General features: G+C 40.3%; 6 protein-coding genes across 9 annotated transcripts; 2 read left to right on the plus strand and 4 right to left on the minus strand.

The window, feature by feature from the left end:
- Positions 1-13,055: 13,055 nt before the first annotated feature.
- Positions 13,056-25,875, minus strand: gpib (glucose-6-phosphate isomerase b). The gene is made up of 18 exons (XM_030758916.1): positions 25,683-25,875; positions 25,388-25,478; positions 25,098-25,166; positions 24,754-24,873; positions 24,505-24,588; positions 24,249-24,395; positions 22,008-22,079; positions 21,878-21,922; positions 21,730-21,783; positions 20,948-21,008; positions 20,415-20,458; positions 20,127-20,279; positions 19,707-19,836; positions 18,891-18,967; positions 15,754-15,882; positions 14,539-14,614; positions 13,878-13,944; positions 13,056-13,521 (listed from the first exon to the last, which is right to left on the minus strand). Exons 1-18 carry the CDS (start codon positions 25,799-25,801, stop codon positions 13,398-13,400), a joined length of 1,662 nt encoding a protein of 553 aa, XP_030614776.1. The 5' UTR covers positions 25,802-25,875; the 3' UTR covers positions 13,056-13,397.
- Positions 25,876-27,268: 1,393 nt separating this feature from the next.
- garre1 (granule associated Rac and RHOG effector 1) lies at positions 27,269-72,525 on the plus strand. 2 transcript variants are annotated; one of them, XM_030758896.1, is made up of 14 exons: positions 27,269-27,346; positions 43,103-44,562; positions 54,111-54,323; positions 54,964-55,104; positions 55,355-55,450; positions 56,957-57,118; positions 57,326-57,484; positions 60,816-60,913; positions 61,776-61,901; positions 61,989-63,103; positions 64,156-64,318; positions 69,440-69,577; positions 69,736-69,811; positions 70,472-72,525. In XM_030758896.1, the coding sequence occupies exons 2-14, from the start codon at positions 44,059-44,061 to the stop codon at positions 70,796-70,798; spliced, it is 3,318 nt and encodes a 1,105-aa protein (XP_030614756.1). In that variant the 5' UTR covers positions 27,269-27,346; positions 43,103-44,058; the 3' UTR covers positions 70,799-72,525. The 2 variants fall into 2 exon arrangements, with proteins under 2 accessions (XP_030614756.1, XP_030614763.1); XM_030758903.1 differs by lacking the exon at positions 27,269-27,346 and adding an exon at positions 27,807-27,891.
- Positions 72,526-72,707: 182 nt separating this feature from the next.
- Positions 72,708-74,141, minus strand: ss18l2 (ss18, like 2). The gene is made up of 4 exons (XM_030725222.1): positions 73,842-74,141; positions 73,381-73,457; positions 73,206-73,290; positions 72,708-73,116 (listed from the first exon to the last, which is right to left on the minus strand). The coding sequence occupies exons 1-4, from the start codon at positions 73,908-73,910 to the stop codon at positions 73,054-73,056; spliced, it is 294 nt and encodes a 97-aa protein (XP_030581082.1). The 5' UTR covers positions 73,911-74,141; the 3' UTR covers positions 72,708-73,053.
- A 2,112-nt stretch (positions 74,142-76,253) lies between these two features.
- Positions 76,254-81,835, minus strand: lsm14ab (LSM14A mRNA processing body assembly factor b). Its single transcript, XM_030725518.1, has 9 exons — positions 81,496-81,835; positions 80,639-80,802; positions 78,907-79,057; positions 77,969-78,157; positions 77,650-77,730; positions 77,271-77,450; positions 76,976-77,123; positions 76,597-76,837; positions 76,254-76,360 (listed from the first exon to the last, which is right to left on the minus strand). The coding sequence occupies exons 1-9, from the start codon at positions 81,617-81,619 to the stop codon at positions 76,337-76,339; spliced, it is 1,302 nt and encodes a 433-aa protein (XP_030581378.1). The 5' UTR covers positions 81,620-81,835; the 3' UTR covers positions 76,254-76,336.
- Positions 81,836-83,442: 1,607 nt separating this feature from the next.
- LOC115778311 (transcription initiation factor TFIID subunit 4) lies at positions 83,443-189,913 on the plus strand. The gene is made up of 14 exons (XM_030726380.1): positions 83,443-84,845; positions 86,565-86,725; positions 102,345-102,497; positions 103,059-103,181; positions 103,684-103,773; positions 109,534-109,743; positions 115,371-115,446; positions 116,588-116,702; positions 123,270-123,439; positions 131,723-131,853; positions 136,742-136,867; positions 142,999-143,055; positions 158,135-158,257; positions 187,652-189,913. Exons 1-14 carry the CDS (start codon positions 83,459-83,461, stop codon positions 187,823-187,825), a joined length of 3,096 nt encoding a protein of 1,031 aa, XP_030582240.1. The 5' UTR covers positions 83,443-83,458; the 3' UTR covers positions 187,826-189,913.
- A 735-nt stretch (positions 189,914-190,648) lies between these two features.
- On the minus strand, positions 190,649-218,778 carry kctd15b (potassium channel tetramerization domain containing 15b). 3 transcript variants are annotated; one of them, XM_030726375.1, is made up of 5 exons: positions 218,028-218,778; positions 215,145-215,320; positions 208,251-208,395; positions 203,480-203,785; positions 190,649-194,196 (listed from the first exon to the last, which is right to left on the minus strand). In XM_030726375.1, the coding sequence occupies exons 1-5, from the start codon at positions 218,034-218,036 to the stop codon at positions 194,038-194,040; spliced, it is 795 nt and encodes a 264-aa protein (XP_030582235.1). In that variant the 5' UTR covers positions 218,037-218,778; the 3' UTR covers positions 190,649-194,037. The 3 variants fall into 3 exon arrangements, with proteins under 3 accessions (XP_030582235.1, XP_030582234.1, XP_030582233.1); XM_030726374.1 differs by lacking the exon at positions 218,028-218,778 and adding an exon at positions 217,689-217,990; XM_030726373.1 differs by lacking the exon at positions 218,028-218,778 and having other exon boundaries at positions 215,145-215,465.
- Between the last annotated feature and the right edge of the window lie 21,117 nt (positions 218,779-239,895).

The following is a 239,895-nucleotide window of genomic DNA, read 5'->3' on the forward strand; positions in this document are numbered from 1 at the left end:
GCTCTCCTGCGTGCTGAACAGTGGTGTTCACTGTGAGGAGCTCTCTGGTGTTGGTTGACAGCTCCATGAGTCAGGGCACAATGCGCCCTTTATGTGTGTGAGGGTTCCACCCTGTGATTCAATGTGTGTGTGTGTGAGTGTGTGTGTGTGTGTGTGTGTGTGCGCAGAGGTAGCCGAGCCCCAGGGGATCGGCTGTGAGGTGAGCTCTGTTACACCGCACAAAAGAACCGAAGAACACCTTTCCTCTGGAGCACACGGCTCCCTCCACTGCCAGGAAATGAATGAAAATATGCTTGCCACAAGATTACCTCATACACGCTGCATCTTTTGTTACTGATGCTGTGTCTCCTTCCTGCTACCAAATATTTCAGCCTCAAGAACAAGGCTGATGTGCAGAGCTGTGGTAACCACAGAGGGATAAAGTTAACGAGTCATACCATGAAGCTGGGAAAGAGTTGTTGAAGCCAGGTTAAAAAAGAGAGGTGATGGTCAGTGAGCAGCAGTATGGTTTCATGCTGAGAATGAGCACTACAGACGTGATGTTTGGTTTAAGACTGTGTTTTTTTTTTGTTTGTTTTTTAAAACTGTCCTGTCCAGCAGCTTAAGCAAGCAAAATCATTGTTGTGCCAGACACCTTTGGTGTGTGAAGAGGAGCTCTATTGTAGGCTCTTCTTGTTACGCTTTCTTTCTTTGCTTCTTTCTTTACATGTTTAAATGGTATGGCCCAACAACATCAGAGCTGACAGGCGGGAAGGGGCAGAAGAAATGATAGAATTTTTGGGGGGTGGGGGCAAACAAAACAGAAGGGGGGGGGGGTCACCAACTGCTGCATCTGTAACACACACATAAAAACAACAACAAACAGCACCTGAAAGATAAGAACACAAGAACAAATACACACTCTTATTCTGTTGCTTGTTTGTGTGTGTGTGTGTGTGTGTGTGTGTGTGTGTGTGTGTGTGTGTGTGTGTGTGTGTGTGTGTGTGTGTGTGTATTAGTGGCAGGGCCATGGCTGTTAGCTACTGGAACAGATTGCAATCGCCACAGTTTGCTAGTGGGCGCCACCATTAGCACTTGTGACCATGGGCTCCTCAAAATATTTTTTATGCTTTAATCCCTGATTAGCAACTAAAAATAGACCTGCAATAGAAACTTATTTAGGAGGACGCTTGTGAATACAAAGCAAAACAGTATTAAGCTCATGCACCCCCAGTTTTTCAATAAAATCACTCATAACACAACAGCAGCAGTTTTACGTGCAGTCCGTGTGCACACATGGAGCATTGCAAAGTGACGGAGCCATTACTAAGATGGTGAGCTCAGGTGGAGTGCGAGAAGACGTTTTTCTAGCATCCAAAGGAGCAGCGCTTTTTCCTGTAACTACCATTATCAACCAATGCTGCATCAACCAAGCATCGGCTGCAGTGGTGTAAAGCAGGCCGCTGGCACAGGACTGTAGAACAGTGGAGATGTGTTCTCTGGAGTGAAGAATCACGCTTCTTTATCTGGCAATTCAATTTATGAGTCTGGGTTTGGTGGTTGCCAGGAGAACAGTACTTGTCTGACTGCACTATGCCAAATGTAAAGTTTGGTGGAGGGGGATTATGGTTTGGGGCTGTTTGTCAGGAATTTTTGTTCGGCCCCTTAGTTCCAGTGGAAGGAACTCTTAATGCTTCTTCATACCAAGACATTTTGGACAATTTCCTGCTCCCAACTTTGTGGGAACAGTTTGAGGATGGCCCCTTCCTGTTCCAACATGACTGCACACCAGTGCACAAAGCAGGACCATAAAGACATGGATGAGCAAGTCTGGTGTGGAAGAACTTGACTAGCCTGCACAGAGTTCTGACCTCAACCTGACAGAACACCTTTGAGATGAATTAGAGTGGAGACTGCGAGCCAGGACTTCTTGTCCAATATCACTGTCTGACCTCACAAATGTGCTTCTGGGAGAATGGTCAAAAATTTCCACAAATGCACTCAACCTTGTGGAAAGCCTTCCTAGAAGAACTGAAGCTGTTATAGTTGCAAAGGATGGGCCGACATCATATTAATCCCTATGGATTAAGAATGGAATGCCACTCAAGTCATATGTGTGTGAAGACAAATGAGCAAGTACTTTTGGCAATATAGTGTATATCCACATGAAAACCAAAAACAATGTTAAACAGGTGGCAAATTAACCAGAACCATATAGAAATGTTGGCCAATCAGAAGGATCATGTAAATAAACAACAAGTTGTACAGTCTGACATCACAAAAGGAGACAAAGGCACACATCTTTGACAATGTGAGATAAAATGTTCATTTTCCTTGTTTACAGAGTTTCTGAAATTCATCACCCTGGAAGGCCTCTTTCAAAAGCTTTATATTCAGTTACCTAAAATGCTGTTTACATGTGGATGAAAGGACAAAAATGTTTTCCAGAATATACCAGTATGTGCTGACGAGCATTATTATTTGTGGAGGAGAGAGGAGAGACTTAGAAGACACTCCCTGAAGCTGCCTGCATTGGGACACAGCCCTAACTCCAGCATTATAAAGGGGGAAACTGTAAACTTTGGCATTTTAACATAGAAGTCTATGGGGATTGACTTGCTTTTGGCACGAGTCACAAGAGGCCACTCCAGGAACTTCAGTTGGCTTTATTTTTGCTGAAACTTGGGGGCGAAACCCTAAAGTACTGTCATTGTTCCATAGACAGAGGGTACCCTTGTGGCTTATAGCCAGTTACTGTAAAAAAACAGTCATTGTTTGTAGCTTTAAAGAGACCAGTCGTGAACATGTGGTGACAATTTTTTTCTCTAAATGTAACCATACATATGAATAGGCTAAAAGGCACAAAATGGTTCATAATGTTTTTCTGGTCTTTCTGAACACTCACAGCTTTGTTTATCTCCCATCTGTACCTACCACCAACATGCAAGCATACATGCATTTGAACTCTGGAAGGAAACTGGAGTCTCCAGAGAAAACACACCACACACAGGGAGAACAAAACCCCCAGTAAGATTCAAACATAGAACCTCACTCATCAGCAGTAAACTCTGCACGACTGCGCCAGTAATATCCATGACAGACACAGAATTGTCGTAATGTGTCGCATGCTGGGCAGCACAGTGGCATGGTGGTTAGCACTGTTGCCTCACAGCAAGAAGGCCTGGGTTCAAATCCACCTTGGCTGGGGACTTTCTGTGTGGAGTTTGCATGTTCTCCCCATGTCTGCATGGGTATTCCGGTTAGTGGCATTAGGTTAACTTGTGATTCTAAATTGTCTGTGTGTGAATGATTGTGTCTCTCTTTCTCTGTGTTAGCCCAGTACAGGGTGTACCCTGTCTCTTGCCCTCTGACAGCCGGGATAGGCTCCAGGCCCCCACAATTGTAAAATGGATGGTATTGAATGCCTTTTATTTAACTTCCATGAATAAGAAAACTCTTAAAAGCTAAGACTAAAATAAGAATGTATCTAATCCCTATTTGTATTTAGCTAAACACAGAATGTCTTTTCATACTGCAACATTAAAATCTACAAGAAACATAACTTTTTGACCCTTGAAAAGGTACACAGAGTCACCTTGAGGTACAATCATTAGGGGTTAAAGTCATATAGAGTATACCTGTAATGAAAGAAAATTATTCCTACTGTGCCTCTATTTCTGGGAGTGCCGAAGAGAATCAAAGTTCTTGTACTGAAAATTGAAGAGGAAAGACATTGAAATAGCAGGAACTGCAGTAGTTATGAGCCAGTTCATAAATCATTAGTCTTATTAAGTTTAGGTGCTAAAGGGAGAATTTTATTTTTCTCTGCCAAAACAATGATATGTTAATTCATTAAACCACATACTCAGTACAACAGCGATATAAAATAACATAACTGAAAAGGTCCACAGCATTATGACTTTTCAGAAACAATGCAGGTTTTCTGCACAGAGATAATACTGACTAAAGGCGATACAAATTCTTTAAATGCTAATTTCATAACTTTAAATACACAATTCTGTACATATTTATGTACATATTTAGGGTACTTTTCATTAGCCTTGCAGTCATAAAAGTCCCCTAAATAAGTAAACAATAATGTACATATTTAGGGTACTTTTATGACTGCAAGGCTAATGAAAAGTCCAGGCTGATTGCAGGTGCATGATGCAGAGAAACGTATTGGGCCACCTACATGTTATACCTACAGGAGCTGCCATGAAGTTCCCAGAGCACAGTTTTTGTGCTGATGTTCATGCTAGAGGCGGATTGGAGCAGCAGTTATTGAGTCAGCAGAGTGTTGCCAGCTTTTATGCACTATGCACCTCAGTACTCAGCAACCTGTAGCTTTACATGGTCTGCCACTTTGTGGCTGAGTTGCTGTGGTTCCTATATGCTTCCACTCTGCAACAACACCACCTACAGTTGATGTGGAATATCTAGGAGAGAAAAAATTTCACAAACTGAATGGTGTCAACAATGGCATCCTATTACAGTATTACAAATGAATTCAGTGAGCTCTTCAGAGAAACCCATTTCACAAATGTTTGTAAAGTGCTTGATTTTATGCATCTTTGGCTTTGTGTTTGACAGTGCAGTAAGTTTGGGAAGAAAGGTCTGCCTGAGGAAACTGGCTGAGCCAGTTACTTCCTCAAATTGCATTTTAAAACACACTTCTGTGTTAAACTATTCCTGAATGGGAATTTCCTTTAAACAGACCCTTATGAAAATTCACTATGGTTTCCTATGGTTTTTATGCAGTAACCATGATTTTACCATGGTAAAACCATGGTTACTGCATAAAAACCATAGGAAACCATAGTGAATTTTCATAAGGGGACTTGTATTTCCTAAACAATTTCTTAAGAAATTTACTTTTTAACTACAGTTTATTGGTCTTCACACACATTTTTTAAAATGTTTGATTTGTTTTGTGTTTCTGTGAAGCATGGATTATTATATTATTTGATTGTTTTTTCCAAAGAAATTTCACTAGGTTAAAGTCTGTTTCTACTTGGGTTGCATCCAGAAGAACATAATTAAAAAATAAATTAACAAACATTGATGAATGTCAGTTTTTTGCAGGATGTGGATTGCCTTATGTTGAACTTTTTGTATTGTTGGTTTCTTTTTTGTGCATTTATTTGGTTTGCAATTATTCTTCAAATATAAAGATACTCACAAAAAAACAAAAAAACCTTTAAAGGTCAATTCCACCCATTTTAAAATTCAGGTTGTTCATGGTGAGCAGTGGTAGTCAGCCTCTTGTACAGCACCTTTTGGGTCTCTGAAGGGATTTGAAAAAATAACCCTGATGATGCCATTAACATTATCTTGGGCTGGGCTTGAAACCTAAAATTTCAAACAGGAAGTCTGACAGACAGTTTCCAGTAATAGAATGTCTTGTTTATTTTGACACTGAGTTGACAAATAGGAAATGAACCAGCTTTGCTGTGCCATATTTGAGAGATTGGAATGGTAAGCGATAAGTCCCCCTAAACTGCAGCCTTAAGCAGCCAAAAGCTGTAGTTTAGGGATGTCCTTATCTCCCTGGCCTAGTAGATCCCCCCAGTGCCCGTGAGAGAGGATGGCAAACACAGAAAGAGAGAAGGAGGTAATCATTTAGATGAGTTTGAGGTGTGGTCTTATACCTAAAGTACAGATAAAATGATCTCCAGCTCTGTCAATCTTGCAGGAATGAGATGGACCAGGAATTTTAATCTTTCAGTCTTTTACTAATACTGGTAATTGCTTATTCACAATAAAACATGCTTCATAAATTTTGTGATGTGGCCTATTTACTTGTACAGCAAGTTCCTATGATGACCTTTTTCTAAAATACTACAGCACAACTGAAAATGATAGCTCCATACCAGCTCTTTCCTTTGTAAGCTTGTTAGGTCAAAAGGTTATAGAGTGAATAACAAAAACATATGGAGAAAGTTTTCACCTTTCACACTGATTTACAACACTAAAAAGCTTAAAGTGGCCTCTTTCCTGTAAGACTGATTTCTGTTTTTTTTTTTTTTGGTTTTTTAAATCCATCACTGTTATGTTTATTTTGTACTGAATAGCTTTTAGAAGGGTTATTGAGGCAACTCGCTATGTAAGAGAATAGTTTCACAGAATACCTTTGAGGCCTTTCTCTACTTCTTTCCAAAGACATACACAGGATTAGGCCAAGAATACAGGCCAGTTACCCACATTGTAAACTTTTGAAGTCAAAAGGCCAATTTAATAAAATAAAACATATGGAGGTTTTAACACATACCTTTGATTTAAATGTTTAATTAAGTGGTTCAAAAGCTGCATTAAAAGTTGTCCGTTACATTTAAGACCGAGCTAGATTCTGAGACTGGTGTTCAGTGATTCTTTTTTTATAGTAGTTTTAAGAAGTTCACTAAGTTTTAGTAACAAAATACAGGCTGAAAACATAGATCTGGGAGCTCAGTCTCCACCCCACAGGCCCATAGGTGTGGACTGTGGGATGCACTTCACTCTCAGTACAACACTTCCATGCCAGAAGAAGACAAATCATAACAGCTGGATATTGAGACTTATTGATTGGATCTTTAGAACGTATCATTTCCGCAGTCACTAGGGTAGTGCTTTTCAACATTTCAGCTTCTTGAGAGTTACTGTAGTACTGAGAGTTGTAATCTTTTTCTCTCAGTGAGTGTTGTGTCACCTTTTGAAACAGAGAAGTTTTAGCTGAACCCAAATCAGTAAATGAAGTAAACTGTTGCAGTTCTACAGATGTCTGGCCACAGTCCTCGTGACGGTCAAACTGAACCCCCCAGTCCAACTTTTTGGGACGTGTGTTAAAACGTCACATTTAGGTTTTCTGAAAATTATTTTGTTGCAGTCAATTATACCATATTTAAACAGCAAAATACATTTACGACTGCTCTTTTCTTTGTCGCAAAGCTGCTGATCAGTGTTACAACTGCAGTCTTGCATGTGATTCATGAGCAGCGGTTGATAGAAATTGTCAGGTGCCACAAAGGTCTCAGGAGAGTTGAGTATCTCCTTGACTGAGTTGCAGATCCCCTCAATCTTATTTATGTTGATTCCATTTGTAGCAGCGGCCGAGAGGACCAAGGACTCAAAGAGGGAAGAATTCAAAGTGCTGATGCTTCTGTGAAAACCTACTTGGGGAAGCCCAAGATTCACTAACCAAAAATATTATGAACACGGAAATAAATTAGGAATACAGGCAGCTGCAATGATGATAGAGAACTCACAGAGTTCCTAAATGGCATAAAACTGTTAGCTAAGCCAATCGAGGACTGGGAAATCAAACAGGGGTTTTCATCACTTCAGAACAATAGAAACCCAGGTCCAGATGGATATGGTAACACATTTTATAAAGCCTTTAAAGACCTGTTGACTCCTTTGTTATCAAAGGCAGACCATTATGCTTTAGACTCTAAAACTATGGCACCATCTTGGACAGAGGCAACCATAGTGGTAATCCATAAAGAGGGTAAAGACACCACTGAATGCCAGTCCTACAAACTAATATCATTACTGAAGGAAGATCTACGTATACTTACAGCAATCCTGACTAGATGGTTTAAACAAATTATCACCCAAATTATACATCCTGATCAGACTGGATTTGTAGAATTAACTAATGTATCTCTGGATGCACAAAAAGGCATTTGACCGAGTATTGTTGCAATATCTTCTCCAAACATTGAAACTCGTTGGAATTGGCCCTAATTTTATAAACTGGTACAAACACTTTACTCATTCCCACAAGCAGCTGTCAAAATTAATGGTTGTAGATCAGAGAGATTCCCACTAGACAGGGATGCTCCTTGTTACCCCTGCTTTTTGCCATTAGTATCAAACCACTGGCCCAACTCATCATAGATGATACCAAAATAAAAGGTATAACAGTAAACAAAGAAGAGCATAAAATCTTGCTATATGCTGATGATATTTTATTGTACATAACAGAACTGACAATAACAATCCGATACCTAAAGAAGGTGGATATTATTTAGGCTATAAGGTAAATGTGGACTAAACAGAGGCTACGGATCTGAATGGTACAATTCTAAACAATTTAAAACTGCAGGGTGAATTCAAATGGCCTAAATAGGGTATCAAATATCTGGGCTTTTATAGCCCCCTATCTCTACACAACCTATATGAACCTACTGTATATGATATGACTGAAACTGCTGCTGCCACACTGCCAGTCATATTCATATTTTCTGGCTGTGTCCTAAGCTCAGTGTATTCTGGAGGGAGATATTTGAAGTCCTTAAAACAGATTTTAAAAAGGGCATTCCAAAGAATCTTATGGTGGCGTTATTGGGGAAAATGCCTGAGGGAATGGACAGGAAAGCCAAGAAATATTTCTGAATAGACTTCTCACGGTGGCACAAAAACGTGTAATTATTAGATGTCTGAAAGCAAATACCCCCACATATAAGATATGGATCCAAAAAGTATGGCATATTTACTTGATAGAGCTAATGACATATTCATTAAGGCTCCCAAGTTCAATTTTTAGTGAAAGCTGGAATCCTGTCATGCCTTCATTAATACAGTGAAGTTCTGTCTACCTACAATCTGTACATTACATTTACACTTTTATTCATGTCATTATGCGTCAGAGTGGATTTTTCCTTTTTCATCAATTAATTCATTTTTCTTTTTTTCTTCTATCTCTCTCTAAATAATCCTCCTCGTTCATTTTCTATTTATCCTCTACTTACTGATTTTTTATTAATTTATTACGGCATTGTGTGAGATACAACGTGCCGCAGGTTTGGCACACAAATGACCTGACAACGTTGTTGGCCTGCTGTATAGACACGACGCATGCGAGTTTTAAAGTTTCGTCATGGAGCAGAGAGGATGTTTTGGGCAACCAGGACAACACAGGTTTCCCAAACTCAAAGGGTTCTGTGTAAATTACAGTGCGTATGTTGCGGTCCCACTGAAACTGAACTTTAATGTTTCACTCCGGTTTGGTAAACGCATCTAAAGCTGGCTGATAGCCGTCCTCTTTGCATGTCATAGACCCAGACAAGGTGGAATAAACTCTTACGCGTTTGCTGGTCTTAGACTTGTACGGGATGCCTGTCACAATCGGGTTCACGTTATACTGTAGTACAGTTGACAGTTTTATCGGCTTAAAATGAATGTCTGTTTTGGACAGAGAGGACAAAGTGTGTCCGAATAGAGATTTATTCTTATAGTTTCACCTGACACACCAATAGTCTTTGCAGAGACCAAACGATGGCTTGAGTAATATGTTAAGGGGAATGCGCTCCCTGTCAAACTTCAGCCCTGGGGGACTGCTGCTGACACTCTGCTCAGGCATCGCTGCTTTCGTTTCGATAATGACTGTTTGCCAACGTTCTAGTGATATCTCTGTTCCTCCTCAATGAAAGGATGTCCCAAGCAGACCCAAGCCACACAGGTGCGTCAGCTTGGCCTAAAATATATCACCACAATCAGGAAAAAAAAAAGTTTTGCTATAAAAAGAAAAGTGATGTGCAATAGTCCTTGTGGCTGTCGCTGTGATATTGTATGTCTAGCAGACTAGCAGAAGTAGATATTAGCATGTGAGTATTATGAATCTCTCACTTTGTAATGCTGAATTGGAGACAGATGTTGGTCAGTTTATCTAGAATTCTTACAATGGGTGCTTAGTATGCAGAAACCCACACAGAAAACCAGATAACTGACCTAAGACCTTCCCAATAGGACAAACAAGCCTGGCTGCCTGCTAGTTTGGCAGGGAGGAACCACTGAAAACAGCCTCTGATTGCTCTGTGAGGTCAGGGGCATCTCAAAGAAATTATTCAGCTATGAAACATGCAAATATTTGCATGTGATGCTTCATGCCAAAACAGTAAGGAATAACATCTTTCTCTCTGTAGATTATCTTTAAACTGCTTCTGTGTATTGGCAAGAGCACCAGATGAAAATCTCACAGTGTACAACGACATGTAGCTGTAATCTTCTTCATGATGTTGTTCTTGTAGTGAAGATAGTGAGAATACAGAGAGCCGTATTCCCCTGTGGTCCTCCCTGTCTAAAGTTAGGCAGAAACACGGAGCCTGAGTAGTGGTTAGTTGAAGCCCTCTGAGGCCTCGTGCGACTCCAGCAGACTTCCTATGCTGCAGTATGACAAGCACTGCCCACGTACTTAAGTTAATCTTTATATAACTCCTGTAGTCGTGGGAAAATTGAAGCTGGGCTTGACACAATGGCTTTTTTTTTCTTTTTTAAAAAAATATCCTCCAGAGTTTTTCAGTGATTGCTTTCAGCAGCAGCCTCAGACTACAGTCAGAGTCAGAACTTGGTCATGTGTTTGTTTTGCCCAAGAGAATATGTTCCCTGAAGGTTTCTGGCAGGGCAGTAGAGTTAAATTCTTGCACATTACAAGCATGCCAGTGAAGTTCAAACGAGAATGGCAGCTGGCTTAAGACCTGCAGGCACTCTCCTCCTCTGAGGCCAGGGTTTCCAAGCTTTTTTGCATGCAGGGATGCTGACCATCAAACTGCTTCCACTGTGGCTCACGATGAATCCAAATGTGTTGAGAACACGCTGATGAAGAAAACATGCATCTCAGAGGATTTTGCAAGACAACAACATGTATTTCAGTCCGTCCTGAAGAATCTGCGCTCCAAAGCGACACCTGACATTGTCTTCAACATTATGGAAAGCAGTGTTGAAGGGGGGGAGGGGGGGGGCAACACTTTAACACTCCAGAAGGAAAGAAAAATGACCAACAGGCCAAAGCAATAGAGTATGAAGTGGAATGTGAGGGTGTGCAGCGGCATTGTTCAACAAAAATCTCAAGAACGCACACAGATCCTGTTTAATGCTTTCACGCTGCAACATGATTCCACTCTCCAGTGAACCAAGCCCGGCCCTGTTATTTCTTCATCTTGACTTGCTTTAGTTTATTTTAATTCTGCCTCATATATTAGCCTGCTTTAAGTAATAGTACATAACACTGAGTAACTCAGAAGTACTGGTGGGTCCGGATATCTGTGGATGCAGGTGCAAACAGGCAGAAGCAGTCTTTTCATAGGTGTGGCCACACTAGGACTGTTTCACAAGGATGGTAGTTTCTTCTTTTGAAATTGCTGTTGACCAAATAGCACATTTTTCTGGTAAATTGCTATTATTTGCTTGTATGGGTGGTTGCTATGTTCAAGCAGCCAAGCACGTTGCTATGTTCACCCATTCATTTGAATGTTCACCCATTCATATTAATGGGTGATTATGTAACCCTCAGTTGATTAAAAAAAGTTATTCTATTTTTACATTGCTGATGAAACCCATAAGCTGGTTGTGCTGTTAAAAGGTAAAATTATTATTCATAGGTCATCCTTAGTTTTTCCCTCTTCCTTTCTACTTTTTGAAGTTTAATCCCACTGTGTCACTGTTTTTGCTTATTTGCATGCTCTCTTTCAGGTTATTTCCTGTTTTATTTTGAAGGTGAGTTCCTCATGTGGCTTTCTGTTTTTACTTCCCTCCTTTGTTCTCTTCCCCATCCTCTTAGTGTCTGATTGAGTTCACGTGTACCTTATTACCCATCTCCTTCTGGTAATTAATTATTCTGTATTTATTCTTTTGATTTTGTCCCGTCTTTTCTGTTACGACCACGCTCAACAGCCATAACATAAAGTGGAGATTCACACCAAAGTTTGCAGAAACATCCATCCTATCCATTCTCTTCCGCTTATCCTGTTCAGGGTTGCTTACTTAATAACCTCAGTTAAAAATTACGACCCAGAGAGTATGAAGGTGAGAGGCGGCATCTCCCCCCAAGCCAACCTCAGGCATGCCTTTATCCACACCTTGTCAGGCGTACACAGTTGGCAGTTGGTAACCCTTGGTAATACCCAGAGACTCTTGCACTGCCACCTCAAGGTGAGTAGGGGTTGCACAGGGGTGTAACACTTCTCACTTCTGCTCCAGTACGTCTGCTATTTTTTAAATTTATTTATTTTGCTTTTTGTATTTTATTAGTTCACTGGATTTTCTTGTCTCAGTATACCGTGTTGCAGTTTCCTGTTTTTTTCCATCAACCTGCCAGTCCCTGCTCTCTTCCTGTGAACATTTCTTAATGAACCTTGATGAAGTAACTCTAGAAAAAAAAAAAAAGTATTTAATGGCTGCAACTCCACCTACATAAGTATGAGCCTCACCACCATGATGTGGCCATGGCTCTGCCCCAGCATCCAGGACTCAGCTGAGAGTCCTCTAAGGATGCGTTTTTGGTCCAAAAGGTGACACCATTTACAAAAATACTCTAAAAACGATCATTTTCTTTCTAGCTATGAGTAGAAAATGTGCTCTTGTTGGACTCATTTCACTGATAATTCACAAGAAGCAGGAATTCTCTCCTCAGACAAACTCACTTTCTTCTGTATCGTGTTTCAGAGCTGGAGATAAAAAGCACAAGTTAGATTTGAAGTACTGTATTGTTGCCTGGCAACAGGACTGAAAACCCAGCAGTGTCTGGGGGTCTTGGTTTCTTTTTTAACTTTCTGTTTGTCCTCACACACACTCTGTAATTGTACCCGGCAGTGGGTTTAAAGTGAAGGAAACACCGTGAAATATATTTAAGGCTGAGGCTGTTTAGTGGTTCTCACAGTACTTAACACCATCATAATTTATTAGGCAGCTAGTTGTCTATCATACAAGTATTAGATGTGATTTTTTCCATTTGTAGGGAGAACTTTACAAGCGGACTTTGGCATGTGTTTCCAAAACAACCAGCAAATTCAGTTATGGTCTAATATAGTGTTCATGAGGAGTGGCTTGCAGTCCAGATGCTGTTTAGTCCAGCTGTTTGTTTTTCTCTCTAAGCTAAATGGATGCTGTGGAGTCTGGGGATTTGTGGGGAGGAACACTGCAGATGGACTGACTTTTGACCCTTTGTTCCACTGAATAACTGGGTGATTACTGGATGGCTGATTTGCTCCCAGCAAATAAATCCTGCACTCTGATGCCATCTAGTGGTGAGCTGCTTTCTAGCGTTTCACTCTCCCTCATCATTACACACATAGAAGAATACAGAGCAGATGCTGAAATGTTTGCATATCTGATATTTTTCCTATCAGAGTTTCGCTGAATAGTGTGAGGATTTTTATTTCAGGAGCAAATTTTCTTTTAGACACAGAGTGAGAGCACGCTTTGCTCCGCCTGTCACAACAATCTAATACAAATAGCTTTTCCACTCACATTGGTAAACGAATAAACATGGAAACGACAGTCACGATATTCATAATGCGGGAACAAACACATAGAGTGCTTCAGCTCGACTGCGTGGGAGTGACCAGCTGCCGCTGCGAGACTCCTGTCCACGCAGCTCCTGAGCTGATGAGATAGATAATGCGGCGGAGTCAGTGGGGAGGTTATTGAGGTCACTCAGCTCAGGCAAAATTCTTCTTGAGGAAGTTGATAAGTCCATTGGTGGAGGAGTCGTGGGAGTGGACCTCAGCTGTGTCCTTGAGCTCAGGCTCGATCTTCTTGGCGAGCTGTTTGCCCAGTTCCACTCTAATGATGTGGTGGGTGAGCAGAGAAGACACAAACACAAATGAGATGATGGGGTTCAGTCATGTGTTAATGCATTTTGAAAAATCAGTAGAAATATATATATATATATCGCTTGATTATTTGTGCACAGTAGCCCCTGGTGTGCAGAGGGAGAGGAGCTAAAACTACTTGTTTCAGACAGGGGATGAACTGAAGGGCTGCACCAAGGCTTGGTTTATGATAAATAAGGATTATTCTGACTGTGAATCACGCAAAGCTACTCTAGCAGAGTCCAAAAATAAAGGTGCGGCACTGGGAACGAGCATAAAAGATCCATTTTAAGGAAGAAACTTGTGTGTTGAAAGAAATAGACTCACCCCCACTGGTCAAAGCTGTTAATCTCCCACATCATTCCCTGAACAAAGATCTTGTGCTCATACATTGCTGCAAAAATGGACGGAGTAATCATGAATACAACAAAAGAAATAGAAACAAAGAAAGTGTTTGTTTTTAATTAAATTGAATTTCTGAGGCATCACAATAGAACTGTTCACGATAAAACCTGCTCGCTTAGTTTGGCATCACAGGTACAAACACACCGACTGTTACCATGCAACAGTGTGCAGCGTCCTGACTGAACCTCAGCTGGAAATTGCAGCTCTTTGGCTGTTTCAGGAATTTCCCACTGTGTGATCATTACTGCTGCTGTCTCATGTTTCAGACTAATTTATCGTTATCATTTATTGTTGTGCAGTGCCGGGTAATTCAGCTCAGATATGAAAGGATTGCACTTCACTAAATAAAACAGCAGAAATTATTTTATAATGTGAGATTCAAATACAATTGAGTGGTAAGATAATGGAACGTGTAGCAACATTAAACTGACTAAAACCATGTTTAACAGGACAATAAACATCCAAAAGAAATTGTAATTGGTATGTTACCAGTAATAAAATCAACGTAGCAACAAAAATTGTCCACAGTCTCTCAGATTTCATTTTAACATCAGGAAGTCATGAAACATGTTTTTGTGCTTACCTATGAGTGCTCCAAGTGTATATGGAGTCAGTTTCTTGAAGATGATTGAGTTGGTTGGTCTGTTTCCCTGGAATACCTGGATTGATCAAATAGAAATATTTGAGAATACAGTCCATTCTTTTGCACAAATGCTCATAACAATGCTTGTATTGCTATGTCCACACATGTCACTGGAGGGCACCCTGCCCTTCACACCAGATATTCACGAACTGTTTTCTGGGCTAACTCTGGTTAGTCGTGACCTTTTAAAAGAACTGATTTGGCTGAAAAGTGGCAGGTGAAAAGATCCCTTTGTGTAGTTATTCCAAAGACTTGAATTTAACCTAATTTGAACAATTTACTAATTCACATTTAGACACAGATGTATAAAAGATAAATGTACTTAGCTGTCAAGACTAAAATCAAATGGTAAAGATGGGTTCAAAACTGAGTCATTCCAATTGAAATACCTGCCACATGACCATCTCATGTTCGAGTTTGACACATGTGGATTAGATGCAGTTAAGTCTGGTTTTGTTTTGTGAAGTTAACATACTGGTTTCTGGAGAGTTAAAATTGATCCTCTCCACAGGCTAGGGTGTATGCCGGTCTCTCATAATAAAAAGGGTCAGGGTTTGAATCTGCTGGCTGTCTGAGGAGTTTGCGGATCTACTTAAACAATTTCTGAGACAGAGTACTCTTTGGAAGTGATACATATAAGCTAAAACATCAAAGAAGTCACTCTCTTTTTCAAATAAAGTCAATAAATGTCTTTATTTCCATAGCATGGTCACAGTTAACCTTATAAAGCTCTGGTGCATTCTAGCATACAGGCCTTCAGCAAGCCTCCGGGCTTATTTGAAAAAGAGAGTGCCTTGGAGTTCTTTGATGTTTTAGAGTTTGCAAATGTAATGAAGTGAAAAGGTGTATTTTCAGTCTGCAGCCAAATTTAAACATAGAAAGATGTCTGTTTTTTTTTTGTTTTTTTTTTTAGATCTCTTTTCACTTTTCAAACAAGCATCTAACACATTTGTCTTCAACATCTCTTCACAGAGTTTTTACTAGGTGGGTCTCTCCAACCTGCTGTCTGCACCAAGTAGCAATTTGCTTTGTACAGGCAACATGAGAGGGGAGTCTCCTCTCGAGTTCCGGTTTCAGTTTGTCGTTGTTACATACTATGAGCAGTGCAGCAGGTTCATTTTCTCTGATAAGGCAGTCTCTCTTTATTCCACTTACTTTGTGTGGTAGGATTTTCTCCAGAGCCTCCCCACTCAGGCTGCTTGCTTCCAGCTCCTTCTTGGCCTCCTCAGTGGTCTTACCCTTCATCAGAGCTTCTGTCTGAGCCAGGAAATTGGCCAATAGGATCTACAGTCAGTTGAAACACATAGTTTTAAATACAGTGTGTTGTATGTCCTGCAGGATTAATATACTGACAAGTAACAGTCTCTGGAACTCAGCACCATTCTTCTAAAAGATACCCGCTCATTTTTGGGACACATCAGCCCCAAATCTCCTGAAGTTTCAGCTGGGTTGAGATCTGTGAACTGTACAAGCATTTGTCCTGCTTATAAAATGATTGAATGAGTGAGTTGGTTTGCACTGACTCTTTTCTCTAGGGACATCAGTGGAATCGAGCCCATCCATCCATCCATTTTCTTCCACTTATCCTGTTCAGGGTCGCGGGGGGGCGGGAGCCTATCCCAGCTGCCATAGGGTGAAAGGCAGGGTACACCCTGAACAGGTCGCCAGCCTAACACAGAGAGACAAACAACCTTTCACACTCACACCTATGGGCAATTTAGAGTGGCCAATTAACCTAACCCCAGTAAGTGCATGTCTTTGGACTGTGGGAGGAAACTGGGGTACCTGGAGGAAACCCACACAGGCACGGGGAGAACATGCAAACTCCACACAGAGAGAGAGGGAGAGACCTGGGCCAAGGTGGAATCAAACCCAAACCTTCTAGATGTTATTCTAACTGTGAGGCAGCAGTGCTAACCACTGTGCCACTGTGCTGCCGGAATCGAGCCATGTTATAAAAATGCCCCCACAGCATAAAAGAGCCAGCAGATCCCCTTACTGCTGAGATCAAGAGTTCCTTTAATTTGTCACCCATCTGTATAGGAGGCAGTTTATTTCAGTGTCTTCTAACATATGTTGGCATAACCTGGATTGACCATTATGAGAAGCAGATAATAAATTGAGGCTCACTGTCCTTCACCTCAGCTCCTTCTTGAAGTATAAGAAAGTTTTCAAACCTTTTTTCTGTACACGCTTAATGCTCAGGATTCATTAGAGGTTGCAAGACGTACTTCAGGATCTGGCTGTAACATTCTGCTGTTCTCATGTTCTGCTGCACAGGAGAAAGCCGTCTTCTACATTCTCACGACAAGACATTTTTCAAGAAATTTTCATGGACTGCTTGTCTGGAACACCCAGACATTTCCCAGTGGTCTCAACAGTCAACATGACAGCAATAATATAACAGCAAAGACTGAGTTCACAGACTCTCTCACTCTTACAGCACTGAATACTCTCCAATGTCTGGAGAATCAGTCAGTCAGTCAGTCAGAATACTTTATTGATCCCAAAGGGAAATTACTACTGTTACAGCTGCAACCGTTTTATTTAAACGAGTAAACCTAAAACACAATAACATACACTAAAGGCATAAAAGTATAAAGACTAAAGAGAAATTTTGACTATATACACATCTAAATCTATACACATATGAGAATTGTGAGTGCAAACATTTTTAAATAGGTGTCATTATATATATATGCACAGTCCTTTTTTGTACAATGTATAAGTGTATGTACAATGTACAATGTATATAGTGTATGTACAATGTATATGGAAATTTAAACAATTTTATGTACAATTGAATACTGATAAGTGAATGACACTGATGAACCACAATGTCACCTATTAAGGGAGGAGTTATAGAGTCTGATGGCCACAGGTACAAAATGACCTCCTGTGGGGCTCTGTGGTGCATTTTGGTGGGATGAGTCTTGCACTGAATGTGCTCCTGTGTCCCATCACTGTGTTGTAGAGTGGGTGGGAGCCATTGTTCATAATGGCCTGCAGCTTAGACAGCATCCTCCTCTCCGACACTGCCATAAGCGAATCCAGCTCCACTCCCACCACATCACTGGCGTTGTGGATCAGTTTATTGAGTCTGTTGGCGTCTGCCGCCCTCAGTCTGCTGCCCCAGCATGCAACAGCATAGAGGATGGCACTCGCCACCACAGACTCATAGAAGATCCTGAGCATAGTCCGGCAGATGTTGAAGGACCTCAGGCGTCTCAGAAAATAGAGGCGACTTTGGCCCTTCCTGTATAGGGCATCAGTGAGAATGAGGGGCAGGCATGCAGCCTCTCTCAAGCCATGCAGGATGTACCTGCTTTGTTACAGGCAACATTTACAGAAAGGAGACCCTTGCTAAGGATGCAGCAAAATGCTGCGAATGTAAGTGAGCTATACTAGTCAATGTGTTTTTCATACTTTTCATACTTTTGCTTGATGAGTGAATTTAAAAATATTCATTTGAACCTTTGAGTGTGCTCTTTATCTCATTCTCTTATTAAAATATGTAATTGTTTTGTATTTAGATATGTATGTGCTATGACTGGTTTATTCCTAGTGAGTTTTTTTGTAACCCTGCCTTGTATTCAGTATTCAGATATGCTTATTGGTCAGTCCAAGATTTTAGTATTTTGTAATCTGGATAATTTTCCTCTCAAAGGAACACTCTGGCCAAATTATTCTAGTACCCATTACATCACCACACAGGGTTAGCCTGCAATCATAGTAGTGTGGTGGTACAGTATATGGACAAAAGTACTGGATCACCTACATATCATACCTGCCAGGACTGTTCAGCCATGAAGCTCCTGGGGCGCAGTTTTTGTGCTGATGGTAATCCCAGAGATTTAGACAACATTGGTGACTCACTGTATTCTCACTGTATTTCTCAGCATTCTGCGACCCCACTTTGTAACTACACGGTCTGGCATTTCATAACTGAGTTGCTGCGGTTTCTAAATGCTTCCACTTTGCAATAATTGAGTGTGCCAATGCAATAACATTAAGACACACTATTTATTCACCAGATTTATTATTTTTGTTGTTCTCTTTTGGCCTAAAATTTCGATGCATAAATTGTCTTGCAGCTTTGAGGAAAATCCCCACAAAGGTTATATCAGGACATGGGGCTCTCTTGGGAATAATGTGCTGCGACCTTTGGTAGTTTTTATGAATTTTAAATTTGGAGCTCTACCCCTCAGACATACTTCAGATATCACAATATCTGTATAATCCATTCTTCTAAACATTGCTTTAGACAGATACATCTCTAACATCAGTGATACCTTGTGGTGCAGGTTGTCTCTGATCGGATGCTGTGACTGAGCTGGGATCAGGAAGTCACAAGGCACCATTCGAGTTCCTGAAATGAACATGTTGGGCTGCATTAGTGACAAACTTAAACTTAAAATCGTGCTAACCAGATAGCAATATGGACCTTTAGTCCTTTAGTTCACAGATTACATACAGCCCAATTTGATCCTGGACAGGTAACACCTTTCCATTTCTTTACCTGTAATTAAGTACACTGAAGAGTTTCACCTGCACTGAAACCATAATCTCTTAAATGAAAACATGCTTTATCACATTCCCTTGCAATTGTTGTCAGACAACAGAAAGTTATTTGTCTTGTATGCTGAGTAATGAGTGATCCATACAGAAAATACAGGCTCACTAGTCTGAGGTGTCTCAAGTCAAGTAAGTGCAATTTCAATGATATATCTCAGATTTCCACATTGACTGTGTCTACTCATTACATGCAGATTCATTTACAGATCACTGTGGAAAGGCACAAAAAAAAACTACACATGCAGAGATTTTATAACTAAGCAACAATAGTATATTATGTTTTTATGACAGCTCACTAAAAATACTTTCAGCTTTTCAGCAGTGTCCACTCCCATTTAGTGGGCTAATGATGGCATCACCATACCAGAATTAGCAGTTTTTGGGTAATTTTCTTGCTTTGCAAAGCCACCCAGGAGTCCCAGTTGGATATTTCAATGAACTGGCTTTAGTACCCAGACTGCATGTTTGACACCCCTGGAGTAGACGAACACTGACTGAATCAAATGTATGCTGCTGCTCTCAGGTGGAGTTACCTTGGTGGATGAGTTGGTAGAAGGCATGCTGTCCATTGGTTCCAGGCTCTCCCCAGACTATTGGCCCAGTGTGGTAGTTCACACGTGTTCCATGGTTAGTAATGTACTTTCCATTTGACTCCATGTCACCCTAGACAGCAAACACTCTCAGTATACAGTAGATGTATCACTCTTTAAGATTATCAAAACCATTGCATGTATTAAAGTCTGTTTGATGAGAGATGACATAGCTGTCACTGCTTCGCCCCAATGGCATCAATCTAACTTTACCATGCTTATTGAAATGTTGTGCGAAGTCACTTTCTCCTTTGTCATTGTGAGTAATTTTATCTGCGAAACCTTAAATTGTGTTTTGAACCACTTCTTTAACAGTAGTGAGTTTAAGGGGCTTGTGAGCCATGCTGCAGGATAGAGACAGACCTGTTGGAAGTAAGCAGTGAAACGGTGCATGTACTGGTCGTAGGGCAGCATGGCATGGGTCTCAGCGTAGAAAAAGTTGATGTACCAGATTCCCAGCAGAGCCAACAGGACAGGCGCATTCTTATCCAGAGGAGCGGTACGGAAGTGATTGTCCTGTAAAAGCGAGGGTAAACCTCATTTAACTTCATAATTTCTGCATCATTCTTTAGAGAAAAAAATCATACGAGTAATTTTTCAATATCAGGGAGGTGGAGAACTGACACAGACATCTCGTTATGGTGTACTCACCATCCAGTGTGCTCCTGACAGAAGCTTCTCATAGTTGTCAAAGCCTGGAGATCAGATGCACAAGAAAAAATAAGTGATACAGAAGACTTTTCAACAGTGCAAACAGCACCGAGCTGGCTGGCTCACCACTCTCATACTAACTTTAACAACTACTGCATGGATTGCCATAAGTTTTGTATGAACATTTATGATCAGCAGTAGATGAATTCTAATGTTGATTTCTGAGTAGCCCCTTCACATAGTTCACGTGTATGTTTTCATATATGTTTTGGCAATGATTTTAGACAATGCCATAACAAATGCAAATATTGACGTCCCACTCAGGATGGACTCTTAATAACACTGGTGATCCAAGTTTAGTTTAAAGCCCCAGAGAGCTGCCAGGACATCTGTGGGCTCTTAGTTTTGCTACGTATATTATCATAGCATCTTTGATGTTAGAAGTATAATGATAAAATGGAAAAAAAAAATTGCAGGTTTAATGGATGTTGACAAAAATACAGAAATGTGTGTGTGTGTTTTACTGTACATACCAATGTGCAGAGCAATAGCCATTCCAATTGCAGACCACAAAGAGAAACGGCCACCCACCCACTACAAGAGAAAACACAAAAAGTATATCATTTTTGTCCTGTGATTTTAATTATGGAATTAAAATATGCCACATTTTATCTTCATATCTTTGATAAATACTTGCAAAAAATGTATGTTTTGCTCCAGACTTTAATCTTTTCCAAAAGTTATTTTTCTCCCCTTCTCTCTTTGGGACAGAAAATATTATAGACTGGGGTGGGCAATTAATTTCCCCAAGGGGTCACTTAAGAAACTGGGACTGCTGTGGAGGGTTGCGCCACTAAGCTGAATTCAGTTTTGCTCAATATTAATTTTATCTCTTTATAGGATTATTGGTGCAACTCTCCACAACAGTCCCAGTTTCTCATGTGGCCCCCTGGAAAACTAATTGCCCATTCTTGCTGTAGTCTTTATACATGCAACCATTTTCTCCTGACATAAAGGGCATATTATAGCTGTTACCTTTAAAATACCAACAATGTAACTAAATGCAGCTCTCTGACCTTTGATGCAACTCAGCCTTTACAGTAACCTCTGCAAGAGAGAAGGTCACTACCAATAATAACTGAGTCTGAAGAGAGAGGCTTCTGATTACCCGGCAGCTGCTGTTCAGAGTCTGTCCCACCTACTTCACAGGTCAAAAGTCTAGTTTATTTATAGCTGCGGCTCATGGCCCCTGGCACAGTGTGGACATGTAAAAACCTGAATACAGTGTGTGTTTTAAGGCTTGAATGGCACTCACGTCCCAGAACTCAAACATATTCTCCGTGTCGATACCGAAGTCTTTCACTTTGGGCTGAAGGGGAGACAGAAAAACAGGACCATTAGGATTAGGAAATCTAGATGCAGGGAGAATCTTATTAACCCTGATAAAGTTTGTTACAACTTACACCATTGGTGGAAAGAGCCACAAAGTGCTTGGCGACAGCAGCTTTCTGTTAAAACATGATTTATTATTAAGAAAGGCATCATTTTAGTCCAGTACTGAAACAGTGCTGTGCAGGATTGCTGGATGCTCACATCTTTGGCATGTTCAAGGAACCATGCTTTGGCCGACTCAGCATTTGTAATTGTCTCTTGGGTGGTGAATGTCTGCAAAAGGAGAAATACATAGATAATAGTGCAGTAACTTTGTCTGTGCTTCAAGATTTAGCAATAAATATGAGGTAAAACTAAATTTTCTCACTGTTGTGGGATAACTGTGGCATAAAAGTCCTGTCAAAGCTGAAAGGGTGAAAGGCTTTTCTTTGACTCCATTGACTCACTGTATTAATCTCACTTAATGAAAATTTCCATTATAGTTGCAGTCATAGCTGATCACTTTATCACAGGCAGTCACATTTTACATGTTTTAATTAATACATTTAAGTATTTCTTCACTAATAAATTTTTAACCATTAGAGATAAAATTATACACAATTACCTCACAGATGGATCTTTGCGTACAGCTACTTTCGGTACTGCTGATATTTATTTAGACTCTTTCTCTCCAATTGATCTTTTGGAGTTAGCTTCAGTAGTTACTTCCTTCAAGCCATCAACATGTCTTTAGACCCATTCCCACAGTCCTACCACTAATTAAAAGCCCATGGCACGTGGTCAATAAAGAAAGATACACTGATCATATTTAAGTATTAAGATGGCAGTAATCAAACCATTACTTAAAAAGCCACCACTTCACCCAGCTGTCTTAGCTAATTACAGACAATCTCCAACCTCCCTTTTCTCTCAAAAAATTCTTGAGAGAGTGGCTGTAAAACAGCTAACTGATCATCTGCAGAGGAACGGTTTATTTAGTTTCAGAATTCATCACAGTACAGAAACAGTATTAGTGAAGGTTACAAATAATCTTCTGGCCTCATCAGTGGACAGTGGACTCATCTCTGTGCTTGTCCTGTTGGACCTCAGTGCAGCTTTTGATACTGTTGACCATAACATTTTATTACAGCGATTAGAGCATGCCATAAGTATTAAAGGTACTTAAATCATATTTATCTAATAGACTCCAATTTGTTCATGTAAATGGGGAGTCTTCTTCACACACTAAGGTTAATTATGGAGTTCCACAGGGTTCTGTGCTGGGATCAATTCTATTTATGCTATACATGCTTCCCTTAGGCAGTATTATTAGAAAACATTGCATACATTTCATACGTTTTCACTGTTATGCAGATGGTACCCAGCTGTTCATAAAACCAGATGACACACATTAAAGTTAAACTGCAGGAATGTCTGGATGACCTCTGATTTCCTGCTTCTAAATTCAGACAAAACTGAAGTTATTGTACTCGGCCCTACAAACCTTAGAAACATGGATGACATTACCTTGGCCTCCAGTAACACTGTGAGAAACCTTGGAGTCATTTTTGACCAGGATATGCCCTTCAGTGTATATATTAAACAAATATGTAGGACTGCTTTTTTGCATTTGCTCAAATGCAAAAAAGTAGTCCTCTAAAATGAGAAAGATCCTGTCTCAGAGTGACACTGAAAAGCTAATTCATGCATTTATTACTTCTAGACTGGATTATTGTAATTCATTATTATCAGGCTGTTCTAAAAGCTCCCTGAAAAGCCTTCAGCTGATACAAAATGCTGCAATGAGAGTACTGACAGGGACTAAAAAGAAAGAGCAGATTTCTCCCATATTGGCTTCTCTTCATTGGCTCCCTGTTAAATCCAGGAAAAAAAATCCTTCTTACATACAAGGTCTTGAATAATCAGGCCAGATCTTATCTTAAAGATCTCATAGTACCGTATCACCCCAATAGAGCGCTTCACTCTCAGACTGCTGGCTTACTTGTGGTTCCTAGGATACTTAAGAGTAGAATGGGAGGCAGATCCTTCAGCTTTCAGGCCCCTCTTCTGTGGAACCAGCTCCCAGTTTGAATTTGGGAGACAGACATCCTCTCTATTTTAAGGATTAGTCTTAAAACCTTCCTTTTTGATCAAGCTTATAGTTAGACTGGCTCTCTTCCACAGCATGTCTTTTGTCCTGTCTCTTTCCCCTCACACCCAATCTGCCCCTCCCTGAGCCTGCCTCTGCCAGAGGTTTCTTCCTGTTAAAAGGGAGTTTTTCCATCCTGCTGTCGCCAAGCGCTTGCTCATAGGTGGTTGTTTTCACTTTACAATGTAAACTGCCTTGAGACGACTGTTTGTTGTGATTTTATACACTCTATAAATAAAATTTAACTGAATTGAATTGAGATGGCTGTTTCCTTCATATGTAACCTATTCCTCATCTCTTTACGAACAATCTACCTTGGATGCAATAATGAAGAGGGTTGTCTCAGCATTGAGCTGTGCCAGGGTTTTGGCGATGTGGGTTCCATCAATATTGGACACAAACCACACACGAGGTCCATCCTTTGAGTATGGCTTCAGGGCTTCAGTCACCATCAGGGGGCCCTACAGGTCATAGCAAACATATTCAGAAATGAAAAAGCACTCCCTATTTGTATTTATAAAACAAAAACTGCAGATAAGATTAACAGATCTTGCCAGAAAATATACGTACAAGATCGGATCCTCCAATTCCAACATTAACAACATCAGTGATGGCCTTTCCTGTATAGCCCTTCCACTCACCGCTGCGAACTTTCTGAAACACATCATTATAAATATTATCTATGTGGGTCTATAAACTGCTGACAGCTGCATCAAAAATTAATGAGCAGGGCTACAAAACTGAGATAGTGAATTGTTCAAACTGCAGTGTTGCAAAGCTTTTGTTGTGATTTTTTGCCTTGCTATTGGTTTAACTCACATGACAGAAACCCTTCATTTTCTCCAGAACCTTATTAACGTCTGGCATTACATCCTTGCCATCGACCATGATGGGAGTGTTGGAACGGTTCCTCAGAGCCACATGGAGCACAGCGCGGCCCTTCATTTCCACAGCACCAGGAGACAAATGTTAATACACACAGACACTTGCAATCAGCATTGTTGCATGGGGTATTTTTCTGCTGGCTGCTTACACTCCTTGTGAAAGAGGAGTAATGTTATTTTTTTGTTGTTGTTTTTTTTACTTGGATTGACTGTATTCAGTGATAATTTTTGAAATAAAAGCAAGAGTGACTGAAGTTATGGCTAATCAACAATGAGCACCTCAGTGAAGTTGATCTTCTCTCCAGTAAACATTCTCTCTCTGGCAGCCTCAATGCCTCTTGACTTGGCCTAAAGAAAAAATAAATATTAGTGCCATGTCAGTAATAGTTTGGAATCTTTCAAACTGATGATCAGTCCTTCAAAGAAACACAATTTAAGTGAAGATGGAGATTGAATCTGATGAACAGATCCCCACTTGCTGCTTGATGGAGGGACTGATTAGCTGATTGTTTGGGAATTATAATGAGCATGTCAAAGGCCACAGATCATTCAGATGGAAATTAAATTACCAGGTCAACCAACAATTTCATGACATCCTCTGTGATGAGATTTTTGGAGTAATCCAGAAGAATATCTCCATCCTCAGTTTTCAGTGTGAGGCTGTTGGAGATAAGATGGGGACATTTTCTGAGTATCAGTATCCAAACAAAAAGTATTACTGTCATTGTGTGGAGGTTTGATGTGTATGTAATGAAGCCATGCAGATAACTGTTATGTGAACATATTTGCCAACAGTAGATTGAACAAAATGAACACTAACTACATGCATTCTGTTCTGTGCAAATGTTTTAAAAGGATGTATACCTGAGCTTGTTGAATCTTTCCTTGTCAGCCTCAAACATGTGCCTCATGTTGAGGCCCAGGGCGTGGGCTGTGTACCACTCCTGCAGCTTTTGAAAGTTGGGGTCCTGAGTGAGTCCCATGCTGTCCAGAGAGGGGGGCTTGCTGTGCTCCACTGTGCTCAACTGTCCTTGCTGAGTGTGACCAAGCAGGTCAGAGGGAAAGCTTTTTGAAGGGCACCCAGTCCAGATCTAAACTTGCCCCTCCTACAAGAGACACATAATATCCACAGTCTGAGCATGTCACACTTCCCCACTGTTCTGCAGGGTTACAGAGCATGTAGTTCACTGTCACCCACAGACGATCACACAGGCCAGGCAGTGTATTATGCCTTTCATTATATCATTATATTCTATTTTGTACTGTTACACTAGTGGATATTCATATTGAACATGGCCAAAGTTTCAAATAATAAAGTCAGTGAATTACATATTCACTGTGAGCTTCCATTTTCAGACACATTTCTTTTCACTTGGATCTGTAAAATGTCAGTGAGAGTGGACATCCCTAATATGGTCATGTCAGGCACACAGCTCTGGCTATGAGTAGAGCAGCCCCATCCACCTTCCCCTCACAAGCCAATCAGAAAAAAAGGGAATGTGGTCTTAAAATAAAGAGAGGTTAAAACCAAGTATAAATTGAGGGGTTGCATCAATTCCCAAGGTAAATAAGGATTACAGAAACTTTGAACAATACTAAGCTACTCTAGAGTCCAATAATAAAAACGTGAAGCTGGAAGTGAACATAACAGGCCACGTTTTTTGTAAAATCAGTTTTTATTTTAGGATAAATTGCTAAATTAACTGGGGCCTAAGTTTTTCTTGTCTTTTAAGGTGTGAAAAGTAATCTTATACCCAAACCTGCACTTTAATATGTTGCACTGAAATCCATAAACAAGCACATTGTCTTGTGGCTTCTCTTTAATTATCAAATTGTAAAAACTGAAACCCTTTCAGAGCCCCTGCAGTTCAAGATCAAGTGTGGGCTGTATCCTTTAAAAACTGTGCAGGTGTCTGGCACCTGGAGAGGTTACAAAAGACAAATATGATGCTGCTCACGTTTATCGTCTCATGTGAGCAGTTTGTGGACCTTGGCACCCCCAAGTGTTCATTTTTTTAAACACGAAGCATAGGTTGTAATATTCTCTAACACACATTAGAGGGCGAGAAAACCTTAGCAAGCAGCATATATGTGTTGCGTGGGTTTTATTTTTATTTTTTAGCTTTATTCATTTTAGTTGCAAACTTCTACACTTGAAGGAAAAGCTATAATGTCATTTTTGTTAGCTCACTATGTGTATACTCTTTCACTTGAATAAGCAGGTTTCCCTGCTTTCTTAATCATGAGGTTTGATCCCTACCATATTTAATCTTACGGTCTGCCTTTTAGAAATGATAAGAAACACAATTGAAATGTAAGGTTTGTAAAATAAATAAAACAGTAAGATAACATAATGTGATTTTTAAACAAGGGTTAGGACTGTATGAAGACCAAAATCTAGTTACATATTAGCTCTGCGACGGTTTTATTGTGAAAGTCTCAGCGGAAGTGTGAGTTTATTGATCTGGTATTGACGGTGGTCACACAGACAGGGAATTCGCTGTCAAGAGGGTGGATGCCTAGAGCTGGTAAGCGGTGCTTTGATTAACTTAACGCGTACTGTAACATTTTTCTTGTGTTCCACCGGAGCTTGTTTCGTCTTGGCCGAGGTAGCCCCGGCTGTTGTAAGCATATGGCGGAGCAGCATAAGTTAGCTGGTGCTTTCTAGCAGCGCTTACAATCGTGTCGCAGAGAGCTAGCTGGGTAGCTAACGCTAGCTCGCCTAGCTATGTAGCTAGCCTGATTAGTACAGATGCGTCCATTATCGGACGCACCTTAATGTGACGTGCATATTTTTGTTAGTCGTCACAACTGAAAAATCGCAACCCCATAACCGCTGGTGTGTTTCCAGGGAGCGCTACAATATTACATGACATATTTGTCCAGCTGCACACTGGTATGTACACAAGCCCGGTTTCATGTGTGCTGATGAAGCGCATCCGCCTAGGCTAACGAAGGAGGAGCGGTTGGTTGGCGCTGTCGTTTGTTTCTGTTAACTCTGCCCCGTGTTTATATCTGAGGACGACGCTTCAGCTTTGATCAGCGTCTTGACACTCTTACGTGCGAGAATGAGGTAATAAGCTTTAGCAGCCACCTGGTTTGACTGCGTGTCCGATAACGGACCTGGCCGTTCTCGGTTTGAAGTTACGCGCTGCAGTCGGTAATCATTCACCGCACAAAGATGGAATGCAGGCTAACCTTAGAGACAAGCTGGCGACGCGGACGTTATTTACGGTTCCTGTGACGATATGCTTGTTGCTGTACTCCGGCTTGCTAGCTAGCAAACGAGCGAGAGACTGCTTCTGTGGGGCAGGGGTTTGGGTGTCAAAGACTGGGGAAAGCAGGAGAGCCAGCGTGGTTGCTGGCTGGGCACCCACCGGCGGTGGCATTTTCCCGTCACTCGCTTTTCCAGCGTTTGGCGTGTTGATGTCGCGAAAGCCTTTTCGGCGATACCGCATTTAGGGCGTTAAAAGGCCATATTAATAGCTGCGACAGAGTGCTCCCATGACTTGGGCCATGTCATCCCGGAGAGTTTCGATGAAACCGGCTAACTGCGCTTGCGGTGACAATGTTACATCTTCCTGCTAAATAGTGATCGCGTTTGATAATAATCTCCTTGCAAAACTATCGAGTTAGTTTTCTTACCTGCTGGGGTTTCGAGATTAAGTGACAAACTGTTGTAATAATAGCCCTAGAATAACTGTGCTGTGTTTAATAACACGCAGAGAGCAACAGTACTGCTATAGAGGTGTTGAAATCATATCCTCAGACATGCATATGGTGCTATTATGGTGATTGAATCTCGACTCCAGGACTACATTAATTTCTATGTAGTGACGTTAAAGAATTGTACTATAAGCACAGCAGAAACTTGCACAACCTCATTGATGTTGGTGTCTTTGTATAGTCTCTGCAGTACAGAGGAGATGTGTGGAGTTGCATTAATTAATAACGTTGCCCCACTTCTTTGGAGGGGTGTAGGCATCTACAGTCTAGCCTGATGTCTTTTGAGATTGTGTGGATGTGCTTTCAATGAAAGTAGAAGCTGTCCCTAGTATGTGATCGTATCTTGGACTACGATATTGCTTATGATTTGAGATGTCTGTGCACTGATTGGTTATTCATACCTGCAAGCTCTGTCATAAGCAGCCACTCTAATGATGGCTGATGAAATTGCTGACATTACACGATTAATATTGTCCTGCTTATTAGGTAATAGGGCTATGCAGTTAATTGAATTTTAATTGCAGTTTATGACTTCCAACAAGATGGAAGTCATAAATTAAACAAGATAATTGAGATAAAATCCAGTTTAATGTTCTTGTTTCATCTTTCAGCAGTCTAAATTAATTCCCCATCAAACTGTGGTAGGTTTAGTTCAGATCAGTTGAATTAAACCTACCATAACTATAATTAAAGTTCATCAACTTAACTTTAAAAAAAAGTTTATTAAAACTACTGTTTTTTGCTTTTGTGTTTTTTTTTGTTTTTGTTTTTTTGTTTTTTTAAGTGGCTTTATTGACCTTAAAGCACAATTTCTTGTAACATGGTGCAAGAGATGGATTAGATTTGAGTTTGCTGCTGTCCAAAGTAAAAATGTTAACATTGAGAAGTCCTGAAAATGTTATGATCTTTTAAACTCTGATTTAAAGGTTTGTTTTTTTTTTTCACTCAGATTAATGCATATTTGTCAGTGGTGTTGAATGGTTTTTACAGTTGTTACATTAAAATTGACATTCATTGGGGCGCCGGGGTGGCTCAGTGGTGTAGCAGACGACCATGTTTGCCGCGAGGCTGAAAGCAGGTTTGCGCAGGTTCGAGTCCCGGCCTGTCACTGTCTTCTGCATGTCTTCCCCATCTCTTCTCCCGCCTTCCTGGCATATCTATACTGTCAATAAAGCCGCTGTGGTCAAAATAATAAAAAATAAATAAATAAATAAAACAAATGGACGTTCATGGTAGGGCTGGGTAATATGGACCAAAAATGATATCTCTATTTTTTTGCTGAATGGCAATATACTATATATATATGTATGTGTGTATCGGTACTTTTTCTTCCCGAAAGGTATAAACAAAAAGGCAATTCTGAGTCAAAGCTACATGTCCCAAATGTCACACGGGAACTTTTATTAACGTTCAGCTGTAGATGTACATGAGAAATTTCTCAAAAATAAACTATTTACATATTTAAATGATAATGCTCCTTAAATAAATTAATGCATTTTTCCCTAATAACAAAAGACTCACAGCTGTGCTATTAAAATGTAAACAGAAAAGATACAGAGCAAAACTAGCAAAAGGTTGACTTATTCTTCAAAAAGCCAGTCTCCAGTCAAGTAGACTTCACTAAAGTTCTTCCTCCTGTGTTTACTCCTGTACATCTAGTGCTCTGTGCAAATAACAAAACATGTAAACAGACTGACTGAACAAAATTCCATCCTTCAGTCAGCAGGGTTCTAGCCAGCGGTTGATCGCCCGGCACCTTGCTGAGATGCTGTTGCACTGGGCTGAGGACTTCAGCAGTTCTCATAACAGCTAGCAACACGGCTATTAGCATTAGCATCGGTAGGCATGATGGAAAAGATTAGTGCTCCGACCTTTTGTCGGGACTTGTTTGCGGCATTGTCTACAGAATACATCTGACACTTTGAATCTGAAACATCTCCAAATAATTGAGGATTGTTTTAATTTTTACTCACCAACTCCTGTTCAATAATTTCGTGTCTCTTTACTTCTCCGTGCTGTCGCTTCCTGCATGATTTACGGTTGAAGCTGTGTGGGAGAGAGGCGGGGCAGTGTGAAGTTGTGCAGATACAAATTGGGAGAAGAGAAAGGTGAACTTGTGGGTCTACAAGTGTGATTGTAAAGTGACGTTGAGTATATCGATATAAACGATATTGTCTCATCTTATATCTCGTATGAAAATATATCGATATTTCTTAAAAACTTGATATATCGCCCAGTTCTAATTCATGGTAAAGTCAGCACCTTCCTTTTGTGGAATTTTGCATGCTTGTACAACTGTCATTAAACAACCCTGAACCTATGTGTTGACATCTTTCACAGCTGTGTCTCTGTGGAAATACATGCTTTGCACTGCAAAATTCCTGTCTCTGTTTAAACTCACTCCCTTGAATAGCTTATGCGCCTGAATGGTCACCATAGCTGGTGGACTAGTTCTAAGGCTTCAGTTGTTTTCGTTCCTTTATTTGTCGTCAGTGTTTGTCAACATGTGAAACATATGACCAGGAGTGGCATTTGTTTCCTCAGTCAAACAGTAAGTCCGGATGCATGTGTGAGGAAGTCAACAGTCACAAGATTACTGTTTGCGCTTGCCTCGGGTGGGGTGCGGGCACTTTGTAAGCCTGAATGATATTTCCTTAAACAAAGGAGTTTTATAGTGATTCAGTAACGGTGCCAGTTTAGATTTAAAGATGTGTGTCCACTGACAGGGAAGTGGGAGATAAATATTAGGGATTTCTTCATTTTGGGTATTGATTGATTGATTGATTGATTGATTGATTTTTTTTTTTTTACTTGTTTTCATTTGGACCAGATAGATTAATTGAGCTTTTGCATGGTGTTTTGTGTCCACTAAGTTGGGACTTGGTGTGAAATGTAAGTAAAAGTAGATTGCAATGATTTGCGTATAATTTAAGCCCTACATTTAGTTGGAAATGGTTCAAATGCATCATGTCAAATGCTGAAACTGAGAAATGTTATTGGTTATTGAAAAAAAAGTTTTTCTAGGCTCAAAAATGGGCTTTTGTGGGTCACGGCATTTGGAAAAAAAACTCTGAATTTTCAAAATAAAATAACTGACTGTCGTTAAATATTCCCATACCGATGAGTGAGAAGTCTGGTCTACATTGGACAATGTATGAGTCACAGACAAACCTTCAACGAAAACTCAAAAGCTTCACTATTTAGTGTCACCAAGGTCTGTAGTTGAGACTAACAAACTCTGCCTATAGACATATTTGGTCAAAGTGTAACTCCTGGAAATGGCAGAAATTGTGTTAAAATTTCATTTTAAATTCAAAATGGCTCATTTCCTGTTGGGTTTAGGTCAAAGGTCCCCTAGGCTTTTTTGTATGTCTTAGGATGTTCATACATGTTGCTCAAACTGTGGCAGTAGTACACCAATAAAATTTTGTAGGTGGTGTTATAGACAAATTTTGCACCATCCCTGTTTGAGAACCATAAAATATGTAAATTTTCACCAGACCTGAAGGGTGTGCAAAATTTAATGAGTTTTTGAGCATGATTAGGCCCTCAAAAAGGGAATTCATTGTTGTAAATAATAAACAGAACAGATAATTGGGGCCTTGGTGCTTCGATCCCAAATTATAAATTAGATTAAAAGTTAAAGATTATAAATTATAGATTATAAGAGTAACGAGTCCCAGAAAAGCTGTGTTTTGTTAAGATGGGGACTGTGAAAGTGTGGACAAATAGTTCATCAGTTTAGGAAAAACATTTCTCAAAGTAAAGGTACTAACAATTTGGAGACTTCATCATCTGGGCTGCATACTATCATTAAAATGATTCGGAGAATCGTCAGAATAATGGAGTTTATTTTTTGTTCAGGATCCAAGCAAAGAGCAAGTGACCCAGGCATGTGGTAAAAATAATTGTTTTTCCAGTTTTTGTTATTCATCTCCTATGAAGGAAAACAAAGATATGAACCAGACTGTGGTTTTGAAGAATTGTTATACCCTTTGACAAGGCCAAAAACCAATATTGAACAGCTATGATCTTCAGGCCTAGACTTACTTGGTTTTTTAAGTGGTGGATGAACTGCATAAGCTCAGAACTATTGCCAGTGACGTTGGTTGGCTGGTGCATCTGTGAATGCAATTTAAAACTATCACATAGGAAGGAGAAGAGAAAAAAACAAAACAAAAACAAAAAACACACAAAACAATCACAGAAATACCATTACCTCTTCTGGGCCTGAGCCCATTTAAGAAAAGGAAACTGATTTGACAAACTAAAGTCAGAAATTTTCTTTGGAAATCATGAAGAGTGAGGAGAGGGACCTAGCTGGCTTCTTACATGGGCAACATAAGTAATCTATGCTGCCATTTTGGTAGCATTGTAACAGCATGGTTCAGCTGTAAAAGACTCAGGGTACAAATGAGACTAAACTAAAACAATGACAAAGGAGACCCTGAGATTAGCTGTTGAGCAGCCAATTTCATATATTAAGCGAGACTAGGAAAACATTTTGCTTTCAGCACTACAGCAGTTGGTCTCCTTAGTTCCCAGATATGTACAGTGTTGTTAAAAGAAGAGGTGATTTAGTGCAGGGGTAAAAATACTGAAGTGTGGCTGGCATCAAATTTAAAAATATGTGTATGTAAAAATAAAATAATTTATCAGTTTCACCATTTGATATTTTGTCTTTGTACTATTTTGAGTAAAATTTAGGGTTTAATTTTAATTTTGTTTTTATGTACATTTTACAAAGCATCGCAGGAATGTAGAATTGCAATGTTACCCCCTTCCACCTTCTAGCTCCCATGCACTTCCTTACAAATATGTTATTAGTTATTTACGGTTGGTTAGGTTATACCTGGGACTCCTAAATTCCAAAAACAATCAGTGTCTTCATAACATTCAAACCGAAATGCTTTACACTGATACAAGTGCATGTGTATTGGGATTAATAACTACCCAACAGCATTACAGAGATGCCTGCTGAACACTGGCTCAAGTCCAAGATTGGTAAAACCATATTACTCTAAAGTGTACCGATGGGAATACTCCACAATATGTATAGGCAATTAAAATATGGTAAAAATACATTAAAAAAAACAGGGAAAGTTGCCATTGTGTAAATTGTAGTATATTTTTGTTCTGTCAAAAGGTGATAACAATATTGTTCTTTGAAAATTAGTTTGGTTTTTGAAACAGGTCTCTCCTAGATGTGTGTTTTGAGTTTTATTTTGTGCCAGGATTTTCCTTTGGATGCACAAAACTAACAAAACTATTTGCACTATGTGCACCAGGGGGCTGGGGTGTACCTTTTTCGCTAACATGCACTGTTTCAGCGCTGTCTACTGGTGTGTCATCTGTTGCTTGGTTAATTTTTCCACTTAAATGCAATAGGTAGAAATTAATAAGATGCCAGCTGGGACAGTGAAGCAGCTCATGGGTTTACACATAAGGGAGGGAGTGGGCTTTTGGCTTGGGAAATCTCACCCTTGTCTCCTGGGAAACCAGTTTAGCCTTAGTTTGTGGTCAGCTATTTGCCCTTTAGTCAAATGTTCCCAGTGAGAAGCATGACTGCTCATGCACCAGTGATGATCAAATGAAACAAAGCTGCCATGAAACTCTGTGATACTTATCTTCATTAATCCCTGCAGAAAATATGCAGCTCAGAAGTCAGGATCAGTTATTAAAAATTAAACAGTGGACATAATAAAGGTGTAATAGGTTGTCAAAGTATTTCAGCAGTGAATCAAACATTGATCCAGTCTTTAAAAGTTCCTTAATCTACACCGTGTACCATACCTGCCAATATATATATATTACTCTTCTAAAGCAGTCATTATTAAAACAGCCTTTCTTTACCCTCTGTACAGAGGATTGTCATTTACTGAGTCTTATAATCATTTAATTAAAGATTATTGATGATACGATCTTAGCTGATCTATGGAGCTGCTGTACTCAGTTCAGATCTATGTTATGTAATTACTATGCAATGGTTCAGCAACAGTGAACCAGCTACTAATAGCAAAGGGTCAGCATTTTGGATGTATTTCATGCCTGTGATACCAAGAACTTTAAATGTGTTCAAAACTTTTAACTAACCAACCACAAATTGTTAACTGGGTTATTTGAAATCAGTTTTTGTCTCTATTTCATTTTGGCTTTTAAATTCATTTTAGATTCAGATGTCTCCCAGAGTAGGTTTGTTAATTTTATTGTTTGTAAATGTTTTGTTACTTATTTATTAAAATTTAAGTGGAATTTTTCAGGGAAAAATTTGAAGAAGTTCACAATCTGTAGAGCTCTAGCCAGAAAAGAAAAAATCTCAGCCTGGCATGTGCGTGTTGGGAGCGGTGTGTGTGCGCGCACTAATAATTTCTAATGCTAAGTAGCTTGCTGATGTTAAACTCTAAATGCTGTGCTCACTTGCTAATTGCAGTGATGGTGAACAGTTAGATCGATATAGCGATAATTCTTTTTGCATATAAAGCATTAGAGTTACACTTACATATCATGCATTCAACGTGTCCCAGAGCGCCGATTCCTTTCACTAATGGGTTTATTGCCTAAAAATCGTACACAACAAAAACATTATAATCCAGGTGTTTTATCGATCCGATCAGCTGCTAACAGCACTTCCTATGTTAGAATATTCGTCAACACATTGTCAGCATGAACTTTACGTTTTTAATGCTAGCCACTAACTACGACAACAGAAGGTGTCATCATTTTGCTGAGAACTGTAGTTTGTTTTTCTCCAAGGCCTCTCGCAGCTCCTGGGAAATTGTCTTTTGATATCCCTTTTTTTCCTCTTCTTCCCCCTCGTTTCATGCTGGTTGCCATTTTGCTTTCTATAGCCACATGAAATCAAGCGTGACCAGGACCGTCACGAGATCAGTCTGGTAATTGCAGCGATAGCAAAGACTTCCAAGAGTGAACCGGTGAAATTTTCAGTCCAGTGCTGCGGTGGCTGGAACCTGTATTATAATACAAACAGAACACTTTGTGAAAGGAGTTGACTCAGTCATGTAGACATCTCAATTCTCAGTAAACATCAGACAAAAATCAAAGCCTAATCAAGCTGACAAAGAGGAAAACTAAGGAAATGTCATCTATATTTTTAAAATTTTAGTTTCTAAGTGCACAATATCATCTTATTACCATAATTTATTTTCAAAAGTTTAGTTATTTTTTATTTTTTCATTTAATTTGTATTTTTTTCACACCTAGTTTTAAGTTTGGTTTTAGTTCACTGTAATAACCTTGGAGCTCAAGGATGCTGACACCCATTTCTTAACACGATTGGGCAAATGAGGTGTCAATCAAAATGGGAGGGTCAAGCCTGCCATATAAAACCCACTTCATACGTCCGGCAGATGAGATGTGGCCAGTTAATGGGCTACGAAATGGGTTTTCCAGAGCAAATAATAACCAGAGGGCGTTATGTAGTTTTTTTCAGGTGATTTTAACCAGTTAACAGGTTAAGTTTAACAGTTGTTGGGAAGCCTTTTTTTTTTTTTTTTATTTTGCACTTAAGGCAACATAACTTGTCAGCTTGAGGGGTATTTTTTCATTTAACCTTGTTGGCTCCAGTCCACACAGTGTACACTGACAGGAAGACTGACAGCAGGAAAAGAAGCAACTAGCTTGACTGTAAATGATAGTGAAGAGCAATAAAAACTCAAACACTGAGCTGAAATGAGACTAGTGCAAATAAGTTGGATGACTAAAGTAAATTTAGAATTTAGTTTATCTTGATCCTGTTCTCAATTCTTATTTTACTAACAAATACCAATTCAAGGTGTGGTGCACGGTAAGAGTCACCTCATAGCATGAAGGTCCTGGGTCTGAACCCACTGGCCAGCTGGGAGCCTTTCTTTGTGGGGTTTGCATGTTCTTCCTGTGCCCAGGCACTCTGGCTTCCTCCTACAGTCCAAAGACATGCATGGGTTCGGCTAATTTAGTGACTGTAAATTGACTAAAGCCAGTGTCTTGGTATCGAATAAGAACTGGTAAAAGCTGGATCCTTGCATTTCTGTTAAAGTTAACATGCATACTGCTATACTTAGCTCAGTTTTCTTTTGCTACCATACTTAGGTTTATGGCTTCTGTGGCACCTCTATATATTTTGTCATTGTGGCTAAAGGGGAAGAGTAAATTCTTACTTACTTTCTGGCTATAAATACAGCTCCCTGGTGCCTGGCATGCAACACAACCTGCAATCTCAGTATACAGGCTGCTCAATATAGGCTGAGGAAAGCATTTTCATCCCCACAGGTTGCCACCAACCTTTTATGAATGGAACTGACGTCAGAGCCTTTCATCACAGCTCTCACTTGTTGAAACCCACCGGTTAGGCACACTGAACACGCTCTATTGTACAGAGATATTTGGAGAGGATATTTGAGCTTATTCCTTTTGCTTATTATTGACTATTGAAATTCATTTGTGATTTGTGCAAATGCTCAGATTAGATCAAATGAGATGGGACTTTTATTTAATCAAATGGCATTCATGTGCGCATGTCAACTGTCGTCTTGATTCCCCTGGTGAGTCTCTAATTAATTTGGGACTTATTCTTTTTGCTTCCTCTTAGGGTGATGGAATGTATTAATACTATTTAATTAAGGCAAAAGCACATGTTGAAATGTGAGCAATGCAGACATGTGGGGCCCTTGAGTGTGTCCTTTGTGAGAGCAGGCTGTCCAGTGTTTTTATTGGAGCCATAAGCTACTTATGGTGTCTGTAAGGACACTACAGGTTAGTCTAATATTATCCAACCAGCTGTATCGGCCTCTTGGCTGATATGTCTGAACAAACTCATAACAGTGGTTTGCTTCAGCAGTAGGAAAGGTTTCACTACTGCTTTAAAAAGTGCATATTCTGCCAAAAAATACAATTTAGCAGAACTGGAAAAGTGTTTAGAAACAGTATTTTGTAATACCTGAGTATCAAATAAAATGGATGGATAGTTTCAAGCCTATAGAACAAAAATGGGGACCAAAACAGGAGTAGTTATGGGAACAAACCCAAGCATTTCCCCACAATGATTAAAGCCTGCAGCTGCCTACAAAACAAGTATACAAAAACTATATTGATAGTACAAAATCTACCCTTGCTGTTAATATTAAATTGTATCACAGACCTTTATTTTTCTGTTCCTCGTACAAAGTCATGCAGCTGCATGTGCAAGTGTGTGTTTTTTTCTGTGTGCTGGTATGAGGAGACCAGGACTACCACAATGCTCTCCTTGTGCTCTGTGGGCAAGAGGAGCCTGGGTCAGCTCCTGTCACACAGTTGCTCGCGGCACTTGTCTTGTCATTTGGACTGACCTCCTCGACCTGTCTGCTTCACTGTGACTTATCTGCACTGTGGAATGTCTTCAGTAAAACCTCCACCAAACACACAGTCTGAACTTTGCCTTCCAACTCAGTTAGTGCATCATGTTTATACATTCACTTTGCACATTTACATCACATTTTGTGGAGATGTTTTGCAGCATATCAGTTTTTTTGACCTGCTTTTCTGTGCTCGTATGAACCCACATTAAGAGTGTTCTGAGGAAATGCATTCCTTTGCTTCATTGGCAACAGATGTAGAGGAGAACATTTTTTACTTTGAGCTGAACCTTTTGGAGTGTCTAAAAACGGTGCAGTGTGGACTTCTGGGGCAGCTGTTTTGCCCATGAAGGCTGAAATAGACTTCATGAGAGAGCTAATGTCGGGCCTGTGGCTAGAGCATCAGAGGGCTTGTGTTTGCCTCACAGTGGCAGATGGATAAGGAGCTGTCAGCATGGGTAACAGCTGCCCCATCCACAGCTATTAAGCCACCAAGCTGTGAAGTAACAGTGACTCAAATATGGCAGCGTATCCAAAAGTAACTGCTGTTGGCACCACGAATGCTAGTATATCCTCAAGGTTGCATACGTGAACTTAAGACTGATTAATGTTGCGAAATCTGTTGGGAAATTTGTGTAATAAAATAAAATTCAGACTCTCTCTCCAACAGTCAAGTGGGGCTGATCAGTGGTCAGTAACGCAGGTATGAATATCTGTCACAATATGAGTGCAACCCAGACAATTTCTTTTAATTAGTCATGCCATTTCTGAATTATCGTCAGCATTTTTGGGATTTGTTGCTATAATACTGCCTCCTTTTTAATGTAGTTTGTTGTGAGCACCAGCTGTTTGCCCAGCAGTTTGCACAGACAGGTACCATGACTTTACTACATGCCCAGTGGAATACTTGGCTTGAGGTTTTTGTTACTGGCGACAGAGAGCTTGCTCCAGGAAATCTAAACCCCCCTTCCTGTTGAAGCTGAGCAGCTGACATGTTCGGTGAGTGGGGAAGTAGAGCTAACATTAGCCCTAAGCGGCTCCTGCTGGAGGAAGGACACTAAAGTGGGCTGGCAGAACTCCAGTGCATCCGGAGGGACGCTCTAATCACACGTGTTTGTTTGGGTGCAATCTCTAATACATTGTGCCCTGCAACAGGAGGCTGTCAGCCAACAGAGCTACCCTGAGAAGCCAGTAGGCCTCATTAATATTGATGCCATGTCTGCTTCTTGTGGGGATATCCTCTGCCTGCAGAGTTTTGTTGCCAGGAAGGAAATGTAGACCATGGACACTCTCTAATAATGTCACTTTGTTGTTTGGGCTGAATTGAGTGTGACTCACTGCATGTGTTGCTACTTTAGTTGTTCAAAGCCATAAAAACCACTACAGAGAAGTCAGACATTGATATTGAAAGATATCAGACTGCATCACCCTTTTGGCAAATAAGAGGATATTTACTGACAGTGACTGAAAAATGTATCACATCAGTTTCATGCTGGCTGACTGTTAAGAGTGTGTGTGATGAAGTTTTTCACTTTTAGTAAAAGTGGCAGTTGATAGAAGCGCTGAAAGCCACATTCTTTACACTATACTACATATTAATGCTATAGATTGTAGGGTATATGAAGAGTGATCTTCACAGTATGATTATTATTAGCATTTTTTTAACCATCACTATTTTATTTTCTTTAAGAGGAAGTGAAACTCTAGAGATTAGGCATATCTTTTGTGAGTGTCCTTTGCTGAAATCAAGGGGCAACCTCCAGAGCTGATAAGTGAAGCCTTCAGGGAAATGCCAAAATTACAGTTCCTCTAGGTGCCACTTGAGGCTGGCTCCAAAAGGAGGTCAGTCCCCATGGACTCAGCATTAGAAGTCATGTTTACAGTCTGGGGCAAAGATTTGTTTTGGTGTCTGTGAATTGTTTTCCCATTCATAACGTCTCTTGAGTGGGGTGCATTTCTTTATTTTATTTTTTATTTTTTAAATAACTCGTTCACCTGGATAATAGAATTAACGGTGTGGCTGCTTTGATTGACAGGTGTCTCTGCTGCTGTCAATGGATATAACATTTTAATTTTCAGTTGCCACTGTTAATAAAAACAAAGCATTCACAGCGTCGTCCAACGCTGTGCCGGACTAAAGTACTGTCGCCGGGCTGAGAATTTCACCGGTTTGCTATCGGTACTGTTTGCTTTTACCACAATTAGCAAGTGGGTGCAGCTATTAGCACTAGCAAGTGGTCGTCCTATAGCCAGGGGAACCACCTGCTCGCTCATCTGGTCATCTGATCCTCTGATGCTGGCTGGGTCCCTGCAGACTTGTCCATGGAGACTTTACATTATAATGCACCAACTACGCAACTATAACAAAAATTATTACTCATCTGTGGTGTCTCTATCTGCTCATGTCAGTGTCCTCAACAGAGTATAATCTCTGCTTAAGAAACTATTTCCAGACTTACTTCGGCCATAGCCTCCAGCTTTTCTGAGGCATTCTTAAGCCATTCAAGAGACAATTTCTGTAGTGTTATTTGGGTTGGACATGTTTAAAATGCCTCACCTTAGAGGGATCCAGGAGGCCCTCCTGACTGAATTCCTAACCCTATCACTAAGGAGAACCGGGGGGGGGGGGGGGGGGTCATCAGACACTCCTTGGAGGAAGCTCATTTCTGCTGCTTGAATCTGAGGTGCTATTATTTTAGTCACTGCACAGAGCTCATTGCCATAGGTGAAGGAAAGAACGTAGATCAACAAGTCAGTGAACAGCTTTACATTCAGGTTTGGCTTCACTAAAACAACTGATGCAGCATGAGCAGTTCTGCAAGTGCTGCACCAATCCACCTGTCAATCATCCGTTCCGCTTCTCTGCTGCTCATGAACAAGAACCCTGAGATACCTGAACTCCTCCATTTGAGGCAGTAAATCTGAGAAAAAATAATAATTTCATGAAGATTAAATATCCAATCTTTGTTTTTCCAGACCACCTTCCTAAAACCTGTCTCACCACTGTCAACAGTGAGTTTTAGTTGTTTCTAGCTGTGTCCTGGTCCTTTACTTCATTCTGTATGACTATGAAGCCAGTTTTGTTCTCTGTGGTTACCTCACTGGCATGTTTAGGCGGTTCATCAAGTTATTTGAAAGAAAACTAAACTTTCAGCCATCATTTAGCTAAAATAGTGTGAATGTCTGAGGACGAAAGTAGCCAGCCCTAAGTACCCTAAGCTTAGGTACCACGTTTACTTTGTAGAAGCTTATATCCTATTACTTATGTCAGCTAGCAGGCATTGTGGGGCACCTGGCGGTTAATCTCTGGGATTTAGAGGCCTGCTGCACTGTTGCACTAGTTAGCTGCTTTCAGTCACTATAGACAATCACATAGACAAAATTAATTTGCTATTCCGTCAGCAAATGCTTCCTAAAAGAAAAGTTTTTTTTTATTCTGAAAGAGAGAGTGTCTACTGTGCATAGAAATTACCTACATAGTTTGTTGGGTGGTGGTGTAATTTATATTTTTGTACCACTGACTGAAGCTGAAATTTTGGTAATTTTTCAAGAAAAAAAATGAAGCAGTGACAAATAATCATTAAATCAAGACTGTAAAATAAGATGAAACCTCATTGGCTATGATGTACATTTGTGCACTTGTGTCTTTAAGTAGCAATTTTCTAAAATGGTTACTAAAAGGTTAACTACTTTGCTGTAATGTAAGGGTTAAAAAATGGGAAGCACATTTCCCTTGTCCCTTCATGAGGAGGTCAGAAGTTTCCTTTGGCTCTGTCTCTCAACTCAGTGGCTCAGGACAGATAAGGGTGGGCTGATTTTTGCTGGGCGTCCCCTCTGTGAAAGGAAGTGAGGTTTTGAAGGTCAGGAGAATGTTGGCGGAGATGCGTAATGGAAGCTACCATGTATGTGGGGCTACTACACAGCTGCTGAACCTACAGCGACAGCATGCTGGATGGTGTTACCTAGTTGGGGATAATATTTTTTTATCTGCTTTTCCTGTCTCATCCCAGAGCATAAATGTTTTCAATGTGGTGTTAAAAGATAACACAGCCAGAATTTCACAGTTTGATGGCCCTGCTGTGTGGAAAGCTGTCTCATGAAGAAAATGGTCTGTCGGGCTGAAGTTGGGTGTCCCATTGACTTTATTATCACCAAGAGTGTGTCTGTTTTGTTCTTGAGTGTACAGGGCTCTATGCAGTTGCATTGCAAAAGAACAGGTTTAATGGGAACAGTATTCTTTGTTCCTTCCAAAAATAGTGTGATATAAGATGAGAAAAATGTTATTATACACCTGTGGATTCACAGCATGTTTCTTTTGGATCAGTTAAGATTAAAAGTTTAAATAATTTATTTTAATTGATTGCAGATTGTGTTTAGTATTGTTTTACTGTCAGGGATGTCATCATCTGTGACTTTCTGAGTTGCTCATCTTCTGACAGTCACAAGCTAGAAGAAAAATGAGGCCAAATCTCCTTTGATGTTAACAATAAAAATTATTATATTCCTAATTAAGTGAAAAGGCCAAAGGGAGAAGGAAAAGTCACTCAGAATGAGAGTATTGTGACTCCTACTATGTGTAGCTCAACAGACCCTGCAGTGTCTTCTAACAATGGCTTCATGCAGGAATTTGTGTCTGCAGCTGTGTTCTGCTGAACCAGACACTGCCAGAGATTCTTTGCAGAGACGCTCAGTGAGGTATGGTATTAGTAATCGTCTAGAAATGTACAACTAAAGCACAGCTCTTTACCAAACTGTAACACAATATTACCAGCAAGTTTGAGGAATTGTGGCTGAATGCATCCACTTCGATCAAAGTTGGAAAATAAAATTCTTTATGTCTTTACAGCAAAGACATTAAGAGGTATAAATTTATGGTTGTGGTTTGACTAAAACAAAAACAAGTCGTATTTTTATGACTTGCAGATTGTGTTGTAAAGTAAATGTGCTTTCTCTCACTGTCACCAATCAGTTTTCCAATCAAGGTTTTGTGCTAGAGTATTATTATTTGAGCGCATATTATTTGACAGTTTATACTTCTGTCACACTACATACCATTCTGGATTGCCCTTAAAACCTCTAAAAAAATTAGCTGAAATTGGCCATGTTTTGATTTTCTTAGGGCAGCCCAGTTTATTTTGGGTTGTCACAGTAAAGCAGTTGAAATTAAGCTCATCCTTCCTGTTTGACATGATGTTAACACTCTTGTCTCTCTGCCCTTTCCTCCCTTAGGAAATGACCTAGAGGCCTTACAGATACATTTGTGCTTTTGTCGCTCTAATCTGCATCCGCAGAGAACAGCGAGATCTGGAAGCACACTTGTTTCCGCGGTGAGTAATATCTACCTCAGCCAGCAGACGGGAGAAACCGGGAAACTGCTGGAGACTTCAGTCAGACAGGCAGACAGAGCTATCAGCTGGCCGCTTGCTCACTGCCTGCCGTGTCCCTGCTTTGTGAAGAGGATTTGAGACGGACTGGATCTGTCTGCCCTTCGCCTCCCACTGCTTTCTCTGCCAGCCACTGCAAAAGAAAAGACGAAGCCACATCCTCTGATTCCAGCATTTACTTGCGTGTGTGTTGTTTTCTTTTTAAATTGCCATTTTCCCTCCGTGCTGTTGACCAGTGTGTCATTTTCCTTGGATTTGTTTTTGCTTTCGGCTTTTAAAAGGATTTTCTACTTTTACTGGCTGAAGCTGGTATAGGTTTATATATGTAAATACATATGTGTATATACTCTGCATACTGTATGAAGGATTTTTTTTTCCCATTCTGAAGGAAAGTTAATGCACTTTAAAACTTGGCTGTAATACTTTCCTCCTCTGTTATGATCATTTTGTTTGAAGCTGAAAACAGAGAATCTGGAGCTGTGTTTTTGCTGTTTTTTTTTTTTTTTTTTTTAAGTGGGGTATGATGATTTTGCAGCAGGGCTGCATGTGAGTAATTTACTCAGCCTGTTGGTTTTTGATCACCCTTCGGCCTCACCCACTCCTGAGTTGCCTCTACAAGGCATGCTGAGATGAACCTCTGGCAGGTAGAATCCTTGAGCTGTTTTTATACTTAACTTGAACAGTTTCAGGACTGTAGAATTTGGTGGGGCTTTTTTTTTTTTTTTTTTCTAAAAAGGACAAGAGCACTTTGTGAGGAAAAACAAACTACAAACAGGAGCTTCCGGTGCTGTTGCACCACCTATGTATTGTTGTAGTGCGCAGGAAAGTAAAATGGACTACAAGCGTCGCTTTTTGCTCGGCGGGTCCAAGCAGAAAGTGCAACAGCACCAGCAGTACCAGATGCCTGAGCTAAGCCGGACCCTGAGCGCCTCTCTGGCCTCCTCATGCTCTGCCTCTTCACCCATGGGCATCGGGGTAGGCATGCCTGGCAGCTGCCACCCACCTCCTTCTGGCACCACTACCGCTGTTGCCGATATCCAGCAAGGCATCTCCAAATATTTGGATGCCCTCAACGTGTTCTGCCGGGCCAGCGCCTTCCTCACAGACCTGTTCAGCAGTGTGTTCAGGAACTCTCATTATTCCAAAGCAGCTATGCAACTGAAGGACGTGCAGGAACACGTCATGGAGGCCGCCAGCAGGCTGACTGCAGCAATAAAGCCTGAGATTGCCAAGATGCTGATGGAGCTCAGCGCTGGAGCCGCCAACTTTAAAGACCAGAATGACTTCAGCCTGCAGGATGTTGAGGTAGGTGCTCACATCAAATCACATCCAATCTTACTATGTGGACTTTAAAGTTCACATAGTTCACATACGCAATGAGTGTGTCAGATTGTGGTGACTTCAGTAAAAGAACTCTGCTTCAAAAAGATATTAACATCAAGGTCTAAACTTTGTTGTTCTGTAAAAAAAAAAAAAAAAAAAATTAGCTAAGCTCACAACCTGTGGTTCTATAGTTAGGCACAACATATTTTATTATATTCATGCACTCATGATGTGTCTTCTGGAGGGGGTGCTAAGATGCTTAGCTGCTCTCTGTCAGAATGCTGACTTCATGAATCAGAGTTTCCTGGCTCACGCAGCATTCTCACGCCCAATGTTAAGCTGGTGTCAAGATCTGAGGGTGAGGTGTGAAAAACACTGAGGATGTGAGAAGGAAAAATCTATTTCTGTCACCACAACATCTTTCTCCAGCACTAAATTTGCCAGTGTGCAAAATGGTTAATATTGTAATAGAGGTGTTCCTTATGTAAGTTTAGTATAGGGTTTGGAGACCGTTAACCAAAGACTCAGCTGTGATGTGGTCATTATTTTTATCTTGCTGCCTTAAATTATTTTTGTCCATATTTGTCCATCATTATTGTATACACACACACGCACACACAGTGGCATGACTTGTCATAGCAAGATTCAACACACAAGATCTTGGTCTGCATCTGTCATATCTTGAGTTAAAACCAGTGCTTTTGCTACTGAGAAAAATGTTAGTCACAAAAATAACAGTGTGCAAATCCTGTAGTTATAGAAACTTCTCCAACTTTTTGTATTAAATCTAGTTTGTCAGACGCACTTTCAACCCAAGCCAGAAGGTTCACAAGACAGGTTAAATAACTTGCATTATGTCAGACTTTAAACATGAGTTCCTTTCAGGTCACAATGATCTAAAATATTATGAGACTAAACGTGTGCTTGTGTTATTAAAAGATAATCATCGGTTAATTATGGAAAATCTGAATTAAGGTATTTATCGTAGTAACTCCAGGTTTCAGTTTTGCTGTAATTGTGTTGCCATAATAGTCTCTTACTTGATGCTGATGGCACCTTTTAACTGTATTTTCATCTGTGCACCACACCCAAGCAGAATAAACCCCATATTTCCTAATGTTTACCACTTCTGCTTCTAACTCCCATTAAATGCACAGTTGTGAGTCTGTGGAACAACCTGTAAGGTTGTCTAATGCATTCCCAGAGATAAAAACGGATGTGGCATGACAAGATGAACATCCAGACCCAAGCACAAAGAATCCACATTAATGTCATGACACACTTACCTCATTGGATAGCATGCAAATGCTACAGAAAACTCTTTTCTAGGGATGTTCCAGGCAACTAATTTACTAGTTGATTAACTTAAACTAGTCAACTAGTCTAAAAGTTGGAAAACAAAAACTTGAATAGACAGCTGGTCACATTCTTCAATAACGTTGTAGTTTAAATGTAACTGAAATGTGTGGCACTTTGCATTATGCATAGCATTGCACACACAGTGTCCGATGAATTTGCAGTATGTGGATAACGTTAGCAGTGCTAACACCAGCAGCCTTCTTTATTTGCAGGTCATCTCTTACCCACCTTTTCCAGAATGTGGTTACACATTGTTCTAATGGTTATTCACCAGTTTGTTTTAACACAGCCCTCATACAACTGTTTTTCTAGATCAAAGTACTGCAGAATTGCAGTGGTTTGTGGGGTTGTCATCTATCTCTCTTTCCATCTTGTTTTCTACAACTTCCTGTAACACAGAGAGGAGAGCTGCTGTCTGATGGTGGCTTCGTAATATCTTAGCATCTTAGCTGTTGTGCATTAATTAAATATGAATAATTACTGTAACTCACCAGTATTTCTGTTGCTCAGTAGCAAAAGTAGCAGGGTTTGAATATCTAGTCGACTAGTTGCTCAGGCTTTGTGGGCTTTGTATAAAGATATTTTTATAAACTACACACAAATATTGGCTGAACTCAGACCAAAGACAAATAATTAAATTTCCATACTTTAGCAGTGTGCCGCAAATTACTTTGAATAGCTTAAAAAAACCCAAAACACTATAAAGCAAAAATTATGGGGCTATTACTCACTCCATGCTACATGATAATCCTTTATCATGTAGCAGGGGAGCTGGTACATGGCAGCGGCCAAGACACTGGAGGGACTGCAGAACCTCAGTGGATGTGGCTGAGCCCAAAACAGGAAACACTTTTGCACCGCAGTCGGTAAATCTGACTCTCTGTGGTCTTGGATATGCACAGATGAATATTAGAGGAAGCCCAAGTCTGTGAAAGTTTAGACCGCATGGCTTGGCACTCACATTTGCTGTCTCTCCTCGTGCATAAAGGGTACTTTTGTTAAAAAATAGAAGGAAACCCACTAAGATTTTACTGTACAGTGGTCTTTTTTTCCAGTGTGTCAAATATATTGATCTCAGTGATCCATAATAATGTTATGGTGGTAAAAAAAAATAATGTACTATGTGAACAGAAATATTTGATTTAAATAATCCAGTAAGAGGTTTCTTTTAATGCTTTAAAGGAAAATATTTTTAGGAGAGTATTTAGAAAAGCAGTGTTGTCAGATTGAAGCGGACAGCATACATGTATGGGTTTGTGATGAGTCATCTGTGGCTCATGTTTGTGTTTCGGTTTTGCATTGTTTTTAACAAAATATCTGCACTACTATCTCCCATGATGCGCTTTGATAGAAAAGAATTTGGTACACTCAGATTAGACTTGTTTAGACCCAGCTTATGATAATTGCAGCTAATTTGGTCTGTCTCGTACAATGTGTTGTGTTTGTGACTGAGGGGATTTTCCTTTGTCTGCACGAATCGAGGAATGCTTTTTGGCAGCTGGATTTATTATGAGGTCTTCAAAAAGAACCAAATGCATTTCTGGGTTTGGGGAGTTGTGGTATGTGAAGTTTTTCCCCCACTTTCTTTCCCTTGCTCACATCATCTCCTATTTCTTTCTTTCTTTCTTTTTTTTTTTTGCCCCCTGGTTTGTTTTGTAGACTGGGTCTAGAAAAAATACCACTTTTTTTTCCCTTCCAAAACAGAGCACAGCTTTCTGACTACTCAGTGACTCCATTGCCAAATATGCATGAAATTGTCATGGTTTGTTTAGAGGCTGTTTGCCAAGCTAGTAAGTTTAAACCGCAAAGCAAAGACCAGAGGCAGATGGTGAAGTCCTCGCAATCAGAGAGACCTTCATGGCTGTTCTAGTCAGACGACTGAATAAGCACTCTCACCTCAGTGCACAATGGAAACGCTGGAAAAACACCACCTTGGTCTTCAGCTGTTAAAAACACTCCAGGGATAAACATTTAAACACAGTTAAGGTGAGGGACGTGGACAGCATGTACCATATGATGTTTCATGGGTGAGATTTAAGTTTTTTTTCTCCTCCCTGTTTTCTTATTTTATTTTATTTTTTTAAAGTAGGTCTACAGTCAGTCTAAACAGATCTTCGACAGTTGGTTTGTAATTAAATATGACACATCCTGCTTTTCGCACAACATTTCTGGGCATTCTTTTGTTTCCAGTTAAGACCAAAACAGATTAAAGGTTTAAAACAACCCCATGGAGTTTCTGACCCGGAGTGGGTCGTCTTTCTATTTGTATTAGAACAAGAGCGACAACATGATGTATCTGCTAAGGTGCAAAAAGAGGAATGTGAGCTGGCAGACACAGAAGTAAACAGTAGAGGAATTTAAACAACAAACAGCTAACTTTTCAAAAATGTAAGGGAACTATATGATTCATAAGGTCTTTATTCAAGGATTTAAGGATTCTTGTGATTCACATCACATTTTCATGCAGTGGAATGAAATTCTGTCCTCATGGCCCAGTGTTGCCCTTGTAATAGTTATGAAGTTTTTCACGTATATTAAAGAAGAAAAAGTATAAATACAAAGTAGCAGTAATATAAAATGAATATGCAAACGCTATATACATGCGTACACGTGTGCACACACACACACAGAATAAATATAAAAAGAGTTTAAGATGTGGCACAGTAGTGACTTGTGTGAATGACAGCAGCAGCATGAGTGTGGGCAGGGATTGACAGAGGAAGAGCAGTGCAGCTACACAGCCCCACCAGAGTGCAACAGTCTTATAGCTTCAGGGAAGAAGCTGTTCCTCAGTCTGGTGGTCCTGCTCTTGATGCTCCTCAGCCTCCTGCCTGAGGGGAGGGGAGCAAAAAGTGTATGTGCTGGGTGTGTTGGCACAAAATGGCAGCACGTTTATTTTAACAATAACAAAATAGTAGATACTAGGCCACGGGATTCATGACAACCGAGGGACACACATGGGGGGGGCTGCATACGGGTACACACCCAGCCATAGAGCCTCCCGTCCCCCCTGCAAGCAGACCGTGTGAGTTACCCTCACAGCAAAGGACACGGGAGCCCCGCGCAGGCCGGGGAGTACACTCGGCAGCCAGTAACAATCCTTTCAGAGGTTCACTGATGGGAATCTCATTATGACTTTTACTTCCTTTAGTTAGAAAAGTTTGATCACTCAACAATTTTTCTACACAAAATAAGACTAGACTCGCCTTCAGTTGTGTTTACAATCTGATCACCACCAACAAAAGCCGGCTCATTTTTGACGGGGGTGCGTTTAGTGGCTTTTGTATCTGAACTCTAAACATTTTTCCTTTCTCACTAGCCTAGTCTTGATTTCAGTAATATTCAGGGGGCCAGGTGGAAAGCTCTGGGGATATGGCCCATGGGTCGCCAGTTGACGTTCACTGTTACAGAATGTAAACAAACAATGGCAAACCAAAGAAGTGTGTGATACTGGTTGTTGCTCCATTTCGCAGTTGCTGCATCTGCAATATCACTTCTGTTTTATGTAACAGAGGCCGCTCTGCTTAAATATGTCCAGTTTGTTCCAGAAGTGATGGAAGTGAGCTAGTTTTTCTGTCAGAACATAATGCCCATTTTCATTTATTTCATCTCTTCATTTTCTCACCTGACATCATCCTGATTTGGACAGATCAGATATTGTTTACTGTAAACCCAGCATTAGACCTCAAGAGAAAATAACGTAACTTTTCTTAAATTAACTCAGCAGGGTAGTTTAAATATCTCTTAGCCTGATTGTTGTGCTGTTTAAAGAGTAACCCCATTTTAACCAAACTGAGATTTCATTTAATTTTTTTGTTATACTTAATTAGCTGATGAGGTCACATCCAGATGACTTAAGAGTCTTACAGTAAAGCTGTTTTTAATTTTTGAAATACTAGAAGAGGGTCCAGGGAAGTTGTGATGTTCCTGTTTCTTAGGAATGATTGTGTAAAAGGGAAGATACAGGAAAAAGAAGGGAAAAGCTAGGAAGAAAACAAAAACAAAAAGCCAAAAAGCAAAGCCTGACCACTGACATTAATGAACAGAGGGGTTGGCTGCTTGTTTTCTTCTGTAGATCAGACAGCGGTGCAACCCCACCATGCGAGCATCTGGTTATTATAACAGCCTCACTCGCCTTTTTTCCAGAAAAGGTTTGGACTTCAGGAACTGTGCTCTCCTAGATTTGGTACAGTGATTGTGCAGGTGTTCTCAGAAAATAGAAGTAAAAATGTTGATGATTGATTCATGATTCGCCTTGTTTGGTTCTGAGGGAGGCCAGCATCAGCTTGGCTCTGCTGCACTCTTTCTCATATTTTCCATGACTGTGTGGGATACTGCACAGCCAATCACATGTGTTATCCATTATCTTGTGCTTTAGCCATGTCCTCATTCTTTTTTTTCCCTTTTTTTTTTTCCATGCTTGATTATTGCAGCCTTTGTAGCAGAGTAGTTTTTGATTGTGTTGTCAGCATGTGCTCATTTTGTTATTTTCATTAACATTTGCTGGTGATATCCACTTCAGCCTGTGTTATCAGGCTGCATGTGTTTTCTGTTATGTTATTTTTCTTTGGCACATATACTAAATCTCTGTTGAATAATTGAACTCTTATTAGTTGCTTAATGTCAACAGCAACAGCAGGAATTGCTCATCTAGTGTAATTGGAACCTGAGCCTGTATTTACCAGATCTGTGAGAGAAGGTGGCAGAGGGACAGGCACCATATTATCCTACATGGTACAGTGGGTCTGAGAGTTATGGTGCATACTTGTATTTATAGATGCCTTTTTAAGGGCTGTAGAGATGGAATTGTTGGTCTCTCCACCTGTTGGTTGTAGGTTAGAGTTCACTGTTGTCAATTTTTGTACAGATTTTAAAGCTCTCCAGAGGATAAATGTTGCTGATTCTGGTGATCCTGTAATGTTTTTTCTCAGCACCACCATAAAGGTTTTTCTCAGTTAAATATCTTGACAAATTTCTAGTAGATTGCTGTTGAATTTGCTTTAAACATTTAAGGCCGCCAGAGATTCAATTCTAATTATGTTTTATCCTCGGACTCTTCATTTTGCACCACCAGCAGATTGAAATATCAATCTACTTTATGTAAAGCCACCATAATTGTCCTGAGATTCATGGCTCCCTGTTGATGCATCCTTGTGACGAAGGATGTATGTATGTAAATGTGTAACATCTGCAAACAAATACATACAAAATTATGAACTTTGTTTATTGCTAAATGCTGCTTTGCTAAACTAAGACCGTAATGATGTCGTATTGTAAATATGAGCACCTTAGCATACTGACATTAGTTTTCAGTCTAAAGCAGTGGTTTGCCAAATAAAGTCTTGCAGTCCAAGTCCAAGACAAGCTTGTTATCTTAGTAACATTATAAAGAACAGATTAAACAAACCACATGATATTTTGATCTTATCAACATTCACTAGACAGGATACTGATGCTGAGTCACAGAGAAAGTTCTTTTTTCCCTTTTTTGCTTTAAAGTGCTTGTTACACACTGTATGCATACTGGAAGGGTTTTTCCTGGCTCCGAATGGTCAGTGAGTTTGTGTTACTTTAGACTGTAATTTACAAAACTTTGTTAAAGAAATTTCTGGGAAAAACCCTGAACACTCTGAAGACTACCTCGGGCTTGCTTTGGTAGTGCTTTATTTATCCCATGAGCACAGGGACTCAGCAAGCATGTTTACATACATAATTTTAAAGGAGATCCCCAGAAGAACTCAATCAGATTTTGTTTAAAGATGGGAAAGGACCCTGGAAGATGTAGATCAATTAAAAATGAGCTGAAACTGACTCACAGCATTCATTGGGAAATATAGAATTAGTCAAAGTGGTACTAATTGGAGCCTCATGATGTGTGGTGTGAGGATTGTTCAGTCCAACTATAAAAGATCTTTCAGTGTGTTTCATCCTTAGCACATAGGTCATCAGTGGAAATCAGAGTATGTATCAGCTCAGACAATGCAAAGACACTGTTAACAGCCTCTTTGTAGGCTTTCTCTTTTGCACAAACCACAATTGAGCTTTGCTAAAGAACATGAAAAGAAGCCCGATGAATACTGGGGGGATATTTTGGTCAGAAGAGACCATATAAATTTGTTTCTGTTTCTGTGAGGTCCAACATGTTTAGCATGAACCTGGGTTGGAATACCACAGTGGCCCACTCCCTGACTGACCCAACGTAAGCTGCAAAAACGCATTTAAATCATATTTGCTGTGACAGTTTTAAAAATTCCCGCCCTTCCTCTTGTACTTGAATGCACCACTAGCAACGCCAGCTCAGAATACTCTCTCCAAGTGCGACAACCGCCAAAATATATCACTGACTTGTCAAAAACATAAAATTGACAATGAAAATCACCGTTTTAACCCTGCTTGGACTGATAAATGTTTATTTTACCCCAAAGACTGAACTCTAAGACTGAACTCATTAAGTCAGCATTACTTTGAATATGCAGAAGAAGCTTTAATTTTACAGTTATTAAGTGTTCACTTGGTGCAATTTTTTTATTAAACATATGTGTGGTGAATAGATGCCTTGTTAAAAATATTCTGGTCAAGGTTTGGACCAAATGTTAAAATTTGCAATGCACTTATATTATTTTGCTCATCAATAAATGATGCAGTATAAAGCCTTTATTGTGAATTCCTTTATTTATTTTTATGACTTAGTTCAGGTGTTAGCATATTTAGAGTTAAATCTCAAGAAATAATATAAGTAGGGGTCTTCGGCCCAGTGGCATCTCAAAATTTTCAAATCTGGCCCAGAAGAAAAAGTAATTGAATAGGCCTGGTATAGAGGATTGAGTGTGCCATCAAAATTGTTTCATATGAACATGCACATCAACCACTAAAATTTACTAGATGGTAAAACAAAGCACTGAATGAGGCAGCATATTACAAAGTTATGAGCTTGTCATAGAGGAGAATTTATTTGCCATCACATCTCTTTTGTTGTTATGAAAACAATGAAAATTCATGGAGGTTTGACACCTCCAGTCAGTTTGCCCAGTTTAGTTTCCATGTCCTGTGAAGTGTGCTAAAGAGTGGAGGTGGTTTCTGTTTTGTTGTTCCTGTCAGCCAACAGAAAGCAACTGCATATTTCTGTCTTCAGAACACAGCCTATCCCTTGAGATATTTTCAGCAGGTACCTGAAAAAGAAAACCCTGTGACTGTGGCAAACACTGTGGTGTCCTGTTTCTCTTATTTTGCTAACTGAACAACAAACACCTTCTGAGCCTGGACTCCACAAACACATGCTATGTTTGGAGACATAGCTTGGTATATGTTTGATGTCCGGTGGTGTTACCAACTTTGCAAATGTGTTTCCTACATTTGTTGTAATGCAGTTTTCATAAACAGATGCTGACAGTTCTATAGCAGAATTTTAATTATGTATTTTAGGGTTTTACAGTATTGTCTTACAGCATAGTTAATCACAAATATTTAGTCTGCTGAAATATGGTCAAATGTTTTATTTTGAAAGTTCCTGTGTTGGTTGGACAGTTTTGTGGTGGAAAAGAGTTGGGAAATAAGGTAGCTAAATGTTTCCTAAAGAAGACATCAGATTTTTTTTGTTTTTTTTGGATAAACTTGAGATTAATAAATCATGTCAACATTATCAGGAGAAGCCAGACTTTAATCTGCCTGGTATTCATATGTCTAGCATGTGTAAACAGTTTAACTAGCGTGTTTTGGAAAAAATATTTCTCCTAATATCCTGCAACTCAAGCTAAAGCAAGTGTCATGCCTGCACAACATTCTATACCAAATTTACTGAACCAGACATATTACAGCTACTGACATTTACCTTTGTGTTTTAAAAGTAGCTGACACACTTCTTAGTTCCTGGATCTTTATGGTTGAACAGGCATGAAAATGCACAAAATATCAGACGAAAAATTTGGTGTTAAGACAGCCAGCCATTACTGGACTTCTCTTTATTAGAAAGTTACAAAGTAGCAAGCTGTTTTGTGTTAAAAAGTGGTAACCAATCACAGAGGCATGTGGACATGCAGGTTTCCACCTGTATGTTGAGCGTATCCATATTGTTTTGGTTTCTCAAACATCTTGACTGAGCTTCAGTCTAATAGTGATGGATGCTCTCAGTGTTTAGGTATGTTGTAATTGTAATTCCTATGTTATGTTTCCAGGTACTGGGTCGATGCTTCCTCACGGTGATGCAGGTCCATTTCCAGTTTCTATCACAGGCTCTTCAGAAGGTTCAGCCCGTGGCTCAGTCTTGTCTGGCTGAAGCTCTGGCCCAAGCCCAAGAGCGCTGTGCCAATGCCCGTTCCCAAAGCTCTGACCTTGGGCCCCTCACAGAGCTGGAGGAAGCCTCTCGCTCATGGAAAGGTGCAGCTGAGGTATGCAGCCACAGCCCCAGGACTTTTCCAGATCTAAGCCTTGGAAATGTGTGGTTTGTCTGTGTGAGGTGAAAAAACAGCTTACTACACATTCCTGAGAAATGCCAGCAATTTATGATTTCCATTCCAAATTTCCTATTTCCTCACTTCTGGGCTGTAGCTTGTCTGTGAACTTACATTGCTATGTTCTTTAAACCTCAGCCCCATGCAGGGGAAGCTGCTTTGTAAGAGGACCCAACTAATCCCCAGGCTTATCAGTCCCCCAGGCCCATTTCAAGCTTTATTGTATATAGTGAGGCAGAGAGGAGAATAGTGGGTTGATTGATCTTTTAAACTCTGGCATGCAGAGTGTTAGCCCCGGAGGGTATCAGGCCTCGATAGAGGGAGACAGCCGAGGGCTCATATTTTTGGAAGCTACACAAGTTGAGGTTTTTGCACCATTCAACGAAAACTATCAGTATTTTGTTTTCTTCTGTACATCCTTGTAAACAAACACTTTAAACATGCTAAATTTAATGTAGTAGTATAATTCACATATTGAGTACTACTTGCTTGTAGTGAGATTTTGTTACAGTGGTTGTGTAGATATTCCTGCTGTAAATCTGACCCAGACCTCTTTTGTATGTTGCTGTGCCCTCAGGCCACAGCGAGGCTCAGAGAGAGGGGTCGGGATGGCTGCCTGGCAGGCATCCAGGTGCAACAACTCTTTTGCTCCAACAACACTACCATCCCTGAGCACCAGCTGAAAGAGCTCAACATGAAGATTGACAGTGCTTTACAGGTACAGTATCAACGTATAGATTAAGCTAGGAAACTATAGCTGATATTATTCCAGTGGCTCGCAGAGTTAGACATACTGTGAGGTATGTTTAAGAATCAAATGGACTTTAGTCTATAAGGTTTTCTTTTCATTTTAATGGAATAATGTAATGGAACTAGATACAGTCTTTAATAAAACTGCAATGTCAAGAGAGGAGAAAGCAAAGCTGTAACTTATTAAAGTAACTGATCATGTTTTCTTCCCTATTCAGGCTTATAAAGCAGCATTAGAAAGCCTGGGCCATAGTGAGTATGCACTGAAGGCAGGCTTTCATCTCAACCCTAAAGCTGTTGAGGCAGCCTTACAGGTGGGTTCACTCTAACAAATTGTACCTTTCCTCATATTTGTGCGTGTTCCCTTTGGGAGTACTGGTTTCTCCTGCTATCGTAGCATGCTGTGTTAATTCTCTTGTCACTGTGGACTGGATTTGGTGGTTGCTCACTAACACTTAGAATGATTTGATGCAGAGTTAATTTCCCTAGAGCATAAAGTTTGGGTTTATGATATCATGTTAGTATTAACACAGCTGATGAATTACGAATAGGGCTGGTCGATATGGACCAAAAATAATATCTCGATATTTTTTTTAGCTGAATGGATATGAAGATATATATATAAATATAAATATATATATATATATAAATATATATATATATAAATATAAATATATATAAATATAAATATATATATATATAAATATATATATATAAATATAAAATATATATATATATATATATATATATATATACATTTATTTTTTTTTCTTTTTCCTTCCCAAAAAGACACTTATGAGTCAAAGCTACATGTCCCAAATGTCACACAGGAATTTTTATTAACGTTCAGCTGTAGATGTATATGAGAAATTGCTCAAAAATAAAATTGGCATATTTAAAAAAAATTATGCTCCTCAAGTAAGTTAATGCATTTTTCCTCCATAACAAAAGACTCACAGCTGTGCTATTAAAATGTAAACAGAAAAGATACAGAGCAAAAATAGCAAAAGGCTGAGTTATTCTTTAAAAAGCCAGTCTGCAGTGAAGTACACTACACCAAAGTGCTTCCTCCTGTGTACTCCTAGTACTCTGTGCAAATAACAAAACATGTAAACAGACTGAACAAAATTCCATCCTTCAGTCAGCAGGGTTCTAGCCAGCTCAATAAATCCATAGACATATGTGCTGATGTATCACAGTAACGGGCCCGCCCGCTCAATGGCGTCTCTGACGGCTGCATCCTCAAAAAAGACCCACTTCCGCTTTTAAGGTCACATGCCTTAAGGTACAAACCAACAGCCAGGTACTCTTTGGGGTCCGGGTGATGCCAAAGCATATGAACGGACGTAGTACGAAGGCTGTGTGTGCACAAAGCATGGCGACAGCAGAGGATTTCAGGTTTCCAAAACTATCCAAAAGTCACCGATGTCACTGGAAAAAGTCACTGAAAAGCCACTAAATCTAGCGACAAAGTCGCTAAGTTGGCAACACTGCCATGCTGTCGCTTCCTGCATGATTTATGGGTGAAGCGGTGAGGGAGAGGCGGGGCAGTGTGAAGCCGAGCAGAGACAAACTGGGAGAAGAGAACGGTGAACTGGTGGATCTACAAGTATGATTGTAACACGACATAGACTATATCGATATAAACGATATTGTCTCATCTTATATCGCGTATGAAAATATATTGATATATCTTAAAAACTCAATATATCGCCCAGCTCTAATTATGAATATGTCTCTACATTGTCAGTATTACTTTTTTACCATCATGAGTGTTTTAGGTGTTGTGTGTTTACTTGCTCGTGTGTGTGTTTGTACAGGGTTGTTGCAGTGAAGCAGAGGCTCAGCAGGCGGGCAGGATGCAGACCACCTCCCAGCCGATTCAGTGTGAGCTGCCCACTATCCCTGTGCAAATTGGCTCACATTTTCTCAAAGGAGTGTCCTTCAATGAGTCAGCGGCTGAAAACCTCAAATTGAAAACGGTATGAACCTAAACTCACCTACTTTCTGTTGGCTTCTTTGTTTCTCTAAAACACTCAACTTTTACTGGTTCAATCAAAACATTTTTCAGTGTTTTGAATGATAACCTTAGCACACATATGCAGATATACAGGTGGCTATAATGTAACATCAGCAAATGTTGGTGACAGGCTGCTTTAGTAATGTCTCCCTGTGTTTTGTCTCTTCAGCACACGATGCTGCAGCTCATTAAGGAGGCGCTGGGTCAGAACGGAGTGACCCCCAGGGATGACTCTCCTGTCACTGAGGTCCTCAACCAGGTTTGCCCATCCAGTTGGAGAGGAGCCTGCAAGACAGCTGTGCAGCTGCTGTTTGCCCAGGCTGGTCTGGTGAGTAGAGATGTTAAGTTGGGTCAGTAGTGTTTATATGTATTTCAAAAACAATGAGGAAAAAAGAAAGTAAAGTGACTTTTATTATTAGAAATATTCCTCTAGATTTTGCTTTAAAAAAAAACCAATCATTTGAAATGTAGTTTATTTAGGTTATCTTATGTGTCCATACCAGATATTCAAAGGTAACTGGGGTTGTTAACATCCATCAGCACAGTGTAGTTGGTACCTCAGAACAGTGGATAGTAGGTGCTTCACTGACACTGAATCCTCCATTTGAGTATCTGGTGGTTTGGCTACTTGCGTCCTATTGTTTGTCAGACTTGTCCTGGAGATGAGCAGATCTGTCCGCTTGCTTTGAGGCAGCCAAGAGGTGTAAACAAACACCAGAGAGACACAAAAGGGAAGAAGCATTCCTACAGCATCTGAGTGAAGGGTAGGCTCGCCTGGACGGGTCTGCAAACGAAACTCCCCCACCCTCCTGTTGAAAAGGAGTGTCATGGGGAGGGCCCCGCAGCAAGGCTTTCCTCAGAGTAACACCAGTGTGTTTATGCTTCACTGTTTATTTCCTCTGTGTGGTCTGCCCTGCTTTGTGTGTCAAAACTGAGAGCCTGTTCCCGTCCAGCCCCGTGCTAACTGTAAAACAATCCCTGCATGATGAACGAGCGCTTTGCATTAGCTCCTTATCTGAGCCTATCATCACCAAACCCAAAATAGATCATGCAGCAAGTATGCATGGACACCCACACTCGCACACATTGTATCTTCCCCACACATTTACTCACACACTCATTGTCATGCAGTGCACCATACATGACTCCCACGGAAATGTTTCTGCTCCCCGTTTTCTTTATTCTCATGTGACAGTTACAGTGAGAAACACCATTTGAGTTGTGTTCCTGGCAACGTCGCGCCATTTTTTTTTTTTTCACGGCTGTCAGTCCACTAAAACCAGACGACCTTGTCTGTTCTGCTGCCATTGCTGCTCCTTTCTGCCTCTGGTGACCTTGTGTGTGTGTGTGTGTGTGGGTGTGTGTGTGTGTGTGTGTGTTTAAACATGGCTGACCAATTGACTGCATCTGTGTGTGGCTGTCACATAGCCTTTTTTTTTTTTTTTTTTGAGGATACACCTGCCTTTTTTATAACAATAGGGTAATTTCCTACAATACAGGAAATAGACCCCTCCCACCTTCCCTCCCTCTCTGTGACCCAGCTGCTAAAGTCTGGAGGAGCCAAGGCCACTTTCAAAGAACTTGTGAATATATTTGGCTCTCAGCAGACAGGACGGCTGATCTGTGTGTTCTCACTGGCTGATTGAAAGCATTGCTGCTAAGTGGGGAAATTAATGACAGGTAGCAGTAACTAGCCTTTGACTTCTAGATATTTTTCCGCATCATACCATGTCTGGGGAAAAAAGTATTAAATTAGACTGACATTTTTTTGAGCATAAGTCATTTCTGTTTGGTTTCTAAGACTGTGTCAGTGTGTGTTGCTGTATGTGTGACAAACTTAGAGTATGCTGTAAACTTTTTTTTTTTTTTGGTTTCTACCGGGACTGTGCCATATCATATTGTCCCTGATAATGCTGTTATACATTTTTACATGTTATGAAAACGTCATATAGCACCTATGCGTTTACTTCCCTAGTGTAGACAACGGGATAAACCCAGGCATGTCTGACAGCGAAAGCTGCGTTTAAGCCTCTGAGAAAGGGAGCTACTTCAGCAACCTTTGACAAAGCTCTGTACTTTGCAAAATAAGCAGAAAAACTGTTACCACTAAAAGTGGAAACAACAAACCTGTTTTATCACTTGAGGGTTGATTACAACTAGGCTATCAAGGCATGCAAGGAGGAGATGCTAATAACTGGTGATGTGATGTGCCTGTTACAGGGTTTTTAAGACCAATACAGATATGATGTTTGGTGATTTAAAAATTCTTGTGTTCTGATATCAGACATTATTTTTATTATCTTCCCGCATCTGTCCGTGGGGTTTTACCTTTCTGGTCTATAGACCCCAGAACCACAAGGAGTTTAGCCATGAAATTTGGCATGTTCTTTACTCTTCAAAGATGCAACACGATATTTGTCTGTCCATCCGTCTGGGCAAAATAGTTATTCAGAAGGTAATAAGATGTATGCTTAAGGGTTGTCTGTTATGAAATGGGCCTGTAATGTTATCCAGACTTCTAAATGTATTTTATATTTTCATTAATGGTGGGAGGATTTCCTAATTGCTGATGGGTCTTATTTTTTCTTTTCTTTCAGATGCATAATACTAATGCATAATGCATTATACTAGATTATAATATTTTTGTAATATTTTTATTTTAGAGAGTTTGATTTTCTGTTACATGGCACTGAACAGGAGTGGCCCTCCAATCTCGTTGTACATCCTGTATAATGACAATAAAGGCATTCTATTCTATTCTATTCTATAATCATATTTCCTTAACATTTGTTATGTGTAGCTGTTTGTGAGTCCTTATGACAGTGCAGTTCAAAAATAATCTTTTCACTCTAAAAACAATCTTGTCACAAGTTTGCTCAGATCAGCTGGTCTGTTTTGGGCTAAAATCAGGTGTTGCCACCAGGGAAGTTGCAGAGTGCCCTCTGGTGGGCAAACTGTGCAGTATTAACACTCATAACATGGTTGAAGGGTGTTTCTCCTATATCTTCTTTACTTTAATTTTAATTTTAATTTATCGACCATTATAACTGCCGATACCGATATATCAGCACATAGCTAATATAGGCCAATAATATTGTCCCCACTGATGTATTGGGTGGGCTCTTTTGTTGAAGTGTGACCCCAAAGTAAGCAAATGACTCAACCAAGCATTGCACTTCATATCACAGGAAGAGCAAGCATGAATGGAAATTACTGATATGGTAACATGATTGTAAAAGAGGGCTTTAATCAGGTGTTTAAAATTTATATTTTGTGTGACAATATTGTTCAGACTCCTGCAGAGTTACAAGGATAAGCTGCTTTAGTTAATATTGTAAAACTGCAATCATGTTATACTTAAAATTTCGATTGAAAACACTACCTAGGGTACTTTTGTACTTAGATTTGACTTGTGTTGTATATTTTGCTGTGTTAGCACTATTGCACTATAATGCTGCTGCTGCTGGCACCTTGTGGCACACTTGCCTTGAATAAGGTAGTCTCTGTCATCAATGACAATAGCTCAGTGGAACAGAAGGATTGGCTATATTGGGCTATATTGTCCACCTCTAATTTCTAGTAAAGGCAGAATTCAAAATAACTGCAATAAATGCAGGAAAGGTTAAGATAGCTAATAGGTGTTTTCTGTGTCCCATCAGGTGGTTGTCGATACTGCTCAGATTGAGAACAAGGAGGCTTATGCTCCCCAGATCACTCTGGAGGGATCCAAGGTGGTGGTCCAGGTTCCTTCTACATGGTGAGTACAATTGTGTTGGGAATTTCTTATTACTGTGGTATTGGTATTTACAGTTATCATTCTTAGTATAATTTTTTGACAGTTATAGTGGTCACATACACTGGATTAATGAACACTGTATGCTTTAGATTAGTAGGATAAAACTGTGGTCTGTTATATTCACTCTCATTTAGGTTTGAGGCCTCAGTCTCATCTATGCACAATTTGGTTCACATGACATTTTATCACCTTATGTTGTTTTATTTTATGACTGAGACATGGTTCTGCAGACCAACCAGTGTTTGGGTAGTATGAATTAGTGTGGGGATAAATTCTAGCTAAGTGAGATTGTAAGTTCTCCACACTCCGCTCAGTTCCAGTTCCAGTTCTCCCACTTCTCAGAACAGGCAGCAACGTGCCCGGTTCTCCACGCATTCATTCACACACTCCGTTTTGTGCCAAAAAAAAAGATTTCCGATGTTTCAGTGTTTTTTTTCTGTTTCATATCTTTGCTTATGTATATACACTGTCTGTAGTCAACAGGAGTTAAAATAATGTGATAGCATTCATGAGAGATATGTTTGAGATATGTGTGACAGATTATAGGCTAGCAAGTCATTTACAATGTTTGCACAGCCCATTCAACCCTGCAGTAATTATTAATCTTTTTTCTAACTACAGTCCCCTATATGTTTATTAACTGCATCTAGCTAATGTTGGCTCTCGTTACAGCAACCTTCATGTCCAAATGTGTGTAAACAATACGTGTTGCTAGGCAACCTGACATGCTGCAATAGTTGTTTTACATTAATTTCTTTGGGATCAAAAAATGGCATCCTTGGGGGTTGTAGGTGTAAGTGTGAATGTTTGTGTGTGCATTCAGGTGTCTGAAAGAGGACCCAGCCACTATGTCCTTACTCCAGCGAAGCTTGGACCCAGAGAAGACACTTGGTCTTGTGGACGTGCTTTACACAGCAGTGTTTGACATCAACAGGTGGAAGGAGAGAACGTGAGTAGATGTTAAGTAATGATTAACTACTTAATTTCATGCTTTCTTCACTAGCTAACACAACTTTTTTTCTCCTGTCCACAAAAGAGAGCAAGCCTTGCCCACTATTCAGATACAACTGCAGAGAGAGAGCCCAGACTATGGCAGCCCCACAGACTTGCCTCCAGGTACCAGCTCCAAAACTTCTAGTGGACTGCCCAAAACTATATCAAAGCTGACTTCCAAGTTCACAAGGAAAGTCTCATCCAGCTCAAATAGTGGAGGCAGTTATTCCATCCCTAGTACTCCATCTCGCAGCATGCTAACAACTAGTAACTCTGAGGACAAGGCAAAGGGCCTGGGCCACAATGATGGGAGGCTACAGAGCATCCTGCAGATGGGCATCCTGCCTTGTACCTCTGACTCCACCCAACAAAGCCAGCTGGCCAACGGCTCAGTGTCTGAAGATCAGGGGATGAACCTGCCGACTGACCAAGAGATGCAGGATGTCATTGACTTTCTCTCAGGATTTAACATGGGCAAATCGCAGCAGGCCTCACCACTGGTCAAGAGGAGGAACTCTGTGGCATCTGCTAATCCTGCTGAGCTGAAGCCCCCGAGTGGTCCTTCACCAGCCACCCAGTCCATCTCTCACGGTGCCCTACAGCCTCCAGCTCAGACTCTGCCACAGCCCCAGCCTCAGCCACCACCATCAGTACAAAAACAGCAGCCTCAGCCTCAACCACAGCCACCTCCCTCACAGCAGCAGCAGCCCCAGCAGCAGCAGCAGCCCCCTGCTCCACCACCTCAGCAGCCCTCCCCACAGGCCCAGCACCTCTACTACCAGCACCTCCTGCAACCCATCACTCAGCAGCAAGCGCCTCCTCCTCAGCTTCCTCCCCAGCAAACCCCACCCCAGGTCTTGCCACAGCAAAGAGCGGCAAGCAAGTGGCTGGGCACATCTGGGCAACCGCCTCCACCACAAGGACCCCCAGCAGGGCTGTCACCCCTTGGTCCCATTGGGCAATGGGCATCACCTGGACTGCCAGACCTGAGCTCCGACCTGTACAGCCTGGGCTTGGTCAGCACCTACATGGACAGTGTCATGTCAGAAATGCTGGGTCAGAAGCCACAAGGACCCCGCAACAATACATGGCCCAACCGGGACCAGAGTGAGGGAGTGTTTGGAGTCCTGGGTGACACACTGCCCTTCGATCCAGCAGGTGATGTTCACCTTGCAATTTTATGTCCAAGAGTTTGTATCCATACGAAACAGAATAAACATTTCCCTATATTGGAACAGCTTAACTCTTAAAATCAAAATAAGGCATATACTCATGTCCAGTTAATGTAGCAGTTGAGACCACCAAAATCTGACTAAATTCACCATTTTATATTACCTGCCTTGCTAATTTGCATTCATTATGTTCACTTTGTATATTTTGGTAGCAATATCCATTAACATGCTATGTTCTTACTAAATAAACAAAAAAAATGTTGATTGTGGTGAGAAGAGGAAACAAACCAAAGAGCATTAGATTTCGTTTTCTTTGAGTTAGGATGAGTTTGTGGTTCAGGTAATCCTGCAGCTTTGATGGCACAATTTTTCATTATATGAAGCCTCAGAGAAGCTTAGCTGTGTCTCTAATACTTTCAAAGTTATAGCTGGAGACCAGTGTTCAGGAAAGGGTTGTGGCCTGAGTTATTTTCCCTACAGTACAATGAAGCTAAAACCATTAAGAAGATGGTAGTGGGTATCAAGCTGACTGTAAAAAAGTTTTTAATCTACATTCAAATCTTAATTGTGTCATAAAAGAAAATTAGTTTTCAGACATAAGTTGATATCAACAGTAAGGGCCTACCAAGCAAAAATTATTACGATGCAGAAAAGACACCGTAATTAGAAAAAATTAAAAAGCGGTGCTCTAGCAGTGGATTATTCTTTAAAACCTGATTTAACCTTGTAACTCAGGCTGACATAAGACAGCTGACATCAATATTGGTCAGATAGGACGAGTAGCCGTTTCCCCTGCATGTGGCCATGACTAAGCTGGCGATCTGTGCTGAATTTAGCTTGTGTTAGTTATATTTTAACAGTGCAGCACACTCTTTTGATTGAGTTGAGGCCCATTGTGCAGAGTTGACTTAAGGCTATTGTGATTTTTCTGCTATGGTAGACAGTCTGGCTGAACAGATTGAGCTCCAGGGAGCAAAAGAGAAAAGCTGAGGGTGTCAGAAACTCATAGTTGTGTTTATCCTCCCTTTCAATGCACAGTTGGCTCTGACCCGGAGTTTGCGCGTTATGTCGCCGGCGTCAGTCAGGCCATGCAGCAGAAACGGCAGGTGCAGCACATCCGCCGCCCCAGCAACACGCGCAGCAACTGGCCAATGCCTGATGAGCACAGGACCTGGTCCCACCCAGAGTTCTACAGCGAGGGGTAGGTACCCATACATCTGCTTTTACCACTCATCCACTACTATACAAGCTGACATTTCAGTATGTGTTCTTCAAAAAGATGTTCAAGAAACAAACCCATTTTAGGGGTGGCTGTGGCTCAGGAGGTAAAGCAGGTCATCTACTAATTGGAAGGTTGGTGGTTCAGTCCCAGGCTGCTCCAGTCTGTATGCCAAATGCTGCGTTTCCATTAGTACCTACTCAGCACGGGGCGACTTGACTCGGCACGACTTGCCACGGTCTTGGTTTGTTTCCATTGCAATTGAGTACCACCTCAATGTGGGTGGAGTTGATATAGCAACGTGGGCAGTAGTCTCTTGACATAATTTTTATGCGACTCAAAACACAACACAACAGTGGATGAGATAGAGGCTAGCTAACATAGCTAAGGCCAGTTTACTATCGTCATCATGCACAAGTCTCCCATACAATGTTTTAATGGATGAAGGTTATCATTAAGTATTAACCTTATACCGCAGAACATGTCGCAGTTGGCTCAGTGTACTTCTGATGTGCCGCCGTTTGCGTACTTCCGGGAGCAATTACCGTGATAACCCTATGTTGGGTGTGAAGTGCAGTTTTTCAGCGTTCAGAAACCGTTTGAGTTTTTCCGATAGGACAAACGGTTGTGTAATTACGGTAATTCAAAGTTCCTTTGATCAGCCATGCTCGATTTTAATCAGCTGTTCACGGCTAGTAGGGGCAGGTAATGGGTGCTTCAGTGGCGATCGCCCAGGAGTAACAGGTTATAATATATATGCTGTGTTCACGTTTCAGATGGCCCTCTTGTTGCAAAACTACCACTGCAAACTGTTGGTCTAGGCATTCAACCAAGCCTCCCCGTGCTTTCCGTTCCTCTATTTTCTTGCTGTTCGATTTTTAAAATGGCGTGGTTGATTCTGGTGAAGGAGTCTCTCTCTCATGACTCACCTAGTGACGACACTCCCTGGCCAATCAGTGGCATGCTGTTATTCTGCGTCACATTTTCAGATCCCTTGGAACCCTGGCTGAGTGGGTACTAAAAAAATACCTGGTACCAGGTACTAATGGAAATGCCTACAAACCGTGCCGAGTCGAGCCGTGCTGAGTAGGTACTAATGGAAATGCGGCAAAAGTATCCTTAGGCTACATAATTAACCCCCAAGCTGCACCCAATGTGTTTATTAGTGTGTGTGTGTGTGTGTGTGTGTGTGTGTGTGTGAATGTTAGATAGAAAGCACTTAGATGTAGAGGGTTTTATCATTTTCCCCTTATCAGAGACATCAAGATCATTTGTTACTTTGAAGCACTGTGTAATCTTGAGAAATCTGTCTTGACTTAGTGAATTGGCTATAACTAGGAACCAGTAACATCAGATCCTAGGTTACCATGTGGTGAACACAGATAGATTGAGTGTTTCAGTTCAGTTTTAATGCCACTTTCAGAAATGAGCACCTCCCTCTGATTTGTGTGCACTGGTTTTCTTTTTTTTTTTCTTTTTCTTTTCTAAAACCTGGTTGCCTACTCTCTGTGTGATGTAATCAGAGGACCACCTGATTACATCAGCACGGTCCTCTGTGGTTGTGGGTGGAATTGTCCTGTTTTCATGGTTCATGCTAAAAAAAAACAAACAAAAAAACAGTTTCAACCCAATTTCAGTATGGTTGAAATTTAATTGATAAAGACTTGAGATACCCGTTTAGCATATATGTTATTAATTATATAAATCAACAGGGTGAAAACCCCCCAAATCAGACTCTTAGCTGGTGTGTGTGTGTGTGTACATGCATGTGCACGTGTGTGAATTCAACTGAAAAGGTTCTTAATTCCCCTTCTAGATATTGTCCATCCATTTTCTTCCACTTACCCAATTGAGGGTTTTGGGGAGGCTGGGCTGTCCCAGCTGCTATAGGGTGAGAGTCAGGTTACACCCTGGACAGGTCGCCATTCTGTTGAAGGGTTAACACAGAGAGACAGACAACCATTTGCACTCACATTCACACCTATGGGCAATTTAGAATCACCAGTTAACTTAACCCCACTAACTGCATGTCTGAACTGTGGGAAAAGCTAGAGTATCCGGAGAGAACCCACAGGGGGAACATGCCAACTCCACACAAAAAGGCCCCGGCCAAAGGGTGGATTCAAACCCAGGACCTTCTTGCTGTGTGGCAACAGTGCTAACCACCGCACCACCATGCTGTCCTCTAGATATCATAATGCCTAAAAACTTCAGGGTCCTACATTAAGCAGTAGTGCTTAATATGAATGGTAGGTGCCATCACACTGTCCCTGCCCAGGCTCCTCAACAGCTGATATGTCTTCCTCTGAGCTTTGACCTTCCCGCTCTAATGTCTGGCCTTCCTCACCCCATACCCTGACGCCAGTAAGACTGACTCCCCTTCTACAGTTTGGGGTAAATTCCTTTCTGCCTTATCTTTCCCTCTGCTTCATGAAGTATGGACATTGGTTGAAAATGTAAGGCAGTAAGTCCTGCTGTCCACTTTAAAGGATGCTGGATAAAAGTTTTGTTTAGGGAGGGGTAAAATTATTGTACATTTAGGAAATCCTACTAAATCAAAGTTCAGATTCTCAAATTGAAGAAACAATTTGAGTTTTAGCAGTAGACTCATGATCACTTAAATTTGGAAGCTGCAATTCCCGTCGTTTTAAAAAGAAAGTCCATGTGCTCTGATAGCCCTACCCCCACAAATGTGGCATCAGTAGGAAGCCCAGGATGTCCTCTTGACTGTACAGTAGGACTTCTATAGATTGCATAAATGGTGTTTGACGTAGATGTCTCAGACTCATGTCCCCAACAGAGGACAAAATTCATTGCTGGGTTTTAGGAGGCTATAGTTAGATGCTGATCGATTTATCAGCAGGCCAGTATTATCAGCCTATATTAGCTATTTGCTGATCTATTGGTGCCAGCATTCATAATGATAAATGAAAAATTAAAAAACAGATAAGAGAAAAACCCTTCAACCATGTTCTGAGTGTTGACTTTGCAGAGTTTGACCACCAGAGGGTGCTCTGCAACTCCCCTGTTGGAATATTAACGAGCTAATCCACTCATTCACGTAAACGAGTAAATGAATAACTGCACATAAGAAATGTTAAGAAAATTGATTTTTTTTTCTTGTGTGTGAAAGGGAAAAACATCAGCTGATATATTGGAGTTTTGGATTTTAAAAATCACCAAATTTCAGTATTGGTCTTAAAAATCCTTTCTGTTATGGGTAAAATTCGTGAACACAGTGGTGTAACGGATTGGGGGAACATTTAGAAAAATGTTTTCCTTGTAACACAAACCTGTAGCGAGTGTTTTTTTTTTTTGTTTTTTTTTAATAGGAGCAGTGTTTTGTTTGGCACTTTGAGTGGCTTACACTTCACACGAATATTCACTTTATCTCTGTTTTGCTTTTACACATGTGACAATATGATAAATATCCACAGACATACATAATGCTGTGAGCCAGGATGTATTTTTTGACCTAACACCTGGAAAAGAGAACTCTCCATTTTATACTTGCAACTGATTTGTTGTAGAATTTATTTATAAAATTTTAGTGATTAGCTTTAAGGTTTGTTGTGGCCAGGCTTCAGATTATAACTCAGAGCTGCTCTCCACCTACCAGTGTGTGCACAGCCCAAAGCAGATAAGAACCTTCTTGCTGTTGATGTGTCTGAATTTAAGATTAGAGCAGACTGTGCTTTTGCACGAGCAGCTATTATCTCCTTTTAATGCAAACATTTGTTTCTGCTGATATCTGTCTTTTACCAGCCGTGATTGCATTCCTGACATTGTTTTCACTTTGAGAGTCTGTCATTATGGCAGCAAGTGGTCTTGGAGACACTGTGGTGGAACTAGCACAGAGGTGGTTTTGAGGACTTTGAAAGGTGTTGCTATCATCCTCAGAATATCTGCCCATATGTTGTGAACTACAGACCGCATATGATAGATGGACTTGGCTCCTACTCTGAAGAGCCCATAAACAGGAAAGGGTTTACAGAGGTCAGGGGCAGAGGGACATTTTCCCGTAGACTTCTGTAGGATTGGAAGTCTTTTTTTCAACCAACAGAGGTTGCCCCCTGGTGGCCATTAGAAAGAATTCACACGTCAGGAACTTCACGTTTCAAACCCAGAAGCTACATCCATTTTTTTATTCTATAATATGTTTGTGTGAGGAGCAGTAATATGATGTGCACTCAGACTGAAAGCAAGTAAAGGAGAAACTAACACAACTCTAAGTAACAGGAATATGCAGCAGCCTGATGACTCTCAAGTGCGACACTAAATTGTTTTTATTTCTTGGTCGAGTTCAGTAAATTCTTATTTTCCAGCATTACAAATGTAATGTTTAAGTTGATCCTGATGGTGCCTTACACACAGGTTTGATTCCCAGTCTCTTCTTCACAGTGAGGAGTACACTGATATCAGATCAGTGATCTGTGTACTGGCAGATATACCCAAAGCCAGGATATCGGTATCAAACCAGAACTGTAAAAACTTGGGTCAGTGCCCTGTTTGTAATAAAGGACTGGCTGATATCTTATGATGTGAAAATCAGCGTGCTGATGTGCATTGTGGCTGGTGTGACCCCATCTCCAAATGGTCTCTGGTTTGTTTCGCAAATCTGTTTTTATTTATTTTTATTTAGTTTTTGAAGCACTTTTTTTTTTTTTTTTTTATTAAATGTGAAACCTTTTCATTATCACGGGCACCAGCATACTGTTAAACTGTGGTGTTATGTTTTGATTAAGTTATTAATGTGTCCAACATCATCAATAAGTGAGGCATTTAGCATGTTTATCCTGGGTGCTGTTTAATTCCACCCACATGTGACACTCCATCCTGGTCACAGACTAATCTGTGGAAGCAGGCAGAAGTAAACAAGCAGCAGTGTGATCTCACCTATAAATCCCATGCAAAAATGCTGTTTATTAGAAGGATGTCACTTTTATACAGCTTCTGTTTTTTTTTAATAAAGGCTGGGAGATCAACAGTATTCAGCTGCCTAATTGCAAAGAATAGAAGACCAAGTTTCACAAGTTTTTAGTTTTTTATTACATGCAATTAATTAGTAGCTAATAGAGACACCTTCTCTGGTCGTGCCCACAGTGAGGCTGTAAACAGCGGGTGGTCAGCCAATCAGGGAGACTCGGCCAGCTCCAGTGACGAAACGTCTTCAGCCAACGGTGACAGCCTGTTCTCCATGTTTTCTGGGCCAGACCTTGTAGCTGCGGTTAAACAAAGGCGGTAAGTCCCAAACTCATCCCCTGGTGTGGATTTGTTTTATCTTTTTCTGTCATCCTGGTTTGACCGGCATGTTTATCTGAGTCAAAATCTCTGCTGCAGTTTGGCTTTCATCAGATACTCTTTGTGAGTATGTTCAGTGTAGATTTGTCTGTCCTCAGGAAACACAGCTGTGGTGAGCCTGAGGTGTGCACCCTGCCTTCACCACCTCTCCATCACATCGGCGACGATAACCAGGTAAAGCTTGAGCCCCCCCCCCCCCCCCGTGCCAGTGAAGCATCACAATTCATTGTATGTGTTTAAGAATAGTTTAGCAACTCCCTAAATTAACAAAGGTATCAACAGAATGTGAAGAAACAGCTGCTATGATTTTGTCCTAAATGTCTACGTGTCGCCTGAACTAGAGCCAGGTCATACTTTTAAGTAATACCAGTTTGCACCACAGGATGGTGCAACAAGTCAGGGTAACATCTATGAAACCAGGCAAGTCATTAACAGTCATAGAAAGTGGATCTAGCCTCCATGATGTCACTGATTGGTTAGTGAAGTCCTGTTATGAAGTATTTTCATAACAGGACTTCACTAACCAATCAGTGACATCATGGAGGCTAGATCCACTTTCTAGCCTCCATGATGTCACTGATTGGTTAGTGATGTCCTGTTATGAAGTATTTTCAAGTGGCTCTGAAACTGCACACTCAATTGCAGTGAGCATTCCCATAAAACCCTGCTTTCTGAATCTTACAATTATCTGAATTTACAAATTGGGCTTAATATTCTGTTTAATATGCTCTGAAACTAAAATACTTTTAAGACAAGTATTAAAAAGTACCTTTAAGACAAGTTTTGCAACTTTTGATTGCGTTTTAACTCATCGTGTTCTGGCGTCCTCCACAGGACAGCAAAACTAAAACCTGGCCTCCCAAAGCACCGTGGCAGCACTCCACCCACACCAACACCATGCCCAATCCCAGCTCTTCCTTGTACCAGATGAACATCCCTCCTTCCTCCCAGTGGGGCGACTCCATGCAGATGCTCCAGTCTCCCGTGTGGTCCACTGCCAGTGACTGCTCCCCCTCCACTGGCATCTCTTCTGGTTTTCCCTTCACCCAGCAGCAGCAGCAGCAACAGCAACAACAGCAGCAACATAAACCCATGACCAAGGGCTTTAAATCTTTCCCCCTCAAGCATGAGCACAGACCCTCCTACCTTCACCAGTACTGATCCCGATCTAATGTCTAACAAGTCCACGGTGAAGTGCCACAGAGGACCCATAGCTCTGTTACATGAGCCACTGAGTGGGCCGAGCTGCAGCCATTACAGTCCATCCACACCCAGCGAATTGGAAGATTTCAAAAGCCTCAGAGGCAACGTTAAGTACACACACTGGCTCGATATTTTTTTGTATCTATATTTTTCCATGTCAGACATCCCCATCTGAAAAAGATGTATTTTGAAGTTTATCGAACTGCCATGTTTTAACCATGAAAGGTGTGCGTGTTGTGCTGGCAGCAGTTAGTCAGGTGGTGGTTTCTCTGTCTGTCGAGCTGAAATTTCCTCAGACAAGAGCTGGAGACGTGCACAGCCGTCACCCACTTGCATCTGCAGCTAAAAGTGTGTGTGTGTGTGTGTGTGTGTGTGTAGACGAGGGGATTATAAGGGGGCAGGGGCTTAAAATGCTCTCATTTTGCCCGTAATAAATATACTGTGTCTACATAGCTGTAACTGCCAAATCTCATGCAAGATGACCCAGAATACAGCTACCATCTACTGTTTCATAGCTTGTAAAATAGTGAAGTTGAAATATAAATATTTAGTACTTTTTATTAAGAGGCTTTGAGCAGGCTCAGCATAAATATAGTAAGTCACTGCAGAGGTGTAATTTGAGAGAAATACACTACTTTTTCAACAACTGACCAGAGTTAAGAGTTATAGCAGTAACTATGTGCCATGTTGGTATCAATAGCACTTGCAGAATATTATTTCCAACCAAAGCGTTGTTTGGAAGGCGAATGGTGCTGAAGAGATAAGAGGCGGTCTGAGATTATTGATCAACGTGAAGTTAAACACCCTATTGGACGGGAGCGTTAGGGAACATCTTTATTTCCTCTAATTGGCAGTCGTCTGCTCCAGATTGACACTAACTCCCATAAATCTAACGTTTCTTTTTTGTTTAATAATACAATATTTTTTGTGTACAATTATTGACAGTATTAATCTTATTTTTGTATTTTCTTACATGTTATACCATACTGTATGTTAGTATTCTTGTAGACCTATTACATAAAACGTTTTTTTTTTCCACCTCCCAATATGTGAAAAAAAAAAGCATTTTTTTTTCCTACAGAGTTGAGCATCTATCTCTAAAGGTTACCAAATATGCCATGCTAAACACTAAAACATTGTGTGACGAGGGTGTTTTTTTTTCTCCGAGCCCGTGTTTCCTCGGTTGCTATGGCAGTGGGCTGTATTTAAAAGCCCAGAATGTTATCTTTTTGTGATGTTTGCGGATGCCAATGTTGCCTGTATTTATGAAATGACACCACGTTTTCAGAAAACTAACATACTTAACATGTTTACAGAGAATTGTTTGCTGTATATACATATAAATATATATCTTTTTATAGTTAATGTGCTTTGCACAATCAAGATATAGGGTTTGTTGCTTTTTGTCTGTGTTATCTCCCTAACTGTTGCAGCCTTTTTTAAGACATCAGTACAGACCTTGGACTGTAACTGTTAGCTTCTCAGCTGTGTCAAATGGTTTACTAGTGGCTTCTAAAAAAAAAAGAAAAAAAAAGAGAAAAATAATAAAAACATGTTGCCCTGATAGAAGATATGAAGGGGGACTGCTTGGCTTATGTTGCTTATTGTTCTCTTGAGCTGGCAACTGAATCTTTCCAAGTGTACCAGCAATGCAAAAAATGAATAAAAATAACTAGCAATTCAAAGTGTGTTTTTTTTTTTTTAAACTCAATTTTCAACTTGAATTTAAGCCTCTTGGGAATAGTTTTCATTTTACTCCTGCCTCTTAGTCCGTCCATCCATCCGTCTCCTGCTGCTCATCAGGGTCTGAGTCTAAGCTGAGAAACCCAGACACCTCTTAATGAAATGAAAACACTGGTCACTAATGTAAAAATAAGAATGTCCTTTAATATACATTTGAATAACAAAACATTTTGCTAAATTTGTCCACATATCCAACCTGTGACCCTGCAATGGGTTACATCACTGAAAACAGTTTAGACTGAACACAGTTCTTTGTTATGAGATCATTCTCGACTAGCAGGGTGCTTAGGGAGGGCATTTTCTGCCAAGGCCAGTGCCCATTTTCCCCCCACAAGGAGGGAGCTGAAGCCGCTCCACTTCCTGTTCCACCTCTCCAAGTTTCCACCTTGGTAGTTTCTGTGTAATCTTGTTGTCAAATGACAAGGATCACATGCCTCTAAGAAACAATGCGGCTGTCACAGAAACCGCAATCAGCTTGTCCCTTTGTGCCCGTTCACAGCTGCTGCTGAGGCCGATGTGTCATTAGATGTGGACTAGAAACAGAGACAATAACAGAGCATTAGAAATAAGCCACCTCCATCCTCCTCATTACTGCTGCGTGTGCGCGAGGGGGTGTCTTTACATTTGATGAGGTAGCTGCACTGTCGGGGCTCGCATCAGCTATGGTTGCCAGATAGACGATGTTGCGGTGCAGGATCTGCTGATATCTGTTGGAAGATTTAAAAAAAAACGACTGCTATGAACTGATAAAACAGTCGGCTGCGTTAGTGGCAGGAGTGTGTGTGTATATAACTTACTGCACACACTCCACCGCGCGTCCTTTCTGCATGTACTCTGTGATGCATCTGATTAGCTGATCGTTTTCATCCAGTAACTGGAACAAAGGAGAGGAGCCGTCAACGTGCAGGAGCAGTGAAATTTAAGGAAAACGAAGCCACTTTGGGTAAAAGCAAACGCTTTCACTGAGTACTAAAGCACGCTACGGTGAGATCTTTCTAGAAACACCTTTAAAAAAAAAAAAAAAAATTTATCAACATTTCAATTGTCACCGAGCCAAAAAAACAACAAAAAAAACGCACGTAGAGTCAGCAGTCAAATGTGCTAAAACCGCTTAAAAAACTTAAAGTTTTATTTTGCCCGAAATAAGAACGAATGTATAAACTCGTTAGCAAGCTAGCTAAATGCTAATCCACTAACAATCGGTTAAAAGGCTGAGGTTAGTCAGACGCTTCAAAATGACCCTTTCCTGGTACCTTACCCTCTGTATTGTCTCTTGGTTGACTGTAGCTTTTCCTCGTAGTTTCTTTGGTACAAAAACAATCGACATTTTTAATTTAATCCCACTGCGTTTGTTTCGCTGTACAGAGTGCAGAACTTCTTCTTCGTCGGCCGTGACAGTCTTTTGGTTTTACCGCCGCCTCCTGGAGAGCTGCAGTGTAACACCATGTGGAGATAACGTAAAGGCGATTTATTTCAAATTCAAATACAGAAAATATTGCAGTCTGTAAGACACTTCCGATTTGATGAACTTGAAACAGCCAGTCCATTCTCCTCTGGCATCAACAAGGTATTTTTGGACCAGTCTAGCCATGTCCACATATACCTAAATGCATTGCATAAGCGCCATGGCGATTGGCTGATTAGATAATTGAATTAACAAGGAGTTAAATCGGTGTACCTTCTTGAATGAGTAGTAAGTGTACATATTTTGAATACAATACCGTTGGTTTCTCCTGCTCAGTATTAAATGCATGTGTACAACAATTAAGGCACTAAATACTGCACATAGAAGCTAGATGCAATTGCAGAAGCATTTCACACTGAAAATGTAGGATGAGATGTTTTTTTTTTTTTTTTTTTTTTTAAAAGCAAAAACAAACCAAGACGTAAATCTTACAACTCTTTATTTTACGTAAAAACTCCATTTTGCTTCTCAAGAAAACTACTCCTGGTTTACAATTCCAGTGACTGGAAGCAGTAGCAAACATATGAAAACATGTCAGTTGTGAATAGTTCGTTAATACTTTGTCTCAAATTTAATCCTGCTGGTTATTGAGAAAATCCCTATAGAGTGATGCTTCTCACAGCCATCATGCAGTGATCGGCTGTCTGTGGTAAATCCGGGTAAACGGCACATTTTCACCTGGACTGCTCTGTTCTAAATAACCAGAGCTAGGGATCTAGTTTCACCTTGTAGTGCTATTGATAATTATCTGAAAACATTTTAGTTAAAGGGAGAGCTTTATAAAAATTCACCACTCTGAAGGCACTCCCTAAAGCACTAAATCAGAGTTCAAAAAAAGAAACAAACATCCCAACACGTCCAGTTCTTGTCCCTTTGTTCACAAAGTCAATAAAAAATTAATTTACTCCAGAGAACAATCACACTGACCACAATGCAACATGAGGAGCTACAAACAAGCCAGAGAGCTGATACCTATCAGAGACGCAGTCATGTGAGACATCATTTAATCCATTAACAATATTTCACCATTTTCAGCAAATCTGCCACACTGCTGACTGTTGAAACAAGGGGGAGGAGACTCAGAGGACAACACTGTAAGACGATTTAAAGGACGCTCATAAAGGAAAAAAAAAAAAAAAAAAAAGTGATTTAACAGATGACTCCACATGTTCGGGACATTTAAGAGGTACTGAAATGATAAAACATACTTCTGGCTCACAAGTTTAACTCAAACACAGAACTGACAAAAAAAAAAAAAACCTTGTTTGGGTGTCCTTTCCTACAGGAAGAAAAAAATGTTAATAATGGATGTTTCTTCATAGATGGATATAACAGGAAATAAAGAAAAATGCCATCGAAACCTAATGCTGTGAACTGCATATATATCCAGATGTCTGGCTGCACTAGGCTGCCAGCCTAAAGTAGAAACAATTCATCTGTTTTGTGAGGGCTGAATGATCGACATACTGAAAACACGCATCTAAAAAAACCAAAATAAACAAACAAAAAAAACAAAAACAACTAGGACTTTTTTGGTGAGCAACAATTTGCTGTGGGGCAGGAAGATTAAAATGAGATGGGAATACATTCGGTCATTACAATATTCAGTTCAGGTTTTTGCTTTTTTTCCAGCTGGCTTTGATGAATGGATGTAAAATAAAAATGTTGAAAGCCAAGTAACAATGCTGAACACATGAACAAATGAGTTCGGGCAAAAAAAACCCCCAAAAAACCAAAACAAACAACAACAACAAAAAAAAAAAAAAAAAAAAAAAAAAAAAAAAAAAAAAAAAAAAAAAAAAAAAAGAGGTGCAACAGGCGAGTCATTGAATTTTGGTGTCAAGAAATATCAAAAACTGAGAAAAAAAGGGAAAAAATAAAGCTATCGGTCACACCAACTGTGATCCGCTCACAGTATCAGAGGGCTCTCTGCATACAGCTTTCAATATCAAACTTTAGGAAGCTGTGGAAGAAATGAACAGAATTACTCCCAAACATGGTATTTACATGTGTTCCTGTCCATCTGACCACTGCTTATCAAACTAATTTCTGGGGCAAAAGAACAAAAACAAATAAAACAAAACAAAACAAGAAAAAAAACAAAAAACCCACAACTCATTCTGAAGCTGAGAGAGGGAGCGGTTCTCACCGCTTGAACAGTCCACTGTGGTGCTGGTGACCAACAGGATGCCTTTTTTTTTTTTCTGTCAAATGCTGAGAAACTTTGTTGGATGAATACAATTTCATGATGACTGGCTACCATTCTTCATGGGTCCATCACTGCAGTACTATGCAGCCACTTTGTTTTCCTTCTGAAAAGAAGAAAAGAAAAAAGAAAGTTTACAATCTGACTGAATCCTCCAACAACCTGTCCATCGCTCCCTTCTGACTCTTAGAATGACCGGGATTTACACAATGGCATTTTAATCAATAAGACCTGAAACTAGTGACTGAGCTCTAAAAGTTATCAGGAATGTGCTTACTGAGATACTGGAAGCTAAGCATCATCTTTTCCACTGTCTATGATCTGAGTTCATGAGAGATTTACCCTGTATTCAAAATCAGAGAAATCCCGGCCTCCTCTGCCACCTCTGAATCCGCCTCTAAAACCAGGTGGAGCACCGCGGGGTGGTCCGAAGGAGCCTCTGCTCGCCGGTCGTCCTCGGCCTCCGCGGGGTCCCATGAAGCCTCGGCCACGGTAACCTCCTCTTCCTCGGTTGTGCCTCAGAGGGATGCCGAACGTCTCAGCGTTCATTCGTCTCTCCTCGGCCCAGGTTGGCCTTCGATCCCTGACAAACACATAGATGAAACAGGAACCAGATTTGCATTACATTAGCATTAGCATAAGCAATCCACCCCATCAGAACCAATTTGGGTTCAATAAATATTTAAAAAAAATAAATAAATAAATGGAGATATTGAAGTACCTGGCGTCATCACAGGACAGGTTATCAAAGAAGGACTTGGACTTGTCATAGTAGCAGGTATTCATCACAGCCTCCTCCTCCTCAGCAGCCCCTTCACTGACTGGATGCTCTGAGTCCTCTCCATTGAGCGCCTTTTCAGTTTTGTCATCTGTGGGAAGAAATGTAAAATCACTGAACACCTTTTAAAATAAAATAAAAATAACGCCACACATAAATGATGGGATTTGTATCATGGTATGTGTAATCGCCCCTTGTAGTTACTGCTGTTTAGGATTCATGCACATTAAAGTGGTACCTTTGAGTTTGAGCTTGTTCTGGAGCTCTTTGTCAATCTCGTCTTTGTGAAACTGGGCGTTAGCAGTCTCAAAGTCAAAGTCTTCGTCAAACTTCACCGTGCCATCTCTGCGCACGTTTACTTTGCCCCTGCTGCGGTTTCCTCTTCCACGGCCGCGGCGGTTGGTAGATTGAACACCGGCTGAGAAACAGAAAAAAACAACAACAAAAAAAACTTGGATGTAGGAATGTCCCAAAAATGTTTGCAGAGAAGTGTGTTTGCTTGGTTAGTAAGTTGTATTTAAAAAGAAATTAGTGATATCTATGTGCTGAATAAGGATTAATTTCTTAAAAATAAAAATCACATTAGTGCTTCCTGAGTGAGGGCGCAAATTACTCACCACCTTGGCGCTTGTTGGGATCCCGGTTTTCAACAGCACCATGTTCATTATCTGGCTGTGCCACCTTTTGAACCTCAGGAACTGAACGGCAAAAGAAAAAATATTCATTAATTTAACCGGAAAAGACCACAAACATGAGTCACAGTGCAGGTTCAAGTTCATTTGTGTTTGTTAAATATCAAAATATCCCAGAAGTTGAACTCTTGTTTTTTGGCTCTGTAAAGCAGCCATTCCCAAAACATAAGACCCACCTGAACTTTAATCACAACACTGGTCATCACACAAGCCTAATTTTGCCACACCCTATTGACAACTTTACCTTTTCTCTGCTCTAGGAGGTCTGGAGGCTTCTGGTTGCCAGCGGTAGTTCTGGAACCTGCCGCTGCCCCTGCCTGACTCCTCAGCCCTACAGGTGCAGGTGGAGCTGAGGCAGCTGATGGTGGGGCCTGCACTGCCTGCTCGAGGGTGGGATTCTTTGTTAAAGAGTCCAACTGGGGACTAGTGCGCCCTGCAAAAAACAAGAACAAAAACAAAACAAACAGGATTCCTTAAAAGCTGTTCCAGATTAGCTGCTCTTAAAACATCTGATACATGCAATGAAATTCAGAGATACTTTGACATTAACAGAAGTGTCTGAGGGAAAGAGAAAAAAAAATACTGTTCATAGAATAGTGAAACACAGTGGGAAGGCTGCTTGTGCAGGAGTCTGCAGTGCAAGCGTTTTACTTGTATTTGCAATAGATTTATGCACAGTGTAAAACATTTTGACGTATTACAAGAGTAAGCCCAAGTAGTCTCGACTTTTCCTCAACAAAAAACATCACAGTAGCAGTAAAGATGATCCTGTCAGTTTTACAACAATCTGCAGCCTCTGTGACACACGCACACTTCCATTTTACTGGAAAAGGACAAAACTGACATTCAATGACAAAAATGGTAGAAATGTAAACTATTTCTAGAGAAAAATCTGACATGCTGTTTTGACATGCCTTTTCCTTTCAATGCTTTAAAAAAAAAAAAAAAAAAAAAGTCTAACCTTCACCAGTTTATGAGAAATGTTATGTATAATTGTCTTTGCTGTTTCCCGTTCAGAACATTATGGGGACCAGGTGTGTAGCAGGGAACAGCGTGCAGCTGTGCTCTATTCAACTGAGCAGGAATCAGGTGTTGTTCTAAATTTGCTTGAGAAACAGCTGTTTTGCTTACAGTTAATGGTTTAATCATCTGAAGTTATGTGTATTTTGCGCTGCCCCTTACCTACTGCTCCAGCAGATCCAAACTGTTGAGAACCAATGGGTGCAACACCAAACTGGCTGTATGATGGGGCAGGGGCCCTGCTGAAAGGTGCATAGGACCCAGGAGCCTGGAATGACGGAGCTGCTGCAGTGCTTGAGGATCCAATTGATGACTAGAAAAATAAATATACAGCCTGTTGAAAAGCTATGACACTTTCAAACATAGCACTTTCAGTCAAAGTTAACTGGGCGAGACATGGGATTATAAGTGTTTGATCCATTCATTTCAGACCATGAGCATGGATAAGACATAAGGCACAAATGTGCAGCTGTGATTTGGATACATGATTATTAAGCCAATCTGGGTCTTAGAAAGTGACAGCAGCAAGTGTTGTGAAGTCTACTTTATCGTATCTAGAAGACACCAAACCAGAGCACACTTTATTCTAACCCACTCCTCTGTTTTATGGTTTTCAGGTCTTCCATAACCAGATAGTTTTGCATGTTTTATTTTCTGTTTGGTTTGTTCCATTTCGTACAATGGAAACTTGATTACTGTGTTTAAAAAAAAATCCCAGTGGGTTCGTTTAGAACAGAAAATGAACTGCAGAGTCATGTTGTTTTAACCACTTCTATGCAGAATTTACTGTCACAACAATTAAACTGCTACAATCAGCCTGGATTTGTTCTCAACTTACTGGTTATTTTGCTTAAAAAGACAACTCAAGTTTCTCTCTTAAATTAAAGGCTCCCAAATATTAACTATGTGTGTTTTTTCTATAATTAAAACAGAGACATTTGTTTTGGAAATTTGCACAAGAGCACACGTGGATTTTGGCTTACTGGGAGATTTAAACGACATGAGACAAAATTAGTGTTATGAGATACACATGTGTAAATCCAAGTTCAACTGGAAGCCATAAAAAGGCTCAATGTGAGCAAGTGTTTTATTATGCAAATTTCCACCAGACTTTAAAACTGGCAAATTATGGTTCAAGTCCCAATGTTAAATTAACTGTAAAGAAAGCTGTTACTGTAATTAAAAGTATATTGATAATTTTATTCTTTGTAACAAAGAAAGTATATTATTAATTTTATTCTTTGTAACAAAGAAAAAAAAATACAATATTGCAGTAGTTCTCACTTTTCCTGCATGCTCCATTACTGAAAAAAAAAAAACAAAACAATAAAAATTGGCTGTGCTCATCAGTCAATTACTTAAAAAATAAAAAATAAAAATATCAATCACTAAATCCAAAACAGGATCAAATTGAAGTTGAACTATAAAGTTGTGCTATAAGATTTAAGGAAAAGATACAACAAACATTCATTAAATTCCATATTTCTTCCATGGTTACCCATACCCTACCTGCACTTGCTTTGTCCCACAGTGTGAGAGCTGGTTTTACAGAAATAATTACAACAAAGTCTTAAAAATTTGATTAATAACACAGACCTTATTTTGGGAAAGTCATATGTATCATAGATGTACAACTGAATGTCCTTTTGGCTGAGCCTTGTAAGAAGCACACAGCTGTTAGAAATAATATTAACGACATCCCTGAAGCAGAGTTCTAGAAGCAAGTCTTGCAACTCCCAAAATGCCTCCAGGTACCTCAATTTCCATGGTCATGCATACATTAAAACTGCACATACAAAATATTCAAAGTCTCTCACACATATAATGTCTGACTAAAGCCACGCCTGTGAAATCATGAGTATGCATGAGCCATGAGGAAAGCCATTTAACTTACTTGAACTATGGCAGGGTCCTGAGGAAGGGCACTAGTGGCTTTTGGTGGCTCACAAACCGTTAGGTCTTTAATATCACTGCCTCGGAAGATGATGTACTCAAAGATCTCATCCCGAGGAGGAATAGGTCTGTCCGTGGGCCGATCTTCAGTACCAAAAGAGCGAACTGGAGAGAAAATTCACAGGATTAGTTTCATGACTTTACTCCCTTTAAAAAAAAATAATAATAATATAATTATAATAATAATGATAATAATAATAATAATAATAATAATAATAATAATAATAATAATAATAATATATAAAGGGAGAGAAGATCCTTGAAATAAGGACAGACAATTATGTCTCAACATTTACGTTCTACAATGACAATTGCATTTTTTTTTAATTCTTGCGTAAACAAAACAAAAAAACAACAGCAGGTTAGTCAGAAGCGTATTTATAAATACACTCAAATTCACCCAAATGAAATATTAAGATGAAGCTATTACTTCACCAAACGCGCAGTCTACCAAGTCTACGAGTCTGGGTGATACTCAACATTATTATAATCTGATTTTATAAAACGCGTGTTCAGAAATAATCACTAAAAAGAGCTAATAAACCGCAATTAATACTTCAATAAGATCTGCCTGGTGGTAATTATGTGCAACTGGGTGCACAGCATTTCACGTTAGCCCAAACACAACGTAAACAAAGGACTACAGGTCCAACTATAGCACCACTTAGCTCTGCTGGCTAACTAAAAAACTAGCCAACAGAGCGACGTACGCTTGAAAAAATAAACTACCATTTTCTTTCGGATAACATTTTTTGCCTCTTTGAGTCCTGTAATCCGCCTCCGTGTGTCTTTACTTACCTTTAGCGAGAGCTACAGTCGAGTTTTCGGTGTCAATGGTGTACAAAATTCCTTCATAGCGGATCTCGGCCTTTGAGATGAGGCTGATTTTGCTGCCGAGGTACGGCGTCCCTCCTCCGCTCATCTTTGCCCTCTCGCTTTATTTCCGCTTTATTTACTTCCAAAGAAAATCTTTTCTGCCACACAAGGCGTCGTGTGCGTTATTTTCAGAGCCGCAGCTCTCAGACTACATAACACAAATCCGTAAACGATGCTCTGAACCTCAGTAACCCGCTCCGCTGCTGATCTCTACCACGACATGGCCGTTTTCATTTTCCTTCCCCTGCCGCAAAGGCTGCTGGGAGAGACTTAGGGGTCTATTCAACTATAGTCGCCTCCTCTTCATTTCCTTCCACTGTTGCCTTCACTCACAAAAAGAAACAAAACATATTTTTTTAGCTGCACCAATATTACCGATGCAGATTTGGCGATTATTTGACAATTTTATTTTTTGAACGGAGAAAAATAAGTCGGTACATAAGGATACTTATAATACAGGTTTGAGATTTAGCCACATAGTAATCTCGCGATATTACACGGGACTACAACCAGAAACGGTTTAGAGCAGAAAATTTCAAAGCCATTAAATACAATAAATCTTCCACAGAAATCATCATGACACCGTCACTGTACTGCAAGACGGTATATTTTAAATGCAAAAAAATATACATGTTCATATTTTATTTTTATTTTTTTTTGGCAGAGTATGGGTTTGTGATCGATTATTATGGTTATTCTAATTAAAACTAACTGAAGTGTGGAAAATATTTTAGTTAACCACAGATAAATAAATACATGAATAAAAAAAATCTATATTTCTGAAATAATTGTCTAACTAAAACAAAATAAAAATATAGAGGACATGTCTTTAGGTTTAGTGTTTGCTATTATGACAAAAAAAAGCTTGCATAAACTGACAAAATCAAACAGAAATAAATATTAAAACCAAAAATACTGAAGTTACATAATTCTTGATAATATCATAGGCTATCTGTTATCAGGATTTTTTTTTTTTTTAAATATTAGTGTACTTGTCAATACCAGTATACTGCAATATGCAATAATACAATATAGCTGCCGGATATTATTATTATTTCAACTGCAGTAACGAAATAATTTCTCAATTAAATAAAGTATTTCTCATCGTAATGTCACCATCAGATTATACCAGCATATCATGCTGAGATTTAATTATTTTACTTTATTAAATTTGAGACATTTTACTTTATTTGTAATTTAAATTCATATTTTTTTTACTTTAATATATTTATTTTGATTTCAAAATAGTTTTTGCCTTATTATTGTATTGCATTATTTTATGCAATTCTAATTAGTTATTTAGTTACCTTCCTTTTTAACAGCTGTAAAAAAGTAGTTTGCCAAATACTGAGATAATAAATGATATATTATCCCAATATTACCTTATGCAGAGCTAAAAAAAAAATGCACCTACAGTAGAAAAACAGACAAAAACAAAAGAAAAAATCGGACATCAGAAGTTACATTTACTTATTAGATAAATGTAACCTATTACATTTACGAGTCACTGCCAGAGGTTTTGTGTCAGACCTATTACATTTGTTTATGAGCTTAATAGCTTTTTGTACATTTAAAAGGCTGCCCTGTGGTGTTTGTAAAAAATTTCTCACTTCCTTAATTTTTTTTCCTCATGAAAACAGAATTTTCTAAAAAATGACGAGTAACTGGTCTCAGCTCGTCATTTTCTGCTTTGGGAGCTAGTGTAACTGTACAGCACTTTGGTAAAACACAATAAACTACAATCACACACTCATTGGGGCACGCCCCCCCCCCTCCTCCATGTATGCCCCCACCCCCGTTTAATGACGTCAGATCCATTCCCACAATGCCTAGTAACACGCAGGCGCATTGTAAAAAAATAGAAGACAGCTATCTGTGATCAGAGATGGCGGGCGCCTCCGACCCCCTGGAAGATATGCTCTTTTCAGAGGTGGATGAAAAAGCTGTGAGCGACTTAGTGGGCTCATTGGAGTCACAGCTTTCTGGACAAAGCAACCCAGCTGGTAAAGCAGACGAAAACGGAGGCGCTGGCTCTGTGGCCCCCGCTAACCATCACTTAGGAAAAACGCTACCAGCTCCAGTGAGCACCACAACACTAGAACAACAACAACAACAAGGACGGCGTAATAAACCTGAGATGCGCCAGGAGATCAACTCTAAAGACGTTAGCCCGGATAAGACTGTCACCTCTCCTTCACTGGGCTGCAGCCCTTCTGTTGGCGAGCCTTCCGCCACTTCGGGTGCCTGTGTGAACGCCACTAGCAGCGGCTCGCAATCACATGGAGCATCCATCACAACACTGACTGCATCTGGTGTGTCAACTTTGGCATCTCCGCCGCCAGTCAGCATCAGCACCACCGCATCCAGCCGAGTCTCTAAGGTTACCCCGGGCACAGGTGAGACGTCGACGGGAGCACCCCCGCCGAGAAAACGCATAACGACGCCGCGGAGAAGCGCTTCGGCGCGAATAAAGAGTTTGAACGGCGCAGCTGTAACGACGCGGAGAAATAGCAACACGGCGGTGATCGAAAACGTTAGCTCTGTGGATACAAGTGCAAGTACACCAAACTCTGACCGACCGGTCACAACCTCTATTAACACTTCGACTTTCACCTTATCCAACGCTAACCTGCCTGCGGGTCAGTCGGCTATTGCTCTCGACAGGGGGACTCCTACTATTGCTTTGCATAGACTCCCGAGTCATATTGTAGCCAGTATAGCCCAGAACGGCAACGGGACCAGTGTTTCGGCCTTGGTCCAACAGGGTGCTCCTATAGGACCCGTTACCTCTTCAGCTTCCCCGGGGAACCAAGCCAAAACAGACACTGGGGCTTCCAAAACAGACGATTGTCAGTCCAAAATTGTAATGTCAACCCAGTCTGGCAGTGTCAACTCTGTAATAAACACTGTTTCCTCTGCTTCTCCTTCTCCTTCGTCTTCTGTTGTTACACCACCAACAACTACTACAGCAGCAGCTACAACAACTACAACAATAACTCAGCCTCTCAGCTCCATTACAACTGCTGTGTGTGTTACAGGGATGGCAGCTAATTCAGTATGTGGAGCTGGTCAGACCACGTCAGTGACTAACACTATTACTATGGTCAGGCCGACAGCTCCCTCTCCGACACCTGCTGTGGCCACATCTGCACAGTCGCAACCCCGTCCTGGACTTACAGCACCACAAAGGATTGTAGCCCCTCAGCTGATTGTCAGACCACCTCAGCAGCAGGCCACCATTCAGCTGCCCCCTGGGTTCACCATCCCACCAGGTAAGGTTTGCAGGAGGGCTGGCAGCCAACCTAGAGACTCCTGGGTGTAATTGTGAAAATGGCTCAGTGTGTGTTGGACTCTCTTCCATAAGAAAAGACTCTGTGACACACTGGCTCAAAATGTGCCTTTGGGCACGATTGGTCTACATATATGTATACATGTGTGGTAATGAGTGTGTTACCTTGCATAACAAGTTTATCCATTTTTGTGTTATTTCTGACCAGTTGATAAACAAAAATGTATTTTATGTTTGAGTAAAGGTTGAGTAAAATATTTTCATTATAATCCAGGTAATTTTCTTTTGGGGGAAGGCCAAAAACTCATTGGAGTGGCAGTGGTAAATACATTTTAAGCAGGAAAAACAGCATGGTGGCACGGTGGTTAGTGCTGTTGCCTCACAGCAAGAAGGCCTGGGTTCGAATCCACCTTGGCCGGGGTCTTACTTCGTGAGATTTTCCCGGGTTTTTCCCGGGATTTTCCCGATTTTCCTCCCACAGTCCAAAGACGTGCAGTTAGTGAGGTTAAGTTAATTGGTAATTCTAAATTGCCCATAGGTGTAAGTGAATGGTTGTCTGTCTCTCTGTGTTAACCCTGCGACAGGCTGGCAACCTGTACAGGGCGGGATAGGCTCTAGCCCCCCTGCAACCCTGAAAAGGATAAGTGGAAGAAAATGGTTGGAAAAACCCTGTTTTTCTACTTATGTATGTGATTGGGAATATTTGAAGTTGTAATTTGGGGGAAAAAAAAAAGAAAAGACAAACACCAAGGTATTCATACAGATAGATTTAATAAGCACACACAGCTTGTGACATCAACTCGGGGGTGGGGTTGTTTGTCTTAAAAACCTAGAGCAAAAACATCAGTTTAAATGTTCATTCATGAGGCCTAAAAACTATACTGTGAAGATGAAGAGAATCACAAAAGAGCTCTAAGGAAACTTTGGGAGGCACAGAGAACTGCTCCACTGTGAGAACAGTAGGCACTGATACTTTGAGACTGGAGCATCTTGTTGTCAAAAATATTTGAGCAGCTTTGTTTGTTTTTTTTTTTTGTTTTTTTTTAATCATGTAACTTACTTTTGTAATTACGGACTGTTTCAGTGGTCCAGGGTTACAGTAGTTCAAATTATAGCTTACCCAACAGATGAGTCATGTTTGTAGCCCTAATTTAGCTGTTATATTTAAAACACTGTAATCTCCATAGAAGCTCATATTCTGTAGTTGTAAAAGGGCAGGAAATAACAAAGGACAGTGTTCATAATAGTTTTTGTCTTGCCTTGCTTCAATGAGTCATCTGACCGCAGAAATAATAGCTCAGTTACATTTTCAAGAGCAAGATCATAATATGCTGTTAACCTTACTATTGACCTCATGTCATTTTCTCTTTATGGAAATTCTACAAAGATAAACAAATGTGTAATAAAACATTTTTTATCATGGTTAAACTTGATACTATAATAGCTGCAGTCCTGGCCCTTTAGAAAGCCTTAATGAAGTTCCTCAATCTTTGACTGTAATTTGTGAACTACTGTAGCATCTCACAAAGTCTAGCTCATGCCTTAAAACTTTACTTTTGTAAAATTAAAAGTGTAGACAGTGTAGTGTAGTGATATACCTACAGTACAATACCTGTCAAAATATACAGTATTTTTAGTGGCTGCTTTAGCTACTCTGATGTTGTGGTGATACTTCTAATTCATGTTTCCTGCTGTTCCTCAGGGATGGTGTTGGTGCGCACAGAGTTAGGACAGCTGGTAATGGTTCCTCAGCAGGCTTTGGCTCAAGCTCAAGCTCAAGCCCAGGCCCAGGCCCAGAACAACATTTCTCCACGACCTGCTACCCCCACCACAGGGACATCCTTTAGAGTAACCTCTCCACAGGTGAGACCGCAGAGCCCACATGATAGCTGCCAGCTGTAGACTCTCACTGCTATGACCATGGCACACAGTGTTGCTGCTTAAACAGTGTTTATAGCAGGAGAAGAGCAAGAAGAAGAGAAATCTGATGAAAGGGAACCTGTTATACTCATTTCCAACTCTGGTACAGTAGCTTTGCGTTTGTAACAGTTCGTACAACTTGGCAGTCTTGCATTTGGAATCAGCAACTTTTTCATTAGGACATAAAAATGTATTTATTGAATAACCAGTTAAAACTAGTGAAAGAACACTTTGAACGTTTGGTGAGTTTGCTCCAAAATAAGGTTGAAAAACTTTCCCCTGGGTGCCCGGGTGGCTCAGTGGAAGAGCAGGCGACCATGTATGCCGCAAGGCGATGTGCAGGCAGCGCAGGTTTGAGTCCCTGGCGCTCTTTGCTGCATGTCTTTCCCCTGTCTCTCCTCCTGCTTTCCTGTCTCTCTCTCTACTGTCAATAAAGCAGATGTGGCCAAAAAAAAAAAAAACTTTCCCTCCTAGATTATACTCTCAGGATGCCATTGCTCAACATTACAGCTTCATAAATGGTTCGATTCCAGATGGGCAACATGAACAGCGTCTCTGCTCCCACCAGAGCACTTAACAAATGCCATGCTTATTCATGTTAAAGATATAGTAAGCCAAGAAAAAGTTAAAAAGTACATGCACCTACATTTTTCCTATGACTGTGTCCTCCGCAACCCAGCTGAACCAGTGAACTTGAACGTCTACAATCTGCATGCACCAGTGCACAAACATACAGTTAAAGTTTCCTGTTCTGGCTGTTGATCAGCTCTTTGGGAGCAGGGGTGGAACAACCACCGACTTTAGCATTTTTGGTTTCTTCTCATCAACTTTAATGTAAAGTTGTTTTTTTTTGGTTTTTTTTGTTTTTTACCTGAGCTATAGTCCAGAGATTTTTTTTTTTTACATTCATTCATTTTTTCATTTATTTACCATTGAAACGCCATTTGTTGAACTTATTCTGCTTTTTGGCTTGCTGCTAGCAGCACGCGCCTGCCAGTTTTGAGTGATTCTCATTCGCTAACATACACAAAGTGGTAAAAACTAAATTGGCTGACACATATTATGGGTTCCTCAATTTGAAGAAAACTATCCATGTTGGTCACACATGGGTTTATCCTGATATCACTCTCACGTTCTACTAGGAATCTTGGACGGTAAAGTCCATTTAATGTCTGATCTGTCATGTCTGGATATTTGCACTCTCACACAGATAAAATGAAAAGGTGAGCTTTTAGCCCTGGGGACTCACTTTTACTATCCTAACTTCAGTGGGAGCTCATTCTATGTCTGTTGAGCTTGAACAGAGAAGAGTCATCATGAGGTTTTCTTGAGTGATGGGCTAGCTCACGGGCTATTTGAGCATGGCTAGGAGGTATGAAGGAGCTGCCTGTTCTTGGCATGTAGATAACCAGCAGATTTTTGAATGAATGGAAGTCAGACTAGTGAGCAGGGAAGGAGAGTTGTGCAGGAATATGAGTACTAGGCGGACATCAGCTTTTTGGACTATTGGCGGGGGTCTGATGGCAGGAACATTGTCTTAAGCAAGGGGGAGTTTCACTAGATTCTCTAGTCTAGAACTTCGGACAATTTATCAAGAATTAGGTCAGGATATTTTCCTCAGTTATTCTGTCTCGCTGTCTGCTTCACATGCACTGCTGGAAATACTCTGTGGTTTAGGTGAGAGAGCTGTCTAGATAGAGCGTGCAGGAGGCAGCACACATGCTGTCCACTTGATAGGACTATTATCTGTTCTTTTTTTGAACTAGGGAGCTGGCTATTAAAGGCTGTCTGTGTTAGAGATTTGCCTGTTCACGTGGACCTCTTTTGACTAAGTTCTAGAAAAGTTCAGTACATGTGCGAAAAGGGGAGATGTCGAACACTTGAGATGCCTCGCTGTTGAGGACAGATCGCAAGATGCCTTCTGCTGCTGCAGTGTTTGCTGAGAAAGTTTTGTTGTCCAGGGTCACTTATATCTTCCTCGTCAGCCGAGTGAACACTATTATTGTGATGTGAAGTGTCAGTGAGTAACTCTTTCCCTGTGGGAACAGAAGGTCAGTCTTCTTAAGGATGCGTTTCAGGTGATGCCTTGACATCCACGCTTACATTGCAGTTGGAGTGTGAGAATGGGGGAATATCAAGAATATCTGAGTGTCATCCACATGATAGGAACTATAAGAAGCCATGTGCGTGTATGACAGAACTAAGTGTCTTTGTGTAGAGGAAGAAGAGGGGGAGCCCAGGATGGGGACTTGTAGATCTAATATTTTCAAGCTGTGCTTCAATCACCAGTCCTTTGCATTTTTCTTGGTCGTAGTAACCTGTCATGCAAACAGCGAGTCTCCAACCCAAGGAGAGCCATCTCAAGTGAGTGGCCTATATTTCAAAATAAATAATGAATAATCTTTTTTTAACAGTAACTTGTTTTACAGTGCTGCTGTGAATGCTGTGATATCTCATGCTATATACCCAGATTTATTTAGGTGTTTCCTTCTGTTACCTGGAATTGCAAAGGTCTTTCTATTTCCAGCTATGGTCGGTTTGCATTTTCTCCTCATATATCTTTCACACTAAAAAGATATGAATTTATGAGCTACTACTCTCAGTAGCCTTAAAAAAAAAGACCTGAAAACAGTGGACTTGCTTCTGTGCTGTGGCTGCTCAGTGCTCCTGAATCATAAGGATGGAGCCTCAGCGATATATCACACCACATGCAGTAGTGAAAGCATCTGAATGCATATGTGCACTTTGCTTTTGGATAAATAATTCTGCAACTTGCAGAAAAATGTAGATGTAATTAAAAAAAAAAATCATCATCATTAGTATCAATTTGAAAAAGTCTACAAAAACTGTTTTTGGAAGGAATAATTTAAATGCAGTCATATGTTTTCAGCGAGACAAAGGTCTTTTCCCAGGGGAAACTCAACAGTAATAGTCTCTAAACTGACACCTGTTTAAAGTTAGAGCATGAATCAAAGTTATTATCCAGGACAACAGAAAAAAAACAACCATTTGGTTATAGCGATACAGTGGGACTAAGGACAGCTCCTGGTGCTGAATTTGAACAAACTCCTCAGATGAAACAAAGCTCTGATGGTGAGTGATGTGGGTAATGGATAATGAGTTTATATTATTTTTTTAAGCAGCAAGATACAGCATATAAAAACATTTTTATTTTAAAGCATATTTATAATGCCATAATACAAGAATTCAAATCATATAGACATGTATCTTTACTGTATCTCTTAAAATTGCTGGGGCAAAGGTTTGCCCTTAGTGCTTTCTGCCTGCACTGTAAGATAAGGGAAATGGTGTATTTTACCACAGACAATGTTTTTCTAAACCTAACCAAGTAGTTTTGTTGCCTCCATCCATCCAGCCAAACCAAACCAAACTCAGCTGAAAACTGAAAATATAAGATTTCTGCCAAAAAAACAAAACAAACCCCTGAAGCCTACTAACTTTCCTGGGTCTTTTCATTTATTTATTTTACACAAAAAAAACAAACTCCAGCCCACATTTCAGGTTTCTTTAGCCTCTCCAGCACTGCATAATTTCTGTCAATGTTAATGCCACAGCTGGTGATCTTTGTAAAAGAATAATCTGATTAGATTTGAAAAACTGTGATCTAATTATATGTGTGTTCACACAGTCGATGTTGGGTGGGCACCACCTCATTAAATGAACACTTTATTAGTTGCGGACCCTAATTGGGGTGTGATTAATGTGTTAAACTGTGTAATTATAACAAAAGAATATCCTTGATTTTTTTTTTTTTTAATCTATGGATTGAACAGAGATTAATAGGTGAATTAATGTCTCAAGGCTTTTTAATGACTCCATGGGGTCCTCTCATCAAAATTTAACGAGCTCCTGAATCATTAATTGGAATTTGCTTATTATCACCTGTGGATCCATCACTCATTTGATAACTTGAACTAGTGCTGGTGGCTGTACACCTTTGGAACTTAATTGCTTTTAACAATGAGATTACTTGATAGTCAGTTCCCCATAGTTCTCTGTAAATCAGGTGGGACAGCTGAAATAGGCCGGTGACAGCAGAGCACTAATAGAGCTGCCAGGTGTGCACAGCTTAATATTTGAGCGTGTTGATATCTTTGGGCTTGTTTTTCTCTTACTGATCTCAGAACGCAAAACACCGCACGTGCAATATTAGAAGGTGTGTTTTATAGTAGGCTATTTTGGGTGAATAATATTATTATTATAAGTCCAAATCTTTTAATATTCAGATTAGGGCTGCAACTACAGATTAGTCAACTACCAAAATAATCTATTTAACTAATTATGTCTCACCTAATCTTACCTCACCTGTTCAAGTCTGCCCACCTGTGAAAATCACCTTGTTGGCTCTTCTCACAGCAGATTAAAATAACCCATAAAAATATTATATAAAAATATATTATTAAAAATAATTATAATAAAAATAGCCTCTGCAGCTTCTGGAAGTCCCAAAGTTCAGATAAGACCCATGAAACAAACTTAAACTAATCAAATGTTTTGTTTTGTTTTTTGGTTTTAATTACTTGGTGTGACCATCACAAGCACTAAATAAATAATGCAACTCAAAGTGCAAGTAGTCTTTGGTCCTTAGTCTCTGGAGCTTGAAAAAGGCGACTGGACTTCTTTTTGTTTCTTGAAGACGTTTCACCTCTCATCCGAAAGGCTTCTTCAGTTCTCAACCAAATGGTGGAGAGACCCAGGTATTTAAACCCCTGTGGGCGTAGTCCCCTGGAGGTGGTTATGACCCTCTATTGATCATGTGCTTGAACACATTCAAGATTCAAGAAACCACTGATTAAATATGACCCACGCCCCCTTCACACCTGGGCACATGTGTTCACGCACATGATCAATAGAGGGTCATAACCACCTCCAGGGGACTACGCCCACAGGGGTTTAAATACCTGGGTCTCTCCACCATTTGGTTGAGAACTGAAGAAGCCTTTCGGATGAGAGGTGAAACGTCTTCAAGAAACAAAAAGAAGTCCAGTCGCCTTTTTCAAGCTCCAGAGACTACTATGACCTGGATAACTGAGAATCTACACAGACTCTTTGGTCCTTAAACAAAAATATAATGTGCAAATAAATAACTAAAAATGCCTATGTCCAAAAGTTCAAATAAGGCTTCAAATTAAAACAACCCCCCCCCCCCCCCCCCCCCCCCCCCCCCCCCCCCAATTCAAAACAACTGAAAAGTTTACAGACGATTCAGTTCATGACTTGATGATTGCAGTGAAGGAATGTGACATGCTCTGGAGTCAGGCTGGTTTATTTAAGATGTTCCCAACTGCTGACAACCATGTTGAGGATGCTCTGTTAAGATTTCAGCCATTTGAGGGGTGCATGGGCCTCTTTCAGGACAAACTATCGCCTTTGCTCAGTACTACTATAATAAAACAAGAAAGTTGTTATTACCAAAAATTGTTGATCTCAGGCAGTGTACTGTCTAATGGCAGTTAAACCATTTAACTGATTTAGGAGAGAGTGTAGCAACTCCTATTGCACTTCATTTGTTAGCTAACGTAAATGAAATGTGTCTGCTTAACCTTGTTTCCGGCAGGTAAAGAAACATTAACAGGGTATCAACTCGACGCACTGTCTAAAATTTACCCATCCAGAGCTGACACAGCTCCAGGGTGCCGGTGTTACACCAGTGATGCTGCCGTGGAGGAAAAGCTCTGCTTTGCAGTCTGCATTCAACTTTATTTTTGTTTTCTGTGAAATGCTCCCAGACCTTTGAAAGGCTGTCTCAATTTTCTTTCATCTTCTCCAACCTCTTCTCTGTTCCACCTTTGTTCTGTTGTTCACTTTCTTCTTCTTAGTATTGTTATTGGCAGACAATGGAGGCAATACTGCCCCCATATCTTCCTGTAGTGTATTACGGTTACAAAACACAGGTTTTAGAACATGTCTCTGGAGCTTAAAAAATGGCGACTGGACGACTTTCTTTGTTGGTTGGTTTCTTGAAGACGTTTCATCCGAAAGGCAGTTCTCAAACCAAAAGGTGGAGAGACCCAGGTATTTAAACCCCAGTGGGGGTAGTCCCCTGGAGGTGGTTATGACCCTCTATTGTTCATGGGGATAATCACATGCGCCAAGGTGTGAAAGGAGGCGTGGGTCATTACAATCAGTGGTTTCAGGTGAAACCAATTTGGGACTTTGCTCCATTGTATCAAGTGACCTATTGAGGTCACCGGAACAAAGGTATGAATTGGGGTTGAGACGCCTGGGGAGGGAGCTCAGGACAGGATTGTAAGCGGAGGAAAGTTGGTGACGTAATCCACCTCCTCTGTTTAATGATGGTTGTTCACAGTGGACATAGATGCTTCTTTTTCTCCTCTTTCAAACCATCTGTCTTCCTGGTCCAAAATGTTAACATCCTCAAAGCATCCTCAAAAGAGTGCCCTTTCTCCTTCACATGCAGATGTACAGCTGAGTCTTGTCCTGTCGAGGTGGCTCTTCTATGTTGTGCCATTCGTTGGTGAAGAGGCTGTTTGGTTTCTTCAGTGTAGAGGTCCAAGCACTCTTCGCTGCACTGGACAGCATATACTATGTTGCTTATCTTGTGTTCGGGGGTTTTGTCCCCTAACTGTGCACCCCTAACTGGGATGGACCCTAACTGGTCCATCCCAGTTAGGGGTGCACACTCTAAGGCAGGGCTCTTCAACTCCAGGCCTCGAGAGCCCCTGTCCTGCAGGTTTTAGATGTGTCCCTGATTAATAAAACACACTTTTAACAACTGGCAACGATTGCCTTAGAGCCCTGCTCTAAGGCAATCGTTGCAGCCCTAATTCAGATATTTTGAACTGAAAACAGTGAAATCTTGTTTATTATGAAAGAAGCTGCAAATAGTTGTCTTTTTATTAAGTAACTGATTTTTTTTTTTTTACCAGTTGTTAAAAGTGTGTTTTATTTACTCAAGAAGAAAATAAACTTTTTTAAATCAAATGGCCTGAAAAAACAGGAATATGCATAGACTTCAGTTAAGTAAGGGTGAAACAGGCTGATTGCCTTAACTATATGTAGACCAGTTGTGCTTACCTGTGTAGTTATGCCTTAATGACCTGGAAAAAGCCCGAGATGCACTCGGTACCACTTCATTAGTTAAACTTTGCTAGTACTGGGCTGGCCCTCCTTTTGCCCTCAGAACTGCCTTAATTCTTTGTGGCATAGATTCAACAAGGTGCTAGAAACATTCCACAGAGATTTTGGCCCATATCGACATCCATGATGACAATCTCACATTCCACCGCATCCCAAAGGTGCTTTATTGGATTAAGATCTGGTGACTGTGGAAGTGGAGTACACTGAACTCATTGTTAGGTCAAGAAATCAGTTTGAGATGACCTGAGCTTTGTGACACCATGTGTTATCTAGATGGAAGCAGCCATCAGAAGATGGGTACACTGTAGTCATAAAGGGATGGACCTCATCATCAGCAAAACTCAGGAAGGCTGTGGAGTTTAAATGAGGGTCCAAGAAAATATCCTCCACCCCATTACACCACCACTGCATGCTGTTAAATTCCAACCCTGTCATCCAAATGTCGCAACAGGAATTGAGACTCACACCAGACAGCATTTTTCCAATTGTTTGTTGTCCAATTTTGGTGCGCTTGTGTGAATTTTAGCCTCAGTTTTTAGCTGACAGGAATGGCACACAGTGTGGTCTTCTGCTGCTGTAGCCCATAAGCTTCAAGGCGTGTTATGTTGTGTGTTCAGAGATGCTCTTCTGCATAACTTGCTTGTAATGAGTGGTTATTTGAGTTACTGTTACCTTCCTATCAGCTTAAAGCAGTTTGGCCATTTCCGTCTGACCTCTGGCATTAACAAGGTATTTTCACCCAGAGAACTGCAGCTCACTTTATATTTTCTCTTTTTCAGATCATTCTCTGTAAACCCTAGAAATGGTAGTGCAGGCAGTTATTAGTAGATCAGTAGTTTCTGAAATATTCAGACCAGCCTGTCTGGCACCAACAACCGCGGCACATTCAAAGTCACTTAAATCACCTTTCTTCCCCATTCCGATGCTTGGTTTGAACTTTAGGAGATCGTTTTGTATCCATACTAAATCCATTGAGTTGCTGCGATGTGATTGGCTGATTAGATATTTGCATTAATGAGCATTAAACAGGTGTATCTAATGAAGTGGCTCGTCAGTGTAAGTATTGCCCAACACACCCTTATATCCCTACCTGCAGTGTTTTGAAACTCATCTTTTACTTGTGTTGAGTTTCAACACCTCATCATTTAATAAATGAACATTTTTTTTATTAATTTCTGTTAATTGGCTAAATTTACTTTTCACTGCAGCTATATGTGCTCTCCCTGCATGGCAATAAAAGTCTCAGCTCTAATGGGAAAATAGTAATCATTTAAGTTTTATCTTAGAGGTGTAAAAATAAAGCAGCAGCTCAGTCTTTTTTCCCGGGCTTTCAAGGCTGCACTAAAGAGGCTTGTTCACTGTATCATTAACTGCAAAGACAAAGGGTTAACACTAGAGGGCAGCATTTCATTTCCTATTTCATTTTGGCTCGACTTTTACTCTGTATTTTGACTAGTGTTTGTAATGTTTGTGGCTCATGTTGGGCTACAGTGAGACATGCATTCATACTGCCTTATAGGATTTCTTATGAGTGTTAAAACTGTTCATTTGAATGTAAAATGGAAACAGAACAGAGTTTGACTGCACCTAAATAAATGTGCCAGAATTGGCATTGGAATTGAACCTATAATGTTATACACATACATAATGTAAAGTATCATTGTGTACATTGTGTAGTGCTTACGTGGTTAGTGTTAGTCTGGCGGGTAGTATTACATTTACAGTTAGTAAGGACTGAACCGTAAGGTGTGATATAATTCAAACCTGAGGTTAACCTCAGGTACGCTGATACTTTCATAGTGTAAAAAACTGTAAACTGTGAGTCAGAGTCACTGTCACACAGAGCATGGTCAGACATTCGTCTCTTAAAACTTCATGGACAGAATTCTGCAGTAGTTGCACGACAATGCTCTGCTCATAGTCAGCCAACCTGTATCCATCGTGATACGAACCCCTTTCAAAAGAAAGTCGCAGATTGTCATTGCCTCTCACAGTCGATGACAAATTAGTGGGCTGCGGCGTTGCCATCTCAACAGGAAAAGCAGTAGCAGGGAAATGAAAGGGAATGGTGTTTATTCCCAGAGCTCAACCCCTCTGTCGGCCTGTCACTCTTCCCATGACCCTAAGGGGAGAAGCGGAAGGCATCCTGAGCTTCCTTCCTTCCATACCTGTTAAATCATTCATCATCCAACTGCCTGATTATTTTAAAAAGCTAACAAGGCTTTAGTTCTTGAGTGTGTTTGTGTGTGTGTTTGTCTGTCTGTCTGAGGGAGCGAGAGGGAGCGAGAAAGGGGCATAGCTAGCGGTGGGATGCACCCTGTGGCTCTTAGCACCCCCCCCCCCCCCCCCTTCTTACCCCCATCCCCTCATCCCCTCATCCCTCATACACCCACTTCCTTCAACTCTTCAGTCTAACATTCATTTGGATCCTACTAAAGTTTTAGTGGAGGGGAAACTCCCTCCTCCTTTTTTCTTATCCTACTTCTTCTCCTCTGCACTGTAGTCTTTGCTTCTTTCCTCCTGTCTGTGACAAGTGCAGTTTATCATGTGCAAGAATTTGTTTGTGTGTGTGTGTGTGTGTGTGTGTGTGTGTGTGTGTGTGTGTGTGTGTGTGTGTGTGCGTGCGCACGTGTGTGCATGCTTTGGTCTGTCTGTGAATGGAAGGCTGAGTGCCAGAGGTTGGGGTTGAGGCCCTCCTGGGTTGTTTTGGCTAATAGACAGGGTAGCAGGGAAGCAGCCAGGAAGTGTTTATAAGCATATGTGTGGTGTGTGTTTGTCTGTGTATGTATACATGTGAGAGATGAACCACTTTGGCTTTGTGACACTTGGCACTTGCTGCCTGTCCTCTTCATTCATTCTTCTGCCTTTACATATGTTAGCAAACAATCTCAAGTTATTGCACATTTCAGCACCAGTGTGAATCTTTTTATAATTACAGTTTTTTGTCAATCCCATTTATTATTCCAGTCTTCATTCAATTGCACATACTATATTTCAATACATCACTGTGCTTTTAACTGACTCCACAGATTTGCAGCCTAACCTGAATCCATATTTCACAATTGTATATACTCTATGAATCTAATTTATTCAGATTTTTCACCCGCATAATAATCTGTGTGTCACTATTTTGTATTGTTTATGCCTGGTTTAACACTAAAGTAAACTGAGAAACCAGTTGTCTGAGTACTTCTGGCTCTGTATAACTTTACTATGAGATTGTTGGTTATAGTACAAACAGTATGCATGTAAACATCCTCAACTTTCAGCTCAAAGTCAGCAATTTAAGCTCCCAGTTAATGTGTCATTTGAAATCTAATGAGCTAGAGTAATACAGTCCTAAGCAGAATCTGCTGAAATATTGTCTGTATGAGCCGAGTGATTAATCCCTCTTGTGTATTCTGCACGATTTGTCTGCACTCATTGGTTTTGTGTGTTCTGTGTCATAACAAAGTACATCTGAATAAACTGCTTGCAATATTGCCTTACTTTTACACCACAATGTACACTGGAAATCCTAGACTGTTTAAAAGAAGAATAATAAAGAACGATGTTTTACACAGTCATTGGCTGAAAACAGTTCATAGTGAAAGGTAATTTTTAGGGCTGCATAAAACGATTATTTTAGTAATCGAGTATTCTATCGATTATTCCAGCGATTAATCGAGTAATCGGATAAGAAATACTTTTTTTTATTAACAGTTTATCTGCATATTTTAACTTCCGCAATGCAGTTTCTCGCCATGTGAACAAACAGCGGTGAATGGAGCAGCTACAAAGTTCTCTTTTCTTCATCTTAACACTTGCTGATCAGGTGCTTGATGAAGGACCTCCAGCTGTTTCACAGATTTAATGGTGGTTACTAAAAGAAAAAGCTGCTGTTTTGGACGCTGGAAAAACGTTTCCTTTTTCACTACTTGAGCTCACCGTCACAGCTTCGCCTCTTTGCGCTTGCGCAGTTAAAACCGCTGCCTGCTATGAGTGTTTTGAAAAACTAGTGGCTGCGGGAGCCATGGCGCATGTGTGAGTAATGGTGTAATGCTTTGTATTCACAAGCATTCTCGAAAATACGTTTCTACTGCAGGTCTATATTTAGTCACTAATAAGGGATTAAAGTATAAAAAATATTTTGAAGGAGCCCCTCGGTCCTGGGGGGCGGGCCTTCCGGTACCGAACCATCGCTAGTTCTAATGGCCCGCGCTCGCTAGCAAACCAGTTCTGGTAGCTACAGCTGAAGTAAAGACAAAAATAGCAGCTGAAATTCTCAGCGAGCACAACACACACAGACACACAGAGAGCAGTGGAGGCGTGGAAATGCATGTCAGCGACAGTTGCCACCCGTCCCGTAAAGTACGGAACACGGCATGTTACGGAGCCGTATTCCACGGAGTCCCGTAACATACGGGGTTCTGTATTTTACGAGACAGGTGGCAACTCTAGTGATGATCCACTCTGTGTTAAATGAAATCCATCGCAGCGACGGAGAGCTTTTTAGAATGTGTGCTTGTGTATACGTGAGTGATACACACTCCAGTCCAGTAGGTGGCGGTAATGCAGTTCTATGTTGGTTTGCCAGCCCCCAATAAACCCACAAAAAAACGTCAGCACTAATGCTGCTAATGCTAGTGAGGAGCGCCGCTTACACCGAGACAGCTGATCGCTGCAGAGTTTAAACGAAGCATCGAAACAGTAAATTTGTGTCGATAAATTTTTAGAATCGATTTAATCGAGTTAATCGATGAATCGTTGCAGCCCTAGTAATTTTAGATCAGTCATGTTTAATTTTCTGTTTATTTGTTTGTTTACTTCTTTTGTTTCTATTCATTCATTGCTCAGCTCATTAATTCATTCCTTAGTGAAAATAAATTCCAATAAAATTTAAAATATTACGGTCTGTGCTGTAGACGTAAAAGGATAAATCAGGGAGGTTAAAAGTTTAACTTGATACTGTTAATTTACCTAATATTAATGAACTTTGTAATTTCTTTATTGGTTGCATTAGTCTTACCAATCATTATGGTGTCTGCAGTTTTTATTAAAAGCAATGCCAGTTAGGCTTTTTATTTCTCTCAGGCAAACGGTTCGAGCAGCTTTATTCAGCTTTAGACAGTTTTGCTACATTTTGTCTTGCATTATAGATCGAATAGTAAGTAAGTAAGTAAAGTTTATTTATATAGCACCTTTCACAGATAAAATCACAAAGTGCTTTACAAGTAAAATAGATACAAATAAACCATTTGCAACCTTTAAAAAAAAAAAAAGTACTGCACTTTTACTCCTCCATAAAAGCCCAAGTTCAGTTTAGCTCAAGCCTGGAAGGTTAAAAAGAGAGCCTTTGGTCAACAAACTCTATGCAGAAGAATCAAATGTCATAATTAGGTGACCTGTTGAAAGCTCATTAATAGTTACCTGAAACTGCCTTTGTGTCTGAGGGTCTCTCACCCGGTCTGCATTCATTGGTCAAAATGTCTTCTGGTTGTTGATTTCCATGCTCCATTGCTCTCACCGTAGGTTTCACCTGTTAAGGTTGCACCCATAAGCATGTTGTGGTAGAGGCTGCAAGCCAGCAGGGAATGATGGTTGCCTTGATGAGACAGACTTTACCGGCCAGTTTGTGCCCAACTTCCTGCTGTGTGACCTTGTTTCCCCCACCACATCCACCTCCTTTCTTTTTTTTTTTTTTTGCATATATTTACTTTTTATATTATTTGGATTATATTTAGAGTTCTAAAACATCCCCTGTAAAAAGACAGAACATTTCATTCTAATGAAATAATCAGTGGGATTCACCTGTCAGTGGTTTTAATGTTGTGGCTGATTGATGTAGGGTCCCCTCTGGACTCAGACCCCAACAGTATGGCACTGTGACCCAGTGCCACCTGACCAAGTGTGCTTTCTTGAGTTAAATCTTCACCGTCGACAACATGCTGCCACCTTCCTCCTTCTTTCCTGCTGTCATGACCTTTTCTCATCTGTCTGCAAGGCACGATACTGCTCTTTTCTTATTCTGTTGCTCTGTGTGTGTGTGTCTCGCTCTCTCTTTCTCCCTCTCTCACACTTTCCCTGTCTTTTCTCTGGCTGCCATCCTCTTCCCCCTCACTCTTTTCTTTCACAGCTGAAACTGACACAGCCTCACTGTTGCTGTTTTTCTTCCTTTGTATGTTTTGACATGGCTTGTATTCAATTATCTCTCCTGTTTTCCTTTGTCAACTGCTTCTTGTTATACCTTTATTCTCTATTCTCTCTCTTTTTCCTCTTCTTCTTTATTTTTTCTCCTTCTTTCCAGCAATCTCCTGTGACCTCTCAGACCACCAGGCAATGTCCTTTGACCCCAGCCAAGATGGCACCGTCTCCTTCTCCTACTCCTTCCAGCCCTGCCCTCCAGACCTCTTCTTCCTCCTCTTCTTCTTCTTCCTCCTCTTCCTGCCCTGCACTACGCCCAGTGAGACAACCCATCTTTACTTGCCTATTATTCAGTCTTCTGCCTGGCATTTTCTTTCTTTGCTATCCCTGATAACTGATGCCAAGAAATAGTGCTGGCTGAGTCTAAAGTTTACTAGCAGGTTGTGTACCAGTTCTGAGAATCTGAGTAGGGTTAAAAGAACAAGATATGGTCATTTAAGCACTTTTGAGGAAATAAGTTCTATAATTATAGTTCATGACGGAAAACCTTGTGCAAATAGTGAACATGTAATAATGTTTACCTATAAATAATATTTGTTAATTAACAGAAGGAACGGCATTTCTGTAAAAGGTTTGTTTGCATTCCACTTTTTACCACCACATGATGAAGCAATCATAACTTGTTATTGTAGAGATTTTTGATTATCTCTAGCATTTACAGAATAACTGCGGGATATTAAAGTGGACCTGTTATGCTCATATCCAGGTCTGAAGTTTTGGATTCTGCTTTTGCATGATTACTGTTCAAAATGTCCTTATTTACTCTAGAAAGGGCCTTGGTGCAGCTTCTAATTTGAACAAGCTATTTAAGCTCCTCTCCGTTTAAGGCCAGTGTTCCTTTATGCATTTCCTACTTTATTCTGATTGGCTTCCACTCACGAACACAAAGTTGGACTTGTAGTGTGTTCACAGCCAGGGCCTGAGAACACCATATTAGGGCTGTCCACTCTCACTGACACAGGACTCTGCATTTAGTCCTGAGTTATTATTAATCTCTGGCTTTCTTCCACAGTGTGTCTCTCTTCCCTGAGCCTGGTTCTGCCAGAGGTTTCTTCCTGTTAAAAGGAAGTTTTTCCTTCCCACTGTTGCCAAGTGTTTTCTCATAGGGGGTTGTCTGATTTTTGTGGTTTTCTCTGTATTGTAGTGTATGGTCTTTACCTTCAATATAAAGCGCCTTGAGGCGACTGGTGTGATTTTGTGCTATATAAATAAAATTGAATTGAATTGACTGACAGAATGTAAGGAAAAGCATAACTTGTTCATTTTAGCTTCAGATGTTTAAAGACACATTACTGATCGATAAGTAACTTTTCTCTGATTGAAAAGTTATAACCTCCAGAGGCCCTGCATCCTCATAGGGGAGCATTACATTTAGCCTTTTCTACACATTGCACTTCATTCTGCTCAACAGTGCTTCATAAGCAATGTTGAATTTAGTATATACTTATCAGGTCCAGTTAATCACAAATAGTTTGGATAAATTAAAAAATGTATTCCAAACAAGACCTGTGGACTCAGGAGGATAAACCATTTACAAATGTCCAGAGAAAAATGGAAAATGTTAATCCCCCATACTGCTGCCCTAGCACATAGCACATGACACACAACATGTATTAAATACTGGCACCTGTTGCCAAGGAACTAAAGCACTGAGTCCTTTGATCCAGATCAAATTTGAACTTATTTTGATTTAACTGGAAACATACTTACTAGGCACATCAAAATATAACTGTGTATGTAGCCTTGCTACCATCTATATGTGACTCAAGTGATAGGACCTTAATGTGTCCCCTGCATCTGGGTGTATTCACACCTGTATTTAGAGCTGTCCACTTATGACTGCATCACATAAGATGTATTTTGTTGCCAAGTGTGAACAGGCCTCGAGAGATTCAAAAGAGGTGATGAGGGCTTTAGAGTGAGAGAATGCTGATGGCACCTCATTTCGTGAGCAAAATTTATGTTTATAAATTTTATTCAACCATAAAAATATTATGTTAAACAATTGTTACAAATCTTCCATGTCAGGTACTGTAGGTGACATATAAGAAAAGCTTTGATGGCCTCCTGTGTTTCCCAGCCTCTTGCTTGTCACCTCCTCCCCTTCTTCCTCCTTGTCTGTTAAGCGATGTCCACCAAAGTAAGGACACCAGATGTGACAGGAGCGCTGTGGCGCCTGCCTCCTGTTCTCTGTGGCCTTGCTGGGAGCAAGGCGTCACGTCCTGTTTATCTCTCTGTCTCTTCCTTGCTCTTCCAGAAGGGCCCTGTGGCACCGGTCGTGGCTGTGACGGCTCCGCAGCAGACCCCCGTGGTTTTGCCTCCCCAGGCCCCGGCCCAGCCTACCTCCCAGCCAGTGCAGCCTGCACAGCCGGGCATCACCGCGGCCCCTGGAGCTCCTGTCGTGTCCCAGGTCTGTTTCCTCTGCCACACTGCCCTCCTCTCATCCTCCTCCACTACTGCCTACTCTCCACCCTAAAGGGTGAGGGCACTGTCACAGCTGCCAGGAGGCTGGCTGTGTCACAGGCTCAGCCCCGGACCCGCAGCCTCACCGTGTCACACAGCTGGCCATGGACAAAGAGTCTTGCACATGCCCACACATGTTCACGATCATACATTCACACGAGTGCATGCTGGCCCAAGGACATATAAAGACATAAAGGCACAGATTCACCATGAACTCATGTATATGCACATTCACATACAATTTGCACTTGTCCACCCAGGTGCCACATTTTAACATGCTGAATGTGCACTATACAATGATTTGTGACTGATGTATTTCAGCTCCTTTATCACCCCATTCTTTAAGGTAATAATTAAAGACATGCAGCACAAATATAGGGCCACTTCGTTTCTGTCTTATGTCTTGATCCACTGTTTTACAAAGCTACTAAGACTTTGAGGTTGAGATTTGTTTTTTTTGTTTGTTTTTTTTATTGAAAGTGAATCATTATTTCCGTGTCTTCTACAGGAAATGCAAGAGAATGTTAAGAAGTGTAAGAATTTCCTGGCCACACTTATCAAGCTGGCATCTCACAATTCTCCGTCCCCTGAGACGTCTAAGAACGTCAAGGCTCTGGTTCAGGACCTGCTGGTGAGCTTCAAAAAACCAAGCAACAAACACATGAACATTTTTCATATCCTATTGGAAAAACAGAAGTGTTGTACTAGTGTACATGACACAATTTTGGGGCAAGTATTACATTTACAAAAATTGCTCGAGTACCTAGTAAATGTACCTCTTTTTTTGTAGGCACACAATTATAACATCACGTTTCTTATGAATGTAACTAATTCAATAATGTGATAACATGATAAGTTTGACTTCATTTGTTTTTTTTTTAATTAATTATTTTTTGAAGTATAAAATATTTTGTTGTATTAAATATTTCCAACCTGTAGATGGCAGCATGAAACTCTTGCCAAAAGTGTCTTTTCTGTGTCATGAATTTTCATCTGATATTCAAGGTGCACATAAGTTGTACACTGAAGTTTCAGGATGCAATGGTTAATGATACCCTCACTGTTCACGTCCTTAGGCGTACTGCGTGGTTCTCTTTTAAAATTAAATTTGTTCTTTTCTCTTAACCTGACAGGATGCTAAGATCGAACCCGAAGAGTTCACAAGCCGGCTTCAGACAGAGCTCAAGTCATCGCCGCAGCCTTACCTGGTACCCTTTCTCAAGGTGGGGTTCTTGGTAGTTAACTTGTATTTTTTTTAGAAAAACCTTCTCCCTACTCTTCATCAACTGTAAGGCTGCTTCCTGCACTGATTGATACAATGGATTCAATTCAATTCAATTCAATTTCAATTCAATTCAATTCAATTTTATTTATATAGCGCCAAATCACAACAAACTGTCGCCTCAAGGCGCTTTGTATTGTGGGTAAAGACCCTACAATAATACAGAGAAAACCCAACAGTCAAAACGACCCCCTATGAGCAAGCACTTGGCGACAGTGGAAAGGAAAAACTCCCTTTTAACAGGAAGAAACCTCCAGCAGAACCAGGCTCAGGGAGGGGCAGTCATCTGCCGCGACCGGTTGGGCTGAGGGGAGAGAAAGACATGCTGTGGAAGAGAGCCAGAGATTAATATCAATTAATGATTAAATGCAGAGTGGAGTATAAACAAAGTAAATAAGGTGAATGAGAAACAGTGCATTATGTGAACCCCCCAGCAGACTAGGCCTATAGCAGCATAACTAAGGGATGGTTCAGGGTCACCTGATCCAGCCCTAACTATAAGCTTTATCATAAAGGAAAGTTTTAAGCCTAATCTTAAAAATAGAGAGGGTGTCTGTCTCCCGAATCCAAGCTGGAAGCTGGTTCCACAGAAGAGGCGCCTGAAAGCTGAAGGCTCTGCCTCCCATTCTACTCTTAAGTATCCTAGGAACCACAAGTAAGCCAGCAGTCTGAGAGCGAAGTGCTCTGTTGGGGTGATATGGTACTATGAGGTCTTTGAGATAAGATGGTGCCTGATTATTCAAGACCTTGTATGTGAGGAGAAGAATTTTAAATTCTATTCTAGATTTAACAGGGAGCCAATGAAGAGAAGCCAATATGGGAGAAATATGCTCTCTCTTTCTAGTCCCTGTCAGTACTCTAGCTGCAGCATTTTGGATCAGCTGAAGGCTTTTCAGGGAGCTTTTAGGACAGCCTGATAATAATGAATTACAATAATCCAGCCTAGAAGTAATAAATGCATGAATGAGCTTTTCAGCATCACTCTGAGAAAGGATGTTTCTAATTTTAGAAATATTGCGCAAATGCAAAAAAGCGGTCCTACATATTTGTTTAATATGTGCATTGAAGGACATATCCTGGTCAAAAATGACTCCAAGATTTCTCACAGTGTTACTGGAGGCCAAAGTAATGCCATCCAGAGTAAGTATCTGGTTAGACACCATGTTTCTAAGATTTGTGGGGCCGAGAACAAGAATTTCAGTTTTATCTGAATTTAGAAGCAGGAAATTAGAGGTCATCCAGGCCTTAATGTCTTTAAGACATTCCTGCAGTTTAACTAATTGATGTGTGTCATCTGGCTTCATTGATAGGTAAAGCTGAGTATCATCTGCATAACAATGAAAATTGATGCAGTGCTTTCTAATAATACTGCCTAAGGGAAGCATGTATAATGTAAATAAAATTGGTCCTAGCACAGAACCCTGTGGAACTCCATAATTAACCTTAGTGTGTGAAGAAGACTCCCCATTTACATGAACAAATTGGAGTCTATGAGATAAATATGATTCAAACCACTGCAGTGCAGTACCTTTAATACCTATAGCAAGCTCTAATCTCTGTAATAAAATGTTATGGTCAACAGTATCAAAAGCTGCACTGAGGTCCAACAGGACAAGAACAGAGATGAGTCCACTGTCAGAGGCTCTAAGAAGATCATTTGTAACCTTCACTAATGCTGTTTCTGTACTGTGATGAATTCTGAAACCTGACTGAAACTCTTCAAATAAACCGTTCCTCTGCAGATGATCAGTTAGCTGTTTTACAACTACTCTTTCAAGAATCTTTGAGAGAAAAGGAAGGTTGGAGATTGGCCTATAATTAGCTAAGACAGCTGGGTCAAGTGATGGCTTTTTAAGCAGAGGTTTAATTACAGCCACCTTGAAGGTCTGTGGTACATAGCCAACTAATAAAGACTGATTGATCATTTTTAAGATTGAAGCATCAATAATTGGAAAGACTTCTTTGAACAGTCTAGTAGGAATGGGATCTAATAAACATGTTGCTGGTTTGGAGGAAGTAACTATTGAAGTTAACTCTGAAAGATCAACTGGAGCAAAAGAGTCTAAACAAATACCAGCAGTGCTGAAAGCAGCCGAACATGAAGAATAATCTTTGAGATGGTTATGAATAATTTTTTCTCTAATGTCTAAAATTTTATTTGTAAAGAAATCCATGAAGTCACTACTAGTTAACGTGAAAGGAATACTCGGCTCTACAGAGCTCTGACTCTTTGTCAGCCTGGCTACAGTGCTGAAAAGAAACCTGGGGTTGTTCTTATTTTCTTCAATTAATGATGAATAGTAAGATGTCCTAGCTTTACGGAGGGCTTTTTTATAGAGCAACAAACTCTTTTTCCAGGCTAAATGAGCATCTTCTAATTTAGTGAGACGCCATTCCCTCTCCAGCTTTCGGGTTATCTGCTTTAAGCTGTGCGTTTGTGAATTATACCACGGAGTCAGGCACTTCTGATTTGAAGCTTTCCTTTTCAGAGGAGCCACAGTATCCAAAGTTATACGCAGTGAGGATGTAAAACTATTGACGAGATAATCAACCTCACTGGGAGCAGAGTTTAGGTAGCTGCTCTGCACTGTGTTGGCACATGGCACTGAAGAGCATAACAATGAAGGAATTAGATCCTTAAACTTAGTTACAGCACTTTCAGAAAGACTTCTACTGTAATTAAACTTATTCCCCACTGCTGTGTAATCCATTAAAGTAAATGTAAATGTTACTAAGAAATGATCAGACAGGAGGGGGCTTTCAGGGAATACTGTTAAGTCTTCAGTTTCTATGCCATATGTTAGGACAAGATCCAGAGTATGATTAAAGTGGTGGGTGGGCTCCTTTACATTTTGAGAGAAGCCAATTGAATCTAACAATAGATTAAATGCAGTGTTAAGGCTGTCATTCTCAGCATCTGCATGGATGTTGAAATCACCCACTATAATTATTTTATCTGAACTGAGCACTAAATCAGATAAAAAGTCTGAGAAATCAGACAGAAACTCTGAGTAAGGACCAGGTGGACGATAGATAATAACAAATAAAACAGGTTTTTGATTTTCCCAATTAGGATGGACAAGACTAAGAGTCAGGCTTTCAAAAGAATGAAAACTTTGTCTGGGTCTTTGATTAATTAATAAGCTGGAATTGAAGATTGCAGCTAATCCTCCTCCTCGACCTGTGCTTCGAGCATTCTGACAGTTACTGTGACTCGGGGGTGTTGATTCATTTAAACTAACATATTCATCCTGCTGTAACCAGGTTTCTGTAAGGCAGAATAAATCAATACGTTGATCAATTATTAAATCATTTACTAATAGGGACTTGGAAGAGAGAGACCTAATGTTTAACAATCCACATTTAATTGTTTTATTCTTTGGTGCAGTTGATGAAGCTGTATTATTTATTGTTTTTGAATTTTTATGCTTAAATAGTTTTTTGCTGATTTTAGCTTTGGTTTTTGGTGGTCTGGGAGCAGGCACCGACTCTATGGGGATGGGGTTTTGGGGGGATGACAGGAGGAGAGAAGCTGCAGAGAGGCGTGTAAGACTGCAACTCTGCTTCCTGGTCTCAACCCTGGGTAGTCAGTTTTTAGGAGGGTTAATAAATTTGGCCAGATTTCTAGAAATGAGAGCTGCTCCATCCAAAGTGGGATGGATGCCGTCTCTCCTAACAAGACCAGGTTTTCCCCAGAAACTTTGCCAGTTATCTATGAAGCCCACGTCGTTTTTTTTTTTTTTTTTTTTTTTTTTTGGACACCACTCAGACAGCCAGCGATTCAAGGAGAACATGCGGCTAAACATGTCGCTCCTGGTCTGATTGGGGAGGGGCCCAGAGAAAACTACAGAGTCCGACATCGTTTTTGCAAAGTTACACACCGAGTCAATATTAATTTTAGTGACCTCCGATTGGCGTAACCGGGTGTCATTACTGCCGACGTGAATAACGATCTTACCAAATCTACGATTAGCCTTAGCCAGCAGTTTCAAATTTCCATGAATGTCGCCTGCTCTGGCCCCTGGAAGACATTTGACTATGGTCGCCGGTGTCTCTAGCTTCACGTTTCTCAAAACAGAGTCACCAATAACCAGAGTTTGTTCCTCGGCGGGTGTGTCGCCGAGTGGAGAAAAACGGTTAGAGACGTGAATAGGTTGGTGGTGTACCCGGGGCTTCTGCTTAGGACTACGCTTCCTCCTCACCGTCACCCAGCTGGCCTGTTTTCCCTGCTGCTCGGGATCTGCTGGGGGGGAGCTAACGGCGGCTAAGCTACCATGGTCCGCACCCGCTACAGGGGCCTGGCTAGATGTAGGATTTTCCAAGGTGCGGAGCCGAGTCTCCAGTTCAGAAAGCCTGGCCTCCAGAGCTACAAACAGACTACATTTATTACAAGTACCGTTACTGCTAAAGGAGGCCGAGGAGTAACTAAACATGTGACACCCAGAGCAGGAAAGTGCAGGAGAGACAGGAGAAGAAGCCATGCTGGTAGTGAGTCGGCTAAGGGCTAAGCTACTAGCTAAGCTAAGCTAGCGAATTTCTAAAAACAAATAAAGTGAGTAATGTGAATACAGGTGATTCAGCAAAGAGTATGCTATTTAAAGTAGGTGAAGATTACACTAAAATATGTTATCCAGATAAATCCAGTTATACAGATATAACAGCTAACAGACAGCAAAACACTGTGCTCCGAAACAGGAACAGGAAGTGATACAATACCGCAGTGAGAGCCAACACCAAGTTGGATCACTGAGCTAGATTCCTTACCCTCATCTTCTATATTAGTCAATCAAACCCTACGCCTCTATCATCAGCCTTCTTAACCTTGACCCTATTTATTCAGTTTACAAACCCTGTAGTTACTTGAAATTTCCATCCAGCCATTTTCTTGTGCTCAACCGATTCAGGGTCATGAGGGACTACTTGGAATTGACCCCTAAAATTGTTTTCTGAACTGCTCCTTATCGTTCCCTTTAATCATTCCCTAACCTGGCTCCTTAAGCTGCCCCTCTCAGAGATTCTCTGAAATGATCCCCGTAAAGTAGTTCTTTCCATAGCACCAGTGATGGCTTGGCCTGACAGTAGAATGATACACACACACACACACACACACACACACCCCTCTGGCCTGACTTCTGATTGTGGTGATGGTGGTCCCTGCAGCTGTCCCTGCCAGTAGCCAGCAGGTTTTTTCAGCCAGCCATGATGAGCATCACGTCAAGGCGCTCACCCGCCCAACAGGGCCACAAACACATGTTGTCACGCAATGTTAGGTCACTTACGTCAAAATCTGCCCTACAATAGTTTGTAGGGAACAACATCAGCTTCTTAGGTCGAGTGACAGTGACTTATCGTACATGGCTAATGGTAATACTGTATACAGTTTTAATCATACTGTAGGTTAATTATCCTGAAAGCAAATAAAACAATTTCAGTACATTAATAAATTTTTTTTTTTTTTTTTTTTACTACATACAAATATAACTCACATGACTCGTTGTGTACAATGCACAAACATGTGTGGTCACATGCATCTGCAGATGTTTTTAGCTGCCTGTAGCAATATTGTCGTCATAGCATCATGCTAAATTAGCCAGTGACCACAGCAGTAGTTGTTGTTGTTGCAGCTGTGTATGATGTTTTGTCATGCATGTCTATTTCTCTGTGTGGCTATAAACTCTGACTGCCCTCTGCCCGTCAACAGAAGAGCCTCCCAGCCCTGAGGCTGTCTTTGCTGAATAGTCAGCAGTCTCTGACCCAGCCCCCGCAGCAGGGAGTAAAACCAGCACCCTGCGGTACCCCTCCTGCCATCATCGCTGGGCCAGCTGTCCGCATACGCCAACCTAACAGTGTCAGCACCACTACGGGTGCCAGTGCACTGCCCGCTGGGACGCTCGGACATGCAGCTGCAATGGTATGTAAAATGTGGCCCAGCTGGAACAATATGTAGTGCAGACAGAGTCATCACAGTGTTTTATATTTGGAGCTGCTTTTTAAAATTTTTGTGAAGTCCACTTGCAAGAGCTGTTGGTCCCCTAACATCACAGTCAAAATAAAACTATATGTGAATCACCACAGTGAAATACAGCAAATACAATGAATGGTCTTAAATGTGTAAATGTACATATGTAAATGTTCAGATGTGTCTCATTTGCTCCCATGTACCCAGGAAATGTGTTTGTAAGGTGTCTAGCGTTAAAGCTGAATACAGTAAATGTGACAGATTTTCCCACAATAGTCCAGCATTCAGTAAAGAAGTGGAAGGATTCAATGAATGCAAACCTGCTGGGGGTGGTGTGCGTTTGTTGGTGATGGGTCTTGTCATTCTGGAGAGAGTAACGGTGCCATGGCTGGAAGTCACACATCTGACAGTGAGTTAGAATCACATCCAACTCACAGATTCAATGAGGAATCACATCCTTTAAAAAAGTGAAAGGAGGGCACAGACTTAGCAGTAAACATGCACAGTTGTTTAAATATCATGGATCATGTAGACACTAAATGTACAAATTCCATATAGGAACATTTTCCCGCTTTAGAAAATATTTGTCTTATATCCATCTAGAACACACTTATTGGAAATTTATTCACACTGTGGAGATGGTCAGCACAGTGTGCAAGTGGCTCCTGATCAGCATCACTGATCATAGCAGATGGTCCAGCACAAGCAGCTGATTAGAGCTACTCAGTGTACAAACTTTGCTGTTACAATGTTAAGTGTCCCAAAATGGGCCTGAGCCAGGGGAGGCGTATTGAGAAATAAAATAACTTTTTATTAAAAAGGTTTAACTTAAATAGATGGGTAAGCTACTATGGCTATAAAAAAAACAAAAAACAAACAAACAGCAAATTTTAAACACTGCTAAAGGGGGGAGGGGGGTTGAATTTAAGGATCATTCAGTGAAAACACTCTTCTTCACAAACACGATAACAGCTCCCAACAGTTATGAAGCTGGCTCACTGGGCTGGCCAACTGCTCTCCCCTGCTTTTATACACGATTGCTGAATGCTTAGAGTCAGCTGTGTACAGGCGCCACAGGAAACAAGGGGTGTCATCCGAAGTCAGGGAGAGAGCAGCAGAATACACCCACACGACACCATATAGTAGGCCTGCTGGGGCTAGGGCTTGTCTTTTCATTAGTAACATTATGACAAATGGAATCAATGAATTTGGATGAATTTTTCTTTTTTTCTTTTTTTAATACAAGAGGGGGTGGCTTGACCCAACTTAGAAGTGATTAAACTTTGGACTCCATTGTCATTTGGATCTAGATCCAAGAATTTTTTTTTTTTCTTAAACTAAGATTGGACATTGGGCAAAATCAAAAAGCACATCACATTTGAAAAATAAACACTGGAAGATGTTTTGATTTTTCCTGAGAAAATGTCACAAACTAATGTGGATTCAAATATCCTACTAGATCCAGGGCCTCAGTTCATTCATGGTGTGGAGAGAATCTTCAGCTTTGATGACAGCCTCTAAAACCACCGCTGTTATACATTTTATTTACTTGCTGTTGAGTATAATAAATAAAAAGGTAATGTATGTATTAAATGGGAAATGCTGACAATTATTCCCATCCTAAAAAACATTTCAATGTTGAAACTCCAGTGGTTAGACTGACAGTTTGCTACATTTTAATGTAGCATCAGGAAGACACTATGCTAGAGAGCAGCATACCCACCCCCACCACATATTTGACCTGCCTAGATTAATGCTGCTGAGATTAATTACTTAAAAGCAACAGTATTCAGTTATTCAACAAAGAAATCTTATGCCATTAGAAAGCACTGAATCGTGCTAGACTCATAAGTCTTACAATGTCTGTGAGCTTTCTGAGGCCGTATTTAAAGATCTTTCATCAAGTTCAAAAGGAAACAGTTCAATGGCACACCATCTGTCCTACATATTCCTGATACGGTTCTTGGTACCCAGAGTGGTCTCTGTGATGGTTGGTCACACCCACATGTTGCAGGTTATGAGGGTCGCATGATTATTAATATACAGGATGGAAATACAGAGTCCAAAAAAAAAAAAAAAAAAAAAAAAAAAGAAACCTTTTAATGAGGTTGAGGTAAAGTCCAAAAACTCACAAGTCCACAAAGTAAATCCACACAAAGCTCCAAACTCCAGCAAACTAAGGCTGAGAGCACACAGAAAGAAAAGAACAGGAATGGGGAATACACACAGACACCACAATGAAGGACAAAGAGAAACCTAGCCTATTTATACAAACTGATGCACTAAGGGCTAATTGGAGGAATAGGGAACAGGTGTGGAACAAGGACCAGCTGAAGGCCATTACGACAACTAGCGACAAGCTACAGAAGACAAAAGACTACCAAAATAAAACAGGAAATCACTGACTAATAAAAAGAGAGTACCAGCAAGCAACAGCCTCACTTTCTGTTGGTGTTGTTTATTTATTTTTGGACCTTGAGTTAGTTTACAGAGTAGGTTTGCTTGTCTCAGTCATGTTTGAAAATTGTTTGTTTGGGGGGGGTTTCAAAAATTAATTTTAGTGTTAATTTTAGTCCAAAACTAATGACCCAAACTAATGACATTTGCTCAGCATTTTTATTTATCTGATACCGAGCCGTCCGTCAGCTTTTTCCTAAATTTGCTACTCTTTGGTCATTTGTATTTGAAATCTTCTGATATTTTATGCTTCTACAAAACAGGAGAGATGGAGTTTCGATTTCTGACTTTTTCCAGAAATACTGTACATTAATATTTACCTCTAATCCCTACTCCTCCCTTATTCCTAGGCTGACTCTTTTGAAACTTGGTATGAGTATTCAGTGTGTAAAATTCTACAAAATACTTCAGACAAATCTTTTATTTTCAATTTTTTAAAATTATTTTTTATGAAATTTTGAAGATAAACAGTACATTCATGTTTAACTTCAGTGACTACTGCTTCCTTATTTATTGGCTGAATCTTTTGAAACCTGCTACAAGTGTTCACTGAGCAAAAGTAAGTATTAGCTCAATGATAGCTGACCTACAGCCAAATTAGTTTCCATTCCAGTATGTCACATATTGTATAAGTAAAACATTTGGCAGCAGAGCTCTACAGGTCAACAGGTATCTTGTTTAAGGAAAAAAAAAAATATAGTTTCTATTAGTTTTTATACCTAGATTTAGTTTGTAGTGTAGTTTTAGTGAACTATAATAACCGTGGATATTGTATGTGTGTTCGTGTCTCTGTGTGCAGATGTGCTTGTACATTAAGAATCATGTAACCCCACAGAACCCAGATGTCTACAGATGGGTCAAGTGAGGTCAGACTCAGATTGGCCTGGTCCAGGCAGAAGAGTGGGCAAGCTAGAGGGGTCTCTCTTTTACATTTTCATCTCTTAGTCTCTCTTGCTCTGTTTCTCTCTCTCTCTCCCTCTCTTTTTTTCTCTCATTTCTTTCTGATCTAGTTAGTTTGTCACTTTCCCCCTCCACACACACACACACACACACACACACACACACACACACACACACACACACACACACACACACACACACACACACACACACACACACTTTCTCTCCATCTCTTTCCAACAGTTTCTCTCACTGTATCTGCCCCCGCATCACCCTCTCGTCTCCCTCCCTCTTTCCCTCCCTCTACCCGTTAACCGTTGAAGGGTGAAGCGAGGTAACTAGGTCAGCCCCAGGTCAATTTTAAAGCAATGTGGCGGCCGCAGTCTATGTCCAGAACATGCCTCTGGTCTCTCTCACTCTCTCTCCATCTCTCACTCACTCTACACACACACACACACACACACACACGCCAACATAAACTATCACACAAAACATTAGTAAATGATCGCCGCTGGCACATCAACAGTCTGAAACCAGAACGCTAGTTGAATTAGGCTAAAAAAAAAATAGCTGTTCATACTACAGTGGTATGGGAAAGATTTCTTGCTGTAGTAAAAGAGTATATAGATGTGGGCTTACATGATTTAAAGCTTCTTAATTTAATTAGAATTAATGCTCCAGGATGTCCAATAAGCCAGAGTGATTTTGATTTTGAACCTATAACATTTGAAACAGTGCCGTGTTTCAAATGTCAGGGGTGTAATTTGATTCAATTTGTTTTTAGTACAAAATATCTCAAGTATTCTACATTTCTACACATGTAGGATGGAGCACTTAATAAAGACATTAGTTTAAAAAGTAAATGTTAGTTAGATACCTCTTTCTGTTTTTTTTTCTGCCAAAAGCTATATGGGAACTGGACCTTAAACTTCCTCGGGGCAAATGTTATATGAGGTGAATGGCCTTGATAAAACCATGAGCGGTGTAGGTAGCCTGCATGAACACATGCTGTAGCAGTTTATTCATTTGAGGATGCATTTATTCAGTGTCACTTCATTCCATGTGATGTATATTTGGGCTAAGAGGTAGAAGTTATATTTTAACTTTGTTGGTCAAGTTATATCGGTCATCAGGAAGATAAAATATAAATGCTAAATAGCCTCAAACTCGTTAGCTATATGTATGTATGTATTTTTTCTGTATTTTTGGAAATCTCTGCAGTCTTCACATAAAATTAATGTTATTCTTTCATCTAAATAACATCTAACATTTATTATAACTCTGATAATTCAAGCTTATAGAAGTAAGAAATGTATTTTCATGTGAAAGATGAGCAGTTCAGTTTTAGTGTTATCCCTTCCGCCCCTGATTCTCAAACTTCTTACCTGAGGTTCTCCCCCCCCCCCCCCCCCCCCCCCCCCCCTCTCTTAACTGTGTCGCCAGCTGGCCAGAGGTGCTAGCTATCTCTGCTCATTCTGAATGTATTCCCCCCTCCCCTTTACTCGCAGACCCCTGCAGTGAATCTCTGGGAAAAATGGCCTCTGTCTTTTTTTCAGTAGCTTGAACAGTAATATAGCATGTGTCAGGGAATGGAAAACAAGGCTAAAAAATATGCAGCGAGAAGCAAACTGGTAGGAATGGATGGCTGAGCCTGAGGCTTGGCCTATAGCTGCTACCAAGGAAGGAAGTGACTCTAATAGCCCAGTATAGTCTCCCACCCCCTGCACCTTCTTCTTCTACTACATCTTCTTCTAAACTACTTTTTCACTGTGGCCTTGACTTCTTATTGCCTTTGTCTTATCTGCAAATGCAAGTAAATGTAGGTCACATACAGTGGGAGAAATCCAGCCTTCTTGTGCATTTAATTTGATCTCCAGTTTCTCGGTACTGTGTGGAGATAGCCACTGTAGAATTCACCACCCTTGTATATATTATGCATTTATTCTGTATATACTGCTTGGTATTTTCACTATGTTACAGTTGAAAAGAAATCAATATATAAAAGTCAACTGGGTCTGTGACTGCAGATTATGTTTTTTTTTGCCTATCCAACTATGACAAAAAGTTTGATTTTTCACTTTCTGTTTGGGGCTCACACAAAAATGGAGCAATGCTCTAGGAGACATTCAGTTTGATCCTTTTTAATTTCCCTTCTTCCCCTCCTCCTTTCTCTCCAATTGTTTCTTTCTGAGAAATGCTACAATAAAGTTTTGCTTCCTCAGGGTGTCAAGACAGGAGGCGCTGTCGGTGGCCAGGTCCGGATGCCCGTGGTGATTACGCAGTCCATCAGAGCGCAAGGTATGACATCTGCAGGCCCTTTTACAGACACATTTGATTGAATTCAATTACATGTACAGTACCTATTCTTATATCAGGCATTTGGAGGACTGAAATATAGATTCAGTTAAAGATAAAAGATTGAACCAACATTTATATACATTTTTGGTTACTTTGACTTACGGTTTTCCTCTGTTTCTGTCCCACAATATTTACATCCTTCCATTAAGGCTGCATTATAAGGAAATATTTGGATATTTTCAACCTCAATATAAATTTATTTTTTAAAAGAACCACTAAAATAGGTTAAGCATAAGCTAGCCATTAGTGAAACCCTAAATGTGTTCTTGGTAGGCTAAAAGATGTGTAAACAGGCAGGAGCCATAGAGAGAACAGGTGTTTTTTTTTTTTTTTTTTTTCTGTCTGGTTATAAAGCCTTCTCAAACATTTGCGCTGCTGCTTACTCACACTGATTCACAAACACTCTTCCCACAGAAGCCCACAAATATCGCCCCAACACCAACCGGGTGTAACGCTCCCCTAAGAGAGCTGTGTGCTCTCAAGTGGTGTGTGAAATGAGTGTATGTGTTTGTACCTGTTTGTGCTTGTGCGTTTGCGTTAGTGTCTGTGTGTGTGTGTGTGTGTGTGTATGTGTGTCTGTGTGCCTGTGTACGATCGGAGGTGCATACAAATTTGATCTGCCCCCTTCCCCAAGATTGCCTGCAGTGAAAGATCTGTAGGTTGTTTTATGCCCATAAATTGGAATGCGGGGATAGTTCTAAAAATACTTTCCTGTGCCTTTTGGCTAGGAACATGCCTGTTAAAATCAAGTTTAAATTCACTCTGGCAGTCCTTGTGCCTCTCTGGAAAACGTGTCTCGGAGCAGGATGCGGTTTAGGAGTGTAAGGAAAGGCGGTGAAGTGCAGTGATATTGACAGAGCGACGCTCTCCGCACCAACCTGGGGAGAGCAACAGCACCGCACCCTCACCCTCATCCTCATCCTCACCCTACCCCTGTGAGGATGACAGAGACAGCTGAAGGTAGTCGTTAGACAGGATGAATATTTGATGCAGATAGAAGGGGACACTTCAATGATAACATTATTCCTTTCCTTTTTGTTTAGTGTTTTCTTCTTTGTTTTTTCCCCCCTTTCCGTAACAGGCACAATGGGAAAGGGAGCCATCATCCAAGCAGGCAAAAGTCCCATGGGCCTGCCTGTTCAGATCACTGGGAATCAGAAAAACAAGCTCAATGACCCTGGAGGAGGCTCTTTCAGGTACAACTCCTCTCGCCAGGAGAATGACTGTGGAGCATGTTATTTGTAGCTTCCAACACATGGGGGCAGCATTTCACTAAAAAGCTTCTGCATGACTACAGGCTACACTCTCAGCTAAGGCTGTGAGTGGTTATCTGAGTTGCCTGCCTGGCCACCTGGCTGCCTGCCTGCCCGGCTGGTTGATCGGTGGTCCTTTCTTCCTGTGCCCACCACATAGCAGCACACTGTCAGTTAATAGATCACCCTCACGATCCCCTTCCTTGTGTCACAACTCATTGACAGGATTCCAAATGAGCTACAGCTTAATTTAGAAATAAGATAATTGTACCCATATGGTTGGAATTTCTGGATGCGGTTCTGAAAATACCTTTTGGTTAAGTCAAACATACAGTATTTACCCTGCAGCTTTGCTCTCCCTCGCTCTTTCTCTGGTCTTGCCTCTGCTTCAGCTGTGCCTTTGTCTCAAAACATAAAAGGTTCAGCGCCCACATGCTGGCCTTTGTGGTCCATGTTTTGTGAGAGTCTTTATGTGTTTTATGTTTGCATACATTCCTCTATTTGTCTGTGTTTGTTTGTGTCTCTGCTTGGGTGCACATGAACATATGTGTATATCCCAGGAATCTAAGAATTTGGGTGTGTGTGTGTGTATGTGTGCATATCAAATATGCTTGTACACATGTATTGACAGGTGCCGGAGGTTTAGGATTGCCCCTATGTGACTGGGACAGGACAAGAAGAGTCTGGGTCACATGGGCCAACGGGTTCATGGTAATGGCTCCCGTCTCCTGAGGGGAAAGGCAGCGCCCTGGGCTCTGATTGATAAACCAATAAATCTTTAGCTGCGTTGGTAATTAAGCTGTCAGGCTCGCTTGTTACTGGCGACCTTTTCCCCCCTGCGGTGATCACAGTGGCCCACCACACACAAACGCACTGGTTTCAACATAAGTCCAATAACGCAGTACCACTGTCACAGAAAAATTGTGTCAGTGACATTTTGTAGTTTATTTTCTTTTTATCCAGGTCAGGTGATATTTTGCCTGCTCTCCATTTTTGCGTTGGACACTCTACATAATGTGTAGTCCATTAACTGCTCTTGCTTTCATCCGTTTATTTGTCTCTATAGGCAGGTCTTTTCTTTTCTTGCAACACCACATACATGCAAAACTTTCATTTTCACTTGAAGTCACATATGAGTTTGCTGACCCCGATATTGATTTTAACGTTTGATGTCTGATTATCTTCTCTCATCGATTCTCTCCTAAGTTTTCACTCTACTGAAAAGAGTGTAAATTAAAGAAGTAAATTCTTTACTTGTTAAGGTTTCAGAAGGACCTCAGTTGGTTCCTGTTGACTGAAACTTCTCAGTTCTGCAGTTTCAAACACTTTTTTTCCTGTGCTGTCAAATTTTGTACCTGAGGATGCAAATATGCTAGAACACAGCTCATTGCTACGAGGTGATCCACCTGAAGCCATACTGCCTTCACACCATGTCTAGACACCTAGGACAGAATGAGTTGTGTCTGTGAAACTGCACGTTTTTTTTCATGTTTACCATGCTGGAAAAAAAACCTGACATTTTACAAGTTGTTAAAAAAAAAAAAGAACTTTCGAGTTTCTACAGTCGTTTTTAAAAAGCTAACGTTTAAACATCCACAGCAGCCCATTTGTGTTATATACTCAAGTAGGTCAGAGTTAATTAAAAAAATGTGTCATTGACATCATTTTAGTAATTACAAAAAAGGATGAAGAGAAGTGACCAGTACATAAAAAAGTCTAAGTGAACAGAAGTCAGAGCGAATTCAATCATAAAGCACTTGAAGCACATAAAGTACTTCTATAGCAGCATTGGGGGTGTAGAAAATATCTGTTGCCTGTAATAAAGAAAAAAAAAAAAAAATCAACTGGTCAGTCAGCATCCACCGTGCTCTCCCCCACCCAGCCTGCACCATGTTCAGCTGCAGTCTGGGACTGATGTGTGTATGGCTGTCACTCTGAACCACTGGTCCCAGCGGGCCAGCTGTAGCACAAACACACACATACACACTGCAGGGCTTGTGGGGTTTCCAATGTAGCTACAGCCTTCTGTGTAAGTGCTTGTGTTGGTGTGTGTGCATGTGTGTGTAGTTTACAGTACAGAGTGAAAGCAGCTGTCTCTGTGCCCCCGCCCCCTCCCCTTCCCCCCACCGCTCCTCATCTCTCTGTAAACACTCGACATCCGCTGTAATCACTGGCGAGCCAGCCGAGGCCCTCAGCCCTCTGCCAACCTCCGAGCTCAGCCTCAGCCCCTCACATCCAACCCTGTGCTTCATGATGGACACACATCCCTGCGCATTAACAAATACTGGCATGGTTGCGTAGGAAAAGGCACAGACAGATATGCATGCAAAGTTAGGATCAAAAGTTTTTGTTGTTCAGTCACTGTTGCCAGTGGACTCAAAAGTCCACCAGCTCTTTTCCAGCATGTACCAGCAAACTGACTTCATTATGCTTTGTGGTTATATCATTTGTAAATTGCTATGTGATGTGCCTGTTTTGCTAAGAAGAACTTTACAAATAAATTTGACTCAATTAAAACTTAAAAGTGATCTCCCAAAAATTGTTGATGCAGCAACTTGGAAATACGGCAGGCACAAGATTTGATTACGATGAGAGAAAAATCCATGAAGAAAGTGGTGGCGGTTCCAAATACATACAGGAAAGTTTAAACTGCTACACAGTATTCTTAACAGCTCACAAATCCAACAAAAATATTTTAGCTTTGATCAGAGCATCATCTATGTCACACCATTTCTTTGCCAGGTATTTTAAATGCTTGTGAATAATAGCAGCCTGAGCGCCGGTGTTGAATTAATAACGGTTACTTATTAAACATCACAGAGCACTTAGCTTGTTGTTGGTCTTTGGGTGCCTCTGCTATCATTCATTTTGATCATGAACACATATCCCATTGGCTGGCCACTGAACTTCAGGCTGTTTTATGGAGAATACTTTTCCAGTGGTGCATGTCTCTCAGGGTGGGCACAACAGCATGCATGGCCTGGGTGTTAGTCACAGGGATCAATCAGGGCCCCCCTGCCTGGGCACAGAGACCTTTATCCATAGGGAAGTCGGGGGTGGATCAGTGTGAAGGTGGTGTTGGAGCGGTGAAGGGTGGGGGGGGGGGGATCTGAATGCTCCCCGCACACTCCCACACAACCTCTAAATGACAAGTGCAATCCTCCAACCTCCTATGGCATGCCCTCTCTGAAACACGAGCTTGATGTGGAAACGACATGCATATGTATTCATGTGGCCTCTGGCTCCGAGTCCCCGAGCCAACCCAAACCAATAACTGAGAGGCTGTTCTTTAGCTTCTGTGGAAGCTAATTACATCTCTGCTTTATTAGCGCAGAGATATAGTCGGGAATATTTTGCATTTCATATCTCACTCCCTCCTTTTAATGTCAGACCTGTCTTTGGCATTCTCGTTAGATTCGAGCCCTGGCGATCCCAAATAGCCCTGAAAACAGATCATCAAAGAAAAAGAGATTACCAGAATTCTTGGATACTGCTTGATGTTTTGTGTGCCTGTATAGTGTTAGGCACTGTAGTTATCTCCCTGCTGATAGCTTATCCAGTGGATCCATTGTTGGTGATTATTCCAAAGTACACATACATTTCCTGTAAAGAAATCCTAGGGCTGTAGTGCAGCTATAGTTGTGCCATCTCAGTTTAACAATAATGCTTCTTCTCTACAGTCCTGTAAGCCTGGTGTAAAAAATGGAGATCTTGATCCTAATGTATTTTTTTTTTATTACTCAGACTCAAGAAAAATTAAATATGCTTTATATTATATTTTTAAAGCCATATTCATTTGATGTTTGCTAACTGTACTAATGTCACATATCTTAATGTGTTTATTATTATCTAAGAAATTGTTCGTACTTGATATAGTACAGTGGCTCTTAATGTGAATACAGGGTAGTATGATTCAGCTTAGTTTATTTCCAGACTTTCCCCTGGTGCTCTATGCCCCACCTGGTGTGGCTCAGTGCCCACCCCACATTTTGCTGTAGTATAATGGTTCATGTAAAAGTCGCCTAGCTAGTTTTACAGAGATTTCTAGTCTTAAGACTGTGATTTGTTCTGCCAACCTGAGATTTCTGTCTCTTTCGATCTTTCTGTCTTTATGGTATTCAAGTAACCATATTCGTCTGTTCTCAATCCCGAGGAGAGAAGTTGTTCTTAGCCTGTATCTTTTTTCCAGTGTGTTTAATTTGCTTACAGAGGTCAGATTAAAAAGTGTTACAGCCTATTTGAGGGATCAATTTAGAATTGCCAGTTCTAAATTGGCACAGTTGAGCAATGTTAGCGCCGCTGTTGCCTCACACCAAGGAGGTCCTGAGTTTGGATCTACAGGGCAGCTGAGGCCTTTATGTGTGGAGTTTGCATGTTCTCCCTGTGCCTGCATAGGTTCTCTCTGGGTACTCCTTCCTCTCACAGTTCATGTATGACATGTATGTCAAGTTAATTGGCTATTTTAAATTGGCCATAAATGTGAATGGTTGTCTGTCTCTCTCTGTTAGCCCTCCAGTAGACTGATTACCTGTCCAGGGAGTACCCTGCCTCTTGGATGGCGATCTATATAAGGAAAAACATCATGTATTTATATGCTCTAGTCTTACATTTAGTTTAGAGAAGGGAGTTATGATATATTATTATCATCAGGTAGAGATTTTTACACGGGTTGCTTTTCTTTGGATACATAGATGCTAAGGTTTTGCTTTGACTTTGCATGATCTTGTGTAGCCACTTTTCCATCGTGGACATTAGCCTCAAATATCGTTTTTATTTGGTGAAGTAGCAGCTGTCTTTTTTACGTGGCTGAGTGTGGCCTAAAGCGTGTGTGATTTTTAAGCCAGGTCAAGTTATCCGTAAGGACGTGATGAAGAAAGGTGCACAGCCTGAGGTGCAGCACAGGCCATAATCCTATGTATCCAAGCTTGTGTTGTTGTGTAGATTCTCTCTGTGAAGGCTTAATTAGAGAGCTGGAGGAGAGGAGGAAAAGACGAGAGAAGGTTGAGGTGTGTAGAGTTCAGGGAGCTACTCTAATCATCTTTGTCAACCTCCTGCTGTGGTGTCAAGTTTCATATCGGCTCTCTGTGGCCGCACTAAGGAGCAGGAGGGCCTCGGTGGGGTGGACTTGGCTGACGGTGTGTGCCCACACTCTGAGATGCCTGAAAGGACTCGGTGCCCCGTGCTGCACACATGTGTACCCACAAGCACAGGAACACATGCACAAACTCTGTTGCAACCAACAATAGTGGCATGAACGTAAATGACTGTGGAGGTGAGCCAGTGAGTGGCAAGAGGCCACTCTGTGTGTGTTCTTGTGGTTCTTTGTTCTCTCCGTCAAAGCCACTCAGAAAATCCACTCCTCGCTCTAGGCCAGTCCTTTAAGCACAACATGTCACTGCTCTGCTAATTCAGGCCAGGATCACAATCATTACTTGCCAAGTATAATAATTGTAAAGGAATTTTTCCCATTGACAACTCGCAAAGAAACTTGCAGCCTTTTATGGAATATAGTACCAGTCAAAAGTTTGGACACACTGTGTCTAAGCCTTTGACTGGTACTGTATGTAAACCTCTCTGACAATGAAATGCACTGACCGTAGCGCACATTTTGCATGTTTACCCTCCTTTGTCTTTACTAAACTGTAGTACCATGTAAACATTGTGAAGTCTGCGTTATACCCATGAGAAATGACCAGTGCACTGAGAAAATACATTGCTGTGTGTTGCACATCATTGTGTAAATAAAGTTTGTTGACATTAGTCTACAGCCAGATTCATTGCAGCTCTTTGCCAATTCTCAGGAGCATCCTTACCGAGCAATACTCCTTCCAAACGCTCTTCATCTCCCTGCCTCCCAAGTGCTGACACAAATAGACCCTGAAATGGGACCTCTGTGCCTTTATGACCAACCTATAGCTCCCCGGAACAAAACCGATGCATATTTTCATCCAGGCAAATATCCCAGAGAAAAATTTCCTAGTTGATAACATAACATTAGGGTATGAATACTGATATGGAAAACAGATTGTGTAAAAAGAATTCTCCTATTGATTTTGGAAGTAGTTTAAACACAGCTGCTGGTAGGAGTCACTAATGCTGTGACAAGGGCATTGCTATGCAGTCTTTGCAGAAAGCCTTCCACTTGGGCCTTTCCCCTTGGGGACCTGTGGAAATTTCACTGACTTTGCCTTAAATTAAGCTTGGACAGGTATATATTTTTGGAGGAAGTGCCTTTTACTTTTCCTATGGCTCTGTTTTGTCTTGTTGCACAACAAAGATGTTTAAACATTAAAAAAAAAAAAGAAGAAGAAAAGATACAGGATACCAAATGTACCACAGTACAATGCATATTTTTGTATATTGGCATTTTAAAAAGTCTTGCTTGCTCAGTCAGTATCTGCAAATGTAATTAAACCCCAGCCACCAATTAATAACTTTGTGTCTTCTCTTGGAGAAGAAGACAACTTTCCACTGAGTGTATTTTGCTAATCTACCACAATATGCTTTCAGAGACGATGATGACATCAATGATGTGGCCTCTATGGCTGGGGTGAACTTGAACGAGGAAAGTGCCAGAATACTCGCCACCAACTCTGAGCTTGTGGGAACGCAGATCCGCTCGTGTAAAGACGAGGCCTTTCTTCATCCGGGGCTGCTACACCGACGAATTCAAGAAACAGGTGAGGCTTGTTTATGTCATCCACCATACAATGTAGAAATGTCTCAGACAAAAAAAAAAAAAAAGTATTTGCCCCTTCTTGTTTTCTCCTTTTTTTTCCCGGCATATTTGTCATACTTAAATATTTCAGATCATCAAACACATTTTAATATTAGACAGAGAGAGAACCAGAGTAAATATGCAGCTTTTAAATGATGACAAGCTGAGTCCAATTTTACTAGCTACACCCATGTCTGATTACTGCCAGGCCTGTAGAATCAAGAAATTGCTTGAAGGAACTGAAATGAAGGTTGTGGAGGAGCCTAGTCAAAGTCCAGACTTAAATCCGATTGAGATGCTCGGCATGACCTTAAACAGGTCGTTCGTACTCGAAAACCCTCCAGTGTGGCTGAATTAAAACAATTCTACAAGGAAGAGTGGGCCAAAATTCCTCCACAGTGATGTAAAAGAGTCAGTGCCAGTTATTGCAAATGCTTGATTGCAGTTCTTGCTGACAAGGGTGGCACGACCAGTTATTAAGGTTTAGGCGTCAATTACTTTTTTCAAATAGGGCCAGGTAGGTTTGGATAGCTTTTTTTTTCCCCTAATAAAAAGAATCATCATTTAAAAACTGCATTTTGTATTTACTTGATTTATCTTTGTCTAATATCAAAATTTGTTTAATGATCGGAGACATGTAACAAATGTGACAAATATGCAAAAAAAAAAAAAAAAATCAGGAAGGGGGAAGATACTTTTTCACAGCACTGCAGCTTTTAGGTGTTCTTAATGGCAGCTGGCCTCAGAAGAAAAGTGGTTACTGATGCAACAGGAATATTCCTCATGTCATGTCATGATAAAATGATTATCTGTTGCCTTTTTTGTGAGGAGCATGTTGTTTTTGTATTTATTGTGTCATCACTACAGACAGTTTTGATTTTCTCTTCTTCTGTGGTTCAGACTGAGCCTTTTCTTGTTTGGCCTTGGTTTAAATTTGATACACTTAACAATTCTTTCACCTCCTTTAATGAATTCTTCAGTGGCTGTCTGAACTCACTGGACCCCAGGCACACGCATAAATACTTTATGGGTTTGTCTTTTGAAGGCTGGCTGTCAGATTGTCCTCTGGACTAAAGGAACAGAGTTTAGAGGGATGTAACTTGCCAGTGAAATTTTGAATCTTTCTCTGCTTATCAGAGTGTCAAGAACCCCTAAAAATACACAATATTGCGTGAGCTAATCAATATAGGTGGAGAAATTTTGCTTGCATGCAGTATCACATGCGAGCGATGGTGTCTTCGTTACCTCTGTTTTTGCTAGCGGCAATCAATTCCATTGCTTGAGATATACCTAAGGCTGTAGCTGCACAGTAAAACCTGTGAAAATGTGTAATTATTGCTCAAAATAACTGCGCCTAGCATCTTGCTCCTGTGCATCAGATCAAAAAACACACAGCGTAATTCCGCGTGACGGGGAGTCTAGCGCCCTCATCTTGTTTTTATCTCAATTAAAGTATCTTTAGTGTAGCATGGAGGCCTGCAGGTCATGTTTCATTACGTGGACCCTTGGCATGGTTGTTATCCCGTCACCTTGGGGTGGAAAAGTTGTTTAAAAATATAAATCTTTCCTCAGGGGGGTCACTCAGCATGATACAGGGCAGGAGGCTAGGGTGCCCCCTGCTGGGGAAGTGGCACTTATGCAGCTTTGTTGTGTCAGTGATTGGCCTCTCCACGCTCCCAGCTGACAGCAGTCCGAGGGAGGCTTCCCCGGCCTGCCAGCTCCACTCAATCAGAAAGGCTCGGCTGCTCTTCTTTCCTGCACAAGCACCAACTTTGCTCTGATTTAATTTTCAGCATCCCGCAAAAAACTTAATTGTGACCTTTCCTACCCTGGTTGCCCTCATGAAACGTTGGCTCTAGCACCTTTCTTTTCTTTATGTTTTAATTTTTACATCAGTATAAAAGTCCTAATTCCTAATTCTTCTTTTTTGAATAGTGAATTCAAGTGGACTGGCTCTTTCCATCCCCTTCTTTATTTTCATCTTTATGTCTCTCCATGCCTTGCTTTCTCTCCTCTCCCATTTATCTCCTGCAAACAAACACTTGGGCCGTCCTCTCCTCCCAAACCTCTCTCTCCCTTCACTCATAACTCTCCAGGCTTGTCCTTGAGCTTGGTGGTGGTGGTGGTGGTGGGGTGGGGTGGGGTGGGGGGGCAAAGCTAAAAAAACTGCACTCCACCCCCATCTCAGGAACCAGAACACAGGCACAGCTGGAGTTCTCTAGGAAAGCTCCTCAAAGTAATGATAGTCCACTGGTACCTTAAAGGTACACACACACACACACACACACACACACACTAGGGAACAGACATTTATTGAAAATATTTTAAAATAAAATGATGTTTTTTTTTCTGGTTTATTGCCTTTTATTAGTATTTGGAAGAGCTATAAATAGGATTCCCTGCTAGTTGCTAATGATGTCTAATGCTGCAAACCCGTTTTTTTGTTTTTATTTATATCATGAAACTGACACACCCTGAAGTGTGCAACACAGACATGGTTGGCATCAGAAATAGTATGCTTAATCTGCTCAAATTTGTTTCAAATTTGTACACAATAGCACATTTTATTAATTTTCTAATTACTAAGAGCATTCTTAAGCTACATTACCAAATATATTTTATCAAGTTTGTTTAATTATGCAGGATATGACAGGAATTATTTAGCTTTTTAACACTAATAGTACCTGCTGTTGATGTTTCAGAAGAAATTATTACTACTGCTACAAACTTATCATTGTTTCACTGTAAATATTCGTTTTGTGTTCATCTGGGTGATTTTGGGTTATAATGGTTAACGTGTTAATTGTTACGTGGTTGTTACTAAAGACTCTGATGGCCAGCAGGGGGCGACTCCTGTGGTTGCAGAAAGATTTCCGGTTTTATAGAAGTCTGTAGGCAAACAGCCCAAAAACTGTTTGTAGAAATGTTAAAGATAATCACAAATTATCAGTATGCAGAAAAATTGTTTTGATTTAATGAGTACTGGTAACATTGAAAACATATTTTTGCTGGGATATGTATTATAGCCTTACTACCCCAGGGGTGACTAAAAGTATTAGGGCAAGGCCTCCAAATTAGGGCAAAATAGTTTTGAAGAAGGTAATAAGATGCATCCTGAAGGGTTTTCTATTATAAAATGGGGCTGTAATGTTATCCACACTTTCACATATATTTTATATTTTCAAAAATGGTGGGAGGATAGTCTCATCTGTGATGAGTCTTGTTTAGTTTCAACATACTGTAACTCTCAAAATCTGTGTTAATATCAGGCCCCAAACTATTCAGTTTTTCAATTACATTAAATTTTATTTATATAGTGCCAAATCACAATAACAGCTGCCTCGAGGCGCTTAAGGTAAAGACCATACAATAATACTGAGAAAACCCCAACAATCAGATGACCTTCTATGAGCAAGCACTTGGCAACAGTGGGAAGGAAAAACCAAAAAACACACATTGAAGAGAGCCAGAGATTAATGATAACTAATGATTAAAAGCAGAGTGGTGTATAAACACACAGAGAATGAAAAGAGGTGATTGAATAAGAAACACTCGGCGCATCATGAGAAGCCCCCAACAGCCTAGGCTATTGTAGCACAACTAACATTCAGGGTCACCTCATCCAGCCCTAACTAAAAACTTTATCGAAAAGGAAATGTTTAAATGCAATCTTAACAATAGAGAGGGTGCCTATCTTCCGGATCCAGACTGGGATCTGGTTCCACAGAAGAGGGGCCTGAAAGCTAAAGACTCTGCCTCCCAGTCCACTTTTGAATACCTTAGGAACCACAAGTAAGCCAGCCATCTGAGAGTGACGTTCTCTATTGGGGTGATATGATACTATTAGGTCTTTAAGATAAGATGGGCCTGATTATTGAAGACCTTGTAGTGAGAAGAAGGATTTAAAATTTGATTCTGGATTTAACAGGGAGCCAGTGAAGAGAAGCCAGTATGGTAGAAATATGCTCTCTCTTTCGGTATATTTTCAGCATCAGCCTGAGACAGGATGTTTCTAATTTTAGAGATGTTGTGCAAATGCAAGAAAGCAGTCCTACATATTTGTTTAATATGTGCACTGAAAGATATATCCTGGTCAAAAATTACTCCACGATTCCTCACAGTGTTACTGGAGGCCAAGGTAATGCCATCCAGGGTATTTATCTGGTTAGACACAATGTTTCTAAGATTTTTTAGGGATTTTTAGAGTACAATAATCTCAGTTTTATCTGAATTTAGAAGCAGGAAATTTACATTATACATGCTCCAAGTCTTCATCCAGGTCCTTATATCTGTAAAACATTCCTGTAGTTTAACTAATTGATGTGTGTCATCTGGCTTCGTGGATAGATAAATCATCTGCATATCAATGAAAATGTATGCTATGCCTTCTAATAATACTGCTTGTATGATGTAAATAGAATTGGTCCCAGCACAGGACCCTGTGGAACTCCATAATTAACCTTACTGTGTCAAGAAGACTCCTCATTTACTTAAAAAAAGTCTATTAGATAGATATGATTCAAACCATTGCAGCACAGGACCTTTTAATACCTACAGCATGCTCTAATCTCTATAATAAAATATCTTGGTCAACAGTATCGAAAGCTACGCCGAGGTCTATCAGGAGAAGTATGGAGATGAGTCAGAGGCCATAAGAAGATCATTTGTAATCTTTACTAATGCTGTTTTGGTACTGTGGTGAATTCTGAAACCTGACTGATACTCTTCAAATAAACAATTCCTCTACAGATGATCAGTTAGCTGATTTACTACTACTCTAAGTTTGGAGATTGGCCTATATTTAACTAAGAGCTGGGCAAAGTGATGGCTTTTTAAGTAATGGTTTAATTACTGCCACCTTAAAAGCCTGTGGTACGTAGCCCATTTATCGAGATAGATTGATCATATTTAAGATCGAAGCATTAATTCTGAAATTGGTTAGGCTCTTGCTGCAAATTCCCCTATCTCTTGCAATGGCAAATATCTGGTTAAGTAAAGGAAAAATCAGACCACTCAGTTATGAAACGCGTGTGAGAGGAACAAATCATACAGATTAATTAAAATAAGATCTACATGTGTTTTGTAGAGCTGGCAAAGGTGAATGACTATGTTGAACACATTGGCTTTCATAGTACAGTACTCAGACTTTGCTTTTGTGAGTAATTTCTTGTTGCTTGCTCAAAGAAAATGCTTTGGTCTATTATTGGCGTCACATCAAGCACATGTAGAATGGGTGTGCCTGTAACAAGGATGTGACTCTGCATGATGGCATCTCTGTCATTTGAGAATGGAGTGGTCCTTGTTGTGGTCTAACTTAGATACTGACTCATAGTGTGCAGTAGAGCAGCTTTTCGCAGACTTTGTAATGGTCACTTATGGTCAGGCAGTCTCCTGTATGATCGGGTCAGCAGATGCTGAAAGACACGCCAAACCAGCTATGGAAACCGGCTGTGGATTTTGAGGAGAAGGAATGACATAGTTGCAGGTATTTCAGATACAAACCACAACAGATGGGCTATTCAGGAACTTGTCCACTTTCACTGCCAGGGGGACTCTTCTTCCTATGAATACCAGCCTATCTCACAGTAAATAAAAATTCAAGCGTCATTGCAGATTGAGCTTCATCATGACATTTCACTATGTCTGTTGTGTTAAAAAATTGTTATCTGGCAGCAGAGTATACAAGTTGTTAGTAGCCAATTTACGTTATCTTAACAGAGTTAACATGCATGACATGCAGATTCAGTGATGAAGTACACAAATATATAGATTGCAGTCTATATTAGGTGGTTTTAGGTGTATACCATATGTTCAGAGTTTGATTTCTGGCCATCTGGACTTTTGTCGCATAATCACTTGAGGAAGCCATAACAAATTTTGTACACACAACATTGATATGTCATCAACTTTTAGTGGTTTTTGATTCTTTAGTAGAGTCATAGAGCTGTTTTTATTTATTTATTTTTTGTGTGTGTGTGTGGTTTTCCTTTTTATTCATCTTGTGTATTCCAGAAAGGACTCAAATGTACTCGTCATGTTTGTTATCCGTGTGTCAGTACAGGCAAGAAAGAAAAAGACTGCTTGCATGCTTGCATGGATTGTGGCCAAGTAGTCAAAAAATATAAAATTAAATATGAAAAATTCAGTTTCATGTCTTTTCCTAAATATGTTTTTTTTTTTTTTTTAACCTCAATGGAAAACATCATGAGGTCAAAGAAAAGTTTGAAGTAGAATTCTTAAGGACTTAAAAACCCACAGTGCTCCGAGAATCTGGCTCCATTTATGCTAATTTACTTAATTATGCAATCTTGGATGCTCTTGATCTGGGCTGAGCTGTGTGACTTTTTAACACAAAAACTCTTTCATAGTAAGCTACTATTTTGGTAATATCTATTTATAAATTTCACCCTATAGTGGCATTGGAGGATCCGCCACGTTGTAAAATCTAAATACCAGGTTTTACAGCAATCCATATCAATGTTCAGATATTTATTTCACTGAACAACACTCCCATCAATAGAGTCACGGCATGAGTTGGGCAAAAAACTAGCACATGAGGTAGTTTGAATTAGCTGAGTTATCCACACAACTGGAGGTGTTACGATCTTTGGTGCTTGCCTTTTTTTTTCTTAATGCTGTTTTAGTCAAAATTAAACAAAGTATTAAAGCTGTACAGATCATTAGCCGTTTTCTAGCTGTTTTACATGCTTTTCCTAGGTGAAGAATAATGATCTGTATCAAGCTGAAGAATGTGTTTTTGCTCTCTCTCTCTGCGGCTAAGTCTCTTAAACTTTTTCTGAAATATTAATGTCCCTGAAAGATTGCATTTTTTAGGGAGCAGGAGCCTATTAGCGTTTTTCTTTGACCTTGTGACTTTGCCACATGTATTGCCACTGTAATTATAAGGCTAACAGGGCTCCCTCCATCCATTTCAAAGCTTTAGCGCCTGAGAAGTGTATGTATTGTTCAGCTGATTTAAATAATTGGTGTGGTTTACTTAAAAGGGTGCCAGAGAGAAAATTATGTTAATGGAATAATTTAAAAGGAAGTTGGAAACAGATAGTAACCCTACCAAAGTCTGTCCTCCTCTCTTTTGTTATGACTTCAGATGAGTTTTGCTCCAAGGAAACTAAATTATCCTTCTATGAAAAGAGATGGTCAATGTCGTTCACACACTTGAAGGAGCTTAGCTAGTAAAGCCACTTGAGAATTAGCACTAAGACTGTGAAACAAATTAACTTTTCTGTGCAATGAGTCTTCTTTCTGGGAGTTAATTGCACATACTAATCCAGACTGTTCTTGTGTGAGAATGTATGAATACAGTGGGTGTAGATGTGTGCCTTGTTTGCCTTGTGGTCATCTCATGATGTGTTTTTTTTATGACTTCTTTTTGGGGTGTGTAAATTTGTATGTGCATTTTTCTGAAACAGTTACCTTATACCTGCTTATCTGCTGCTTTTCTTAAGTGTGGAACTGATGTTACATTATAAAACTCCCTGTTGGTAAAGTGAAGGGTCAACATTTTATTAATGAATGAGATGAAAGAGAAATCTCGCTTTGATTATAAGAAGCAAAAGTACTAACTGTACCTGGTGTGTCAAAGAGATGCACCTATTTGACACTAATGATGGACTAATCCAGTTATTCCCAGAGATTAAATTCTATTTGTGGGAACGATGTTGGGGGGTATTGTGCACAGGAGCGTTCACTGTTCATGTTTCTTATCAGTGACCTTTCTTTCCAATGAACTCCAGATTCACTGTCTTGGGCTGCAGCTGGAGATGGTGGTCCTTCTTCTGCTTGTGTAGTGGCACATGAACCAGTTCTCCAGTGCTGCTGCAGGTTCTGGTTGGAGTGGCCCTTCATCTTGGAGTGGATCTCCAAAGAAGAAGGGCCACCGTCACCAGCTGCTGTCGAAGATAGTTTCTCAAACTGTAGGATGAGATCTTTCTGGGGAAAAGAGCCATGAGAACTGCCACAGTGAGGTAGCCAGTATGGAAACACAAGTTACAGAATGTTCAAAAAAGATCAACAAACACAAAGACCGAGCTGTTCTCTGAGACAGATAAAAAAAAATAAAAATAAATATACTCCATCTCCATGTGTACTTGGATAGCTGCTGATAAACCCTGGCAGCCTGTGCAACTAAAGTCAAAAAGTGAAGTAAGAAATGTGTGGGAAACGCTAACTGATCATAAAAGGTTAATCCGGTCCTGAACATGTGTGTTTAATATATCTTTCACAGCTAAAAAGTTTGGAATTACGGAGGTTCCCATGGAGACAGTGACATTCATCTCACACGCCACACAGTCACGGCTTCGGACTGTAGTAGAAAAAGTTTCTACAATCGCACAGCACCGACTGGACTCCTGTAAGGTAGGACGTTTGCACATATATATGCACGGCCCCCTATGCGCGCACACACACACACACACACGCGCGCATCCTCACCCTCACCCTCAAAGTAGATACTATGTCCCGAGCTCATAGCATCACTATTAGCCATTTCTACAATGGCCCTTATCAAGCAATTGTAGAAAGGGGCTTGATAAGGGCTGTCACTTTGAACTCATAATTCAAAGTACAGTTTCAGTGTGAGAAAAACATGTAATAATCCTGCAGTTACATTTCAAAAACCTTTGTCTCAGTTGCCTCACTTAAGCGACATGCTTAAGTGAGGCAACTAAGGCACCACAAACAAAAACACAAGAAAACACAATAAAAGAAAACCATGATCAGACCAGCCACCTGCCAATATTTAATTCTGTGTGACTCATACTTCATGACTCCTTGTGGTGGCCCTTATCCAGTGAATGAGGATAAAGTGAACAGAGGAATGAATGAGTGCATGGGAGTGATTAAAATGGAATAATAACGATTATAGACACGCACTGACAATGAGAAGTGCAAAATTTTGGTGGTTGTTCTTTTTGCCATTTTTAGAGGTATTGCCAGTCTGTCAGTATTTCCTGTTCAGTTATACAGATATAAGCATGTATTGCAGAATCACTGTATCTGAATATCATTGCTGTAGTGATATCGTGACAGTACTGTACCGTGAGTTATTCTGTGACTCACACCCTGACCAGTGACACACATATCCCAGCATGCAGCCAGTACCATTCTGTTTATTTGAATGTCTTCAAGACAGTCGGACTAAGTAACTGTTTAGCGAGCTAACATATGATTAAGGGCCGCACAGAAAGATATCAGAACACATCAAACACTTTAAGTTTGCGCTTGTAACGTGTCCGATTAGAGCACGGTATTTTATATTGGTAATTGTCATGTTTGTTCTGGTTTATAGCCTTTTCAGCCATCACTGAGTTGGCAGTTGGATTTCTTGCACCTTCCGTGTCTGTCAAGGTTAGGAAGGTTCAGTCTGCTTTTTATGGCCAGAACAAAAGAGCTGAGAAATGCTTCCTTAGTTGTTTTTGGCACTACTTTATTATAATATGACATAAACTATTGATGAATGAAAGGTTCAGTCAGTCCCTCCTCTGTTTGAGGACTGCATAAAATGTTACCAAGGGCCACGGATGGTAGTAAATGGATCCTAAGTAAGGTGACAGAGACTGTTCTACATGGCTAAGCTCAATCATGTGAAATCCTGTAGTTTCTCATAATGTGACAGATGTGGCATGTATTGTGGCATCTAATTTTACACATGGGCAGGAAAAAAAAAAACAGCGTAGTGAATGAACAGTGATTGGAAAAAAATACCAACACAGAACACTCAAGATAGGGAATAAACTTCATGAAAATATTATAGTAAACACATACAAAAGCAAACACAAACAGATGTGGATATGAAGGCGTTTGTGTGCTCCAACAGTTATGCAAAGACACACTGGCATACGCACATGTGCACATTTTTCTTTTTCAAGTTAACTCACAAACAAAAATGCGATTGTTTCACTAAAATAAACACTTAAAAGTTAATGTGAGAAGTCTTACTTACTCTTAAGTTGATACAAAACACCAGAACTCAGTTTTCAGTCAGTCAAAACTTATAAAAGAAATTCTAAACACCCGTTTTCTTACAGCTGCATACTTTTGTTATTATTGGTGACTTTACTTCTTGTAGACCTTAAATATAACTATATAACCACATTTAATTGGTAAACATTAAAGCACAAATTCATCTCTGCTGGAAGGCTATACCTTTGCATTGTTTTGAGAAATGGGCGGTGGGCTGGGGTGGGGTGAGGTGGGGGGTGTGGGGGGGCGTTTGAAAATGTATTTTTCTTGATGCCAAGACGGGAGGATGAGGAGGAGGAAGGAAGAGCATTGTTACTGCTGTCCCCGTCTTGTTTTGCGATTCTTCTTTCCATTCGTTCTTTGCCTTTTTTGTGGTTTTGTAAATGAGGTGTGTGTGTGTGTGTGTGTGTGTGAAGGAGGCATGAAGCACTGTGAAGCCACTCTGTTGACATCAGCGGAAAAAAAAAAGAGAGAGAAAGAGAGAGAGAGAAGACCGAAAGACAAAGCGGCCTTAAAGTGCAGCCGGGCTTCAGCGGGAGCGGCGGCGGGAGCTACGGCAAGAGTGCAGGCTCAGCGCTGCAACAAAGAGAAGGGAGCTGGATGAGAGAGAGGGGGTGGGGGGGGGGGGGGGGGGGGGGGGGGAGGGTGCTGGTGATGAGCCTCCTCTGATGTGTCTTTGTGCTCTGTGCCACTCAGCTTCTCTCATCCACTCATGGAAACACCCACAGAGAAAAAAGAGTGATATAGAAATCAAGTGCAAGCAAGAACAGAGATGCATGAGAGACATGCAGTCACACAGAAACATGAGAAATAAGCAATTATCCTATTAACTTTTGATGACCTACAAAAGTTGTTTTTACACTTGGCTTCCCATCTCCCAAGTGGGAGGTGATGTGACATAGGTAAAGAGAAGCAATGTCTGTAAATAGAAAAAGTTAGTGTGTCAGAGTCTGTTGATGTGTTCAGTTCGGTGGTGTTCCAGTTGAGCTGCGTCTTAAAGTTGGTTTTCTTTGTTTAACCAAATGCACAGCGAATGCTGAAGGTAATTTGGTGGTAATACACAGGGCTGCTTCTCCTCAATTAATTTATTGTAATTAAGATTTGTGTGGTTGTTGTTATCTGCTTCACTTTTTTCATACAAGAGCTAAAGGAGAATACTTAAAAGAAAATTTAGATAATCTGCCACCACAGTTACAGTGCTGAATAAATATCCCACCTGATTGGGGTAAAAGGGTTTGTAAATTAGGTGAATTTTTTTTTTTATGTGTAAAAATATTAAATCATAATCAGTGTTTCTACAGTAATGGTTAGTGATATGGCATATGTGAAAAAGGTGTGACACTGTGTAACAACAGGTCATGGCCTGGTGAGGACTGTTCCCTCATTAATCCATGACAGATTAAGCAGATAAAAGATCTGGAATTGAATCCAAGTGTTTAAATTGCAAAAGGTATATTTCCACTGGAAGCCGTAATACGAGGCCCAAAGAGATTGTCAATGTAAGTGAAATGTCAAAAACTTTAGGAATGACTGAATCGACAGTCTGCTTCATTCTTAGAAGGAGTGAATGCACTGACCAGCTCAGCAACTTCAAAAGGCTTGAAAGACCGCAGAAGACAACTAAAGTGGATGATGGCAGCATTCTTTCCTTGGTTAAGGAAAATCCCCTCCACAGCATCTACCCAAGTAAAGAACACTCTGAAGTAGGTCTGCAATCAAGAAATACATGAATGGAAATACAGAGGATTTATAACAAGCTGCAAACCACTTGTTACACTCAAGAACAAGAAGGCCAGATTATACTTTTCTAAAAGAGCCTGCGCAGTTCTGGGAAAAAAAAAAAAAATTCTTTGGATCAATGAAACCAAGATTACGCTGTACCGGAATGATAGGAAGAGAAAAGTATGGAGAAGGAAAGGAACAGCTCACGATCTGAAGCATACCACATTAGTGTTTATTGATGGTGTGGCTGCTGACGGAAGTAAGATGAATTCTAAAGTGTACAAGGCTGTACTCTCTGCTCAGATTCTGCAAATTGCTGCAAAACTGAGCGACTCATTGACTGGAAAGGATTTTTATCAAAGTATTAAAAACAATCCTTAAATTTAAAATTATGTTATCCAATTATTTTGATCCTCTGAAAATGTATAAAATGGCTTTAATTCCTAAATAGTTAAGGTGGTAATTTTGTTAAACCCCCTGAATCAAAGCTGAAAATCTGCACTTCAGTCACATATTGATTGTTTGATTTAAAATCCATTTTTTTTGGTGTAAAATTGCAAAAAAAAAAAAAAAAAATTGGTATTCAAATACTTACGGACCTAACTTTATAGGATTATGTGAGCTGCCCAGGGTATGTAGATGTACACTAACAGACACAAGAGAAGTCTAACCTTCAGTGTAAAACCTGAATAAACAAATACCACTGAAACATGAAGACAGGGACAGGGGAACACAAAAGGCAGGAGGAAAGGCAGAAACATAGAAACACTGATCAAGCATAACATTATGAACGCTTACTGGTGAAGTGGATAAGACTGATTATCTCTTCATCATGGTACCTGTTAGTGGGTGGGATATATTAGGGAGCAAGTGAAAATTTTGTCCTCAAAGTTAATGTGTTAGAAGCAGTTAAAATGGGGAACCATAAGGATTTGAGCGCAACTGACAAGGGCCAAATTGGGATGGCTAGAAGACTGAGTCAGAGCATCTCCAAAACTGCAGTTCTTGTGAGGTGTTTCCGGTCTATAAAAAGTGGTCCAAGGAAGGAAGAGTGGTAAACCAGCAACAGGGTCATGGGTAGCCAAAGCTCAGTGATGCACATGGGAAGAGAAGGCTGACCCGTGTGGTCTGATCCAACAGATGAGCTACAACTTACAGGACTTAAAGGATCTGTTGCTAACATCTTGGTGGCAGATACCACAGCACATCTCCGGGGGTCTAGTGGAGTCCATACCTCAACGGCTCAGGGCTGTGGTCATACTGTTATGCTTGATTACATGAACCGTCACAAATGTTTTTGGGGAACTGGTGAAGATTTTCTCACATATATTGCCCAGCTGGATCGCTGTTAAGTCTCCAGTGTCTTACATTTGGTATATTCTGTTTTCTTATCGATATCACAACCATTTTGACATTGTTTTCATTTTGAAATATCTCTGCATCTGAGCTGAGGGCAACCCAAAGTTTTGAAGTATGTGGCCAAAGCCACGGAAGTGTCCACTGAATGGGACTTGTTTGACTGTTACAGTTGAAACAGTAACTATCTCGGTCTGCTTTTCAGGACGATGAGTGCTACGAGCAGTCTGCAGACGTTCGCTCTCAGCTTCGCTTCTTTGAGCAGCTGGAGAGAATCGAGAAGCAGCGGAAGGACGAGCAGGAGAGGGAAATCCTTTTGAAAGCCGCTAAAGTAAGTTACTGTTGCCTCACTGTCCTGCTATGTGTGGGTGTGTGTGAAAGCTATGTCCCCGTGCAACAGTGTGAGCTTGTGTACTGGTGTGTGCATGTGTGAGCATGTTGCTCTTGTGCAGGCCCTGACAGATGAATTAGAGTGTGACACCAGTGGATGAAGTGACCTCCCCGTGTCCTCCCAGGCTCCTGGCCTCAGGCCTCCTCTGTCCTGGCTCTTCCTCCCCGGACACAGCGAGGAGGAGGGAATCCGTACTTTACACAAACCCCATGCACCATGAAGCTGACAAACACACTCATCCACAGCATGCACAACCTGTAAAATATCCTTCTATCACAAGTCTTGACATCTCAGGTAAAAGAGAGTATCACTCTTTAAAAAAAAAGAGACAGAGTCCGATCAGATCATGCAGATTTTTTCTAATGGTGTGCAAGAAGGTAGTTGTTTTTGGGGTTTGTTTGGAATGAAATAGCACTAGAAATTAGAGGCTTCCATGCAATAATATTAAGCTTTACCCAGTAGTTCTCAATAGCCATGGGTCAGACCTCAACTATCTTCAAACTTAGCCTTAATTTTGATCTCATGTAAACAATTTTGTCTTTGCATATTGAACTGTTAACAAAATCCGTCCACAGACAGATGGATGAAAAATCAAGGGAAAACCTCAACATGGGACCCTTATATTGAGGGATTCAGTGACTGTTATACAGTGGGGCACATTTTACCCTAACCCTTATCCCCTAGTAGACATCTACAGGGAAATGGGAGTGTCAGAATTGGCCATTCACAATGCTCAAATATTATTTAGAACCCAAGGTTTGAATCATTAGAATAATGCTTTACATCTACAATCTTTACATGTGCAATATTGTAAGGTTTTTACCTTAATATGAAGTGCCTTGAATGCAATATAAAAAAAAAAACAGCCTGAAAGATTTAGAAAACTATGGAAGTTGCAAAAAGGAGGCAAAAAAGAGGCAAAGTTATGACTTAACACTGTTTACCTTCAGTTGTACAGTGATTGTCTGTCTCTCTCTCTCTCTCTCTATCGTTGTCTCCTTGCATCAGCTACTATGTATCTGAAGCCAAAGCGGCGAGAGCTGCACCTACACAGCTGTTCCAATTTTACCACACAGTGTGTGGTATAAAGGCCGGATCGTGCTCTGTTAATCCAGTAATGCTGTTAACTTTTCTGTTACAAACCCAGCTTTGCATTCTGTGCAGCTCAGGAGACAGTCACTGATGGTTAATGCTGCTTTTTTCCTCATAATTGAATATACATTTTCACAATCTAATGTCATTTATATAATCAAATGTAAAGTATTCTTTGTCAGCACTAGAAGGAGGGAGTCACTGCAAATCAGTGTAGCATTATTTTGACTGATTTTTGTCGCCTGTATCATATGATAAAACATTTCTATCATGAAGAGCGTGGTCTCTTCTGGGACGAAAACAACAGCCTATCTATGGGGTACAAGGGGACAAAAATGATATGGATAACATAGTATGGTCTTCAGAGTCAACGCGGCTCAGCCCAACTGAGCGAGATTTTGGAACATTATCAGCAATATCATCAAAGCTATCGTTTTGAGTTGTGGTGTTCCATCCCACTAGTAGATTTCAGGAGATTTGGAGAATCACTGCCAAGGTGCATTAATGCCGGTCTGGCAGTACTTCTCCCAAAAGCTTTCTAAGACCCTTTGTGTTTGTGTTTGTGTTTTTGTTTTGTTTTTTTTTTCCTTTAATTTGTCGTCCGTCTGTGTAAACATCTGCCAAAAAACTCAGAGCTGACTTTGAGGTACTTCCCGCTGCAGTATTTTTTTCCAGGGCCACATTTGCCATGATGATACACACACATGGACAGACTCAGAAAACAATAGCAGCTATGATATATTGGTAGAAATCATCAAAGAGTGAGCTGACAAGTTTGTTGGGTTTGGCAACCTTAACGCAACACACTTCATCTTAACTAGTACACAAACCATTTCAAACACAATAGACCTCTAAAACAGAGCATAGTTCATATTAATCTACAAACTTTAACATTAAATTGTTGATTTATTATTTTTTTTGCTGTAGTATCAAAAGCTTTTGATGTGAATGATGTGAATCACCTGCTCCAACACATCCATTCTGTCCCTCCGATGCGCTATAGGATTGAAAGCTGGTGATTGTGGAGGCCATTTGAGTAAAAAAACAATTTGCAAAGTTTTTAGCTCTAAAACACAGCACGTTATCTTACTGGGAGGTCAGCAATGGTGAACAATATTCAGGTAGGCTGTGGCATTTAAACAGTGCTCAGTTGGTACTAAGGGGCTCAAAGTATGCCAAGAAAATATCCCTCCACATTATTTTTTACTGTTGCCAAATTCGTCTGTACATGGCCAGTTCAGGGCTGTTTCAGTGCCATGTCTCTTTTATAAGGTCTTTCCACATTGTGCCTCCATCTCTTTTGAACTCTCATTTTGATACTAAATGAGACATGGCACAGCACAGACATGTTGTGCATGTTAAGTGCAGCAAAACTCAATTCATGAATGCAAACAGACAAAAGCATTTTGTGACAGCCATGGGAGAGGAGGGAGTTAACTGGTGTGCTAGCCAGTCTTTGTTGTAAAATATGCCTGAGTTGGTTTATTTATTTATTTTTTTTTTAAGTCTGGGTTTTTTGTAAAGTGCATGTATGTAAATTAGGATGAGAAAAAGGGCTGGAGCAAGCTGTGCATTATGTATTGATATGCTAATTAGCCATGTGCTCATCCTGCTTTTGCTAGTTAGTCATGTGGCGCTGTTAATGCCTGGTTAAAGCTTGCTATCCTCTTGAAAGCTGTATTAATGACAGATCCTTGAGTAGAACAATAGTGGGGCTTATTTTGATTATGATCTCTAAGAACAATCAAACAAAAATGATGCATAAACCTAGAAGATGGTGAACTGTGGAACTGGGAAATGGTTACACTCCTAGTTGTGAAAACTGCTTTAAATTGTTCCAGACTGAAGTTACTTTAATCCAGCTGAACACTGTAGCATGTGAGATATAGAACAGGAGTACTAGCACTAACTTTTTACAAAAAACTATTAAAACTAACGGGGTCCCAGTAGCATTGACACATGGCCAGTATTCTGATCTCAGCTTTCTGTGTGTAAAGACATTTGTCTCTCAGTAAAAGAAGATCATCACTGACCAGAAAAAGAAAGAGAATCTTTTGCAAATGAAAATGCCCTGCAGTGTAACATTAGCAGAAAGCTGGGTTAATTTAATTAATTTTGAATGGAGCCAATGTCCCACAGTAAAGATTCTCATTGCAGCACACCTCACTGTCTTAATTGCATTATTACGCTCCAGTCCTGCCATGCAGGATATTAGAAAATCCTCTGGTTGATGAACACTGGCCACCAAACCCCATGACCTATCTGTTTTTTCTTTTAGGAGCAAACTAAAAAAAAAAAAAGACATTGCCTCAGCAGGAAACTACACTGTAAAGTTGGTTGTTTAAAAAAAAAAAGAAAGAAAAGAAAAAGTGCAGCTTTAAGATCCTCTTTGTCAGTTCCCAGTTCTACATGGTTGAACACTCTAATCATTTTTTTTTTCTGTGGAAAGCTCTCTTTATTAACAGGATTAGTGAAGAACTTTTGCAAATGTAGCCAAGTTCTGTTAGAAGGGCTTACCTCGGGGCTATTTGGATTGCCTGAGCCTCGTAGAGGAAAGTTTGACTTCACCTCAGAGCCATGTCTGTGGCTTTTTGGCTCTTGTTGCCATGGCGTTTCAGTTCAAGGAGAAGTTTGGAAAGAAAAGTGCACGATATAGTGCACGAACAGTGCTTGATAATATTAGATTTTCTACTGTTTAATCATGTATGCGGCATCCTTTTCTTGCATTTTATTTCTTTAGGGCTGTATAGGTATCACATCTGTTTTATTGTGCATTGGCTTTGATAGTCTGCAGCCAATATAACAGACTGATTTAAGGGAAAGCAGGAAAAATCCATCTTAAAACACTTACATACTGTTCGGGAGTGGCCGAGTGGTTCGATTTTTCTTACTTCTTCTGATAACTGTTTCATTTTAAATGTAATGTTTTTTTGTCTCACTTCACTAAAATGTAAAGGATCTTCTTTATAGATACAATTTAGTGTTAAACCTTTTTTTGAGAGAAATACATCACTGAATATGTTAAAACTCTCAGAAAAATGTTATGTTCTCATATTGTGTACACGAATCGTTTATTGACTTAACTTTTCATAAAATAAATATTTAGGGGGAGGCTTGACGTCAGTGATTGGTTGGCAGATAGTTTTTTTTTCATTGTCTGTAATTTGTAAAGGAAATAAGATTTAGATTTCAGATTCCTTAATGCTATGTCAGTGGTTACAGAGTTTCACTCTTAAATATTTGGGAGGATATGTTTGCAAAATATTAAACTGAACTTTACTCTTTCCACATTGAACTCAGAGCTTAGTCAAAGAAGTATAACCCTCTGATGGTTCTTATAATTCATTTTGGGCAATAAAATGAAATTACAACACAAAACAGCCCTGGAATACATTCCCAGACTGTTTGTACACTATACTACGCTGCATTTTTTAAGTATAGTACACTCAATTACACAAACCCAACAAAGCTTGTCAGCATTTAGTTCGCAGTCCTCTTCTTCCTTCTCCACTCTGTTCTCTCCTGTAAGTGGGAAAACCAGGGCATCTGACAGAGGAGATGTACAGCATGCCAGTGGCACCGCTGCCCTTTGTAAACAGTCCATCTGTACCTACCCCTCCTATCCTCCACCCCGCCTCCACCCACCTCCCTGCCTGCTTCTTTGCTGCTCGAGCGCCCGCTAATTTGACCTCTTGAATAAGAAACGCACTGAAATAATCCCTTCCACCCCCTCCTCCTTCCTTCACAACAAGCCCTACCCTCTGCTATGCCAGCCATTTAAAATATGACTCAAGTCTTGAGGGATGCTCTAGCCGACTGGAGGGCAAACACATTAGTCTTAGTTGAGATACCGACCAGTACGTGAACTGCCTGATATATTTAAAGCCAATTAGCAGGAAGGCTACGAAGAGAATGTCTCTGTCCATCAGTGAGAGTACATAAGGAGAGAAACGAGAGGAAGGGAGGTAGCGTTAAGGAGGGAATAGGGATTCCTGCTTTGGAGGGAGGCCTGGCACCTGTTCTGATTTGTTGTTGAAAGAAACTGGATGAAACTAAGATAGGTTTTCTTTTCACTGAGATGCAAACTGTATTGTAAAATTAAATAATAATATTTTCCAAATAGGTTTTCCACATATGTGCAATCTATATGTATCTACAATTAAACTTTTGCAGTGTGACACTGAATGAAAGACATTACAGTGCTACCAAACACAGGCTAGGCAGTAAATAAAAGACAGTAACTGAAAGGGATTTTTGTGCAAAAATGTTGGGGTCTTTCACCTAAAGTTCACCTTAATAATAATAATAATAAAAAAATCGAATGCACCGATTATGTCCAGATTAACAAGCAACACACAGCGTGTAGTGCCATAATCTGCCTGTATTGCCTGCAGTGGTCAGCCATACGTGTACATTTGGCTGTGTGGCGTGGTGAAGGATTCCCAGGGACAAATACGTTCACCCAGATCTTAGCTGCTGATTAAAATAGAAGTGCTGTGTTGTTACGCCAGGGACACACACACACACACACACACACACACACACACACACACACACACACACACACACACACAGAGAGAAACGGATAGCCACGCTGGCTCACAGTGACACATAGACAACCACTGCCACTGATAGCCACCAACATCCTTCCCCCCGTGTGTGTGAATTTGTGTATGTGTGCGCATTTGTGTGTGTGCTGGCTCGAGCAGAATTTTTAATAACCTCTTTTGATTAGAATCCCCCTCCAGCGGCTTATTTAGGGCTGGATTTGGAGCGGGTTTAAAGGCCACTGCCCCCCGGGGGGCGCTCCATTGCTCTTCTCTGAATCCAGATACGATGTCCTTGACACCTCTGTATCCAGTTCCCGTTTTGCACTATTTTTGCTGCTGCAGCAACAGATGAGTAGCGAAGGGGGTGCGGGCTCCTTAAACCAGCTGTTAACCTGTCTCTCCCCCCCCCCCCCCCCTTTTGCTCCACAGAGTCGCTCCAGGCAAGAAGACCCAGAGCAAGCTCGACTGAAACAGAAAGCTAAGGAGGTAAGCTGCTGCGGAGATCATTACCCTTGACATTTCCCCGACTCCAACGTATTAATTTTTCATGCCCCACTACATATGTAATGCCATTTAAAGTCGGACTTAAAAAAGTTTGAAGAATTATTCGCGCCGATTGATGCCCAAGTGTGGAAAATGATTTTCTGCACACCAAAGATGCCCTCCACTTCCTCCACCCCTCTTCTTTTTTTTTTTTTCTTTTCTTCATCTGTATCATCTCACAACAGTTTCAATTTTGACTAATTACTTTTCACTGAACCCCGTCTCTTTCGGTAGATGTTATCCTTTATTCAGTGTTAATTTTCTCAAGTCACTTTTGGCACATCTGTATCTCATCTTAGAAGTGCATTTGTATTAATTTTATGTAAATTTTGTGGCCACATAAAAGTACAATTATTTCAGCCTACACAGTGCAACAGAATTTATAGTGAGAGAGCAAAATGGATTAACTTTTTTTTTTTAATCTGTTTGTAAATTAGTCCAGTTGCAGCGTTGCATAGTTCAGCAAAAGAATAAAAGTATATGATGAATGAGGTTTTAAGATGTACCAATTCACGGTCTGCAATAACTTTTCCTAGTAAAAAGTAGTAAAAAGAGTTATTTCCTTTTCCAACTGGCAAAGGCATAACACTTAGTTTCACAAACTGGGAAGTGTTTCAGCTGGTATACAACAGGGCTATATCCTCTTCATTTCAAGTGCAGGTCTTGTATAAAATGAATTCCCAGTGGAGCTCAGAAAGTAGACCACACCGTCTTTTAGTGGATGGTTAATGTTGTTTACGCAAAGGAAATAGCACTTTCACAGCGGATGTTTGCCTTTTTAATTTTTTTTTTCTTTTCTTTTTTTTTTTTTTTTTGTTTACACCCGAATAACTTCACTGGGTGCTTTCAGTCCTTGGCTTGCTAACAAGGATCAAGAGGATTGTGTGGCGCTTCCATTGAAAAGTCTGAGTAGGCAGGAGGATAAAACAAGCAGCATTCACCTGTTGTTGTTGTTGGTGTAGAACATAAGGAGCACACAGGGTTTTGTCTAACTTGCCGACTCTTTTAAAGGAAGCCTTTTAATTATTTAGGTGAAGTTTGCTGAACATGCATGCACTTTTCTCACTTACAACATACTCACACAGTTCTACACTTTTGGTCACTTTTATTCAGGATTAAATGCACCTATCTTGCTCGAGGGTAACTCTTGTATTGTTGTTTGGCCAAAATATTTAATTGTAGGATGTTCTTAGCCAGACTGTCGTGTTGAACTTGTGACCTTAAAGTGACAAGTGGACTTTGCTTACCTCAGGCTACTGGCACTCTGTCTTTTCTCTTCTTCTCTCCCAGACATTTCTTTCTAGCAACAGTGAGCCCTGCTGCAGTTTAGAACATTCACACTAGATCTCAGCCTACCCATAAGCCCCACATATGCAAATGAAGCAGCGTAATAGGCAGCGCGATAGGTTTGCCCCAGGGGCCATGTGATCAAAGTGGATCTCCTCCCTGTTAAGTGGCAGTCCGCTCGTCATCTGGATACGGCCAGATTAGTGCCTCGTGAGGAGATGCCGCGTGCATGTATGCACATTTTCATTTTCATCTGGAATTTTAAGAAGGTGGTTTGGAAATTGTTACTTTATGTAATGCTTTCTCCCGCTAGATAGAGACGAGGAAAACTCACCAACCCCTCCAACTGTCCCCACCTCCCACACACACACACACACACACACACACACACACACTGTCAGCTCCCCTCTTCCACCCTCCCTCACCTCTTTCTTTTTTGCTTAATGGCCGTCGTTTCTCAGCCCCCGTGCCTCTCCAGTTTTCATCACCTGACTGGCTCAAGGGGACAGAGCTGGCTGTTTGTGTCACTGCAGAGTCTGTCGGCAGCTCACACATCTGCGCAAATTTCATCAGGATAATGAGCCCGAGCTACTCTTCCAGGCGACGGGCAGAGGAGCCAGCCTCTCTTTAAGCCCTTCTCCCCGATCTCTCTCTCTCTCACACACACACACACACACACACCCACACACACACACACACACACACACACACACACACACACACACACACACACACACACAAAACAACTACTACCACCAAACAGTCATCATTTTGCAGCGATGGAATTACAAAGTGTTATATACTTGAACCAAGTGTTGGCATGTAAATTGAGCTGGCGCATGATTTGTTTTTAAAAAGGCAGGTACATTGTGCTGTGAAACTACTTTTGCAGACCCGAATCCGTGCTGACGCCTGACAGCCAGGTGTTAACCATGGCTTGCAAATGAATGGTATGAATCTTAATGCTCAGGCTGAATTTCTAGTTAAGTCAGTTTCAGTTATCTGGCCCCAAATCACACATTTTTCTTAAAGAGTTTAAAATCTCCGCTACATTTTCAAATCAACTGCATCATTTTGGCCCTCCATTTAAATAATTAAGGAAATGTATATGTAATATTATCATAACTGGGTTTTAGTAAGGAAAATTATTTTTATCATAGAAACATAGCATCCGCCAAAAGTGCACAGTAGGTGTGTTAATGGCTGCTGAACTCACAAACATTGCTCATAGCCTCTGTTTTAGGCTGATGGCATAACAAATTGTTATCAACATTTTATGGTCCATCGTTAATGACAATAAAAAACAAAAATAAAAACAAAATAAAGGTTGAGATTACCTCATATATTAGCTATTCCTGCAATGTATACATGTAGTGATGCCTGTTTCTGCATGATGAGAAATCAAGAAAATGTCTTAGATAAATTCATCCTGAGAACATGCATGTCACACTGAATCTAAGGATATATGTGTCATGACTCGTGCTCTGATCAGCTTTACAAAAAAGCAGGGATAACATTTTTGACACATTGCAGCATGAGCCATTAAGTGTTTTAACTACACAACATTGTCTTTGCTGATTATCCATATTTAGCTTCCCAGCATGCACCTGTATTTTTTGCCTCACGCAGTATCTTTGCCTCAGGAACCCACTTACCTTCAACCTGATGAGTGGGCATCACTGGTTCATAAGTGCCATTAGTGCCATCATGAGGCTTTCACTTGTACCAAAGAAATGGTGTAATCTAATAAGAAGATTGTTGTTACATTCATTAAATGCTCCCTAGTCGATGAACCCTTTCAGTTTTGGACAGTCCATGAGCTTTCTGCTGGCCAAAACACAAACTTTGTTCACACGATCTCATAATCTAGGCACTTTGTTCTTATGTTTACAGAGACGAGATCTGTGCTTTTAAGGGCATAAAACCTTTTGTTGTTAATTATTCAACAATCTTTTCCTCTAGACCTAACCTCAGGACAGACTTAACTTCACAAAAAAAAAAAGAATGCCAGAATACAAAAAGTACAGTGTTCGATTCAATATGGGTCATAATGAACATCTTAGGCTCTAGGTGTTTCCAGTAGGGCTGCAGGATTTTAGTTTTGTATATTGATGTAGAAATGCCTCTAATTGTGTTTTTGTATTTACACCAGCAACCTGAAGCACAACCTTGTCACCAGCAGTGCAGTCTGGCCAGATAGTTGTTGGCAGAGGTTTTGCGTGTGATAGGCTTAGCACTTCTGTTTCCTCTATTCACTACCATTTGGCCGAAAGGTCAGATGGGCTATTTCAGAAATGCCCCCAGTGAAAATCAATCGGCAAATCGTGGAGCTCAGTTCCTGTTTGTTTTTGTTGTTGGTGGGTCTGTGTGCCCTGCCTGTTCCATCACTGAGGCAGGGGGGCCAAGCAATGCCTGATCATTGAAAGTGAGAGAATAAGAGAGAGAAAGGAAGAGACAGAGACAAAGAGATGGAGAAAAAAAGAATACTGGGGGTGAATTGGGAGGGAGATAGAGAGGGAGTTAAGGCCAGTGGAGATACATCACAATGTCAGAAACACAGACACACTGCAGCCACAGATTCATCATCACAACCGCGTCTGCAGGCACAACTGGATGCAGGAAACGAGTGAAGTGGAGAAGAGGTGTGGAGAGATGACAGGACAAGAGAGACGAGGGAAGAGGGAAAAGACAAATTAGCTACTACAGCTGGCCAAAATCTGGCCAAAAGCTCCTGTTAGAGTCTGTTCAGCCCCAAAAGCAAATAATGCCATGCGAAGAACGCTAATATTTCCACTATATGGCATAGTTCATATAAGTTGATTAAAACCTGTTGCTGAAGCACTTCGCAGTACCTTGTCAGCTTCCACTAAGGTGCAAATTGGACAAATGATAGTGATAATAATACCAGCTGACTTCGGATGAAATTGATTTTACAGCTGTGCAGCTACAGGTGATTTTTAACTGAACTGCTGCATTGGGGAGAAAGTTAATAACTGGAGTGCCAGCTGATCATGTTTGGCCATTGCTTGATAAGTAGGCTTGTCATGGTGGATAGTTCTTCTCTTGGTTTAAGTCCTACATTCTTAATAGGTTTCTAATAGAGTCCTAAAGAGTTTTTGGCCTTAAAGGGACAGGTACATATGTTTTCTCGTATATCTTGTTAAAGAAATGTTGTTTTAAACTTCTGTTCTTTGAAGGAGAGGACAGTGTAAGCGCATACTGTATGGAATACCACGTGTATCAAGGCAGATGACCTGTGATAATGTATGTGAAGCCCCACCTGCACATATATACATCCCTCAGTTCAATTGCTGCTCTTCACCAAGCTCAGTACTGCAGCAGGGCCACCGGGTGTTGTACCTCATGCCTTTCTTTAAGATGATTCACCCAGTACAATACATACAGCATCAGTCAAAAGTTTGGACACACTTACCGATTCATATGAATATGTGTGTGTATCCAAACTTTTGACTGGTATTGTATGTTAATGGACTTATATTCAAGACTGAAGTCACCAAGCTACAATTAAACCCCCAACACACTAGTGCATTGTAGACCCAGTAGAGCTAGAATGAGACACCTAATGAACTGTCACATTCAAATGGTGGAACCGAAGACAAGTTTGCAGTGATAACCAACTAGCTGCAGCAAGATATCCCTTTCAATAGAGTCCATGATGTTGCAGTACCCTTGATCGAATGTCTCCTTCCATTGGGAAGTAAAAGAAGACCTTTAGTGACAAAGATGAGTGCAAAAACCAAAACTGATGTTTCTGTGATTAAAATGAGGCCTGGAAATAAAACAAAAACCTCAAACACCAAAGCTAAATTCCATGAACGTTCACTCAATTTAACCAGCCAGCAGATCCACTTAAGAAGAGTAGAAGCACCTGGCCCTTTCTATCAAAACTGACATGATAGGCAGAAATACCTGCCAAATAGTCTCTAATTGTCAGAATGTCCTCAAAAGGGGGTTGAAACAGGAGAAAATTCTGTTCCTGTCACAACTGCTCGAACAACTGCACATTATAAAATAAAGATAAAATTTTATCTTTATCTATTTATTTATATAGCACATTTCAAGGCTGAGCCTTTAGTTCTCAGCCTTGTATGATGCACAGCCCCAGGCCCTGACCTCAGGGCCCTGCTGGGAATGTATGGACGTAAAACTTCACTGATGTACACCAGGTCCATGCAGGCTCTAAAAGTGAAAGCCAGAGTCTTAAAGTGGACCCTGTAGTTAATAGGGAGCCAGTGCAACAGAATTATAACCATACAAGCAGCAAGAAGATTGTGCTCATGGACTTTGGATCATTCACAACACACTTGAAGGCATACCGTGAGCTATTACAGAGGCTCTCTCAACAGGTAGTGCAATAGGTAGTGTATCATAGGACATATCCTGGACACCCAAGATTCCTCACAATGTTCCTGGAGGCCAAGGTTATGCTATCCAGAGTAAGTGTCTGATTAGACACTATGTTTCTAAGATTTTTTGGGCTGAGTACAGTAACCTTGGTTTTATCTGAATTTAGAAGCAGCAAATTAGATCATCCAAGTCTTTAAGACATTCTTGCACTTTAACTAATTTGTGTGTGTCATCTGGCTTCATGGATAAATAAAGCTGGGTATCATCTGCATAGCAATGAAAATGCATGCTGTGCTTTCTAAAAACACTGCCTAAAAGAAGTATAATGTAAATAGAATTGGTCCCAGCACAGAACCCTATGGAACACCACAATCAACCTGAGTGTGTGACGAAGACTCCCCATTTAATGAACAAATTGGAGTCTATTAGCACAGTACCATTTAATACCTACAGCATGCTCTAATCTCTGTAATAAAATATCATGGTCAACAGTTCTGAATGCTCTAGCAGGACAAGCACAGAGATTAGTCCACTATCAGGAGGACTGACATCATTTTGAGATGATGATCCTCACAGTATTAAGTAAAGATAAGGCAGGACTACAGATGCATGAGGAAAAATTAACACCACAAGAAAGTAGTAGCTACTAAAACTCAATGTGTAGCACGTTTTCAGCACTTGATTCAAATTCTTTCAGTTTCCACAGCAGAAATCTGTGGTGAGATTTAGTAATAGGGTGTTTCTTAAAAGCAGTGGGGGGCTTAGTCAAGCTTCCCTGGATAAATAAAGGTTAAAAAATGGTTAACACAGTCTGTCTCCCACTGCCAGCCCAATCACTGGCAGACCTTTAGATGATGTGGGAGGGAGCGTGAGGGAGTACATGGTCTTCTCCTCTTCTCTCCTCTCATTCTTTTTCCATTCTTCCACATTACCATGCCCTTGCAGCAACACTCCACTTCTAGCTTAGAGTGATTCCAGAAGACTTGTGTGAAACCGAGAGCTCTCCAATGGGAATCTCAAAGGTTTTTGTTAAAATAATTTTCCTCAAATATTTTTTCTTCTTCAGGCAAATTTTTTTTTTTGCCCATTTGACGCAGCAGCATTGCTTGCTTCTTGAACCTCTATCAAATTAATTCTGCTCTTGCTCAACTTTGAACCTTGCATGGCTCCAATTAAAAGCCTGCAGGTATATATCCTTCTTGAGGTACAAACATATATGTTAGAATCTGAATTCAGCTAGACCGCTATTCATGTGAGATATGCAGAAGCTTTTTTTCAAAGGAATATATTTTACCCATATATTACCCATACTATAAACTGTTTGCATTAATTTTGTGTGTTTTCTTTAGATCCTAACCATTTGTTCAGCCAGGCCTAAATGCACATACACATGTCTGTGACTGGCCTGGCATCCTCCACAAGTGACCAGGTCATGGAGAAACTGGAATCCACCCACACTATGAGCCCCATCAGCCTCAGCCACACACTTCTCTGTCAGAAGACGATGTAACAGCCCCTTACTTTTTATTAGGCCAGTTATATCTCCAAGTTCATAGGCTCTCATCCTCTGGCCCTACTCAAACTGCTCTGCTCAAAGGAGCGCTGTCCCCCATTAGGTAGGCCCCAGGGCAAAAGCCTGCTACCCTCCTCCACATTTGCTCCCTCTCCGTGCTGACTTTCAAAGAGAATTCCTGCTGTTATGCGTGTCCCAATTCATAGTTATTATATTCTTGTCTTCTAGCCTTACAGATACACAATACATTAATTTCACTTGAGCAGCAGCTATTGTGGTCAGCTTGCACGATCATGACTACAGGAAGGTAATGTGTGATTCCTGAGTGGAAGAATCATGTGCTTTATCTATTAGGTTCCTTTTTTGTAAATTAGATTTTGATTAACAAGGGTGCTTTTATTTAATGTTTCCAACTTGATTTCAATTATGTTTTTGAAAGAAACAGGTTGATGTGGATAATTTAATTATAACATAAGAAATGTCTGTTTTGTAGGTCCTCAAGATATGCAGGCTACTTAATAGTACACTGTAACCTTATTTTTTATTTGTTGCTTTGTTGTCTGTAGTTCCAACTTCAGTTTTTTTTTTCTTTACCTCAAGACATATTACATGAAAAAAAAAAATAGAAACAGGCTTTAAAAGTACCTTTGGTGTTCCTGTGTGTTTTCGAATATTACAAAGTGCTGTAATGAGAAGGAAAACAACAAAAAAGGAGATTTTTTTTTTGCCTCAGAGGGAGATAGCGACTCGTCTAGTTGGTGTACAAGCCTGTAGGTTCACTTTTCTCTTTGTGTGCCGGAGCACTCCTTGGGACTCAAGCGACAAGGGAATTGGGCATGCTGAGCTATGCTGAGCTATGCTGGTGGCGAGGTGCCAGCCTCCTTTGCCTGGGATATAAGTGAGAGGGAAGCAGGAGGCAGGACATGTTTCAATTAGGCAACAAACACCGCACACAGAGGATAGAAGAGGAGGAAAAAAATAGCTCGCCCACATCAGCTACCTTCTCCCTTCTGACCTTTCCCAAAAATACACTTCCCTGAACCGCTGTGCCCCACCTTTCTCTTCTTTTTCATTTAAAATCTAAAGAGTCATTTTTGTGGAATTCTTATGGGAAGGACAGTAGCGGGGGTCTTTGAGAGGTGATGCTAAGTGTGCCAGCTCGGCCTGCATGTTTCCATTAGATTGTCATGTTGGCTAATTAGAGAGCGGCAGCATGATTCACCTTGTTAATTAGGAGGACTTGCACACCATGTGCCTAGGGGCGGTGTGGGGAAGAAGAGCCCAGCCTCAGAGCCTGCTAGTCGCCTGCTGCCTATGAAGATTCCCCTTCTCATCTACCTTCCTTTCACTCCTTTTTTTTTTTTGATTTGGAAATGAATAAATCATTGAGATCGTCCTCTCTCGGAGTGTGAATATCTGAGTTCTCATCTTTTCCTGGATGCAAATTAGGCGTGATCAATAGAAGGTGACGAGCGGCGAATCTAAATGTTAAAAAAAAAGAGAGCAAGACAGGGAGAGAGAAGATTGCTAGACGAAGCACAGCAGCATAGAATGAGACAAAGCGAGAGAACATTTAAAGTAGGAAATTTTCCCTTAGATAAGCAGTATTTTTAATGATCACTCCTCTCCCCCTGTCGCTCCAGTGTAACACTGTCAGAATCTGCTTAACACTGATTTCTGGCTCCTTCATTAAACACTGCTCCTTGGCAAAATGTGTCGTGCAAATGTTATTATTTATAGAAGTATTACTTACTCCAAAGTAAAGCCACGAAAGTCTGTAAGACACATTCAGTTTATTCACATATTACATGCAGTGTCCATGTATACATTTTAATTCCTGGAAATAAGTTGCATATGAAGAAGAACCACAGGGTTGTGATAGTGACACTCACATAATGACCTTAGCTCCGGGGACGACTGAGGGCTCTAAATAATTGGTCCTCTGCCCTGGAAGAACTTCAGACATATTCAGCTTCAGAGGAAATGGAACACACTGTACTAGACTATTAGATCATGCATATTTTGCTCCATAGGTAAAATACTACAATCACTGGTTTGCCAGAATATTTAGGGAGATTTATGTGTAAAGAATGTATGATGAAACTGAATTTCAAAACAGTTTTCATCACTTTATTATAAAAATTTTCAGATTTAGGTGATTTAATATCTATTATTGAGGAAGATTGGTATCTGTACAGTTTTGCATATACATAGTTTTAAGTGCTGTTTATGATGTCAATATGCTGCATACAGTAGAGTTTAACTTTAGGCATTCAAAATATTGTTTATCTTTAATACAAATTCAGGATTATTTATTTCATGGAATTCTACCATATGCAGTTCAGTTGTTGTAATGAAGCTATACATGTCTCTATCCAGTCTTGCCTACATTAGTGGGTCGTGGCTCAACTCACCTCTTTGTAGTGTATGAGTGCAGATGGAGAAGGGAAACCTGATTGGTTACTGCAAATGGCCCTCTGCCTGCAGCAAACTAACTGCCAGGCACTTCACATGAAGAAAGGCCTCAAGATGCAGCTCACAGATGTTCACGTAATGTCGGCCATGTGGGTGTCAGGTGAATGAGTTGCATGGATTACAGACATACATAAAAAACATACATAAAATGTCAACACACACTTATGTTAGTGGGAAGCTTAGACAAAGGAGCATGCGATGTTACCGATACCTAATTTTCAAAAGCAATGAGTAAACAAACAAAAAAACAGTGTTAGAATTCGTGCTGAAGAAAAGATGTTGCCCTTGCATGAGATAAATTCATTTCAAACATATGAAATTAATATGAATAGTGCTATAACCCAAAATACAATAATGTGCACACATATTTTTTCTGTTTTGTATCAAATTCTTAGCAATTAAATATAAAAGAAACTTTAGTTTGTTGGAAAGACAAAAAAAATCTATAGTTATTGACAGCTATACTGTTTACTTTGAAGGCCTACACTGCTATACACAGCTACATATACACATGTAATAGTCTCCCAGTGATAATTCTGTGTTGATATTTAGCAGATATAATGTTTACCATGTTCACTGTCTTAGTGTGTTTGCATGCAAATATTTTCATAGCATAATACATAACATAATACAAAATATCAAACTGTCCTTATGAACAATCAATTCAAAGTTATTACAATATAATATTAATCAGTTTTATTATACTACATTAATAATTAATATAAACTACAGCGTCATGGCTGTACAAGATGACAAGATGGTTTATCTAACAGTTCTTGAACCAGTCAAAGGATCACCAAAGTCACAATGATCCTCCCACTTAATTAACATGAATGTGTGCAAAATTTCACAAATTCATCTAATAATGTCGTGTAAGACATTCTGATCCCTGGAGCCATACTGCTAGTGAAGCTAAAAACTTAAACCTTATTGCTGAGGGTTTCACAAGGTGTTTATTTGTGATTCAGTTGAAAAAAAACTTTAAAAAAAGAAAGATTTTTGCAAAGGTATTTTTGACATGTCCTGGTCCCGTGGTCATAATATACTTCAAGCTGTATGGTATACCCACAAGTATAAGAAGGGGAAGGGATAGACAGTTTCCACACTGCTGCTGTAAGTCAGTGCAATGACTTTTTATCTTTTACAATTAATGAGTTGACGGATTGCCAGTTACATTCTTTGTTCCTTCCCTTACACTGCTGGCATTGACTACGGTTACTATTGGTGTTAATTTAACACTTTTTATTTTATTTTAGTTTTAAGGCTGATTTAGCTGTATTTCAGAAAACAAGTGATAGTCAAACTTTATTGAGAGTGGCTTTTATATATATTTTAACCCATGTCTACCAGTACACTGTTAAGCACAGCTGTTATGAATGTAGAAACTGGAAGAATCAGTGAATTTATTGCACTTTTTTAAATAGTTTGTATTTTTTTTAAGTCTATTATGACGGCTCCCCTCCACATTTTGGCACAATTTTACCTTTTACCTATTAATTCACTTTTACTTTATTCTATTCAGTGTACTCACCCAAGTAAATTTTTTCATTAGATCCTGTAGCTCAGCCTGTAAACTTGGAAACAAAAGCCAGTGCCATGATTACCCATCTTTGTTTAAAATGTGTGCACTCGACCAGGGGTCCTGGGTGGTAGAAGGGCATTCACCAAATGCAACATATGCTTTGTCTATATAGTCAAAAGCTCCCCACTTTGCCATGTTGGATCAGAGCTTTTGGGGGTGTTTGGGGGGGGGGGGGGGGTGTTAGGACAGACACTAACTGAAAACCCAAAAAGCAATGATCTGCCTTATACAGTATACTGTGGACTTTGCAGGGCAGACAGCCCTTTAGCTTCCTTCACAGCCCTGTAGCTGCTTGTGACGTCAAGCAGAGCGTGTTCTGCTCTAGCAAGGACATCTGTCTGTAAGCGTCTGGAGGGCTGCAAGCAGCCCCCCAGGCCAGGAGCAGGGGGAGTGGAGAGAAAAGACTTTGTTAAAAACAGCAGAGATGGAGAACGGCAGGTTGGCCATCATGGCTCCTACAGCTTATCCTCCTCTTCACTCCAAGCGTGTCAGACCGCTCTAAGGTTGTTTCTGTATTTTAGACATTTTTGCATCATAAGGGGGCATACTGCTCTTTCTTCTGTGATAGGAAAAAGCCCTGTTATTTCTTACTTAAGTCTTGACAGATGCTTTAGCCAATCTATAAAGGGTACAGAGCTTGAGTTAATTTGGAAATAAATCAAGATGTGGGGTAACAGGTGAATTAAAAGAACAAAACAACAATCCAGTTCCAGATCCAAGTTTATTTACCGCGCATATTCAGACCAAATCAAGAGGATTTTGCTATTTTCTCTTTTAAAACCTTGAGTAATAATGTACACGAATTTCAGAAATCTTAAATGTACACAAACAGCTGGTTTCATCTTTCTCAGAGGCAACTTAATCTGCTGTAGACTATTATAATAATACATAGACAAAAATCTATTTCAGTCCAGTAATCATAATTTACATTTAAAAAAAAACAAAAGGAACATTTTAATGAGAACGTTACTAATTTTCTCTTTAACAGTTTTACCTTACTGACTGTATAATTGTCACCTAACATTGTTCTGTGTGCATACAAACTAAAATCTCATAACAAAGCTGTAGATTGATTCTCTGAGTTATCACAAAAATGCTCTACATCTCTTGACCTTTGCTAATAATTTGACTTTACAAGTCCTATTTCTTGGCCTACAAAGGGCATACCGGCAGACTGGAAGCACTGGTATTTAAGTGACTTCAGAACAGCAGATATTTATGCGGTACCGTTGATCGGACTTGGCAAATGTATGCATCCTGTCAGCTGATTATTTTTCCAGTCTGGGAAGAATTCCAGTGGTGACCTTTGCAATTTTTGGCAGTGATTGTACCTATCGCTTAACAGTGCTGACAGGGTACTCCAGAAGGTACAGAGCGATTATTGCACTTAGATGTTGCAGTTCTGCTTTTCTTTTGTGTTTGGCGATAGTCGCTGCAAAAAATAAAAATAAAAAAATCAACTTACGGTTTGTAAAAACCGTAAGTTTTTACAAACACAGCTGTTCCTCTTTTCTGATGTTCACGGAACAGCTGTGTTTGTAAAAACTTACGGTATGGTGTCATCTTGACATACCTTTCAGTTCAGTTAAAGGTGACTATTGTTGCTGCTACTATTTCATAGTATTTGTATGCCTCTGTGTGACCATATGAGCATACAAATCTGAATGTTTGGAATAAAGGGTAGCCAGAAAAACTTGTAAGGCAAAGCAAATCTGTCCCAGCCTGACCCAACTGCGTCTTGTATCTGCTGGCAGTCAACAAAGGAAGGTAGACTCTGCATAATGGCACCAGATTGAAATCAGAAATAAGTCTCCCACTGTCATGGCGGCCACTTTACTGACGGGAAACGCAGACTGGAGGGTTGCAGATGGTAAAATGAAGTCTACATTCATCATACAGTCATAAATCTGAAAATGCAGGCAGTTGCTGTGGGCGCTGGGAGCCCATGCCTGGTGCCAACTGCCAGCCAGAGTTGCCGGCATCCTGGTGCCATCAGTGAGATAGCGGACTTCTCTCACTCTCTTTCTATCTCTCTCTGTCCCTCGCTCTGTCACAGCTCACTTTTCAGTGGGATTCTTTAAGGTCAGGCCTGAAGAGGGTTGTGTGTTGTTTGTGGCAAAGCCTAATAAGGATAACAGTGATAATATTAATGCAGCATTTTCCATGTGGACAGGGGCAAGAATCATATCCACTCTGTTTGCCACATCCAGCCACAATCCCTAGTCTGTGACTCTATTATAATGTCTGTATAGATTTGCATGACTTTAAGAGCCTGACTCAACACTTGTCCATATTATTACTATTAGTCAAAATCTCTATTTTGACCACTGCTCATTGTAAAAAGGATAAGTAAATGTAGTTTATATATTCAGCTGGTTGGTACTGCTGCTATTATTCCCCCTACTTTGTGTTGTCAGCGTGTTTGAATCTTTCAACATTCCGCCGTGCTAAATGTGAAGTGGCAACACCCTAAAGGGCATGCCTTGCCAGCGGGGTTTTAGGAAAAAATCAGAGGCAACTGCATGCACATTTAAGATCAGACTTTGTACACCAAAGCAACCTTTTACAGAGCGCCATCTGAAAGTAACATGAAATTTTCCCCTGATCAGACAACATACATGCCTCACACAAACACCAGTGCCCAGCAAACACATGCTGAGCGATAACATAAAAGAACATGAAAGACATCAAGGCGCACATTGATTGTCCCTGTACGCTTCAACCCAGGCCTCTCTCCCCCAGCGGGCAGACACGCAGGCAAGCTGGTGGGTAGGCATTCCCTGTGCTGCGGACAAGATTGATAGGCATGCGTGCGCGTGTGCGTGTGTGTGTGTGTGTGTGTGTGTGTATATATACTTTGTTTGCATGTTGAAGGGAGTACTGACACCCTCTATACCATGGCCCCAGGCCCTCACACCTCCACCCAATAGAAAGGGCAGCTCCCAGCAATGCTGGGTTCCCCCTCAGCCCTGCGGTTAGGCGTGACATTACCTTAGGCTGTCCCCCCAACCCCCCACCCTTCCCCAGGACCATGTGACTACACACATGGTCTTTGAGAGGAGCTCTGTTAATGGCTGAAAACAGTCTACCATTTTGTTCTGCTCTGGAAATTTTGCTTATACAGTACATGGGTAGACAGTAGAAGCTTAAGAGACCTGTTTTTGCTGTCTCCTTTAATTCTTATTCTTACATTTGATCGTAATCTTGTCTGCTCAGTCATTTTCATCAGGTGTGTGACAGTTTCTTAAAAATTTGAATATCTGCAAGAATCTTTTTTTTGAATCTTTGCAAGTTCCACTTTTCAGGTGAATAGTGTGGCTACAGATAACTGCTATGCAGCTCCTTTGTTTAGTTTTGGGTTACTCAAAGGGAGGATGTAATATTTTGAAGGTGTGCATGATCAGTGCTAGCAAGTGAAAAGTTTATTTTTACAGTTTGTGCAGTTATTTCAATTTTTAGGTTGATATTGGAGTCGAGATTCACCATTCCAGACCTTTGTCAGAGTACAAGCATAATTAAATTATGACTGTCAACCTCACATGGTGAGTGACATTCAGAACAAAATAATGTGATAGACGTAAGTATAAAATGTCATAAGAAGGATAACAGAACTCTGTCATGAAAGAACAACAACAAATACATAGGAGAGGAGCCGTAAGGTGCTGAGTCTGCATGTCCTGCCATGGTGCATATTCATTATGTGCACATGACTTACTAACTTACTAACTTGAACATGTAAAAATGTGGCAGTACATAGTAAGGCTGTCCTCTAATTGTTTATGTTCTGTCCTCACTAGATGCAGCAACAGGAACTGGCCCAGATGAGGCAGCGGGATGCCAACCTTACAGCACTAGCCGCCATTGGACCCCGAAAAAAACGTAAAGTGGATTCACCGGGGGCCACACCATCAGGGACCGAGGTAAGAGCTGTTGTCCAACACCAGGTTCACCAGTAACTTTGGTAGAAATCTATGATGTAATGTGGATAGAGGACTTTGAATTTAATCTATTATGTTCTACCATTTCTAGTTAGTGGGCATGGCAATAATTTCCAGGGTCTGATGGCAGTAAAAGCAAGGAGTCTGTTACTTTATTTGACAGAAATATATGCATTTTCCTGTTATTTCTGATAAGCAAAAATACCTATTATGTTTAAGTAAACTTAAGCGACTTTCGACTGCTTGCTTATTCACAAGGGGTCGGCACAGCAGGTAGCTCCACATGTTTGATTTGGCGGCGTTTATACGCTGGATGGCCTTCCTGATGCACCCCCAAAGGGATTAGCGTCTGCTTAGTAAACCAAATTACAATTAACAAAACTGGTTAATTTTTTATCCACAACTAAATATTGCTCCATGCAGTTAAAAAAAAACAAAAAACAAAACTACAAGCAGAGTACAGTTCATTGTGATAAAGACATATTGTTCAAACTAATTATTACATCCTCTAAGTTTGAATTCAGCTCCATTTTCACCTACTTATGATAATAAGTTGGTGAAACTGGAGCTGAATTCAGAGTTAAGCTTAGAGCCTTACAAAAAAGTGCTGTAATCCAAAAACATTATTTTCCCCCCAAATTTTGTCTTTTGTTTAAGGTTCTTGTGTAGGCAGTTTTCACTGGTAATTTTACATAATCCTGTCATCCCTGACTGTGGTAAGTACTAGATAGTAAAAAATGAGTCACTGAATATCTTATCTGCAAGACAGTGAACAAGAATAACAATGCATAACTGCAGGTAATGTTGTGGTTTCTGATACTGGCTGCTGGTCACATTGTTGGAACACATCTAAGGTGATCTACTTTTAGAGAAGTTTTTAATGCTATTCTCCTGAATCTAATTACCATGTTGTTGTTAAGTCATACTTTTCACATTTCACACAATGTTCAAGGTTTTTTTGGTAGTCATAAACGTGGCACTTGGTAGTGCAAAAAAAATGTGTTATTTATTGCAAATTTTAAGCCTCTGTTGAACAATATGTGATGTTGCTGCTATAGAGAGAACCCAAATGCAAGACATGAAGCCAACTTGAATAAACAAAAGTTGAGTCTTTACTGGGTGATGAAAAAACAAAACAAGCAAAAAAAAAAAAAATTTTTTTTTTTTAATTTGAGTTTTATGGTGTGTCCTTCTGCTGGAAGCAGCTGTCAGAAGGTGGGTATACTGTGGTCATTAAGGGATGGACATGGTCAGCAACAATACTCAGGTAAGCTCAGTTGGTACTAAGTGGCCCAAAGTGTTCCATGAAAATATCCCCAACACCATTACACCACCACCACCAGCCTGAACTGTTGATACAAGGCGGGATGGACCATGATTTCATGTTCTTTAAACCAAACTCTGACCCTACCATCAAAATGTCACAACAGAAATTGAGACCTATCAGACCTGGCAGCATTTTTCCCAAATTTCTGTTGTCCAATTCTTGTGAGCCCATGCAATATTTAGATCACTTTGTCTTTTTTGGACTATTCTCTGTTTACTCTAGAGGGAGTTAAGTGGGAAAATCCCAGTAGATCAGCAGTTCCTGAAATACTCAGACCAGCCCATCTGGCACCAACAGCCACGCCCTGTTCAAAGGCGCGAAAGTCACCTTTCTTTCCCATTCTGATGCTTGATTTAAAAGTCAGCAGTTTGTCTTGACCATGTCCACACACTTACTTGCATATTGCATATTTGCATCAATGACCACTTGAACGGGTGTACCTAATGAAGTGGCTGTTTAGTATATTTTAGCCTTTTTGGGTGTTCACATGAAAGTTCTTAAGCAATAGCTAAATACTTCAAATTCAAGCAGTTTTCATTCCTCTTTATCAAGAACACAACACTTTACATTCAGCATCTGTTTTGATTGATTGTGAACATCAAACATCAGGCTAATAGGAAAGATTTTCAGATTTTAGATCATCACCAAACACAGACTCTTGATGGATGTACAAATTAAATGACCAGTGTCCAAATCTGAAAGGTCTAGAGATACTGTATTTTTAAAAGCTGCTTCATGCAGTGACTTTGATAAAATCCTAGATTGTTTAATTTTAATTATCCGTGCAGACCCAGCGTCTGTATGTGAACATCTTGACCATCAACACATCTGGTCCTCTGTCACTGCTGATAGAATAATGTGGCCTCTTTGCTGTAGTTGTCTTATCCCCTACTGGCAGTGCCTTTTGTTTATGGGCTTCCATTAAAACGCTTACCGATTATTATTTTACTGGTGAACACATAATTTGCATGCTCAATTATTTAAAATGATGCATTTGAAGTGTCAAAAGGAATTTGAAGACATAAAAATGGACCTGAAAAATAAATAAACAAAGTCTAGTAAAGTGCTACGCACCACACAAAGAGGCACAAATCAAGATATGAAATGTGAATCACTGGAATGAGAAGCAGACATGGTTTTAGACCTACTGACACTGCAGGCATCCAGATAAACAATAATAACAAGCCACACTGGGTGGCGTGTGATATTCACGTGGGGTTCATATGGGGGTCAAAAGGGTTACTATCACCCTGTGCTAAAATGGTTCATTTTATTTCATATTTACATCAGTGAACACAAATTATGAATAGATTATGAACATTTTTGAACTGAACACATTATTTTTAGTGGAGCATATTTGTTATCAGTCAGTTGTAGTCACCATGTTGGATGCAGATGAAATCGGCAGGTTTAGATCTGAGTGTCTCTGACGAGGACCAGATTGTCAGTGCCAGATGACTGGGTCAGAGCATCTCAAAAACAGTCGGGCTTGTGGCGTGCTCTGAGTGAGCAGTAGTGATTACCTACAAATGTCTAAGGAGGGAGTAAATGAAGAGGATAAAATCTGAATCTTTAGAGTGATGAGGCAGTACCTTTCTGGAAGTAGGTTTATCTTGAAGACAAGGTTCTTTGTTGGACTCATTTATGCATGTCTTAATATTTGAGATCCATTCTTCTCACCCTATGACAGCTGGGATAGACTCCACCCCCCACCCCCCCACGACCCTGAAAAGTAGAAGCGAAAGAGGATGGATGGATGGATTTCTATTTAATCTAAGTTAGGAGACATGACATGGATGTAAGGAAATATCTGCATTGTACAGGGAGCACAGTGACACACTTCTATGTGACTTCTGTTGCGGTTTTAAATAAGCTGAACGCTGGCTTTACAAGGAAACGTCTCCTGTTAGGAGTTCCATAAGCAACAACCTCAGTATCACATTTCTGTAGCACGGGGTTATACATGAAGTCATGCCCACTTGCTGTACCAAATCATATTTTTTCCTTTAGGCAGCAGGGGAAACATTTAAATTCCACATATTCATCTGTAAATATGATGACTCTAAAATAAGCCTGAATTTTGAATGTCAATTGGTCATTTTAATAACCTACTTATCGAGTTGCATCTTCGCATCCTTCGCTTAGCAGCAATATGCTGCAGAGGAGCATGGTAATGCAAACGGTAAAAAAGCATAAATAACAAAATAAAAGCATTATTTCTGGTCCTTGAGTACAGTGCCAACCTCTTTCAGAATGTTTTACCCTGATGGGTATTAGCCCCCGACCTCATGCTGCATTAAAAAAAAAAAAAAAAACTACTTTCTCAAACTGTTTTCCTAAATGAAGTTACACAACATAAACATGAATATACATTATGGTGGAGTTGTTGGCTTTTTTTTTATATTTTCCTTCCTTTTTTAATGTCCTGTATATGTTTAATTAGAAGGCATAACAAAGTAAAGCCACAGTGTGCCCCTCCTCTGGAGGGATTGCAGAGGGGGCGGAGGAGGAATCTTAACTTATTTTCACTTCGTTTTCACCTCCTCACATTTCTTCATTTCACATGGGCTGGAAGCGCCTGCGGCGTTCTCTTTCCCTTCTCCAGAGCAAAGTGAATGTGACTTTTCTAAGGGGGTCACAGGATGCCTGGAGGCCTGTGGGTGTTACTGGACTGTTGCCTGCTCTTAGCTTCACTGAGGGGCTTGTCATAGATTTCATCTCCACAAAAATGAGCCGGGGGCCCTGGCCAGGAGCACAAGCAGCCAACGTTATGAAGGGCCCACGCTGATTATTTCCCTCTGACATCGCATCCTGAGCTTTCCGCATTAATCCCAGACAAAGGCAGCCCTTCAGTGCTGTGCCAGAGCTCAAATTAGGAGCCAGATAATGGCCTTGTTGAGATCCTGTTCTGTTCTCTGAGAGGCAGAGCTCCTGTTGAAATCTTCCTTTTCTCTATCCCTTCACTCCTGCTTATTTTTTCACTGATCAGACCACCTTTTCACCTTGTTCAGACTGTGAAGGAATTCACGAGACACAATTTCAACCCCCCCCCCCCCCCCCCCCCCCCCCCCAGCCGAATCGTCCCCCCATTCAAACACCTTTAATTTGATGGTGGCTTGGCCACACTTGGGCCTGTGCCTGGATGTAGATTGCCAGAAGCTGTGAAACTGATAGCCAGTCAAGACTGGAGTGCCTGTCTCCAACTTGATCTAGTCTGCAGGATGGAACAAAGGGGGCCTTAGAGGGCTCCTCGGGGTGGATTAGTTCCAAGGAACCAATGGCTGGGGCTGCTGGCTTGCTGGAAGAGGGCCTGTTGTGGCCCCAACGGTGGGTCAGTGCACGGGCAGAGGCTGCCCAGGCACACCCATTGCAACTCTGCCTCCAGCTCAATTGTCCCAATCCTACAACCTTTACCCAGCTATCAGCACACACAGGCTTGTTAAGTTCAGCACAAAAGTCAAGGGTGAGCTACCATTTATAGGTGGTTTAGGGATGAAGTGTGCAGGCAAAGCGTGATCGAAGTTATATGGCAAAGTCAACGAGGCTCAAATGACCTTTGGCCTTATGAGTACTTTAACAAGTATAGAATTAATGGAAAATAATATCTGTTTCCTTTTGGATCAAAATTAAGGAGCCATTACTACTACATCCTACACATAAGTTAACTGTATTCCATTCCAGCCACCAACATTTGTATGTTGTGTTTAGACGAGATAAAGATGGACTTGAGTTCAGTGAATCAAGGATGAGAGACAGACACGTCAAATATAGTTCTGTTTATAATGATTATTCCATCACACCCTCTGTACGCTGTCCTTTTACACATTTAATACGATTTGAACACTTTACTGTTTCATTTCCACTCATTGATTTTTGTATGTTGTGATCTCCTCTCTTCTCATTTGGTGAATCTTGTCTGAATTGAGTTGTTGCTGTTTTGCTAGCTTATGAGAGACAGAGACGCCTCTGTACATCTAAGGTTAGCATTAAAGGTTCTGCGATGCAAAATGTGCCTCAGTGCACAATGTCCTGCAGTGTTAAACATGCTCAGAGCTTTGAAACATCCTTGACACATTTATGAGCTCTGAGTTATCATCCAGGCACTTAGGCCATTTATCACATCAAAGGAAGAGCTTTGTTTGTTGACGTAAAAGCGACAATAGCAGCTAAATTGCCCCAGTTTGTACAGCCACACTGGCTTTCTCCTATCTGTCTCAACCAGGCGCAATGCAAGGGACAAAGGTAGGCGAGCGATTTAATAGTGAGCACAGTCTATTTTTCCATTTGAATTCATTTCACCTTCTTTCTTTGAGGCTGTAGATCAGAAAGAAGGAGTGAGGCAATAGAGTGAGAGGCATGGGGAGAGAGGGGGAAAAGCACAAGGAAAACTGATGCCCTTTCCTCAAGCTAAATTAACAGGAATCACGTGGAAAACAATCTGAGTCTCCAATGAAGGAGGGAGGGGGGGGGACCATTAAAATTAGCCCCAAGCTATGGACTGCACCCAATATCACTAAAGCTGCACTCACTACAGATGTGGAGGCTGGCTTACAGGCAAACTATGCTCTGTTCTATAGCTACAATTAAAATCAACCTCGCTGCCAAAAAATAGGAGGGGGAAAGAGGGGGTAGAAAGGCAGACATGGAACATCAAAGACAGATTGAAATGTGTAGTCAGTAATAAGAGTGGTCTCCAAGCCCCGAGGTTCTCCACGGTCCCCTTGTTAATGAGAAATTTTGACCTCTGGTTTGTAAGTTAAACTTGTAATCTCGGTTAATGAAGTAAATCAATCCCAACTCGGGAGTGTTCAGTGTCTCTCCCTTTGCCTTCGCCCGCCAACCTCCCCTCTGTCCTTCTCTCTTGTGCTTTTCTCCTTTGCTTACTCCTCCTTCTCCGATGTCCCTCCCAATGTGCCGCCTGGGAGTAAAATGTCCAGGTCTTCAACCAGACAAACAGGAAACTCTGAGAGTACAAGGCTTCCGGAGCTGGAGGGTGTGCATAAGGACTCGGAGGACTAGGACCAACCAGGCTGTTTGGTTAAGAAGGAGACAGGCCAACCGAATGATAGTAGAAGGCACGGCATAAAGGAAAACACTTGCTCCTCCTCCTCGTCTCTATTTCCTATCCATCTTATTCCCTTCTCTGCCCAGATTCTGTTGGGGTTAGTATATGGTTAAAAAGTCGTGCCTACTCGCTTGTGTAGAAGGAGCAGTGGCAGTAATGAGCAAATGTAATGTAATCACAGCAGCTACCTCCTGTTTTGTACTACCACAGCATCCTTGCCTCTCTCACTTTCCTTTTGCTCCTTTCCAAGTCTGAAGCATACACAAAGTGGACAAAGACAGCTAACTTAACCTTCTTGTGGAGCTCTCTTTTTGCTCTTAACCAAATAGAGGCTATTGTTAAATCCACTGGGAGCACTGACATTAACCCCTGATTAGCTGTTGCATTTATTTGATTTTTTTCACCTCTAATGTAAATCAGGGCAGGATCTGAAGTAGATTGCAGTGACTTTAGCATGACTTATATCCGGATGCAATGAAGCACAAGGATTCTTGTGTGAGCTCCCTTTCTCTACATACTACATAAATATGATTAAAGAGGGCACAGAGAGGCTGCTATTGGTTTCATAATGTCAAGAAGATTTTAATGTTAGTTTGGCTTTACGTCTCAAGGCAGTTCAGTATTTCTACTAGTGAGGACACAAAGGAGACAGAGTTGAGTCTTCCGAATGGTTACAGGGGTTCCTTGGCCAGATGCCATCCGTTTTTAGAGCTTTAACACAGTGAACTTCGCCAACTTTCCTTTCCCCTACACAATGCAGAGCACAGTTGTACCCACTAGGATTTTAACACTATGTACTCTGGGTTAAATGGAGCTATAGCATGAAAAGAATACATTGTTTTTTTGCTTTAATTATGTCAAATACCTTTTTTTTTCCCACTCCCATTTAGTTCTGTTGTGAAACATGAAAACATGAAGCTTATGTGATCAATAGATGTACAGTTGACCTAAAATGCCTAAAATTGCAGTCAGATTTTTAACATCTTAGTTTTAGATGATTATAGACCGATTTCCAACATTCCTTTCATTTTACAATTTCTTCAAAGAGTAAATCAGCTACTGTATGTGATCGTTTAGAGAACAGTGATTTCATTTTAAGAATTTTCAGTCTGGATTCAGAGTCTATCATAGCACACAAACAGCATTAGTGAAGGTTACTAATGATCTTCTTATACCAGACTCATCTCTGTGCTTGTTCTTCTAGACCTCAGCGCAGCATTTGATACTGCTGATCACACCATTTTACTACAGAGACTATTTTACTACACTTTACTCATATAAACAAGGAATCTTCCTCACACACAAAAGTTAGTCATGGCGTTCCAAAGGGTTCTGTGCTGGGCCGGTACTTTTACATGCTTCACTTTGGCAATAATCTTAAAAAAAAAAACACTGCATACATCTTCATTGTTACACAGATGATACCCAGTTATATTTATCTGTAAAGCCAGATGACACAAATCATTTAGTTAACCTGCATGCATGTCTTAAAGACACAAAGGCCTGGATGACCTGTAATCTTCAAAATTAAATAAAATTTGGACAAATGTTGACAAAAAGTGAGGTTATTGTACTCAGCTGTAAAAATCTTAGAAACATGGTGTCTAACTAGATATTTGAAAATATTTCTGGCCTGGATATGTCTGTACATTAAAACAAATATGTAGGACTGCTTTTTTTAAATCTGTAAACTATTGTTAAAATTTGAAACAACCTGTCTCAGAGTGATGCTGAAAAACTAGTTCATGCATTTATTACTTCTAGGCTGGACTGTTGTAATTCCTTATTATCAGGCTGTTCTAAAAGCCTCGAATCCAAAACACTGCAGCGAGATTACTGACAGGGACTAGAAAAAGAGCTGATATTTCTGACATATTAGCTACCTTTTAAATCCAGAATTTAATTTAAAATCCTTCTCCTCACATATAAGTCTTGAATAATCAGGCCCTGTCATATCTTAAAGACATTTTAGTACTATATTATCCCAAGAGATTATTATCCCTCACACTGCAGGTTTACTTATGGTTCATAGAGTTTCCGAAAGTAGAATGGGAAGCAGAGTCTTCAGCTATCAGGCCCCTAACCTGTGGAACCAGCTCCCATTTTGGGTTGATAAAGCTTATAGTTGGGGCTGGATCAGGTGACCCTGATGCACTAAGCATTTCTTCTCCACTCCACTCGTCTTTTTCCTTGTCTCCCTATGCTCTCCTTTTTTCTCTTCTCTTTCCCCCTTACCCCCTAGGCAGGTGCAGCAATGACCCCCCCAGCTTGATTCTGCCGAAGTCCTCTTCCTGTTAAAAAAAAAAAAGGGGGGGGGGGGGGGGTCCTTCCCACTGTCACCACTGCTCATCACAGATCATCAGATTATAGGGGTATTCTCTCTAATCTTTACCTTACAATAGAACATGTTGTTTGTTGTGAATTGACACTACATAAATGAATTTAATTAACTGAATTGAATTAAATTGAATTTGGTTAATATATATGAGAAAATTGTTCTTAACAATTCATTTGGCTGCTTCTTTGGGGATCATGAATGTTTGCACTCAATATCGTACATATCCACCTCAGTTTTTTACATGTATATATATATCCAGTAGATACTGAAATATTTTACAGAATAAGGGAAAACTTTGCTGGGGTTGCTACATGAAAGGTCATAGGATCACAAAATTGTAATTCAGATTCTTTTTTTCACCATGATATGTGTATATCATGGATATATATCAAATCTTTTAACTAGAAATTCAAGAAAAATAAAGATTATCAAAGTTTTATGAGTAATCCTCTGGGAATCTCATATGTCTGTACAGCATTTAATGGCAGACCAATAGTTGTTGAGACATCTGAGTCTGCACTAAAGGGGCAGAGCAGTGAAATGACCAAATATTCAGCCATCATTGCTTTACGTGATACCAGTGCTGCTAAAATGATGTATAAGCACTTGTTTCTAATGAAGATTTTGGTCAGCTTCAAAAACTTTTAATCTTCTTAATGGTCTCTTGCTTTAGGGACAAAGTATATATATTTGTGTGGTTGCCTATCCTCTTTTTAACATGATGGAATAGATGCAGGATTAAAATTAATGGAGTTTAGTGCAGTTGTATTTTTGAATAGCCTGTTTATTTCTACACCTTTGGGAACAGGTTTGGGGATCACTGTTGGCTTTGTCATGTGATTTAAGGACCCTGATCTTACAAAGACTTTTATTCCTAGGGTTATACCACCTCAGTTTCTTTCAGAGCTTCCTGTGGAAAGTAATCAGTGTCCTCTCAAATAATGGCCTAAATAATTTTTTCTGGTTTTTCAAAAAAGACAGGGAAAAAAAACTGAACCAAACATTGAAAATATGACAATTTAGGCAAAAATAAAACTTGTTAAAAAATGACTTAGGCCATTATTTTAAGAGGGTGAGGATTTGTAATAATTATTTTTCTTTTGCCAGTGATTCCTAAATAGAGCATACATTTATACATGTACATGGTAGTTATGACACTATAGTCTCCTTATTTAGATAAGAAGCTCCTATATATTCATATTCGTGGCAAAGTAGATATCCCCCTCATTTCTGCCTTTAAAACTTTGCCCTGAAATAATGGTTAAATATACAGTTTTGACAACAAAGTTGAGCCCGAGGCACTTAAAAGATACCCATCTTAAAGAAATTAATTACCTCCCTTGTTAATCTTGATATAATTAAATTTCTGAAGAATGAAATTTGCTGCATTTTTTTTTCCCCCTCCGCCTCGCTGCTATGGAGGCGGACCAGTAATGGCTGGCTCTCTAGCTAGCCTGCTGGCCAGGGACGTGGGGACAGCCTAACATCGTGGGCCCCATGCTGTGCTATACCGCACTGTGCAAACCCACTCGCCTCATCCTACGCTTTCACCACTCATAGGGATAAGCAGTGAAAATGCCTCAATCACTGCTTTGCCATGCTGTGACTGCTTATATTTCCCTCATCCTGGAGGAGATGGAGACTCTGAGCCTCGAGTTCCTTATTCTTAACATGCGAGAATGGCATCGAATGACTCGAACGCAAGAGCTGCTAATAAAGTTGTCAACACGGAGCCTCTGAAACTTACATGGTGGAGCCCTGGAGAGGCATACATAGAGTTCTTTCTGTTATGGCTCACTTAAGAAACTCCTGTGCCTTTGTGTGACTTACTGTCGTTATTTATAGGACCTCCTGCGATGCTGTTAGATTTAACCCTGATTGCTTTGTGCAGCACAGCACTGGCATTACAAAGGAGTGCATTTTAATGTCGCTGTGTATTTAAGTTTGTTGTCTTTGACTGTACTTTCATGTGTGCTCCATTGTCAGCTATCAAGGTTTGATCCTGGGGAAAGAAAGAAGAAAAATATGGCAAAGATCTTTCATTAGATGCTGGTAGGAGGGCAGAAGAATGCCAAGAAGGCAGGAAAAGTAGTTGTAGTATGTATGAAGATTGCAGACTACAACTAGATGCTAGAAATGCCAGCATTGAGCGTAGATTAAGGGCTTTATGTAGGTGCACATCATGCATCCTGTAAGCAATTCCTCTCTACTCATAGGTCAGTGCTAAATAATTTAGAACCATCTTCACTGTATTATAGTTAAAGTCTACCATTTTTGTGCCAGAAACAGTTTCTATGTAACCTACAGACATACATTTGCAGTTGTTGTTTGTATATTTTAATATTGTATGTAGGAATGCCATTGAAAATACACCCTTGATGTTTAACTTAGAAACATAGAAAATGTTAAGTTTAATGTTAGACTGCCTTGATGTATGATTTTTTTTTTTACAGCAATATGTCATGGACAAAGAAAGTCACAATAACAACATGATTGTAATATTTTTAGAAAATGAAAAATATAATGCTCTTAGTCAAGTTAATCTTTAACTTTAAGATTAAAGATCTCTAAAGCATTCTTTTTAAAAATATAATTTAAAGTTCCTTTATTCTTATGACATGGCTGTGTTTAATTTAAAAAAAAAACTCCAGCAAGTTTCATAATACAGACTTGATGATCTTTAACTTTGTTGTGTGTTTCAATCTTAGAATAGTATTCAGGGAGTTACAGTTGTCGCAACAGTACAGAAAAGACAATTAAATTCTTATTTTATATCATCAAGTTTGTATTAATAACATGATGTCAATGTCAGTGTCTTTAATATTCATAAAGTTACCACAGTTTTTATAGTTTTGCAGTTATTGTCAGTACCAGTATTGTATAATGACCTCTCGAGTTTAAGTGATGCACTCATACACAAAAAAAAGACTGATGTCAAGAGCCCTGCATCCAACAGATTTTGTTAATATTTCAAATATGAAATGTTTAACGGTTATGTGTGATAGAAAAACAGTGTTCTTTTTTAATTTGTTACTCCATAAATATATATAAAAAATATATAACCACTCAAGCAATACCTGGAAATACATTTTGGATCCAACGTTATGCTCATCAGAATCAGAATCAGAATAGCGTTATTGTCATTATATGTCACATATAATGAAATTACAGGTGCTTCTCCCATTGTGCAGCATATAGTATAGAGAGAAGCACTTGTAATTTCATTATATGTGACATATAATGACAGTAAAGCTATTCTGATTCTGATTCTGATGAGCATAACATTGGAAACTCCAGACCACCAGGGGCTCCGTGGATTGTTGTCAGCTCTACCAGGTGGCGCAGGCGGAGGAGGGAGAGGAAACAAATTATTTAATTAATTAATGTTAAGATTAATTAAGATTTCTTTTATATGCACCAATTTATGCCAGCATGAGACTAGAGCTCCGGTAGTTGGTGACAGCCACGGTTACATCACTGAACTTGTTGTATCAAGAGTGGTTGGCTTTGAAAAAGCAAAAACAATATGTCGCAACACATTTTGATCTTCAGCTTCACCATTTGATGGATATTTTAACCAGTGGTGTCCAGTTAGTGCCTTTTATCAGCTTAACTGTGAGGTGGACTGATGTTAACTATATTCCCCAGCCAGTCATACTGTGAACAAAGCAGTTTGGGGGCTTGCACTCCATTTATGCTGTAACACCTGTGCTCCTATATTAATTTCAACTGGTAAAAAAAAAAAAAAAAAATTGCATTATTATGATAATTGTTATTATTAGTATTCATATCAGTAATCAACATCAGCAAGTGTAAAGTATTTTTTTTTGTGTGCTCGGTCTACAAAAAAGTGGTACATCTGTAACTAAAAGTGAAGCTTTAGATTTATTTAAAAAGTTAAAGGTTGAGGGTAAATTGAGATCAAGACAAGCAGATATTTTGCCCCCAGCTATAAACCAATCAAACAACTGATCATTACCACCCCTAAAAGCTATTGCTGTTTTCTACCCACCATTAGTCAACTCTGAATTTTTTTTTTAACTACAGGCTGTAGAAGCTTTTTGTCTAACTGCTTCCCTTTTCTCCCCCCTCCGAGAGAGGCCCTGTTTTGGCTTTCAGTTAAACAAGAGCTATCCCTCGTAACCTGGACCAACAACTACCTAATTTACATGACAGAGAATGTGTGTGCATGAATATTATATCTATTACAGCTCCCATTCTGTTCTTCATCTATTTCATTGTTTTTGTTAAAATGTTGTTGTGGTACAGTGTCCTTTATTTTGTATTTTAACAGGAAAACAGAACATCTAAAATTAGCTTCTGAAAATGGTAAAAGAGAACAAACAAGGCGATCCATTAGTGAGGATGGGTTATTGGCTGACTTGCCTCTTCTCATGGCGGCCCATTAAAAGTGGTAATGTCTGCCTGCAGCAGTGCCTGGGGAAGAAGAAGGAGGCCATGGAAGGCATATTTCACATGCATCAGACACTGGAATTAAATAGACCAATGTTCCCTAAAAAGACTGAAGTACATCTCTTTCTGATGTGCGTCCCGGGCAAAAATTCATTGATCTTAGAATGTCCCTTGGCAATTATAAAATATTAAATCCAAGTCGCACTTTTTGGCTCAGCTTAATTTTTTTTTCCTCGCTTTTCACTGCTTTCCATTTGACCAATTTAGAAAAAAAAAAAAAGTTAGAAATGGATGGCCACGAAAAAAAAAACCCGACACTGATAATAAAGCCTGTGCACACTTTTAGATATCTTTTGTTATGTTTCTGTATTGTTTTTGCAGAACATCTCACATCATTAAATGAACTGAGGTCCCTGCAAAGCTATGCGTGTCTGAAACATGTCTTATTACACCATCAAGGCTGTGTTAACCAGGAGTGCAAGTGATTGCGATTGAAGCACACAAAGGAGTTGTCTCCCTGTATATAACATCTTTATTTTGGAGCACAAGGTCTTCTGAGCCGCTGATGTCTATTTCAGCACTCTGGGGACGACAAATATTTGTCAGCTGCTTTCCATTAGGTCTCTGGCCCTGGTGCTCTCCTCCCTGGCCCCTTTATGTCCCTCAGAGATTACAGAGGGGGTCTAACAGTTAATTGCCCAAATCATTAAATTTAACATATATCTCAATAAATATAATCAGCCAGCTGTTTGACAAGGTACACAGTTCATTAAGTCCCCTTGCTTGTTTGTCGTTTCCCTAATTAAGATTTAGAATCGATCATTGAGTGTGTAATGTACAGTGTAGCTTGGTTTGCACAGGGAGTCTCTCTGCTCAAATGAAAAGGAATGGCATCCGCTTGCTAAAGCTTTACCATTTAGCACACTGACTGCAATGGGAATTAGACATCCTGTGCTAATTAGGGAGGCCAATTAACTGTGAAATTCAGGCATTTTTGACAAATAATCTCAGCAGAATTCAGACATCACCATGCACATAGATGTTATGAGCCCTGAATGAAGAGAGGATAAAGGCTTATGGCTTTTTTGCTGTTTTTTGATGCCTGCTTGTGTTGCTGGAAATGTGTGCTCCCATTGATTTGTTTTTTTGTGTCAAGTAGCATCCACTTGAACCTATTGTCTCCAAAGTTGGCTGAAAATGTTTTTACATGCACGTCCTTTAAAATCCACATCTGCTGTTTGGTGCTGTATTCTAAGTTTAATAATGTACATGATCATGACACAGATAATAGACATACAACAGTGTTGTCTGAATAAGAAAAGAGTTGTAATAACTATAGATTGCTCCTACTTTTAATATTACCAGGTCTGACTTTGGTTTAGCTTCTAAGCAAGAGAACAAAGATGCTGTGGTTGGGCATGTTTGGCTGCGTTTGACCACTACTCATTTTTCCCGAAACAAAGAATTGGCATCATCATAAAGCCTCAGTGTTTCTGTGCCTCTCATTTCCATTTTGATTCATGATCACATGTATATTTTAGATTGCATAAATTATGTATTTGTTGGACTAATGAACGCCCTCCACTGATAGAACTTTGGGGGAGTTGTGAATAGCCAGCTATGGTCTCTATCACCCGCATCAGCATTTTGATTACATGTCACGGCATTTCTGAGCAATGAGATGTGGTTTGGCTTAAAAAGGCTTGTCTGGCCTTTGGAGAAAATTTTATATACACATACCACAAGGTCCAGAGAGCCACAAAATGCAAACATACCTCCTGGGCCGGCCTTTGTCACTACACACGATGGCTCTGTTGTGTGTTTGCGTACACGTTTGTATTGAGGTCTGTGCAGTTATGCATGTGTGGTCTTGACTCATTGACAACTATAAAACAGGCCCCTGCTGTCTTTATTACCTGTTCAACCTATCCTAACTGCTTTGTTCCTGCGGTACATAGAAACACATTTACCCGTGCTTGCGTTGGCATTTTCTGTTCAGTTGGAATCTAATAGAAAGGCGCCATTACACCATAGAAGGCAATGGCTCTGGGTGCATGCTGAAGCTGTTTGGATACCAGGCAGCGCCTGCGGTGTGTTTGCAGGGCGCCGAGGGGCAGCTCCTGCAGCTGCCCGCCTCAGGTGCAGGAAGAATTGAGTACTTCCTTTTACAAGATGTTTAATTATTATGGCAGGCAAGAGTGTGGATTTAAACCAAGTCAATATGTAGATAAGCCCTATATACACACACACACACAGCTGCTTGCAAAAGGATGCTGTTGTATGTGGTATAATAAAGCAGGTTGCCAAAATGCTGTGCAGGTAGAATGGAAGCCTTCTGGGCCTGTGGAAGAGCAATCTGATGGGAGGAATGAGGCCTCCAGAAAAGTGCCAACAAAACTATAATGAGGAACTCCTTAACTGAGTCCAAATTTTGCAAAACTGCCAACCATTTTTACTCCACCACTCCACCCCATTCCCCTCCCACACATCTGGATTTTTTAGTTAATTGTATATTACTGTATATGACCTGTGCCAGCTGTACCATATTGTTCAGTCAAAAGACCTCTGCTTAACAACAGAACTAGTAGAAGAAGCAATATAAGTAGGGCATTTTACTGTATATTAATGTTGCCTTAACACTATAAATCCCCAGAATGGTAAAGACATTTGTTTCAGAATAGCTTTGAAAACTCTGTCAGTTTCTCCTCTTTAGCTTGTTGGATAAAAAACAATGACACGTGGGGTCACAGATGTTCACAGAAGCACTCTATTTAAGTTTTGGTTCATCTTTCTGGGCCATCTATATAAAACATGAAACTCTATTCTTTCCCCTGAAGAGCATGGATTTTAATCAGACCTGCTCTTCAGACAGCCATTTTCCTGCTGTTCATACTTAGCAGGCACTGCATCAGGTGCATGGGGACCAGTGTCAGCGGCATTGGAGCTGAGCCTATGATGGCTAAGTGATGTCAGAAATGGCCCCATTAATGTCAATTTGAGATCAAGGGCCGATTCATAGTGTGAACCTCTGCCGTAAATGTGCTTTCTAATCCCCCACATCTGCAAATCTACTGTGGCTCCGTGGTGTCTTTCTTTTCTTGTAAGTGAAATGTGTCACTGCTCATATGAGGATTTATGTGGAGACTGACAGCTCAGGATACAGCACATGTCTGCAGAGCAGCACGGTCTGTTGTGCTGCTTTTCGTGTCTCATCCTGTTCTCGAGTCAGAGTCTTTTAACGCGCATCAGTTCTGTGTTATTCAGTGCCATGCTATTTTGCTAGTGTACCATTTTCCCTAATTAGGCCATTTGCAGGATGCGTTCTTCTTAGTATGGTCATTTATGTTTGATACCGTTCTGAACTGATAGGCTTTTGTTAACTGGTTATTCCTATTTGGAACGTTTCGCGAAGACATCAAAGGGTGGACCACAAGCCTCATTTGGCAACTTCTCCCAGCTATCCATCGGCTGCAAAACACCCCGGTGCCTTGATTATTAACTCAGTCACCACCCTCTCATTCAACTTGAATTAAAAATTAAAAACCGGCAGAAATGACAGTGCCACACCATTGAAAGTAAAGTGTGTAAAACCAACAAGGGCTCATTAGCGAGTAGTTCTGAAGACAAGCATTCTGACTAGAGACTCATTACACTTCTCCTATTTTAACTCTAATTGGGTTCATTTTATATATGAAACGCCTTGAATATTTAATGCTGAAAAAGTTCTACTTCTGATACTTTATGTAGCCAAAGATACTTGGCCTGTGTTAATTGTCCAGGTTATCTGGGAAACTGTTAGCAGTTTCTTAGCTACTCTTTTTCTCGCTGTAGAAAGTGCCAGAGAAGCAAGATATTGAACACATTGCTTGGTGGATTATTGGTTGGATTATGATCTTCAGACAAATAAAGCTGATTTATTAATCACAACAGCAACAAACTCACCATCTGGGTTGTTGTTATGTTAGCTGTTCTGCTGGTGTACTATTCTGGTTGTGGACAATGTAGTTTTCCTATCATTTAGTAAATAATAATTGGCAATATGTGAACAAATGTTATTACCCCCAAATCCTAAACGGGGTTGGCAACTTAAGCTACAAAGACCCACCTAATAAAGCCTTTGTAGTATTTAACAAGTTGTTCAGCTAGCCAGGCTTAGAGCATTTTAATTAAACAGATTAAAAACAGTGTTATGGTTTCTTCCTCTGGTTGCCTTCACACAATCTTTTGTTTCTCTCAGGTTGAAAAGAAAGAGAGAGGGGAAACAAAAGCAAGATTGTGTTTCCAGGCAGGAAAGTTTGAAGTTCTTTGTTTGGAAGCAAGGTTCCGGGTGCAGCAGACTGTTTAGCTTGGTGACCCTGTGACTGTCTTCTGAGGAATTGTATGAGCAGCCCTGCAGAATAGTGCTCCGGGGTCGGCTTTCATCTTAGCAGTAACCTGTGGACTTTGAAACTCAGGGCGATGGAATTGCAGCTTTGTCAGTACACTACTAATTAGAAAATTCCTGACCTCGAGCAAGATGTTTTAATTATGTGTTGTGTCAACGAGTTTGCAGATTTAATCCACCGTTGATACACACTCAAGTGTGCAAACTGTGTCGCACATTGTAGTAGATCAAGTGGAATGGAGCAGTTTTTTTTTCTTCTTCATCTTTCTCTTCCTCATGTAACCTTATGCCTTTCCCGCACCATGTTATTTAAGAGCCATCACATGCTTAAGTAGCCAAATTAGACGTGGAGTTAATGTGTTAGCTCGTGAAAAAGCTGGTCTGATTTGCTTTGGTTGTGGGAGGCTGAACAATGTGACAGTATTGTGCTGGGTGTGAGCTCTCTGTTGCAGTGAGTCAGTGTGAGGGAAGGCAGGAAGGGGTTAAACAGAAATTGAGCGGGGATGCTGGGGGCAGCAGTGCTGCAGAACATAGCAGTGTTCGTGCGAAGGCAAGTCATTTCCCGAAACACTGCAGACACATGGCCTGCGGCGCTCTAAAACCTTTGGAGACCAAAATGGCTTGCAGGAGTTAGAAGTAATAAGGTGTTTTTTTGCCTTCTTTCTCCTTGACTGAAATTCTGCACGGTTGCTATGCATTGCCATGGAGCTGTGTAGCTGTTTTTATGGTTTATGTGGGTATTAAGATGCTCTGCAACTGGCCATTTTTGAGATTTGTCGTTGTTTAGTTGTGAAGCAAATGGAAGTTGTTTGTTTTGAAAGTAATTCCCTCATCCTTTTTGCCATGATCAGAATGCTAGACCTCACTCCCGTCCCATTGTGTTTTACCCTTTATTCTTTTAGTTTTTTTCCTCTGGTGTTCACAAAATGACAAATTAAAAAAAGCATGTTTGAGACAAGAAAAGCAATATATAGCATGGTGGCAATGGCAGCCTCTTGTTTAGAAGCCTCTGATAGGAACAAAGGCCATCTGCGTCAGTGCATGAACATAAAGCTGGGGTATTAGTCCATTCTGACCTCTGTGATTATCGGTGGACTGAACCAAAACCCTTTTCATCCTTTCCCCTGGTTCTGTTAATCTTGGCTGCCTTGTGTGCTTCAAAGAGAGGCTCCGGCATATAATCTGGGTATGTACATCTGTGAATTATTATTCTAATTCTTTATACGTTTATTAGAGCTGAATAAACTCCACATCAAATACATCACTCGGGCAATGTCAGAAAGCCCGGGGCAAATCAGCCGACATCTGTTAACTCTTTCAAAATGGCCTCATCCAGCATGTCTGTGGGCGTAGAAGAGCGAAAAAAGGGAGAGGCGAGAGAGGGAGAGAGAAAGTCTCTGTTGCTGATTAATGGTGCCCGGAGAAGAGGCGTTTCAGGCCGAGTGTGGAGATGAAGCGGGGCTGCACTCCCACGGCTGGGCTACACACTGTAAACACTGAAGGGACGAGGCAGCGTTCCCCAACTGAAATGCAGCATGGAGGAAAACATGTGGGAAAGCTTTGCATCCTGGCACGTAGTCAGTCAACCAGGCAGTTAGTTAGTCAGTCCTTCAGTCAGTAAATGAGTCGGTCAGTCAGTGAGTCAGCCAAGCCCTGAGCCAGTCAGCCAAACAGTCAGGTCTTCAGTTTGTCAATCAGCAAATCTGTGAGGCCTTCAGTCAGCCAGCATGCATGGTAGTTTGTCAGCCTGTTAGGTACTCATAATGTGAGGAGGTCCATCAGAATCAGGACCTGCAAGTCCGTTCAAAGAATAAACACCAAATGCAAATATAACTGGACCACTAAATCATGACTCTGTACCTGTAAGAATGACCAGAATATAAAACTGAAATTTTCCACAACTGAATCGCGGCTGTCAGTAATTTCCATCCTGGCTTTAACTTTTAAAACACTACCTGGTTTAGCTTTTGCTTCACTTATTTGTTTATCTCGTCAACTGTCTACCTCTGTTGTTCTATATATGTCCTCCTTGCCTGAAGCATAGACATCAGAGTTTTTTCAGCACCAAAGTAAAAGAGAAATGTTGCATCATGAACAGCTTATCTATTTTTCTCAAGCAACAAGGGTCTACTATTTGTCTTTCAGCATGACAGCTAAGCAATGTTTTCTCCCCATGTTGCAGTTTTAGTTAAGACAGTGTGATTTCTGGTTTGTTGTCACACACTGGTACATACAGTACAGCCTCTCCGCCTCTGTCTGCAACTTCTGCCGTGAGGACTGGAGTGCTGAGACAGCAGGTTGGACTGTGCGGGGCCGAGCAGCTCTGCATGCCTGGCAAAGTGGGCCATTAACCCACCGCCCTGAGGTGTGACCTGGGCCAAATCCAATATTGGCTCCAGCATCAAGGCACAGGTGCCACTCAGGGTTCAAAGACACAGATCAGCAAGAAACCCACCACCGCTGCTACCCCACTCCCTTTCTTTTTCTTAAACAATAAAGGACTGAATGTAAATTCAGATTGTATACACCTACGAGTACCATTGCTGCCGCTGCACATTTGAAGAAAATGAGTCAGAAAGACCGAAAGAGGGTAAAAGAAGTATTATTAAATGAAAGTAAATTTAGCAAAATATGAATTCATTTTAGTTCTGTCAAGGATAAGTGAATTTTGCAGGCCAATGGTGCTCTGAGAATGTCAAAGTGTGACTTGCTGACTTTGTCCTTGCTATTAAAATAATTTTTCTTTTTTTTTTTTCCATAAATCTCTGATTACCAAACACACCAGCCTGGTCATTTCAATAAAGTCTGCCCTCACTGCATTCACTGACTATAGCTTAATTTTAAAATTGTATTGGGACTTAATTGTATTGGGATTTAGACAATAATACTAAATAATGCAAGCCTTTTATTTGTTGTTACCTGGGCTCATATCTGTGCATTCTGCCGGTATTGTCAGATGAAACAGTGGCTTTCGCATTAAAAAACAAAAACAAACAACAAACAAATGAAGGAACATGTGGAACTGTTTTTACTATGTTCCATTTCACTCTTAAACTCGCAGTGATAACACTATGTTGACATGGTTATGCACCACTCGACTTAAAATTATGTTAAATTCAGGCAGATAAGTTGGTCTATAGTCATTGCTTAGGGAAAATCAGACCTCCTATAAATCAGTTATAAGTCAGTCAAAATGAAGGAAACAGAGTGTAACCAGTTGAGAATTCTGTCTGATCTGATCTGAGACCATATTTTTTGTGAATAACATCTCAAAATCTAACTTCCATCATTTAAAGTACGCATACGTGTTCAATTTATTTTCATAAGAAATTGCTGAAATTCTTTTTTTTTGTTGCATTATTGTAGTGTCACAACTCAAGAACGTGCAGGATTTGTCCTGTGCTTCAGTGCCTCTCTCAGTCACTTGTTCCCTCATTATTTTCCACTTAGCGTATTATGCTAATTGTAAGCTAGACAAAGCACATTCAGACTTGGCGTTTCTGCTTTTGTGTGCTTTCACATGTGTGCCGGAAACCACAGGGAATGAAATAGTGTAAAATAATGTGTCTGGACCGTTGACGCATTGTCATCTATGTCAACAACACTGTCGCTGAAGACCAGAGCCAGCAAAGAGGCCTTATTACAGATGAGCTTTAAAGCCTTTCCTCTGCTTTCCCCTCCTCAGGTTCTATCCACTGCACTCTCTGTATTTTTTCTCTCTGTCCCCCGCTCCAAACAAGTCAAATGTCTGAAGAGATGTATCGAAGTATCCCTGCGCATTCTGTACGATGGATATGTCATATGACATAATGCCTCCAAGCACCCATCACAGATAAAATGACAGATGCTGTTTTTTGCCTCATGGATCTTTCTTGGCCAAGCTGATTTTGAGACTTTCCTTTATGCTATACTCCTCTCTCTCTCTCTTTGTGACTCTGCTCTTGTACTCTTTCCTCAGCTCATGTTTTCTTTTCATCCACCATGACCTTACAAAAGCCTGCCATTTTGTTTTTTTTATTGAATTTCAAACACAATTACAGTGTAATTGCTAAACAAGAAGAGCGTGGTCATTGATGTCTCACTTTCCTTTTTAACTGACACTCAACCATCTGCTTTGTTTAGCGTTGGTGTTTACACTGCCCATCCCTCTCCCTCTTCTGCAACATTATTTCCTGCATGTACTGGTGAGAGGCATCAGTCTCCATAGATACTGACAACAACATACCAGTGTTTGGGTTGTTGGCGTTCTTTATGACGACAGCATATAAAGACAGAGGAGAGAGGAGAGGCTGTGCTGAGTGAATTCCTCCACAAGCACTGGACTTTCTGCTTGTATTTCAGTCACTTAAGACTCCCCTTGTCCCTGAAGGGAATGAGGCATTCTGGGAGCTGCAGTGCACTACCTGTGAATCATCATCTGTCTGTGCTTGCTGCCTTCCTCCACTCCACCATCACCCACTTTAGCCATAGCACCATCCCAGCACTGACTGCCTGCCTGTGGCCACTGCTGCCCATCCATCTAAGTGGATGGATGGCTTTGATTGGTAAAATCTGTGGCCCTGTCGTGAGCCTTACTTGTGAATGGCAGTAATTGGCATGGCAGTAGGCAGGCCCATCTTTCACATGTGGTCAGCTATGATTGACCTGATTAAACTGGGGTTGCTCCCCAAAGTGAGGGTCTGGTGTGCCCCAGGGTGCTGAGGAGCATGCTGTACCCACTTGCCCCTAGATGTGGTTGAGGTAAGTTGGCAAGAGCAGTGGCCTGGCTAGCCTCAATCGTCATTCAGCTTGCAGGGGTCAAAAAGTGTGCTGAGGGTAATTTGAGACAAGGCATCGTCATACATTGTACACAAACACAAGCATATGAGGGGGTGGGTGCTGGAGGGACTTTGGTTTTGTTCTTGTAAATTCATACCCATCATATGTTTGCAATTAAGGCCTGTCTGTACTGTGTGTTTACAGAGTGGTGCAATCAATGTAATTATGAGAGGGTGTTCCTGACTGAAATGTCTGTCTTATTTCTCTGTGCCTGGGTTCAAGTGGGCACTTGCTGGATTTGTTTCCCAGTGTTTCTCATTTCCAAATGTAAATGCATCTCTTGATTTGTATCAGCCTCTGTATACACTCCCTTTTTTTATCGTTCTCATTTTTCCTGGATCAAATACAAACAACAAGGTCTCCATTTCAGACTGGAACGTCAGCTCAGATCTATGTCAGCAGCGTTGTTTATTTGGAGGAAAAATCTATTCATAGTCCAGGCAATGTAAAGAGCCATAAAACATACTTAAGTAGAAATGATGGTTTTCCTGGCCTTTGGTGAATATTGCTAATGTTTTTTTCACGTTTAAAGATATTTTTTTAGAACACTCGCCTGCATCTGAAGATCTGGATGTTATTAGTGTGTCTTTTTGATCTCATCCGGCTCTTCAAGAGGGATTATTTTTCTTTATTGGAGGTGTATACTTGCTTAGAGGTCACATTCCTTACTATTGATAGTGTCAGTGTGTTCAACAAATTCAACAAAGATTACTTCATTTTGTGAATGGGAAGCACATATTGCTTGCTTCTAAACAGTTTTGTGTTTCACTATGGAACAGCACAGCCATTTTATTTACATACAAGCACTTGAATAAAAATAAATGTAAAAGAATCATTACAAATAAAGTCATACTGTTCAGATTTTCCAGCAAGGGTCTTAGGACAATTTGGGGTTGGGGTTTGAGTTAAGGTCACAGCATAGTGGTGCACTAATAGGAGGTAGTATACAGAGCTTTGCAAACCCACATCTGCATGTTGTAGCTATGTACTGTGTCACCCAGGGGTAGTGTTAAAATTATGTGGAACAACCACATACCACTTATGTTGAAAAACAGAAGTAAAAATATACAGAAAGCTCCTTTGCAGTGAGGTGAAACCAAAAACAATGAAAACTGTCTACTGCAGACTTTGTGTTTGTCATTTGTGTTTGCACTTTATACTCTTTGTGGTAGACTTCACTGTCATTCCCATTCTATTCAAGCCAATATTTCAACCATTCGACATTCTACCTATGCTGTTGGCTTTTTAAAGGACAGTAGAAGTCCTTCAAAAAGCCAGCGGCTACAGCTACATTGTATTCAGGAGTGCAGTGTAGCCACCGCATTTGTTGAATTCCCACAATCCAACTCTTTGCGTAGCCAAAGAGCTATACAAACAGACACCAATGTGGGACCATAAATCTGTCATCACACACCATGAAGTCACTTATCGCAATTAAAAAAACAGAAGTATTCTCTTCCATTGTTAGCTGCAGGATTCCTACAAAATCACAAATGAGTTTCATTACATTCATCTCCTAAAGTAGTCTGGAATTGGACACAAACATAATTATAGCCATGCTGTTGATCTGTAGACTTCTTCATTTAGCACAAAGGAAGCTATGTGCCTTATGCTACAGTTACAATAGGGAAAACAGTGGTTAGAGACTGCGGCACAACCAAAATTATTGCACCCATGTGCAGTGAACGAAGTCAGCAACCACTCGCAATCAGTTGGCCTCTTCGAAGCATCAAGACAGAGATAAAATGGTTATAAGACAGAGTACGTCTGCTCTCAGTTTGCAATCGAATGGGGTCAAGTTGGGAATTGCATGCACTCTTTGTGTGACAATACAGTGATTAACTGTGATATCTATTTGCATCTGTTGCAAATCTATGGCAGTCTACATTCACAGAAATTCACATTTACTACTTAAATTCAGGGTTCAGCCAGAACCTCAGATTTGAAATAGAAATTAAGAAATTCTTTAACAAATAGTGATGTAGTTGCTGCAGGATGGCCATTTAACTGTAGAATGGCATAGGCACTCAGCAAGCTTCTTGCTATATAGGAATAGATTTGGTAAGATAATAGTTCACATTAGCTGTAATGACACCCAGCCTAACAAAAACCCAATTACAGCAGGATAAATATATTAGTTTAAATGAATCAACACCCCCCAAGTCACACTGTCAGAATCCTTGAAGGGCAGGTCGACGAGGAGGAGTAGCAGCAATCTTCCACTCCAGCTTGTTAATTAACCATAGACCTAGACGGAGTTTTAATTCATTTGGAAGACTGACTCTTAGCTTTGTCCACTCTAATTGGAAAATTCAAAAACCTGTTTTATTTGTCATTATCTATCATCCACCTGGTCCTTACTCAGAGTTTCTGTCTGATTTCTCAGACCTTATCTGATTTAGTGCTCAGTTCAGATAAAATAATTATAGTGGCTGATTTTAACATCCACATAGATGCTGAAAATGACAGCCTAAACACAGCATTTAATCTATTATTAGACTCAGTTGGCTTCTCTCAAAATGTAAATCAGCCCACCCACCACTTTAACCACACTCTGGATCTTGTCCTGACAAATTTTATAGAAACGGAAGACTTAACAGTATTTCCTGAAAGCTCCCCCCAATGGATTACACAGCAGTGAGGAACAAGTTTTATTACAGCTGAAGTCTTTCTGAAAGTTCTGTAACTAAGTTTAAGGATAAAATCCCTTAATTATGCTCTTCAATGCCACGTGCCAACACAGTGCAGAGCAGCTACCTAAACTCTGCTCCCAGAGAGGTAGATTATCTTGTCAATAATTTTACATCCTCACTGCATACGACTCGGGATACTGTAGTTCCTCTAAAAAGGAAAGCCTCAAATCAGAAGTGCCTGACTTTGTAGTATAACTCACAAATGTACAACTTAAAACAGATAACCTGTAAGCTGGAGAGAAAATGGCATCTCATTAATTTAGAAGATTTTAATTTAGCCTGGAAAAAGAGTTTGTTGTCTATAAAAAAAATCCCTCTGCAAAGCTAGGACATCTTATCTTTTCATCACTAATTGAAGAAAATAAGAATAACCCCAGGTTTCTTTTCAGCACTGTAGCCAGGCTGACAAAGAGTCAGAGCTCTGTTGAGCCGAGTATTCCTTTAATCTATCTTTACTGGTTGGCTATGTACCACAAGCTTTTAAGGTGGAAGTAATTAAACCATTACTTAAAAAGCCATCACTCAACACAGCTGTCTTAGCTAATTACAGGCCAATCTCCAACTTCCCTTTTCTCTCAAAAATTCTTGAAAGAGTAGTTGTAAAACAGCTAAGTGATCATCTGTTGAGGAACGGTTTATTTGAAGAGTTTCAGTCAGGTTTCAGAATTCATCACAGTACAGAAACAACATTAGTGAAGGTTACAAATGATCTTCTTATGGCCTCTGACAATGGACTCATCTCTGTGCTTGTCCTGATAGACCTCAGTGTAGCTTTCAATACTGTTGACCATAAAATTTAATTACAAAAATTAGAGCGTGCCATAGGTATTAAAGGTACTGTGCTACAGTGGTTTGAATCATATTTATCTAATAAACTCCAATTTGTTCATGTAAATGGGGAGTCTTCTTCATGCACTAAGGTTAATTATGGAGTTCTGCAGGGTTCTGTGCTGGGACCAATTTTATTTACGCTATACATGCTTCCGTTAGGCAGTATTATTAGAAAGCTTTGCATACATTCTCTTTGTTATGCAGATGATACCCAGCTTTATCTATCAGTGAAGCCAGATGACGCACATCAATTTGTTAAACTGCAGGAATGTCTTAAAGACATTAAGGCCTGGATTACCTCTAATTTCCTGCTTCTAAATTCAGATAAAACTCAAGTTATTGTACTTGGCTCTACGAATCTTAGAAACATGGTGTCTAACCAGATGCTTACACTGGATTGCATTACCTTAACCTCCAGTAACACTGTGAGGAATCTTGGACTCATTTTTGACCAGGATATGTTTTCAATGCTTTTTTTGCATTAGTGCAGTATTTCTAAAATTAGAAACATCCTGTCTCAGAGTGATGCTGAAAAACTAATTCAAGAATGTATTACTTCTGGGCTGGAGTATTGCAATTCATTATTATCAGGCTGTCCTAAAAACTCCCTGGAAAGCCTTCAGTTGATCCAAAACACTGCAGCTAGAGTACTGACAGGGACTAGAAAGACAGAGCATATTTCTCCCATATTGACTTGTCTTCATTGGATCCCTGTTAAATCCAGAATTGGATTTAAAATTCCTCCCCTCACATAGAAGGTCTTGAAAAATCAGGCCCCATCTTATCTTAAAGACCTCATAGTACTGTATCACTGCTGGCTCACTTGTGGTTCCTAAGGTATTCAAAAGTAGAATGGGAGGCAGAGCCTTCATATTTCAGGCCCCTCTTGTGTGGAACCAGCTCCCAATTTGGATTTGGGAGACAGACACCCTCTCTATTTTTAAGACTAAGCTTAAAACTTTCCTTTTTGATCAAGCTTATAGTTAAGGCTGGATCAGGTGACCCTGAACCATCCCTTAGTTATGCTGCTATAGACTTAGTGTTTCTTTTCATTCACCTTTTTTCACGGAGGTTTCTTCCTGTTAAAAGGGAGTTTTTCTTTCCCACCATCGCCACATGCTTGCTTATAGGGGGTTGTTTTGACTGTTTGGTTTTCTCTGTAATTATTTTAGGGTCTTTACCTTACAATATATTGTGCCTTGAGGCGACTGTTGTGTTTTTGGCCTATATAAATAAAATTTGAATTGTATAGTCCATTTTTCTAAAATTTCATTGCAGCAACCCAAAATGGTACTTAGTAGTTTGTATGGTCCCCATGTGCTTGTATGCATGCCTGACAATGTTGGGGCATTCTCCTAATGAGATGACCCACGGTGTCCTGGGGGATCTCCTCCCAGATCTTCCAGGTCCAGGTATCACCTCATGATATCAGTAGTAACACTTACCTAGCCAAATGCAAAACTAGTGAAAAAACAGTTGGAAAAGATAAGGAGGGAAAACATTTCAGTGGCCTCCACCTGTAAAACCATTCCTGTTTTGGGGGGGTTGTCTCATTGTTTCCCCTGTAGTGCACCTGTTGTTAAAATTCATTATGTCACTATGACAATGCTAAGATGCCAATGGTTTTGCTCATGTTTCTATTCTCAATTTATTATATTATCATGCTAATATGATAATAACCAGTTTACCAAAGCACAGCTAAACTGGTACAGTATTACCTTGCAATTCTTTTTGCAGGGAACATTAACAGCTGTATTGATCTATGACAATCCATCCTGTAGATATTATATACAAGGTGCAATCAATAAGGGCCATGACTGTTTACATTAAATGCAAAAATCTTACCTTATTTAAATCGGGCTACCATCCCTTTCGAAATAGTCTCCTTGGGCAGTGCTGAACTGCTCCCAGCACTCCTGCTATTTTCAGATCACTCCATGGACGTTCATTTCAGACCATTTGCACATCTGTTGCTTGCTGGATCCACTGTGCCATAAAAGAGGCCATTCAACTTTGAGTTCAGTTGAGTTTAATTTTAAGGGAAGAAAATAAAGTCACGAGAAGGAAAACCAAGCAAGTTGGGTGGGTGGTTATTGATGATTGTGTTAGTTTCACCAAGAAATTACTGCCTTTTTAATGTGCTGTCAGTGGACACATTCTGCTTAGTTCAGGTTTTTTTTTGTCCTCCGTCAAATGCCTCTAAAAAATAAACAAAATGCATGCAAGCAATGAAAAGAAATGAAAGAAAATAAATGAAAATGCATTTGTCGGTTGAGCAACAGAGTTGAGTATGTGGGTTGCACCCATGAAAAACTTCTTTCAAGTTCTTTCAACTTCTTTCCCATGAAAGACTTCTTCAAAGTCTTCTTTGCCAATGCTTATTCTACTAGTGACTGTTGTTTGTGTAATTTTTTTGGATTGGATGATTGCAGGTTGAAGAATGGGATGCCACCTCACAGCAGTGTGTGACCAAGCTGGTGACCAGCATGAGGAGGTGGTGCCAGTCTGTTGTGGCTGTGTATGGTTCTTCCACGTTACCGAGGCCCCTGTGTGTTAAATGAATACGTTGTTAAATTGCCAAAATGTCTTGTTTCGTCAGACTTCACTCATCTAATCCAATAAACAACACCAAACAAGAGTCAGCATGGGTGCATGACGGTTTTTCATGGATGCAGCACACAAGAGTCAACTCTGCTGCTCAACCCACAAATTCGTTTCTTTACTAATGTGGCATCCTTTAAGGAGAAATAAACAGGCGTTCCAACAGTCTAAGATTTATTGCCAAGAAGCATTGTTACAACAAAGAAATAATCAATTAAACACAAATTTCCTTATTTTTTGTGCTAAGTTTACACACACACACACACACACACACACACTCACTCACTCACTCACCTGATCTGATATGCTGTCTTTGGGCTCAAAAACTGCAGAGACAGCTTTTTGGTCTCAGGTTTGCAGCCTGAGATGTAGCTCTGAACCTCACTATGAAAGTTGCATCACTAGGATGTAAAAGCTGATGTTAGCTCTCAGTACAAGTTTGAAATGCAAAGATCAAAACAGGACTTTTAGGGAGCGAACCAAATGTAGAAGGAGTGCTGGGAGCAGTGCATGGCTGCACAAGGAGATGACCTTGAAGGGGATAGCAGCTTTATTTAAATCAGGTGAAGGTTTTACTTTTTGTGGGCAGCTGCAGAACATTTTGGGATCTTTTTTTTGCATTTTTGGCCACAGCGGCTTTTTATGAGCAGTGGAGAGAGACAGGAAATGGGGGAGAGATACAGGGAAAGACACACGGGCAAATTGGCGACGGGCCGGGACGCGAACCCGCGCCGCCCGCACCGCAACGCGACATTTGTATGTGGTCGCCAGCTTCATCACTGATCAGAACACTTTTCACCAGGTTTTTATCTGAATAATACTTATATTATGCTTGATGAAAGTTATCACCATAAATTATTGTACGAGTTCTTCCATTTCACCTTTCGACCTGTGCATTGTCTCCAGATTTCCGGCAGTACGGCGGGCTCCCCGGCCAGCTCATCCGCTCCATCCACCTCATCACGCCAGTATACACGGCAGCGCATCACTCGTGTCAACCTCAGGGACTTAATTTTCTACATGGAGCAGGAGAGAGAGACCGCCCACTCGCTCCTCCTTTATCGTGCTCTGCTCAAGTAGCCTCTGCTCCGCTCAGCGCCCACCTCAACCTCCTCCTCCTCTTTCCCAGCCACGTGCCTTCAGATCAGGTCTAATGTTTCAGCTCTGTGTCTCCATATGTATTGTAATGTAATGTTTGATGTAGCTTTTAATAACAAGAAAGTGAGAGAGCTATAGAGTGGGGAAAAAAAAATATAAAAATAAAACTGTTGTTCCGTGTCTTCTCCTTTAGCTTCACAGTGTGTAGTTAGAACATTCACTTTAAGGGCCACATCATATCCTGTTGCTGAAGTTGGATTTGCCAGAAGAATGATGTGTTTGCGTCATAGGACTTGACCAAGACCTTCTTCCATGTATACTGGGTAGCTCTTTGTTTGACGTTCTTGGCAGAAGCTTCAGTGAATCACCTTAAAGTAGGAATTATTTTGGCTAAGAGAATTATAATCACACATTGATACAGCCTACAATATTATCCATGAGTTATTTGTTGAACACAGTTCAATGAATGTAGTCTAGCTGAACTAATAAACGAGACTTGACAGATTTCTAGACCAACACATAATTCTGAGACATCCAGATTCCAAATAACAGCATTACGTTCAGTTTCCTTACTGTATGTGTAAATAGTTCTTTTAGAATTATTTTACAGCATGTATATTTTTATCACATGTAAGCTTTGTAAGAAAAGGAATAATCCATGTGTCAATATTATAAAACCTGATGTTTTGTACAACCACGTGCTTTGAAAGAGTCCAATTTAGACAGTTTATTCTGTAGAGTATTGTTACAAAGGGGACTCCTCTCAAGCCTTCTTGAAAGGTCATTTAACAAATTCACAGTCGCACTATGTGACGCCAGTTTCTGACTGGTTACCCTTGTTGAGTGAGTCAGTATTTTTTTAAACATATAATGTGAACATTGTTTTTATGACTAGCAGTTGGTAATTTGTGTCTTACGGTATCATGCCCACATGAATGGTTTAAGAAGGTAAATTTTGCTGTAATTCTAGGTGCTTCAGTGGCATGGAAGAGCGAAAACAGACATTCCTCTATCTTCCACTGTCATTGTTCTTTCTGCACATCACTGATGTTTGATAAAAAAAAAAAAACACTTGTGAACTATTTTCAAAGCCACTCACACTCTCACTTTGATAATGACTGAAAGTTAATCCATAAAATGTTTCAGTGCACAACATTTATATTTGTGTCCATTTTGATCCCAAAAATATCACAGCAAGAAGATAATGTTAAACTGAAGGAAGCGGCTCTGTAATTCCAGCCTAAAACTCCTTATTTTTTTTTTCCCCCCATTTTTTTTTTTTGCCCTATACAACTGATTGAAGAACACTATTTGAACAGAAAATTATTTTTTACATGTCTTCTTGTATTTTCACCTTATTATTTTCATCCTGCCTCCCATTCCTTATCATATTATGTAACGTCAGTCGTTATGTTTTTTTGTTTTCTCTATTTAACTAAATATCTTGGCCTCTATGCAGCTTTTCTTGTCATATTGAAATTTATTTAAATATGAGTGACATTTGAAACAGTTGTGCATTGTAAATTTTGACGGCACTTTTTTGATATCTATTTTATCTGACAACTGAAAGCTGTCATTGTATTATAGCAGAGAAACAGTATTTGCCACTTTCTGTCAAAAGACACTTATTTTTTAACAATTAATATATTTCTTCTGTTCTGCTTTTTTTTTCTTGTTTTTTTTTTAAATTGGCTTTTATGCTTAACACATTTTCATAAACTTTATCTCTAAAATGCCATGTTTTAAAAACAAGCACAATAGTACCTATTGTAGTGATTTCAGATGATTTTATTAATTATTTCTATGGTTTCCGGTCGTTTCACAGGAGGGCATTTCTACTGCTACTGCTACTACTCCTACTACTACTACTACTACAGCTTTTTAGCCAAAACATTAGGACAATATTCCTGTGTGAACAGATGGAGGAAACAACATTTCAATGTAAGGATGATTTGTAAATATTGTTTACAAAACTATGTGTTTATTAGAACCACGTTATTTTTGGTAAACTCTTGTATATATCTTGAAAATTTCCTGTTTGTGTGAAAAAAAACAATACTTATGTATTTGTACCTATTTTGTAAAGGAATAAATAAGCTGTTTACTAAACTGAGAAGATGCAGTTTTTCCAGTTCCTCTTTTGTTGCACTCTAACAGCACATGCATAAACATTTTTGTAGGCAGAAGTCTGGACAGGAATAAAACTAAATGGAAATTTTACTCTAAAATGTCTCTAAATAAAAATAATAAAATAACTGAGCAGTGTGTTCACCCCTTAGATTTTAAAGGGAAAGTGAGCCATGTTGCATTTTTTTTTACATTTTTTTAACAAAGTCAACTACCAATTCAGCCTGCTTCATTTCCATTTCTAACATTGCACATGCTAAGTACAAACTGAGTCAAGCGCTGCTGCTCAACTATGGAAAGTCCCTCTAGGTTTCTGCTGCTAATTAAGCAGAAGCATTTTCGAAAAAGACCAAACCATTTAACTCGGTGCAAAAATATTGGGGTTTAGGAGCATATTGGTTTTTTTTCCCCCAAGATCTCGGCCTATGCCTTGGTCCCTCTGGAGCTTTAGAGTGCTGATCTGGATTCAGCCCTGAAGACGACCTTCCCCCCCCTTTGCGAAAATGGTGAACAGGGAGCACACACACACGCTCGTGTAGAGAAGGCTGGTGAGATTTCATCAGTTCTGAGCGGACACAGTTGAAATTACTTACCCTATAAGGGTAATGGAACAACATGAGAGCAACGCAACACGTGTGAGATATACAGTACATCCTTTTATTATCGCAAATATGCAAGAAAAGTCAAATGGAGACACCGTAAATGAACACATGCCCTTTAATACCACAGTCTAATGGTTTTTAAACACTTTAAATAATGTACATTTGCACCTTATTATACCCTTTGAAATGTTTTAATCCATATTTACACATTGTAACACTTTGAATTCTTTTTGTGACGAGGACTGCAGATGTGTCTTAAAACCACGAGGGTCCCGTAAAACCCAGAGTCCTGATAATTCAATTTACAATAACTGTACAGCTGGCCCACCTCAGAAGTGGAGCAAATGCCATGTGGACAGGCTGAACACTGACCAGTATTTCAGCTTCATGGGTGGCACGTGTGAACACGTCTATGAAGTTTCCAGTCCTGTCAAGTTTCCCCGTCTCTGTAGATAACCTGCTATTTCTATACTGAGCATCCAAGGTTTTATTGCATAAACCCGTATGTTGACTCTTTTTTTTTTTTTTCCTTTTTCTCACTTTATTTGCAAATACAAATCTTTGTTTATAATTTTTTTTCACAAATTCATGACCCCTTAGCTCTTTGAAGTTGTTAACAGCTCATTGTATGATTCCAAAGTACAGCTTGAGTGAGAAAAATAGGATTTCTTTTCCTCCTTCCTGAAAAGAAGTTATTCTTGTAGGTGTAGTTGTAGAACACTGATCATTTTTACCACTTTTTCCCCCTCAAGAAACTACCCAGATGGGGATCCACACCTCATATCAAGTGACTCAATGATCTTGGGATCTGTACCAGAGTGAAGTGGCCTGGCTGCACAGTACAGTCTGCTCCGAGTATGCTCCTATTTTGACTCATCAGTTTGTTTGGTTTGCTGTGGTCTGGTCCAACGAGCTATGGTGCAGGAGGGCGTTTTGAAAATGGGGCACGAGGGATGACACAGCAGCAGGGGGTACAACCAGAGTTTCTACTGGCACCACTGAGCTCATTGCCTTCCGGGAGGCGGAGGGGGGTGAGGATGACTGAAGAGGCCCAACATGCCTTGGCACATGAAAGGCCTGGTTGACCATTCCCTTTGAGGCGACTGGATACAAAGGCGCAGGCCACTGGCAGGTCAGAAAAAAGATGGGCTTGATTGTATATTACAAAAAAAAAAAAAAAAAAAAGACCCACAGGGAAGACTGCACTTGACTCGAAGCAACACTTCTACCAAGTCCATCTTCATCCACTAATTGGCCTCTTTTAATCAGCAGCATCCAGAAAGACTAGATATTCTATTAGGGACAACATGGTCTGAACACAACCACCACCCGTTTTTAATGGATGGCTAAAAACAACCCCAGTTTAACTCAAACAACTGCCAGCACCCACAAAGATCAGAATGGGTTTCTTTTTTTTTTTCCTCCTCAGTCTTTTGGAATGGAAGAAACAGCATCTGTAAGTTACACACAAATATAAAGCATGAAAACTTGGCCTTTCTTGTTTCTGACTTTGATCCAGAAATGTTGAGAATAAAACCAAAAGAATGAGAGCAGGATAGAGTAAATGCCGCCCACGCGCCTCTTTGTGAATAATATGCTGATGCTGGGAGTACAGTTCAGTTTGGATTCTGCCATACATACATGTGACGAACCAATGAAATAATCTTCACTTAGAAGTGACAATCCTGAAACAGAGACCTTGTCTCTCAAACTTGGTCTGAAGGTACTGTGAGCTATTCTCAAGAAAACTGTCAAGACTGGCGGCCTGGAGGATCAAATATTGGTACCCTTCATACAGCTCTGAATAATGCATTTAGTATTATTTTTGCTATAAACTGCAACAAAGAACATCTTTATATTTGTACAATCAACAAAACAGGCACCTTGTCTACTTTGGTACCAGAGTGTTTGTTCAGTTGGAGATGTTTTTTTTTTTTTCTTTTCTGTTTTTAAATATTTTAATGTCACAGTCTCCTAAAACATGAGAAGATAAACAGCTTGACTTGGCACTGCTCACTGGATTCAAGCAAGTGTGTTGAGGGAGCAGGTCAGAGCAGCTCTGTTAGAAATGTTTAAGTGCAAAGAAACATTTAGCATTTAAAGTACATCTCGTGCTGATTGTGAGACGTACCGGTAAACGTCGGCTCTCCCCATTGGTCCTCAAGTCTTTAACATTCTAACGCAACAAAAACCGCAATACACTTAGAGCTTGTGCAAATTTGACCCAAATTTCAAATTTACAAACGTTCTTTAACTAAATATTAACAAATCTTTAGTGCTTGTGTGAGAGAATCCAATCAGAGAGATATGCTTTAGAGCTAATAAGCAGAAATTCTGGAGCACTTTTTTTTTTTTTAATTTGTGCTACACATTTGACTAAACACAATGTCAAAAAATCCAGGTTTTCTTCCATTCCGGTTCGAACAATGGGACTTTTTCCGGCTCTGAATGCATTGCCAGTCAGATTGCTTTAGCCACATAGCCTGCAGACATCTGAGTTTCTGCAGCTACTGCCAAGAAAAGCTCCCTCACAAGCTCTCAGAGCCTAATGAATACAATTTTCATACATCCTTCATATTGGAGAAAAAAAAAAAGACATTAAAAATAATCCTATTAATAATAATTGTTTACACTATGTCATGATAAGAACAGCAAAAGGAGCAAGAAGAACATACTTTAGAAACAACAATGAAGATTCGTAATAAACAATCAGTTTGGCAAACGATGTTATGTTTGGCGAGGCCCTGACAGCTGAAGCCAGGCCTGTGGGGTGAGGGTCATGGGATCTCGGGGGTTGGGGCTTATGGGGGGGAGGGAGAGGGGGATACACAAGATTAAATCATGTCCTCTCGTTGTCATCCTTAAAAACATCCTGTCTGCCAAATCTTCCTTGTCCCACAACGGACCAGACTTTTCACCAGTCACACAAGACTGACGCCTCACACAGAGACACAGATTAAATGGAGGGTAGAGGGTGGGGACGGGTGTGAGTGCGTGTGCGCACGCATGTGTGTGTGTGTGTGTGGTTTGGAAAGGAAGGTGGGGGTGGTCTGGGGGGTGTCTGTGTACCTCCAAAAGTCTCAGGACACGTTTTCATGAGAAGATAAGGGAAAAATGAACCAGTCACTGTGCTAAAATGTTGAGCTGTCCGCTGCTGTGGCGTCCATTTGTCATTGTTGTTTTCATCACAGTCCCAGATTCTTTGGGCGTTGTTTAACATAATCAAAAACTTTTGTTGCTGATGCTTTTTTTCCTTTGTTTGGTACTACATTCCCCTTAGAGTTTTTGCAGAGAACTGCCAAGGTTAACAAGCCTCTGCTAATACTTAGGTATGTTGGGGATGGTTGTGGTCCTATTAGGGCAGGAAGGGGGTTGGGGTAGGCAGGGTGGGGTGGGGTGGTGTGAAAAGATGGAAGGAGTATTAGGGGGAAGTGGGGGCGCTGCCAGTCCCTCTCTCAGAGTGCTCTAGTCCAGGGGTTCCTGTTTTATCCTGATGGGTGTATTGATGGAGAGACTCCGCCGGTCCTCGCGACACAACACATACTCGCTAAACTGGGACGAGTCCACACCACCTCCACATGATGCTGCCACGCTGAAACCTTTCTGGAAAAGGCGCTCCAGAACCTGCAGAGAGGACAGACAGGAAGGCATTTATAACCAAAGTGCCATGCCAGTGAAGACAAGTCTAAATGAAACAATTTACAGATAGGGATGTCGGTTTCAGATTTTATACCGCTCCAAGGAGAAGTTTGACATTTCATGAAATATACTCATTCTTGCCAAGTTAGATAGCAAGATTAATAGCCTTGCTTTGTCTAATAACAAATTTTTCCTCCCATCACCTCCAAAGCTCATTAACACATTATATCTTGTTTAATCTGTACAAAATCCAAAGAGTAAAAACAACAAGTCCCTGTTTTACATGGGATTACTCTGTGTTCTGCTTTACATCTCGGTGAGGACCAGTTGCCAAAGCCACCACCAGACACTCCAGAAAATTAATGATCAGAAAACGGATCATTTGTTGATTTTACACTTTAGTTTTAGTGCTGAATAAATGAACAGATTACAGCATCTTTAGCTGTGTTGGTAGGTGAATTTTCTTAGCTGACTTAACTTCTAACCAGCATTTTGAAGAATGCATTTTTTACTAATGAATGAGCAGCAGTGCCACTTTTTCTTAAACACATCCAGCCAAGAGATATCAACCTCCGATGTTCATCAGTCACAACATGCAGCATGTGTCATTAACCCTCCCCCACCTCCAATCACACACAGTGATGAGATAAAACCAGAGGGCACTCCGACATCACACCATCTCTGCAATATTCATGCTGCTTGTGCTGGATTGGCTACCGAACTGAGGGCATGAGCTCAAAGGGATGAGGAGAGCTGAGGGTGAGTGAGGTGTGTTAAGAGGCTGAGTGTAGCTCAGCGTGGTGATTACTGGAGCTCCTAATTTGAGTAATGAGGCTTGGGTGAGAGGAGAAGTGAGGTCCGTGAGCGAAAGAGAGAGCAACGTGTGGGGAATGACGATAAGGGGTTATGGGTGATCTGCGCGTGGACAACGTGTTGGAGCTGCAGGGAGAGAAGAGGAGATGGAGAGGTACGTTACCCCTCCAGTCTGGACAGTGATACACATACTAGCCCAAACAGGGATGCGCTCAGACTCAAACATGTGAACTTCCAACATCACTTTTCTTTCCTCATCTGGTGTAATCCATGTGGGATGTTGTGTTTCTTTTTTTTTTGGAGGGGGTATAGATCTAAATCCCAGCGAGAGGAGTGCCGTGTATTTACTTATTCCCCCTTCCTTTTAAAGAAGTGTGCAGTGCATGGAAATGAAAGGTCTCGCCGAGGGCTAACACTTTCTGCCAGATAGCGAGCCAGAGAAGTTCACGCAAAATAGAATGTGCGAGCATCTGAAGAAACCAAACACACACACACACACTGACACGTGCACTCGTGGCGAAGGATGACCTCTCTAATTACAGCTAAAGCCCTATCGGCGTGCTAAAGTGGGGTGTTTAGGCCTCCAAGTCAAAGGGCTGCAGCCTTCCCTGGTTGGGGATTTGAGAGACACTGAAGGAGAGCAGATAAACACACACAAATTTACAAATCCAAAATATAACAAATGCATGCAAACTTTCTGAGCAAACCTAAAACACCCTCACATCCATCCACTTGGAAATTAAAACTTAAATGTGCACCAACATGCCATTTGTAAGCAGAAAGGACCACTTGCAAGAGTTAACCCCCTCCCCTTTTTGTCCTCTAGCAAAATGACAACAACAAACTGTAATTTGTGAGACAGAAGGGGCGGCAGACAGCTGATGGTGAGGATGGCTAATTAAGAGACCTGCCCAAGCATCAAACACTCCCAAATCCATGACAGACGACGGAGGAGCCTAACGATTATGGAAATGATATTACATAGCCTTCTTTGATCATTGCATCACATTGCATTTCCCCCCCATCATCTCTTAACGCATGTGGGACTCCATCATGTTCAGCAATGAATTTGGTCACAGAGGAGAATGGCCTGATCAATAAAGATAGTCTGAAAACGCTTTTATCATTAATGCATGGCAACACAAAAGACTTAAGGATATTATTATAGATAGTTGTAACTGACTCAAGGATACTGTAATGACTATAAGATGCCATTAAAAAAAACAAAACAAAAAAAAACTTCACATTCAGTTTGACACAGTGAGTTAGTGCCATAGGGGAATAAACAATACAGTGAGTAATTAAGATGTATCCAAGCAAAAGGTTTTAACGTCCACAGGACAATGTCCTGAAATCAGTCCCTGCTGACAGCAGAAAGTAATGCACCCTTTTAAAAAGCTAAAACATGTCTGGTTTCTCAGTTCTGCACAACATACTTCTGACCGCAGGCTTTAAGACCCCAGCTTATGTTGTACTTATGCAGATTTCTCAGGTTCCTTTACTGCCTCACTTGAACAAAACCATAACAAAATATTCTCTAACAGTGAGTTGCATGTGAGCACTTTGATTGGTCAAAGTCTCATTCCAAATGCAATGATTTCCATGAAATCGGATTATAGCTAATTAGCAGCCTTTGTTGTATTTTCCCCCCTTTTCATGTCCACTACTTTAAACTTAAAGACAGCCTTCTTTTCGCCACAACATCACAATAATCATTTCAAAACAGGAAATCACAATATAGCACTAGATAGGATCTCACAACACCAAAGTTTGATAGTCGTACTGTGAACTTTAGTACTTCCTTTTGTCTTCTCTTCCCTTTGTGATTGAAGCGGAATATAGGCGTCTCTTCAGCCTCTTCATCCCCAGTGATCCCGCATTTGAAACATAATAAACCAGTCTCACAGCTGCGCGGTCGACTTGACTGCACAGGGATCTCCCCTCAAACACACACGCACCATTCAGCATTTAACCATCTCGCTGAGCTGCCACTCAACCTGGAGTCACCACGGGGATCAGGAGGGTATACATGAGCCTCACTCCTCTAACCTCCCAGCATCTTAGCAAAGATGGCGAGGCATGCATCAAAGTGGGTGAGTCTCAGGCCTGGAAACCAGAGCACAATACAATATTGATGGCCACCAGAGTGCACAGACACACTTGCAAGACTTCTCAGGAGGAGTTGGAAGACACTTGCTCCTTGTGGCACAAGGCTCAGAGATGATTGACACATTATGACATACACTCTGTAGCATGAGATGGGCGCCACACTCAGGGGGTTGCTTTTGTTTAACTATGCAGTCTTCAATATGTGACAAGGAGCACTAACTGCAGTCTCTGCATGGTATCCTCTGCTTATCACAAGCATCTGGCATAAAACATCCGTGAAGCTCCAACTCTTTCTAATTCTCTAAGCCATCTGCCAGCTTTTTAAGGAGTCACAGGCAGCAAAAACACGTTGACAGAACAGTCTATTCTTAAAGGACTTGCAGCTGACTGAGCTCGCCATTACAAACGGGCACTTTAAAGTGTCTTTAAGCATCACGATTCACAGAGGATTCGTAGCTCAGGTGACCCTTGTGGGAATGCAACACTTAACCCTAGCAGAGTAAATACACACTGAGTACAGAGGGTGTTCTAGGTTTGGTCAGTCCTCAAAGGGACTGCAAGTAGTTCAAGTGCTAAACTGAGGAGACTTAAATAACCAAGTGTGCCACCTGATCAAAGAAACGGTGAATTGACTCATGTACTGTACAAAACACACAAATTTAAAGGTACTTTACATTTTATACAACTTTATACCCCTGCTCCACTTAGACAAAATATGATCCAATCTATTGATTAAAACAACCCCAGAGCGTATGAAATTGATAACAATTCTTTGATCAGCTATAATATTAATTATTAAAATACTGCTTTATCCATAAGCCAGGTCATGTTTGTAAATGAGAACTGGTTCTCAAACATTTTACCTGGTAAACTAAAGGTTTTTAAAAAGTGTTCACATTTACAGTGCATAAATCTTATCTCAAAGACCTCATAGTACCATATCACCCAAACAGAGCACTTTGCTCTCAGACTGCTGGCTTACTTGTGGTTCCTAGGATACTTAAGAGTAGAATGGGAGGCAGAGCCTTCAGCTTTCAGGCCCCTCTTCTGTGGAACCAGCTCCCAGCTTGGATTCGGGAGACAGACACCCTCTCTCTTTTTAAGATTAGGCTTAAAACTTTCCTTTATGATAAAGCTTATAGTTAGGGCTGGATCAGGTGACCCTGAACCATCCCTTAGCTATGCTGCTATAGGCCTAGTCTGCTGGGGGGTTCACATAATGCACTGTTTCTTCTCATTCACCTTATTTACTTTGTTTATACTCCACTCTGCATTCAATCATTAATTGTTATTAATCTCTGGCTCTCTTCCACAGCATGTCTTTTCCCTCCCCTCAGCCCAACCGGTCACAGCAGATGACTGCCCCTCCCTGAGCCTGGTTCTGCTGGAGGTTTCTTCCTGTTAAAAGGGAGTTTTTCCTTTCCACTGTCGCCAAGTGCTGCTCATAGGGGGTCGTTTTGACTGTTGGGTTTTCTCTGTATTATTGTAGGGTCTTTACCCACAATACAAAGTGCCTTGAGGCGACTGTTTGTTGTGATTTGGCGCTATATAAATAAAACTGAATTGAATTGAATAAATTGTCTGTGTAGATTCTCAGTCATCCAGGTCATAGTAGTCTCTGGAGCTTGAAAAAGGCGACTGGACTTCTTTTTGTTTCTTGAAGACGTTTCACCTCTCATCCGAAAGGCTTCTTCAGTTCTCAACCAAATGGTGGAGAGACCCAGGTATTTAAACCCCTGTGGGCGTAGTCCCCTGGAGGTGGTTATGACCCTCTATTGATCATGTGCGTGAACACATGTGCCCAGGTGTGAAGGGGGCGTGGGTCATATTTAATCAGTGGTTTCAGTTGAAACCAATTTATTTTATGAGCCTACTACAAATATAAAGATGTTGTGACACTTGATCAATAATATTTAACACAGGAAAAAAGTGTCGCACATTTGATTGAATTGTTTCTTTTGATTAAATTATGAATCTTGTTTATCACCAAAATGTTAATTGTCTTCCAGCAAATTCTCCGTTTCTATCATGACTATGATCCACTTCCCTTAACCTAATCAGCCTGTTTACAGTAAATGAATCAGAACAGTTTTTTTTTTTTTAAAGACTTTTCTGGCATCGACTACCGAAGCTGTCAGCAGCCAAAATTGTCCAGTTTTAATCCTCTCTACACACTGGGCTGCTTACTGTTAACCTTGACATTATGCTTTACCCACAGAGCCACACAGAGAGTTTGGGGACCCAAAGCCACAGCACTGTTAATATCTTACTCTGCCACTCAGGCCACTGAGGAGTACTGCGGAGGTGTTTGTGTGGCCTTGTCTGCTCTGATGAGCTGTGCTTTCCCTTTTCACCCAGCGCAGGATTGATGGAGTGGCAGCGTGACATGTAAGAGAGTGTTGCGACGTGTTGCGTTCCCCGCCTGGGCAGCAGGGGGACAAGGGACCCTTCTCTACGACTGCCTCTGCTGTCACATTGATGTAGGACGGATTGGCTCCAGTCTGATCTGAGTGCTTCATCATGGTGATGTATGGAGCAGCAGGCCCAGCTCTAGTGCTGGGACGCATTTATGTGTACACCTCTGTGGCTCTTTGGCTAAATGTTTTCCCTGCATTCTGTTTCCCTCCGCTGGATCTACATCACAGCGCAGGTGGTTTGCATTATTCCCCAAATTCCATTCATGACTTCATGGAGAATTACTTGCCAAGGTGGATTTGTTTATTCTCCCTCTCTCATAGTGGAATACGAAAGACAACAGATTAGACAGAGTTAGCACTGCCACATTTCAAACTACAAATAAGTGATATGATATATCATCAATTTTGAAAGCATGAAAACAGAATCACAAAATTCTTTGAATGTTCATGAGTTATTCTGAGGCATATCCTCATATTTTATCACATGAAAATGTAATAATAAATTTTAAAAAGCAGGTTGATGTACTTAGTGTACAGTAAAGTACGTGTGTGTTATTTTGTGATCAACTATAACAAGGTCTAGCAGTGTCCAGCCTGGGGCAGGAAAGCAACAGTACCTCAGCTTCAATAAAATCTCTACACCTCTGACATAATAAAGTGAAAACAGCACACATTTAAATGTCATCATATATCCATCTCTTTCCCGTCAAGACCTCTTCTGAAACTGCTCCAATCATACAGTAAATACATTTCAGACAGTACTGCAGCAGCCTCCCTCTGCTCTCCCTGAACTTCCTCTGTGGGCAGGGTGTGGTTGTGTGTGTGTTCCCCTGGGTTGGGGTCCAGGCCTGAAATCAGATCAGAGGCTCATTGTCTGGCAGGTAAGACGAGGATTATTTTCCTAACCTTTTCATTCCTTCATGCAACAATGAGAGAGAACAGAATGAGTAAGTTGTTTGGAAAAAAAATCTCCCCTTACAACAAAAAAAAAAAAAACACCTCCATCTGCTCCTTGTGTCCTCATCTACATCGACTCAATGAGCCGGGCCCCTCCACTGTGTGTGCGTTTGTGCCTTTCATTATTATATATTTTTTTAAACATGCCGTGTATCTGTGTGCCTTAAAGGGCCCGCCAGGAGACAAAAGAGTCTGATGCTGCAACGAACATCACCGAGAGGCCACAATATGAGACAAGAAGGGGGCATTGCTTACAGGAAAACCTTGCAGATCCAGCTCCACTTTCTGTTAGCAGTTTGTATGAAGAAAGAAAGAAAAAAAAAAAAAAAAGGGTTTCGGCTCGCCTCACCTTCAGAAGAACCACCTAATAAAAACCTAAACAATAAAGATGCCTCTCAGATTGTGTTAGTCAGATGTGCTCACATCCCATAACCAGTCTCACTGGTAAACAGAGTGGGAAAATGTTGTGTTAGTTGATGCGGCCAATTAATTATATTGTAAGTCATTTAAAAATCTATAAAAGAAGTATAAACCGGTTTAGGCTGTTTGAGAAATTGTAAGTATGGTATTAAAAAATGCAATACGTGTATTTCAATTGCCCTGAGCGGTGTTATATTGGAGTCTTTTTAAAAAAGGAGCTGTGTCTTAAAAAGGAGTAAAGCGTAAATTATGCATATCATTTTCCCCCCTTTCCATTTCTCTTCTTCATTTTTTCGCAGGAAAACATGGCCGCAGTCCACGCGTGCTTTGTCCCACTCGCTCCGCTCTCCTCCCTGGAGGTGGTCTCTCACGCTGGCAGGAAGGAGGTGGAGGTGTCAGAGTGCACTAGCCTGCCTTGGAGAGGCTCTCTCTCCCCATGTGTAGGTTTGTTCATGGCTGTGGGCACTCAAGTGTGTTATATCGAGCCTGTGGTGTGAGACTGTTATGTTCCCCCCTGTTTTCTCTCTGTGTCTCAGACCTCACTGGGTAACACAACTGTAAAACTTTTTTTTTCCTGATCTTGCTTTTAATCTCTTACTATTTGACTCCACAGCACGGTCGACTCTGCTTGACCAAAGAAGGGTGCTCATCTCACACCATTTTTCAAACAGGTACCAAACTTATTTAGAAACAGATCATAAAGCAAATGTATTTGATATGATATAGGCAGTAAATTGCTTTATGGCGATGCCATGCTTAGGTTTTGCATCATTCTCATCCCTAACAGCCACTTGAAAGTCCATCGTTTGACAGAATGAAAAACTACAAAGGCTTTGTACACCTTTACGCTCCAGCTGTTGCTCCAGAGTGGCTATTATGCCAGTTATTGACAACAAGCTATTATCTCTACTGTAGCAAAATGCAATATAGAGGGCCACAAATCATGCCAACTGCCTTAAAGCAAAGTTCTGAGGTGTAATTCCAGCTTATAGTTACTGAAGAAAATCAAGTGTATATACCAGCGTTTATCCTGGAAAGCAACCCGAAAATAAAATCCACAGACTGACACAGGACTCGGCAGAAGCTGACCAACAGAAAGCCTCCTCTCCCTCAGCAGATGTCATCTTGTGCCATTCAGCAAAACAGCTCAGTGGAACTGCAGAGTGGTCATAAAAGCCCAGGTTGAATCCTATGGCTAACATTAAATGAGGAATTGATCAGATAAAGAGAGATCTATGGATGCACAACTAGTGTCATGAAACAGTGTGTACAGTTTCACTGTTTGACAGCTTAAGATGCAAAATAATATTATCTTCATATTGAAAACAAGTGTTTAAAATATCAATATTTCATAAAACAGCAAGCTATCTAAGGGCTGCAACTAAGCTGTTCAGGTAAAGATTGGGTTCATAATAGAAAACATTTCATTTCAGATGCTTTATGTGATATTGTATAAACAAAGTGCTTCAGTTCTATTGTGTGACAGCCACATCATGAAATTTAAAACATTACATAATGCATTCACGGATTTTAACACCTTACGACTCTTCTGAGAGTGTGCCACTAAAATTACTTTATGGCTTTGCTCCATGCATGTTGCACATTGAGCATATTAACTGCCCTAAGTTAAGCTCCACTGTCAGGTTCACGATCATGCTGTTATTTTTGTTGTTAGCAATAAGCCGGTAAGTTGGATCTTTGCATATTCTCAGTATTCATAGATTTATGTGCTTTGGCATTTAACAGTTTATCCCTTTTAACTTGAGTTGAGGAGGTGTTGGAATAGCTACAGCTGAATCAGCTCTGTATGAGCATGCAAATTATGCTCCTCACACCTGAAGACAGTTGTCAGTTACCTAAGTCGGTTGATTTGGTAGTTGCAAAATGCAGCCTTTGTCGTGATTCGGCCTCCGGTTTTAGAACGACTGTGACTATGCTTCATTCTAGATAACACTCACATTTTAGACACACATCAAAATTAATTGTTGCACAAAGCCATTTTGCTCTTGACCTTAAGACAAAATTTCTGTGAATTTTAAGCAAATTAATACTAAACATTTTACATAAATAAGCACATCTGAGAAAAAATAAACCAGAAACAAATAGCTTGAAATGTCTTTCTGAAAGAGGCCCCTGATATCATGACGTTCAACCAAAGCTAAACCTAATGTTAAGTCAGATAAGGGAATTTTTCAATTAACAGTGGCCGTAGGTACAGAGCAGCAAGGTTCAGTAAGTGCCATTTATCACCTCATGCCATTAAATTGGCAAATCAGGATGCTATATTTGCAAATATCATGATGTTACACTTATTCTTGCAGAGGGAATAATAACTGCCCATAAAAGTCCTTGTTGGATAGCAACAGGTATCAGTTATCCTGACACCACGCTCACAGTCTAAGTCAAGTAAAATGGCAAACACCATAATGCAGCTTTTCATACATGTCTAGAATGCATTAAATAATCCACATGCAGAGAGGGAAGTAGGATTGTTTTTGTGTTTTCACTGAAAATTAAAACTACAACACAGGACAAGCATTCCCGTGTCTTACCTGGACGGAGTTGAGCCTGCAGTAGCCATTGAGGGGGAAGCGGATGACATGTGTTGGGTCCTGGTTCCAGCCAGCATTGACCGAGTTACACATAACGTCTCCAGTCTCGGGAAAGATCTCCTCTATGAGGACCTTTTCTCCACTCAGGGCGATCCGCTCACCCAGGTCAGGTGTGACTCGAACCACAAGGCAGTCGCAGGGTTGTGCCATTCGTCGTTGCTCACGCTCCTGCTTCCAGCGCTCGAGCTCCTTGATCATGGGTGTCAGCTGGTAATAACGCGCCTCCTCGTAGAGCAGGTGGAAGTCCTGTACAGGCAGATGAACGTGGAGATGAGAGCAGTGACTTTGCATGTGTGTTACAGTCCTCTTGGCTATATGTGTGACTAACACACTGTGACTTTCCCTGCATTGCAACTCATAACCAAGGTCACAGAGACAAAACCCTACACATACACGGTATTGTGGAACATTAACATGACAGAGGAAAGTAAATCTGTGGGACTCCTGATGGCTTCCTTACAGTAACTAATGATGTCCTTGACCAAGACACTTAACCTCTAATTACTCCAGGAGTGCAGTTCTTACTGTATATGAACTTTGACCCCTCCACTGTAGTGAAACACCAACTGTGCAGCACAGGTAATGCATGGAGGAACTAATACCTAACTGCAGCGTGATGGATCACTGTCCTCCAACATTTTTAGAAACACATTTATGTACACGTGTCCTTTTTCCTCATATTTGTTACAATAAACTTTTACTAAGGAGTGCACAGATGAATCTGACTGTCACATCACAGCATAGTGACAGCAGTGCAGGAGTTTAAATTTATAAACCTGCATGCATGACAAATTAATCTTAATATTAATACAGAAATATGACCTTTGTTTGTCCTTGTGAAGCTAAAGATATCCTGCAAAAAACTGCATTTGGTTTTATGTAATACACTGACCAGAGCGAAGAACAATAAACCAAGATCAGTGATGGACTCGGACCAGCAGGACAACACTCTCAATAAACAAAGCATAGCCATGCTGCAGCTCTCCTCCGTAGCTCTTGGCAGAGCGGTGCTAGCCTTTAGCATGTTTTAGTGAGCTGACTCCAGAAAGGCCGTCAGTAGGGCTCTGGTGAAGTGGGATGGTGCATTCCTGTGCGCAGACAGTCTGCAGCAGATTGCCTGCCTCTCCCTCCTGGGCAGGGTTTGCTGGGGGCCATTTGCCCCTGCGCTCTTGCCTCTAATTTCCCACAAGACCAGATGGCACCATCATTCACCGCTACCACAGAAAATACGGGAAGGCGGAGGTTTGCTATTGGAGGCAGACGGGAGGTGAGGAAAAGATATGTGCAAGTGAACATGAGGACAATCATCAGCCAAGGAGGTTTTTAATGTATTCCTCACATGGAGGGGAGTTTTATGTTAATAAGGCTTGTGGCCCGATGTTAAGCTCCTATTAGAACAAGATTTAATTAGGCTACACCTAAATGCTGCAAACCTTTTTGCTAAACAATTAGTAATTAATAAATCTGTGTTCTGATTAGTGTTTCACAGTGGCAAAGAATGACAGCTTATTTCGATGTATGGACAGAGCAAACTCAAGCAAACAAGTGATTTCCCGTTTGGTGATGTTTTTAATAGGATCTGAAAGAAGTTGCTGGTCCTTGTGCAGAACAAAGTCCAAACAGCTGAGTGAGACAATGTGTGTTTGTGCTGCAAAAACAACATATGTTTCATATAGTCTGCATCATTGGTGGCTCTGGGTGTCGGGGCTGCCAGGGAGCCCTGATCTAGAAAGACTTTTTCGCCCCTTTTCCTTTACAAGCCTACTGCTGGGCACAGAAACAAAGCATGGCAGCAAACAGCATATTCATTAACCCCGCTGCTTCTGTCGGACTCTTTAGCCTTGAAAAGCCCCCTTCACTGTTTTACCCTTCATCTAAACTGTGCCTTCATCTGAGGCGTGTGAACGACACCCAAATACAACTCCATCTGGACACAGCGTTGACGCAACACATCTTAAGCTGACGGTCTAATGTTTAAGATTTCAGAATGCGAAAGAGGGGGTGGAGGTCCTTTTTTTCCCTTTTTCTCTCCCTTTCTCCCTGTCTTTTTTTTCTCCTGGCCTTCTTGCTGCAGCTGACAAAACGCATACTGAGACGCTCCCCTTCAGGCAGCTCTCTGTATCAAAGTGCTACTCCTCATCCTTCACAGGTCTGAAGCCATGGATGGATATGTTTTTAACAGGGGTCTGTCTGCGAGGCACTTTAGTCATCCTGAGCAGAGCAGAAAACAACAGAGTAATCCTAAGCGCTGAGGTGAGGATGAGAGGGAGACAGGGCCAACAGCTCCGTCCTGGCTGCTGAAGCTGCTGCTACTGCTGCCAGCTCTACGAGACAATTCATCCCCCAATCCTGTGTCCAGACAGCCCGTTTGAGCTTCAAAATAATGATCCGACCTGATCGCCCACTGGCAAGGCAACATTTCAGGGAAGGACAGCGGGAGGGAGAGACAGAGATCGAGAAGAAGAAAATGATGGAAAATGTCACTATAAGGGAGTCAGAGGACTAGTAAAGACCTAACGTAGGTTTTGGACAAAAACGACTAAACCCGCACACGCAGAAGTTCACAGGTTGTTGATTAACAAACTCACTGAAGAAAAATAAATCGAACCAAGTCACAAAAAAATAATATGAGATCCCTTTATGTCATTTGCAGCATTTGAGATTCAAAGAATTGATTTAAGGAGCAATACAAAACCTGACTAATCCAAAACAGGAGACACGAACTCTTACCGGTTAACAACCATGCCCTCAATATGACTGAGCATTGCTTACTCTCTCGTGATTAACTGTAGTTTGAATAATGAGATGAGGGAGGATATTAATAGTGAATATTTTGTTCCAGTGATGCAGGCTGAAAAATTTCTTTTCCTATTCTGCTCAGACTTTCACATTGATTTAGCAAAACACACAGCACCGTGGCTGCCAGCAGCAGAACAGACCCAGCCCTCGGGCGACGGCAAGCCTGATTGTGTTCAGATAAGGACATGCTCAATTCCGCCTCGCACTATTTGCATTTTTTTTTTCCCCGGCTTCACGCAAATTGAAAGGTATGCAGATCAACACGGGCTTATACGAGGGGATCGTAATGAGTTGAAACAATGAAGTCCAATGCATTCTCTTCAACTGTGGCGCCTGATTGGACTGTCAAGATTTAACAGAAGAGGGAGGAGGGAGTGGTGTATGAATAAGAAGAGAAAATCTAATCGGTACTGAGTCAGGCCATGATTTGCCAAAATATGCAGGGCTTTCATGTCATGTTCTGTTGTCTGTGGTTTGGCTCTTGTTCAGACTATCCGTGGGGCCCGAAGAGTTTGCCCCTGGCTCTGAGTGGCTTGGCTTCGCCTTGTTACCTAGTACAGAATGATGAACAAGTGCCAGTGCAGTGAAAAGGTCATGAAAACTAAGGTGGGGTCGAAGTGAAGCGTAGAATACACCCAGGAAACAGTATCATGGAATAAAAACCTGAGAAGGAAGAAGCTGTAGGCAGATAATCATTCTGACAACGTCACACATGGTTGTATGAATACTTGTTGGGTGAGACTAATGCTGTACTAATGCCAAAAGTAAATTTAATCATTATCTTTTATATTACAGCAGAGTAAATGGCCTGTGTGTGATGAGAGAGGGGGTCATATGTAGTGATTATCCCCCTAACTCTGCAGCCTCTTCCAGGTCAACTATGCATTTTAGCATCTTTTAGTTCATCGTTTTGGTTTCACAGCCTGTAGCTTTACTCTCATCACCCTCATTTCAAGCTGCAGCAGCAGCAGCAGCAGCAGCAGCAGGCAAAAAAAGAAAAAGCTCTGAACACCAACTAAATGCTACCTGGCCAGAAGCAAATAGCATGCAGACAAAGTCAACTAATGAACATAGTGAAGAATTTAGCAACTAAGGCACACATATTTTTGGATTTGTTAACACTGGCAGGTGTCCAGAAACACAACTTCAGAAAAATGCTAATGTCTAAAGTTTGCTAACACACCCTCGCATCAGCTTCTAACAACTTTTACACAAAACAAAACAAAAAAAATTGTTTTACTCAAACCGCAACCTTCACAGCTCTTAAAAATACAATTAATGAAAAAAAAGCAAATGCTTGTACAGATAATAAATGTACATTTTTTTAAAAAAATTAAACTTTTCACAGTTTGTTTTGGTGCCCTGAACATGTGCTTTAGAGGCTTTCAGAGGTTTGTGAAGGGTTATTTCACCTGGGCTAACTTCTATAGAAACTACACTGGGTGAAGAAAAAAAAAACCCCAAACAGCTCAAGGCTTTGGCATACATACCACCAGACCATGCTCCAGTTAGCCTGTTAGCATTTTATCTTTCCACCACTGAATAATCAGGTTGCATAATTTTTTCCCCCTTCTTTAAAGTTTCTTAACTATTGTTTATGTTTTTACTACATGTAATTAATATGATGAATTGAAGGCGGGTGAGGCTACAGTATGTCATGCACAACTAGTGGCACTGTTGTGGTATCAAGTTTATTTTGAAAACACAATTATAGAACAGGTAAACTGTAATAGATGCAAAAGTATTCACACCTAAATGTGCTATCTTTGGGAAAAAAAAAAACAAAACAAACACACACACAGAGTGTGATTGGATGTCTGGGTAAACGCCTTTTGTGTTATGTTGTTTAAATAGTGAGTTGATGATGCAGACAGGTACACACGATACAGTATGTTGTGGTGCAGACACATACCTTGAAGTCATCTGGAAGGAGCAATTTGCTGGTCCTGAGGAAACTGAGAATGTAGCGGAATATCTCACCGTCCCGATCTATGAAGTAGTGCTGCTTCAAGCTGTCCAACACGATGGGCTCGGTGCCATTGAACAGACGACTGATTCTGGAAATTGAAATGCACACGCACACACAAACACACGCACGCAGACAGCCGCAGACACAAACACAACCACATAATGGAATGAGCCAGTTCCCTTCAAATGCATGAAACAATTACCCTCCATTTATTTTTCAATTTTATTAGCACTAAGCTTGAAATGCATTAGCATCCCAGGTTGAAACAAGGGGCTTAAGGCACAGTTCCTCCATTCCAGACTTGTTTGAAGTGTCCCTTCTGTAGAGAGATTACAACAACACACACGCTTGCTGCTTGTACTTACAGAAATTAATGGCATGAATGTAGCATTACAGCTCTATTATTCCATCTGTCAGAGGGCTGGAAATGAAACAGAGGTAGGAAATGGTGACGGGCCACATATTAATGTGAGAACATGTGGGAAAAGATATTTTACTTTTACCGTTTGATTTCGTTATTAATTTAAGGGGGACTCGGACAGGCTCACTCCTACTGTAGGCCATACTGCTTTAATTGAATGCAGTGTTACAGCTTGTAATAACACTCTTCTTGTGCTGTATTGTCTTAGCATGAGGGACAATTGCAGAACATGATCTTGCTAATATATCTAATTGCCGTTTTCTTTAATGAGGAGAAGACGAGAAATAGCATATTTATGTTTCTTTTTTGTAATCTATGCAAGTTTTCTGTAGATGAATAAACGACAAAGCACCAATCCATAATTCTGATCTTAAATGCACACGGAAATATATGGGAACCTGAGCCACCCCACTGAAAATGAAGTCAACATATTGACCTTTAAATATTTATATTTGTTTACGGAAATCAATTTTACGAAGAGAAACGTGACTAGAAGCCATCAAAGTGTGCTGCATTTTCATTTTCTCCCTCTATTATATGAGCTTGTTAGGATGAATGGAGTAAATTGTATTACTCTACAGAGATATCTTCTTTCATATGTTGAAGAAAAGACACAATAACTTCTAAGATCATGTAAATATCATTGCCCAAAATAACATGAGTAATGTAATTCACTTTGATCAACTAAGCAGAGTAATTACATGTACGCTTTTAAGCTTTCACCAAATATTGACAAGACTTTGCTGTAATAATAAGACACTTGTTGCTGCCTAGCATCCAACATTTAACCCCTTCAAACAGCACACTGCAAGATTAAGGGCTTGGTGGAAGTTGGCTACAGGGGCTCATCAATGCAAAGAGTGGAAATTGCTGTTATCTTGAAACTTTCATCACACCACGCTGGTGCCGTGCCTCGAGATACCCTCGGACAGATATTCATTTCCCCTTATATTTGTGTGCCTTTTCTGCTGCTTACCTGCAGGTCCCTCTCTCGCTGGTCTAATGATCTCATCTCGGCACCTTCACTTTATCTGTTTGTTAATTTCCAAGTGCTAAATATTCCCTTTTTAATAATTAAAAACAGTTTTCTAGCACCCCCCCAATACTGAGGATGTGCAAGTGTCCCAATTCGCTAAACTTTCCAAAGTCTGAAGTGCAATAATTTAATATGGTGACTCATTTTTAAACAAAACTCACCCTCGGCAGAGAAACCTGGGATGCCTGCGCAGTGTAAATAAGCTGTACCACTGATTTACACAAGAAATCTGTTGCACGTAACCTCTTTAACGTTTTCCGCGCACATTTACAGTACACCGTCTCGCAGAGAAACAGCTCTTGGCACGGAGCTATGTTGCTGTTATTATCATCATTTTGAAGTAATCAGCACTTTAATCACAACAACAGCTTCTAGGTTGGCTGACAAAGTTGTGCGACAAAAGAAAATCATAAACCCTATTTGCAAACGTGCCGACCAGCACACACACACACACACACACACACACACACACACACACACACACACACACACACACACACACACACACACACACACACACACACACACAAAGCACTGCCTGAACACTAGCATTGTCAAACTATATTACATGACACAGGGAGGGAGCTGCGGTGGGAATGTCAATGAACAAACAGCAAAGCTTTACTCACAGGGTTATTTCACTTGAATTTACAATTACAATCACCTGCTTTGTAATAGTGTATGAGCTTGTAGTTATTGGCCGTATCAGGTATCTTCTGACCCTCATGTGTTGGCTCAACACACTAAAGCTATCAAATCAAATTTGCTCTGTCTCTTTTCTTTGACTTGACTGTGTGAAGAAGCAGAGCAAAGATGGTTCTCCCCCCCAACTCTTCCCTCCTGCCATCGTTTCTCTCTTTCACTCTCTCCGGCTTTCCTTCTTTCTTTCTCTCTCTCCCTGTCTCTATCCTTCTCCCTTACTTGCTTTCTCTCTGGAAATCGATGCAAAATGCTTTATAAAAAACCAATACTCATCTCCCTGTTTTGCCCGAGGTGTTCCTTTCTCATATGGTCTTGCAATTCTTCCAGCTAGAATTTCACCATACCCCTCCAGGCTAACTCTGTTTTTCATCTCCACTTTTTTAAAAAGCAATTAAAATGCTGCCTGTTTTTCTTTTTCTTTCCCTCTCTCCTACTCCCTTCTCTCTCTCTCTCCCTTTCTCGCTCTCTCTGTGTCTCGCTGTCTTCTCTGCTGGTCTCCTCATTTTTCCCTTTTCTGTTAAATCTCTGAATTGGAGAGTGGGTTGTTTTTAAACAGGTAGGTAGAGAGAAAAGGGTGTGTCCATAGGGAGTGGGGGTTGTATAGAGAAATTAACAGACAAGATGCACAAACATAAGGGCCAAAAAACAAAGAGATAGGCAACGAGATATTGTTGCGAGAGAGGCAATGATCGGGGAAACTACAGAAAAACAGAAGTACTGAAAAAAGAAAAGGAAGCAGAGCAAAAAAACAAACAGAATACAGGAAAAAGAGATAAAGTGGGAGAGAAACAGGTTTGATAGAACTAAAAAACTTGCATAAAGAGTGCAAGTCACTGAGAACGAGGGAGGTGGTGGGTGTTGGAGGTTATCAAGGACAGGAGCAGCTCAGATCTCCCACCCCAGTGGTGCCAAGCGAGGGTAGGCAGTGGGGCAGTAGGTGGGCAATATCTGGCAGGTTCCTCGCTTCAGCAGTTAAAGCTAGCCAGAGGGTGAGAGCTGCCAAAGGCGTGTCCTCACGAGGTTGAGAATAGGACCCAGGTATCACTGATTCTACTAGAACAGAAGCTGTGTGGAAACTGTATCACTCGTGGACCCCTAACAAAGACAAGACACCCAGCGCTTCCTGGAAAGTGAAACAAACACATCCAGGGATCTCGGTGAGGCTGTCCAACTTGACATCAAAGGCTGCCCACAATGGCTTCTGAGTGGGGAAAGTCAAATAAGAAAAAGTTCAAAACCAAATCGCTACAGTCCCTGGCTCTGATTCGCAAAGTCATGCTTGAAGCGACTGTGAAATACTAGATAAACTCATGGTTCTCCAAACAAGCACTCCCAAAGGAAGGATGATACAAGCTTCAAAATAAGGAAACACAATTTCACTTTTGCTGAACATCATGACTTATGGAGAATAAATGAGGATATTTAACTCAAGTTCCTACCAAACTATAATGCTTTTGAACATCTTAGCATGTCAATGCAATCAGCAGCGACAGACACACCTGGATCTCTGGTAATCGTTTCCACGGTGTAAGGCTCAGTATTTGCCCAAACAGGGGTTAATGATGAGGTTATTTTTTTATTGGAGAAACTTACATACAAGTACCATAAACATGATTTTATTAACGCGAATATCTCCACTTCGGTACTGCCGATATGTGCCCACAGCTCATTAAAACATCTCATCTGCTACGTTGTGGTTGGGTAATATGGCCATTAATGCTCAAGATTCCGGCTAATATTTAACATTAAGCAAACAGAATAACAGATTTATTTAAATGTATTTTTTTTAACTTTGTCTCATGGTGGTGTGTTGTTCCCTTATAGCCTAAAATTAAAAAAACAAGAAAACAAAAGAGGCTTGTTGTAGTGAAACAAAATAGTAATGAAATAAAACACAACCCTGAAACTCTGTAACGTATATTGGAGCTCATCTTATAGAAAAGCACATTTCCAGAAACAGAGAACCACTGAAAAAGCACAAAGCCAGTACAGATCTATCATCTCTGGACACAGAAGTCTCATCTTCAAGGAGAAAAATGTCCAGTGGTCCTTTCAAAATAGTTTCCTTGTCTGTGGAACATTTCCCCTAATTTCCTCAGCTTCTGTTCAAGTGACTGCTGAGACTGTCCTCTTTGAGAGCTACACAGAGTGCACATCAATGTTTCATGACCCTTGTCCCTTAATATGGCCCACACAGAAGAAGATGAATATCCACACATTAGTTACTAGACTAACTTTCTCTTGGCACACTGCATTATTTAGAACCCAATCTATTAAAAGTAATCAGCAACTTCAAACTCTTTAGCACTGCTCTTTTAGTCGTCACGTTTTCAGTTTTGCCACTGCGCCCTTCTTGACCGGACATGGCTGAACACAGCATATGCGGTTATGCCAGTGTAATTGTTTTGCTTTCTGCTGTCAGCCATTATCCTAATTCACACAAAAGGGCCCCTCCTTCCACTGGCTCCAGTGGAAAGTAGAGCCCTGAGGCCAACTGTACGCTGAGGCGGCTGGGAGAAAGAGAGAAACAGTGAGTGTATGCATGCGAATATGTGTGTGTGTGTGTGTGTGTGTGTGTGTGTGTGTGTGTGTGTGTGTGTGTGTGTGTGTGTGTGTGTGTGTGTGTGTGATCCAGAGTGAGAAAGAAACAGCACAAAACAGAGGGAGGGAGAGAGTGAGAAGGAGCAAAAGGAGCATGTGTGAAAAAGAGAAGGCGAAAGAAAGAGGAAAGAGCACTCCAACCAAACCAACACTCACACTGATATCCGGTCTTTACTGTAAAAACACTGTTTGGATGCTCTGACACGACTCTGTGCTGCATTTGCAGTAAAGACCCTGTGTATCTCCCTGTGAATAACTTCTTTGTGAAGTGTTAAGCTGCATCAGAGCATAATAAAAACAGGAACACAATAGCAATACACAAATGCAAATGAAAATGAAACAGAAATGTAAAAAAAAAAAACAAACTCTGTCCATGGGATAAACTGGATATGACACTGAAATAGTGAGCAAAAAAAAAATAAAATTGTCTTAATAACAAAAACAACGATAAACCCTTTTCTGGGTTACGCTTTATCTTTCTCATGACATGTTGCACTGGAATAAAAAGAGAGTTGTCAGGGATTTCCTGTCAGCGGACTCTATGAATATCAAGACTTTATTACCCAGGGATTATGTGGATTATTTCCTGTAGCCAATTTGGCAGATTTTCTAACAACCTGGTGTATGTTTACCTTGGCCCACATGGGATTCAGCTGATGCCGAATTGCAGGGAGTATAATGTAATAAATGACACACTGTATTAGAGGAAAATGTAGAAGGGGTAATTCAAATCAGCATAAAACAGTCATTTTACCATTATTTGAGTTTCCTCGCAGAGCTTCATTTAGTGGTGGAACCTTGTTTGCGGATGGAGCTAAAAAAGCGAATAAAGTGGGATGTTGGATTACCATCAGCTCTCACATAGTCTGAATCATCATGAGGTTTTCTTACAAACGGAAATGCTTCATGTGTGACTATAACAATCAGATGTCTGAAAGAGCAGGAGGACCTTTTTTTTTTATATATAGAAAGTCATTGCTGTAGCTGTGAATAATTCAAAGTTTGCCCGCAGTATGATCCATATTTTAGGCTCAAGTTGCAGCTTAAGTTGGTCAAAAAAATATAATGATTACAATACCTCATGAAATATAAGTCATACAACTTCTTAAGATGTGCATATACCTTGAAGATGATGTAATGTTTCAACACACATCGTGAACATAAAGATGCAGCAACAGTGACAAATGGTGGTTTTGCTAAGAAATCAATATATAAAACACCAGTGACAGATTTTAATCAGGTTTGAAGCTGCTCTGTATCAGCTTTGATGACAGAGATCTGGACATTTACGTCATTGTTTTTTTTTTTTTTTCTCCAAGTATTCCTAACAGCACCCTGATCTGCTGGAAAAAAAACAACAAAAAAAACAAAGACTGCGAAAGGGGGGTGTGGTGTGAAAATGTTCTGTGTGGTGTGAATTCACACAAACACTACTACTCACCTCAGCAGTAAAACATGTGTAAGGTTCTGCACAGTAGCTGAATTTTCAATCACAGCTACCATGTGAAAGGAGATAAAAAATAAAATAAAATAAAACCCCGGAGGTATTTATTGGAGGATTGAAATAATCACCTTTTTAAAAAAAAACAAAAAACAAAACAAACAAAAAAAACCCCCAAAACAAAACAAACAAAAAAATCAAACACACTCATCATTTTAAAGCTAAAAAGCTGAGAAAGAATGAAGGGAATAGAAATGTTCCCACATGGTTTGAAAAGATATGTGGAAAAATTGTCCCTATAAAAGTTTCAGTGCTGGTGTCCCAATGTCAGTCAGCTAAATGACTTGCTAACCTTACAGATTCAGTTAGACTTAATTAACAAAAATGCCAGTCAAATATATTTTTTAGTGATTCACTGTGAAAAACGCAATACAAAGCTATAACAGAGATACAAAGTGATTTAAATCTGAGTATTTATTTAGGAAATACTGAATTGGATTGTTGAATTGGAATAAATGCATAACTGTGTCACATTTCAAACAAAAGCAGCAGGAGACATTAAATCACTCTTTAGTTTGCTGTGATAAAATCAGATAGAAGTGCATCCGCGATGCTAGAGGCGGGGGCTTGCCTTACCTTGAATCTGGATACTTGGTCAGGGTTGCCAGGCTGCTAGTGTACATGTGTCCCCCGACATCGATGTGCACCGGGGCGTTCGCCTTGGTCAGCTGAGCCGGCAGAGGGATCCCTTGAGCGGCCAGAGGAGAGACCGGGGACCGGGTCAGAGACAGCCGTGACATGCTTCTTCCCTCCTGAAAGCAAGTGTACAGAAAAGCCATGGGAATAAAGGTAAAGAGAAAAAAAAAGAAACAACAACAGAGTGATCCTATACAGGGAAGTAGATCGTATCCTTTCTGAATGGTATCAGATCACTTCCATGTCTGTCTGGTCGCATATTTCGCCTGGAAATTATTGCCACCGCTCTAATTAAGTATGTTTGCATCTTTTCATGCAGCACCGCAGGCGAGGATAGGAGGATGCTTATTAGAATCGGGGTGAGAGAGAAAGACAGGAGGAGATAGACAGATAGAAAAAGAGGGGGAGATGGAGACAGAGTGAGAGGGGGAGAGAGAGGAATGCTAGGTGTCAGCCTCCAGGGGAATAAAATAAACTGCTGCTGCAATATTCTAATTAAAGGTCGCCTTATGTGTTAGACGTGATGCGCCCAGACACAGCAACCACCAATCTAAGAGTAAGGAAAGCACGGCGGGGAGGGAGCTTTCAACTTTTCCTCCAACACGCACACGCATCCATTCAACACACAAAAACATTAAGATTATCCGTGTGTCCACAGATACTTTGAGGCACACGAGTCTCAAACACGCACCACATTTCAGTCGAAACCAGGGGAAGCATCATGTTACTGGCAGGCCAAACCATTGTGTATCCTACTCGGTGTTTGCTGTGTCTCAGTATCAGAGATTAACTATTAAAATAATCTTACAAGGAAAGTGCATTACTATAGCCTACTCTACACAGACTGTGGGTGCACACATTTGGGACTGGGGCTTACTGGGAACACGCTGGAGCACTCCGAGGTCAGTGCAGAGCTGAATTTGATTATCTGCTGAAATGTTTAAGAAAATATTTTCAATTCGATACGCCGCCATTTGATTATGCACTGCTCCAGGAGGAGCGGAGGAGGCGTTTAAATCCAACCTACTGGTGCGTAATTTGTTTGCCAACAGCGGCAGGTGAACCACAAAACCTCAGTATGGCCACATTTCAATGTTACTATTGTCTGTTACAAAGCATATTGTACATCAGAGTGGCAGTAAGTAATGCCAGAGCGGTTTCGTTTATATACTGGATTAGTTAGGTTTTTTTTTTTTTTTTTTTTTTTTAAGAAAAGTAAACAAACGTATGCTGTTCTTAGTTTCTTATCTCTAATAATCACAGAATAAAAGGTCACCGTTTGTCCACTTGATCACCGCTAGTCTGTGCCTACAGGCTCTGGTTGAAATACACACCTTTCATTACAGCAAATTTACAATAATAACTGGAGCTTCACAGTACATATGCGTGTTTAAACTGAGACTGAGATAATTATTCCAGCCTTCACCAAATTAGCAGAACTGATCCATTTGCTGCTGCACATACAGGGTATTGTACTGTCGTTACTGGTAGACTGGAGACCTTTAGCCAAAGTCCAGATCATCCCTGTGGCTCTGGGAGAAATGCCAATGGGCATATTGTGAGAGCAGAGGCTTTTTTTTTAAAAAAAAGGATGCAGTCCTCCTCACAGCAGTATCCTATTCGTTTAATGCGATTACAAGAGGACGGGATTACATTTCAAAACCCAGGAAAGGAGAAAAAACTTGGAGAGACTTAAGAAGTTTAGGGCACAGACACACACAGACACACATCGGGCTGCCCCATCGCCGGTATCGCCCTCTCTCCTACCTATCCACCAATTAAGCAATAAATTACAATATTCACTGACATACAATAAAGAACAAATGTGGAAAATAGGTCCAGAAATCTTCTTACTATCCCGATCACATTTTTACCGATCTCTCTTCTTCCCAACTCTCTTCCTAAGCATCTCCTTTCAACACGCACACAAACACACACATAGCAGTGACACACATGTAGACATACATAAATTCCTCTACAAAATCGCAGCAGCTACGGAGACTCAACTTTCCCTCTCGGAATTGCCTTCTTGCTGCCTCCCTTTACTGACCCCTGCTCAGACATATTGCAGTCGATTTCACTCTTAGTGACACCAACGTAAACGTGATGACCCATCATTAAAACAACCATGAAAAAGGACGCAAAAATCTCTGAAAATAAACAATGCGATACAACACACTCTCCGCAGGAACACCACAAGCCCGTGCTCTGCCTTTAATCTACCAAATGCTCAACATGGCGTCTTATTGCTGCTGTACAATTAAAAGCATAATCCCGACACGTGTAATTCACAAGCCGATTGATAAAACCCACACGTGTTAAGTGTAGGGTACAGTATGGCAGAAAGGACAGAAAAAAACACTTTAGGTATCCTTCCTATACAGGACTCTCCAGAACTGTCCTCCCCGAAAACTGTACACCCGAAGCCTGCACTGTGCGTAAAAAAAAAACATTGGATTCTGTAATATTAAATTTTCACCCTACCGTTTCAAACATTGTAGGGAGTCCAGAAGAAATCCGTGCCGGCGGTCAGTCCCAGCTGCTGTCCGCGTAACCCCCCAAATTTTCAAATATTCTCTCCAAATGCCCCTGAGTTTGACCGAACTACACCGCCATCCAGTTCCAATACCTATACTGCCGCACGGAAAAAGCCAAGTATTTTCTCTGTATCCCGCACAAAACTGCTTTTAAAAGACGCTAGGTTGTGGCCGGGAAAGACTGCTTGCAAAGAGTCTCTGTGGCTTTAAAGGCTCAATTGCAAGGCTGGCTCGACCTGTCCTCACCAAGCGTCTTTGTACCAAAGCGCACAGGAAGCGTCCTTACCTTGAACATAGATGAGATGATCTCCTTCCCCTTCTCTGCTCTTATTTGGATACGCGTAAAATGTGCGCTCTTATTGGAATCCTCCTTCGTATTTCGGCTTCTTGTCTGCCTTTTTGCCTAAATGAAACTGCCCCTGTGGTTTGTTATGAGAAGAAGAAAGCCAATAATCCTTCTCTAAATAACAGAGCGGAGCTAAAAAAGAAAAATCTTGCTCCGGGCTGCCCAAGCGCCTCTGGGCCAGGGATTAGGCTACAATTAGCTCAACTACACTCTCTCACCCAGGCAATTTTCTCAAGGAAGAAAACGTGATACCCTCTATTCCCGAAATTATGACTACACAGATATAATAACTTATCTTATTTTTTTCCGGCAAAAAAGTAGACCGTTCCCCTTAACGGTGTGAAGTTGTGATTTCGAGGGGGTAGGAAACCTAACAGGCAACTGTCTGTCGCTCAATAGATTTAGAGCAGCAAAAAGCAGATTTTAATCATTGTCATTTCGTCTGATGTAATAGTTCCCCAGGCTGTCCAGCTAGTAGGATTACATTTCCATCTCCATCTCCAAGCTAAATTTAAAGTTTAAAGCGGGCAGGCTGCCATAGTCCTTCACTCAGGCAACATATAATAAAGACGCAATAACTTGTTGATAAAGTCTCAGCAGAAAAAATATGTTGAAAATGAAGCGATATCCTTGAACCAATATCTTTCATGCGGTGATTTTCCCCCGTGTCCCCGCTCTCTGTTTCTCTCCCTCTCTCTCTTGCCTTAATGTCTGGAGTTGTAACGCCAAATTTCCTGCAGGCCATTAAAATCAAATGACGTCTATGGACATGCATGCATGCTACTGCAGAAAGCGCCCTCACAACCTGCCTGCAGCCAAATGCGCCATTTCAATTATAGCGCAGGGCTTAGATGGAGATATCTGCCCAGAACACCCCCCCTCTCTAGGCTCCAATGAAAGAAGGCAGCCTCCAGACTTTTGGAAAATAAGATTGTGCCTGCTTATTGTTATTTTTCAACAGAGAAAGACACAATGCAAGTGATGAAGCGCTGAAGTGTTGCGCCACTTTTGCACAAAGTAAAAAGGGGAAAGAGGGAGTCAAGCAGGTGCTCACGCCAAGGAGATGATTATTTATTTATTTGCATGTTTGTTTATTTGCGGGTAAATAACTGTGAATAATTGATGCAACATTGAGCCCAGTAATTACTCTGTACCAGCATCGTGAGAGAGGTATAATATTCGTTTCTTGATATTTGGCGCCAACCAGTGTAGGAACTTATTATTGGTCCACTGGAAATACATTAATTTAGTCACTATTTTGGAGCCTGTTTATCGCGAATAATTTTATCTTTTTGTTTGTTTAATCATGGGATTTCCAAAGCATTCAACATCACTATAATACTCTCCTAACATCTCCTTTGACTTTTAAGGATATATCTTCATGCATAAAGTCGTCATAAAATAACAAGCATTTAAATATAAAATTAAAAAGTAATGCTGGTGGTATTTGACAGCAGCGCTGATGGATGTGTGAAAATGCGCCTCTCCTTAAAGCAAGCGAAGTCTTTATAATTAGAGAGACCTTAGCGTGCCTCGAGCGCTCCCATCTTCCCCTCTGGCACAGATTTGTTGCTTCCAGAGGTGCAGACTGGAGGGGAAGCGGGATTTTTTTTCTCATTAAAGGAAACAAGCCCGGAGTTAGTTCAATTACATGGAGTATGCAGGGATGTTGTAAATTTAAAGATTTAAATAGCTTACAAAGTGGCCCCGGGCCCCATCAGTTAATTTCCTTAATTTATGGATTTTATCGGTGTCTATGTGGAAGGGAAGAAGTAGGTCATCTTGAGGATTTGCATGTAGCTTTGCGATTTCCCAAATCTAAACATCTGTCCTCCTGACCAGCACATCTTCAAGTCAGAAGACGGACAGGTTTCTAACTGTCAAAAATTGTCCCCATGATTAAAGTGCTTTTTCTTCGTTTCCAGGGTAAAAATAAATAAATAAATAAATAAATAAGAAATGTATATCTGATTGTGCTATTTGACCCAGGTAATAAGATTATAGATGTTTGGTCTCCTTCATGCAGGCGCAGACAGAGATAACAACCCTGTTCTAGTTTTCATTAAAGGATTATTCCACACAATTTCTCCATTATTTTAAATGTTTACCTTTCTAATTCTATGAAACTAATATTGATTTTTCTTTGCTTAATTCTAAGTTAAGATGTTTAAGCTGCAACACGAAGCATTTAACTGCACACATCAGTCAAAATTTCAAAGTCTCCTACAGACATATGTTAATGAAGTATATGAATTAATGCATGACCTCATAAGAATAATAACTTTGCCTCTAGGTTCAAAGCAAGGTGCTATTAGTTAGCTTTCCTAAAGTGGCACAAAGGACAATGTTGTGCCTTTCTCCAGCTTTATCCTTTCACCAGAGGATTATATATGACTTTTAAAACATTTTCAGCTATATATTAATCACAGCATTAACAGTATGTACTATGCTTTATGCCTAAAGGCACAAATGGTGCTGAGTTTCTCTTTGAAATCCTCAAATACAGTTTTTTACATCTTCTTCTTTGTGACACGTGCTTACCTTTTATTTCAGTATTTATTACTTTTTTAAATTTATTTTTTTAACCAAAGAATTACTACAACCTGGTCAGAGATCTGACACCAGAGAAGGAGTCCATGCTAGTTTTTTTTGGTGGATGTATATAATGTTACTCAGATGGAAGATTGAACATGGCACCATCTGCTGGTTAGGTGCAACAGTGTGCATGAATGATTCTATTAAATGATTGCTCTGTTGCACATTGATGGGCTTTCTGGTAATTATTATTAAATCCTTTATTTAAACAGGTTGTCTCATTGAAAGACCTGTGCATGAAAGACATTCAATTTAAGAGGAAGCACAAAGACATATTATACTGTACATGCTCTGAAATCAACCCTCTGAGACCTAAGTCATCGTCAGTAATAACCCAAAGCCTAACCCTAATACTATGCAATCATCCTATACACATCAAAACCCTTTTATATTAAAAAAAAAAAAAAAAAAACTCCAAATCTAGGGTAGGATTTGTTGCCAGGGTTGGGGTCATCACAGATGATGACTTGGATCTCAGAGGGTTAAAGCATGGGTACTTGAATATACACATATATAACCTTTTAAAATGTTCCATGCAGTCTTTTGTAGGTTATTCCATTTATAGGCAGAAAAGTATTTAAACACTATTTTTCCAGGCTTAATGTGAATCAGAGGTCCTGTTAACATGTCCTGTGATCTGATGTTGGATGTACTGTGTTTAAATATAATGAAAGGGCATCAGCCAATCCCTGCAGTGGAGCCTAGTCAATACATGCCACACACTGGTGCTCTCTTCTGTTTGCTAAGGAGGACAATCCCACTTCTTCATACAAGAGTGAGTAACAAAAGTCCAGTTTACCTGTGCTAAACTGTAACGCACTGATACACAGAATCAAGAGGATTTAAGGTGGATGGAGAAGCATGCATATAAATATATCACCATAATAAATACAAAATACAACTTTCTTGATACTGTAGGTGTTTCAAATGGGGTATATGGACTATTGGCTGAATACTATTAGGTGACAGCATGAACTTAGTTTATCAGATTTTTTTAAAAGCTTATCTTTCATAGGAGAATTCTGCAATGTACTGTATAAAAAGCAGACTGCAGATTTGCAATAGGAACATCTAGGGAAGAGCCAGTGGCATAAAACAGTGTCATCTGCATAAAAATGTACAATATAATTTTGGGATGCAGAGATGATATAATCTGAGTCTTTTGTAGATTCAGCAGTAGGGTTGATATTAATGTACAAGCATGAAGGGTAAAATTTTTACCTGAATTAAAATGTTAAAACACATCCATTTACCAGCCCTTCTAAAGCCATATGCTACACTGCTTTTTGTCTCACCAAATCTATAAAATAGGCTATTTTATTTAGTTGTTCCATTAAATCTACTAGTTTGTTTTATTTTTTTTATATTTATTACCCCCCACCCACACACACACACGCACACACATTTGATTAAAGCCTTTAGGGCATTTGGCCAGTGTGTCCTTTTTTTGATCCGCATAGCCCAGGTCACCCACACAACTGTACTTTGTATGCACAGAGGTGAAACAGTAGGCACAATACAGTCACATCCGCCCTTCTAAATGTGAGCATTTGCAAGAATCTCTTTCAAGCATTCCACTTCTACTTGCCCCTCTGGCATGTGGAGAAAGTTTGAAAAGAACACTCAGAACTTGCTTTTAGTAATCTGCATGCCTTGTGGAGCCTGGTTGCTGTCAATCGCTCCGTTCTTACAACCATTTGACATTCTGCTTGATGTTGGTGTGTGTCTGAGGTGCAGCAGCGACACTTATTGTTCATTATTTCAGAGAGAGAGAGAGAGAGAGAGAGAGAGGAGAGAGAGAGAGAGAGAGAGAGAGAGAGAAGAGAGAGGGTGTCAGTTTATTAATAGAACGTATGGAGTTGTGTTACTCACAAACACCTAACAAGCACAGCTCAGAATTCCCTCAAGTGCTTAATGCCAGCAATTAAGTTTCAGAAAAAGCTGAGCACTGAGTGTGTACACGCTGTACGCTTCTGAGAGTTGCTGTTATGAGTCAATTCCACTTTTACAGGTAAAACGGCAATGACCCTGATGCTGTTCACTCTTTGGTTTATTCAGAATCTTAATGTGATTGGTTGAGACGTTTAGTAAAGATTAACCAACTGGAAGATTGCAGAGAACCCCAAACATGCTCGACTACGCACCTTGAAAAAGGCTGTGTACTTTACTTTGATGCCATCATGCTACTTTATACTTCTATTCCACTAAAAATCAGAGGATCTTATCTATTCTGCTCCTTTCATGCGACATCTTTAGTCACTAGCTACTTTAACAAATAAACGCCTTGCAGAAAAAAAGGTAATTCCCCACACAGACCAGTGGATCAATGCTAAAAATCCAGTACTGTGATTATTTTAATAATATATGACCCACAGGTTTTTTTTTTTCTTTTTTGCTGCACTGAAGCCATCCTCCTCCCATTCTGGCATGTCACAGTTAAGAGCAATAAAAAAAAAAAAGAATTTTTTTATTAATGACGCAGAAATTATTTTCTTTTCTTTTTCGTCTGTTTTTAAGATTTGGCTAAAATTAAAAAAAAACAAAAAACAATAAAAAAAAACTGCTGCCATCATGTGGTCTGAGGCTCTAAAAACAGAATATATACAACCTGATGAACTGGTACATGCGAAGGAGCCCATCAGGTAATAGAGGCATTTCATGTCTTAACATTTGTGAGTACAGGATTAAATTATGATGTGTGAATGTTTAGGAAACTTTGACAAAATGCCAAGAAATGAGACATTTACTCTGTTTTGTCAGAGGGGAAGAGGTGATAATGTGACTTTGTTTTATGTCATCTCTTGTATCCGTCACCAAATTCTCTTTTCTATGTGCAATCCTCTCTGAAGTTCTTTGGGAAGAAAAAAAAAAATCCTCTGAAATGTGTTATTCTGCTTCTGGCTCAAACCGGTCTTACAAGCATCCAGCCTCATGCCTTGAATGTGTGAACAGAGGAAAAATGATCTTTTGCTTTTGTTGCTGCTACTATTTGGTTAGCAGTAACAACGTGAACAGTGTGATGTCTCCAATCACATCTGCTATGCATCACATACCGTTCCCCTTGCTCAATGTGCCTTGGGGGAAGTCCCTGGCACTGCAGAGCACCCACAGTCCTCATTAGAGTGCATGTGTCATGATGGCATCAACCCACAGCCTTGACTTATGCTTTATATTTACAATCATCCATCACAGCACTGTCATCACAACAGTCAGAAAACATGGATTGAGTCTTGAATGGTTTGAGCTGATCCGGCTCATGTTTGTAAGTCTTGGTACGTACAACATCCTCGAGGGCCTTTTTCTGTCTGTAGCCATGTTGTTGAGACTAGTAATGGCCTGAGACTGAAGCTGGAGTCCCTGTCCTTTTGTTGTGCGCTGAGTTCCCTAACAGCATAGAGGAGGGACAGGGTTTGATGTGTCTTCTGAAGGCCTGCTGCTTTGTCAACACTGAGGCCTGTGCACTGACACTATGGAAGCTAAGCGCCGCAGGGTGACAGGGAGGGGAGTGGTGGGGTTGGGGTGGAAGGGAAGGGTGGGTCACTGCAGCCTGGTAAAAGAGAGACAGAGGAAGAGAGAGAAGAGAGGCAATGGGGGGAAGGGTGCATGCTAGTGCGGCCAGTGCCCAAGGCTAGAGGAGAGTGCTCTGTGCAGCAGACTGCCTGATAGGGACTGAGGCTGCTGGCTGATGACATTTTATGGTCACAACATGCAATCCAACCAACTTTAGTTGGTGAAGATCCAGTTTTCATACACTTAATGGTGGTTTTTTTTTTTTTTTTTTTTTTTTTTGTTTGTTTGGGTTTTTTTTTTTTTTTTGTTACAGCCACACAAAGAATGACGCAGTTTTGCCTGTCATCACGTCCTTTAAGTTTTAGTTCTTTTACAGTAAACACAACAGTGGGTGGTTAAAACCCCCCCCCAAAAAAACTTAAGTCATAACATATGGAAACACAACACACTAAAGTATTTTTGTAGCTTATACTTTACAAAAAAAAGCAAAGAAAATGTCACACTAAATTTAATTTGCACTTAATTTTAATTGTGTAGTCCAGAGTTACTGTTGATAACTTAGGCGTATGCTGCCTGAGGAAAATGGTTAAGTGGGATGAGTGAAAGTAACTCTGGTACTGGTATTTAAATTCTGTACTTGAGTGGATTGCTAGGGAACAGCTTTTTGTTGAGATGAAAGACAATATCGTGCGATTCACTCAGAAACAAAGATGTACAGTAATCAAATAGTGACATGACCCCATGTTTGGTTTAAACTACCTTACTGTTGTGTTTATGAATTGATGCAACAGTATCAGAAACTTCTCTCACTATTAATATACAGGAAAGGTAAATTCTTTTTTAAGTACATGCTGATAATTCTTCTGTACTTTTGCTTAAACGCATGACTTTTAAAGTGCTTTGACTGTGTCGGGCCATTAATTTTACATCAGTAAAATGCCTGACTTCTCTTTCATTACTGGCAGGATATACTATAAATGCCACTGGTTGAGTTTGTAAAGTTCCTCTAAGCAGCACAATACAGCATCTTATAGACAAAGCAACCACACACAACATCTAGGTTTTGAATAGGGTGCTATGAGCCTGTTAACTCATGATATATCCGTTTTGTGCAGTGAATTACAGTCTGAATGTGTTAGCTGTCCTCCAGAGGGTGAGGCAGAGCTGAGGCTTAGGCTTGCCAGAGGCACTGCTTTCTCTCAGCGTGGCCTGATGCAGGCTAAGAAGCCAGAGCCCTGTAGACATTGCTTTCTTTCACTAACATTTTGTGTTAAGTGGCCATAAGTAATACTGGGGGTGCATTGTGCACTGAAACCAGAGAGTTTATTCTCTCACACATAATTACTGTTCAGCCATGTGTGTGTGGTCTCAGTGCGTTCTCATCTGTTTCAGCTCAGTCTTGAGCCCATCACTTTATAACTCTGATAAAGGATCTTAACCAGTGGTGCGTTGCCACCATGTAGACCAGTCCTCAAGTGTCCCTTCATCAGCATCACCTTACCTTTCATTTATAAAGGGAATCTTAGTGGTGTTAAGAATTAACAGTGAGGAAAAAAAATAAAATAAATCAAACACTGAGGGGGGACAGCAGTGCTCTACAAACCTGAACATTATGACCAACAGTTGCATTTTCCCATTTCAGTGCAGCTATCCAACAATGAAGAACCACTTAACACACAGTGTGAGTGAACAGTATATCCTTTTTTTGCCCCCCCCCCCCGCAACATTGCTGCAGCCAGGCCTGGTACAAAAGCGACGCCCTTAGGCTGCTTTTTAGTTTTAGTTTCCTTGTTTTCCACTCAGTTATCGGTTCTGTCTCAAGTTAGCTAACAAACCAATGTAAGTCTGTAATGTAACATTATGATGGCGCGACACATGCTGTAAAAACTTATTTCTTAAATCCAGCTTCACAGACAGGGGAGTATGAGCTCCATGGTGTAAATTAGGCTTTATACATGCAGTGTTTCAGGCCCACTTTAAATTAGGCTACTGCCATCGTGTGGCTTTCTGCAAGGAGGCTTACTCTGCAGTTCTGCCTAAATCTGGAGCGTTTCTGGATTTCATGGGCCTGTCCGTGTCCCGTTCACATAATACTGTCTGTTTGCAAAAACTACCGCTGGGTATTTACGCATGCGCATTGTGGATAAACCGTCCTCTAACGGGAAATTGATGGAAGACCAGTGGACCAGAGGAGCTGCCGCTGCTTTCACTGCTTTAACTTCCGTCTGCGTCGTGTGTGGAAACAGAAAGAGCATGTAAACGAGCTTCTGTCTTACCTTGCCCAACATGTGATGTAAGAAACTTTTAATAATTCCTTTGGAACATCAGCCAGGAGAGCCTTGATGTTGGAGAGGAAATGTCACGTCCTGCCGTGTCCGGTTATAATATAACAGGTGAGCCGAACAGGTGCAGTCTCCACCCACATTTTCAGATTAGAATAAATAACTTGACTAAACGTAAATAAATAACTTGATTCAATGCACTAAGTTTAGCGAGCTGTTTTGCTAACACATCTGAATTTTGTCATTAATATTTTTAATTTCCCTGTAGCTATCAGAAGTTAACCATGTCACACAATGCTCAGCCTGTTAATGTATTTAATACAGTACCGGTCAAAAGTGTGAACACATCTTCTCATTCAAAGTTTTTTCTTTTCTTTCTACATTATAAATTAATACCGAAGCCATCCAGACTAATAAACTTAAGTAAACTAAGTGAACTTAAAAATGTTAAACAAACCAAAATATTTTTTAGATTTTAGCGTCTTCAAAGTAGGCACCTTTTCCTTTGAATGCACACTCTGAAATCATCTCATTGGGGTTTAGATCAGATGATTGTGGAGGCCAGGTCATCTGACGCAACACTCCATCACCCTCTTTCATGGTCAAATAGCCCTTACATAGCCTGAAGGTGTGTTTGGGGTCATTGTCCTGTTGTAAAAAACAAATGATGGTCCCACTAAGTGCAGACCAGATGGGACGGCATGTTGCTGCAGAATGCTGTGGTAGCCATGCTGGTTAAGTGTGCCTTGGACTTTGAATAACTCACCAACAATGTCACCAGCAATGCACCCCCACACCATCACACTTCCTCCTCCATACTTCACAGTGGCAACTACAGATGTAGGAGCCGTCCACTCACCTTTTCTGCGTCTTACAAAGACATGGTGTTCATCAGACCAAAGGACAGATTTCCACTTGTCTAATGTCCATTCCTTGTGTTACGTGGTGAGATATGCGGTCCTTACAGGACAGCCACACTACACACATGATTTAAGTGCATTACTGTAGGTTTAAACTGGGCTCAACCTTAAACATCAGCAGCAGTGATATTAATCCACATCACACTGACAAGAAACGTTTGTCTGCAGAATCATTACTTTTGCTTTTGATGCATTATGCACAATTTGCCAATAATATGCAGTTTATGTGTAGTGAGGTGTTTTCATAGTGTTTTATTGCTTTTACTAAATGAATGGTTCTATAAAATTCGTCCTGCACTTGTCGTTGTCAGCTGGTGGTAAAAATTTGATGATTACTTTAGAAATAATCGTTTTTACAATTCTTCAGCCAGGAAAGAGTACAAAAAGCTGAAGATGTATACGCAGAATGCAGAATATAGAAAGAACAAAGGCAGGCAGCACAAAATCATGAAAATTGATGGTTTAATCTGTCTTCAATTTGTCTTGTAAAACAGTTTTTCTTTTCATTGTCTCTGTTTGCATTTCTGTAAGCATCACTGCCACTGGCTCACCTTTTTAAACTGACTGCATGGTTTTGTAGTCGTCAGCATGGTAGCCCCACAGCAGGAACATAACTGGTTTGAACCCTGGCTGGGGCCTTTCCGCGAACAGTGGTAAAGTGCAAACTGCATCCAGGACAGAAACTGCAGTATATTGGTAACACAACATCAGCCATTTGCAACCATTTACACAGACAGCATGCTGACACAAAGCCAGTGAGAACCCAGAGTGGTGTTAAAGCTGAGTGTATGCATTTAGCAGGTAACAAAGGCAGTGATGAGCAGTCAGGCTTGTACTGTAGCCTCCATTTCTACCTGTACATGTTTCTACAGTAGAATCGCTGTGGGAATCACTTTGGGCTGGTTTTCAACTTTGCTTTGTGTTGTCAGTTTTGTTTTGAAAGATGGTGTATGTGTCCTCATTAGGATAGGGTTTTGTGTTGGCATGTGGGACTGCAGACTAAGGTTTATCTTGTTAACTGGTAGTTATGTCACTGTGCATTTTATGGAGTCATGCAAAAGTAATGTAACTAGTAGTGTAACAAATTATTTAATGGGGAGTAATTGAGAAATGTAATGCATTGCTCTTAAAAAAAAAGTAATGAGTAAATCTAATACATTACTTTTTTGAGTAATGACCACAGCATTGCCAAAAACATGGATCGTGATCTTACATTAACTGAACTGGTTATGAGGTAAATAAAGTGCTTAAAATACATAAAATTAAGCACTTTGTAAGTAAATGGTTAACTGTGACCTGTAGTCTAAATCACCATATAAATGCCAGTCCATTCATTTTAAACTGTCATTTCTTCTTTCATTCTTTCTTTTTTATGCTGACCCTCCCAGGGTACTTGTACCCATAGTTGTGGATTATTGTAGATGGCTAGCATACTGTAGCATGTTGTCCATGAAGCAGTTCCTCTTTGTTGTGTTTGTTTTGTTTCTTTTAGTCTGTTTGAATGAATGAATGACATCTACAGTGTTCATTCATTGCATATCAGAACTTTACAACTTGCTACTTTGTTTTTTTTTCTACATTATTTATTAATTTGAGGATTTATTTATAATTTTATAATACCAATCTATGAAATGCACAACATAAATAACATCACTAGTGATTAACAGAAAGGCAAGTATCATATTTCATAATTCTGTGGATCATTGTGAGTTTTAAGGCCATAACCTCCTTATTGTGGGTCACTGAGCTGCTGATAAATTGCCTATTCACTTTCCATTCAGCCCCAAAGTGAAAGCAAACCAAGTTAGCTGGTGATTATAGTGAAAAATTAGAGATGTGTCCATCAGGAGTTAATGGCAAGAAAATAAGTTGATTTTGAATGAATGCTAAAGCTGCTCTGTTGGATGCTTAAAGAGTTTCATAGTTTGAAATCAAGTGATAATATGTCAGTGTTGCTCAAGTGCTACCTTCCACCTCAAGCAGCTACAAAAGTTGTACATTTAAAAGAGGAATTATTTCATATTTACAGGTGTGAAGTTTTTTCTCCTTTGTTGCAAAACAAAATCAATGATTTAAATAATCACAACAACTTACTGACCTGATATTAATTTGTGATGCTCAGGCAAGAACTTCCCCCTCTTCTAAAGCGTGCCCTTACTTTCAGCACATAGTGGAAACCTCTCTCTTTGAAAACTTGAGATTCATCATCCCCAGAGTCTAATATATAATGCCACTGCTGTGGCCTGCTCAGGAATGAACTGCTGTGAATCGGTGTGGTGCACCTGCCTTCTGCCAGGCAGCCACAGCGCTGCAGCCACGCCAGCCAGCCTACAGGCACTTCTAGATAACTCCTGTCTGATTAGCTCCTTAGGAGGACATTGTTCCAAAAGCAATTCACTAGACTCCCAGTATTAATTTAGTCCCGAGAGAGAGGCCCATCCATCCTATGTAGGACGGGCTGTGCTCAGGGCCTACCCTACGGCCTGCTAATAGCACGGCACCTCCTGGCCTGTCACTATAAGTGATAGTCTCTGCAAGTTTGTTGCCTCGTTGTGTGTTTCTCCCATCAGGCAGTGCGTCTCCCGCCCTCCTCTTCTCTCCGTGTTTCTCTCCCTCTCTATCAGTGGTGGTTCAGGGCAGGTGTCTTCCCTGTCACTTCCATCACTCACGCTGCTTGACGAAGGGAAGACACAGTTCAGAACACGGCGTGAGCAGGGGGTGATTCATTGAAAGCTTGCCTCTCTCCTTGAAAGGGAGCAGGAGAGAGAAACAGTGGATGCCTTTTTTTTTTAAAAATTTTCTTATTATTTTGGGGGGAGTTTGTGAGTGCTGCCAGCCACGAGAAAATAAAAGAAGGTGAAAAAGCTTTCAGTATTGTTGAAACTCCGAGGGACTCCAAAGTGAATAAGACTCCTTTTAAAAATGAAAGGTTGACTATGATGCGTGATGCACCTTAATAGATAAAGAAAACCAAACAGTTTCAAACTGGCAGGGGATCTCAACTTGTTTATGGAGAGTATGAAGTCTGTTCCTCCTACATATTTGTTGTTTCTGTTTGAGAAGAAACACTGTATTTTTTAGAATAGGTGAAGGAAACTGAAGCTGTACAATTTTATTTGTGTCAGAAAAGACTGATGCTTAGGATCCACCAGCTTTTGAAATAAAATAAAAAAAAAGTTATTTCTTTGGTGCTTTTGCATATATGAATATAAGCAGATGTGAAAAAATATTTTCCTTTATGCTCCATGGCATTTAATCTAAACTCTTTGTGTGAAAAATCCTTAGAGGTATTGATGTAATCACCGTAACATCACCTACTGGTGTGTGATCTCTTCTTCTGAAGCTTAGAGTTTAGCATATTGATCAACTCTATCCTCTTTCTTTTGAGCTACAACTGACTGTTGGGGAAAACACTTATCAGCTAATGCTAAGAAGCTTGGTTGGGAAAGTACATCCACAGACTGCACGTGTGATTCACACAGACGCAAATGCCTGCTAATTAGTGCAAAGTAACTCCACTCACAAAAAGTGGAGCACAGATTTCTTGGACAGGCTGTCAGTACACTTCACAGAAATCCATATTAGTTGTCATTAGAAAAAGGTTTCAGTGCAGCCTAGCACACAGCTGATGGATCAGTTGGAATCCACCTGTTAGTCGAAATTAAATATATAAATACAATATATAAAGTATAAAGACACCTCTCTCTCTCTCTCCCCCCTCCCTGAGCCTTTATACTGTTTAAATGCATGGGTCATGAAAAAAAGTTTACTCAAGATAGAGCTCCAAACTGGATTTTGGAGCAGCCTGTAAACATCTATTTCTGCTGTAAAACTGGGTGCTTACAGTATATTGGAGTCTGTGGGGATTTATACAGGTGGCCATGGAACTGCAGTTTTTGGCACTTTCTCACTGGATTAATTTCTCAGCCTCTGAGCTTGTCAGTTGGAACAGTCCACTAAATTTTCTAGACAGCCTTTTTCTGTTCAGCTTCAACCTTGTAGAATTTTGGACGTAAGGACGGGAGCATGAATGTCAGAAACTGTTGATTTTACTTTTAAGAGGTCGTTAGATCTGCTGCAGTCCTGCACTTCAGTTAAAATAAATGTTGGGGGTGCTTTTGGAAAGTGAATTGATTTTTTTCTTAGAAACCATACTGAATTACATGTGTATGATGTTATCTGACTCTTTTGCGCAGCCAAGAGAGTTGGCAGTGCTATTGGAAAGCTGTGCTCAGTGTATTAAGGCATTGTTAGGAACAAGTGAGTAACACTGCAACACAAATCAGCTGCAAAAGCTTGCCTGCCTTATTCTCATGCCAAATAAATAACATAAAAAATAAAAAATTCAAGTTTTTATTAGTCTGAAGTGTTAAATTTGTGAATATTTGCTCACCTCTCCATTAGTGGCTGTTCCAGTTAACTGTATGTGACATATTACCTTCCTTTACTGTGAAAATCTGAAATTACAGCGTTACAGACTCACTACTTTGGCTGGAGTGTTAGACGTGTGTTTGAACTCAATAATTTTTAGACAAAAACACTTATTTACATCCGTTTCATGTGTGGTTTATCCTTATATTTCCTCATCTGCTTTTAACACTCAGTTTTCTTCCTTATCCCCTTGTCCATCAGCATCACCATCCAGATGTTTGCTTCACCCCTCAATGTGTTTTTACATTAAATATACATGTGCAATATGCTGTCATGTGGTAGGGAGCGGTGCTATGATATAAATACGAGTAGAGAAGAGAATCGTTTTATCAACGCAAATGTTTCAGCCATTCCTGGCAGTTGTGTCAGCTTGGTAGAGATGTGGCCCCAAGGTAAAGAAGCACTTAGCCCACAGCAGCTTGCGTGACTTCATTATAGAACCTGTGTTTATTGATTCAAGTTCATTAAAGCTGCTGCATAATTGATGTCAGTTTCAGCATATAGCCTAATTAGAAGCCTTGCAGTGGCCTTCATTGATGTTTTAGTGAAGAATAACAGGTGGTGGCAGCAAATTTGGTACCTAAGTCCACATTACTATCCATACTTGTATGTCCATGAATCATTCTTTGAAAAGCAAAACCAGTGTTGGGGTTTGTCATATTTCAGATGCAGTACTGCCATCATGTGGTTGTGTATGATATGTCTCTGGTTAGCGGAGATAATACACAGCATGGTGTTGCAGCTTTTGGAATATACAGTAAAAACATAGCTGGAGTTTGTAAAAGGATTCCCTTAGATGTCCTTGAAAATATTTCACATCAAATTGCAAAACCAGTTTACTTCGATCCTTAATTTTGCAGAACATAAACAAGGATCCAAGTAATCACAAAAATTGGTGTTTTGTTTGTGGTGCTCAGATGAGAACGTCCACCTCTGAATGTGTGCCTTTTCCATACATCATGGAAATCTCTCTCATTGAAAACCTGGGATTCATCATCCTGCGACTCTATTATCTAACACCACTTCTGCGCCCTGCTCAGGAATGAACTGCTGTGAATCTGTGTGGTGCACCTGCCTTCTGCCAGGAAGCCACAGCGCTGCAGCCATGCCAGCCTACAGACACTCCTGGATATTTCCTGTCTGATTAGATCCTTAGAGTCTATATTTTGCAAAGAGTCCAAAAATGAAGGAGATTCATTGCACAGAAAGGTTTCTGTTTGAACAAACAAATAAGTAAAATGATTACTGAAGTACCATATCATTGTTAATAATGTATTTTTATTAATAAAATTATTTTTAAAAAATTATATAATTTTATCTTTGGCTCCAACTAGCCGAGTGATAAAGTTGTTGTTTTCAAATTGAGCTGTGTGTTGATGAAAGCCAGTCGTGCTCACCAAATGAGATATTTGGGAAACATGTGCCTTCAACAGGACTTGAGTTTTGAGATGTCGTCCATAAAATTATTTTCCACTTGCTGTTTTGCTCCGCTTGATTAATAACAGAGCTTGAGCAAATCATTTGAATGAGGTTTATATCACTGAGAGATGCGTCTGGAGCGTGCGCCAAACTCATTGCCAAAACAAACAAGGGTTTCATGTGAAAGGCGGAGAATTAACCTGGCATGCATGTGAATCAGCCGAGTTTTGTATTTGATGTTTGAGGGAATTTTCTTCCTCTCAGATTTTGCACCACTGAACCGAGGAGTCAACCCCATAAATTGGTTTTGTTCCGTTATTACATGGGAGATTTTGCAGAGGCATTGATGCAGTCGTTGCCATTGTAGACAGCCCTTGCAAACTGCTGTGTGTCAGTCTTTGTAGTATACATGTGTGCGTACGTGTCCCTGTTAATGTTTGTGTGGTAGAACTGTTGTCAGCGAATCAGCCGAAACCTGTCATCAGCCATGTTAATGCTGGCTTGAAGGCAAAGAGGAAGATTAGCTGAGGAACTTATAATAATAATACTTGAAAAATGGAGCAAAGTCTCTTTTTACAGTCCTCCCAAGCAAGGCGAGGTTGTTTATCACTTTGGGAAGATGTTTGGTTGGCTCCCTTGTATGTCTGCTTTGGGCCCTTAAGCTGATTTCGCTACACAAGCACGTTCTCTTCAAAGCATGTCAAGATTTTCCACGCACACTAATGAGGTAAATGGATGGCTTTTGTTTTCTCCACAGTTTTAACTTCCCCCAAAGTGCTCTCATGACTTATACACGAGCTGTTGCGGAAATCAGCCTTGAGCATTTAATCAAATTTCTAACTCTACAGAGTGATCAATTTGTGCTGCAATATTCATCTACCACACAAGCATAAATATGACCTCACGCACATGTGCGCACACACACACACACACACACTCACACGGGCAAACACACGCACGCAAGCACAATGGTAAGACTGCTATTTGTTTATCTTAAAACAATGTCATTTTTGGCAGATAAAATGATAGCTTGAAAAAAAAAATGCTGCTGTGACAGATTTGACTTCCTGTGAGTGTGTGAGAATCATACAAATTACTGTAAATTTAGGCAACATAAGGTACCTACTTTAATCTAATAACAAAATGGAAATGAAACGAGTCTATTCCCTTAGAACTGACACATTATGTCTGTGTGATGGAAGAATAAAAGCACCAATTTGAAGGCACTTAGATCTCAAAATGAAAAGTTTTACTTGCAGATGCAAAACATGCATTGACAGTTATTTCTCAGCGTGTAGTTTTGTGAGCTGATGTGACTTAACCTTCAAGGATTCTGATATGAATCCTATCTCCTTTGAGGCACAAAATGGGTAGACATGATTTGCTGGTTAAAAGGTTAACAACTCTCAACAGTGTTAATTTAAATATTAACCAGCAAAGCAACAGAAACATCTAACTGAGACCACTGTTATGCAAAAGCACAGTTGGAACTAAGGGTGCAGACACATTAATTCAATGACTTTTTGTGTATTTAATTTGATGGACACTAGAGACAGAAAAAGAGCATGTGTTTGTCCTTTTGATCTTTTGATGACACTTTTATTCATTTTGCATTAAAATGGATACTCTTTCTCAGGAAAACATTTGCTGGAGTATAACAAACACATATATGAACATTTGTGGAATTTGTGCATTTTCCACAACCGAGTAATTTTTTCTGTTTTATTACATATTACCTCCTATCATTTTACCATCTACCAATTAGAAATTGTGGTCTACAGCTTCAAACATGTGCTTAACATGACATTTAAATGACTGTAAGGCAAAAAAACATAACCCTTTGTAAAACTGGACCTTTTTTGCCTTACTGTCAAAAATCCATTACTAGCATCACAGGGAATAATGACTGCTAATTTTTTTTTTGTTTAACAGTCAACATTAGCTTTATTGTTATATGCAAAATTGGACAAGTGGATCTAATTGTATTATTGTTTTCTTTTTACTCACCTACTGTATAGAAGTCCAGCAGCTGGATGAAAAATAACTACATATATATAAAATTCCCCACTCACCCTGTGTGTGGTCCTTCTCCAAGCTCGGGTCCCAAGGTACCAGAGGCCTGGGAGCTTGAGGGTTATATTAAATTAATAACTCAATAAATCAATGGGTGAATGTGTCCAAACTTTGGACAAAAGTGTGTGTGTGTGTGTATATATATATATATATATATATATATATATATATATATATATATATATATATATATATATATATATATATATAAATATAAATATATACTAGACTTGCCATCCTTAGATACAGTATTAGTATGATAATGTAGGGAATTACAGTATATCTGCATTTAATATCTATTATCTGATGTTTGGGCCTCTATGTATAAGCTGTGGTTAACTTTTGGGGAGTCCCATTTCACATATAACTATTTTATATATTCTTGTGTTGGAATTTATATTTGAATTAATTTGTGAATTAACTGAAACTGATGATCCCTGTGATATATTTTAAGACAAAGATTCTCTTACCAGTTAGAGCGAGCAGTGACATCTCATTTTGTTTCATGATTCATGATTTTTTTATTTTTGAACATTCATGCTGTCAGTTGGGTCTGTCATAAGGGGAGCCTGCTCTGTGCATCAATGCAATTTCCATTAAATCCTGTAAAGCTTCCCAGTGGAAAACAGAAGGCAGGCTGCGGTTGTACTGGACAGCTTTATGCATGCACATCAGGTAATACTCTGTGTAAATGAAACCATATGCTGGTTAAATTACAATCAGGAGAGGAACTTGGTTGTGGTAGGAAGGTCCTGGGTTTGAATCTGCCATCTGACTGGAGCCTTTCTCTGTCTCTGTTGTATCCCTGTGCTAGACTGGCAACATATCACCACTTGCTGGTGACCTGTGTAGGTTGACCCCTGCATCTCACCCCATAACAGCTGAGATAGGCTTCAGCCCCTCTGTAACCTTGATTTGGATAACTGGTGAGGAAAATTGATGAATATGTGTATTGATTGATCAGTAATAAATCTCCTTCTCCTCATCTGTCGATTGCTCCACCAGTCTTAACAGTTTACATTAGATTAACAGTCTACATTAGATCCAGCTGTATCACATCCCAGCACTGCTACATGTGACATAAAGTGTGTCTTTACATGAGGTCAGTTTTGAGAAGCTCACATGCTTCTTTTTCTGAGCTTCAGTATCTGGCTTTTGGTAATTAAAACAGAACTTTAATGGAAAAGGAATATTTTGTTCTCATACCATCATCACCATGTTTGCCAGCTTTCACAGAGGATCTTTTTACTTGTACATTTAATCAAACAAATTCCATCCTCTCTGAACATCACCTATTACACACTAAAATATTCACTCAGCTCTCTGACTGCCTCGTACCCTTCACTGCTGCTCATATTAGTCATACACTGCTTTGTTTTAGAAAGACAAAAATGCCAACCGTATGCGGCCTTCCCTGAATCATACCTCTTTTTATCTATCACAGTACAGCATTGCTCTAATGACACATTGTTGGGAGCCGTGCTCTAATATTTTTGAATATACAAAATATTCTACAAAACAACAATAGTGTCAATCTAATAAATTAAAGGCACGTCTAAACTGTTTGATTTCTGCCTGCAGGACCTGAAGCCTTGTGCTGTGAGAGAGGAAGCTTTTTATGGCAATTTTAGTTTAAGAAATTGATCAGTTTTAACCTGAAACACCTGAATGTGCAAACCTGAATTTGACTTTACACATTAATGTCCCTATCAGGATAATTTGTTACAACTCTGGTGATGTTTTCATCAAGCACCACCATCAGGGCAAAATTTAAATGTGTCCAATACTTTAGTTTATGATGCAATCCTAAAAGCTAATGATATATCCAGCAGCATCATCCACGCTTTGTCATTTAGTGGTAATTACTGAGAATTTGTAAAGCTAAAATTGTAACACGGTAAACATTTTATTTGGAATCACACGTTGTTCTGGCTCTAACGCTGCTCATCTTCATGCAGGAGCTCATTAGCTGACTCTACAGAGTTCACAAATCACTGAACTTGAGATTAACAAACAACACAAATGCATGAAAAAAAGGGACGACACTGAAAATGCTAAAAGACAGTTTATTAGCAGACACTCATCAGCCAGAAATAACCTCCTGAAAAATGTCTTCCTGAAATACACCATTTGATTGGCAGTGTAAAATAAGGCAAAGGGCTTAAGATCATCTTTTATACAGATTTGCACCAACAAATAACCGTTATACATTCACTTGTTACTGTAGTTATGCTTTTGATAAATCTGTCTGTATACCCACAAAACCAAGAAATCTTCCTTAGCAGGGGGGGCAGGGACTGACAGAGTATTTACAAAAGTAATACTCATCATAATGCATTAGCTGTTTTGGCCAGAGACTGGCTACACCTACATAGATTTTGACCAGAACCTAAACAAAGGTTAGATTTTGGCATTGCAAAAGCCAACACTATACTGACAAAAGTTCAAACAGTTACCATCACTGAGAAAAGATAATATCACCAAAATTATTAGGTCTTAAAAATTGATTATAGAGTGTACAGATTTAAATAATATGACTTCCGTCTTTTTTATTGGCAAATACAACTCTTTGTTGACATAAAACAAATTTTCAGTGAGCTGCAAAGGATATCACGTAGCTGAATGGTGACTGCTATTTTATCAGAGACTAACCATAGGTTGTTCACAGCGTCTAATAAATAAAATTAATCTTTTCTCTCATAAATAAAAGACTTGTTAATCTTGAGTAAAGGTGTTTATTTTGGTATGTTATGCAGCATTTGTAGCCACTTCTTCATTGCACTTGCATGTTTACCACTGTATAGCTGAAAGGTGAAACAGTAAACCAACTTTCATTTGTTGAATCGTTGTCTGGGGTCTCCATTAAACCATTAGTCTGATGAATGGCTCTGTTTCTGTTTTTAAGTTCATATTAAACAACATAGTATATTTACCTTTATAATGGGGCTGCATTGGTTTTATATTTAATGATGCCCGATTGCTTAGGACCTAAAAACTGCTGGTTTCTGTGCAGTTTCTACTAGTGCACATTATTTGTAGTCTGACCTGCATCAAATAGTACATTTAAAAAAAGAAGAAGAAAAAAGGAAAGCATGACTTGCCATTTGGCTTTTTCATTGGGAATAGCAGTTTAGCTATGTTGCACACAGGATACTATAGCTGCAGCTGTGTGTGTGTGTGTGCGTGTGTGTGTTTTATTTTATTTTTTAATTTTTTTGTTTGTATATTTTATGGAAAAGTGTATGTGTGTGTGTGTGTGTGAGGGGAAGATTGTAAAAACATCTAAACAGCTAGTTCAGTACTGCACATATAAACACACAGCATGGGTGTGCTATGGGTAAAGATGCCCTTAGCCAGGATGGGTAACTAGGTGGAATGCAGCTCATTTGTACAGGGTCTACTATCCTATTGAGCATCCAAATAGATCTGGGATAAGTAATCAAAGAGCTAATTTCCAAAAGTGTACATATCCATTCATATTAAATAAAATCTTGTTATAATATTAACTCCAAAGCACCAAAAATGATCAATTCATCAGTCAAACGTGGCTATGTCCACATTTAAATGCGCGTCAAAAGTTTGCAGTTGTTTCATTTTTTTGAGACGTGTTGGTTTTCAGCTGGTGGATATTTTGTTTTGGAAAGAAACTCTTCAGTTACACAACACTCTATACTGGTATTACTGAAAGAACAACAAATGACATCAAAAAGGAAATAAACATCACCAAGAACCACTGAATATATTTATATATATATATTTTAGAAATACATAGAAAAATATATAGTCATCTGAATGCCCATTATACAATTTTACACAGTAGAGTCAGAAAAAAGCCTATATGTTGGTGTCTGTACATACAGAGGGGGTGGGTTGCTGACAGTGTGAGTTCTGCGATGGGAACTGTTATGCGGCAGTTGAAGTGGCAGATGGAGAAGTTTGGGCAAACTCTTTTTCTCAAGTCCAAATCATACATCACTGAAAAATGTTTTTGACACCAAATCTAAAAAACTCTGTGTGTGTTTTTTTGTTTGTTTGTTTTAGCTTTGCCTGTAAACTTTTATTTATATATATATTTAAAATTTCAAATGCCATAAACTGGTAAGTCAGCAACACTAAGAGATATTCAGAGATATTGACAGCAACACTTTGTACCCTGCATGTTCCTGGTCGTTCTGCATTCAACAGACCAAGTAGACACCCTATTGATGGAGGACCTACAGCACATGTATGTGTTTGACGAAAGCACAAACTGACAAAGAAGTATAAAAATGCTACAGTAGGTGCACACAGCTTCTGAGTGGGCAGCACTTTACACATTTAAAGATTTATAGTATTTGTAGTGTTTCATTTACTTATATTTAGTAAAGCCATTCACATTAAATATCTGTATTAGAATGCACTGATACATAGAGGTATACTGACGCCTGACTTGCTGTAGGTCAAACGGTAAATACAAATATTTCAAATTATAAAAGGGTTTGTCTTTGAACAATTTAAAATCAACCTCGGACTAAAGCTACTATATTTATAAATACTGTGGTGCAAAGTAAGGTACCAGGCGTTTGGAAATAAATTCAG

This window comes from Archocentrus centrarchus, chromosome 3, assembly GCF_007364275.1.
Source record: "Archocentrus centrarchus isolate MPI-CPG fArcCen1 chromosome 3, fArcCen1, whole genome shotgun sequence".
Lineage (NCBI taxonomy): Eukaryota > Metazoa > Chordata > Actinopteri > Cichliformes > Cichlidae > Archocentrus > Archocentrus centrarchus.

Excerpts from the sequence above, each read along its gene's own strand:
- gpib (XM_030758916.1), bottom strand. The coding sequence starts at position 25,801 with ATGGGACTCACTCAGGACCCCAACTTTCAAAAGCTGCAGGAGTGGTAC. Across the intron at positions 24,589-24,753 it reads AAATGAAGGGTTTCTGTCAT|AAAGTTCGCAGCGGTGAGTG; the intron begins GTGAGTTAAACC and ends GATGTGTTTCAG. Across the intron at positions 15,883-18,890 it reads GAGACAACCTGCACCACAAG|ATCCTATTGGCCAATTTCCT; the intron begins GTATCACTGATG and ends AACTGACTGTAG.
- garre1 (XM_030758896.1), top strand. The coding sequence starts at position 44,059 with ATGTATTGTTGTAGTGCGCAGGAAAGTAAAATGGACTACAAGCGTCGC. Across the intron at positions 54,324-54,963 it reads CATGGAAAGGTGCAGCTGAG|GCCACAGCGAGGCTCAGAGA; the intron begins GTATGCAGCCAC and ends CTGTGCCCTCAG. Across the intron at positions 63,104-64,155 it reads ACTGCCCTTCGATCCAGCAG|TTGGCTCTGACCCGGAGTTT; the intron begins GTGATGTTCACC and ends TTCAATGCACAG.
- ss18l2 (XM_030725222.1), bottom strand. The coding sequence starts at position 73,910 with ATGTCGATTGTTTTTGTACCAAAGAAACTACGAGGAAAAGCTACAGTC. Across the intron at positions 73,458-73,841 it reads ACCAAGAGACAATACAGAGG|TTACTGGATGAAAACGATCA; the intron begins GTAAGGTACCAG and ends CCTTTGTTCCAG. Across the intron at positions 73,291-73,380 it reads CGCGCGGTGGAGTGTGTGCA|ATATCAGCAGATCCTGCACC; the intron begins GTAAGTTATATA and ends ATCTTCCAACAG.
- lsm14ab (XM_030725518.1), bottom strand. The coding sequence starts at position 81,619 with ATGAGCGGAGGAGGGACGCCGTACCTCGGCAGCAAAATCAGCCTCATC. Across the intron at positions 77,731-77,968 it reads CCTCCTAGAGCAGAGAAAAG|TTCCTGAGGTTCAAAAGGTG; the intron begins GTAAAGTTGTCA and ends TTTGCCGTTCAG. Across the intron at positions 76,361-76,596 it reads TCTCTGATTTTGAATACAGG|AAGGAAAACAAAGTGGCTGC; the intron begins GTAAATCTCTCA and ends TCTTCTTTTCAG.
- LOC115778311 (XM_030726380.1), top strand. The coding sequence starts at position 83,459 with ATGGCGGGCGCCTCCGACCCCCTGGAAGATATGCTCTTTTCAGAGGTG. Across the intron at positions 86,726-102,344 it reads TTAGAGTAACCTCTCCACAG|AAGGGCCCTGTGGCACCGGT; the intron begins GTGAGACCGCAG and ends TTGCTCTTCCAG. Across the intron at positions 102,498-103,058 it reads GAGCTCCTGTCGTGTCCCAG|GAAATGCAAGAGAATGTTAA; the intron begins GTCTGTTTCCTC and ends TGTCTTCTACAG.
- kctd15b (XM_030726373.1), bottom strand. The coding sequence starts at position 215,347 with ATGGCTTTTCTGTACACTTGCTTTCAGGAGGGAAGAAGCATGTCACGG. Across the intron at positions 208,396-215,144 it reads ACCAAGTATCCAGATTCAAG|AATCAGTCGTCTGTTCAATG; the intron begins GTAAGGCAAGCC and ends TTCAATTTCCAG. Across the intron at positions 203,786-208,250 it reads TCCTTCCAGATGACTTCAAG|GACTTCCACCTGCTCTACGA; the intron begins GTATGTGTCTGC and ends CTGCCTGTACAG.